At 46.6% G+C, this 241,231-nt stretch overlaps 2 protein-coding genes and 1 long non-coding RNA gene across 4 annotated transcripts; all 3 read right to left on the bottom strand.

Annotated features, from left to right (window-relative positions):
- Window positions 1–9,835: 9,835 nt before the first annotated feature.
- Window positions 9,836–187,010, bottom strand: LOC124009216 (Down syndrome cell adhesion molecule-like protein 1 homolog). Of its 2 annotated transcripts, none has more exons than XM_046320786.1 (33): window positions 186,855–187,010; window positions 168,922–169,242; window positions 141,364–141,510; window positions 85,784–85,930; window positions 85,322–85,600; window positions 76,320–76,595; window positions 75,356–75,652; window positions 72,851–73,123; window positions 71,344–71,628; window positions 43,152–43,271; window positions 42,735–42,911; window positions 40,650–40,849; window positions 40,361–40,457; window positions 40,128–40,256; window positions 39,847–40,014; window positions 39,659–39,729; window positions 39,287–39,527; window positions 28,826–29,011; window positions 28,236–28,391; window positions 20,259–20,398; window positions 18,947–19,100; window positions 17,736–17,853; window positions 17,416–17,579; window positions 16,447–16,545; window positions 15,799–15,987; window positions 15,287–15,574; window positions 13,601–13,756; window positions 13,375–13,405; window positions 13,038–13,156; window positions 12,639–12,791; window positions 12,254–12,454; window positions 11,759–12,076; window positions 9,836–11,649 (listed from the first exon to the last, which is right to left on the bottom strand). In XM_046320786.1, the coding sequence occupies exons 1-33, from the start codon at window positions 186,895–186,897 to the stop codon at window positions 11,213–11,215; spliced, it is 6,180 nt and encodes a 2,059-aa protein (XP_046176742.1). In that variant the 5' UTR covers window positions 186,898–187,010; the 3' UTR covers window positions 9,836–11,212. The 2 variants fall into 2 exon arrangements, with proteins under 2 accessions (XP_046176742.1, XP_046176752.1); XM_046320796.1 differs by having other exon boundaries at window positions 28,865–29,011.
- Window positions 187,011–200,003: 12,993 nt separating this feature from the next.
- On the bottom strand, window positions 200,004–203,365 carry LOC124009356. Its single transcript, XR_006834284.1, has 5 exons — window positions 203,127–203,365; window positions 202,842–202,880; window positions 200,546–200,579; window positions 200,323–200,353; window positions 200,004–200,187 (listed from the first exon to the last, which is right to left on the bottom strand). It is a non-coding gene; the product is annotated as an uncharacterized LOC124009356 (long non-coding RNA).
- Window positions 203,366–217,894: 14,529 nt separating this feature from the next.
- tmprss13b (transmembrane serine protease 13b) lies at window positions 217,895–240,224 on the bottom strand. Its single transcript, XM_046320869.1, has 13 exons — window positions 239,563–240,224; window positions 230,448–230,616; window positions 230,120–230,230; window positions 229,759–229,884; window positions 224,451–224,577; window positions 224,207–224,302; window positions 220,444–220,487; window positions 220,117–220,276; window positions 219,669–219,847; window positions 219,484–219,582; window positions 218,634–218,776; window positions 218,333–218,488; window positions 217,895–218,110 (listed from the first exon to the last, which is right to left on the bottom strand). The coding sequence occupies exons 1-13, from the start codon at window positions 239,575–239,577 to the stop codon at window positions 218,096–218,098; spliced, it is 1,440 nt and encodes a 479-aa protein (XP_046176825.1). The 5' UTR covers window positions 239,578–240,224; the 3' UTR covers window positions 217,895–218,095.
- Between the last annotated feature and the right edge of the window lie 1,007 nt (window positions 240,225–241,231).

Genomic DNA, 241,231 nt, shown 5'->3' with positions numbered 1-241,231 from the left:
TATAGGTGGTAGAACTATCCACACAACTGGCTATTTCTGAAAAGTATTATTATTATTAATTAATAGATTTTAATTAGATAGGTTCCCACTGTATTTTGTTTCCATCCGAGTGACTGGAATTCTGATCTATTCTGTTCTATGTATTATTATCTCTATCAGTAAATACAGAACCAAACAAAAACCAGGACTTTAAGATGTGTGAATGTATCAATGAAATTAGAAGGTTTTTCTGTAGATACATTAAGACGTTTAGAATATTTGCAGTGTAGGAAAGTGTACAATACCTGTGCAGAGGTTTGCAATCCCGTAGTGTTCTGTGTTCTTCTCTCTCAGCTCTCTCCCTAATGCCTCTGTCTGTCTGCCTGTTCGTCTGTCTGTCTGCCTATCCGTCAGTCTGTCTGTCCGTCCATCACTCTCCTACTTTGCTCTGATCTGCGCAGTGTTCTCGAACCTGGAGTAGCTGAGCTGCCTCCTTCCACTCTGGGTTGGTGTCTCTGTGTAAGTGGGTGTCTCTGTGTAAGTGGGTGTCTCTGTGTAAGTGGGTGTCTCTGTGTGAGTTGGTGTCTCTGTGTGAGTTGGTGTCTCTGTGTGAGTTGGTGTGTCTGTGTGAGTTGGTGTCTCTGTGTGAGTTGGTGTCTCTGTGTGAGTTGGTGTCTCTGTGTAGGTGGGTGTCTCTGTGTGAGTGGGTGACTGTGTGAGTTGGTGTCTCTGTGTGAATGGGTTTCTCTGTGTGAGTGGGTGTCTCTGTGTGAGTGGGTGTCTCTGTGTAAGTGGGTGTCTGTGAGTTGGTGTCTCTGTGTAAGTGGGTGTCTCTGTGTGAGTTGGTGTCTCTGTGTAAGTGGGTGTCTCTGTGTGAGTGGGTGTCTCTGTGTAAGTGGGATAACATGACAACATGTAAAAGCAACGTGAGAACGTGACAACATGTAAAAGCAACGTGATAACGTGACAACATGTAAAAGCAATGTGATAACGTGACAACATGTAAAAGAAATGTGATAACATGTGACAACATGTAAAAGCAACGTGATAACATGACAACATGTAAAAGCAACGTGATAACGTGACAACATGTAAAAGCAATGTGATAACGTGACAACATGTAAAAGAAACGTGATAACATGTGACAACATGTAAAAGCAACGTGATAACATGACAACATGTAAAAGCAACGTGATAACATGACAACATGTAAAAGCAACGTGATAACGTGACAACATGTAAAAGCAATGTGATAACGTGACAACATGTAAAAGAAACGTGATAACATGTGACAACATGTAAAAGCAACGTGAGAACGTGACAACATGTAAAAGCAACGTGATAACGTGACAACATGTAAAAGCAATGTGATAACGTGACAACATGTAAAAGAAATGTGATAACATGTGACAACATGTAAAAGCAACGTGATAACATGACAACATGTAAAAGCAACGTGATAACGTGACAACATGTAAAAGCAATGTGATAACGTGACAACATGTAAAAGAAACGTGATAACATGTGACAACATGTAAAAGCAACGAGATAACATGACAACATGTAAAAGCAACGTGATAACATGACAACATGTAAAAGCAACGTGATAACGTGACAACATGTAAAAGCAATGTGATAACGTGACAACATGTAAAAGAAACGTGATAACATGTGACAACATGTAAAAGCAACGTGATAACGTGACAACATGTAAAAGCAATGTGATAACATGTGACAACATGTAAAAGAAACGTGATAACATGTGACAACATGTAAAAGCAACGTGAGAACGTGACAACATGTAAAAGAAACGTGATAACATTTGACAACATGTAAAAGCAATGTGAGAACGTGACAACATGTAAAAGAAACGTGATAACATGTGACAACATGTAAAAGCAACGTGATAACATGTGACAACATGTAAAAGCAACGTGAGAACGTGACATGTAAAAGAAACGTGATAACATGTGACAACATGTAAAAGCAATGTGATAACGTGACAACATGTAAAAGAAACGTGATAACATGTGACAACATGTAAAAGCAACGTGATAACATGTGACAACATGTAAAAGCAACGTGATAACGTGACAACATGTAAAAGCAATGTGATAACGTGACAACATGTAAAAGCAATGTGATAACGTGACAACATGTAAAAGCAATGTGATAACGTGACAACATGTAAAAGCAACGTGATAACGTGACAACATGTAAAAGCAATGTGATAACGTGACAACATGTAAAAGCAACATGATAACGTGACAACATGTAAAAGCAATGTGATAACGTGACAACATGTAAAAGCAATGTGATAACGTAACAACATGTAAAAGCAACGTGATAACGTGACAACATGTAAAAGCAATGTGATAATGTGACAACATGTAAAAGCAATGTGATAACGTGACAACATGTAAAAGCAACGTGATAACGTGACAACATGTAAAAGAAACGTGATAACATGTGACAACATGTAAAAGCAACGTGATAACATGTGACAACATGTAAAAGCAACGTGAGAACGTGACAACATGTAAAAGAAACGTGATAACATGTGACAACATGTAAAAGCAATGTGATAACGTGACAACATGTAAAAGAAACGTGATAACATGTGACAACATGTAAAAGCAACGTGAGAACGTGACAACATGTAAAAGAAACGTGATAACATGTGACAACATGTAAAAGCAATGTGATAACGTGACAACATGTAAAAGAAACGTGATAACATGTGACAACATGTAAAAGCAATGTGATAACGTGACAACATGTAAAAGCAATGTGATAACGTGACAACATGTAAAAGAAACGTGATAACATGTGACAACATGTAACAACCTCGTGATAACATGTAAAAGCAACATGATAACATGTGACAACATGTAAAAGCAATGTGATAACATGTGACAACATGTAAAAGCAACGTGATAACATGTGACAACATGTAAAAACCACGTGATAACATGTGACAGCATGTAAAAGCAATGTGATAACATGTGACAACATGTAAAAGCAACGTGATAATGTGACAACATGTAAAAACCACGTGATAACATGTGGCAACATGTAAAAGCAATGTGATAACGTGACAACATGTAAAAGAAACGTGATAACATGTGACAACATGTAAAAGCAACGTGAGAACGTGACAACATGTAAAAGAAACGTGATAACATGTGACAACATGTAAAAGCAATGTGATAACGTGACAACATGTAAAAGCAACGTGATAACATGTGACAACATGTAAAAACCACGTGATAACATGTGACAGCATGTAAAAGCAATGTGATAACATGTGACAACATGTAAAAGCAACGTGATAACGTGACAACATGTAAAAACCACGTGATAACATGTGACAACATGTAAAAGCAACGTGATAACATGTGACAACATGTAAAAACCACGTGATAACATGTGACAACATGTAAAAGCAATGTGATAATGTGACAACATGTAAAAGCAACGTGATAACATGTGACAACATGTAAAAGCAATGTGATAACGTGACAACATGTAAAAGCAACGTGATAACGTGACAACATGTAAAAACCACGTGATAACATGTGACAACATGTAAAAGCAACGTGATAACATGTGACAACATGTAAAAACCACGTGATAACATGTAAAAACCACATGATAACATGTGACAACATGTAAAAGCAACGTGACAACATGTAAAAACCACATGATAACATGTGACAACATGTAAAAGCAACGTGACAACATGTAAAAACCACATGATAACATGTGACAACATGTAAAAGCAACGTGACAACATGTAAAAACCACATGATAACATGTGACAACATGTAAAAGCAACGTGACAACATGTAAAAACCACATGATAACATGTGACAACATGTAAAAGCAACGTGACAACATGTAAAAACCACATGATAACATGTGACAACATGTAAAAGCAACGTGACAACATGTAAAAACCACATGATAACATGTGACAACATGTAAAAGCAACGTGACAACATGTAAAAACCACATGATAACATGTGACAACATGTAAAAGCAACGTGACAACATGTGACAACATGTAAAAGCAACGTGAGAACGTGACAACATGTAAAAGAAACGTGATAACATGTGACAACATGTAAAAGCAATGTGATAACGTGACAACATGTAAAAGCAACGTGATAACATGTGACAACATGTAAAAACCACGTGATAACATGTGACAGCATGTAAAAGCAATGTGATAACATGTGACAACATGTAAAAGCAACGTGATAACGTGACAACATGTAAAAACCACGTGATAACATGTGACAACATGTAAAAGCAACGTGATAACATGTGACAACATGTAAAAACCACGTGATAACATGTGACAACATGTAAAAGCAATGTGATAATGTGACAACATGTAAAAGCAACGTGATAACATGTGACAACATGTAAAAGCAATGTGATAACGTGACAACATGTAAAAGCAACGTGATAACGTGACAACATGTAAAAACCACGTGATAACATGTGACAACATGTAAAAGCAACGTGATAACATGTGACAACATGTAAAAACCACGTGATAACATGTGACAACATGTAAAAGCAACGTGACAACATGTAAAAACCACATGATAACATGTGACAACATGTAAAAGCAACGTGACAACATGTAAAAACCACATGATAACATGTGACAACATGTAAAAGCAACGTGACAACATGTAAAAACCACATGATAACATGTGACAACATGTAAAAGCAACGTGACAACATGTAAAAACCACATGATAACATGTGACAACATGTAAAAGCAACGTGACAACATGTAAAAACCACATGATAACATGTGACAACATGTAAAAGCAACGTGACAACATGTAAAAACCACATGATAACATGTGACAACATGTAAAAGCAACGTGACAACATGTAAAAACCACATGATAACATGTGACAACATGTAAAAGCAACGTGACAACATGTAAAAACCACATGATAACATGTGACAACATGTAAAAGCAACGTGACAACATGTAAAAACCACATGATAACATGTGACAACATGTAAAAGCAACGTGATAACATCAAAGCATCCTTTTACCACAAACCAACTATCCCATTAACCATAAACCAACCATCCCATTAACCACAAACCAACCATCCCATTAACCATAAACCAACCATCCCATTAACCACAAACCAACCATCCAATTAACCATAAACCAACCATCCCATTAACCACAAACCAACCATCCCATTAACCATAAACCAACCATCCCATTAACCATAAACCAACCATCCCATTAACCATAAACCAACCATCCCATTAAACATAAACAAAGCATGGAACAAACAATGGGACCAACACTTTACATGTTGCATTTATATTTTTGTTCAGTATAATTCACACATTGAACATTATTGAGTGATGGTAGATTGGTGGACCCAGGCTGACACTGAATAGGTTTTCAGGCTGTACATGTGTGCCTAATAAAATATGAGAACCTGATTGTGGGTTGCAGCATGCTTCAGTCTATCACCAGAATTAACATGTATAGTCAGAAGCTTAATGAATGGATTCAACAATAAAAACAATCACATGCTACATGATTTTTCAATTAGAATGTATTATTGCTATTGATGCTTTTTCATTTTCGTTGTGGTTTAATTATTATCCATCTTGATTATTCTTTGGTTCTAGTTCTGATTCCTGTTCCCAACACTAGCAGAATGTGGTAGTTTGTTTTGCCTGGCTACCCAAACTCCTTGTTCCGGCCAGACGCTATGCCACGCTCAAGGAAGTTTGTTTCTTCTCTGCAATGAGTCTGCATCTGAGTACCTCCCTGACAATTTCTAAACACAAACACATTCTGACCGTTCTGGTTTGTCCCAGAAACTGATGGGGTTGGGCCAGAGCCCACGTGGGTAAAGCGGCAATTAGAAAATTAACCCTTTGGCTTTGTTACTCTGATTGGTTAGAGATGATCCAATCAATGATGACATTGTTTTGTACAACACCCTCATGTTGACACCACAAACGACTTCAACACTGGCAGTCACAGACTGAAGTATGTAGCTAACAGAGCAGTATAATAACATTTGTCTTCAGGCAAGTGTTTGTTGCTAGCGTAGCAGGCAAGTGTTTGTTGCTAGCGTAGCAGGCAAGTGTTTGTTGCTAGCGTAGCAGGCAAGTCTATTAAGAATGACAGAAGCCATGGCATATAGAAAGATAGCTTTATTGCACAAGGTGTTAGAATACTCTTTTTGTTAGTATTTTTCATTACTTTTCATAGAAAATGTTATTTTAAAGACAAGCAATTGCTATTAGAAGCAACTCAAAGGAATGTTTGGAATCCTCTCAACATTTTATTTTCTTCAAATTGAATTGTTTTGTACATTTCTTTCCCTCACCTTTTCCCTAGCATGCAATGTCATTTGAGGGTGAACAAAATACAAAAAATGATCATTAAAAAAGTGAACAGGACAAATGACAACATCAAAATACCTTTAAAAAAGCATAAAAATGCAACAAATTAGTATAAAAAAAACATGAAGGGAATAGAGAAAAAAATATGTTGCCCAAGGTCGAAATTAATGTTTATCAAATCAATATTTTCATTCATGTTGTTTTCATTTTGAACTGGGGCATGATTCAACCCTGATCTTGCCCTATTTTATTCTGACGAAAATAGCTCTTCATACAAAACTGTGTTTTATGTACAAGAGTTAATTTATAAACAATACTGCCAAAGGTAGTGTATGTAATGAATGTCCAAGGTGGCAGGGAGTTGACTAGAGAGAGCTGGTTGGGAGGGTCCGCTTTTCCTGACCCTGTCCAGTATATACACAGTTTCAGTGTGTGACCCAGAGACTTATACAGTGGGGAGAACAAGTATTTGATACACTGCCGATTTTGCAAGTTTTCCTACTTAGAAGCATGTAGAGGTCTGTAATTTTTATCATAGGGACACTTCAACTGTGAGAGACGGAATCTAAAACAAAAATTCAGTTACATAGCATTGCTAAAACATCCCATGTGATGTTAATGGGGAGCTAACATGGCTGCCATAGAATTTTGAAGTGTCATGTAAATGCATCATAATGCAGAAACCGCATTGGCCCTGCTTTCTAAATACATGGCTCTGGTGTGACCTAAAGAGCTAGTCCCTGATTTTACTAGGTTAAAGCTGGCCGAAATCATCGGTGTGTTATGCCTCAGTACTGTCTGGCCTCTGGAACCCCAAAAAATACATATGAATAAACAAGCAAAAACAAACATATTCAATTCAAAATCAACAGATGGACAAATAATCCAAAAACAAAAGAAACGACAAAACACTTGAATGGCAATACTTCAATAGGCATTCCAACAAGTTCCTGTGTTGATGTACATGTAGTAGCACAAAATGGTGCAGGGGATGAGGATGGACATGGATATTGGGGATGGAGAAAGAAGTGGGAAATATACAGTACTTCAGACAGGGCAGCAACAGAGACACCAATAGACCACTGACTGCACATCATCTTATCATATTCAAACTGAACACCCTGACTGACTGGTAACGTCTCTCTGCTAAACTAGACAATTAACTTACTTCACATGATTATCCTTCTTGGTGTCTTGGCGGCCATTTTGTATTGGAAGGAGGGAGACAGTAATACATGGGCTGAGAGGTTGGTAGACGTCACAGGGCTACTGGCGTACACTCTGTGTGGTAGCTAGCTGTGGGTACAGTAGCCGTGCTCTGATCCCTGACTTCTGCTCCACTCACAGTGACTCTGTAACCCCGCTGCTACCACAGGTCAAAGGTCAAATGCCCATACCTGAAGCCCTGAGAGGTCATGGCCTCTGTTTACACAAGTAACAGGTGAAGGAAAGCAGAGAGATGATAGACAACAGTGTCAACAGTGTAGGTCGCCCTGGATACACCCGTCTTCAGAGGAAAGGATTTGGCTTCTGAAAGTAAGTACACCAACCAATCACTGACGATCTTATAAGATACTAACTAATAGGGGGCTTTGAGATGGACACTTCCTGTCTGAAAAGGAAGTCACCTCATTCCTCTCAGCCTGTCTACAGTAACATAAAGAACACCCTCTATATACACGTGCTCCTCCCTCTTCATAATACTCTTCTATTCTTTCCTCCTCTTTCATTTTCCCTGCTCTTCACATGATTGAGCGATTGTCTCATTCTTATAGTTGTTAAAACATTTAAATGGTTGTATAGTTTTATTCTTTGCCATAATTTCACTTAAATGACATAATATACTTATATAGAAATATATACGTAAAATCTTTAAAATACCAAATATTCTATATTTGTTTGTATTGCGAGAGCCCTGATGTTTTCAAATCATTGCTGGGTTATTTGGGTTGTCATGTTTCGGTCAAAAGCTATCGGATAATGTTGAGTTGGGAAAGAGGAGGGTGGGACATATCAACAATAAATGTGCTAAAAATACGAACTTAAAATTCTGAGTGAGGTGAACCTGAAATCCTTCCTTATGGAATCCACAGAGAGAGAGAGAGAGAGAGAGAGAGAGAGAGAGAGAGAGAGAGAGAGAGAGAGAGAGAGAGAGAGAGAGAGAGAGAGAGAGAGAGAGAGAGAGAGAGAGAGAGAGAGAGAGAGAGAGAGAGAGAGAGAGAGAGAGAGAGAGAGAGAGAGAGAGAGAGAGAGAGAGAGAGAGAGAGAGAGAGAGAGAGAGAGTAACTGTCGATGGAGAGTGAGACTGGACGTGGAGACATAGAGAGTGAGAGAGTAACTACCGATGGAGAGTGAGACTGGACGTGGAGACATAGAGAGAGAGAGAGTAACTACCGATGGAGAGTGAGACTGGACGTGGAGACATAGAGAGAGAGAGTAACTACCGATGGAGAGTGAGACTGGACGTGGAGACATAGAGAGAGAGAGAGTAACTACCGATGGAGAGTGAGACTGGATGTGGAGACATAGAGAGTGAGAGAGTAACTACCGATGGAGAGTGAGACTGGACGTGGAGACATAGAGAGAGAGAGAGTAACTACCGATGGAGAGTGAGACTGGACGTGGAGACATAGAGAGTGAGAGAGTAACTACCGATGGAGAGTGAGACTGGACGTGGAGACATAGAGAGTGAGAGAGTAACTACCGATGGAGAGTGAGACTGGACGTGGAGACATAGAGAGTGAGAGAGTAACTGCCGATGGAGAGTGAGACTGGACGTGGAGACATAGAGAGTGAGAGAGTAACTACCGATGGAGAGTGAGACTGGACGTGGAGACATAGAGAGTGAGACTGGACGTGGAGACATAGAGAGTGAGACTGGACGTGGAGACATAGAGAGTGAGAGAGTAACTGCCGATGGAGAGTGAGACTGGACGTGGAGACATAGAGAGTGAGAGAGTAACTACCGATGGAGAGTGAGACTGGACGTGGAGACAGAGAGTGAGACTGGACGTGGAGACATAGAGAGTGAGAGAGTAACTGCCGATGGAGAGTGAGACTGGACGTGGAGACATAGAGAGTGAGAGAGTAACTGCCGATGGAGAGTGAGACTGGACGTGGAGACATAGAGAGAGAGAGAGTAACTGCCGATGGAGAGTGAGACTGGACGTGGAGACATAGAGAGAGAGAGAGTAACTGCCGATGGAGAGTGAGACTGGACGTGGAGACATAGAGAGAGAGAGAGTAACTGCCGATGGAGAGTGAGACTGGATGTGGAGACATAGAGAGAGAGACTGGACGTGGAGACATAGAGAGTGAGACTGGACGTGGAGACATAGAGAGTGAGACTGGACGTGGAGACATAGAGAGTGAGAGAGTAACTACCGATGGAGAGTGAGACTGGACGTGGAGACAGAGAGTGAGAGAGTAACTACCGATGGAGAGTGAGACTGGACGTGGAGACATAGAGAGTGAGAGAGTAACTACCGATGGAGAGTGAGACTGGACGTGGAGACATAGAGAGTGAGAGAGTAACTACCGATGGAGAGTGAGACTGGACGTGGAGACATAGAGAGTGAGAGAGTAACTGCCGATGGAGAGTGAGACTGGACGTGGAGACATAGAGAGTGAGAGAGTAACTGCCGATGGAGAGTGAGACTGGACGTGGAGACATAGAGAGTGAGAGAGTAACTGCCGATGGAGAGTGAGACTGGACGTGGAGACATAGAGAGTGAGAGAGTAACTGCCGATGGAGAGTGAGACTGGACGTGGAGACATAGAGAGTGAGAGAGTAACTGCCGATGGAGAGTGAGACTGGACGTGGAGACATAGAGAGTGAGAGAGTAACTGCCGATGGAGAGTGAGACTGGACGTGGAGACATAGAGAGTGAGAGAGTAACTGCCGATGGAGAGTGAGACTGGACGTGGAGACATAGAGAGTGAGAGAGTAACTGCCGATGGAGAGTGAGACTGGACGTGGAGACATAGAGAGTGAGAGAGTAACTGCCGATGGAGAGTGAGACTGGACGTGGAGACATAGAGAGTGAGAGAGTAACTGCCGATGGAGAGTGAGACTGGACGTGGAGACATAGAGAGAGAGACAAGACCAGAGTAGATAAAACTGGAAGTCCTGCAGGAACTTCTGCTCAAACCATGGAGGGCAGCATAATGTATGTGTGTGTAATCAACACTGCTTTTAGCCCAGACTCCTCTGCTATCATTGACTTCATCAGCACGAGCAGTGAGCTTTCACCGTTCAGCTCCTCAGTAATACTCAATTGGTTTGAAATGACCTTGGAGAACAGCTCCAGCTCCAGCTCTTCCTCTGTGTGTGTGTGTGTGTGTGTGTGTGTGTGTGTGTGTGTGTGTGTGTGTGTGTGTGTGTGTGTGTGTGTGTGTGTGTGTGTGTGTGTGTGTGTGTGTGTGTGTGTGTGTGTGTGTGTGTGTGTGTGTGTGTGTGTGTGTGTGTGTGTGTGTGAGTGTGTATGGATACGTCCCCGGATACTGAGCAGCATGCTAGCATGGCAGCAGGCTAACTGGTAGTCAGTAGATAGTAGTTTGTTTTATACAGGTCCAGGTGAGCATGAATCAGGCAGGTTACAATGGTCTCTGGTCATTCCTGGGAGGCAGAACCCAAGGTCAGAATTAAGACTACTCACGCTACTGGGTAATTAGCTGTTACAGTAGTTAGCTGTTAGCTGGGGACACCTGCTGCACTGCACTGCACTACATACCCACCCTGACCTGATGTGTAGAACACTGGTGTGGGGCCGGGCCAGACAGGAGTGTATAGTCTTTGAGAGAGAGAAGGGGGGCTAGTAGCTACACCAGTGTGTAAGACTTGGAGTAGGCCCCGACCCCTTGCTTCTGCAGTCTACCCAACGCTGAGGAGCTGTTCTCTAGCAGTGAGTCTCTGGAGCCCCCCATCTTGGTGCTGGAGCCAGTGGGATTACTGCTGGTGCTGGAGGTGGAGGCTGTGGCTGCAGGGTTGGAGCTGGGCATAGTGAGAGTCCTCTGGGGCAGGGTGGCAGTACCTGAGCTCACACCCAGGCTGGCCAGCCCAGAGTTTCCCAGCGTCAGGGCCTGCTGCTTGGACGGGTCCAGAGTCATGTGACGGCCCTGGGTGTGGTACGCCCGCTGTGCCAGGCTGCGGATGGAGGCCTCCCGGGGCGGTACAGCAGGACACGGGTCATGCAGTTCTGCCTGTTTCCTGAAGAAAGGGTCTGTCTTCATGTAGAGTGGGAGGTTGCAGAATTCACCTAGTAATGAGGACAGAACAGAGAGAGGGAGGGCATGTTGAGATGTACAGCCTGTGGCACAGTATAATATGGTGCCACTGTGCCAGTCAGGGTGGCTCTCTGTACTCACTCTTGTTGGCGCGGTGGGGGATGGGCACGGCCACATTGGTAGGTCTGCCGCGGTCATAATCTTGGGGTTTGGGTGGCGAGGCGGTGAAGCGACAGAGGCCTGTTTCGGACGGCGTGCTGAGTGATGTCATGCTGTCAGCCGGGTCGTTGGTGCCAGTGGTCATCTGATCAGAGGAGCTGTCGGAGATGAAACATTCTGTGATAGTGATCTTGGCATGCTGCAGGTGCTCCTCCAGTTTGGCGTGTTCGTAGGCCCGTGCCAGCTCCTCGTACGTAGACGACGCACTCTCTGTGGACACCATGCTGTTACGACCCTTATCTGGAGAAACAATACATGAGATACTATATTAAATAATACAATATGACGTTTGCATACAGTACAGATGTGTCAGTAGGTCTTTCAAGGTATCCTACAGGTCTGGTTTGGGGATGTAAAAGATAGATGTGTTAATGATGGGTCTTAATGGCGTTGTTGCCAGGGCTGGGCGGTACCCACCAGTGTCCTGCGACAGGCTGGCGCTGTAGCTGTCACTCTCGGTGGCGGTGATGCCGTGAGAGCCCATGGTGCGCCAGTCAGAGGTCAGAGTTCTTGCAGAGGCTGTTGATTGGCTCTGGCCCGGCCTGCTCAAGGTCCACTGGCTGGAGTAACGGTTCCTGGAGCTGTGGGCCGACTTCACACTCTTCCTCGACACTGGGTCTGAGGGGAGGATAGGAGGAGGACGGTGAGAGGATGCTATTCATATCAGTTCTAATCAGCATGTACAACATTAATGGTGCTTTATAACCACTTTGGGTGTCAGATCCAGTTAACTTCTACACATTACACTGTAATAAGACATCTGTCCATTCTATGCACATCCTACTGTATGTGAAGTACTCACTGGTTCCAGGGCGGATGTCTGACATGTCAATCAATGGCCCTGTGTTCTGGATGAGGGCGGGGTGGTGCAGAGACACGCCCGTGCAGAAGCTCTGTGGATTCACTGATTGGCTGAACTCGCTGTCCGTCACTGGGGCCGCTGCCTTGTCCTCACCTATTGGAGGCAGGGGATGAGGAAAATATATTATGACCGTTGTGCAAAAATATCTGTGATACACAATTCATCTCCCTTGTCAGATGTTCTCCTCATCGGCTGATTGTAAATCACACTCTATCAATATGTATTTGAGAATAATAGTTTATATATAATATGTTAGTTAGTGTACTGTAACTGCAGGCTATCTAATTGGACGATATTCTGTCTGATCAATCTGATTGGCTGCAGTGTGTCCATACTGACCTATCTGTTTGATCCCCTCCTTGTCCTCAATGAGCAGCTGGACACGGGGTATGTCGATGTGGAGCCGGGGGCCCTGGGGAGGACCCTTCACTGGGGTGTCCATGCTGCGGTTGTTCTTACTGCTCAACACACAAAACCAGAAACATTCTTAGACTGGATCCACTGTCACATCAGCAGTACTTACATACAGTACATATAGAACTGGGGTATATTGGTGATACTTTAACAGAGTTTACTGGGACTGATATGTGTATTCAAATATCCATCAAGGTCCACTGGAATATGATGCATCCACAACCACAGGCACCAATCAATCAATCAAGTGTATTATCCTTGCCTGATAAGCATCTCTGCAAGGCTCTTAGCATCTGTGAAAACAAACACAAATATCGTTACTAGATATGATGGATCATCATGTGGATTAGGTCAACTGTTTTGACCTGTTACCTTTAGTGCTTCTGAGATACTTACTCGCCCCCACCAAGCAATTATTTCTCTCCCTCTCTGTTTCTCCCCTCTCCCTTATTTCCTTCTCTTTCTCCTTCCTTGACTATGTCTCTCACCTCTGAGTCGTTTCAGTCTCTTCTCCTTGCGTTTCTTGCGGATGATGAAGAGCAGGGCGACGCCCAGGGTGACCAGGATGACAGGAGAGCCTATGGAGAACAGCTTCTTCACATCGTCTCTGTCCTCCTGGGCCGAGTTTATAGGAGGGATGGTACCTGGGAGGAGGAGAAGGGGTGAGAGGGACAGAGAGAGAGAGGGGAAGGGGGTCAGAGGAACAAAGAGAGGGAGGGGAAGGGGGTCAGAAGGACAGAGAGAGGGAGGGGAAGGGGGTCAGAGGGACAGAGAGAGGGAAGGGAAGGGGTGAGAGGGACAGAGAGAGGGAGGGGAAGGGGGTCCGAGGGACAGAGAGAGGGAGGGGAAGGGGGTCAGAGGGACAGAGAGAGGGAGGGGAAGGGGGTCAGGGGAACAGAGAGAGGGAGGGGAAGGGGTGAGAGGGACAGAGAGAGGGAGGGGAAGGGGGTCAGAGGGACAGAGAGAGGGAGGGGAAGGGGGTCAGAGGGACAGAGAGAGGGAGGGGAAGGGGTGAGAGGGACAGAGAGAGGCAGGGGAAGGGGGTCAGAGGGACAGAGAGAGGGAGGGGAAGGGGGTCAGAGGGCCAGAGAGAGGGAGGGTAAGGGGGTCAGAGGGACAGAGAGAGGGAGGGTAAGGGGTGAGAGGGACAGAGAGAGGGAGGGGAAGGGGGTCAGAGGGACAGAGAGAGGGAGGGGAAGGGGGTCAGAGGGACAGAGAGAGGGAGGGGAAGGGGTGAGAGGGACAGAGAGAGGGAGGGGAAGGGGGTCAGAAGGACAGAGAGAGGGAGAGAGGGAGGGGAAGGGGGTCAGAAGGACAGAGAGAGGGAGGGGAAGGGGTGAGAGGGACAGAGAGAGGGAGGGGAAGGGGGTCAGAGGGACAGAGAGAGGGAGGGAGGGGAAGGGGTGAGAGGGACAGAGAGGGGGGGGGAAGGGGGTCAGAGGGACAGAGAGAGGGAGGGGAAGGGGGTCAGAGGGACAGAGAGAGGGATGGGAAGGGGGTCAGAGGGACAGAGAGAGGGATGGGAAGGGGGTCAGAGGGACAGAGAGAGGGAGGGAGGGGAAGGGGTGAGAGGGACAGAGAGGGGGAGGGGAAGGGGGTCAGAGGGACAGAGAGAGGGAGGGGAAGGGGGTCAGAGGGACAGAGAGAGGGATGGGAAGGGGGTCAGAGGGACAGAGAGAGGGAGGGGAAGGGGGTCAGAGGGACAGAGAGAGGGATGGGAAGGGGGTCAGAGAAACAGAGAGAGGGAGGGAAGGGGTCAGAGGGACAGAGAGAGGGAGGGGAAGGGGGTCAGAGGGACAGAGAGAGGGATGGGAAGGGGGTCAGAGGGACAGAGAGAGGGATTGGAAGGGGGTCAGAGGGACAGAGAGAGGGATGGGAAGGGGGTCAGAGGGTAGATTAAAGGACTGTTTTCATTACTACTTTCATGCCCACTCAGATTCTACTTCACCCTCTCTACTTTTCTTCCTCCCTTCCTCTCTCGTCCGTGGGTTTTGGCTTCCTTCCTTCCTTCCTTCCTTCCTTCCTTTCTTCCTTCCTTTCGTCCTCCCTCCCTCCCTTTCCCTTCTCTTTGATGACTGTGAGTCGCTTTGAATAAGAGAGTCTGCTAGAATGTCATGTAAATGTAAAAACAGGAAGTGAGAGCAAGTATCTAGTAGAAGCAGGAAGTGACTCACTGCCATCGTAGTCTGTGGTGGCGAACTGGGAGCTCTGGTTCCCACAGCCGGCACTGTTGCAGGCCTTCATCTTCAGTTCGTACCAGGTGGCCTCCCGCAGCTCGCTGAGGAAGAGCTGGGCTGTGGCATTGGCCTTCAGGCTCTGCCAGGCCCACGTGCCCTTGGGCCGGAAGTCCAGCAGCAGAGTGGTGATGGGGCAGCCTCCGCTGGTCCAGCCCTGCAGGTTGAGCCCCGCGTGGGTGGAGTTGATGTGGGTGAGCAGGGGCTGCTCCTTGTTGAACGCAGGCTCTGCAGGGCAAGAGGAGAGACAGGGGGATAGACTGTCAGACTGGGAGTATTGAAGCCACTGTGTTGAGAGTGTTGATGTGGTTTATGTGCAACACATGATGTGAGGTAAAATATAAGTCATGCCGTTTTAAAATGTCCCTCTTTCCGATCTTTCCTCCTCTACCCCCTCTCCCTCTCCTCTTTCTCCTTCCCTCCTCCCCTCACGATCCTTCCTTTCCCCTCACCTCGTCCGTGCGTCTTGGCCTCGATGATCTCAGAGATGCGTCCTGAACCCACACTGTTCTTGGCTGCCAGTTTGACCTTGTACCAGGTGCCACAGCGCAGGTTGTCCAGCCTGAAGGAACGCTCAGTGGAGGTAATGAACACATCCCTCCACTCCTCTGTGTTGTCTACCGAGTACTGCAGGACAAAACCTGAGGACACACAGGGACAGACACCACAGATTTCATTAAACCTTCACTTCTGCTAAATACACAAAGACACAATTTTAATAACAATGAAATACTGTACATGTCTGTCAATTAGAGCATAATCCCAGGCAAAATCAGGTCAACTCTAACTGCTGTTACACCCCTTTAACACCAGGGGGGGATATAAAGGATTTAGAAACTCCTCTGTGATACATTCTGCTGCTGTGAGTATGACATTTACATTTACATTTAAGTCATTTAGCAGACGCTCTTATCCAGAGCGACTTACAAATTGGGCAGACATTAGGAGTGGACATTAGGACAAAATCACACAAATACACAAAAAGGTATATTGACGTTATTGATATTTTTTTGCAGACAGTGAGATACAGCAGCTAAAGAACTCTCCTCAGACTGATCCTGATTTACTAAGGCCCAGGTGGAGGGAGTGGAGGGGAGTACCTCTAATGGAGCTGCCTCCGTTGTCCCCAGGTATCCAGGCCAGGGTGATGGAAGAGGTAGAGGTGGTGGAGACGGTCAGACGGGGCTGGTCTGGAGGAACTGGACATACAGAGCGATCACACAGTAAGAGCCAATCAGCATCACATAGACCAGGCACAAACAGCACACACTTACAGTGAGCAGGTAGAGAGACCAGAGGAACCAGATAGAGAGACCAGAGAGACCAGATAGAGAGACCTGAGAGACCAGATAGAGAGACCAGAGATATCAGATAGAGAGACAAGAGAGATAGAGAAAGCAGAGATACCAGATAGACAGACCAGAGATACCAGATAGACAAACCAGAGATACCAGATAGAGACACCAGATATACCAGATAGACAGACCAGAGATACCAGATAGAGAGACCAGAGATACCAGATAGAGAAACCAGAGATACCAGATAGACAGACCAGAGAGACCAGATAGAGAAACCAGAGATACCAGATAGAGAGACCAGAGATACCAGATAGAAAAAACAGAGAGACCAGATAGAGAAACCAGAGATACCAGATAGACAGACCAGAGAGACCAGATAGAGAAACCAGAGATACCAGATAGAGAGACCAGAGATACCAGATAGAAAAAACAGAGAGACCAGATAGAGAGACCAGAGATACCAGAGAGACCAGATAGACAGACCAGAGAGACCAGAGAGACCAGATAGAGAGATCAGAGAGACCAGATAGAGAGACCAGAGAGACCAGATAGAGGAACCAGATAGAGAGACCAGAGAGACCAGATAGAGAGACCAGAGAGACCAGATAGAGATACCAGATAGACAGACCAGAGATACCAGATAGACAGACCAGAGGGACGATACAGACACACAGTCAGAGGAACACAGAGAAGACAATCTGAGACAATCCCAAAAGGTACTCAGATGTCCCCACAACCATACACACATTAGCCCAGCGTATCCCAGCTCACCTTGCACCAGCAGGTTGACAATGATGGTGTCAAAGCCCAGCGTGTTGGTGGCCGTGCACGTGTAGTACCCAGAATCCTCAGCTTTGACGGACCGTAGCACTAGAGTACCATTGGACAGGATCTGACGCTGTCCGTCCACAGTCACAGGAATAGCCGTGTACTCACTGATATACACACATTGAGGATCACAGTTAGACTTATCATAATACATCAAGCTAAACACCGGTCTGGTAGTCTTAACCCCGACCAAATTCAGCATTGGCATCAAGTCTAAAGTTCCCACTTTGCTCCTATTAAGGACGAGTTGGGAGAGTTCTGACCTGTCTTTGGTCCATTTGAAGGTGGGGGTGGGTTCTCCCACTGAGCTGCAAGGCAAACGGATCTCCTTCATCCAGGGAGTGGTCACTGTGCCCCCGAACGACAGGATCTTAGCTGGGGCTGCAGACACAGGGTACACAGCTTAAACTGGGTATCACACACACACAACACCGCACATGCACACACTTACACAGACACACACCCAGGCACACTCACAGCCAGACAAACACATCCCTCACAGTCTAACTTCCCTGCTCTATTTTCTGATGTGTAAGCGTTTGTCTCTAGTGTTTGCTGAGTGAGCTTGGTATTGAGTAGGTTAGCCTGGAGGGTAGCCTTTTACCCACTGTTATGAGAGCAGAGTGCTGGAGTTCCCCCCCCCTTTCCTCCTCCCAGCCCTCCATCTCTCTCTGTCTATCTATACTCCATAGATTCTCCCTTGTATTGATTCCTGTCTCTCCCCCCCTCCCCTGTTCATCACCACATAATTAACAACAGTGTTTCCTGCTACACCGCCAGCCCTCAATCAATACTACAGCTGTCAGTCAATAGGACAGAGAGAGAGAGAGAGAGAGAGAGAGAGAGAGAGAGAGAGAGAGAGAGAGAGAGAGAGATAGAGAGAGAAAAGAAAGAAAGAAAGAAAAAGAAAGAAAGAGAAGAGAGAGAGAGAGAGAGAGAGAGAGAGAGAGAGAGAGAGAGAGAGAGAGAGAGAGCGAGAGACAGAGAGAGAGAGAGAGAGAGAGAGAGAGAGAGAGAGAGAGAGAGAGAGAGAGAGAGAGAGAGAGAGAGAGAGAGAGAGAGAGAGAGAGAGAGAGAGACAGAGAGAGAGAGAGAAAGAGAGAGAGAGAGAGAGAGAGAGGAGAGAGAGAGAGAGAGAGAGAGAGAGAGAGAGAGAGAGAGAGAGAGAGAGAGTAAGAAAGTAAGAAAGAAAGAAAGAAAGAAAGAAAGAGAGAAAGAAAGAAAGAAAGAAAGAAAGAAAGAGAGAGAGAGAGAGAAAGAGAGAGAGACCGAGACAGAGACAGAGACAGAGAAGAAGAGAATGGGAGAGATAGTGAGATTGGGGAAGAGAAGAGAGAAGAAAGGTAGAGAGAGACAGATTAAATCCCTCTGTGTATTTCTGCAATACTTATTCCTCTTTTTTTAGTTCTCTTAATAACCTTTAGAAAAATCCCTCCACCCCCCCTCTATTACCCCTCATCCCCTTCTCCCTTACCTTTCCCAGCAGGCTCCACGGTGACCTTTTCGCTGATGTTGCCGCGGCCAGCGGTTGTCACAGCGGCGGCCCAGATGAGGTACTGTTTACCGCGGGTCAGATGGGTGATCCTGTAGAACAACATCTCTGGGTTGGTCTCATACTCACTGGGAGCCTGGGGGAGAGAGAGAGATAGCGGTTAGATTACTAACATTGTATGATACCATGGTACGGTAGCACTCTGGAGGGGCAGCTTGGCATCTATGGTCTAATGGCATGAGGGACAGCTCAGATGGCTTCAAAGAGGGTTAGAACTAAGGACTATAACTCATGCATGTATGTAGGCACGTACACACACACATGCCCCACCTCCCTCATCTGTTCACCACTCAATACCCATCTTCACCTCTTTTTCCATTTGCCTCATTTACCTTGTACTCTCTTTCTCTCTCCCTCCCTATCTCAGCCTCTACCCAGGCTTGCTGGAGAGCAGGGTGGGTATGACAGAGGGATAGAGAGAAGAAGGGAGAAGGGGTGAATGTGGGGCTCTGGGGGGGTGAGTAACAGGAACATTAGAACATTCCTCCAGTGTGGAGGCAGCAGTGTCGTGGTGATTCAGGGAGCGATACGGGGACATAATGAAAAGAGGAACAAAAGCACTATCATCTCAGTGTGACGGATACCCTCCCTCCCTCCTCCATACTCATTCACATGGTACTCATGCAGAGAGAGAGAGAGGGTGAGGATTTGTGAATGATAAGAAAGTGGGATTCTTCCATGATAGCAGGATTTTAATGTATATGTGTATGTGTGTGTGTGAGCATAGTGTGAAATCTGTGTGAAATCTGCATCACTTAGTGCAGGCCTGTGTGTGAGAGCTCCTGATGCTGCAGTGTGCATGTGGGAGCTTGTTCTCCACTTCATTTGCATATCTACGTCTCATCACGTTGCCAAGACAACCACATCTGTTCATCTGGGGGGGGCCAGGAAATAAAGTGACGGAGCAAACACAGTGAGAGAGAGAGTGAGACACACCCGAACACACACACACACACACACACACACACACACACACACACACACACACACACACACACACACACACACACACACACACACACACACACACACACACACACACACACACACACACACACACACACACACACACACACACACACACACTGAGTGATGGTTACTAATGAATTATCTATCAAGTGCTATATCATGCATTCACATCATGTTTTGTCGTTAGGACCTTAATTATCTGCCTCTCCAATACCTGTAACTGCGCCTCCCCCATCCTACACTCTCCCCTCTCAGTGGTACTTACCGGCTGTCCGGAGCCTGGGCTGGAGCAGTAGATGGTGTACTTGCGGATGACACCATTGGGTTTATGGGGGGGTAGCCAGGACACGACCACACTGCTGGGAGATGAGGGCACAGCTTTGATACCAGCTGGAGGACCTGGGACTGGAGAGTTCACAACAGATAGACAGGTCAGCAGGGTTGTGTAAGTGTGTGTGTGTGTGCGCGTGCGTGCGCGCGTGCGTGTGTGTGCGTGTGTGTGTGTGTGTACTAAAGCCATGTTCAAGGAAACACGGGTGTGGGTGTGTTTCCATGCATGTGTGTGTGTGTTAAAGGGATACTTGGGGATTTATCTGCCTCCCCAGAGTCAGATGAACTAGCTTCCAGTCATTGTGCTAATGTAAGTTAGGATTGGTTCGCAAAACGACCTCTAACTTCCTTCACATTGGACACAGAGACATAAAAATGGTATCCACAACTTCATCTGACTTCAAAATCTCAGAAGTGTTTCTATAACAGAGGGTTTAAGTGAGCAGGGTTGTTCGCAGATTGCCAATCTTATCTTGTGCTGTAAACTGCTCTGAGATAACTTGGAGGTCAGCTGGGGAGGGGCGGGGCCAGACCAGGGTCAGCGGTGACATATGCTACCTCAGACACTGGTCAGCGGAGCTGCTCTGCTCCGTCTGCTGTGCTCTGGCCTGCCATGACACCCTGCAGTCTAACTCTCTAACCCCTAAACAGATTAACACACATCAGGCTGATCCTCCACTCACTGCATGGCCACTTGACTGGCTCACTGAGACGCCTAAAGAGCCTTACTACTATCAGTCATCAACACACATAAAGCCTCCTACTGTCTACACATACTGTCTACACATACTGTCTAAACATACTGTCTACACATACTGTCTACACGTACTGTCTACACATACTGTCTACACATACTGTCTACACATACTGTCTACACATACTGTCTACAAGTACTGTCCACACATACTGTCTACACATACTGTCTACACGTACTGTCTACACATACTGTCTACACATACTGTCTACACATACTGTCTACAAGTACTGTCCACACATACTGTCTACACGTACTGTCTACACGTACTGTCTACACGTACTGTCTACACGTACTGTCTACACATACTGTCTACACATACTGTCTACACGTACTGTCTACACATACTGTCTACACATACTGTCTACAAGTACTGTCTACACATACTGTCTACACGTACTGTCTACACGTACTGTCTACACATACTGTCTACACGTACTGTCTACACGTACTGTCTACACATACTGTCTACACATACTGTCTACACGTACTGTCTACACATACTGTCTACACATACTGTCTACACGTACTGTCTACACGTACTGTCTACACATACTGTCTACACATACTGTCTACACATACTGTCTACAAGTACTGTCTACACATACTGTCTACACGTACTGTCTACACGTACTGTCTACACATACTGTCTACACGTACTGTCTACACATACTGTCTACACATACTGTCTACACGTACTGTCTACACGTACTGTCTACACATACTGTCTACACGTACTGTCTACACATACTGTCTACACATACTGTCTACACATACTGTCTACACGTACTGTCTACACATACTGTCTACACGTACTGTCTACACGTACTGTCTACACATACTGTCTACACATACTGTGTACACATACTGTCTACAAGTACTGTCCACACATACTGTCTACACGTACTGTCTACACGTACTGTCTACACATACTGTCTACACATACTGTCTACACATACTGTCTACAAGTACTGTCCACACATACTGTCTACACATACTGTCTACACGTACTGTCTACACATACTGTCTACACGTACTGTCTACACGTACTGTCTACACATACTGTCTACACATACTGTCTTCAGGACATTACTCTCAGAATACTGCTCACTTCATCAGATAGAAAGACGTGGGTCTCCCTGGGATACGAGGGACTGGGCTGAAATGAATATTGCGAGGCTCGACTACACTAGACCTTCTTCCATGTACTGTACCGTACTGTAGGACCTAGAGCACACAGATTAATAAGGACACATCCAACCCTAGATAGACATCAGTAGCATTCTGTGCCTGCTGCACTTGACTCTGCTGGATCCTTTATGGATTATAGTGAGACTGTTTGAGAGATACAGGACCCCCTCTCCCCTCTCTATCCCACCCAGGACAGCCTGCTCCCCTCAGTAATCCTGCTCTTCCTGGGCCCCCTCCATCCCTTGGGGCTCCATCTCAACCTGCAGATAATGTCAGGAACGACACCAGGGACATGAGAGAGGGAGGAGAGGGAGGTGGGAGGTGGGAGGTGGGTAAAGGGCAGCCCCAGGGGGAGATGGGACAGGGTTTTTACAGGAGAAAAGCATCATTATCAGAACTGGCCCTCCATGTCAGAATCTGTAGTTAAGGTCCAACTGCTTCTCAAAATCTGCCCGTGTCCAGTCTGTCTGATCCACTGTCAGAACAACCCAATGATAAGGAGTCATATACAGTATAGTAACCTACAGAACAACTCATTCTAACCATGACCATAACCATGGCTATGTAGCCCAACCACATCTAATATAACCCTTCAGAGAGAGGGACAACCACATCTAACATGACCCTTCAGAGAGAAGGACAACCACATCTAACATAACCCTTCAGAGAGAAGGACAACCACATCTAACATAACCCTTCAGAGAGAAGAACAACCACATCTAACATGACCCTTCAGAGAGAAGGACAACCACATCTAACATAACCCTTCAGAGACAGAGACAACCACATCTAACATAACCCTTCAGAGAGAAGGACAACCACATCTAACATAACCCTTCAGAGACAGGGACAACCACATCTAACATAACCCTTCAAGGACAACCACATCTAAGAGAAGGACAACCACATCTAACATGACCCTTCAGAGAGAAGGACAACCACATCTAACATAACCCTTCAGAGAGAAGGACAACCACATCTAACATAACCCTTCAGAGAGAAGGACAACCACATCTAACATAACCCTTCAGAGACAGGGACAACCACATCTAACATAACCCTTCAGAGAGAAGGACAACCACATCTAACATAACCCTTCAGAGAGAAGGACAACCACATCTAACATAACCCTTCAGAGAGAAGGACAACCACATCTAACATGACCCTTCAGAGAGAAGGACAACCACATCTAACATAACCCTTCAGAGAGAAGGACAACCACATCTAACATAACCCTTCAGAGAGAAGGACAACCACATCTAACATAACCCTTCAGAGAGAAGGACAACCACATCTAACATAACCCTTCAGAGAGAAGGACAACCACATCTAACATAACCCTTCAGAGAGAAGGACAACCACATCTAACATAACCCTTCAGAGACAGGGACAACTACATCTAACATGACCCTTCAGAGAGAGGGACAACCACATCTAACACAACCCTTCAGACACAGGGACAACCACATCTAAAATAACCCTTCAGAGACAGGGACAACTACATCTAACATGACCCTTCAGAGAGAAGGACAACCACATCTAACATGACCCTTCAGAGAGAAGGACAACCACATCTAACATGACCCTTCAGAGAGAAGGACAACCACATCTAACATAACCCTTCAGAGAGAAGGACAACCACATCTAACATGACCCTTCAGAGAGAAGGACAACCACATCTAACATAACCCTTCAGAGAGAAGGACAACCACATCTAACATAACCCTTCAGAGAGAGGGACAACCACATCTAACATAACCCTTCAGAGAGAGGGACAACCACATCTAACATAACCCTTCAGAGACAGGGACAACCACATCTAACATAACCCTTCAGAGAGAGGGACAACCACATCTAAAATAACCCTTCAGAGACAGGGACAACTACATCTAACATAACCCTTCAGAGACAGGGACAACCACATCTAACATAACCCTTCAGAGAGAGGGACAACCACATCTAACATAACCCTTCAGAGACAGGGACAACCACATCTAACATGACCCTTCAGAGAGAAGGACAACCACATCTAACATGACCCTTCAGAGAGAAGGACAACCACATCTAACATGACCCTTCAGAGAGAGGGACAACCACATCTAACATAACCCTTCAGAGACAGGGACAACCACATCTAACATGACCCTTCAGAGAGAAGGACAACCACATCTAACATGACCCTTCAGAGAGAAGGACAACCACATCTAACATGACCCTTCAGAGAGAGGGACAACCACATCTAACATAACCCTTCAGAGAGAGGGACAACCACATCTAACACAACCCTTCAGACACAGGGACAACCACATCTAAAATAACCCTTCAGAGACAGGGACAACTACATCTAACATGACCCTTCAGAGAGAAGGACAACCACATCTAACATGACCCTTCAGAGACAGGGACAACCACATCTAACATGACCCTTCAGAGAGAAGGACAACCACATCTAACATGACCCTTCAGAGAGAGGGACAACCACATCTAACATGACCCTTCAGAGAGAAGGACAACCACATCTAACATAACCCTTCAGAGAGAAGGACAACCACATCTAACATAACCCTTCAGAGAGAAGGACAACCACATCTAACATGACCCTTCAGAGACAGGGACAACCACATCTAACATAACCCTTCAGAGAGAAGGACAACCACATCTAACATAACCCTTCAGAGAGAAGGACAACCACATCTAACATAACCCTTCAGAGAGAAGGACAACCACATCTAACATGACCCTTCAGAGAGAAGGACAACCACATCTAACATGACCCTTCAGAGAGAGGGACAACCACATCTAACATGACCCTTCAGAGAGAAGGACAACCACATCTAACATGACCCTTCAGAGAGAAGGACAACCACATCTAACATGACCCTTCAGAGAGAAGGACAACCACATCTAACATAACCCTTCAGACCCTTCAGAGAAGGACAACCACATCTAACATGACCCTTCAGAGACAGGGACCCTTCAGAACAGGGACAACCATCTAACATAACCCTTCAGAGAGAAGGACAACCACATCTAACATAACCCTTCAGAGAGAAGGACAACCACATCTAACATAACCCTTCAGAGAGAGGGACAACCACATCTAACATAACCCTTCAGAGAGAAGGACAACCACATCTAACATAACCCTTCAGAGAGAGGGACTACCACATCGAACTAACATAACCCTTCAGAGACAGGGACAACTACATCTAACATAACCCTTCAGAGACAGGGACAACTACATCTAACATAACCCTTCAGAGACAGGGACAACTACATCTAACATAACCCTTCAGAGACAGGGACAACCACATCTAACACAACCCTTCAGACACAGGGACAACTACATCTAACATAACCCTTCAGACACAGGGACAACCACATCTAACATAACCCTTCAGAGAGAAGGACAACCACATCTAACATGACCCTTCAGAGAGAAGAACAACCACATCTAACATGACCCTTCAGAGAGAAGGACAACCACATCTAACATAACCCTTCAGAGACAGGGACAACCACATCTAACATGACCCTTCAGAGAGAAGGACAACCACATCTAACATGACCCTTCAGAGACAGGGACAACCACATCTAACATGACCCTTCAGAGAGAAGGACAACCACATCTAACATGACCCTTCAGAGAGAAGGACAACCACATCTAACATGACCCTTCAGAGATGACCCTTCAGAGACAGGGACAACCACATCTAACATAACCCTTCAGAGACAGGGACAACCACATCTAACATGACCCTTCAGAGAGAAGGACAACCACATCTAACATGACCCTTCAGAGACAGGGACAACCACATCTAACATGACCCTTCAGAGAGAAGGACAACCACATCTAACATGACCCTTCAGAGACAGGGACAACCACATCTAACATAACCCTTCAGAGACAGGGACAACCACATCTAACATGACCCTTCAGAGACAGGGACAACTACATCTAACATAACCCTTCAGAGACAGGGACAACTACATCTAACATAACCCTTCAGAGACAGGGACAACCACATCTAACATAACCCTTCAGAGAGAAGGACAACCACATCTAACATAACCCTTCAGAGACAGGGACAACTACATCTAACATAACCCTTCAGAGACAGGGACAACTACATCTAACATAACCCTTCAGACACAGGGACAACCACATCTAACATAACCCTTCAGAGACAGGGACAACCACATCTAACATAACCCTTCAGAGACAGGGACAACCACATCTAACATAACCCTTCAGACACAGGGACAACCACATCTAACATAACCCTTCAGAGACAGGGACAACCACATCTAACATAACCCTTCAGAGAGGACAACCACATCTAACATGACCCTTCAGAGAGAGGGACAACTACATCTAACATGACCCTTCAGAGAGAAGGACAACCACATCTAACATAACCCTTCAGAGACAGGGACAACTACATCTAACATAACCCTTCAGAGAGAAGGACAACCACATCTAACATGACCCTTCAGAGAGAGGGACAACCACATCTAACATAACCCTTCAGAGAGAGGGACTACCACATCTAACATAACCCTTCAGAGAGAAGGACAACCACATCTAACATAACCCTTCAGAGACAGGAACATTCATCTTCCCATTTCTTATTTATTTTCATATTTCATATCTTTCCCCCTCAGCCAGACAGGCCCAGCTGTGCCACCTCTCCCTCACTCCCTCCTTTCTCTCTCCTCTCCGCTTCTCCTTCTGTTTAGGGGAGTGAACGGGACAGGGATCGGCCTGTAATCCCGCCTCCAATGGTGTAAGCACTAAATGAATGATCTCTAATCCAGGAGGAGTTAATCCCTGGGCCTGGCTGGTTGGCTGGTTGGCTGGTTCGCTGGTTGGCTGGTTGGCTGCCTGGCTGGTTGGCTGGTTGGCTGCCTGGCTCGTTGGCTGGTTGACTGCCTGGCTGGTTGGCTGCCTGGCTGGTTGGCTGCCTGGGTGGTTGGCTGCCTGGCTGGTTAGCTGGTTGGCTGCCTGGCTGGTTGGCTGCCTGGCTGATTGGCTGGTTGGCTGCCTGCCTGGTTGGCTGGTTGGCTGCATGGCTGGTTGGCCGCCTGGCTGGTTGGCTGCCTGGCTGGTTGGCTGCCTGGCTGGTTGGCTGGTTGGCTGCCTGGGTGGTTGGCTGCCTGGCTGGTTAGCTGGTTGGCTGCCTGGCTGGTTGGCTGCCTGCCTGGTTGGCTGGTTGGCTGCATGGCTGGTTGGCCGCCTGGCTGGTTGGCTGCCTGGCTGGTTGGCTGCCTGGCTGGTTGGCTGCCTGGCTGGTTGGCTGCCTGGCTGCCTGGGTGGTTGGCTGCCTGGGTGGTTGGCTGGTTGGCCGCCTGGGTGGTTGGCTGGTTGGCTGCAGGGCTTGGTGATGGGGAGCAGTACCCCTCCTCTCCCCCATTTTGCTTCTCCCTTTACCCCTCCTCTTCTATCCCCCTATCTCTAGTTACGAGCCCTCAGCCATGGGCCCAAAGCTTCTTAATTCTCATTAGCACTGGTAATGGGGTCTCACTACACAAATTAACTTTAGTCATGGGTTTGAGATAAACCCTGACATCCTCCTCTACACCCCCCCCACACACACGTAACTCCCCGCTGAGCTTCTCCTCCCTTCCATGCAGTCAGCATCTCAGTGGGACTGTGGCTCTGACTATCTCTGGTGTATTTCAGGTTTAAAAAGGCTTCTGAAGTTTGTCATTTCTGCTTTGAAATTTCAGATTTGATTTTCCCTTATGAAAAATGGATCAACCCCTACAAAAATGTCTATTAATTTAATTATAATCCACCATAACAATTCACATTTCCTGTTGCTGCAGGATTATTTTCCTGCTGTAGAAAACTGGCTCAAATTAAGATCTTACATCTGTATGGGTTAAAGTCAGGGGAAGTATATGTACTGTATAAGTGTGTGTAGATGTGTGTGTCCACGCAAGTGCACGTGTGTGTGTACTCACGGTCCTCGCGGGTTTGGATGTACAGGACATTGCTCCTGACCCCGTCCCCAGCCTGTGTGTAGGCCAGCACCTGGACACTGTAGTTAGTGAACTTCTCCAGCCCTCTCAGCTCCACCTGCTCACGAGTTGTAGTGATGTTCTGCATCTCTCCCCATTCTGACAGAGAGATAGAGAGAGAGGGGGGGAGAGAGAGAGAGAGAGAGAGAGAGAGAGAGAGAGAGAGAGAGAGAGAGAGAGAGAGAGAGAGAGAGAGAGAGAGAGAGAAAGAAAGAAAGAAAGAATGAAAGAGAAAGTGATAGAAGAGAGAAAGTAAGCCTTGATTGCTCATGAATCTCAAGTGCACAAATTGGGAGGACAATACAGGTTAGGGAAGGTAAACAACTATATATTTTTAATTCCAGGTAAACCAAAGACAGATTGGGAATGGGGTGTGTGAAGGGTTAGGAGCCAGATGAGGAGAGGGGTGTGAGTTAAGGGTTACCACACACAGAGACAGACAGGTGGGGAGCACAGTTAGAGTGTTTGACATCAGACAGACAGGTGGAGGCATGGGTTTGGGGTTTAGTTAGAATGATAGTCGTGATAATTACTCTGCATCGGCCCCTGTGCCTGGCCCCCACAGCACCCACCTCCGTCAGGGAAGAGGGACCAGAACACCACGCGGTAGCCCTTCAGCACGCCATGCAGCGTCAGACGCGGGGGCTCCGCCCATGTGATCACCGCCTCGTCTGACGTCACTGAGATGGCCCGCACGTTCTGGGGTGGCTGGCTGGGCACTGGGGGTAGGAGAAAGGTCATAGGTTAACATCACAGAGGGCTATAGTGTATGTTATTGAACACAGCTATCTCTGACTAATAGGACAGAAATGATAGTAATTGCAAAAAAATACTATTTATTCCAATCTTCAACTTTCAATCACTGCAACGGGGAGAGGAACAGATGTAGAAAGTGAGGGATGACAGAGAGAGAGAGAGAGAGAGAGAGAGAGAGAGAGAGAGAGAGAGAGAGAGAGAGAGAGAGAGAGGGAGAGGCAGGTATAGCCGTCATTGTAAATAAGAATGTGTTCTTACCTGACTTGCCTTGTTAAATAAAGGTTAAATAATAATAGTAAGGATGAAGGGACAGAGGGATACACAGTAGCATATAACAGGGCAGACTGGACTGATAAGGGTTAACATGAAGGATGGTGATGAGATGCAGACAGAGGATAAGGGTTAACATGAAGGATGTTGATGAGATGCAGACAGAGGATAAGGGTCAACATGAAGGATGTTGATGAGATGCAGACTGGACTGATAAGGGTTAACATGAAGGATGTTGATGAGATGCAGACGGAGGATAAGGGTCAACATGAAGGATGTTGATGAAATGCAGACAGAGGATAAGGGTCAACATGAAGGATGTTGATGAGATGCAGACTGGACTGATAAGGGTCAACATGAAGGACGTTGATGAGATGCAGACAGAGGATAAGGGTCAACATGAAGGATGTTGATGAGATGCAGACAGAGGATAAGGGTCAACATGAAGGATGTTGATGAGATGCAGACTGGACGGATAAGGGTCAACATGAAGGACGTTGATGAGATGCAGACAGAGGATAAGGGTTAACATGATGGATGTTGATGAGATGCAGACAGAGGATAAGGGTCAACATGAAGGACGTTGATGAGATGCAGACTGGACTGATAAGGGTCAACATGAAGGATGTTGATGAGATGCAGACAGAGGATAAGGGTCAACATGAAGGATGTTGATGAGATGCAGACAGAGGATAAGGGTTAACATGAAGGATGTTGATGAGATGCAGACAGAGGATAAGGGTCAACATGAAGGATGTTGATGAGATGCAGAACGAGGATAAGGGTTAACATGAAGGATGTTGATGAGATGCAGACGGAGGATAAGGGTTAACATGAAGGATGTTGATGAGATGCAGACTGGACTGAGGTCAACATGAAGGATGTTGATGAGATGCAGACGGAGGATAAGGGTTAACATGAGGGATGTTGATGAGATGCAGACGGAGGATAAGGGTTAACATGAAGGATGTTGATGAGATGCAGACGGATGATAAGGGTTAACATGAAGGATGTTGATGAGATGCAGACAGAGGATAAGGGTTAACATGAAGGATGTTGATGAGATGCAGACAGAGGATAAGGGTCAACATGAAGGATGTTGATGAGATGCAGTCGGAGGATAAGGGTCAACATGAAGGATGTTGATGAGATGCAGACTGGAGGATAAGGGTTAACATGAAGGATGTTGATGAGATGCAGACAGAGGATAAGGGTTAACATGAAGGATGTTGATGAGATGCAGTCGGAGGATAAGGGTTAACATGAAGGATGTTGATGAGATGCAGACAGAGGATAAGGGTCAACATGAAGGATGTTGATGAGATGCAGACAGAGGATAAGGGTTAACATGAAGGATGTTGATGAGATGCAGACAGAGGATAAGGGTCAACATGAAGGATGTTGATGAGATGCAGACTGGACTGATAAGGGTTAACATGAAGGATGTTGATGAGATGCAGTCGGAGGATAAGGGTTAACATGAAGGATGTTGATGAGATGCAGACTGAGGATAAGGGTTAACATGAAGGATGTTGATGAGATGCAGATGGAGGATAAGGGTTAACATGAAGGATGTTGATGAGATGCAGATGGAGGATAAGGGTTAACATGAAGGATGTTGATGAGATGCAGATGGAGGATAATGGTTAACATGAAGGATGTTGATGAGATGCAGATGGAGTATAAGGGTTAACATGAAGGATGTTGATGAGATGCAGACTGATGATAATGGTTAACATGAAGGATGTTGATGAGATGCAGACTGAGGATAAGGGTTAACATGAAGGATGTTGATGAGATGCAGATGGAGGATAAGGGTTAACATGAACGATGTTGACGAGATGCAGACTGGACTGATAAGAGTTAACATGAAGGACGTTGATGAGATGCAGATAGAGGATAAGGGTTAACATGAAGGATGTTGATGAGATGCAGACAGAGGATAAGGGTTAACATGAAGGATGTTGATGAGATGCAGACGGAGGATAAGGGTTAACATGAAGGATGTTGATGAGATGCAGACGGAGGATAAGGGTTAACATGAAGGATGTTGATGAGATGCAGACAGAGGATAAGGGTCAACATGAAGGATGTTGATGAGATGCAGACAGAGGATAAGGGTTAACATGAAGGATGTTGATGAGATGCAGACGGAGGATAAGGGTTAACATGAAGGATGTTGATGAGATGCAGACAGAGGATAAGGGTCAACATGAAGGATGTTGATGAGATGCAGACAGAGGATAAGGGTTAACATGAAGGATGTTGATGAGATGCAGACAGAGGATAAGGGTCAACATGAAGGATGTTGATGAGATGCAGACAGAGGATAAGGGTTAACATGAAGGATGTTGATGAGATGCAGACAGAGGATAAGGGTCAACATGAAGGACGTTGATGAGATGCAGACTGGACTGATAAGGGTCAACATGAAGGATGTTGATGAGATGCAGACAGAGGATAAGGGTCAACATGAAGGATGTTGATGAGATGCAGACAGAGGATAAGGGTTAACATGAAGGATGTTGATGAGATGCAGACAGAGGATAAGGGTTAACATGAAGGATGTTGATGAGATGCAGACTGGACTGATAAGGGTCAACATGAAGGATGTTGATGAGATGCAGACGGAGGATAAGGGTTAACATGAAGGATGTTGATGAGATGCAGACGGAGGATAAGGGTTAACATGAAGGATGTTGATGAGATGCAGACGGAGGATAAGGGTTAACATGAAGGATGTTGATGAGATGCAGACAGAGGAAAAGGGTCAACATGAAGGATGTTGATGAGATGCAGACAGAGGATAAGGGTTAACATGAAGGATGTTGATGAGATGCAGATGGAGGATAAGGGTTAACATGAAGGATGTTGATGAGATGCAGACAGAGGATAAGGGTCAACATGAAGGATGTTGATGAGATGCAGACAGAGGATAAGGGTCAACATGAAGGATGTTGATGAGATGCAGACTGGACTGATAAGGGTCAACATGAAGGACGTTGATGAGATGCAGACTGAGGATAAGGGTCAACATGAAGGATGTTGATGAGATGCAGACAGAGGATAAGGGTTAACATGAAGGATGTTGATGAGATGCAGACGGAGGATAAGGGTTAACATGAAGGATGTTGATGAGATGCAGACTGAGGATAAGGGTTAACATGAAGGATGTTGATGAGAAAAAGACTGGACTGATAAGGGTTAACATGAAGGACGTTGATGAGATGCAGACAGAGGATAAGGGTTAACATGAAGGATGTTGATGAGATGCAGACAGAGGATAAGGGTCAACATGAAGGATGTTGATGAGATGCAGTCGGAGGATAAGGGTCAACATGAAGGATGTTGATGAGATGCAGTCGGAGGATAAGGGTTAACATGAAGGATGTTGATGAGATGCAGACAGAGGATAAGGGTTAACATGAAGGATGTTGATGAGATGCAGTCGGAGGATAAGGGTTAACATGAAGGATGTTAATGAGATGCAGACAGAGGATAAGGGTCAACATGAAGGATGTTGATGAGATGCAGACAGAGGATAAGGGTTAACATGAAGGATGTTGATGAGATGCAGACAGAGGATAAGGGTCAACATGAAGGATGTTGATGAGATGCAGACTGGACTGATAAGGGTTAACATGAAGGATGTTGATGAGATGCAGACGGAGGATAAGGGTTAACATGAAGGATGTTGATGAGATGCAGACGGAGGATAAGGGTTAACATGAAGGATGTTGATGAGATGCAGACGGAGGATAAGGGTCAACATGAAGGATGTTGATGAGATGCAGACGGAGGATAAGGGTTAACATGAAGGATGTTGATGAGATGCAGACAGACAGAGGATAAGGGTCAACATGAAGGATGTTGATGAGATGCAGACAGAGGATAAGGGTTAACATGAAGGATGTTGATGAGATGCAGACGGTCAGGGTTAACATGAAGGATGTTGATGAGATGCAGACAGAGGATAGGGTCAACATGAAGGATGTTGATGAGATGCAGACAGAGGATAAGGGTTAACATGAAGGATGTTGATGAGATGCAGACGGAGGATAAGGGTTAACATGAAGGATGTTGATGAGATGCAGACTGGACTGATAAGGGTCAACATGAAGGGCGTTGATGAGATGCAGACTGAGGATCAGGGTCAACATGAAGGATGTTGATGAGATGCAGACAGAGGATAAGGGTTAACATGAAGGATGTTGATGAGATGCAGACGGAGGATAAGGGTTAACATGAAGGATGTTGATGAGATGCAGACTGGACTGATAAGGGATAACATGAAGGATGTTGATGAGATGCAGACTGAGGATAAGGGTTAACATGAAGGATGTTGATGAGATGCAGACTGGACTGATAAGGGTTAACATGAAGGACGTTGATGAGATGCAGACAGAGGATCGGGTTAACATGAAGGATGTTGATGAGATGCAGACAGAGGATAAGGGTCAACATGAAGGATGTTGATGAGATGCAGTCGGAGGATAAGGGTCAACATGAAGGATGTTGATGAGATGCAGTCGGAGGATAAGGGTTAACATGACGGATGTTGATGAGATGCAGACAGAGGATAAGGGTTAACATGAAGGATGTTGATGAGATGCAGTCGGAGGATAAGGGTTAACATGAAGGATGTTGATGAGATGCAGACAGAGGATAAGGGTTAACATGAAGGATGTTGATGAGATGCAGACAGAGGATAAGGGTCAACATGAAGGATGTTGATGAGATGCAGATGGAGGATAAGGGTTAACATGAAGGATGTTGATGAGATGCAGATGGAGATTAATGGTTAACATGAAGGATGTTGATGAGATGCAGACAGAGGATAAGGGTTAACCTGAAGGATGTTGATGAGATGCAGACTGGACTGAAGGGTTAACATGAAGGATGTTGATGAGATGCAGACTGGACTGATAAGGGTTAACATGAAGGATGTTGATGAGATGCAGACTGAGGATAAGGGTTAACATGAAGGATGTTGATGAGATGCAGATGGAGGATAAGGGTTAACATGAAGGATGTTGATGAGATGCAGATGGAGGATAAGGGTTAACATGAAGGATGTTGATGAGATGCAGATGGAGATTAATGGTTAACATGAAGGATGTTGATGAGATGCAGACAGAGGATAAGGGTTAACATGAAGGATGTTGATGAGATGCAGACAGAGGATAAGGGTCAACAGGAAGGATGTTGATGAGATGCAGACTGGACTGATAAGGGTTAACATGAAGGATGTTGATGAGATGCAGTCGGAGGATAAGGGTTAACATGAAGGATGTTGATGAGATGCAGACTGAGGATAAGGGTTAACATGAAGGATGTTGATGAGATGCAGATGGAGATTAATGGTTAACATGAAGGATGTTGATGAGATGCAGACTGGACTGATAAGGGTCAACATGAAGGACGTTGATGAGATGCAGACTGAGGATAAGGGTCAACATGAAGGATGTTGATGAGATGCAGACAGAGGATAAGGGTTAACATGAAGGATGTTGATGAGATGCAGACGGAGGATAAGGGTTAACATGAAGGATGTTGATGAGATGCAGACTGAGGATAAGGGTTAACATGAAGGATGTTGATGAGATGCAGACTGGACTGATAAGGGTTAACATGAAGGACGTTGATGAGATGCAGACAGAGGATAAGGGTTAACATGAAGGATGTTGATGAGATGCAGACAGAGGATAAGGGTCAACATGAAGGATGTTGATGAGATGCAGTCGGAGGATAAGGGTCAACATGAAGGATGTTGATGAGATGCAGTCGGAGGATAAGGGTTAACATGAAGGATGTTGATGAGATGCAGACAGAGGATAAGGGTTAACATGAAGGATGTTGATGAGATGCAGTCGGAGGATAAGGGTTAACATGAAGGATGTTAATGAGATGCAGACTGGATAAGGGTCAACATGAAGGATGTTGATGAGATGCAGACAGAGGATAAGGGTTAACATGAAGGATGTTGATGAGATGCAGACAGAGGATAAGGGTCAACATGAAGGATGTTGATGAGATGCAGACTGGACTGATAAGGGTTAACATGAAGGATGTTGATGAGATGCAGTCGGAGGATAAGGGTTAACATGAAGGATGTTGATGAGATGCAGACTGAGGATAAGGGTTAACATGAAGGATGTTGATGAGATGCAGACGGAGGATAAGGGTTAACATGAAGGATGTTGATGAGATGCAGACGGAGGATAAGGGTTAACATGAAGGATGTTGATGAGATGCAGACGGAGGATAAGGGTCAACATGAAGGATGTTGATGAGATGCAGACGGAGGATAAGGGTTAACATGAAGGATGTTGATGAGATGCAGACAGAGGATAAGGGTCAACATGAAGGATGTTGATGAGATGCAGACAGAGGATAAGGGTTAACATGAAGGATGTTGATGAGATGCAGACGGAGGATAAGGGTTAACATGAAGGATGTTGATGAGATGCAGACAGAGGATAAGGGTCAACATGAAGGATGTTGATGAGATGCAGACAGAGGATAAGGGTTAACATGAAGGATGTTGATGAGATGCAGACGGAGGATAAGGGTTAACATGAAGGATGTTGATGAGATGCAGACTGGACTGATAAGGGTCAACATGAAGGACGTTGATGAGATGCAGACTGAGGATAAGGGTCAACATGAAGGATGTTGATGAGATGCAGACAGAGGATAAGGGTTAACATGAAGGATGTTGATGAGATGCAGACGGAGGATAAGGGTTAACATGAAGGATGTTGATGAGATGCAGACTGGACTGATAAGGGATAACATGAAGGATGTTGATGAGATGCAGACTGAGGATAAGGGTTAACATGAAGGATGTTGATGAGATGCAGACTGGACTGATAAGGGTTAACATGAAGGACGTTGATGAGATGCAGACAGAGGATAAGGGTTAACATGAAGGATGTTGATGAGATGCAGACAGAGGATAAGGGTCAACATGAAGGATGTTGATGAGATGCAGTCGGAGGATAAGGGTCAACATGAAGGATGTTGATGAGATGCAGTCGGAGGATAAGGGTTAACATGACGGATGTTGATGAGATGCAGACAGAGGATAAGGGTTAACATGAAGGATGTTGATGAGATGCAGTCGGAGGATAAGGGTTAACATGAAGGATGTTGATGAGATGCAGACAGAGGATAGGGTTAACATGAAGGATGTTGATGAGATGCAGACAGAGGATAAGGGTCAACATGAAGGATGTTGATGAGATGCAGATGGAGGATAAGGGTTAACATGAAGGATGTTGATGAGATGCAGATGGAGATTAATGGTTAACATGAAGGATGTTGATGAGATGCAGACAGAGGATAAGGGTTAACCTGAAGGATGTTGATGAGATGCAGACTGGACTGATAAGGGTTAACATGAAGGATGTTGATGAGATGCAGACTGGACTGATAAGGGTTAACATGAAGGATGTTGATGAGATGCAGACTGAGGATAAGGGTTAACATGAAGGATGTTGATGAGATGCAGATGGAGGATAAGGTTAACATGAAGGATGTTGATGAGATGCAGATGGAGGATAAGGGTTAACATGAAGGATGTTGATGAGATGCAGATGGAGATTAATGGTTAACATGAAGGATGTTGATGAGATGCAGACAGAGGATAAGGGTTAACATGAAGGATGTTGATGAGATGCAGACAGAGGATAAGGGTCAACATGAAGGATGTTGATGAGATGCAGACTGGACTGATAAGGGTTAACATGAAGGATGTTGATGAGATGCAGTCGGAGGATAAGGGTTAACATGAAGGATGTTGATGAGATGCAGACTGAGGATAAGGGTTAACATGAAGGATGTTGATGAGATGCAGATGGAGGATAAGGGTTAACATGAAGGATGTTGATGAGATGCAGATGGAGGATAAGGGTTAACATGAAGGATGTTGATGAGATGCAGATGGAGGATAATGGTTAACATGAAGGATGTTGATGAGATGCAGATGGAGGATAATGGTTAACATGAAGGATGTTGATGAGATGCAGATGGAGTATAAGGGTTAACATGAAGGATGTTGATGAGATGCAGACTGATGATAATGGTTAACATGAAGGATGTTGATGAGATGCAGACTGAGGATAAGGGTTAACATGAAGGATGTTGATGAGATGCAGATGGAGGATAAGGGTTAACATGAAGGATGTTGATGAGATGCAGACTGGACTGATAAGAGTTAACATGAAGGATGTTGATGAGATGCAGACGGAGGGTAAGAAGCAGACGCGTGTGGACAGAGGACAATGTGTCCAGCTGTGTGATAATTGCAGCTGTAGAAGCAGCAGCGGCAGACAGACAGACATTCTGCGTGTGTTTTAGTTATCACTACCATTATCATAATCAGGATCTACATCTAGCTCTGTCATTAAGGCTGCACACACAGGGGAGAGGGAGGGACGAAGATGTTGTCTGTCTGTCTGATGTAAAGATGAAAAAAGAGAGTATTGAGAGAATGAGACAGGGGGATTCCCCAATGAAAGCAAGGGGAGAGAGATTGAGGAGAAAAACACATTGAATGATAAAAAAAGAAAGGGTGTGAATTGAAAGGGAATACAGAGGAAACCAGTGAAGAAGAGAGAGGGGAAGGAAGAGAGAGAGGCAGAGTGGCCAAGCATATTCATAGAGTAATGGGCCTCTCTCTCTAAGTCTAATGAGGGAGCTAATTAGAACTGGAGAGTGATGGGGGATGTGCTGCATGTTCATCTCCTCCATTTTGTCTCAGAGGCTGTGTGTGTGAGAGTGTGTTTGCACAACTGAATCAATGCATGGTGCATCTCTATTCTTATTGGCGCATCTCTATTTTCTATTCCTGTCGGCAAGTTAAACAAATCCACCTGTTCTGTTATGCGGATGACACACAGCTCTATCAGACCCAGTGACCAAGCTAGTGTGGCTACACTTCACATGTCTCTTGCTGACATCAAATGTTGGATGTCGGACAATTTTCTCCAGCTCATGAGAATAAATCTTAGGTTGTTGTATTTGGCCCCCACCTTGCTAGAACCCAGATTGTAAATGACCTTGGTCATTTGTCTACCAAAGTCAAAACTACTGACAAAAGCCTTGGTGTCTTCTTTGACCCTTTACCTAAACCTTGAACTGCAAGTACTGCTTTTATCATCTAAAAAATATAGCTATGTCTTTTATTTCAGTCACTGATCTGGCAAAGTTATACTTGCTTTTATTTCCTCACAACTAGATTACTGTAGCTCGTTGTAGACATGTCTCAGAAATCACTCCATCATCTACAAAATGCTGCAGCTCGGCTTTTAACAGAATGTTACCATATTACCACACCTATTTTAGCTTGGCTACCAGTCACGTTTAAGCCTAGGCTTGGTTTAGCCCCGTCCTATATCTCAGATCCTTTATCTCCCTACGAGCCAGGACGCAGCCGGAGATCCTCTGAAGGGACCTGTTGATCATTCCAAGTCCAGGTTGAAAACGAAAGGAGACCAGACATTTGCCATTAGGGCCCCTAGACTTTGGAATGTTCTGCCAGAGCAGATCAGGCTCGCAGATTCAGTGCATCTTTTGAAATCCCTTCTGAAGACCCACTTTTATAAAGGTGCTTTTAATGTGTGATTTGAATGAGCCGTCTTGTTTCATTCTCCTTCCTCCTGTCTTTGTTTCTTTGATTGCACTTTCATTGTATTATTTTATGATGTGAAGCACTTCGCTACCTGTATCGAAAAGCACTATACAAATAAATAATAATGATTACAAGCAGAGTATGAATCTCCTCCCATCACCAACCCGCCCTCTCTCTCTCTCTCTATCTCTCTCTCACTTTCTCTCTCTCTCTCTCTCTCTCTCTCTCTCTCTCTCTTCTCTCTCTCTCTCTCTCTCTCTCTCTCTCTCTCTCTGCATTCACCATCCCTCCCTACCACACAACCTCAAGTCTAGCTCCCTCCCTCCAGTCTTACCATCCTCCAGTGTGGTAGCGTTGATCTCACTGCTAGAGGGGCCAGTACCAGCCCTGTTGAAGGCCTGGACCACCACTCCATACTGGGCAAACTTCTTCAAGTTGTCCAGAGTGTACACCTCGCTGTCCCCTGTGGCCTTCATCTCCACAATGCTGTACTGGCCGTTACTGCCCGGCCCGTTCTCACGGTAACCAATCTGGTAGCCCCGGATCACCCCGTTCTGAAGCTCCTTCCTGGGGGCCTGAGAGGGAGAGGCAGAGGACAGCTCTGTCAGGACGCTGACTGGAGATCAATGATGGTTATTTTGTATGTCTCAGTTGTTATGGTATTATAGCATGAAGGAAAAGAGGCATGATGGTTAATGACGTTTACCCTCCATGTGACCCGTATGCTCTGCGACGTCATTGGATGGAGGATCACGTCCATAGGGGGCCCATCAGGTTCTGTTGACGTGAGATGTTGAAATGAGGGTTTCAATGACACCAAACAAGACAGCATTTTAATTAGGGGTGTGTTTGTGCGTGTGTGTGTGTGTATATATTAGTGTGTGTTAGACTTACGTGCTTCCTCAGTGCTGATGGTGAGCTCCTTGCTAGGCTGGCTGCGTCCGATCTTGTTGAAGGAGTACATGCGGATGCTGTAGACACAGGCAGGGTGCAGCTCCACGATGTTAGCCTGGTTGTTAGTGGGGGAGATGTTCCTGGTGGTGTACTTGTGATCCCAAGTATCTGTAACAAATAGAAGCAGATAGAGAGGACATTAGAGGACCAGAGAAAAGGGAGTTAGATTGAGGACAATAGGGATGCGAGGGTTTACAGGGTTGGACTGGTTGGACTCGTACCAGACTTGTTCTTATACTCAATGTCGTAGCTGGTGATGATGCTGTTGCCGTCGAACCTCTGGATCCAGCGCAGGTTCATACTGCGGTCCTTCACCTCTCTCACCTCCAACTCAGGAGGGTCAGGAGGCTCTGTGTGTGTGAGTGGAGGATGTTAGGTATCAATTTGACCTCAATCGCTGGTCGGCCAACAGTGAGCCTATGTGCAGTAATAGCAGAGTGCGAGAGATAGGCACCTTGCACGGTAAGCTGGATGAGTCCTCGCCCCTCTCCATATGAGTTGATGGCGTGGCAGGAGAAGAAGACTGAGTCCCCGCGCTCTGCTGGCTTCAGCTGCATGGGGACAGCAACACACATAGAAGACAGAGAGACGGCATGGAATATTTAGTGGTCAAAACTACCCAGCATACACTACTGTACCCTTTAGTACTTTCATCTCAACTTAATTGAGCTCTGTTCTAAATTCTAATGCTCTTCAATTTCAATTCTCTCTCAATATTTTGCCCTCTTTCATCAGTGTCTAACCTTGAGCGTGGAGATGACCTCGTCCCCTTTCTTGTTGATGGTGATGGAGTAGCGGGGGTTCCTCTCGGCGTCGATGACGGTGTCGCCCCTCTCCCAGCGGATGATGATGGGCTGCTCTCCCCGCGCTGTGCAGTTCAGCTCCTTCACCTGGCCCTTGATGGCCATAGTGGTGTTGGGGTGTGACGTGATCATGGCTGGAACTGGAGACACACACAGAGAGATATTCATGAATATTATAAATAGATATGGCAAAATGAGAGAAGGAAAGAGGGATGGGTATTTGAAAAATCAAGGAACTGTACAGGTGTGTAGAAAATAGAAATTGACCCTCCATCACTATCTGTTTTCATTTCACGCTCCGAGCCCTCGTGGCCCTCCCGCCCCCCCTCCTCTCTTCCCCACCTCTCTCCCCTCCCTTCCCCCCCCTCCTCTCTTCCCCACCTCTCTCCTCCTCCTCTCTTCCCCACCTCTCTCCTCCTCCTCTCTTCCCCACCTCTCTCCTCCTCCTCTCTTCCCCACCTCTCTCCTCCTCCTCTCTTCCCCACCTCTCCTCCTCCTCTCTTCCCCACCTCTCTCCTCCTCCTCTCTTCCCCACTCTCTCCTCCTCCTCTCTTCCCCACCTCTCTCCTCCTCCTCTCTCCTCCTCCTCTCTTCCCCACTCTCTCTCTCCCCTCCTCTCTTCCCCACCTCTCTCCTCTCTCCTCCTCTCTTCCCCACCTCTCTCCTCCTCCTCCTCTCTTCCCCACCTCTCTCCTCCTCCCCTCTTCCTCTCCGCCGGCATGGGTTATTGATCTGAGGGGTTCCTGCTGTTTTGTTTTCATCACCAATTAATATAATAATAATAATATATGCCATTTAGCAGACGCTTTTATCCAAAGCGACTTACAGTCATGTGTGCATACATCAGAACCTTTCTTTTCTTCAAACCACACACAGGACAGACAGGACAGCCAAGACACACAGGACAGACAGGACAGCCAAGACACACAGGACAGACAGGACAGCCAAGACACACAGGACAGACAGGACAGCCAAGACACACAGGACAGACAGGACACACAGGACAGACAGGACACACAGGACAGACAGGACACACAGGACAGCCAGGACACACAGGACACACAGGACAGCCAGGACACACAGGACACACAGGGACAGCCAGGACACACAGGACACACAGGACACACAGGACACACAGGACAGCCAGGACACACAGGACACACAGGACAGCCAGGACACACAGGACACACAGGACAGCCAGGACACACAGGACACACAGGACACACAGGACAGCCAGGACACACAGGACACACAGGACAGCCAGGACACACAGGACACACAGGACAGCCAGGACACACAGGACACACAGGACAGCCAGGACACACAGGACAGCCAGGACACACAGGACACACAGGACAGCCAGGACACACAGGACACACAGGACAGCCAGGACACACAGGACAGCCAGGACACACAGGACACACAGGACAGCCAGGACACACAGGACAGCCAGGACACACAGGACACACAGGACGGCCAGGACACACAGGACACACAGGACAGCACAGGACACACAGGACAGCCAGGACAGGACACACAGGACACACAGGACAGCCAGGACACACAGGACACACAGGACAGCCAGGACACACAGGACAGCCAGGACACACAGGACACACAGGACAGCCAGGACACACAGGACACACAGGACAGCCAGGACACACAGGACACACAGGACAGCCAAGACACTGGGCCTGGGTCAAACAGGAGGGGAGAACCAAGCTCAGCCAGGGCCTGGGTCAAACAGGAGGGGAGAACCAAGCTCAGCCAGGGCCTGGGTCAAACAGGAGGGGAGAACCAAGCTCAGCCAGGGCCTGGGTCAAACAGGAGGGGAGAACCAAGCTCAGGGCCTGGAGTCAAACAGAGAGGAGAACCAAGCTCAGCCAGGAGAGAGGGAGAAACAGGAGGGAGAGGACCAAGCTCAGAGGCCTGAGAGAGAGAGAGAGAGAGAGAGAGAGAGAGAGAGAGAGAGAGAGAGAGAGAGAGAGAGAGAGAGAGAGAGAGAGAGAGAGAGAGGCTACTCACTCTTGACAGTAAGAACCATGCTCTTGCTGATGTCAGAGCCCACTCCGTTGGAGGCCTGACAGAGGTAGTATCCCCGGTCATCCTCCAGGACATGACGGATCAGCAGGGAGCCGTTCCCCATGATCTGGATCCGACCAGTCAGAGGCACAGGGTGGTACTGCTGGGGGTTCCCTATACCTACATGGAGGAACGGCACGGACAGGCCAACTCAAAGTCACCCATAGTGGTCATGGTTTCTCATCTACATTATGATGTTACAGTAGAGAATAAAAATACAAAAATGGTCTAATTGTCTCTTTCATCATCAATTTGAATTGATGATGAAAATGATTATGTATTTTTGGACAAGTTATTTTACTAAGATGAATGGAAAAGTAGACAGTTAGTTAGTTGATGTCAGTGCTGCAGGGTCTTTACCTTTGGCATGTTTCCACATGACTTTGGGAGGAGGGTATCCCTCCACAGAGCAGTTGAGTACTCCTGCCTTCCCATAGATCCCATCCTGGTTGTTAGGCTGTACCACAAAGCGAGGGGGAACTGAGGTGAAAAAGGTATATTGGTTACAATCAGTATAGAATAACAGTCATTATACATGATAACATCTCTAAAATGGTGGAGGTTCTTCATTATTCACCAATAATAACTATTCATTTCAAATAACACTTATACCCAATCAGCCCTTCCCTTGATTCTTCAACACCACATATTTTTCAACCCTCTTGCTGCATCTCACCCACCACCTTTTTTAAACCACCTCCTCACATCTCTTCCCATCTCTTCCCCTCCTCCCATCTCTTCCCCTCCTCCCATCTCCTCCCATCTCTTCCCCTCCTCCCATCTCTTCCCCTCCTCCCATCTCTTCCCCTCCTCCCATCTCTTCCCATCTCTTCCCTTCCTCCCATCTCTTCCCCTCCTCCCATCTCTTCCCATCTCTTCCCTTCCTCCCATCTCTTCCCCTCCTCCCATCTCTTCCCATCTCTTCCCCTCCTCCCATCTCTTCCCCTCCTCCCATCTCTTCCCCTCCTCCCATCTCTTCCCCTCCTCCCATCTCTTCCCATCTCTTCCCCTCCTCCCATCTCTTCCCTTCCTCCCATCTCTTCCCCTCCTCCCATCTCTTCCCATCTCTTCCCTTCCTCCCATCTCTTCCCCTCCTCCCATCTCTTCCCATCCCTTCCACTTGGTAGAGCATGGCGCTTCGCCAGGGTAGTGGGTTCGATCCCAGGACCACCCATCGTAGAATGTATGCACATATGACTGTAAGTCGCTTTGGATCTCGTCTGCTAAATGGCATATATTATTATTATTATTCCCCTTCCCATATTATTCCCTTCTCCCATCTCTTCCCTCCTCCCATCTCTTCCCATCTCTTCCCTTCCTCCCATCTCTTCCCCCTCTCCCATCTCTTCCCTCTTCCCTCCCATCCTCCTCCCATCTCTTCCCCTCTTCCCTCCCCATCTCTTCCCATCTCTTCCCCTCCTCCCATCTCTTCCCCCTCCTCCCATCTCTTCCCATCTCTTCCCCTCTTCCCATCCTTCCCACTCTTCCCATATCTTCCCTTCCTCCCATCTCTTCCTCCCATCCCATCTCTTCCCTCCTCCCATCTCTTCCCTCCTCCCATCTCTTCCCCTCCTCCCATCTCTTCCCTCCTCCCATCTCTTCCCATCTCTTCCCCTCCTCCCATCTCCCCTCCTCCCATCTCTTCCCATCTCTTCCCCTCCTCCCATCTCTTTTCCTCCCTCTTCCTCCTCCCATCTCTTCCTCCCTCCTCCCATCTCTTCCTCCCATCTCTTCTCCTCCCATCTCTTCCCCTCCTCCCATCTCTTCCCCTCCTCCCATCTCTTCCCCTCCTCCCATCTCTTCCCATCTCTTCCCTTCCTCCCATCTCTTCCCCTCCTCCCATCTCTTCCCCCTTCCCCTCCTCCCATCTCTTCCCCTCTCCCTCTCTTCCCATCTCTTCCCCTCCTCCCATCTCTTCCCCTCCTCCCATCTTCTTCCCATCTCTTCCCCTCCTCCCATCTCTTCCCCTCCTCCCATCTCTTCCCATCTCTTCCCCTCCTCCCATCTCTTTCCCTCCTCCCATCTCTTCCCTCTCTTCCCTCCTCCCATCTCTTCCCCTCCTCCCATCTCTTCCCCTCCTCCCATCTCTTCCCATCTCTTCCCCTCCTCCCATCTCTTCCCCTCCTCCCATCTCTTCCCTTCCCATCCTTCCCATCTCTTCCTCCTCCCATCTCTTCCTCCCCCTCCTCCCATCTCTTCCCATCTCTTCCCTCCTCCCATCTCTTCCCCTCCTCCCATCTCTTCCCATCTCTTCCCATCTCTCCCATCCTCCCATCTCCTCCCATCTCTTCCTCCTCCCATCTCTTCCCCTCCTTCCCATCTCTTCCCATCTCTTCCCCTCCTCCCATCCTCCCATCTCTTCCCCTCCTCCCATCTCTTCCCCATCCTCCCATCTCTTCCCATCTCTTCCCCTCCCATCCTCCCTCCTCTCTCTTCCCCTCCTCCCATCTCTTCCCTCCTCCCATCTCCTCCCATCTCTTCCCTCCCATCTCCCATCTCTTCCCCTCCTCCCATCTCTTCCCCTCCTCCCATCTCTTCCCATCTCTTCCCTCCTCCCATCTCTTCCCCTCCTCCCATCTCTTCCCCTCCTCCCATCTCTTCCCATCTCTTCCCCTTCCTCCCATCTCTTCCCCTCCTCCCATCTCTTCTTCCTCCCATCTCTTCCCCTTCTCCCATCTCTTCCCCTCCTCCCATCTCTTCCCATCTCTTCCCATCTCTTCCCCCTCCCATCTCTTCCCCTCCCTCCTCCCATCTCCTCCCATCTCTTCCCTTTCCTCCCATCTCTTCCCCTCCTCCCATCTCTTCCCATCCCCTCCTCCCATCTCCTCCCATCTCTTCCCATCTCTTCCCCTCCTCCCATCTCCTCCCATCTCTCCCATCTCTTCCCCTCCTTCCCATCTCTTCCCCCCTCCATCTCTTCCCTCCTCCCATCTCTTCCCCTCCTCCCATCTCTTCCCCTCCTCCCATCTTCCCCTTCCCATCTCTCCTCCCATCTCTTCCCATCTCTTCTTCCCATCTCTTCCCCTCCTCCCATCTCTTCCCATCTCTTCCCCCTCCATCTCTTCCCATCTCTTCCCCTCCTCCCATCTCTTCCCCTCCTCCCATCTCTTCTCCCATCTCTTCCCATCTCCTCCCATCTCTTCCTCCTCCCATCTCTTCCCATCTCTTCCCCCTCCTCCTCCCATCTCTTCTCCTCCCATCTCTTCCCCATCCTCCCATCTCTTCCCATCTCTTCCCTCCTCCCATCTCTTCCCCCTCCTCCCATCTCTCCCATCCTCCCATCTTCCCCTCCTCCCATCTCTTCCCCCTCCTCCCATCTCTCTTCTTCCCATCTCTTCCCATCCTCCCATCTCTTCCTCCCATCCCTCTCCTCCCATCTCTTCCCATCTCTTCCCCTCCTCCCATCTCTTCCCTCCTCCCTCCTTCCCCTCCCCTCTCTCTCTTCCTTCCCTCCTCCCATCTCTCCCATCTCTTCCCTCCTCCCATCTCTTCCCATCTCTTCCCCTCCTCCCATCTCTTCTCCTCCCATCTCTTCCCCTCCTCCCATTCCCATCTTCCCCTCCCATCTCTTCCCATCCCTCCTCCCATCTCTTCCCTCCTCCCATCTCTTCCCCCTCCTCCCATCTCTTCCCATCTCTTCCCTCCTCCCATCTCTTCCCCTCCTCCCATCTCTTCCCCTCTTCCCCTCCCATCTCTTCCCATCCTCCCATCTTCCCCTCCCATCTCCCATCTCTTCTTCCCCTCCTCCCATCTCTTCCCATCTCTTCCCCTCCTCCCATCTCTTTCCTCCCATCCTTCCCATCTCTCCCATCTCCCTCCTCCCATCTCTTCCCCTCCTCCCATCTCTTCCCATCTCCCTTCCCCTTCCCTCCTCCCATCTCTTCCCTCCCTCTCTTCCCATCTCTTCCCATCTCCTCCCTCTCTTCCCATCTCTCCCCTCTCCCATCTCTTCCCATCTCTTCCCTCCTCCCATCTCTTCCCCCCATCTCTTCCCCTCCTCCCATCTCTTCCCCTCCTCCCATCTCTTCCCATCTCTTCCCCTCCTCCCATCTTCTTCCCCATCTCTTCCCATCCTCCCTTCTCCTCCCATCTCTTCCCATCTCTTCCCCTCCTCCCATCTCTTCCCCTCCTCCCATCTCTTCCCCTCCTCCCATCTCTTCCCCTCCTCCCATCTCCCTCCTCCCATCTCTCCTCCCATCTCTTCCCATCTCCTCCCATCTCTTCCCCTCCTCCCATCTCTTCCCATCTCCTCCCATCTCTTCCCATCTCTTCCCCTCCTCCCATCTCTTCCCCTCCTCCCATCTCTTCCCCTCCTCCCATCTCTTCCCCTCCTCCCATCTCTTCCCATCTCTTCCCCTCCTCCCATCTCTTCCCCTCCTCCCATCTCTTCCCATCTCTTCCCCTCCTCCCATCTCTTCCCCTCCTCCCATCTCTTCCCCTCCTCCCCTCATCTCCCATCTCTTCCCTCCTCCCATCTCTTCCCATCTCTCCTCCCATCTCTTCCCTCCTCCCATCTCTTCCCCTCCTCCCATCTCTTCCCTCCTCCCATCTCTTCCCCATCCTTCCCATCTCTTCCCATCTCTTCCCCTCCTCCCATCTCTTCCCCTCCTCCCATCTCTTCCATCTCTCCTCCCATCTCTTCCCATCTCTCCCATCTTCCCATCTCTTCCCTCCTCCCATCTCTCCCCTCCCATCTCTTCCCCTCCTCCCATCTCTCTTCCCATCTCTTCCCCTCCTCCCATCTCTTCCCCTCCTCCCATCTTTCCCCCTTCCCATCTCTTCCCCTCTCTCCCATCTCTTCCCATCTCTCCTCCCATCTCTTCCCCTCCTCCCATCTCTTTCCTCCCATCTCTTCCCATCTCTTCCCTCCTCCCATCTCTTCCCTCCTCCCATCTTCTCCTCCCATCTCTTCCCCTCTCCCTTCTTCCCATCTCTTCCCCTCCTCCCATCTCTTCCCCTCCTCCCATCTCTTCCCATCTCTTCCCATCCTCCCATCTCTTCCCCTCCTCCCATCTCTTCCCTCCTCCCATCTCTTCCTTCCTCCCATCTCTTCCCCTCCTCCCATCTCTTCCCATCATCTTCCCCTCCTCCCATCTCTTCCCCTCCTCCCATCTCTTCCCATCTCTTCCCCTCCTCCCATCTCTTCCCCTCCTCCCATCTCTTCCCATCCTTCCCTCTCCCATCTCTTCCTCCCATCTCTTCCCCATCTCTTCCCCTCCTCCCATCTCTTCCCATCTCTTCCCCTCCTCCCATCTCTTCCCCTCCTCCCATCCCATCTCTTCCCCTCCTCCCATCTCTTCCCCTCCTCCCATCTCTTCCCTCCTCCCATCTCTTCCCATCTCTTCCTCCCATCTCTTCCCATCTCTTCCCCTCCTCCCATCTCTTCCCCTCCTCCCATCTCCCATCTCTTCCCTCCTCCCATCTCTTCCCCCTCCTCCCATCTCTTCCCATCTCTTCCCCTCCTCCCATCTCTTCCCCTCCTCCCATCTCTTCCCATCTCTTCCCCTCCTCCCATCTCTTCCCCTCCTCCCATCTCTCCCATCTCTTCCCCTCTCCTTCCCATCTCTTCCCTCCTCCCATCTCTTCCCCTCCTCCCATCTCTTCCCATCTCTTCCCCTCCTCCCATCTCTTTCCCTCCTCCCATCTCTTCCCATCTCTTCCCCTCCTCCCATCTCTTCTCCTCCCCTCTTCCCATCTCCCCTCTCTTCCCATCTCTTCCCTCCTCCCATCTCTTCCCCTCCCATCTCTTCCCCTCCTCCCATCTCTTCCCCTCCTCCCATCTCTTCCCATCTCTTCCCCTCCTCCCATCTCTTCCCCTCCCCTCCCATCTCTTCCCATCTCTTCCCCTCCTCCCATCTCTTCCCCTCCTCCCATCTCTTCTCTTCCCATCTCTTCCCCTCCTCCCATCTCTTCCCCTCCTCCCATCTCTTCCCATCTCTTCCCATCCTTCCCATCTCTTCCCCTCCTCCCATCTCTTCTCCTCCCATCTCTTCCCATCTCCTCCCATCTCTTCCCCTCTTCCTCCCATCTCTTCCCATCTCTTCCCCTCCTCCCATCTCTTCCCCTCCTCCCATCTCTTTCCCATCTCTTCTCCCTCCTCCCATCTCTTCCCCTCCTCCCATCTCTTCCCATCTCTTCCCATCTCCTCCCATCTCTTCCCCCTCCTCCCATCTCTTCCCATCTCTTCCCCTCCTCCCATCTCTTCCCCTCCTCCCATCTCTTCCCATCTCTTCCCTTCCTCCCATCTCTTCCCCTCCTCCCATCTCTTCCCCTCCTCCCATCTCTTCCCATCTCTTCCCCTCCTCCCATCTCTTCCCCTCCTCCCATCTCTTCCCATCTCTTCCCCTCCTCCCATCTCTTCCCATCTCTTCCCCTCCTCCCATCTCTTCCCCTCATCTCCCCCTCCTCCCATCTCTTCCCCTCCTCCCATCTCTTCCCCTCCTCCCATCTCTTCCCCTCCTCCCATCTCTTCCCATCTCTTCCCCTCCTCCCATCTCTTCCCCTCCTCCCATCTCTTCCCCTCCTCCCATCTCTTCCTCCCCCTCCCATCCCATCTCTTCCCATCTCTTCCCCCCTCCCATCTCTTCCCATCTCTCCCATCTCTTCCCCCATCCTCCCATCTCTTCCCATCTCTTCCCCTCCTCCCATCTCTTCCCCTCCTCCCATCTCTTCCCATCTCTTCCCCTCCTCCCATCTCTTCCCATCTCTTCCCATCTCTTCCCCTCCTCCCATCTCTTCCCATCTCTTCCCTTCCCTCCCATCTCTTCCCCTCCTCCCATCTCTTCCCTCCTCCCATCTCTTTCCCCCCATTCTTCCCATCTCTTCCCCTCATCTCCCATCTCTTCCCATCTCTTCCCTCCTCCCATCTCTTCCCCTCCTCCCATCTCTTCCCATCTCTTCCCATCCCATCTCTTCCCCTCCTCCCATCTCTTCCCATCTCTTCCCCTCCTCCCATCTCTTCCCATCTCTTCCATCCTCCCATCTCTTCCCCTCCTCCCATCTCTTCCCCTCCTCCCATCTCTTCCCATCTCTTCCCCTCCTCCCATCTCTTCCCCATCTCTTTTCCCATCCCTCCCATCTCTTCCCATCTCTTCCCATCTCTTCCCCTCCTCCCTCCTTCCCATCTCTCCCATCTCTTCCCCATCTCCCATCTCTTCTCTTCCCATCTCTTCCTCCTCCCATCTCTTCCCCTCCTCCCATCTCTTCCCATCTCTTCCCTCCTCCCATCTCTTCCCCTCCTCCCATCTCTCTCCTCCTCCCATCTCTTCCCTCCTCCCATCTCTTCCCCTCCTCCCATCTCTTCCCATCTCTTTCCTCCCATCTCTCCCATCTCTTCCCCTCCTCCCATCTCTTCCCCTCCTCCCATCTCATCTCTTCCCATCTCTTCCCCTCCTCCCATCTCTTCCCCTCCTCCCATCTTCTTCCCCTCCTCCCATCTCTTCCCATCCTCCCATCTCCCCTTCCCATCTCTTCTTCCCATCCTCCCTCCTCCCATCTCTTCCCATCTCTTCCCCTCCTCCCATCTCTTCCCCCTCCTCCCATCTCTTCCCATCCTTCCCATCTCTTCCCCTCCTCCCATCTCTTCCCCTCCTCCCATCTCTCCCCTCTCCCATCTCTTTCCTTCCCTCCTTCCCATCTCTTCCCTCCTCCCATCTCTTCCCCTCCTCCCATCTCTTCCCCTCCTCCCATCTCTTCCCCTCCTCCCATCTCTTCCCCTCTCTTCCCCTCTCCCATCTCTTCCCATCCTCCCATCTCTTACCTCCTCCCATCTCTCTTCCTCCCATCTCTTCCCATCTCTTCCCATCTCTTCCCCTCCTCCCATCTCTTCCCCTCCTCCCATCTCTTCCCCTCCTCCCATCTCTTCCCCTCCTCCCATCTCTTCCCATCTCTTCCCCTCCTCCCATCTCTTCCCCTCCTCCCATCTCTTCCCATCTCTTCCCCTCCTCCCATCTCTTCCCCTCCTCCCATCTCTTCCCATCTCTTCCCTCTCCCCTCTTCCCATCTCCCCTCCTCCCATCTCTTCCCCCCTCCTCCCATCTCTTCCCATCTCTTCCCATCTCTTCCCATCTCTTCCCATCTCTCCTCCCATCTCTTCCCCTCCTCCCATCTCTTCCCCTCCTCCCATCTCTTCCCCTCCTCCCATCTCTTCCCATCTCTTCCCCTCCTCCCATCTCTTCCCCTCCTCCCATCTCTTCCCATCTCTTCCCCTCCTCCCATCTCTTTCCTCCCATCTCTTCCCATCTCTTCCCTCCTCCCATCTCTTCCCATCTCTTCCCATCTCTTCCCATCTCTCCCTTCCCCCATCCTTCCCATCTCTTCCCATCTCTTCCCATCTCTTCCCCTCCTCCCATCTCTTCCCCTCCTCCCATCTCTTCCCCTCCTCCCATCTCTTCCCCTCCTCCCATCTCTTCCCCCATCTCCTCCCATCTCTTCCTCCTCCCATCTCTTCCCATCTCTTCCCCTCCTCCCATCTCTTCCCATCTCTTCCCCTCCTCCCATCTCTTCCCTCCTCCCATCTCTTCCCCTCCTCCCATCTCTTCCCCATCTCTTCCCATCTCTCCCATCTCTTCCCCTCCTCCCATCTCTTCCCCTCCTCCCATCTCTTCCCCCTCCTCCCATCTCTTCTCCTCCCATCTCTCCCATCTCTTCCCCTCCTCCCATCTCTTCCCCTCCTCCCATCTCTTCCCATCTCTTCCCTCTCCTCCCATCTCTTCCCCTCCTCCATCTCTTCCCATCTCTTCCCTTCCTCCCATCTCTTCCCTCCTCCCATCTTCTTCCCATCTCTTCCCTCCTCCCATCTCTTCCCATCTCCCCCTCCCATCTCTTCTTCCCATCTCTCTCCCATCTCTTCCCATCCCTCCTCCCATCCTCCCATCTCTTCCCTCCTCCCATCTCTTCCTCCTCCCATCTCTTCCCATCTCTTCCCCTCCTCCCATCTCTTCCCCCCTCCTCCCATCTCTTCCCATCTCCCATCTCCTCCCATCTCTTCCCCTCCTCCCATCTCTTCCCTCCTCCCATCTCTTCCCCTCCTCCCATCTCCTCCCATCTCTTCCCTCCTCCCATCTTCTTCCCCTCTTCCCATCTCTTCCTCCCATCTCTTCCCCTCCTCCCATCTCTTCCCCTCCTCCCTTCCCCTCTTCCCATCTCTTCCCCTCCTCCCATCTCTTCCCCTCCTCCCATCTCTTCTTCCCATCTCTTCCCCTCCTCCCATCTCTTCCCCTCCTCCCATCTCTTCCCTTCCCTCCTCCCATCTCTCCTCCCATCTCTTCCCTCCTCCCATCTCTTCCCATCTCTTCCCATCTCTTCCCCTCCTCCCATCTCTTCCCCTCCTCCCTTCTCTCCCTCCTCCCATCTCTTCCCCATCTCTTCCCATCTCTCCCCCATCTCTTCCCCTCTCTCCCATCTCTTCCCTCCTCCCATCTCTTCCCTCCTCCCATCTCTTCCCATCTCTTCCCTCCCTCCCATCTCTTCCCATCTCTTTCCCATCTCTTCCCCTCCTCCCATCTCTTCCCCTCCTCCCATCTCTTCCCCCTCCTCCCATCTTCCCCTCCTCCCATCTTCTTCCCATCCCTCCCATCTCCCTCCTCCCTCCCATCTCTTCCCCTCCTCCCATCTCTTCCCCTCCTCCCATCTCTTCCCATCATCTTCCTCCTCCCATCTCTTCCCATCCCTTCCCTCCTCCCATCTCTTCCCCTCCTCCCATCTCTTCCCCTCCCTCCCATCTCTTCCCATCTCCTCCCATCTCTTCCCCCTCCTCCCATCTCTTTCCCCCATCTCTTCCCTCCTCCCATCTCTTCCTCCTCCTCTTCCCATCTTCCCTCCTCCCATCTCTTCCTCCCATCTCTTCCTCCTCCCATCTCTTCCCCTCCTCCCATCCCTCTTCCCCTCCTCCCATCTCTTCCCCTCCTCCCATCTCTTCCCCTCCTCCCATCTCTTCCCTCCTCCCATCTCTTCCCCCCTTCCCATCTCTTTCCTCCCATCTCTTCCCATCTCTTCCCATCTCTTCCCCTCCTCCCATCTCTTCCCCTCCTCCCATCTCTTCCCCCTCCTCCCATCTCTTCCCATCTCTCTTCCCATCTCTTCCCCTCCTCCCATCTCTTCCCCTCCTCCCATCTCTTCCCATCTCTTCCCTCCTCCCATCTCTTCCCCTCCTCCCATCTCTTCCCTCCCCATCTCTTCCCTCCTCCCATCTCTTCCCCTCCTCCCATCTCTTCCCCTCTCCCATCTCTTCCCCTCCTCCCATCTCTTCCCCCTCCCATCCCATCTCTTCCCTCCTCCCATCTCTTCCCTCTTCCCATCTCTTCCCATCTCTCTTCCCATCTCTTCCCTCTCCCATCTCTTCCCATCTCTTCCCCCTCCTCCCATCTCTTCCCCTCCTCCCATCTCTTCCCATCTCTTCCCCTCCTCCCATCTCTTCCCCTCCTCCCATCTCTTCCCCTCTTCCTCCTCCCATCTCTTCCCCTCCTCCCATCTCTTCCCCTCCTCCCATTACTTCCCATCTCTTCCCCTCCTCCCATCTCTTCCCATCCCTTCCCCTCCTCCCATCTCTTCCCATCTCTTCCCCTCCTCCCATCTCTTCCCCTCCTCCCATCTCTTCCCCCATCCTTCCCATCTCTTCCCATCCTTCCCCTCCTCCCATCTCTTCCCTTCCTCCCATCTCTTCCCATCTCTTCCCCTCCTCCCATCTCTTCCCCTCCTCCCATCTCTTCCCCTCCTCCCATCTCTTCCCATCTCTTCCCATCTCTTCCCCCTTCCTCCCATCTCTTCCCCTCCTCCCATCTCTTCCCATCTCTTCCCCTCTTCCCATCTCTTACACTCCTCCCATCTCTTCCCATCTCTTCCCCTCCTCCCATCTCTTCCCCTCCTCCCATCTCCTCCCATCTCTTCCCTTCCTCCCATCTCTTCCCCTCCTCCCATCTCTTCCCATCTCTTCCCCTCCTCCCATCTCTTCCCCTCCTCCCATCTCTTCCCATCTCTTCCCTTCCTCCCATCTCTTACCCTCCTCCCATCTCTTCCCATCTCTTCCCCTCCTCCCATCTCTTCCCCTCCTCCCATCTCTTCACCCCCTCCCATCTCTTCCCCTCCTCCCATCTCTTCCCCTCCTCCCATCTCTTCCCATCTCTTCCCCTCCTCCCATCTCTTCCCCTCCTCCCATCTCTTCCCATCCTTCCCCTCCTCCCATCTCTTCCCCTTCCCATCTCTTCCCCTCCTCCCATCTCTTCCCATCTCTTCCCCTCCTCCCATCTCTTCCCCTCCTCCCGTCTCTTCCCCTCCTCCCATCTCTTCCCATCTTCCCTCCTCCCATCTCTTCCCATCTCTTCCCCTCCTCCCATCTCTTCCCCTCCTCCCATCTCTTCCCCTCCCATCTCCCATCTCTTCCCCTCCTCCCATCTCTTCCCATCTCTTCCCCTCCTCCCATCTCTTCCCCTCCTCCCATCTCTTCCTCCCTCCTCCCATCTCTTCCCCTCCTCCCATCTCTTCCCCTCCTCCCATCTCTTCCCATCTCCCTCCTCCCATCTCTTCCCTCCTCCCATCTCTTCCCCTCCTCCCATCTCTTCCCCTCCTCCCATCTCTTCCCATCTCTTCCCCTCCTCCCATCTCTTCCCCTCCTCCCATCTCTTCCCATCTCTTCCCCTCCCATCTCTTCCCCTCCTCCCATCTCTTCCCATCCTTCCCATCTCTTCTTCCCATCTCTTCCCCTCCTCCCATCTCTTCCCCTCCTCCCATCTCTTCCCATCTCTTCCCTCCTCCCATCTCTTCCCCTCCTCCCATCTTCTCCTCCCATCTCTTCCCTTCCTCCCATCTCTTCTCCCCCTCCTCCCATCTCTTCCCCTCCTCCCATCTCTTCCCCTCCTCCCATCTCTTCCCATCTTCCCTCCTCCCATCTCCTTCTTCCCTCCTCCCATCTCTTCCCCTCCTCCCATCTCTTCTTCTTCCCTCCTCCCATCTCTCTTCCCATCTCTTCTCCCATCTCTTCCCATCTCTTCCCTCCTCCCATCTCTTCCTTCCCTCCTCCCATCTCTTCTCTCCTCCCATCTCTTCCCTCCTCCCCTCCCATCTCTTCCCCTCCTCCCATCTCTTCCCCTCCTCCCATCTCTTCCCCTCTCTCCTCCCATCTCTTCCCTCCTCCCATCTCTTCCCTTCCCATCTCTTCCCCTCCCATCTCTTCTTCCCATCTCTTCCCCTTCCTCCCATCTCTTCCCCTCCTCCCATCTCTTCCATCTCTTCCCCTCCTCCCATCTCTTCCCATCTCTCCCTCCCATCTCTTCCCATCCCTTCTTCCCCTCCTCCCATCTCTTTCCCTCCTCCCATCTCTTCCCCTCCTCCCATCTCTTCCCCTCCTCCCATCTCTTCCCCTCCTCCCTCCTCCCATCTCTTCCCCTCCTCCCATCTCTTCCCATCCTCCCATCTCTTCCCATCTCTTCCCCCCTCCCATCTCTTCCCCTCCTCCCATCTCTTCCCCTCCTCCCATCTCTTCCCATCTCTTCCCTCCTCCCATCTCTTCCCATCTCTTCCCATCTCTTCCCCCTCTCCCATCTCTTCCCCTCCTCCCATCTCTTCTCCCCCTCCTCCCATCTCTTCCCATCTCTTCCCCTCCTCCCATCTCTTCCCCTCCTCCCATCTCTTCCATCTCTTCTCTTCCCATCTCTTCCCCTCCTCCCATCTCTTCTTCCCATCTCTTCCCATCTCTTCTCCTCCCATCTCTTCCCCTCCTCCCATCTCCTCCCATCTCTTCCCCTCCTCCCATCTCTTCCCCTCCTCCCATCTCTTCCCATCTCTTCCCCTCCTCCCATCTCTTTCCCTCCCATCTCTTCCCATCTCTTCCCTTCCTCCCATCTCTTCCCCTCCTCCCATCTCTTCCCATCTCTTCCCCTCCTCCCATCTATTCCCCTCCCATCTCTTTCCCATCTCTTCCCTCCTCCCATCTCTTCCCCTCCTCCCATCTCTTCCCTTCCCATCTCTTCCCCTCCTCCCATCTCTTCCCCTCCTCCCATCTCTTCCCATCTCTTCCCCTCCTCCCATCTCTTTCCCTCTCCCATCTCTCCCCTCCTCCCATCTCTTCCCCCTTCCCCTCCTCCCATCTCTTCCCCTCCTCCCATCTCTTCCCCTCCTCCCATCTCTTCCCATCTCTTCCCCTCCTCCCATCTCTTCCCATCTCTTCCCCTCCTCCCATCTCTTCCCCTCCTCCCATCTCTTCCCCTCCTCCCATCTCTTCCCCTCCTCCCATCTCTTCCCATCTCTTCCCATCCTTCCTCCCATCTCTTCCCCCATCTCTTCCCCTCCTCCCATCTCTTCCCCTCCTCCCATCTCTTCCCATCCCTTCCCCTCCTCCCATCTCCCATCTCTCCTCCCATCTCTTCTCCTCCTCCCATCTCTTCCCCTCCTCCCATCTCTTCCCATCTCTTCCCCTCCTCCCATCTCTTCCCCTCCTCCCATCTCTTCCCATCTCTTCCCTCCTCCCATCTCTTCCCCTCCTCCCATCTCTTCCCTCCCTCCCATCTCTTCCCTCTTCCCTCCTCCCATCTCTTCCCCTCCTCCCATCTCTTCCCCATCTCTTCCCCTCCTCCCATCTCTTCCCCTCCTCCCATCTCTTCCCATCTCTTCCCCTCCCATCTCTTCCCCTCCTCCCATCTCTTCCCATCTCTTCCCTCTCTTCCCATCTCTTCCCTCCTCTCTTCCCCTTCCCTCCCATCTCTTCTCCTCCCATCTCTTCCCATCTCTTCCCCTCCTCCCATCTCTTCCCATCCTCTTCCCATCTCTTCCCCTCCTCCCATCTCTTCCCCTCCTCCCATCTCTTCCCATCTCTTCCCTCCTCCCATCTCTTCCCCTCCTCCCATCTCTTCCCCTCCTCCCATCTCTTCCCCTCCTCCCATCTCTTCCCCTCTTCCCATCTCTTCCCATCTCTTCCCCTCCTCCCATCTCTTCCCCTCCTCCCATCTCTTCCCCTCCTCCCATCTCTTCCCATCTCTTCCCCTCCTCCCATCTCTTCCCCTCCTCCCATCTCTTCCCATCTCTTCCCCTCCTCCCATCTCTTCCCCTCCTCCCATCTCTTCCATCTCTTCCTCCCATCTCTTCCCCTCCTCCCATCTCTTCCCCTCCTCCCATCTCTTCTTCCTCCCATCTCTTCCCCTTCCTCCCATCTCTTCCCATCTCTCCTCCCATCTCTTCCCATCTCTTCCCCTCCCATCTCTTCCCCTCCTCCCATCTCTTCCCCTCCTCCCATCTCTTCCCTCCTCCCATCTCTTCCCATCTCTTCCCCTCCTCCCATCTCTTCCCCTCCTCCCATCTCTTCCCCTCCTCCCATCTCTTCCCATCTCTTCCCCTCCTCCCATCTCTTCCCATCCTTCCCCTCATCTCCCATCTCTTCCCATCTCTTCCCTCCCCATCTCTTCCCCTCCTCCCATCTCTTCCCCTCCTCCCATCTCTTCCCCCTTCCCATCTCTTCCCCTCCTCCCATCTCTTCCCCTCCTCCCATCTCTTCCCCTCTTCTTCCCTCCTCCCACCTCTTCCCCATCCTCCCATCTCTTCCCTCCCATCTCTTCCCTCCTCCCATCTCTTCCCCTCCTCCCATCTCTTCCCATCTCTTCCCCTCCTCCTCATCTCTTCCCATCTCTTCCCCTTCCCTCCTCCCATCTCTTCCCATCTCTTCCTCCCATCTCTTCCCCTTCCCATCTCTTCCCCATCTCTCCCATCTCTTCCCCTCCTCCCATCTCTTCCCCCCTCCCATCTCTTCTCCCTCCTCCCATCCTTCCCCTCCTCCCATCTCTTCTCCTCCCTTCTCTTCCCTCCTCCCATCTCTTCCCATCTCTTCCCCTCCCCTCCCATCTTCCCATCTCTTCCCCTCCTCCCATCTCTTCCCATCTCTTCCCTCCTCCCATCTCTTCCCATCTCTTCCCCATCCCTCCTCCTCCCATCTCTTCCCCTCCTCCCATCTCTTCCCTCCTCCCATCTCTTCCCCCCTCCCATCTCTTCCCTCTTCCTCCCATCTCTTCCTTCTTCCCATCTCTTCCCCTCCTCCCATCTCTTCCCCTCCTCCCATCTCTTCCCCTCCTCCCATCTCTTCCCCTCCTCCCATCATCTTCCCCTCCTCCCATCTCTTCCCCTCCTCCCATCCCTTCCCCTCCTCCCATCTCTTCCCCTCCTCCCATCTCTTCCCCCCATCTCCTCCCATCTCTTCTCCTCCCATCTCTTCCCATCTCCCTCCTCCATTTCCCATCTCTTCCCCTCCTCCCATCTCTTCCCATCTCTTCCCCTCCTCCCATCTCTTCCCCTCCTCCCATCTTTTCCCCTCCTCCCATCTCTTCCCATCTCTTCCCATCTCCTCCCATCTCTTCCCCTCCTCCCATCTCTTCCCCTCCCATCTCTTCCCCTCTCTCCCCTTCCCTCCTCCCATCTCTTCCCCTCCTCCCATCTCTTCCCCCTCCTCCCATCTCTTCCCCTCCTCCCATCTCTTCCCCTCCTCCCATCTCTTCCCCCTCCCATCTCTTCCCCTCCTCCCATCTCTTCCCCTCCTCCCATCTCTTCCCATCTCTTCCTCCCATCTCTTCCCATCTCTTCTCCTCCCATCTCTTCCCTCTCCCATCTCTTCACCCCCTCCCATCTCTTCCCCTCCTCCCATCTCTTCCCATCTCCTCCCATCTCCCCTCCTCCCATCCTTCCCTCCTCCCATCTCTTCCCCTCCTCCCATCTCTTCCCATCTCTTCCCCTCCTCCCATCTCTTCCCCTCCTCCCATCTCTTCCCCTCCTCCCATCTCTTCCCCTCCTCCCATCTCTTCCCCCTTCCTCCCATCTCTTCCCATCTCTTCCCCTCCCATCTCTTCCCCTCCTCCCATCTCTTCTCCTCCTCCCATCTCTTTCCCCATCTCTCCCATCTCTTCCCCTCCTCCCATCATCTCCCTCCCCATCTCTTCCCATCTCTTCCCTTCCTCCCATCTCTTCCCCTCCTCCCCATCTCTTCCCATCTCTTCCCATCCTCCCATCTCTTCCCCTCCTCCCATCTCTTCTTCCCCTCCTCCCATCTCTTTCCCCCTCCTCCCATCTCTTCTTCCCTCCTCCCATCTCTTCCATCCTCCTCCCATCTCTTCCCCTCCTCCCATCTCTTCCCATCTCTCTCCCCTCCTCCCATCTCTTCCCTCCTCCCATCTCTTCCCATCCCTTCCCTCCTCCCATCTCTTCCCCTCCTCCCATCTCTTCCCCTCCTCCCATCTCTTCCCCTCCTCCCATCTCTTTCCCCTCCTCCCATCTCTTCCATCCCTTCCCCTCCATCCCATCTCTTCCCCCTTCCTCCCATCTCTTCCCATCTCTTCCCTTCCTCCCATCTCTTCCCATCCTTCCCATCTCTTCCCATCTCTTCCCTCCTCCCATCTCTTCCCCTCCTCCCATCTCTTCCCATCTCTTCCCCTCCTCCCATCTCTTTCCTCCCATCTCTTCCCCTCCTCCTCCCATCTCTTCCCCTCCTCCCATCTCTTCCCATCTCTTCCCCTCCTCCCATCTCTTCCCTCTCCCATCTCTCCCCTCCCCATCCTTCCCTCCTCCCATCTCTTTCCTCCCATCTCTTCCCATCTCTTCCCCTCCTCCCATCTCTTCCCCTCCTCCCATCGCTTCCCCTCCTCCCATCTCTTCCCCTCCTCCCATCTCTTCCCCTCCTCCCATTACTTCCCATCTCTTCCCCTCCTCCCATCTCTTCCCATCCCTTCCCCTCCTCCCATCTCTTCCCATCTCTTCCCCTCCTCCCATCTCTTCCCCTCCTCCCATCTCTTCCCCTCCTCCCATCTCTTCCCATCTCTTCCCCTCCTCCCATCTCTTCTTCCTCCCATCTCTTCCCATCTCTTCCCCTCCTCCCATCTCTTCTCCTCCCATCTCTTCCCCTCCTCCCATCTCTTCCCTCTCTTCCCATCTCTTCCCCTCCTCCCATCTCTTCCCCTCCTCCCATCTCTTCCCATCTCTTCCCCTCTTCCCATCTCTCTTCCCATCTCCTCCCATCTCTTCCCCTCCTCCCATCTCTTCCCCTCCTCCCATCTCTTCCCATCTCTTCCCTCCCATCCTCCCATCTCTTCCCCTCCTCCCATCTCTTCCCATCTCTTCCCCTCCTCCTCTCTTCCCATCTCTTCCCCTCCTCCCATCTCTTCCCATCTCTTCCCTTCCTCCCATCTCTTACACTCCTCCCATCTCTTCCCATATCTTCCCCTCCTCCCATCTATTCCCCTCCTCCCATCTCTTCACCCCCTCCCATCTCTTCCCCTACTCCCATCTCTTCCCCTCCTCCCATCTCTTCCCATCTCTTCCCCTCCTCCCATCTCTTCCCCTCCTCCCATCTCTTCCCATCTCTTCCCCTCCTCCCATCTCTTCCCCTCTTCCCATCTCTTCCCCTCCTCCCATCTCTTCCCATCTCTTCCCCTCCTCCCATCTCTTCCCTTCCTCCCGTCTCTTCCCCTCCTCCCATCTCTTCCCATCTCTTCCCCTCCTCCCATCTCTTCCATCTCTTCCCCTCCTCCCATCTCTTCCCCTCCTCCCATCTCTTCCCTCCTCCCATCTCTTCTCCTCCCATCTCTTCCCATCTCTTCCCCTCCTCCCATCTCTTCCCCTCATCCCATCTCTTCCCCATCCTCCCATCTCTTCCCCTCCTCCCATCTTCCCATCTCTTCCCTCCTCCCATCTCTTCCCTCCTTCCCATCTCTTCCCTCCTCCCATCTCTTCCCCTCCTCCCATCTCCTCCCATCTCTTCCCCTCCTCCCATCTCATCCCCTCCTCCCATCTCTTCCCATCTCTTTCCCTCCTCCCATCTCTTCCCCTCCTCCCATCTCTTCCCATCTCTTCCCTTCATCTCTCCTCATCTCCTCCCATCTCTTCCCCTCCTCCCATCTCTTCCCATCTCTTCCCCTCCTCCCATCTCTTCCCCTCCTCCCATCTCTTCCCATCTCTTCCCATCCTCCCATCTCTTCCCCTCCTCCCATCTCTTCCCCTCCTCCCATCTCTTCCTTCCTCCCATCTCTTCCCCTCCTCCCATCTCTTCCCATCCTTCCCCCTCCCATCTTCCCCTCCTCCCATCTCTTCCCTCCTCCCATCTCTTTCCCTCCTCCCATCTCTTCCCCTCCTCCCATCTCTTCCCATCCCTTCTCTTCCCCTCCCCCATCTCTTCCCATCTCTTCCCCTCCTCCCATCTCTTCCCCTCCTCCCATCTCTTCCCCTCCTCCCATCTCTTCCCATCTCTTCCCCTCTTCCCATCTCTTCCCCTCCTCCCATCTCTTCCCATCTCTTCCCTTCCTCCCATCTCTTCCCCTCCTCCCATCTCTTCCCATCTCTTCCCTCCTCCCATCTCTTCCCCTCCCATCCTCCCATCTCTTCCCCTCCTCCCATCTCTTCCCCTCCTCCCATCTCCAATCTCTTTCCCTCCTCCCATCTCTTTCCCATCTCTTCCCCTCCTCCCATCTCTTCCTCCCATCTCTTCCCATCCTTCCCTCCTCCCATCTCTTCCCCTCCTCCCATCTCTTCCCCTCCTCCCATCTCTTCCCATCTCCTCCCATCTCTTCCCTCCTCCCATCATCTTCCCCTCCTCCCATCTCTTCCCATCCTTCCCATCTCTTCCCATCTCTTCCCCTCCTCCCATCTCTTCCCCTCCTCCCATCTCTTCCCCTCCTCCCATCTCTTCCCATCTCTTCCCCATCCTCCCTCCTCCCATCTCTTCCCCTCCTCCCATCTCTTCCCCTCTCCCATCTCTTCCCCCTCCTCCCATCTCTTCCCCTCCTCCCATCTCTTCCCCTCCTCCCATCTCTTCCCCTCTTCCCATCTCTTCCCCTCCTCCCATCTCTTCCACTCCTCCCATCTCTTCCCATATCTTCCCCTCCTCCCACCTCTTCCCCTCCTCCCATCTATATACTCCCTCCCATCTCTTCCCCTCCTCCCATCTCTTCCCCTCCTCCCATCTCTTCCCATCTATTCCCCTCCTCTCATTTCTTCCCATCTCTTCCCCTCCTTCCATCTCTTCCCATCTCTTCCCCTCCTCCCATCTCTTCCCATCTCTTCCCCTCCTCCCATCTCTTCCCCTCCTCCCATCTCTTCCCCCCCTCCCATCTCTTCCCCTCCTCCCATCTCTTCCCCTCCCATCTTTTCTCCTCCTCCCATCTCTTCCCCTCCTCCCATCTCTTCCCATCTCTTCCCCTCATCCCATCTCTTCCCATCTCTTCCCCTCCTCCCATCTCTTCCCATCTCTTCCCCTCCTCCCATCTCTTTCCCCTCCTCCCATCTCCACCCCCCTCCCATCTCTTCCCCTCCTCCCATCTCTTCCCCTCCTCCCATCTCTTCCCCCCTCCCATCTCTTCCCCTCCTCCCATCCCTTCCCCCCTCCAATCTCTTCCCCTCCTCCCATCTCTTCCCCTCCTCCCATCTCTTCCCCTCCTCCCATCTCTTCCTCCCCCTCCTCCCATCTCTTTCCTCCCATCTCTTCCCCCTCCTCCCATCTCTTCCCCTCCTCCCATCTCTTCCCCTCATCCCATCTCTTCCCTCCTCCCATCTCTTCCCATCTCTTCCCATCCTCCCATCTCCTCCCATCTCTTCCCATCTCTTCCCCTCCTCCCATCTCTTCCCCTCCTCCCATCTCTTCCCATCTCTTCCCCTCTTCCCATCTCTTCCCCTCCTCCCATCTCTTCCCCTCCTCCCATCTCTTCCCATCTCTTCCCCTCCTCCCATCTCCCCCCTCCTCCCATCTCTTCCCCCCCCATCTCTTCCCCTCCTCCCATCTCTTCCCCTCCTCCCATCTCTTCCCCTCCTCCCATCTCTTCCCCTCCTCCCATCTCTTCCCTTCCTCCCATCTCTTCCCCTCCTCCCATCTCTTCCCCCCTCCCATCTCTTCCCTCTCCCATCTCTTCCCCTCATCCCATCTCTTCCCATCTCTTCCCCTCCTCCCATCTCTTCCCTATCTTCCCTCCTCCCATCTCTTCCCCTCCTCCCATCTCTTCCCCCCTCCCATCTTTTCCCCTCCTCCCATCTCTTCCCCTCCTCCCATTTCTTCCTCCCTCCTCCCATCTCTTCCCCTCCTCCCATCTCTTCCCCTCCTCCCATCTCTTCCTCTCCCCCATCTCTTCCCTCCTCCCATCTCTTCCCATCTCTTCCCTCCTCCCATCTCTTCCCATCTCTTCCCCTCCCTCTCTCTTCCCATCTCTTCCCCTCTTCCTCCCATCTCTTCCCCTCCTCCCATCTCTTCCCCTCCTCCCCATCTCTTCCCCTCCTCCCATCTCTTCCCTCCTCCCATCTCTTCCCCTCCTCCCATCTCTTCCCCTCCTCCCATCTCTTCCATCTCTTCCCCCTCTTCCCATCTCTTCCCCCCTCCCTCCCATCTTTTCCCTCCTCCCATCTCTTCCCATCTCTTCCCCTCCTCCCATCTCTTCCCCTCCTCCCATCTCTTCCCATCTCTTCCCTCCTCCCATCTCTTCCCCCTCCCATCTCTTCCCCTCTCCCATCTCTTCCCCTCATCCCATCTCTTCCCCATCTCTTCCCCTCCTCCCATCTCTTCCCATATCTTCCGCTCCTCCCATCTATTCCCCTCCTCCCATCTCTTCACCCCCTCCCATCTTTCCCCTCCTCCCATCTCTTCCCCTCCTCCCATTTCTTCCCCTCCTCCCATCTCTTCCCCTCCTCCCATCTCTTCCTCTCCCCCATCTCTTCCCCTCCTCCCATCTCTTCCCATCTCTTCCCCTCCTCCCCCTCTCTTCCCATCTCTTCTTCCCCCCTCCCATCTCTTCCCTTCCTCCCATCTCTTCCCCTCCTCCCATCTCTTCCCTCTCCCATCTCTTCCCCTCCTCCCATCTCTTCCCCATCTCTTCCCCTCCTCCCATCTCTTTCCATATCTTCCGCTCCTCCCATCTATTCCCCTCCTCCCATCTCTTCACCCCCACCCATCTTTTCCCCTCCTCCCATCTCTTCCCCTCCTCCCATTTCTTCCCCTCCTCCCATCTCTTTCCCTCCTCCCATCTCTTTCCCTCCTCCCATCTCTTCCCCTCCTCCCATAACTTCCCCTCCTCCCATCTCTTCCCCTCCTCCCACCTCTTCCCCTCTCTTCCCCTCATCCCATCTCTTCCCCTCCTCCCATCTCTTCCCATCTCTTCACATCTCTTCCCCTCTTCCCATCTCTTCCCCTCTTCCCATCTCTTCCACTCCTCCCATCTCTTCCTCCCATCTCTTCCCCCTTCCCATCTCTTCCCATCCTCTTCCCCCTCCCATCTCTTCCCCTCCTCCCATCTCTTCCCCTCCTCCCATCTCTTCCCTTCCTCCCATCTCTTCCCCTCCTCCCATCTCTTCCCCCCTCCCATCTCTTCTCCTCCCATCTCTTCCCCTCCTCCCATCTCTTCCCATCTCTTCCCCTCCTCCCATCTCTTCCCATCTCTTCCCCTCCTCCCATCTCTTCCCATCTCTTCCCATCTCTTCACCTCCTCCCATCCCTTCCCCTCCTCCCATCTCTTTCCCTCCTCCCATCTCTTCCCCTCCTCCCATCTCTTCCCCTCCTCCCATCTCTTCCCATCTCTTCCCCTCTTCCCATCTCTTCCCCTCATCCCATCTCTTCCCCTCCTCCCATCTCTTCCCATCTCTTCACATCTCTTCCTCTCTTCCCATCTCTTCCCCTCTTCCCATCTCTTCCCCTCCTCCCATCTCTTCCCCTCATCCCATCTCTTCTCTCTTCCCATCTCTTCCCCTCCTCCCATCTCTTCCCATCTCTTCTTCCCATCTCTTCCTTCCTCCCATCTCTTCCCATCTCTTCCCATCCTCCTCCCATCTCTTCCCCTCCTCCCATCTCTTCCCCCATTCCCCTCCTCCCATCTCTTCCCCTCCTCCCATCTCTTCCCTCTCCCATTCCCCTCCTCTCATTTCTTCCCATCTCTTCCCCTCCTCCCATCTCTTCCCATCTCTTCCCCTCCTCCCATCTCTTCCCATCTCTTCCCCTCCTCCCATCTCTTCCCCTCCTCCCATCTCTTCCCCCCTCCCATCTCTTCCCCTCCTCCCATCTCTTCCCATCTTTTCTCCTCCTCCCATCTCTTCCCCTCCTCTTCCCATCTCTTCCCCCCATCCCATCTCTTCCCATCTCTTCCCCTCCTCCCATCTCTTCCCATCTCTTTCCCTCCTCCCATCTCTTTCCCTCTCCTCCCATCTCCACCCCCTCCCATCTCTTCCCCTCCTCCCATCTCTACCCCTCCTCCCATCTCTCCTCCCATCTCTTCCCCTCCTCCCATCCCTTCCCCTCCTCCCATCTCTTCCCCTCCTCCCATCTCTTCCCCTCCTCCCATCTCTTCCCCTCCTCCCATCTCTTCCCCTCCTCCCATCTCTTCCCCTCCTCCCATCCCTTCCCCTCCTCCCATCTCTTCCCCTCATCCCATCTCCCATTTCCCCTCCTCCCATCTCTTCCCATCTCTTCCCCTCCTCCCATCTCTTCCCATCTCTTCCCCTCCTCCCATCTCTTCCCCTCCTCCCATTTCTTCCCATCTCTTCCCCTCCTCCCATCTCTTCCCATCTCTTCCCCTCTTCCCATCTCTTCCCCTCCTCCCATCTTTTCCACTCCTCCCATCTCTTCCCATCTCTTCCCCTCCTCCCATCTCTTCCCCTCCTCCCATCTCTTCACCCCCCATCTCTTCCCCTCCTCCCATCTCTTTCCCTCCTCCCATCTCTTCCCCCCTGCCATCTCCCATCTTCCCTCCTCCCATCTCTTCCCTTCCTCCCATCTCTTCCCCTCCCTCCCATCTCTTCCCCCCTCCCATCTCTTCCCTCCTCCCATCTCTTCCCCTCATCCCATCTCTTCCCCATCTCTTCCCCTCCTCCCATCTCTTCCCATCTCTTCCATCTCCTCCCATCTATTCCCCTCCTCCCATCTCTTCACCCCTCCCATCTTTCCCCCTCCCTCCTCCCATCTCTTCCCTCCTCCCATCTCTTCCCCTCCTCCCATCTCTTCCCCTTCCCATCTCTTCCTCCTCCCATCTCTTCCCTCCTCCCATCTCTTCCCATCTCTTCCCTCCTCCCTCTCTTCCCATCTCTTCCCCTCCTCCCATCTCTTCCCATCTCTTCCCCTCCTCCCATCTCTTCCCCTCCTCCCATCTCTTCCCTCCTCCCATCTCTTCCCCTCCTCCCATCTCTTCCCTTCCTCCCATCTCTTCCCCCTCCTCCCATCTCTTCACCCCCTCCCATCTCTTTCCCCTCCTCCCATCTCTTCCCCTCCTCCCATTTCTTCCCCTCCTCCCATCTCTTCCCCTCCTCCCATCTCTTCCCCCATCTCTTCCCCTCCTCCCATCTCTTCCCATCTCTTCCCCTCCTCCCATCTCTTCCCATCTCTTCCTCCCATCTCTTCCCTTCCTCCCTCTTCCCCTCCTCCCATCTCTTTCCTCCCATCTCTTCCCTCCTTTCCCATCTCTTCCATCCTTCCCATCCTTCCCATCTCTTCCCCTCCCCATCTCTTCCCATATCTTCCCTCCCATCCCATCTTCCCCATCTCCCATCTCTTTCCCTCCTCCCATCTCTTCCCCTCCTCCCATCTCTTCCCTCCTCCCATCTCTTCCCCTCCTCCCATCTCTTCCCCATCCTCCCCTCCCATCTCTTCCCTCCTCCCATCTCTTCCCCTCCTCCCATCCTTCACCCCCTCCCATCTCTTCCCCTTCCCATCTCTTCCCCTCCTCCCATCTTCCCTCTCCTCCCATCTCTTCCCTCCTCCCATCTCTCCCTCCCCCTCTCCCATTCTTCCCTCCTCCCATCTCTTCCCATCTCTCCCTTCCATCTCTTCCCCTCCTCCCATCTTCCCATCTCTTCCCTCCTCCCATCTCTTCCCATCTCTTCCCATCTCTTCCCACCTCCTCCCCCATCTTCCCCTCCTCCCATCTCTTTCCCTCCTCCCATCTCTTCCCCTCCTCCCATCTCTTCTCCTCCCATCTCTTCCCATATCTTTCCCCTCCCATCTCTTCCCTCCTCCCATCTCTTCCCTCCTCCCATCTCTTCCCATCTCTTCCCTCCTCCCATCTCTTCCCCTCCTCCCATCTCTTCCCCTCCTCCCATCTCTTCCCTCTCCCATCTCTTCCCATCCTTCCCATCTCCTCCTCCCATCTCTTCCCATCTCTTCCCTCCTCCCATCTTTCTTCCCATCTCTTCCCATCTCTTCCCTCCTCCCATCTCTTCCCATCTCTTCCCATCTCTTCCCTCCTCCCATCTCTCCTCCCCTCTTCCCTCCTCCCATCTCTTCCCCTCTCCCATCTCTCCCCTCCTCCCATCTCTTCCCCTCCTCCCATCTCTTCCCCCCTCCCATCTCTTCCCATCTCTTCCCCTCTTCCCATCTCTTCCCCTCATCCCATCTCTTCCCCTCTTCCCATCTCTTCCCATCTCTTCCCATCTCTTCCCCTCTTCCCATCTCTTCCTCTTCCCATCTCTTCCACTCCTCCCATCTCTTCCCATATCTTCCCCTCTTCCCATCTCTTCCCCTCCTCCCATCTCTTCCCCCTCCCATCTCTTCCCCTCCTCCCATCTCTTCCCCCCCTCCCATCTCTTCCCCTCCTCCCATCTCTTCTCCCTCCTCCCATCTCTTCCCCTCCTCCCATCTCTTCCCATCTCTTCCCTTCCTCCCATCTCTTCCCATCTCTTCCATCTCTCCTCCCATCTCTTCCCATCTCTTCCCCTCCCATCTCTTCTCCCCTCCTCCCATCTCTTCCCCTCCTCCCATCTCTTCCCCCCTCCCATCTCTTCCCCCTCCCATCCTTCCCCCTCCCATCTCTTCCCCTCCTCCCATCTCTTCCCCTCCCATCTCTTCTCCTCCTCCCATCTCTTCCCCTCCTCCCATCTCTTCCCCTCTTCCCATCTCTTCCCCTCCTCCCATCTCTTCCCCTCCCCTCCCATCTCTTTCCATCTCTTCCCCTCCTCCCATTTCTTCCCATCTCTTCCCATCTCTTCCCTCTTCCCCTCTCCCCATCTCTTCCCTCCTCCCATCTCTTCCCATGTCTTCCCCTCTTCCCATCTCTTCCCTCCTCCCATCTCTTCACCCCCTCCCATCTCTTTCCCTCCTCCCATCTCTTCCCCTCCTCCCATCTCTTCCCCTCCTCCCATCTTCTTCCTCCCATCTCTTCCCTTCCTCCCATCTCTTCCCCTCCTCCCATCTCTTTCTCTCTTCCCATCTCTTCCCATCTCTTCCCCTCCTCCCATCTCTTCCCATCTCTTCCCATCTCTTCCCTCCTCCCATCTCTTCCCTCCTCCTCCCATCTCTTTCCCTCCTCCCATCTCTTCCCCTCCTCCCATCTCTTCCCCTCCTCTTCCCATCCTCATCTCCCCTCCTCCCATCTCTTCCCCTCCTCCCATCTCTTCCCATCTCTTCCTCTTCCCATCTCTTCCCCTCATCCCATCTCTTCCCCTCCTCCCATCTCTTCCCATCTCTTCACATCTCTTCCCCTCTTCCCATCTCTTCCCCTCTTCCCATCTCTTCCACTCATCCCATCTCTTCCCATATCTTCCCCTCTTCCATCTGTTCCCCTCCTCCCATCTCTTCCCCCTCCCATCTCTTCCCCTCCTCCCATCTCTTCCCCTCCTCCCATCTCTTCCCCTCCTCCCATCTCTTCCCCTCCTCCCATCTCTTCCCCATCTCTTCCCATCTCTTCCCATCCTTCCTCCCATCTCTTCCCATCTCTTCCCCTCCTCCCATCTCTTCCCATCTCTTCCCCTCCTCCCATCTCTTCCTTCCCTCCTCCCATCTCTTCCCCTCCTCCCATCTCTTCCCCTTCCTCCCATCTCTTCCCCTACTCCCATCTCTTCCCCCTCCCATCTCTTCCCTCCTCCCATCCCTTCCCCCTCCCATCTCCCATCTCTTCCCATCTCTTCCCTCCTCCCATCTCTTCCCCTCTTCCCATCTCTTCCCCTCCTCCCATCTCTTCCCTCCTCCCATCTCTTTCCATCTCTTCCCCCTCCCATCTCTTCCCCCTCCTCCCATTTCTTCCCATCTCTCCCATCTCTTCCCATCTCTTCCCCCTCCCATCTCTTCCATCTCCCATCTCTTCCCTCTTTCCCCTCTCCCATCTCTTCTCCTCCCATCTCTTCCCCTCCTCCCATCTCTTTCCCTCCTCCCATCTCTTCCCTCCTCCTCCCTCTTCCCCCTCCTCCCATCTCTTCCCCCTTCCTCCCATCTCTTCCTTCCTCCCATCTCTTCCCTCCTCCCATCTCTTCCATACTCCCATCTCTTCCCATCTCTTCCCCTCCTCCCATCTCTTCCCATCTCTTCCCATCTCTTCACCTCCTCCCATCCCTTCCCCTCCTCCCATCTCTTTCCCTCCTCCCATCTCTTCCCCTCCTCCCATCTCTTCCCCTCCTCCCATCTCTTCCCCTCCTCCCACCTCTTCCCATCTCTCCTCCCATCTCTTCCCATCTCTTCTCTTCCCATCTCTTCCCCTCATCCCATCTCTTCCCCTCCTCCCATCTCTTCCCATCTCTTCCCATCTCTTCCCCTCTTCCCCTCTTCCCCTCTTCCCATCTCTTCCATCTCTCATCCCATCTCTTCCCATATCTTCCCCTCTTCCAATCTGTTCCCCTCCTCCCATCTCTTCACCTCCCCCATCCTCCCATCTCTTCCCCTCCTCCCATCTCTTCTCCCCCCCTCCCATCTCTTCCCCTCCTCCCATCTCTTCCCCTCCTCCCATCTCTCCCCCATACTCCCATCTCTTCCCATCTCTTCCCTTCCTCCCATCTCTTCCCATCTCTTCCCCTCCTCCCATCTCTTCCCATCTCTTCCCCCCTCCCATCTCTTCCCCTCCTCCCATCTCTTCCCCTCCTCCCATCTCTTCCCCCCTCCCATCTCTTCCCCCATCCTCCTCCCATCTCTTCCCCTCCTCCTCCCATCCCATCTCTTCCCTCCTCCCATCTCTTCCCCTCCTCCCATCTCTTCCCCTCTTCCCATCTCTTCCCCTCCTCCCATCTCTTCCCCTCCTCCCATCTCTTTCCATCTCTTCCCTCCCCATCTCTTCCCCTCCTCCCATTTCTTCCCATCTCTTCCCATCTCTTCCCCTCTTCCCCCTCTCCTCCCATCTCTTCTCCTCCCATCTCTTCCCATGTCTTCCCCTTCCCATCTCTTCCCCTCCTCCCATCTCTTCCCCCCTCCCATCTCTTTCCCTCCTCCCATCTCTTCCCCTCCTCCCATCTCTTCCCTTCCTCCCATCTCTTCCCCTCCTCCCATCTCTTCCCCTCCTCCCATCTCTTCCCCTCCTCCCATCTCTTCCCCTCCTCCCATCTTCTTCCCATCTCTTCTCTTCCCATCTCTTCCCCTCCTCCCATCTCCTCCCATCTCTTCCCCTCCTCCCATCTCTTCCCATCTTCTTCCCTTCCCATCTCTTCCCCTCCCTCCCATCTCTTCCCTCCTCCCATCTCCTCTCCTCCCATCTCTTCTCCTCCCATCCCTTCCCCTCCTCCCATCTCTTCCCCCTCCCATCCTTCCCCTCCTCCCATCTCTTCCCCCCTCCCATCTCTTCCCTCCTCCCATCTCTTCCCATCTCTTCCCCTCCCTCCCATCTCTTCCCATCTCTTCCCCTCCTCCCATCTCTTCCCCTCCTCCCATCTCTTCCCCTCCTCCCATCTCTTCCCCTCCTCCCATCTCTTCCCCTCCTCCCATCTCTCCCCATACTCCCATCTCTTCCCATCTCTTCCCTTCCTCCCATCTCTTCCCATCTCTTCCCCTCCTCCCATCTCTTCCCATCTCTTCCCCATCCTCCCATCTCTTCCCCTCCTCCCATCTCTTCCCCTCCTCCCATCTCTTCCCCCTCCCATCTCTTCCCCTACTCCCATCCCTTCCCCCTCCCATCTCTTCCCTCCTCCCATCCCTTCCCCCTCCCATCTCTTCTCCTCCTCCCATCTCTTCCCCTCCTCCCATCTCTTCCCTCTTCCCATCTCTTCCCCTCCTCCCATCTCTTCCCTCCTCCCATCTCTTTCCATCTCTTCCCCTTCCCATCTCTTCCCCCTCCTCCCATTTCTTCCCATCTCTTCCCATCTCTTCCCCTCTTCCCCTCTCCCCATCTCTTCCACTCCTCCCATCTCTTCCCATGTCTTCCCCTCTTCCCATCTCTTCCCCTCCTCCCATCTCTTCACCCCCTCCCATCTCTTTCCCTCCTCCCATCTCTTCCCCTCCTCCCATCTCTTCCCCTCCTCCCATCTCTTCCCTTCCTCCCATCTCTTCCCCTCCTCCCATCTCTTCCCCCTCCCATCTCTTCCCCTCCTCCCATCTCTTCCCCTCCTCCCATCTCTTCCCCTCCTCCCATCTCTTCCCATCTCTTCCCCTCCTCCCATCTCCTCCCATCTCTTCCCCTCCTCCCATCTCTTCCCATCTCTTCCCTTCCTCCCATCTCTTCCCCTCCTCCCATCTCTTCCCCCTCCCATCTCTCTCTCCTCCCATCTCTTCCCCTCCTCCCACCCCTTCCCCTCCTCCCATCTCTTCCCCTCCTCCCATCCCTTCCCCTCCTCCCATCGCCTCCCCTCCTCCCACCCCCTCCCATCCCTTCCCTTCCTCCCCATCTCTTCACCTCCTCCCATCTCTTCCCATCTCTTCCCCTCCTCCCTCTCTCACCGGTGACGATCAGTTGTCTCTCCCAGCTGACGGTTGCCGCGGCGTTGCTAGCAATGCAGGTGTAGTTGCCGTTGTGCTTCAGGGTCACCTTGGAGATCTGCAGGGAGCTCATGAACTCCTTGGTCTCTATGCCAACGCCGGAGGCGGAGCCAGGCACGATAAGCTGCCCATCTTTGTGCCAGGTGATGCGGATAGGCATGTCACCTGACGACACCACGCAGGCGATGTACATCAGCTTTCCCACCGACGTGGAAGGGATGTCAAAGGGCTGGATCAGGGGCGGCACTGGGGGGCAGAGGTTACAGAGGTCAGGGGTTAGAGGTCAGAGAAAGGGAGAGCGTGAGAGAGTGTGTGGACTGGATTGGACACCTTGGGTGTAGAGAGAGGGGCACAGAGCAGGCTGTTGTTGGCCAGTGTAGTATGCCCCCTGACTTGCCCACCCCTGCCATCTCCACTAGCCCATAATAGGGGCTCTGATTAGAGGCCAACTGGCGGAAGAAGTCATGCCGTTGCCATGGTAGCGGAGGGGGTGGGGGTGGGGGCTGCTACAGCTGAGACATCTAGGGGATTTAATCTGGGCCTCATTATGATTAATCTAATTAAATCAGGGACACACACACGCACACACACACCTCTACAGCTCCCACAACACACACACACCTCTACAGCCCCCCAACACACCACACACACACCTATACAGCCCCCCCATCACACCCACACACACCTATACAGCCCCCCCCAACACACCACACACACACCTCTACAGCCCCCCAACACACCACATACACACCTCTACAGCCCCCCAACACATCACACACACATCTCTACAGCCCCCCAACACACCACACACACAGCTCTACAGCTCCCCCCCACACACACAGCTCTACAGCTCCCCCACACACACACCTCTACAGCCCCCCAACACACCACACACACACCTCTACAGCCCCCCACACCCTCTACAGCCTCCCCAACACACCACACACACACCTCTACAGCCCCCCCAACACACACATACACATTCCTCTACAGCCCCCCCCACACACACCTCTACAAACCACTCAACACACACATACACACACCTCTACCACCCACTCACACACACACACACACACACACACACACACACACACACACACACACACACACACACACACACACACACACACACACACACACACACACACACACACACACACACACACACACACACACACACCTCTACAACCCACTCAACACACACACACCTCTACAACCCACTCAACACACACATACACATCCATATAAAGCTAGATGCTTTTAACACCATGGTGTGAAGACCCTATTGAGCTGAGTGTCTGGTTACATCTAGGAAGAAACCTTGCCCAAACGTTGATGACTTTCAACAAATCCACTGCATTCTAGTGAACAGCCTGCCATTGGTAGTTTTCATACCTACTCCCTTTCCCATACCTGTATTTCACCTTTGCCCCTACCCCTTGTCCCCCACCCCTGTCCAGTCCCCTACCTTTCACAGTGACGTGGACAGTCTGGTCGATGGAGGTCTGTGGCTGTATGAGCACACTACACAGGTAGGTACCCTCGTCCATGCCCTTCTGCACATCACTCAGCCTCAGGGTTCCATTCTCATACACAACCTGCCGATGGTTGTCAGGCAGCAGCATGCCGTCCTTAAACCACTTGATAGAGTAGTATGGGTAACCAATCACACGACAGGTTATAAAGGTGTTCCTTCCAGCTACAGCCGTGATGTCACGCATCTCCCTGATCCTAGGAGAACCTGGAGACATAGAGAAGAGAGGGAGGACAGGGGAGAGGAGGAGAGGAGGGAGAGACATGGGGTGGAAGATAAGAGAGAGGACATGGGAGCAAAAGGGAGCAGAGGAGGAGGGGAGAGAGAAGATAAAGGTTGGGGAGAGAGTGATTGGGGCAGATTGAGGGGTAGAGAGGGAGGACAGGGGAGAGAGTGATTGGGGCAGGTTGAGGGTAAAGAGGGAGGACAGGGGAGAGAGTGATTGGGGCAGATTGAGGGGTAGAGAGGGAGGACAGGGGAGAGAGTGATTGGGGCAGATTGAGGGGTAGAGAGGGAGGACAGGGGAGAGAGTGATTGGGGCAGATTGAGGGGTAGAGAGGGGAGGACAGGGGAGGAGGACAGGGGAGGGGAGAGAGTGATTGGGGCAGATTGAGGGGACAGAGAGGGGAGGACAGGGGAGAGGGGAGAGAGTGATTGGGGCAGATTGAGGGGTAGAGAGGGAGGACAGGGAGAGAGTGATTGGGGCAGATTGAGGGGTAAAGAGGAGGACAGATTGAGGGGTAGAGAGGGAGGGGGAGAGAGTGATTGGGGCAGATTGAGGGGTAGAGAGGGAGGACAGGGGAGAGAGTGATTGGGGCAGATTGAGGGGTAGAGAGGGAGGACAGGGGAGAGAGTGATTGGGGCAGATTGAGGGGTAGAGAGGGAGGACAGGGGAGAGAGTGATTGGGGCAGGTTGAGGGGTAGAGAGGGAGGACAGGGGAGAGAGTGATTGGGGCAGGTTGAGGGGTAGAGAGGGAGGACAGGGGAGAGAGTGATTGGGGCAGGTTGAGGGGTAGAGAGGGAGGACAGGGGAGAGAGTGATTGGGGCAGATTGAGGGGTAGAGAGGGAGGTTAGTGATGCCTCCTAATCATACTGGTAATATTTGTAATATCTATGAATTATTTGTGTTTTCTAAGTGATTGTGTGTATGGGTGTATGCACGTGTTTGACTAAATTACCCTCAGTAACACTGTCCTAAGGTCTTGATGAGAACAGACATAGACAGAGACAGGCATTAGAGATAGATAGAGACAGACACATAGCAAAAGAGACAGAAACAGACACACTAGGCAAGACACAGACAGACAGACAGACAGACAGACAGACAGACAGACAGACAGACAGACAGACAGACAGACAGACAGACAGACAGACAGACAGACAGACAGACAGACAGACAGACAGACAGACAGACAGACAGACAGACAGACAGACAGACAGACAGACAGACAGACAGACAGAGAAATAGAAAGCGAGAGAGACACATTCAGAGGGATGACTGGAAGAGATGAACTCTAAGCCCAGCCGATCTGTTGCACCTGTCCTTGTGCTTGTCTCCACCCCCTTCCAGGTGTCACCCATCTTCCCGATTATCCCCTGTGTATTTACGTGTTCAACGTCTGTTTGTTGCCAGTTCGTCTTGTTCATTCAAGCTTACCAGCGTTTTCTCTGTCAGCTCCTATCGTTTCCCTGCTAGTCCTCCTGGTTTTGACCTTTGACTGTCCTGACCCTGTTCCCGCCCGCCTCACCTCTCTGCCTGACCCTGCCTGTTGTCCGGTACCTCTGCCTTACCCTGGATTACTGAACCCTGCCTGCCTTGACCTGTCTTTGTCTGCCCCTGTTTGCTACAATAAAAAGTGTTACTTCGGACAGTCTGCATCACCTCTTTGCTACAATAAACAGTGTTACTTCGGACAGTCTGCATCACCTTTTTGCTACAATAAACAGTGTTACTCTGGACAGTCTGCATCACCTGTTTGCTACAATAAACAGTGTTACTCTGGACAGTCTGCATCACCTGTTTGCTACAATAAACAGTGTTACTTCGGACAGTCTGCATCACCTGTTTGCTACAATAAACAGTGTGTCTTCACTACAATAAACAGTGGACAGTCTGCATCACCTGTTTGCTACAATAAACAGTGTTACTTCGGACAGTCTGCATCACCTGTTTGCTACAATAAACAGTGTTACTTCGGACAGTCTGCATCACCTGTTTGCTACAATAAACAGTGTTAGTTCGATAGTCTGCATCTGGGTCTTACCTTGATCCCTGATAGTGTGTGTTAGTGCATGTACGCATGTGGGTTGGATGTGTATGTGTTGCACGTGTATCTAACTCCCTACACATCTCCACCTGTCTCTGTACTACGTGCATGTTTTAGTGTGTGTATAGGTGCGGGTGTGGGGTGTGTGTATATTGAAAAGTAGACAGGCACCTCTTACGTTTATGCGCGCTTGGTACTCGGCGCTACCGGCCGAGTTGCGTGCGGCGCAGCGATACACTCCCCCGTCGCGGATGGCCGGGCTGCTGACGTTGACATGTGACACGGTCAGGCCGTCTGATAGGGTGTACTGGCTTGTCTTGTAGGCGGAGTCTCGCACCACAGGCTCATCGTCCAGCGTCCAGGTGATGGAAGGGGGTGGGGCTCCTTTGGCGCCACACATCAGGGAGAAAGGCTCCCCGGGGGCGACCACGCGCTCACTGAAGGACGACACGATACGAGGAGTACCATCTACAGGGAGAGAGAGAGAGAGAGAGAGAGAGAGAGAGAGAGAGAGAGAGAGAGAGAGAGAGAGAGAGAGAGAGAGAGAGAGAGAGAGAGAGAGGGAGAGAGAGAGAGAGAAAGAAAGAAAAAGAGAGAGAAAGCGAGAGAGAGAGAAGGCGAGAGAGAGAGAGAGAGAGAGAAAGAGAGAGAGAAAGCGAGAGAGAGAGAGAAAGGAGAGAGAGAAGGCGAGAGAGAGAGAGAAAGAGAGAGAGAGAAAGAGAGAGAGAAAGAGAAAGAGCGAGAGAGAAAGTGAGAGAGAAAGAGAAGAGAGAGAGAAAGAGAGAAAGAGAGAGAGAGAGAGAGTGTTAGAAAGAGAGAGAGAGAGAGTGAGAAAGAGAAAGAGAGAGAGAGAGAGAGATAGAAAGCGAGTGAGAAAGGGAAAGCGAGAGAGAGAGTGAGAGAGAGAGAGAGAGAGAGAGAGAGAGAGAGAGAGAGAAAGAGAAGAGAGAGAGAGAGAGAGAGATGAGAAAGAAAAGAGAGAGAGAGAGAGATGAGAAAGGGAAAGAGAGAGAGAGAGAGAATAAGAAAAGTGAGATTCACAGCTTTTCAGTTATAAATGTTAAGAATAAAGTTGCCTGCTTCCCCACCTCCCCTCCCACCTCCCATCCCTCCTTCCCTCTCTCCATCCTTTTACCCTCCAGCAGTATGATAGAGAAGTCCTGGGCAGTGTGGCCCTTGCGGGAGGCGAAGCACTGGTAAGCCCCAGAATGGCTCTTCTGAGCCGCTGTGATCTGCAGTGTGTCGTTGTGGGGGCCCTGGATAGAGATGTGCTGATCTGGGATTATGGGGTCTGTGTTCCTGTACCAGGCCACTGTGTACTCTGGAGAACCCTCCACAGCACAGGTAAAGAACAGGGTACTGCTGATGCCCGTCTTTAGACTCTTGGGAGAAAGGGTCACTCGCAGGGGGTCTGGGGAGGAGAAAGAACACACACATGAGTAATAAACACACAAACACAAAGAGAGAGAAACAAAACAGCTCAATCAGTTGAGGAGACTCATTAAAAAAGCAGCTGGAGACATCTCTTCACATCTCTGTCCATGTACGTACATTTGTGTGTGTGTGTGTGTGTGTGTTTAAATGTCAGTGAGCAATAAGGCAGCTGGTGGCGTGTTCTGGGGGGGCCTGGCTGTGCCACCCAACCCCCCCCCTCACCCTGTCAGAGTCACACTCTGTGCTGCCATGATGTGTCTACTGGCAAAGCCTACCTCTGCTCTCTCTTCATCTCTTTCTTGCCCTGTCTCGCTCTCTTTCTCTCTTTCTCCTCTCTGTGTTTATATAGATCTGTCTCTCTCTCTTCCATTGTCTCTCTGAATGACTGTACAGTATATACTTCTACTTCTTCAGTGTTCCTTGTCTCTCTGAATGACTGTACAGTATATACTTCTACTTCTTCAGTGTTCCTTGTCTCTCTGAATGACTGTACAGTATATACTTCTACTTCTTCAGTGTTCCTTGTCTCTCTGAATGACTGTACAGTATATACTTCTACTTCTTCAGTGTTCCTTGTCTCTCTGAATGACTGTACAGTATATACTTCTCCTTCTTCAGTGTTCCTTGTCTCTCTGAATGACTGTACAGTATATACTTCTACTTCTTCAGTGTTCCTTGTCTCTCTGAATGACTGTACAGTATATACTTCTACTTCTTCAGTGTTCCTTGTCTCTCTGAATGACTGTACAGTATATACTTCTCCTTCTTCAGTGTTCCTTGTCTCTCTGAATGACTGTACAGTATATACTTCTACTTCTTCAGTGTTCCTTGTCTCTCTGAATGACTGTACAGTATATACTTCTACTTCTTCAGTGTTCCTTGTCTCTCTGAATGACTGTACAGTATATACTTCTACTTCTTCAGTGTTCCTTGTCTCTCTGAATGACTGTACAGTATATACTTCTACTTCTTCAGTGTTCCTTGTCTCTCTGAATGACTGTACAGTATATACTTCTACTTCTTCAGTGTTCCTTGTCTCTCTGAATGACTGTACAGTATATACTTCTACTTCTTCAGTGTTCCTTGTCTCTCTGAATGACTGTACAGTATATACTTCTACTTCTTCAGTGTTCCTTGTCTCTCTGAATGACTGTACAGTATATACTTCTACTTCTTCAGTGTTCCTTGTCTCTCTGAATGACTGTACAGTATATACTTCTACTTCTTCAGTGTTCCTTGTCTCTCTGAATGACTGTACAGTATATACTTCTACTTCTTCAGTGTTCCTTGTCTCTCTGAATGACTGTACAGTATATACTTCTACTTCTTCAGTGTTCCTTGTCTCTCTGAATGACTGTACAGTATTTACTTCTACTTCTTCAGTGTTCCTTGTCTCTCTGAATGACTGTACAGTATATACTTCTACTTCTTCAGTGTTCCTTGTCTCTCTGAATGACTGTACAGTATATACTTCTACTTCTTCAGTGTTCCTTGTCTCTCTGAATGACTGTACAGCATATACTTCTACTTCTTCAGTGTTCATTGTCTCTCTGAATGACTTTACAGTATTTACTTCTACTTCTTCAGTGTTCCTTGTCTCTCTGAATGACTGTACAGTATATACTTCTACTTCTTCAGTGTTCCTTGTCTCTCTGAATGACTGTACAGTATATACTTCTATTTCTTCAGTGTTCCTTGTCTCTCTGAATGACTGTACAGTATATACTTCTACTTCTTCAGTGTTCCTTGTCTCTCTGAATGACTGTACAGTATATACTTCTACTTCTTCAGTGTTCCTTGTCGGTCTCCTTCTTTTATTCCACCCATTTTACTCGTCCTCTCTGTATCCGTCTCTCTCTGACAGTGAGTGGTGTTGGCAGTAGTGTGAAGTGCTCAGTCCCAGTGCATTACAGTCCAGTCCTCTGTCTAGAGACCTGATCTGACAGGGTATCAAACACCACACACCCATTCATACTCATCCATTTCTCACACACATGATATGTTATTATATATCATATGTTATTATATATTATATGTTATTATATATTATATGTTATTATATATTATATGTTATTATATATCATATATTATTATATATTATATGTTATTATATATTATATGTTATTATATATTATGTTATTATATATTATATGTTATTATATATTATATGTTATTATATATTATTTACATTACATTATATGTTATTATATATTATGACATCCAGTTATTATACTAAAATTATGTGTTATTATATAGGTGGGGTTTATATGATTATTATACCATTAGTTTTATGTTAGTTATATATTATATGTTATTATACATTATATGTTATTATATATTATGTGTTATTATACATTATATGTTATTATATATTATATGTTATTATACATTATATGTTATTATATATTATATGTTATTATACATTATTGTCACGCCTTAGTCTTAGTATTTTGTGTTTTCTTTATATATTTGGTCAGGCCAGGGTGTGACATGGGTTATTGTGGTGTGTTTTTTGTCTTGGGGTTTTGTGGGGTGACTAATTAGTCTATGGCTGCCTGAGGCGGTTCTCAATCAGAGTCAGGTGATTATCGTTGTCTCTGATTGGGAACCATATTTAGACAGCCATATTCTGTGAGTGTTTTCGTGGGTGATTGTTCCTGTCTTTGTGTTTGCACCAGATAGGGCTGTTTCGGTTTTTCACTTTTCATATTTTTGTAGTTTCCGCTTATATTGTTTTTTCCTTCATTAAAATATTATCATGAATCATCATCACGCTGCATTTTGGTCCGATCCTTATTCTACCTCTTCGTCAGAGGAGGAGATAGAAGAACGCCGTTACAATTATATGTTATTATATATTATATGTTATTATACATTATGTGTTATTATATATTATGTGTTATTATATATTATTATATATTATATGTTATTATACATTATATGTTGTTATATATTATATGTTATTATACATTATATGTTATTATATATTATGTGTTATTATATATGATATGTTATTATACATTATATGTTGTTATATATTATATGTTATTATATATTATATGTTATTATATTTATATATATATTATGTTATTATATATTATGTGTTATACATTATATGTTATTATATATGATAGTTATTATATATTATGTGTTATTATATATTATATGTTATTATACATTATGTGTTATTATACATTATATGTTGTTATATATTATATGTTATTATACATTATATGTTATTATACATTATATGTTATTATATATTATGTGTTATTATATATTATGTGTTATTATACATTATGTTGTTATATATTATATGTTATTATACATTATATGTTATTATATATTATGTGTTATTATATATTATGTGTTATACATTATATGTTATTATATATTATGTGTTATTATATATTATGTGTTATTATATATTATGTGTTATTATATATTATGTGTTATTATACATTATATGTTATTATATATTATGTGTTATTATATATTATATGTTATTATATATGATATGTTATTATATATTGTATGTTATACATTTATGTTGTTATATATTATATTATTATACATTATATGTTATTATATATTATGTTATTATATTATATATTATTATATGTTATTATATATTATGTGTTATTATATATTATGTGTTATTATATATTATGTGTTATTATATATTATGTGTTAATATACATTATATGTTATTATATATGATATGTTATTATATATTGTATGTTATTGTACATTATATGTTATTATATATTATATGGTATTATATATTATATGTTATTATATATTAAATGTTATTATACATTATATGTTATTACACAGTATATGTTATTATATATTATACGTTATTATATACAGTGCCTTGCGAAAGTATTCGGCCCCCTTGAACTTTGCGACCTTTTGCCACATTTCAGGCTTCAAACATAAATATATAAAACTGTATTTTTTTGTGAAGAATCAACAACAAATGGGACACAATCATGAAGTGGAACGACATTTATTGGATATTTCAAACTTTTTTAACAAATCAAAAACGGAAAAATTGGGCGTGCAAAATTATTCAGCCCCTTTACTTTCAGTGCAGCAAACTCTCTCCAGAAGTTCAGTGAGGATCTCTGAATGATCCAATGTTGACCTAAATGACTAATGATGATAAATACAATCCACCTGTGTGTAATCAAGTATCCGTATAAATGCACCTGCACTGTGATAGTCTCAGAGGTCCGTTAAAAGCGCAGAGAGCATCATGAAGAACAAGGAACACACCAGGCAGGTCCGAGATACTGTTGTGAAGAAGTTTAAAGCCGGATTTGGATACAAAAAGATTTCCCAAGCTTTAAACATCCCAAGGAGCACTCTGCAAGCGATAATATTGAAATGGAAGGAGTATCAGACCACTGCAAATCTACCAAGACCTGGCCGTCCCTCTAAACTTTCAGCTCATACAAGGAGAAGACTGATCAGAGATGCAGCCAAGAGGCCCATGATCACTCTGGATGAACTGCAGAGATCTACAGCTGAGGTGGGAGACTCTGTCCATAGGACAACAATCAGTCGTATATTGCACAAATCTGGCCTTTATGGAAAAGTGGCAAGAAGAAAGTCATTTCTTAAAGATATCCATAAAAAGTGTCATTTAAAGTTTGCCACAAGCCACCTGGGAGACACACCAAACATGTGGAAGAAGGTGCTCTGGTCAGATGAAACCAAAATTTAACTTTTTGGCAACAATGCAAAACGTTATGTTTGGCATAAAAGCAACACAGCTCATCACCCTGAACACACCATCCCCACTGTCAAACATGGTGGTGGCAGCATCATGGTTTGGGCCTGCTTTTCTTCAGCAGGGACAGGGAAGATGGTTAGAATTGATGGGAAGATGGATGGAGCCAAATACAGGACCATTCTGGAAGAAAACCTGATGGAGTCTGCAAAAGACCTGAGACTGGGATGGAGATTTGTCTTCCAACAAGACAATGATCCAAAACATAAAGCAACATCTACAATGGAATGGTTCAAAAATAAACATATCCAGGTGTTAGAATGGCCAAGTCAAAGTCCAGACCTGAATCCAATCGAGAATCTGTGGAAAGAACTGAAAACTGCTGTTCACAAATGCTCTCCATCCAACCTCACTGAGCTCGAGCTGTTTTGCAAGGAGGAATGGGAAAAAATGTCAGTCTCTCGATGTGTAAAACTGATAGAGACATACCCCAAGTGACTTACAGCTGTAATCGCAGCAAAAGGTGGCGCTACAAAATATTAACTTAAGGGGGCTGAATAATTTTGCACGGCCAATTATTCAGTTTTTGATTTGTTAAAAAAGTTTGAAATATCCAATAAATTCCACTTCATGATTGTGTCCCACTTGTTGTTGATTCTTCACAAAAAAATACAGTTTTATATCTTTATGTTTGAAGCCTGAAATGTGGAAAAAGGTCGCAAAGTTCAAGGGGGCCGAATACTTTCGCAAGGCACTGTATTATATGTACATACACTAAGTTGACTGTGCCTTTAATGCCTTTAAACAGCTTGTAAAATTCCATAAAATTATGTCATGGCTTTAGAAGCTTCTGATAGGCGAATTGACATAATTTGAGTCAATTGGAGGTGTACCTGTGAATGTATTTCAAGGCCTACCTTCAAACTCAGTGCCTCTTTGCTAAACATCATGGGAAAATCAAAAGAAATCAGCCAAGACCTCAGAAAATAAGTAGACCTCCACAAGTCTGGTTCATCCTTGGGAGCAATTTCCAAAGGCCTGAAGGTACCAGGTTCATTTGTACAAACAATAGTATGCAATTATAAACACCATGGGACCATGAGGCCGTCATACCGCTCATTAAGGAGACGCGTTCTGTCTCCTTGAGATGAACATACTGTGGTGCGAAAAGTGCAAATCAATCCCAGAACAACAGCAAAGGACCTTGTGAACATGCTGGAGGAAACAGGTACAAAGTATCTATATCCACAGTAAAACGAGTCCTATATCGACATAACCTGAAAGGCCGCTCAGCAAGGAAGAAGCCACTGCTCCAAAACGGGCCATAAAAAAGTCAGACTGCAGTTTATAACTGCACATGGGCACAAAGATCATACTTTTTGGAGAAATGTCCTCTGGTCTGATGAAACAAAAATAGAACTGTTTGGCCATAATGACCATCGTCATGTTTAAATGTATTTGGCTGAGGTGTATGTAAACTTCCGATTTCAACTGTATATTATGTGTTATTATATATTATGTGTTATTATACAGTAAATGTTATTATATATTTTGTGTTATTATGTATTATGTGTTATTATACAGTATGTGTTATTATATATTTTGTGTTATTATATATTATGTGTTATTATATATTATGTGTTATTATACAGTATGTGTTGTTATACAGTATGTGTTATTATATAGTATATGTTATTATATATTATGTGTTATTATACAGTATATGTTATTATATATTATGGGTTATTATACAGTATGTGTTGTTATACAGTATGTGTTATTATACAGTACATGTTATTATATATTATGTGTTATTATATATTATGTGTTATTATACAGTAAATGTTATTATACATTATGTGTTATTATACAGTATGTGTTATTATATATTATGTGTTATTATACAGTATATGTTATTATATATTATATGTTACTATACATTATCTGTTATTATACAGTATATGTTACTATACACTATATGTGTGAACGTGTGTGTGTGTGTGTACAGTATATGTGCCTGTCCCAGGACAGTGTGAGTGTATCTGTATATGGCTGTTTGTTTTGGGGGTCTGTGCTAACCTTACCCCCCTCTACTCCCACTCTCTAGACTCCCTCTACTCCCACTTTCTAGCCCCTCCTCTACTTCCACTCTCTAGACCCCTCTACTCCCACTCTCTAGCCCCTCCTCTACTCCCACTCTCTAGCCTCCCCCCTCTACTCCCACTCTCTAGCCCCTCCTCTACTCCCACTCTCTAGACCCCCTCTACTCCCACTCTCTAGCCCCCCTCTACTCCCACTCTCTAGCCCCCCATCTACTCCCACTCTCTAGCCCCTCCTCTACTCCCACTCTCTAGCCCCTCCTCTACTCCCACTTTCTAGCCCCTCCTCTACTTCCACTCTCTAGCCCCCCTCTACTCCCACTCTCTAGCCCCTCCTCTACTCCCACTCTCTAGCCCCTCCTCTACTCCCACTCTCTAGACCCCCTCTACTCCCACTTTCTAGCCCCTCCTCTACTCCCACTCTCTAGCCCCCCTCTACTCCCACTCTCTAGCCCCTCCTATACTCCCACTCTAGCCCCTCTACTCCCACTTTCTAGCCCCCTCCTCGACTCCCACTCTCTAGCCCCCCTCTACTCCCACTTTCTAGCCCCCTCTACTCCCACTTTCTAGCCCCTCCTCTACTCCCACTTTCTAGCCCCTCCTCTACTCCCACTCTCTAGCCCCCCTCTACTCCCACTTTCTAGCCCCCCTCTACTCCCACTTTCTAGCCCCCCTCTACTCCCACTTTCTAGCCACCCCTCTACTCCCACTCTCTAGCCCCCCTCTACTTTTCCTACACTCTAGCCCCTCCTCTACTCCCACTCTCTAGCCCCCCTCTACTCCCACTTTCTAGCCCCCCTCTACTCCCACTCTCTAGCCCCCCCTCTACTCCCACTTTCTAGCCCTCCCCTCTACTCCCACTTTCTAGCCCCTCCTCCCCTCCTCTACCTCTACTCCTCTAGCCCCTCCTCTACTCCCACTCTCTAGCCCCCCATCTACTCCCCCTCTAGCCCCTCCTCTACTCTAGCTCCCCCTTTCTAGCCCCTCCCTACTCCCACTCTCTAGCCCCCCTCTACTCCCACTCTCTAGCCCCCCTCTCTACTACTCCCACTTTCTAGCCCCTCCTCTACTCCCACCTACTAGCCCCTCTCTAGCCCCCCTCTACTCCCACTCTCTAGCCCCTCCTCTACTCCCACTCACTCTAGAGCCCCTCCCACCTCTAGCCCCCCTCTACTCCCACTTTCTAGCCCCCCTCTACTCCCACTTTCTAGCCCCTCCTCTACTCCCCCACCTCTAGCCCCCCCTCTACTCCCACTTTCTAGCCCCCCCTCTACTCCCACCACTCTCTAGCTCCCACTTTCCCCTCTACCTCTAGCCCCCCTCTCCCACTCTCTAGCCCCTCCTCTACTCCCACTCCCTCTAGCCCCCCTCTACTCCCACTCTCTAGCCCCCCTCTACTCCCACTCTCTAGCTAGCCCCTCCTCTACCCCCTCTAGCCCCCCTCACTTTCTAGCCCCCCTCTACTCTTTCTAGCACTTTCTAGCCCCCCTCTACTCCCACTTTCTAGCCCCTCCTCTACTCCCACTCTCTAGCCCCCCCTCTAGCCCCTCCTCTACTCCCACTCTACTACCCCCCTCCCCTCTACTTCCACACTCCTCTACTCCCACTCTCTAGCCCCCCTCTACTCCCACTCTCTAGCCCCCTCTCTACTCCCCCTAGCCCCCCCCTCTACTCCCACTCTCTAGCCCCCCTCTACTCCCACTCTCTAGCCCCCCTCTACTCCCACTTCTCTCTAGCCCCCTCTACTCCCACTTTCTAGCTCTACTCCCACCCCCTCTACTCCCACTTTCTAGCCCCTCCTCTACTCCCTACTCTCTAGCCCCCCTCTACTCCTACTTTCTAGCCCCCCTCTACTCATCTCCTTACCTATGACATAAAGTGCTCCGGACACCTCCTTGGAGCCGAAGCTGTTGGTGACCTCACAGACATAGCTGCCGCTGTCCTCCTGCCTGAGGTCACTGATGGTCAGACCCGTGAGGCGCCGCGTCCAGTGGGCATCGGAAGGCAGTGGGCGGCCGTCCTTCAGCCAGCGCACTGTGGGGCTGGGGTACCCTGCTGCAATGCAGGGAAGCTCCACACTCAGACCCGCCCGCACCTCCCCCGCTAGGAAACTGTCCAGGATAGAGGGAGACGACTCTGTGGGGTCTGGAGGAGAGGGGGGAGACAGCTTACACTTTGGACTGGGGAATGGTGTGGGATGTTGATTAATGACTCACATACTATCTATTCATATTCACAGACATACTGTATATTACACACACAGAACACTGTATACTGGTACTCAGAGAAATAAAGACACTGACATACTTTACACACAGTCCCACTCACCCATGACAGACAGCCTGGCTCCATTGCTCTGGCGTGTCTCTCCACTGTATTTGTGCTTGGTGATGCAGCGGTAGGTGGAGAGGGCATCCTCTTTCTGGACATCTGAGATGTACAGAGCACCAAAGGATGTCAGGAAGAACCTGTTAGCTGTTAGAAATAGAGAAAGAGAGAAAGACAGAGATACAACTATTTAACAAAGCCTCAAAATAACTAAACATCCTCAACGAGCAACTTAGTCAGCGCAGAGTGACTGAAATATACAGATCCTTGGCAACCTGTCAATGCCAAGAGGGAACACACTGAACTCCCTGTCAAACATGCAATATAATCACATTGTGAAACACTTTGGTCAGTCAAAAATGGTCAAACACTCATCACATACAGTACAGTCTTTATCACCATCTCTACTCCAGTAATGTTATCATTGTTGTGGTGGTTATAGAACACAACAAGATGAGCACAGGTCTGGTAAGTGGGTCAGTGTGTGATGCACCCTGCCAGACTGTGCCCTATTTTCAGCCTGTGCCAATCTGACAGGCCCTGTCCACTTATTGAAGTGGTAGAGGGGGAGAGAGGGAGAGAGGGAGAGAGAGATAGAAGGAGAGAGAGAGTAGGAGAGAGGGAGAGATAGGGAGAAAGGAGAGAGGGAGAGCAGGTGAGAGGGAGAGCAGGTTAGAGGGAGAGAGGGAGAGAGAGGGAAAGTGGGAAAGAGAGGGAGAGTGGGAGAGAGAGGAGAAAGGGAGAGAGAGGGAGAGAGGAGAGAGCAGAGGGAGAGAGAAGAGAGGGAGAGAGTGAGAGAGGGAGAGAGAGAGGGAGAGATAGAGAAGGAAAGAGGGGAGAGAGGGACACTGTGCAGGCTGACAGACTGTGTGTGTGTTGAGGGTAGGGGTACAGTCGCATCGCAGGCTGTAATTTCACAGTCAGCCCTTGTTTGCACCCCTGAATTAAGCCTTACAGGATAATGTGCACTTTAAGATTTCATCCCCCATAACACCAACCGCCACGCTGTCACAACACACTGACATGTAGACAGAGAGGGAGAGAGAGAGAGAGAGAGAGAGAGAGAGAGAGAGAGAGAGAGAGGAGGGGAGGGAGGGAGGGAGAGCGAAAGGGGGATAGAACTAGGGAAAGAGAGATCTGTCACAAACAGATGCTGTGGAGACACCTCCAAAACAAGAGCCATCTTAATCACATGATCTCATCCACTATCTACCCATCTTTTAATTGTTTCTCTTGTTTATTCAATTTCTCTATCTTTAACCATCTCGATCTATCCTTCTTAGCCCTCACAATCATTTTTTCCCCTTACACACCCTCTCTTTCCTTCCTCTCTCTCTTCCTCTCTCTCTCTCTCTCTCTCTCTCTCTCTCTCTCTCTCTCTCTCTCTCTCTCTCTCTCTCTCTCTCTCTCTCTCTCTCTCTCTCCGTCTCTCGTCTCCCTTTCTGTCTGTTGTTAAGCAGAGTGGCAGACAGAGTAAAATATTAATTACTAAATCACTGTACTCCCCAAAATTCTATTCATGCTGACTTGACTGTATAAAGTGAGATGCAAGCCAATGTGATGCACCAGATAAAGAGCCAGTTCACCACATTCCCTCTGCTACCCTGCTGCTCTGCTACCCTGTTACGCTGCTACTCTGTTACGCCCATACTCTGCTTCCCTGTTACACTGCTACCCTGTTACGCTGCTTCCTTGCTACCCTGTTACGCTGCTACCCTGTTATGCTTCTACCCTGTTACGCTGCTACCCTGTTACCCTGCTACCCTGTTACGCTGCAACCCTGTTACGCTTCTACCCTTCTACCCTGTTACGCTGCTACCCTGTTACGCTTCTACCCTTCTACCCTGTTACGCTGCTACCCTGTTACGCTTCTACCCTTCTACCCTGTTACACTGCTACCCTGTTACGCTTCTACCCTGCTGCTCTGCTACCCTGTTACGCTTCTACCCTTCTACCCTGTTACGCTGCTACCCTGTTACGCTTCTACCCTTCTACCCTGTTACGCTGCTACCCTGTTACGCTTCTACCCTTCTACCCTGTTACGCTGCTACCCTGTTACGCTTCTACCCTTCTACCCTGTTACGCTGCTACCCTGTTACGCTTCTACCCTGCTGCTCTGCTACCATGTTATGCTGCTACACTGTTACGCTGCTACACTGTTATGCTTCTACCCTGCTACCCTGTTACGCTGCTACCCTGTTACGCTTCTACCCTGCTGCTCTGCTACCCTGTTATGCTGCTACACTGTTACGCTGCTAACCTGTTATGCTTCTACCCTGTTACCCTGCTACCCTGTTACGCTGCTACCCTGCTGCGCTTCTACCCTGTTACTCTGCTACCCTGTTACGCTGCTACCCTGTTACGCTGCTACCCTGCTGCGCTGCTACCCTGTTACCCTGCTACCCTGTTACGCTGCTACCCTGCTACACTGTTACCCTTCTACCCTGTTACACTACTACCCTATTACGCCCCTACCCTGCTACTCTGCTACCCTGTTAGCTGCTACCCTATTACGCTGCTACCCTGCTACAGTGTTACCCTGCTACCCTGTTACGCTGCTACCCTGCAACACTGTTACCCTTCTACCCTGTTACCCTTCTACCCTGTTACACTGCTACCCTGCTACACTGTTACCCTGTTACGCCTCTACCCTGTTACCCTGCTACACTGTTACACTGCTACCCTGTTACCCTGCTACACTGTTATGCTGCTACCCTGTTACCTTGCTACACTGTTACCCTGTTACACTGCTACCCTGCTACACTGTTACCCTGTTACGCTGCTACCCTGTTACCCTGCTACACTGTTACTCTGTTACCCTGCTACACTGGTACCCTGTTACCCTGCTACACTGTTACCCTATTACCCCGCTACTCTGTTACCTTGCTAACCTGCTAAACTGTTACCCTACTACTCTGCTATCCTGTTACACGTCTACCCTGCCACCCATCTACCCTGCTACCTTGTTACCCTGCTACTCACCGGCCTGTTGCTCTCTGTTGGGCTTGTCAGTCAAGGACACACTAGGTCAGCAGAGAACAAGCAGGGTGTGAAAGATTAAAGGCAAGGTGGAGCAGAAGAAGGAAGAGCAGGAGGAGAAAAGTAGTGTGTGTGTTCATACAGTATGTGTGTCTGTGTGTGAGACGGAATAACAAAAAAGCGTGGGCACCTCTCTATGTTTCTATGTGTATGTGCGTGTCTGTATGTCAATGAATACTGTAATTATGTGGGTTAGACTGTTGAGCTTGGGGCTTGTTGTCAAACACAGGACAGGAAGGCCTACTGGTGGGCTTCCCTGTCAAAATCACACTGCTTTCAAGTCAGCCTGGAACACACTACAAAACCTATAGACATGCTGTTGGGTAGAAGGCAGAATCTGGGAGGGTTGTATGAGGGGAGAGAGGAGAGGGAGAACAACTAAAATAAGGATGGAGAGAGATGGGGAGAGATATGGGGGAAGCAACTGAAAACTTAGAGACCCAGAAAACCTGAGACTACGCCTTCACTACGGTGAATCACTAAAACAATACAGAAAACCTGAGACTACGCCTTCACTACGGTGAATCACTAAAACAATACAGAAATACACTACAGAAAAAGAAGCAACAGCACGTCAGAAATCAGCTCAATGTAGTTGAAGAATCCATAGAATCAAACCACTTCTGGGAAAATAGGAAAACTCTAAACAAACAACAACACGAAGAGTTATCTATCCAAAACGGAGGTGCGTGGATAAACCACTTCACCAATCTTTTTGGCTCAATAACAAAGAACAAACAGCAAAAATATTTACAAGATCAAATACAAATCGTAGAATCTGATCACCCCAATCAACAAAAGTGGAGACAAATTTGACCCCAATAACTACTGTGTGTCAGGCCTGCTCCAGCTCTTCCCCCTGGCACTTGGCGCCAGGCTGCCCTGCATTACGCACTCCCGCCACCATCATTACTCGCACCTGCCGTCCCTCGCCACGCGCGTCAGCGATATTGGACTCCATCACCTGTTCATTACCTCCCCTGTATGTGTCAGTTCCCTGCTCTGTTCCCCGTTGCTGCATTGATTGCCGTCTGTCTTTGTGTTTCCCAGTGCTGACGTTGTTCCTATCCTGTTGCATGTCCGTTCCAAATGAAACGTCAACTCCCCGTACCTGCTTCTCTTCTGCAGTGTCGTTCCTTACACCGTGGGATATGCGTCAACAGCAACCTTGGGATAATCTTGAGCATTATCATTAATAACAGATATGTACATTTCCTCAGTGAAAAAAATGTACTGAGCAAATGTCAAATTGGCTTTTACCAAATTACCGTACGACAGACCACGTATTCACCCTCATTGACAAACAAACAAACCAAAACAAAGTCTTCTCATGCTTTGCTGTTTTCAAAAAAGCTTATGACTCAATTCGGCATGAGAGTCTGCTATACAAATGTATGGAAAGTGGTGTTAGGGGAAAAACATACAACATTATAAAATACATGTACACAAACAACAAGTGTGAAGAAAATGGCAAACAACACACACATTTCTATCCACAGGACTGTGGGTTGAGACAGAGATCCAACTTATATTTCAACATATATACACAGTGCCTTGCGAAAGTATTCGGCCCCCTTGAACTTTGCGACCTTTTGCCACATTTCAGGCTTCAAACATAAAGATATAAAACTGTATTATTTTGTGAAGAATCAACAACAAGTGGGACACAATCATGAAGTGGAACGACATTTTTTGGATATTTCAAACTTTTTTAACAAATCAAAAACTGAAAAATTGGCCGTGCAAAATTATTCAGCCCCTTTACTTTCAGTGCAGCAAACTCTCTCCAGAAGTTCAGTGATGATCTCTGAATGATCCAATGTTGACCTAAATGACTAATGATGATAAATACAATCCACCTGTGTGTAATCAAGTCTCCGTATAAATGCACCTGCACTGTGATAGTCTCAGAGGTCCGTTAAAAGCGCAGAGAGCATCATGAAGAACAAGGAACACACCAGGCAGGTCCGAGATACTGTTGTGAAGAAGTTTAAAGCCGGATTTGAAGCCTGAAATGTGGCAAAAGGTCGCAAAGTTCAAGGGGGCCGAATACTTTCGCAAGGCACTGTATCAATGAATTGGCGAGGGCTCTAGAACTGTCTGCAGCACCCGGCCTCACCCTACTAGAATCTGAAGTCAAATGTCTACTGTTTGCTGATGATGTGGTGCTTCTGTCCCCAACCAAGGAGGGCCAACAGCAGCACCTAAATCTTCTGCACAGATTCTGTCAGACGTGGGCCCTGACAGTATATCTCAGTGAGACCAAAATAATGGTGTTCCAAAAAAGACCAGTTGCCAAGACCACAAATATTGTCCATCTAGACACTGCACCTCAACCTAAACGTCAGTGCCACAGGTAACTTCCACAAAGCTGTGAACGAGCTGAGAGACAAGGCAAGAAGGGCCTTCTATGCCATCAAAAGGAACATTAAATTTGACATACCAATTAGCATCTGGCTAAAAATACTTGAATCAGTTATAGAACCCATTGCCCTTTATGGTTGTGAGGTCTGGGGTCCGCTCACCAACCAAGAATTCACAAAATGGGAAAAACACCAAATTGAGGCTCTGCATGCAGAATTCTGCAAAAATATCATCAGTGTACAACGTAGAACACCAAATAATGCATGCAGAGCAGAATTAGGCCGATACCCACTAATTATCAAAATCCAGACAGAGACTTTAAATTCTACAACCACCTAAAAGGAAGCGATTCCCAAACCTTCCATAACAAAGCCATCACCAACAGAGATATGAACCTGGAGGAGAGTCCCCTAAACAAGCTGGTCCTGGGGCTCTGTTCACAAACACAAACACACCCAACAGAGCCCCAGGACAGCAGCACAATTAGACCCAACCAAATCATGAGAAATCAAAAAGATAATTACTTGACACATTGGAAAGAATTAACAAAAAACAGCGCAAACTAGAATGCTATTTATATTTTTTCTCTAAACAGAGAGTACACAGTGGCAGAATACCTGACCACTGTGACTGACCCAAACTTAAGGAAAGCTTTGACTGTTTACAGACTCAGTGAGCATAGCCTTGCTATTGAGAAAGGCCGCCGTAGATAGACATCATGGCTCTCAAGAGAAGACAGGCTATGTGCTCACTGCCCACAAAATGAGGTGGAAACTGAGCTGCACTTCCTAACCTCCTGCCCAATGTATGACCATATTAGAGAGACATATTTCCTTCAGATTACACAGATCCACAAAGAATCTGAAAACAAATCCAATTTTGATAAACTCCCATATCAACTGGGTGAAATTCCACAGTGTGCATCACAGCAGCAAGATTTGTGACCTGTTGCCACAAGAAAAGGGCAACCAGTGAAGAACAAACACCATTGTAAATACAACCCATACTTAGGCTTATTTATTTTCCCTTGTGTACTTTAACCATTTGTACATTGTTACAACACTATATATATATATATATATATATATAATATGACATTTGTAATGTCTTTATTGTTTTGAAACTTCTGTATTTGTAATGTTTACTGTTAATTTGTATTGTTTATTTCACTTTTGTATATTATCTACCTCATTTGCTTTGGCAATGTTAACACATGTTTCCCATGCCAATAAAGCCCTCTTGAATTGACTTGACAGAGAGAGAAGTTGAGAGAGAGACAGAGAGAGACAGAGAGATAGAGATATACACAGAGAACCAGAGAGAGAGAGAGACAGTGTGTGTGTGTAACGTCAGCAGTAGGGTAGGGTGTGGGTCTGAGCCAGTGTATGTGACTGTGTGAAAGTGTGTTTGAGTCAGTAGCAGCCTCGTTTCCTCACATGCAAATGAAGGCAGCGGCACACAGCTAACGAGGCCCATATTTCCACCTCCTCACTGGGGCCATTATTTATTGATGTTCTGCGTCTTTCCCCCTCCCTCCCGCTCTCGTGCTTTCTTCCCTCTCTCCCTGTTGCTAGGGGCTGCTTCCCATCCTGCGGGTACCTCTGTGACGATGTTTGGGGTGCAGTCACTCGCTAACTCGCCCGCCCCTCCCCTACTTCAGTGTAGGCAAACAGACAGAGAGGCACCCAAACACACACGAGTGCACTCACACACACACACACTACTGGGTCAAAGTTCAGGCATCTTTGTATTGGTAAATAATTAGAGCGAGTGTGGTACTCAAAATCTCAAAAAGGAAGCGATGATTTAAAGTTCCATAGATGTGGAAGTGTCTTAGAGAGGATATTCATAGTTTGACATTAGATATCTGTCTTCCCCTGTCTCCCCTCTTCAACAGAGAAAGAGTTGGAGGGAAGGGAAGAGGGTGGGAGAAGGCGGGAAGAGAGAGGGGGATAAACAACGGATGAAAGAGGAGGGACTGTCACTGAGAGAAGAAAGAAAGAAGAAACTGAGTGGATTCAGGAGACATTCTGTCTGTAGTGCTGGAACATGCTCTCATACAGAAATACACTCACACGTACACATTCTCACACACACACACACACACACGCACGCACGCACGCACGCACGCACGCACGCACGCACGCACGCACACACACACACACACACACACACACACACACACACACACACACACACACACACACACACACACAGGCATGAGCCTCAGCACACACACACACACACACACACACACACACACACACACACACACACACACACACACACACACACACACACACACACACACACACACACACACACACACACACACACACACACACACACACACACACACACACACACACACACACACACACACACACACACACACACACACACACACACACACACACACACACAGGCATGAGCCTCAGCACACACACACACACACACACACACAGGCATGAGCCTCAGCAGGTTTAAAATTGAATAAGAGAGTACTGGGCCTAGCTATAAAAAACGGAATAAAAAACAGAACTGCAATTATATGAGCACCATCTACAGGGTATCAGAACAATGAAAACAGAGAACAGAGTGATTACTATAGTAAAGAGTGAATCAACTGACTGAATCAGCACCACGGACAGAGAATCACTCCAATAGAAAGTGAATCAACCTACTGAATCAGCGCCATGGACAGAGAATCACTCCAATAGAAAGTGAATCAACCTACTGAATCAGCACCATGGACAGAGAATCACTACAATAGAGAGTGAATCAACAAAGAGTGAATCATAGAGAAAGATGACTGGGAAGAGAATAGGGGAAGAGCTGAGCCAAGGATGGAGTAGATAACAGCTCAGCCACATTGTAGTGTGCTCCAATCATATTGTTAACATATCCACAATGCTATACTAACCCATGAATGGAATAGAATAGGTGCTGTGTCTGAATTCAAAATTAGACCCCACGACACTCCCTCCCTCTTTCTCACTTTCTCCACTCCCCCCTTTCTCCTGGTGCATTAAAAGGCTGAAGTAGTAGCAGGTGTCAGCCAATTAAATATATACACCTCCCACCCCCCAACCCCTCCACTAACGCACAATTTATCAATGGTGCCCTCTTCACTCCTCTCAATTCACATTCAAAGCAGCTTTATTGGCAACAGCGATGTGTTATAACTAATCCTGCTGTGTTAGCCCCGCCCCTTTCCATCTAGCACACAAAAGGCTCTTTGTTAGCATGACCACACAGTTCAGTCATGTCAGGATTAACGCAGAAACCTTCACTATCAGTCATATCTACAGAATGAGTGAGGAATATCTGAATCTCTCTCTCTCTCTCTCCCTCTGCCGATCTATGGTGGGCAGTAAGGGCTGGGGGTTGGAAAGAGAGAAAAAGACATGAGCGTTTGTCATATTTTCATTAAAAAGCTATGCTTCACCGTCTCGTTCTAACTACAGCCCTCTCCCCTAACTAATCCTGACCGCTTACCTCATCCCTCAATCATCCTTCCTTCTCTTCCTCCTCCTCTCCTCTCCTCTCCTCTCCTCTCCTCTCCTCTCCTCTCCTCTCCTCTCCTCTCCTCTCCTCTCCTCTCCTCTCCTCTCCTCTCCTCTCCTCTCCTCTCCTCTCCTCTCCTCTCCTCTCCTCTCCTCTGGTCTGTTTGTTGATGAAACTATGACCTCCAGACAACCCCCCAGACTCTATTCTTTAACTCTACTAACATTTACAATGAGCAATGAGGAGGAGGAGGATGGGGAGAGAGAGGGGGTAACAGTCTATACGTGGAGGAGGAGACAGAGAGAGGGGGAGGAGGAGAGAATGAGGGAGATAGATAGATGGGTACAAGACAGAGGGAGAGGGTACAGTCCAGTTGTTTCCACTACATTGGGAACACGTCTATTCTGCTCCACTGGCTGCTCTGTCCCAATTTACCCAGTGTGACTTTAAATAGAGGGGAGGGGTCAGCGACCCCACACAGAGACTGATAGGCCATTGTACAGGAAAACATTAGAACTTGCCTAGTTAAATAAAAGCTAAATAAATAAAAAAGGACACAACATCCCCATAAACCACTATACAGTGGGGAGAACAAGTATTTGATACACTGCTGATTTTGCAGGTTTTCCTACTTATAAAGCATGGAGAGGGCTGTAATTGTTATCATAGGTACACTTCAACTGTGACAGGCGGAATCTAAAACAAAAATCCAGAAAATCACATTGTATGATTTTTAAGTAATTAATTTGCATTTTATTGCATGACATAAGTATTTGATCACCTACCAACCGGTAAGAATTCCGTCTCTCATAGACCTGTTAGTTTTTCTTTAAGAAGCCTTCCTGTTCTCCACTCATTACCTGTATTAACTGCACCTGTTTGAACTCGTTACCTGTATAAAAGACAACTGTCCACACACTCAATCAAACAGACTCCAACCTCTCCACAATGGCCAAGACCAGAGCGCTGTGTAAGGACATCGGGGATAAAATTGTAGACCTGCACAAGGCTGGGATGGGCTACAGGACAATAGGCAAGCAGCTTGGTGAGAAGGCAACAACTGTTGGCGCAATTATTAGAAAATGGAAGTTCAAGATGATGGTCAATCACCCTCGGTCTGGGGCTCCATGCAAGATCTCACCTCGTGGGGCATCAATGATCATGAAGAAGGTGAGGGATCAGCCCAGAACTACACTGCAGGACCTGGTCAATGACATGAAGAGAGCTTGGAACACAGTCTCAAAGAAAACCATTAGTAACACACTTCGCCGTCATGGATTAAAATCCTGCAGCGCACGCTATGTCCCCCTGCTCAAGCCAGCGCATGTCCAGGCCCGTCTGAAGTTTGCCAAAGACCATCTGGATGATCCAGAGGAGGAATGGGAGAAAGTCATGTGGTCCGATGAGACAAAAATAGACCTTTTTGGTCTAAACTCCACTAGCCGTGTTTGGAGGAAGAAGAAGGATGAGTACAACTCCAAGAACACCATCCCAACCGTGAAGCATGGAGGTGGAAACATCATTTTTTGAGGATGCATTTCTGCAAAGGGGACAGGACGACTGCACCGTATTGAGGGGAGGATGGATGGGGCCATGTATCGCGAGATCTTGGCCAACAACCTCCTTCCCTCAGTAAGAGCATTGAAGATGGGTCGTGGCTGGATCTTCCAGCATGACAACGACCCAAAACACACAGCCAGAGCAACTAAGGAGTAGCTCCGTAAGAAGCATCTCAAGGTCCTGAAGTGGCCTAGCTAGTCTCCAGACCTGAACCCAATAGAACATCTTTGGAGGGAGCTGAAAGTCCATATTGCCCAGCGACAGCCCCGAAACCTGAAGGATCTGGAGAAGGTCTGTATGGAGGAGTGGGCCAAAATCCCTGCTGCAGTGTGTGCAAACCTGGTCAAGAACTACAGGAAATGTTTGATCTCTGTAATTGCAAACAAAGGTTTCTGTACCAAATATTAAGTTCTGCTTTTCTGATGTATCAAATACTTATGTCATGCAATAAAATAAAAATTAATTACTTAAAAATCATACAATGTGATTTTCTGGATTTTTAAATTCCATCTGTCACAGTTGAAGTGTACATATGATAAAAATTACAGACCTCTACATGCTTTGTAAGTAGGAAAACCTGTAAAACCGGCAGTGTATCAAATACTTGTTCTCCCCACTGTATCTATACTGTAGAAACTACAGGCCAATGTAGTATGCACTGCCTTACAGATGATGGATCTTAATTTGGGTCAGTTTGCTAAAGCAGGAAAATAATCCTGCAGCAATAAGACATGTGAATTATTATGTTGATTATAATAAATTAGGGGTTGATAAATGTTTATGGAGGGAAAATTAAGTCTGAAAATTCAAAACGGAAATTACAAACTTCAGAAGCCTTTTTAAACCTCAAATATACTTCAAGTTTAAAATGTTCTCATGCAACAGGGTGATCAAATTAAGATCCTACATAAATACTGTATAAATACCTAATCAGGGGCACATGAAAAATGACTGTACAGAAAAATAATCAAGGGTCACAGTGTCATTGCAGACAACTATAGACACAGATAAAATGGCTATAGGACACCCCCTCAAAGACTACAGGGACCTTATAAACACCTAGTAACAGACAAAGAGGATAGATATATAAGCAGACCTATAAATATCAGAGGGAGAGACGTGGAAACAGGGCTACATAATTCATGATGTGTGTTTCAAGTGCCTGGTTACATCTGGGAGGGCAGTGCTAATGTGAGTCCCTGGAGATAGCACACACACACGAGCAACAACAGTTGACAACACTTTACATTTTAGTAATTTAACAGAAGCTCTTATCCAGAGCGACATATAGTAGGAATTAGGGTTAAGTGCCTTGCCCAAGGGCACATCGACAGAGCTTTAACCTAGTCGGCTCGGGGATTCAAACCATCCTTTTGGTTACTGGCCCAAAGCTCTTCCCGCTAGGCTACCTGCTGCTCCACAACACACACACACACACACACACACACACACACACACACACACACACACACACACACACACACACACACACACACACACACACACACACACACACACACACACACACACACACACACAGTAAACTGAAACTGTACATCCCACAGTCACTGACCATTGCCCCCTCCTCCTTGTTTTGATTTAGAGGGAGGGAGCGAAACGGCCACATGGTGTGTGTGTGTGTGTGTGTGTGTGTGTGTGTGTGTGTGTGTGTGTGTGTGTGTGTGTGTGTGTGTGTGTGTGTGTGTGTGTGTGTGTGTGTGTGTGTGTGTGTGTGTGTGTGTGTGTGTGTGTGTGTGTGTGTGTGTGTTGTGCTGTGCCCTGGCCTAGTCACTGGCCTGGGGCAGTGTGCTGCATTAGCTGCACTGAGTGAGCTGACTGGTCCATCCCTATTAGAGCTCTGGTGGCAGAGGAGTGTCACAACCCAGCCAAGAGGGACAGATCTCACTCAATCTCTCTTTCTACCTCTCCTTCTCTCTCTATACATTTACATTACATTTACATTACATTTACATTTAAGTCATTTAGCAGACGCTCTTATCCAGAGCGACTTACAAATTGGTGCATTCACCTTATGACATCCAGTGGAACAGTCACTTTACAATAGTGCATCTAAAAATTAAGGGGGGGGTGAGAGGGATTACTTATCCTATCCTAGGTATTCCTTAAAGAGGTGGGGTTTCAGGTGTCTCCGGAAGGTGGTGATTGACTCCGCTGTCCTGGCGTCGTGAGGGAGTGAGGGAGTTTGTTCCACCATTGGGGGCCAGGGCAGCGAACAGTTTTGACTGGGCTGAGCGGGAGCTGTACTTCCTCAGTGGTAGGGAGGCGAGCAGGCCAGAGGTGGATGAACGCAGTGCCCTTGTTTGGGTGTAGGGCCTGATCAGAGCCTGGAGGTACTGAGGTGCCGTTCCCCTCACAGCTCCGTAGGCAAGCACCATGGTCTTGTAGCGGATGCGAGCTTCAACTGGAAGCCAGTGGAGAGAACGGAGGAGCGGGGTGACGTGAGAGAACTTGGGAAGGTTGAACACCAGACGGGCTGCGGCGTTCTGGATGAGTTGAAGGGGTTTAATGGCACAGGCAGGAAGCCCAACCAACAGCGAGTTGCAGTAATCCAGACGGGAGATGACAAGTGCCTGGATTAGGACCTGCGCCGCTTCCTGTGTGAGGCAGGGTCGTACTCTGCGGATGTTGTAGAGCATGAACCTACAGGAACGGGCCACCGCCTTGATGTTGGTTGAGAACGACAGGGTGTTGTCCAGGATCACGCCAAGGTTCTTATACCTCACACAAACAAAGTAAGTCGACAGAGACTGCATGGATAGAGACTGTGAGGCACTCATTGGCCAGAGACAGGCCTCAAAAGCACCACAGAGCACACACCGACAGAGCACACACCGACAGAGCACACACCGACAGAGCACACACCGACAGAGCACACACCCACAGAGCACACACCGACAGAGCACACACCGACAGAGCACACACCGACAGAGCACACACCGACAGAGCACACACCGACAGAGCACACACCGACAGAGCACACACCGACAGAGCACACACCGACAGAGCACACACCGACAGAGCACACACACATAAAAAGGCCATAAACTGTAAAAAAACAACATGCAATAAGACATTCAGTGAATGAGCTACAGACTAGGTGTAAACAACAGGACACACACAGACTGTTTTATAAAGCATTTTATGGAAAGCATACATTTTACGGGCTCCTGACCAATTGCGCTTCATTGTATATTTCTTGGAGCCGATCTTAACTTTTTTTGGACATCATGTTTCTGCCTTCGTTTCCTATGATCGAAAAGAGCTTCTGGACATCAGAACAGCCATCACTAACCTCAATTTGGATGAGGTCTTCTACTTCGAAGAGTCGGAGGCGAAAGACATGTTGATTATCCCGAACAAGGTCCAAATCCCCGACACTCGAAGAAGGAGGAGACGGTGCGATAGAGGCCGGTGCGCCGGGCCCCTGATGCCAGTGAATAAACCGGCTCTACCGGCTGTTCTATTGGCGAATGTGCAAATCACTGGAGAACAAACTGGACGAGCTCCGTTCAAGACTATCTTATCAAAGGGACTGGAATATACTGGAATATACTGTGCTTCTTGGAGTCATGGCTGAACAAGGACATGTATAACAGTTTATACAGTGCTGTCAGAAAGTAGTCAGATCCCTTCCGTTTTCCACATTTTGTTACGTTACAGCCTTATTCTGAAATTGATTCAATGAAAACATCCTTATCAATCTACACACAATACCCCATAATGACAAAGCAAAAACTGTTTTTTAGAAAGTCTTGCAAATTTATTACAAATAAAAAACAGAAATACCTTACATAAGTATTCAGACCCTTTGCTATGAGACTCGAAATTGAGCTCAGGTGCATCCTGTTTCCATGGATCATCCTTGACATCTGAATACTTCCCCAAATGCACTGTACACGTAGTGTACAAAATATTATGAACACCTAATATTGAGGTGCACCCCCTTTTGCCCTCAGAACAGCCTCAATTCCTCGGGGCAAGGACTCTACAAGGTGCCCAAAGCGTTCCACAGGGATGCTGGCCCATGTTGACTCTAATGCTTCCCAAAGTTGTGTCAAGTTGGCTGGATGTCCTTTGGGTGGTGGATCATTCTTGATACACATGGGAAACTGTTGAGCGTGAAAAACCCAGAAGCGTTGCAGTTCATGACACACTCAAACAGTTGCGCCTGGCACCTACTACCATACCCCGTTCAAAGCATACATACATACACAATCCCTGTCTCAATTGTTTCAAGGCTTAAAATCCTCCCCTTCATCTACACTGATTGAAGTGGATTTAATAGTTGACATTAATAAGCAATCATAGCTTTTACCTGGATTCACCTGGTCAGTCTGTCATGGAAAGGTGTTCCTAATGTTCTGTACACTGTACATCCAGCTGTTTATTCTATGCATCAGCAGGACAGAACGGCAGAGTCCGATAACATAAGATGTGTGTATCTTTATCAATAACAGCTGGTGTACAATCTCTAATATTAAGGAAGTCTCGAGATTCTGCTCGCCTGAGTTGGAATACCTCATGATAAGCAGCAGACTATTCACCAAGCGTTTCCATCTGTATTTTTTGTAGCGGTCTTTTGACCAGCACAAACCGATGCTGGCACTAAGACAGCACTCAATGAGCTGTATAGGGCCATAAGCAAACAAGAAAATGCTCATCCAGAGGCAGCGCTCCTAGTGGCAGGGGATTTTAATGCAGAGAAACTGAAATCTGTTGTACCTCATTTTTTACCAGGATGTCACCGGTGCAACCATAGGGAAAAAACTCTAGATCACATTTACTCCACACACAGAGACACAAACACAGCTCTCACTTGTCCTCCATTTGTTAAATCTGACCATAACTCTGCTTACAAGCAAAAACTCAAACAGGACTACCGAACAGGACTACCGAACAGGACTACCAAACAGGACTACAAAACAGGACTACCAAACAGGACTACCAAACAGGACTACCAAACAGGACTACAAAACAGGACTACCAAACAGGACTACCAAACAGGATTACCAAACAGGCCTACAAAACAGGACTACCAAACAGGACTACCAAACAGGACTACCAAACAGGACTACCAAACAGGACTACCAAACAGGATTACCAAACAGGACTACAAAACAGGACTACCAAACAGGACTACCAAACAGGACTACCAAACAGGACTACCAAATAGGACTACCAAACAGGATTACCAAACAGGACTACCAAACAGGACTACCAAATAGGACTACCAAACAGGATTACCAAACAGGACTACCAAATAGGACTACCAAACAGGACTACCAAACAGGACTACCAAACAGGACTACCAAACAGGACTACCAAACAGGATTACCAAACAGGACTACCAAACAGGACTACCAAACAGGATTACCGAACAGGACTACCAAACAGGATTACCGAACAGGATTACCGAACAGGACTACCGAACAGGATTACCGAACAGGACTACCGAACAGGACTACCAAACAGGATTACCAAACAGGATTACCAAACAGGACTACCGAACAGGACTACTGAACAGGACTACCAAACAGGATTACCAAACAGGATTACCAAACAGGACTACCAAACAGGATTACCGAACAGGATTACCGAACAGGACTACCGAACAGGATTACCGAACAGGACTACCGAACAGGACTACCAAACAGGACTACCAAACAGGACTACCGAACAGGACTACCAAACAGGACTACCGAACAGGATTACCAAACAGGACTACCAAACAGGATTACCAAACAGGACTACCAAACAGGACTACCAAACAGGACTACCGAACAGGATTACCGAACAGGACTACCGAACAGGACTACCAAACAGGACTACCAAACAGGACTACCGAACAGGACTACCAAACAGGACTACCGAACAGGATTACCAAACAGGACTACCAAACAGGATTACCAAACAGGACTACCAAACAGGACTACCAAACAGGACTACCGAACAGGACTACCGAACAGGACTACCGAACAGGATTACCAAACAGGACTACCAAACAGGACTACCAAACAGGATTACCGAACAGGATTACCGAACAGGACTACCGAACAGGATTACCGAACAGGACTACCGAACAGGACTACCAAACAGGATTACCAAACAGGATTACCAAACAGGACTACCGAACAGGATTACCAAACAGGACTACCAAACAGGACTACCAAACAGGATTACCGAACAGGACTACCAAACAGGATTACCGAACAGGATTACCGAACAGGACTACCGAACAGGATTACCGAACAGGACTACCGAACAGGACTACCAAACAGGATTACCAAACAGGATTACCAAACAGGACTACCGAACAGGACTACTGAACAGGACTACCAAACAGGATTACCAAACAGGATTACCAAACAGGACTACCAAACATGATTATCGAACAGGATTACCGAACAGGACTACCGAACAGGATTACCGAACAGGACTACCGAACAGGACTACCAAACAGGACTACCGAACAGGACTACCAAACAGGACTACCGAACAGGATTACCAAACAGGACTACCAAACAGGATTACCAAACAGGACTACCAAACAGGACTACCAAACAGGACTACCGAACAGGACTACCGAACAGGACTACCGAACAGGATTACCAAACAGGACTACCAAACAGGACTACCAAACAGGATTACCGAACAGGATTACCAAACAGGACTACCGAACAGGATTACCGAACAGGACTACCGAACAGGACTACCAAACAGGATTACCAAACAGGATTACCAAACAGGACTACCGAACAGGATTACCAAACAGGACTACCAAACAGGACTACCAAACAGGACTACCGAACAGGACTATCAAACAGGACTACCGAACAGGATTACCAAACAGGACTACCAAACAGGGCTACCAAACAGGATTACCGAACAGGATTACCGAACAGGACTACCGAACAAGATTACCGAACAGGACTACCGAACAGGACTACCGAACAGGACTACCAAACAGGATTACCAAACAGGATTACCAAACAGGACTACCGAACAGGACTACCGAACAGGACTACCAAACAGGATTACCAAACAGGATTACCAAACAGGATTACCAAACAGGACTACCGAACAGGACTACCAAACAGGACTACCAAACAGGACTACCAAACAGGATTACCAAACAGGACTACCAAACAGGACTACCAAACAGGACTACCGAACAAGACTACCAAACAGGATTACCAAACAGGATTACCAAACAGGACTACCAAACAGGACTACCAAACAGGACTACCAAACAGGACTACCGAACAGGACTACCAAACAGGACTACCAATTCCAAGATGGAACAGCAGTAAGACCTGTTTGTTTTTGTCCCATTGTCACACCTTGGTTTTAGTATTTTGTGTTTTCTTTATCTATTTGGACAGGCCAGGGTGTGACATGGGTTATTGTGGTGTGTTTTTTGTCTTGGGGTTTTGTGGGGTGACTAATTAGTCTATGGCTGCCTGAGGCGGTTCTCAATCAGAGTCAGGTGATTCATCGTTGTCTCTGATTGGGAACCATATTTAGACAGCCATATTCTGTGAGTGTTTTCGTGGGTGATTGTTCCTGTCTCTGTGTTAGTGTTCACCAGATAGGCTGTAATAGGTTTCGCGTTTCATTTGTTGTTTTTGTTATTAAGTTATTTCACGTCTATTCATTATTAAAGAACATGAGTAACCACCACACTGCATTTTGGTCCGCTTTTCCTTCAACTGACGAACGCCGTTACAGAATCACCCACCACACCCGGACCGAGCGGCGTGGTAACAGGCAGCGACAGCAGGAGCAGCGAAAATAGGAACGGACATGGGAGGATGAATTGTTCGGAGAAGGACCCTGGGATCAGCCGGGAGAATATCGCCGCCCCAAAGAAGAACTAGAGGCGACGAGAGCTGAGAGACGCTGGTATGAGGAGAAACAACAGCGGCAGCAGGAGCTACAATATCGGGACTACACTACTTGGGAGGAAATAGACAGGTGGGCCGTCGACCCAGGGAGAGTACCGGAGCCCGCCTGGGATTCGCTGGAGCAGTGCGAAGAGGGTTATAGGAGAATGGAGTTGGAGAGACAAGCACGACGGCGCAAAAGGAAACTCAAGAGTCAGCCCCAAAAATGTATTGGGGGGGGTGGCTCAGGGAGAGTGTGGCAGAGTCAGGAGTCAGACCTGAGCCAACTCTCCCTGTTTATCGTGAGGAGCCAAAGAGGAGACCAGAACCAGAGCCGGTGTTAGAGGTGAGCGAAGCAGAGACTGTGAAGGAGTTAATGGGAAAAGTGGAGGAGAGAGTAATGAGGGAGTTGCTGGTATGGTGCTTTAGGTACGATATTCGTCCGACGGAGCGTGTCGGGGATTTAATGGCACCTGGGTCAGCGCTCCATACTCGTCCTGAGGTGCGTGTTAGTCGGCTGGTGAAAATTGTGCCAGCCTCACGCACTAGGCCTCCTGTGTACCTACCTAGCCTTGCATGTCCTGTGCCAGCCCTGCTCTCAGTACACCTTCACGGTCCGGTCCATCCTGTGCCACCTTGACACACCAGTCCTCCGGTGGCAGCTACCCGCACCAGGCTTCCTGTGCGTGTCCTCGGTCCAGTACCAACAGTTCCAGCACCACGCATCAGGCCTTCAGTGCGCCTCGCCTGTTCAGCGCAGCCAGAGCCTTTCTCCTCTCCAGTGATGTCGGAGTCTCCCACCTGTTTAGCGCTGCCGGAGTCTCCCGCCTGTTTAGTGCAGCCAGCGCTTTCCTCCTCTCCTGCGCTGCTGGAGTCTCCCGCCTGTTCAGCGCTTCCAGAGCCTTCCTCCTCTACAGCGCTGCCGGAGCCTCCTGCCTGTTCAGCGCAGCCTGAGCTGCCAGTCTGCATGGAGCAGCCAGAGCTGCCAGTTTGCATGGAGCAGCCAGAGCTGCCAGTCTGCATGGAGATCCAGAGCTGCCTGTCTGCATGGAGCAGCCAGAGCTGTCAGTCGGCATGGAGCAGCCAGAGCTGCCAGTCTGCATGGAGCAGCCAGAGCTGCCAGTCTGCATGGAGCAGCCAGAGCTGCCAGTCTGCATGGAGCAGCCAGAGCTGCCAGTCTGCATAGAGCTGCCAGTCTGCATGGAGCAGCCAGATTTGCCAGTCTGCATAGAGCAGCCAGATCTGCCAGTCTGCATAGAGCTGCCAGTTTGCATGGAGCAGCCAGAGTGGCCAGTCTGCATGGAGCAGCCAGAGCTGCCAGTCTGCATGAGCAGCCAGAGCTGCCAGTCTGCATGGAGCAGCCAGAGTTGTATATAACGGGGACAATTCGCTGGACAGCTGGACTATACAATCTGGACCTTCTCTTCCTAAAATTATCCTCCGCCATTGTTGCAACCCCTATTACTAGCCTGTTCAACCTCACTCTCGTATCGCCTGATATTCCTAAAGATTGGAAAGCGGCCACAGTCATCCCCCTCTTCAAAGGGGGAGACACTCTAGACCCAAACTATCCTGCCCTGTCTTTCTAAAGTATTCGAAAGCCAAGTGAACAAATAGATCACAGACCATTTCGAATCCCACCGTACATTCTCCGCTATGCAATCTGGTTTTCCGAGCTGGTCACAGTTGCACCTCAACTACGCTCAAGGTCCTAAGCAATATCATAACTGCCATCGATAAAAGTCAGTACTGTGCAGCCGTCTTCATCGACCTGGCCAAGGCTTTCGACTCTGTCAATCACCGTGTTCTTATTGGCAGACTCAACAGCCTTGGTTTTCCCTAATGACTGCCTCACCTGGTTCACCAACTACTTTTCAGATAGAGTTCAGTATGTCAATCGGAGGGCCTGTTGTCCGGAACACTGGCAGTCTCTATGGGGGTGCCACATGGTTCAATTCTCGGGCCGACTCTTTTCTGTGTATATATCAATGATGTCACTCTTGCTGCGGGGGATTCTTTGATCCACCTCTACGCAGCCGACACCATTCGGTATACATCTGGCTCTTCTTTGGACACTGTGTTAACAAACCATCAAACGAGCTTCAACGCCATACAACACTCCTTCCGTGGCCTTCAACTGCTCTTAAATGCTAGTAAAACGAAATGCATGCTCTTCAATTGATCGCTGCCTGCACCCTCCCGGCTGACTAGCATCACATCTCTGAACGGTTCTGACTTAGAATACGTGGACAACTATAAATACCTAGGTGTCTGGCTAGACTGTAAACTCTCCTTACAGACTCACATTAAGCATTTCCAATCCAAAGATAAATCCAGAATCGGCTTCCTATTTCGCAACAAAGCCTCCTTCACTCATGCTGCCAAACATACCCTCGTAAAACTGACTATAATACCGATCCTTGATTTCGGCAATGTCATTTACAAAATAGCCTCTAACACTCTACTCAGCAAATTGGATGCAGTCTATCACAGTGCCATCCATTCTGTCACCAAAGCCCCATATACTACCCACCACTGCGATCTGTATGCTCTCGTTGGCTGGTCCTCGCTACATATTCATCACCAAACCCACTGGCTCCAGGTCATCTATAAGTCTTTGCTAGGAAAAGCTCTGCCTTATCTCAGCTCACTGGTCACCATAGCAACACCCACCCGTAGCATGCGCTCCAGCAGGTATATTTCACTGGTCAAATCAAATCAAATCAAATCAAATTTTATTTGTCACATACACATGGTTAGCAGATGTTAATGCGAGTGTAGCGAAATGCTTGTGCTTCTAGTTCCGACAATGCAGTGATAACCAACAAGTAATCTAACTAACAATTCCAAAACTACTGTCTTATACACAGTGTAAGGGGATAAGGAACATGTACATAAGGATATATGAATGAGTGATGGTACAGAGCAGCATACAGTAGATGGTATCGAGTACAGTATATACATATGAGATGAGTGTGTAGACAAAGTAAACAAAGTGGCATAGTTAAAGTGGCTAGTGATACATGTGTTACATAAGGATGCAGTCGATGATGTAGAGTACAGTATATACATATGCATATGAGATGAATAATGTAGGGTAAGTAACATTATATAAGGTGGCATTGTTTAAAGTGGCTAGTGATATATTTACATCATTTCCCATCAATTCCCATTATTAAAATGGCTGGAGTTGGGTCAGTGTCAATGACAGTGTGTTGGCAGCAGCCACTCAGTGTTAGTGGTGGCTGTTTAACAGTCTGATGGCCTTGAGATAGAAGCTGTTTTTCAGTCTCTCAGTCCCAGCTTTGATGCACCTGTACTGACCTCGCCTTCTGGATGATAGCGGGGTGAACAGGCAGTGGTTCGGGTGGTTGATGTCCTTGATGATCTTTATGGCCTTCCTGTAACAACGGGTGGTGTAGGTGTCCTGGAGGGCAGGTAGTTTGCCCCCGGTGATGCGTTGTGCAGTCCTCACTACCCTCTGGAGAGCCTTACGGTTGAGGGCGGAGCAGTTGCCGTACCAGGCGGTGATACAGCCCGCCAGGATGCTCTCGATTGTGCATCTGTAGAAGTTTGTGAGTGCTTTTGGTGACAAGCCGAATTTCTTCAGCCTCCTGAGGTTGGTCACCCCCAAAGCCAACACCTCCTTTGACCGTCTTTCCTTCCAGTTTTCTGCTGCCAATGACTGGAACAAATTGCAAAAATCACTGAAGTTGGAGATTTATATATCCCTCACTAACTTTAAGCATCAGCTGTCAGAGCAGCTTACTGATTGCTGCAGTTGTACACAGCCAGTATGTAAATAGCACATCCAACTACCTACTGTACCTCATCCCACTATTGTTTTTATTTGCTTTTTTTGCTCTTTTGCACAGCAGTATTTCTACTTGCACATCATCATCTGCACATATTTCACTCCAGTGTAAATTCCCAAATTGTAATTACTTTGCCACTATTGGCCTATTTATTGCCTTACCTCCTTACTTCATTTGCACACACTGTATACACATTTTTCTATTGTGTTATTGACTGTATGTTTGTTTATCCAATGTGTAACTCTGTGTAGTTGTTTTTGTCGCACTGCTTTGCTTTATCTTGGCCAAGTCACAGTTGTAAATCAGAACTTGTTCTCAACTAGCCTACCTGGTTAAATAAAGGTGACATACAGAAAATCAAGGAAATCCCGCTACACCCTCTGACGAATCATCAAACAGGCAAAGCATCAACACAGGACTAAGATCGAATCCTACTACACTGGCTCTGATACTCGTCGGATGTGGCAGGGCTTGCAAACTATCACAGATTACAAAGAAAAACCCAGCCGAGAGCTGCCCAGTGACGCAAGTTAAGCAAGACTGAACCATTCGTTAGAGTACCAGCTTTCCCAGATGGCTGTCTAATCACACTCTCCGTGGCCGAGGTGAGTGAGACCTTTAAATAGGTTAACATTCATAGACGGATAACCAGGACGCATTCTCAGAGCATGCGCTGGCCGGTGGCCAATTGTCTTCACTGGCATTTTCAACCTCTCTCTGACCCAGTCTGTACTACCTACATGTTTCAAGCACACCACCATAGTCCCTGTGTCTAAGAACACGAAGGTAACCTGTCTAAATGAGTACCACCCCATAGCACACACATCTTAAGCCATGAAATGCTTTGAAAGGCTGGTCATGGCTCACATCAACACCATCCTCCCAGAAACCATAGACCCACTCCAATTTGCATACCTCCCCAACAAATCCACAGGTGACACAATCTCTATTGCACTCTACACTGCCCTTTTCTACCTGGACAAAAGGAATATCTTCGTGAGAATGCTGTTTATTGACTACAGTTCAGCGTTCAACACCATAGTACCCTACAAGCTCATCACTAAGCTAAGGACCCTGGGACTGAACACTTCCCTCTGCAACTGGAACCTGGACTTACTGACGTGCCATACAAGGTGGTGAGAGTAAGCAACAACACATCTGCTACACTGACCCTCAACACGGGGGCCCCTCTGGGGTGCGTGCTCAGTCTCCTCCTGTACTCCCTGTTCACTCACGACTGAGTGGCCGTGCACAACTCCATCATTCAATTTTCCGACGAATCGACGGTGGTAGGCCTGATAGGCCCGAACACACACCCTTTGACATTCACAGGGCTTTAGTGTAATAGGTCGAGAGCTTCAAGTTCCTCGTGACGACATCACTAAGGACCTATCATGGTCCAAACACACCAAGACAGTTGTGAAGAGGGCACGACAACGCCTCTTCCCTGTCAGGAGGCTGAAAAGATTTGGAACGGGTCTCAGATCCTCAAAATGTTATACAGCTGCATCACCTCTTTGTATGCAAATATTCGGCATCCGACCGCAATACGCTTGCAGAGGGTAGTGTGTATGGCCCAGTACCTCACTGGGGCCGAACTCCCTGCCATCCAGGACCTCTCTACCAGGCGGTGTCAGAGGAAGGACCTAAGAAATGGTCAAAGACTCCAGCCACCCAAGTCATAGACTATTCTTTCTGCTATCGCACATCAAGCAGTACCGGAGCACCAAGTCTGGGACCAAAAGGAACCTGAACAACTTCTACCCCCAAGCCATTAGACTGCTGAACAGTTCATCAAATGGCCACCCTACTATTTACATTGACCCCTTTATTATTTATACATGTTTTTTCACTATAGTATTTATGCTGCAATCGTTTGTGTCGGGGGAGCTAGGGTCAGACTGTTATGTCTGGAGTAATTCTCCTGTCTTATCCGGTGTCCTGTGTGAATTTAAGTATGCTCCCTCTAATTCTCTCCCTCTCCCTCTCCCTCTCCCTCTCCCTCTCCCTCTCCCTCTCCCTCTCCCTCTCCCTCCCGGAGGACCTGAGCCCCAGGACCATGCCTCAGGACTACCTGGCATGATGACTCCTTGCTGTCCCTAGTCCAGCTGGTGGTGCTGCTGCTCCAGTTTCAACTGTTCTGCCTGCGGCTATGGAACCCTGACCTGTTCACCGGAGGTGCTACCTTATTCCGGACCTGCTGTTTTCGACTCTCTCTCTCTACCGCACCTGCTGTCTCTAACTCTGAATGCTCGGCTATGAAAAGCCAACTGACATTTACTCCTGAGGTGCTTACCCGCTGAACCCTCAACAACCACTCTGATCATTATTATTATTTGACCATGCTAGTCATCTATGAACGTTTAAATATTTTGGCCATGTACTGTTAAAATCTCAACCCGGCACAGCCAGAAGAGGTTAGGTTCCTGCCTTTCTAGGGAGTTTTTCCTAGCCACCGTGCTTCTACATCTGCATTGCTTGCTGTTTTAGGCTGGGTTTCTGTAAAGCACTTTGTGACATCGGCTGATGTAAAAATGGCTTTATAAATACATTTGATTGATTGATGGATATATGCACACTCACTAGACTCTACTCACATACATGCATATTGAAACCACACACACACTCACACATAGACACACTTCCACACTCTTCACATAAGCTGTTGCTACTCTGTTAATGATATATTTTGACTGCCAAGTCACTTTTACCCTTACCTATATGATACTGTATCACCTCAACTACCTCGTACCCCTTCACAGTGACTCAGAACTGGTACTCTTTGTATATAGCCTCGTTATTGTTTTCATTGTGTAATATAATAAAATATATATATATATTTATATATATATTTTATATAATAAAATAATTATTCAGCAAATATATTTCCTACTTTTTAATTCTGCATTGTTGGGAATGGGCTCGTAAGTAAGCGTTTCAAGGCAAAGTCTACACCTGTTGTATTTGGTGCATATACCAATAACATTTCATTTTATTTGACTGCATGTGAGGTTAGAGAGTGGGAGTGTTCACTGATCAAGGATCACTGAGGGGCCTGGCTACCAGCTGCTTTGTAATCATATCTTCTTACCCTGAATTATTGAGAGCTGTCTTGTCTGTGGTTTGGGGTTAAAGAGAACACACACACACACCTCAGACACCTTAAATTATTCACCCGCTTACACACACACACACACACACACACACACACACACACACACACACACACACACACACACACACACACACACACACACACACACACACACACACACACACACACACACACACACACACACACACACACTGCTTTACGAACCCCACGCAAACTGAGTTAAGTGTCTTGCTCAAGGGCACATCAACCATCCTTTTGGTTACTGGCCCAAAGCTCTTCCCGCTAGGCTACCTGCTGCTCCACAACACACACACACACACACACACACACACACACACACACACACACACACACACACACACACACACACACACACACACACACACACACACACACACACACACACACACACACACACACACACACGCTAGGGGCCAGTAACCAAAAGGATGGTTGATGTGCCCTAGAGCAAGACACTTAACTCAGTTTGCGTGGGGTTCGTAAAGCAGTGTGTGTGTGTGTGTGTGTGTGTGTGTGTGTGTGTGTGTGTGTGTGTGTGTGTGTGTGTGTGTGTGTGTGTGTGTGTGTGTGTGTGTGTGTGTGTGTGTGTGTGTGTGTGTGTGTGTGTGTGTGTGTGTGTGTGTGTACTGACAGCTACTGGCCCAAAGCTCTTCCCGCTAGGCTACCTGCTGCTCCACAACACACACACACACACACACACATGCACGCACACACTGCTTTATGAACCACACACAAACCACAAAATTACACAATGTGCACACAAATCAAATCAAAGTTTATTGGTCGTGTACACAGTTTAGCAGGTGCAGCAAAATGCGTATGTTTTCTAACAATGCAGTAAACTATCAAACAAGTACACAAATCATCTGAAATGTATTCCCTCCTCCTGTGTGATCTCTCATGTACTTGTCCTCTGTCCTCCCTTCCCACCCACTCACATCAATCACCTAGCTGCCATGTTGACATGGCCTCTATGTAGGTTTGAACAACTAATAGACTGCCTGGACAGGGAAATCAATACTGCTGATTGAGTGGTCTTGTAGAAACATGGCACTCGGCTGACCACCAGTGATCTGGATTCATACCCAATGATGTCTTTGGTCATCCCTGGACATCTGCATTCCCTGCCTCAATTCAGATGGGTCGAGATGTCTTTGGTCATCCCTGGACATCTGCATTCCCTGCCTCAATTCAGATGGGTCGAGATGTCTTTGGTCATCCCTGGACATCTGCATTCCCTGCCTCAATTCAGATGGGTCGAGATGTCTTTGGTCATCCCTGGACATCTGCATTCCCTGCCTCAATTCAGATGGGTCGAGATGTCTTTGGTCATCCCTGGACATCTGCATTCCCTGCCTCAATTCAGATGGGTCTAGATGTCTTTGGTCATCCCTGGACATCTGCATTCCCTGCCTCAATTCAGATGGGTCTAGATGTCTTTGGTCATCCCTGGACATCTGCATTCCCTGCCTCAATTCAGATGGGTCGAGATGTCTTTGGTCATCCCTGGACATCTGCATTCCCTGCCTCAATTCAGATGGGTCGAGATGTCTTTGGTCATCCCTGGACATCTGCATTCCCTGCCTCAATTCAGATGGGTCGAGATGTCTTTGGTCATCCCTGGACATCTGCATTCCCTGCCTCAATTCAGATGGGTCTAGATGTCTTTGGTCATCCCTGGACATCTGCATTCCCTGCCTCAATTCAGATGGGTCTAGATGTCTTTGGTCATCCCTGGACATCTGCATTCCCTGCCTCAATTCAGATGGGTCTAGATGTCTTTGGTCATCCCTGGACATCTGCATTCCCTGCCTCAATTCAGATGGGTCTAGATGTCTTTGGTCATCCCTGGACATCTGCATTCCCTGCCTCAATTCAGATGGGTCTAGATGTCTTTGGTCATCCCTGGACATCTGCATTCCCTGCCTCAATTCAGATGGGTCGAGATGTCTTTGGTCATCCCTGGACATCTGCATTCCCTGCCTCAATTCAGATGGGTCGAGATGTCTTTGGTCATCCCTGGACATCTGCATTCCCTGCCTCAATTCAGATGGGTCTAGATGTCTTTGGTCATCCCTGGACATCTGCATTCCCTGCCTCAATTCAGATGGGTCTAGATGTCTTTGGTCATCCCTGGACATCTGCATTCCCTGCCTCAATTCAGATGGGTCTAGATGTCTTTGGTCATCCCTGGACATCTGCATTCCCTGCCTCAATTCAGATGGGTCTAGATGTCTTTGGTCATCCCTGGACATCTGCATTCCCTGCCTCAATTCAGATGGGTCGAGATGTCTTTGGTCATCCCTGGACATCTGGTTCCATGTCTTGCTTTACTGGATGGGTTCCCTGCCTTGCTTCACTGGGTTCCTTGCCTTGTTTGAACTCGGTTCATACCCTTGTCTCATTGTATAGTTAGATGTAATCGCTCAGAATGCATTGTACTGTACGGTACATCAACATTTTGAGTTTGAGTTTATTTCTATTTGTACAGGGACAGTGCACATAGATCAACTTTTCAGTAAAAGTGACGGTTTTAGTCAGCCAGCTAATTTTCAACTGCAATCCCTGGGCGGGTTTCTATTGTGTGTACTGTATACTCTAGTATATGTACGGTGGGATATATTATGTGGAATATCTGTCTAGCCCCTGATTAAGACAAAGAGAAGATGACAGGATTAGATAGAAAATCACTTTCTTTTACTATGAGAACAGGATGAGGCTGAGACGAGGAGGAGGAGGTCTAAGAAGGAGAGAAGGAGAGAGTGGGGAGGAGAATGGATGAAGACTATCTCCTGAGCCACGAGCTGGTTAGTAAATAAGCGTTTCCTCTAACACGATTTCTTAGCAGAGTCTGCTGTAATCTCCCTGGGCTAATCCCTCTTTAGCTAGCCTAAACAAAAGAAGAGAGGAGAGGAGGAGAGGGGGAGAAAGGAGAAAACCCTCTTAACTCAAATCCTATTTCTTAACCCAACCCTAACCCTTATAAACCCTAACACCCTATAGACCATAGCAGGGCATCATCTATCCTCACTGAGTCTTGATCTATAGACTAATGCCAAACCTCTCTCGCTATAGTGACTTGCCAGACCTCTCTCGCTATAGTGACTTGTCAGACCTCTTACTATAGTGACTTGACAGACCTCTTACTATAGAGACTTGCCAGACCTCTCTCACTATAGTGACTTGTCAGACCTCTTACTATAGTGACTTGTCAGACCTCTTACTATAGTGACCTGTCAAACCTCTCACGATAGTGACTTGTCAGACCTCTTACTATAGAGACTTGTCAGACCTCTTATTGTAGTGACTTTCCAGACCTCTTATTATAGTTACTTGTCAAACCTCTTACTACAGTGACTTGTCAGACCTCTCATCATAGTGACTTGTCAAACCTCTTACTATAGTGACTTGACAGACCTCTTACTATAGTGACTTGCCAGACCTCTTACTCTAGTGACTTGTCAGACCTCTTACTCTAGTGACTTGTCAGACCTCTTACTATAGTAACTTGTCAGACCTCTTACTATAGTTACTTGTCAGACCTATTACTATAGTGACTTGTCAGACCTCTCATCATAGTGACTTGTCAAACCTCTTACTATAGTGACTTGTCAGACCTATTACTATAGTCACTTGTCAGACCTCTCATCATAGTGACTTGTCAAACCTCTTACTATAGTGACTTGACAGACCTCTTACTATAGTGACTTGTCAGACCTCTTACTCTAGTGACTTGTCAAACCTCTTACTATAGTGACTTGTCAGACCTCTTACTATAGTGACTTGTCAAACCTCTCACGATAGTGACTTGACAGACCTCTTACTATAGTGACTTGTCAGACCTCTTACTATAGTGACTTGTCAGACCTCTCTCGCTATAGTGACTTGACAGAACTCTTAGTATAGTGACTTGTCAGACCTCTTACTATAGTGACTTGACAGACCTCTTACTATAGAGACTTGCCAGACTTCTCTCACTATAGTGACTTGTCAGACCTCTTACTATAGTGACTTGTCAGACCTCTTACTATAGTGACCTGTCAAACCTCTCACGATAGTGACTTGTCAGACCTCTTACTATAGAGACTTGTCAGACCTCTTATTATAGTTACTTGTCAAACCTCTTACTACAGTGACTTGTCAGACCTCTTACTCTAGTGACTTGTCAGACCTCTTACTATAGTAACTTGTCAGACCTCTTACTATAGTTACTTGTCAGACCTATTACTATAGTGACTTGTCAGACCTCTCATCATAGTGACTTGTCAAACCTCTTACTATAGTGACTTGTCAGACCTATTACTATAGTCACTTGTCAGACCTCTCATCATAGTGACTTGTCAAACCTCTTACTATAGTGACTTGACAGACCTCTTACTATAGTGACTTGTCAGACCTCTTACTCTAGTGACTTGTCAAACCTCTTACTATAGTGACTTGTCAGACCTCTTACTATAGTGACTTGTCAAACCTCTCACGATAGTGACTTGACAGACCTCTTACTATAGTGACTTGTCAGACCTCTTACTATAGTGACTTGTCAGACCTCTTACTCTAGTGACTTGTCAAACCTCTTACTATAGAGACTTGTCAGACCTCTTACTATAGTGACTTGTCAAACCTCTTACTATAGTGACTTGTCAGACCTCTTACTATAGTGACTTTCCAGACCTCTTACTATAGTGACTTGTCAGACCTCTTTCTCTAGTGACTTGTCAAACCTCTTACTATAGTGACTTGTCAGACCTTTCATCATAGTGACTTGTCAAACCTCTTACTATAGTGACTTGACAGACCTCTTACTATAGTGACTTGTCAGACCTCTTACTCTAGTGACTTGTCAAACCTCTTACTATAGTATCTTGTCAGACCTCTTACTATAGTGACTTGACAGACCTCTTACTATAGTAATTTGTCAGACCTCTTACTATAGTGACTTGTCAGACCTCTTACTCTAGTGACTTGTCAGACCTCTTACTCTAGTGACTTGCCAAACCTCTTACTATAGTAACTTGTCAGACCTCTCATCATAGTAACTTGTCAGACTCTTACTATAGTGACTTGTCAGACCTATTACTATAGTGACTTGTCAGACCTCTCATCATAGTGACTTGTCAAACCTCTTACTATAGTGACTTGACAGACCTCTTACTATAGTGACTTGTCAGACCTATTACTATAGTGACTTGTCAGACCTCTCATCATAGTAACTTGTCAGACTCTTACTATAGTGACTTGTCAGACCTATTACTATAGTGACTTGTCAGACCTCTCATCATAGTGACTTGTCAAACCTCTTACTATAGTGACTTGACAGACCTCTTACTATAGTGACTTGTCAGACCTATTACTATAGTGACTTGTCAGACCTCTCATCATAGTGACTTGTCAAACCTCTTACTATAGTGACTTGACAGACCTCTTACTCTAGTGACTTGTCAAACCTCTTACTATAGTGACTTGTCAGACCTCTTACTATAGTGACTTGTCAGACCTCTTACTCTAGTGACTTGTCAAACCTCTTACTATAGTGACTTGTCAGACCTCTTACTATAGTGACTTGACAAACCTCTCACGATAGTGACTTGTCAGACCTCTTACTATAGAGACTTGTCAGACCTCTTATTGTAGTGACTTGCCAGACCTCTTATTATAGTGACTTGTCAAACCTCTTACTACAGTGACTTGTCAGACCTCTCATCATAGTGACTTGTCAAACCTCTTACTATAGTGACTTGACAGACCTCTTACTATAGTGACTTGTCAGACCTCTTACTATAGTGACTTGTCAGACCTCTTACTCTAGTGACTTGTCAAACCTCTTACTATAGAGACTTGTCAGACCTCTTACTATAGTGAATTGTCAGAACTATTACTATAGTGACTTGTCAGACCTCTCATCATAGTGACTTGTCAAACCTCTTACTATAGTGACTTGTCAGACCTCTCATCATAGTGACTTGTCAAACCTCTTACTATAGTGACTTGCAAGACCTCTTACTATAGTGACTTGCCAGACCTCTTACTATAGTTACTTGTCAGACCTCTTACTCTAGTGACTTGTCAAACCTCTTACTCTAGTGACTTGTCAGACCTCTTACTCTAGTGACTTGTCAGACCTCTTACTCTAGTGACTTGTCAGACCTCTTACTATAGTGACTTGTCAGACCTCTTACTCTAGTGACTTGTCAAACCTCTTAATATAGAGACTTGTCAGACCTCTTACTCTAGTGACTTGTCAAACCTCTTACTATAGTGACTTGCCAGACCTCTTACTATAGTGACTTGCCAGACCTCTTACTATAGTTACTTGTCAGACCTCTTACTCTAGTGACTTGTCAAACCTCTTACAGTTACTTTTAGACCTCTTACTAGTGACTTGTCAGACCTAGTCTCTTAATATAGAGACTTGTCAGACCTCTTACAGACCTCTTACTATAGTGACTTGTCTATAGTGAAGACCTCTTAGAGACTTAGTGACTTGTCAGACCTCTTACTATAGTGACTTGCCAGATCTTGACTATAGTGACTTGCCAGACTCTTACTATAGTTACTATAGTGACTTGTCAGACCTCTTACTAGTAAAACAGTCTTTAGTGACTTATAGTGACTTGTCAGACCTCTTACTCTAGTGACTTGTCAAACCTCTTACTCTAGTGACTTGTCAGACCTCTTACTATAGTGACTTGTCAGACCTCTTACTCTAGTGACTTGTCAAACCTCTTAATATAGAGACTTGTCAGGCCTCTTACTCTAGTGACTTGTCAAACCTCTTACTATAGTAACTTGTCAGACCTCTTACTATAGTGACTTGTCAGACCGCTTACTATAGTGACTTGTCAGACCTCTTACTCTAGTGACTTGTCAAACCTCTTAATATAGAGACTTGTCAGACCTCTTACCCTAGTGACTTGTCAAACCTCTTACTATAGTGACTTGTCAGGCCTCTTACTATAGTGACTTGCCAGACCTCTTACTATAGTGACTTGCCAGACCTCTTACTATAGTGACTTGTCAGACCTCTTTCTCTAGTGACTTGTCAAACCTCTTAATATAGAGACTTGTCAGACGTCTTACTCTAGTGACTTGTCAAACCTCTTACTATAATAACTTGTTAGACCTCTTACTATAGTGACTTGTCAGACCTCTTACTATAATGACTTGCCAGACCTCTTACTATAGTGACTTGCCAGACCTCTTACTATAGTGACTTGTCAGACCTCTTACTCTAGTGACTTGTCAAACCTCTTACTCTAGTGACTTGTCAAACCTCTTAATATAGAGACTTGTCAGACCTCTTACTATAGTGACTTGTCAGACCTCTTACTATAGTGACTTGCCAGAGCTCTTACTATAGTGACTTGTGAATGAACTACTATAGATGGGAAGGGGGAGACTGGTGGTATACAGCCTCTGGGTGCAGTTTTAGGATGTCTGTTATGTAACACGCACAGAGAGAGAGAGAGAGAGAGAGAGAGAGAGAGAGAGAGAGAGAGAGAGAGAGAGAGAGAGAGAGAGAGAGAGAGATTATTTCCACTCTTGTTATAGGGAGCCGGGGGTCAGGGTTGGAGGGTAAGACAGTGGCCCAGCTATCTGTCAGAGTGATGTGCTCGCAGGACCTGTCCCATCTCTCCCTGTTACACTGATTGACACTGATACACCGCTGTAGCATACGCACTGCTAACACTTATACAGCACAGAAGGGAGACAAATACCGGCAAGTGTGTGTGTGTGTGTGATATAACATAATATATAAATATATATATATATACATATATATATATATATATACAGTGCCTTGCGAAAGTATTCGGCCCCCCTGAACTTTGCGACCTTTTGCCACATTTCAGGTTTCTAACATAAAGATATAAAACTGTATTTTTTTGTGAAGAATCAACAACAAGTGGGACACAATCATGAAGTGGAACGACATTTATTGGATATTTCAAACTTTTTGAACAAATCAAAAACTGAAAACTTGGGCGTGCAAAATTATTCAGCCCCTTCAGTTTGCTGCGATTACAGCTGCAAGTCGCTTGGGGTAAGTCTCTATCAGTTTTGCACATCGAGAGACTGAAAGTTTTTCCCATTCCTCCTTGCAAAACAGCTCGAGCTCAGTGAGGTTGGATGGAGAGCATTTGTGAACAGCAGTTTTCGGTTCTTTCCACAGATTCTCGATAGGATTCAGGTCTGGACTTTGACTTGGCCATTCTAACACCTGGATATGTTTATTTTTGAACCATTCCATTGTAGATTTTGCTTTATGTTTTGGATCATTGTCTTGTTGGAAGACAAATCTCCGTCCCAGTCTCAGGTCTTTTTCAGACTCCATCAGGTTTTCTTCCAGAATGGTCCTGTATTTGGCTCCATCCATCTTCCCATCAATTTTAACCATCTTCCCTGTCCCTGCTGAAGAAAAGCAGGTCCAAACCATGATGCTGCCACCACCATGTTTGACAGTGGGGATGATGTGTTCAGGGTGATGAGCTGTGTTGCTTTTACACCAAACATAACGTTTTGCATTGTTGCCAAAAGTTACATTTTGGTTTCATCTGACCAGAGCACCTTCTTCCACATGTTTGGTGTGTCTCCCAGGTGGCTTGTGGCAAACTTTAAACGACACTTTTTATGGATATCTTTAAGAAATGGCTTTCTTCTTGCCACTCTTCCATAAAGGCCAGATTTGTGCAATATACGACTGATTGTTGTCCTATGGACAGAGTCTCCCACCTCAGCTGTAGATCTCTGCAGTTCATCCAGAGTGATCATGGGCCTCTTGGCTGCATCTCTGATCAGTCTTCTCCTTGTATGAGCTGAAAGTTTAGACAGACGGCCAGGTCTTGGTAGATTTGCAGTGGTCTGATACTCCTTCCATTATTATTATAATTAATATTATCGCTTGCACAGTGCTCCTTTGGATGTTTAAAGCTTGGGAAATCTTTTTGCATCCAAATCCGGCTTTAAACTTCTTCAAAACAGTATCTCGGACCTGCCTGGTGTGTTCCTTGTTCTTCATGATGCTCTCTGCGCTTTTAACGGACCTCTGAGACTATCACAGTGCAGGTGCATTTATACGGAGACTTGATTACACACAGGTGGATTGTATTTATCATCATTAGCCATTTAGGTCAACATTGGATCATTCAGAGATCCTCACTGAACTTCTGGAGAGAGTTTGCTGCACTGAAAGTAAAGGGGCTGAATAATTCTGCACGCCCCAATTCTTCAGTTTTTGATTTGTTAAAAAAGTTTGAAATATCCAATAAATGTCGTTCCACTTCATGATTGTGTCCCACTTGTTGTTGATTCTTCACAAAAAAATACATATTTATATCTTTATGTTTGAAGCCTGAAATGTGGCAAAAGGTCGCAAAGTTCAAGGGGGCCGAATACTTTCGCAAGGCACTGTATATATATATGTATATATATATATCTAGAGAGAGAGAGAGAGAGAGAGAGAGAGAGAGAGAGAGAGAGAGAGAGAGAGAGAGAGAGAGAGACCGAAAGGATGTTTGAGTGTAGTGGGTAAATAGTCAATAATAGCTGACACTTGTCAGCCCTCTGCTCTATACACACAAAGGCCTGTGGTCGGGCATTGTCTGACTCTGCCTCTCTGCCCCCCCCCCCCGGCCTCTCAAGCAGAGATAATTACCCTCATTGTGCCCCTTGCACGAGGGCGCACACACGCACAGACGCACACACACACTCACGCTTATTCGTGCCAAACAACACACCCGCCCATGTGCATATACTCAGTCTGATTGAGTAAAACATGGCTGCCAGGGCCCCATCTGTTTCTTCCCCCTCCTCCTTCTCTACCCTCCCACCACGCAGGGGCAAACTGGGAGACAGACAGAAAGAGAGAGTGAGCGAGAGGAAAAAAAGAAAGTAAGAGATGTCGCTAGAATATCCTCCAGACTTATGGAGGCAGCAGACTGTATTACACTATTTATTGTACTGTAACAATCTGTACCAATGCACTACATGTACCTAACAATACTCTGCAGTCTCATAGGGAACTGGGGCTGTTTTCTACAGTATCCAGTAACTCTGATTGTTAATCCATACAGCTGTGGTAAAGGGTGGATGTTTTCATGATTCAGTAATGCAGAGTGTTACATTGCAAAGCCTGCATGTGATAGTAGTGTGTGTCTATGTGTGTTGTTGGTATGGTTGGCTGGCTGATTTGCCCATTGTCGTTGATGTTACCCCCCATGTTCCTGCCATGTGCCGCATGGGATGGACAGCAGTGGAGGGAAGGATGGCGAGGGAGAGGGAGGGGTGAGATTGGTGGGATGGAGAGATAGAAGCTGGGATGGCTAGAGAGAGCAGGGTGATGGTGGGGGGGGGGGGGGTGACCTGACGCCTGTACGTGACAGTCGATAGTGTTTGGTTCCACAGGTCCTCAGGGGTCTCACGTGTGCCCCCCTCACCCCCCCTCACCCACCCTCACCTCTGTCCCTGTCCCACCTTGCCTGAGCACCACACTACACAACACAGCTCAGCATTGAACACAGTGTTGATAAAGCCCTGTGTTAATGTTTAATGAGCTCTCCGTGTTCAGGTGCTCTCAGCAACTTGAGAGAAAATCTGAAAATGGCTTTATTGTGTTACGTGTGCGTGCGTTGGGTGCATGTGCGTGTGTCGGTGTGTGTGTGTGTCGGTGTGTGTGTAATAAAGAGAAAGGAGGGGGTTAAGTGGCTTGCTACATTGTGGAAGCGATTGTGTGTGTCAGACCATTGTTAACACGATCCACCGCAGTCACAGACAAATGTAGTCATTAATGTATTCCAACTTTGAGTGAACATACACAGATTTACAAACAGATAGCAGCCTGCCACACCACTGCTCTCCATTTGGTCTCCCTTTCTCCCTCTCTCATGTCACTACGTATCCTGCCTTTTCTGCCTCTCTCCTGCATTCGAAGCCAGTACTCCTCTGTCTCTGGGGTAGATAGTGAGAACAGTTGCCATAGAGGAGGACTGGCTACAGACTTTGCCAGTAGTTGTTGTATGTGTGGGACAGAGTGCTACAGGCAGGGCAGCAGTGGCTGTGTTGATGATATAGTGAGGAGATATGAACGGGAGAGGGCAGTGGGGAAGGTAGAGGGGGGCTGGCCCATGTGTTCTTAATTGTCTGCACAGCCACAACAGCCCCAGTGGGACACGGAGGTGTATGTGAGGGGGAGTGTCCAGGCTGCCTCCCAGCAGGGTCCCAGGGTTGGGGTGGGCTGGGGATCGATCTGTAATGTAGTCTGTAAAGTCACACCCATTAGGCCAGGCCAGGGGACGGGAAGAAATGCATATCAGCATAACAGAACAGCCAGGCTTAGGGCCCCCTAGAGTCAGCTGGAGACTACACTATCAGTAGTCTCAGTCTCTATAGAATGGGATGCAGGAAGCTGGTGTTGTACATGTCTCTGTGTGTCTGTTAGGTGGACTTGTGAGTTGGCTGTATGGTCTCCAGCTGGCTAGTGGCATTGCAGTGTGTCCTGGGCTCCATATTGATGCAAATATAATTCCTCAGTGTTTTTGAGTGTTCTAAGTCTTCCTGGTAATGAGCAGAAATTGCTAGCGAAAAATATCTATCTAACGGATACTACTTGGGAGCATACGGATACTACTTGGGAGCGTACAGATACTACTTGGGAGCGTACGGATACTACTTGGGAGCATAAGGATACTACTTGGGAGCATAAGGATACTACTTGGGAGCGTACGGATACTACTTGGGAGCGTACGGATACTACTTGGGAGCGTACAGATACTACTTGGGAGCGTACGGATACTACTTGGGAGCATAAGGATACTACTTGGGAGCGTACGGATACTACTTGGGAGCGTACGGATACTACTTGGGAGCGTACAGATACTACTTGGGAGCGTACGGATACTACTTGGGAGCATAAGGATACTACTTGGGAGCGTACGGATATTACTTGGGAGCATTAGGATACTACTTGGGAGCGTACGGATACTACTTGGGAGCGTACGGATACTACTTGGGAGCGTACGGATACTACTTGGGAGCGTACGGATACTACTTGGGAGCATAAGGATACTACTTGGGAGCATAAGGATACTACTTGGGAGCGTACGGATACTACTTGGGAGCGTACGGATACTACTTGGGAGCGTACGGATACTACTTGGGAGTGTACGGATACTACTTGGGAGCGTACGGATACTACTTTTGAAAACACATATTACCATTTCTAGGGATCATAATTAAAAGCTTGGTGTCATAATTCCAGGTGTTGACAACAACCTAGATGTTAGATATGCAGTGGACAACAAGTCCAGTCCAGGTGTATGGTTGCACTGCAGTGAGGTGTGGTGCAACAGGGCAGAAGAGAGGATGAGAGAGGAGGAGAGGATGAGAGAGGAGGAGAGGGTGAGAGAGGAGGACAGGATGAGAGAGGAGGAGAGGATGAGAGAGGAGGAGAGGATGAGAGAGGAGCAGAGGGTGAGAGAGGAGGAGAGGATGAGAGAGGAGGAGAGGATGAGAGAGGATGAGAGGGTGAGAGAGGAGGAGAGGGTGAGAGAGGAGGAGAGGATGAGAGAGGAGGAGAGGGTGAGAGAGGAGGAGAGGGTGAGAGAGGAGGAGAGGATGAGAAAGGAGGAGAGGGTGAGAGAGGAGGAGAGGATGAGAGAGGAGGAGAGGGAGAGGGGTTAATGTGTGAGCCAGGTGGGCTAGGTGGAGGCGCTGGGCATCTTCCCTGGGCCACCATGTGGCCGTAGCCATCTGTTGCCTCTATTCATCAGACACACTCATTAGCTTTCTGTGAGGAAAGAGAGAGCAGCTCAATCTGCACGGAAAGATCCCTCTGTGTCCCTCTTTATTCTCAACCCCACCCCCCCCCCCCTCTCTCGATTTCTCTCTCCCATCTCTCCTCTTTCCATGCTCCCTCTCCATCGTCCCAGTCATCTAACTATGGGACAGGGAGATGGGGGGGGGGGGTAGGTCAGTCTGCCCCCGCCCCTCCCTCCCCAATCCCCCGCTGTCCTGGCCAGGCAGGAAAGTGGGCCAAGCAACCCACACCCACACCCACACCCAAACACACACACACACACACACACACACACACACACACACACACACACACACACACACACACACACACACACACACACACACACACACACACACACACACACACACACACACACACACACACACACACAGAGAGTGCCTCTTTCATTTGGTCAGCATGATATGTAATGGAGCCAATCGGTGGCTGAGAATAATGACCTGTTAGAGGTCAGAGCTGTGTGTGTAATAACATCAGGCTGCAATAATCTGCTATAACATGGCTACGTGACTGATCTATTGGCTAACTGGATGATTGATTTAGCTGAAATTGATCATATTAGGTGTAAATAACAGTCTATTTTTGTATCATGTTTTTCTTCTTCTGTATCCCTCCTTCTCCTAAAGCATCTGCTCCTTCCTGGCTTTTCCTAACCTCTCTTGTCGGGTTCCTCACCTCTCTCTCACAGTTCCTCTGCCTCTCTCCTCACTATCCCCCCCCTCTTGCCTGGATCCTCCCCCTCTTGTTTGGTTCCTCCCCCTCTTGCCTGGTTTCTCACCTCTCTCACACTATTCCTCCCCCTCTTGCCTGGTTTCTCACCTCTCTCACACTATTCCTCCCCCTCTTGCCTGGTTGCTCACCTCTCTCACACTATTCCTCCCCCTCTTGCCTGGATCCTCCCCTCTTGTTTGGTTCCTCCCCCTCTTGCCTGGTTTCTCACCTCTCTCACACTATTCCTCCCCTCTTGCCTGGATCCTCCCCCTATTGTTTGGTTCCTCCCCTCTTGCCTGGTTTCTCACCTCTCTCACACTATTCCTCCCCCTCTTGCCTGGTTCTTCCCCCTCTTGTCTGGTTCCTCACCTCTCTCTCACAGTTCCTCCCCTCTTGCCTGGTTTCTCACCTCTCTCACACTATTCCTCCCCCTCTTGCCTGGATCCTCCCCCTCTTGCCTGGATCCTCCCCCTCTTGTTTGGTTCCTCCCCCTCTTGCCTGGTTTCTCACCTCTCTCACACTATTCCTCCCCTCTTGCCTGGATCCTCCCCCTCTTGTCTGGTTCCTCACCTCTCTCTCACAGTTCCTCCCCTCTTGTCTGGTTCCTCCCCCTCTTGCCTGGATCCTCCCCCTCTTGTCTGCTTCCTCACCTCTCTCTCACAGTTCCTCCCCCTCTTGTCTGGTTCCTCCCCTCTTGCCTGGTTCCTACCCCTCTTGTCTGGTTTCTCACCTCTCTCACACTATTCCCCCCTCTTGCCTGGTTTCTCACCTCTCTCACACTATTCCTCCCCCTCTTGCCTGGTTCCTACCCCTCTTGTCTGGTTCCTCCCCCTCTTGTCTGGTTCCTCCCTCTCTTGCCTGGTTCCTCCCCCTCTTGTCTGGTTCCTCCCCTCTTGTCTGGATCCTCCCCCTCTTGCCTGGTTTCTCACATTTACATTTACATTTAAGTCATTTAGCAGACGCTCTTATCCAGAGCGACTTACAAATTTCTCACCTCTCTCACACTATTCCTCCCCTCTTGCCTGGTTTCTCACCTCTCTCACACTATTCCTCCCCTCTTGTCTGGTTCCTCCCCCTCTTGTCTGGTTCCTCTCCCTCTTGCCTGGTTCCTCCCCCTCTTGCCTGGTTCCTCCCCTCTCTCTCACAATTCCTCCCCCTATTGCCTGGTTCCTCCCCCTCTCTCACACTATTCCTCCCCCTCTTGCCTGGATTCTCACCTCTCTCACACTATTCCTCCCCTCTTGTCTGGTTCCTCCCCCTCTTGTCTGGTTCCTGCCCCTCTTGCCTGGTTCCTCCCCCTCTTGTCTGTTTCCTCCCCCTCTTGTCTGTTTCCTCCACCTCTTGTCTGGTCCCTCCCCCTCTTGTCTGGTTCCTCCCCCTCTTGCCTTGTCCCTCCCCCTCTTGTCTGGTTCCTCCCCCTCTTGTCTGGTTCCTCCCCCTCTTGCCTGGTTTCTCACCTCTCTCACAGATCCTCCCCTCTTGCCTGGTTCCTCCCCCTCTTGCCTGGTTCTTCCTCCTCTTGTCTGGTTCCTCCCACGCTCTCTCACTATTCCTCCCCTTCTTGCCTGGTCCCTCCCCCTCTTGTCCGGTTCCTCACCTCTCTCTCACTATTCCTCCCCATCTTGCCTGGTTTCTCACCTCTCTCACACTATTCCTCCCCATCTTGCCTGGTTTCTCACCTCTCTCACACTATTCCTCCCCCTCTTGTCTGGTTCCTCCCCCTCTTGTCTGGTTCCTCCCTCTCTTGCCTGGTTCCTCCCCCTCTTGTCTGGTTCCTCCCCCTCTTGTCTGGATCCTCCCCCTCTTGCCTGGTTTCTCACATTTACATTTACATTTAAGTCATTTAGCAGACGCTCTTATCCAGAGCGACTTACAAATTTCTCACCTCTCTCACACTATTCCTCCCCCTCTTGCCTGGTTTCTCACCTCTCTCACACTATTCCTCCCCCTCTTGTCTGGTTCCTCCCCCTCTTGTCTGGTTCCTCTTTCTCTTGCCTGGTTCCTCCCCCTCTTGCCTGGTTCCTCCCCTCTCTCTCACAATTCCTCCCCCTATTGCCTGGTTCCTCCCCTCTCTCACACTATTCCTCCCCTCTTGCCTGGATTCTCACCTCTCTCACACTATTCCTCCCCCTCTTGCCTGGTTCCTCCCCCTCTTGTCTGGTTCCTCTCCCTCTTGCCTGGTTCCTCCCCCTCTTGCCTGGTTCCTCCCCTCTCTCTCACAATTCCTCCCCTATTGCCTGGTTCCTCCCCCTCTCTCACACTATTCCTCCCCCTCTTGCCTGGATTCTCACCTCTCTCACACTATTCCTCCCCCTCTTGTCTGGTTCCTCCCCCTCTTGTCTGGTTCCTCCCCTCTTGCCTGGTTCCTCCCCCTCTTGTCTGTTTCCTCCCCCTCTTGTCTGTTTCCTCCACCTCTTGTCTGGTCCCTCCCCTCTTGTCTGGTTCCTCCCCCTCTTGTCTGGTTTCTCACCTCTCTCACACTGTTCCTCCCCCTCTTGTCTGGTTTCTCACCTCTCTCACACAGTTCCTCTCCCTCTTGCCTGGTTCCTCCCCCTCTTGTCTGGTTCCTCACCTCTCTCACACTATTCCTCCCCCTCTTGCCTTGTCCCTCCCCCTCTTGTCTGGTTCCTCCCCCTCTTGTCTGGTTCCTCCCCCTCTTGCCTGGTTTCTCACCTCTCTCACAGATCCTCCCCTCTTGCCTGGTTCCTCCCCCTCTTGCCTGGTTCTTCCTCCTCTTGTCTGGTTCCTCCCACGCTCTCTCACTATTCCTCCCCTTCTTGCCTGGTCCCTCCCCCTCTTGTCCGGTTCCTCACCTCTCTCTCACTATTCCTCCCCATCTTGCCTGGTTTCTCACTTCTCTCACACTATTCCTCCCCATCTTGCCTGGTTTCTCACCTCTCTCACACTATTCCTCCCCCTCTTGTCTGGTTCCTCCCCCTCTTGTCTGGTTCCTCTTTCTCTTGCCTGGTTCCTCCCCCTCTTGCCTGGTTCCTCCCTCTCTCTCACAATTCCTCCCCCTATTGCCTGGTTCCTCCCCCTCTCTCACACTATTCCTCCCCCTCTTGCCTGGATTCTCACCTCTCTCACACTATTCCTCCCCCTCTTGTCTGGTTCCTCCCCCTCTTGTCTGGTTCCTCCCCCTCTTGCCTGGGTCCTCCCCTCTTGTCTGGTTCCTCCCTCTCTCACACTATTCCTCCTCTCTTGCCTGGTTTCTCACCTCTCTCACACTATTCCTCCCCCTCTTGTCTGGTTCCTCCCCCTCTTGTCCGGTTCCTCACCTCTCTCTCACTATTCCTCCCCATCTTGCCTGGTTTCTCACCTCTCTCACACTATTCCTCCCCCTCTTGTCTGGTTCCTCCCCCTCTTGCCTGGTTCCTACCCCTCTTGTCTGGTTCCTCCCCTCTTGTCTGGTTCCTCCCTCTCTTGCCTGGTTCCTCCCCCTCTTGCCTTGTCCCTCCCCCTCTTGTCTGGTTCCTCCCCCTCTTGTCTGGTTCCTCCCCCTCTTGCCTGGTTTCTCACCTCTCTCACAGATCCTCCCCCTCTTGCCTGGTTCCTCCCCCTCTTGCCTGGTTCTTCCTCCTCTTGTCTGGTTCCTCCCACGCTCTCTCACTATTCCTCCCCTTCTTGCCTGGTCCCTCCCCCTCTTGTCCGGTTCCTCACCTCTCTCTCACTATTCCTCCCCATCTTGCCTGGTTCCTCCCCCTCTTGTCTGGTTCCTCCCCCTCTTGTCTGGTTCCTCACCTCTCTCACTATTCCTCCCCCTCTTGTCTGGTTCCTCACCTCTCTCACTATTCCTCCCCTCTTGCCTGGTTCCTCCCCTCTTGTCTGGTTCCTCACCTCTCTCACTATTCCTCCCCCTCATGTCTGGTTCCTCACCTCTCTCACACAGTTCCTCTCCCTCTTGCCTGGTTCCTCCCCCTCTTGTCTGGTTCCTCACCTCTCTCTCACAGTTCCCCCCTCTTGCCTGGGTCCTCCCCATCTTGTCTGGTTCCTCACCTCTCTCACTATTCCTCCCCCTCATGTCTGGTTCCTCCCCCTCTTGTCTGGTTCCTCACCTCTCTCACTATTCCTCCCCCTCATGTCTGGTTCCTCCCCCTCTTGTCTGGTTCCTCACCTCTCTCACTATTCCTCCCCTCATGTCTGGTTCCTCCCCCTCTTGTCTGGTTTCTCACCTCTCTCACACTGTTCCTCCCCCTCTTGTCTGGTTTCTCACCTCTCTCACACAGTTCCTCTCCCTCTTGCCTGGTTCCTCCCCCTCTTGTCTGGTTCCTCACCTCTCTCTCACAGTTCCTCCCCCTTCCCTCCTTTCCATGATCTCCCTCATCTAATCCCTTTTAATGCCCAATGCTTCAAATCCCACTAAATTGCTCTAAGGAAGGGAAATAAAGAGAGAGTGAGAGAGGGAAAAAGAGAAAGCGGGAGAGAGCACAAACGTGACAGGTGAGAGAGAACGTGTGTGTGTGTGTGTGTGTGTGTGTGTGTGTGAGTGTGAGAGAGAGAGAGAGAGAGAGAGAGAGAGAGAGAGAGAGAGAGAGAGAGAGAGAGAGAGAGAGAGAGAGAGAGAGAGAGAGAGAGAGAGAGAGAGAAAGAAAGAGAGGAGGGGAGAGGTAGGCTTGTTGCTAGGTTGCATTAATTATTTATACACAAGCCTTATTAGAATATTAATGCTAAAAGCAATCAGGCAACCCTATGTTAAATTAACTGAGAGGAAGAGAGAGGGAAAGAGAGAGGGAAAGAGAGAGAGAGCAGGGTATTTTGGCATTTATGTGGAATTATTGAGGCCAAATAAATCGATTAAGGACTACCTCTTTGGAAATATCTCCTAGCACACACACACGACAGTAATTGACTCCATCCACACACCATGTCCATAAACATATTAAACCAAGTTAAACCATAATTATGAAGAAAGTCTGTTTGAAATTTATTCAGGGAAATCGATTTTGGAATTTGAAACACTGATATTAAATTGAAAAAACCAAATGAGTTATCATTTTTGTAATGTTATCTCAATTCCTAACACAGCATTCATCCTGGTTGTCCTTCAGTTACAATGAGTTCAAACACACAACCACAAATAGACCAATACACATCTTATCTATGTCCATCACACACACTAGCACAAACTAACACACACACACACACACACACACACACACACACACACACACACACACACACACACACACACACACACACACACACACACACACACACACACACACACACACACACACACACACACACACACACACACACACACACACACACACACACACACACACACACACACACACACACACACACACACACACACACACACACACACACACACACACACACACACACACACACACACACACACACACACACTATTACACACAATAACACACACTAAAACACACACGCTCTCCTGTGAGAGAGACACCTGTCATTGTTTACCATGACCATCCAATTATTGGGCTGTCCTCAGATAGCCAGAGAGCTTACGCACACAACATCAATTTCAATTTCCCTGTCTTCATTAGGCCTATCTGAGCAGTATTTAGATCTGTGTTCCTGTGCTCTGACCTGTCTATTGAAGAGAGGAGTGGGAGAGAAAGAGAGAGGATGGATAGACAGAGAGAAAGAGATGGAGAAAGAGAGGAGAGGATGTCATGGTATGGACAGAGCAGGTAGGTTAGAGGGTCTGAATTCGAGAGGTGAACAGAGAGCTGATTGGCTGAACGAGGGGACAGCTGATTGGCTGAACGAGGAGCAGGGCTGTCAATCAATGGGAAGTCCAGAGTTTACTGACCCATCTGAGCCTTTATGGAACCTAGCTAATCATACACGTTTCTCACTATTCCCCAATAATTTAAATTGTGTTTATGTGTGGCAGTTATATATGTCTGTGGTGGAAGTGTATTTGCGTGTGTGTGTGAGTGGGAGAGATTGCGTTGCTAAGATTGCATGCCACTCCAGCCAGATTCCGGATTTGTATGGCAGATGAGGTGTGTTTCAGAGCTATGTCATATTGCACACAGAGAGAATACTAGATTGCTGTGCTGTTATTATGATTAGGTCATTGTCTCCTTTGTTGATTGGGGTGGTTCTTAAACAATGTTGTCCTGGAGTGCAGTGATATCCAATCCTGGTCCCGCATGGGGATAAAAAAGGGTACACATTGTTGTCCCAGGCCATTGTTACACACCTGATTCAGCTAATAAGGGGCTAGATGATTAGTAGGTGTGTTAGTGCTGGGCTAGAAACACTAGTGGGTATTTTGTGTTGTGTAATGTCTTTAACTGCATTGCACTGAGCTCTGTATTGTGTATAATGTGTACTGTGCTGAGTACAATACTGTATATATTATACTGTGCTTCTGTGTACAATAATGTATATTGTATACTGTACTGCTGTGTACAATACTGTATATTATATATATATTTTTTTTAAATATATCTTTTTTTTAACCTTTATTTAACTAGGCAGGTCACTTAAGAACAAATTCTTATTTTCAATGACGGCCTAGGAACAGTGAGCCACTGGTTGAAAGCAGACTGAACCAGGTTTTCCTCTAGGATTTTGCCTGTGCTTAGCTGTATTCTGTTTCTTTTTATCCTGTTATTTAACGATGCTGTGTGGTGTTATTTAACTGTGATGTGTGGTGTTATTTAACTGTGATGTGTGGTGTTATTTAACTGTGCTGTGTGGTGTTATTTAACTGTGATGCGTGGTGTTATTTAACTGTGCTGTGTGGTGTTATTTAACTACGATGTGTGGTGTTATTTAACTGTGATGTGTGGTGTTATTTAACTGTGATGTGTGGTGTTATTTAACTGTGATGTGTGGTGTTATTTAACTGTGATGTGTGGTGTTATTTAACTGTGATGTGTGGTGTTATTTAACTGTGATGTGTAGTGTTATCTAACTGTGATGTGTAGTGTTATTTAACTGTGATGTGTGGTGTTATTTAACTGTGATGTGTGGTGTTATTTAACTACGATGTGTGGTGTTATTTAACTGTGATGTGTGGTGTTATTTAACTGTGCTGTGTGGTGTTATTTAACTGTGATGTGTGGTGTTATTTAACTGTGATGTGTGGTGTTATTTAACTGTGATGTGTGGTGTTATTTAACTGTGATGTGTGGTGTTATTTAACTGTGCTGTGTGGTGTTATTTAACTGTGCTGTGTGGTGTTATTTAACTGTGATGTGTGGTGTTATTTAACTGTGATGTGTGGTGTTATTTAACTGTGATGTGTGGTGTTATTTAACTGTGCTGTGTGGTGTTATTTAACTGTGATGTGTGGTGTTATTTAACTGTGATGTGTAGTGTTATTTAACTGTGCTGTGTGGTGTTATTTAACTGTGCTGTGTGGTGTTATTTAACTGTGATGTGTGGTGTTATTTAACTGTGATGTGTAGTGTTATTTAACTGTGCTGTGTGGTGTTATTTAACTGTGAACTCTAACACTATTTCCAATTGTTTGGATACAATACACATAAAGCTAATAAAAAACATTTGTTCATTGAACTAAAATCACCTGTTCAAAATGACACAACTTAACATCAAAGTATTACCATTTCAAAATGTAATTCACACATTACATCTGAGATGACTGTCTATTCATTTCATTACAATGATCTAAGTATCAATTGAGACAACTGATCAAAATGATAAGTAACTGTTGCATTACTTTTAATGCATAGTTTTATGGAAACTGACTAACAATATTCCATGTTGAGATCATGAAAGTTCCAGGATAACGAGATCCATTGACACCAATTACCGTGGAACATGAACCAATTGGACAACATTATCTATGGATGCAATATTTCATCATCATTCTTTATCAGACACTATTTCTATGGTCCCATGTACCACTTTTCCAGACCATGTTTTCAGATTTGACATTACTGTACACTCACCGGCCACTTTATTAGGTACACTTATCTAGTACTGGGTAGGACCCCCTTTTGCCTCCACAACAGCCTGAATTATTCACGGTGTTGTACGTTAAGAGATGCCCTTCTGCACACCACTGTTTTAAACAGCTGTTCTTTGAGTATTTGTGGCCTTTCTGTTAGCTTGAATGAGTCTGGACATTCTCCTCTGACCTCTGACCTCTCTCATTAACAAGGTGGTTTTGACCACAGCACTGCCGCTCACTGAATGTGTTTTGTTTATCTCACCATCCTCCGTAAACTCTAGAGACTGTAGTGGGTAAAAATCCCAGGAGGGCAGCTGTTTCTGAGATGCTGGAACCGCCATGTGTGGCACCGACAAATCATACCACGGTCAAAGGTTCTTAGATTACACATCTTGCCCATTCTAATGCTCTCTACTCTATCTACTCTATATATTGAGCTGTAGGCAGCCACGTGATCCGCTGTTAGAAGGAGCAGGCGACTGGTGTTAACACGCAGGTGTACCTAGTAAAGTGTATGTATGCAGGCCCTTGTAATGGCTTTTCCAATACTGCCAACTCGAACTCGTTACTGGTGATTGATTTCACATTGTGGTAGGAGTAAATAGTGAAATGAGTCGTATCCACCTACAACAACATAGTGATAACGTGGAGCCGGCAGGTGATCCAGGTCACGATAGAGGTCAAGCAGGGGGAGGAGGAAGACGTGGTGGTCAAAGGAAGGGCAGGGGACAAGCACCCCTTCTGAGAGGTGGTCGTGGGCCTCGTTTGAGAGGTGTGGGAGAACGTGGTAGAGGACAAGGCCACGGGCCAAGACAGCAGCAGCAACAGCAGAGAGTGTCCAATGAAATCTGAGCAATGGTTGTAGACCATGTTGTAAATCATGGCATGACAATGACTGAGGCAGCTACAAAGATTCAACCAAACCTCAGAAGATCATGGTGGCCTCAATCATCAGAACTTTCCTCAATGAGAACCGGTAAGTGTTCAGCATGCACTAAACATTAGGCTACTGCCAGTTGTCAAATGACTGTATACTGCATGCCAATGTGTACCACACAGTAGGTGATGTGACTAAATGTGTTCTTACTGTCATTTTCCCTGCAGAATTGAGACTAGGCCAAATAGAGGAGGCAGGGGAACAATTCTGACTGACCAACTAGGGCGGGCTGTGGTCAATTTGGTTCGGTCCAGAAATGATATTCGCCTTACAGAAATTCGGCAGCACATCTTGGACAATGACGACATGTTCAACAATGTGGAAGCCGTCAGTTTTCTGACTATTGCACGCATGTTGAAAAGGCACCAGGTGTCTCTCTAAAACATCTATACCATGTGCCTTTTGAAAGAAATGCAGACAGAGTGAAGCAACTGAGGACTGAGTATGTTCAGGTATGTTCAGTTTCAAGATGCCTGTTTTGAAAAATTCTCCCAAAATTCTACATCATTATAATCAGTAATTCTCTTTCCAAAATGTATTTTTAGAGGGTTTTCAGATTTTATTCAATAATTCCACTGTGTCTGTTTATTCTCTCTACTAGTTATTTTACAGTGATGTATTTACGTGTAGTACCATAATGAAACATATGTCACATATTTTGTACTACAATATTTAATGATTGTATGAACAACTACACAGTGAAACTATCGGTATCTTGTTTGTGGGTGACCTAAATGGATGTTCCTATGGTATTTCATGATAAATGAGTCCCCCATTTTGAAAAATGACCACAAGGCTCTGAAATTAGTGCCAAAGTCATTGTAAAAAATGGTATTTAACTGTGATGTGTGGTGTTATTGACTACGATGTTGATGTGTGGAGGAATGCTGCTGACTGAGTTCAGTGAGCAGTTCACCATTCTCACTCTCTGTGCTCATCAGCTGACCTTTATATCCCTAGTTACACACAGTAGCAGCCAGAGCACAGTGCAATGCACACAGCATTACACAACAATAACAACCACAAACTCACTGCACAATAGAAAACTGTACATGGAATCACACTTAAATGTTGTGTAATATGCAATGCATTACAGTTCATAGAAATAGATAGTGTAAAAACATGCTGATAATTAAGATTGTAAAATACCAGCTAGTCTGTCAAAGCTCCTCACCAATGACAGAGGATAATGTATCTCACACATACACCCCCCAATGACAGAGCATAATGTATCTCACACATACACCCCCCAATGACAGAGCATAATGTATCTCACACATACACCCCCCAATGACAGAGCATAATGTATCTCACACATACACCCCCTAATGACAGAGCATAATGTATCTCACACATACACCCCCCAATGACAGAGCATAATGTATCTCACACATACACCCCCTAATGACAGAGCATAATGTATCTCACACATACACCCCCTAATGACAGAGCATAATGTATCTCACACATACACCCCCAATGACAGAGCATAATGTATCTCACACATACACCCCCAATGACAGAGCATAATGTATCTCACACATACACCCCCAATGACAGAGCATAATGTATCTCACACATACACCCCCTAATGACAGAGCATAATGTATCTCACACATACACCCCCAATGACAGAGCATAATGTATCTCACACATACACCCCCAATGACAGAGCATAATGTATCTCACACATACACCCCCAATGACAGAGCATAATGTATCTCACACATACACCCCCCAATGACAGAGCATAATGTATCTCACACATACACCCCCTAATGACAGAGCATAATGTATCTCACACATACACCCCCTAATGACAGAGCATAATGTATCTCACACACATACACCCCCCAATGACAGAGCATAATGTATCTCACACATACACCCCCCATTAATTTTTTACACTGCCTATGTGTTTGTGTTTGTTTGTGTGTGTGTGGGTACGTGTGCGTGTGTGTGTGCATATAGAAGGCCATCTGCCAGGGCCTAAGGCTGTTCTTGCCCCACTACCCTCCTTTCTTCTCTTTCTCTCCTCTCTGTTCTCTCCTCACTGTTCTCTCCTTTCTGTTCTCTCCTCTCCTCTCCTCTCCTCTCTGTTCTATCCTTTCTGTTCTCTCCTCTCCTCTCCTCTCTGTTCCCTCCTCTCTGTTCCCTCCTCTCTGTTCTCTCCTCTCTGTTCCCTCCTCTCTGTTCCCTCCTCTCTGTTCTCCTCTCCTCTCTGTTCCCTCCTCTCTGTTTCTCTCTGTTCTCTCCTCTCTGTTCCCCCCCTCTCTGTTCCCTCCTCTCTGTTTCTCTCCTCCTCTCCTCTCTGTTCCCCCTCTCTGTTCTCTCCTCTCCTCTCTGTTCCCTCCTCTCTGTTCCCTCCTCTCTGTTCCCTCCTCTCTGTTCTCTCTCCTCTCTGTTCTCTCCTCTCTGTTCTCTCTCTGTTCCCTCCTCTGTTCTCTCCTCTCTGTTCCCTCCTCTCTGTTCCCTCTGTTCCCTCTCTCTGTTTCTCTCCTCTCTGTTCCCTCCTCTCTGTTCCCTCCTCTCTGTTCCCTCCTCTCTGTTCTCTCCTCTCTGTTCTCTCCTCTCTGTTCTCTCCTCTCTCTGTTCCTCCTCTCTGTTCTCTCCTCTCTGTTCCTCTCCTCTCTCTCTGTTCTTCCTCTCCTCTCTGTTCTCTCCTCTCTGTTCTCTCCTCTCTGTTCCCTCCTCTCTGTTCCCTCCTCTCTGTTCCCTCCTCTCTGTTCCCTCCTCTCTGTTCCCTCCTCTCTGTTCTCTCCTCTCTGTTCTCTCCTCTCTGTTCCCTCCTCTCTGTTCCCTCCTCTCTGTTCTCTCCTCTCTGTTCTCTCCTCTCTGTTCTCTCCTCTCTGTTCTCTCCTCTCTGTTCTCTCCTCTCTGTTCCCTCCTCTCTGTTCTCTCCTCTCCTCTCTGTTCCCTCCTCTCTGTTCTCTCCTCTCTGTTCTCTCCTCTCTGTTCTCTCCTCTCTGTTCCCTCCTCTCTGTTCCCTCCTCTCTGTTCCCTCCTCTCTGTTCCCTCCTCTCTGTTCCCTCCTCTCTGTTCTCTCCTCTCTGTTCTCTCCTCTCTGTTCTCTCCTCTCTGTTCCCTCCTCTCTGTTCTCTCCTCTCCTCTCTGTTCCCTCCTCTCTGTTCTCTCCTCTCTGTTCTCTCCTCTCTGTTCCCTCCTCTCTGTTCTCTCCTCTCCTCTCTGTTCCCTCCTCTCTGTTCCCTCATCTCTGTTCTCTCCTCTCTGTTCTCTCCTCTCTGTTCCCTCCTCTCTGTTCCCTCCTCTCTGTTCCCTCCTCTCTGTTCCCTCCTCTCTGTTCTCTCCTCTCTGTTCTCTCCTCTCTGTTCCCTCCTCTCTGTTCCCTCCTCTCTGTTCTCTCCTCTCTGTTCTCTCCTCTCTGTTCTCTCCTCTCTGTTCTCTCCTCTCTGTTCCCTCCTCTCTGTTCTCTCCTCTCTGTTCCCTCCTCTCTGTTCTCTCCTCTCCTCTCTGTTCCCTCCTCTCTGTTCCCTCCTCTCTGTTCTCTCCTCTCTGTTCTCTCCTCTCTGTTCTCTCCTCTCTGTTCTCTCCTCTCTGTTCCCTCCTCTCTGTTCCCTCCTCTCTGTTCCCTCCTCTCTGTTCTCTCCTCTCCTCTCTGTTCCCTCCTCTCTGTTCTCTCCTCTCCTCTCTGTTCCCTCCTCTCTGTTCCCTCCTCTCTGTTCTCTCCTCTCCTCTCTGTTCCCTCCTCTCTGTTCCCTCCTCTCTGTTCTCTCCTCTCCTCTCTGTTCCCTCCTCTCTGTTCTCTCCTCTCCTCTCTGTTCCCTCCTCTCTGTTCTCTCCTCTCCTCTCTGTTCCCTCCTCTCTGTTCCCTCCTCTCTGTTCCCTCCTCTCTGTTCCCTCCTCTCTGTTCCCTCCTCTCTGTTCTCTCCTCTCTGTTCTCTCCTCTCTGTTCCCTCCTCTCTGTTCCCTCCTCTCTGTTCCCTCCTCTCTGTTCTCTCCTCTCTGTTCTCTCCTCTCTGTTCCCTCCTCTCTGTTCTCTCCTCTCTGTTCTCTCCTCTCTGTTCCCTCCTCTCTGTTCCCTCCTCTCTGTTCTCTCCTCTCTGTTCTCTCCTCTCTGTTCCCTCCTCTCTGTTCCCTCCTCTCTGTTCCCTCCTCTCTGTTCCCTCCTCTCTGTTCCCTCCTCTCTGTTCTCTCCTCTCTGTTCCCTCCTCTCTGTTCCCTCCTCTCTGTTCCCTCCTCTCTGTTCCCTCCTCTCTGTTCTCTCCTCTCTGTTCCCTCCTCTCTGTTCCCTCCTCTCTGTTCCCTCCTCTCTGTTCCCTCCTCTCTGTTCTCTCCTCTCTGTTCCCTCCTCTCTGTTCCCTCCTCTCTGTTCCCTCCTCTCTGTTCCCTCCTCTCTGTTCCCTCCTCTCTGTTCTCTCCTCTCTGTTCCCTCCTCTCTGTTCCCTCCTCTCTGTTCTCTCCTCTCCTCTCTGTTCCCTCCTCTCTGTTCTCTCCTCTCCTCTCTGTTCCCTCCTCTCTGTTCTCTCCTCTCCTCTCTGTTCCCTCCTCTCTGTTCTCTCCTCTCCTCTCTGTTCTCTCCTCTCTGTTCTCTCCTCTCTGTTCTCTCCTCTCTGTTCTCTCCTCTCTGTTCTCTCCTCTCTGTTCTCTCCTCTTTGTTCCCTCCTCTCTGTTCTCTCCTCTCTGTTCTCTCCTCTCTGTTCCCTCCTCTCTGTTCTCTCCTCTTTGTTCCCTCCTCTCTGTTCTCTCCTCTCTGTTCTCTCCTCTTTGTTCTCTCCTCTTTGTTCTCTCCTCTCTGTTCTCTCCTCTCTGTTCTCTCCTCTTTGTTCTCTCCTCTTTGTTCTCTCCTCTCTGTTCTCTCCTCTCTGTTCTCTCCTCTCTGTTCTCTCCTCTCTGTTCCCTCCTCTCTGTTCTCTCCTCTTTGTTCTCTCCTCTCTGTTCTCTCCTCTCTGTTCTCTCCTCACTGTTCTCTCCTCTCTGTTCTCTCCTCTCTGTTCTCTCCTCTTTGTTCTCTCCTCTCTGTTCTCTCCTCTCTGTTCTCTCCTCACTGTTCTCTCCTCACTGTTCTCTCCTCTCTGTTCTCTCCTCTCTGTTCTCTCCTCACTGTTCTCTCCTCTCTGTTCTCTCCTCTCTGTTCTCTCCTCTCTTTTCTCTCCTCACTGTTCTCTCCTCTCTGATCTCTCCTCTCATCTCTCCTCTCTGTTCTCTCCTCACTGTTCTCTCCTCTCTGATCTCTCCTCTCTGTTCTCTCCTCTCTGATCTCTCCTCTCTGTTCTCTCCTCTCTGTTCTCTCCTCTCTGTTCTCTGTTCTCTCCTCTCTGTTCTCTCCTCACTGTTCTCTCCTCTCTGATCTCTCCTCTCTGTTCTCTCCTCTCTGATCTCTCCTCTCTGTTCTCTCCTCTCTGTTCTCTCCTCTCTGTTCTCTGTTCTCTCCTCTCTGTTCTCTCCTCTCTGTTCTCTGTTCTCTCCTCTCTGTTCTCTCCTCTCTGTTCTCTCCTCTCTGTTCTCTGTTCTCTCCTCTCTGTTCTCTCCTCTCTGTTCTCTGTTCTCTCCTCTCTGTTCTCTCCTCTCTGTTCTCTGTTCTCTCCTATCTCTCCCTCTCCACCTTCCACTTTGTTATTGTCAGAGTTTCACTTCACAACACAGCATTGGAGACATTTATTGTTATCTGTTGTAATATCCATGATAATGAATATAGACATATACATGCATACACACAATATATATATATAAAAGTTTGTGGATACGGCTATTTCAGCCACACCCTTTTCTGACGTATACACCCATTGCTGGCATATAAAATCGATCACACAGCCATGCAATCTCCAAAGACAAACATTGGCAGTAGAATGGCCTTACTGAAGAGCTCAGTGACTCTCAGCGTGACACCGTCAAAGGATGCCAACTTTCCAAGTCAGTTCGTCAAATGTCTGCCCTGCAAATTTCTGTCCTGCAACTGTGAGTGCTGTTATTGTCAAGTGGAAACATCTAGGACCAACAATGGTTCAGCCACAAAGTGGTCGGCCACACAAGCTTACAGAACTGGACAGTGCTGAAACGCATAGCGAGAAAAATGGTCTGTTCTCGGTAGCAACACTCACTACCGAGTTACAAACTGCCTCTGGAAGCAACATCAGCAAAATAACTGTTCGTTGGGAGCTTCATGAAATGGGTTTTCATGTCAGAGCAGCTGCACACAAGCCTAAGATCACCATGTGCAATGCCAAGCATCAGCTGGAGTGGTGTAAAGCTCGCCACCAATTGGACTCCGAAGCAGTTCTCTGGTGTGATGAATCACGCTACACCATCAGTCTGACGGTCAAATCTGGGTTTGGCGGATGCCAGGAAAATGCTACCTGCCCCAATTCATAGTGCCAACTGTAAAGGTGGAGGAGCAATAATGATTTGGGGGATGTTTTTCATGGTTCAGGCTAGAACCCTTAGTTCCACTGAAGGTAAATCTTAATGCTGCAGCATACAATGACATTTTAGACGATTCTGTGCTTCCAACTTTGTGGCAACAGTTTGGGGAAGGCCTTTTCCTGTTTCAGCATGACAATGCCCCCGTGCACAAAGCGAGGTCCATACAGAAATGGTTTATCGAGATCTGTGTGCAAGAACTTGACTGGCCTGCACAGAGCCCTGACATCAACCCCATTGAACACCTTTGGGATGAATTGGAACGCCGACTGTGAGCCAGGCCTAATCGCCCAACATCAGTGCCCGACCTCACTAATGCTCTTGTGGCTGAATGGAATCAAGTCCCCGCAACAATGTTCCAACATCTAGTGGAAATCCTTCCCAGAAGAGTGGAGGCTGTATAGCAACAAAGGGGGGACCAACTCCATATTAATGCCCATGATTTTGGAGTGAGATCTTTGACGAGCAGGTGTCCACATACTTTTGGTCATGTAGTGTATATAACAAAAACAACAAATGAACACACTAACATGTGTGCAGTGCACACACACACACACACACACACACACACACACACACACACACACACACACACACACACACACACACACACACACACACACACACACACACACACACACACACACACACACACACACACACACACACACACACACACACACACACACACACACACACACATTAGGTTAGTGAAGATGAATGTGAGGATATTGACATCCAGTGTATCTAATTGTAACACTGATCTTCAAGGACAGAGCAGAGGAACAGCGAGGGATATTAGGAGAATGTAGAAATATACCCAACAGAAAGGAAAGTACAGGAAACATACCGTAGAAGTTGGAAACTGTAAAAGGCTCTTTGGCAACGGATGTAAATTAGGAAACAAGAAAAGAAGAACAGAACAATCAATGGAGTCAATGAATTTAGATGCTGGGATAAATAAAGATGATGAGAGAAAAAGTGAACGAGAGGGAGGGATGGCTGAAGAGAGTTGGAGTAGGGGTGAGTCAGTGATCCAGAACAGTGAGCAGGCAGACAGCAGGCAGGAGCTAGAGTTAGGTCAGGTGCAAAGACACACACACACACGCACGCACGCACGCACGCACGCACGCACGCACGCACACACACACACACACACACACACACACACACACACACACACACACACACACAATGTATGCATTGTAAATTACAGACACATTTGGACACATTTATTCACAAACTCACACACAAACACCCTTACAGAGAGGACTTCATTACAGACAAATAATAACATAACACTTAACTTCTTTTACCACAGTCCTCCCGTACCCGCCCTCCCTGTCCCCTGGCCCTTCCCTGTCCCCTCCCTGTCCCCTCCCTGTCCCCTCCCTGTCCTCTGGCCCTTCCCTGTCCCCTCCCTGTCCCCTCCCTGTCCCCTCCCTGTCCCCTGTCCCTTCCCTGTCCCCTGGCCCATCCCATCTATTTCCCGTGTTGTCCTACCTGGGATGATGGAAACGGTGTCTCTCTCCCAGGACACCACGCTGACGTACTCCTGCACGGCGGTGGGAATGAGGCACTTGAACACGGCCACGTTGCCCCGCATGGAGCGCTGGTCTGCCACACGCACCGTGTACGGCTCCCTGAACACTATAGAGAGAGACGAAGTGTCAAGGAGGTATTTTATTCAGATGACAGTGTTTTCCATAAGTGCTGGCTGATAACATACTCATTGTCAGCCGGATACTTTTCCAATTCTTTAATTCCCTTTAAAAGTAGCTATTTGATTCTGAATTTTAGGACACCATTAGGTATAAAAACATTTTTTTCATAGGGAATAAGGTTTTGAAGTGTCTGTCCTATATCTAGGAGATATAAGAAAGCTCAGGAAATATTTAAGTTTTTTGGACACAAAACTACCTCTATCATTCTATTAGTTTGTATGGGTTACCTTCAGACTAGTCCTGGGACACTTATGGGGGTCATATTAGTTTGTATGGGTTACCTTCAGACTAGTCCCGGGACACTGGGGGTCATATTAGTTTGTATGGGTTACCTTCAGACTAGTCCCGGGACACTGGGGGTCATATTAGTTTGTATGGGTTACCTTCAGACTAGTCCCGGGACACTGGGGGTCATATTAGTCTGTATGAGTTACCTTCAGACTAGTCCCGGGACACTTATGGGGGTCATATTAGTTTGTATGGGTTACCTTCAGACTAGTCCCGGGACACTTATGGGGGTCATATTAGTTTGTATGGGTTACCTTCAGACTAGTCCCGGGACACTGGGGGTCATATTAGTTTGTATGGGTTACCTTCAGACTAGTCCCGGGACACTGGGGTCATATTAGTTTGTATGGGTTACCTTCAGACTAGTCCCGGGACACTGGGGGTCATATTAGTCTGTATGAGTTACCTTCAGACTAGTCCCGGGACACTTATGGGGGTCATATTAGTTTGTATGGGTTACCTTCAGACTAGTCCCGGGACACTTATGGGGGTCATATTAGTTTGTATGGGTTACCTTCAGACTAGTCCCGGGACACTGGGGGTCATATTAGTCTGTATGAGTTACCTTCAGACTAGTCCCGGGACACTTATGGGGGTCATATTAGTTTGTATGGGTTACCTTCAGACCAGTCCCGGGACACTTATGGGGGTCATATTAGTTTGTATGGGTTACCTTCAGACTAGTCCCGGGACACTTATGGGGGTCATATTAGTTTGTATGGGTTACCTTCCGACTAGTCCCGGGACACTGGGGGTCATATTAGTTTGTATGGGTTACCTTCAGACTAGTCCCGGGACACTGGGGTCATATTAGTTTGTATGGGTTACCTTCAGACTAGTCCCGGGACACTTATGGGGGTCATATTAGTTTGTATGAGTTACCTTCAGACTAGTACCGGGACACTTATGGGGGTCATATTAGTTTGTATGGGTTACCTTCAGACTAGTCCCGGGACACTGGGGGTCATATTAGTTTGTATGAGTTACCTTCAGACTAGTCCCGGGACACTTATGGGGATCATATTAGTTTGTATGGGTTACCTTCAGACTAGTCCCGGGACACTGGGGGTCATATTAGTTTGTATGGGTTACCTTCAGACTAGTCCCGGGACACTGGGGGTCATATTAGTTTGTATGGGTTACCTTCAGACTAGTCCCGGGACACTGGGGGTCATATTAGTCTGTATGAGTTACCTTCAGACTAGTCCCGGGACACTTATGGGGGTCATATTAGTTTGTATGGGTTACCTTCAGACTAGTCCCGGGACACTTATGGGGGTCATATTAGTTTGTATGGGTTACCTTCAGACTAGTCCCGGGACACTGGGGGTCATATTAGTCTGTATGAGTTACCTTCAGACTAGTCCCGGGACACTTATGGGGGTCATATTAGTTTGTATGGGTTACCTTCAGACCAGTCCCGGGACACTTATGGGGGTCATATTAGTTTGTATGGGTTACCTTCAGACTAGTCCCGGGACACTTATGGGGGTCATATTAGTTTGTATGGGTTACCTTCCGACTAGTCCCGGGACACTGGGGGTCATATTAGTTTGTATGGGTTACCTTCAGACTAGTCCCGGGACACTGGGGGTCATATTAGTTTGTATGGGTTACCTTCAGACTAGTCCCGGGACACTTATGGGGGTCATATTAGTTTGTATGAGTTACCTTCAGACTAGTACCGGGACACTTATGGGGGTCATATTAGTTTGTATGGGTTACCTTCAGACTAGTCCCGGGACACTGGGGGTCATATTAGTTTGTATGAGTTACCTTCAGACTAGTCCCGGGACACTTATGGGGATCATATTAGTTTGTATGGGTTACCTTCAGACTAGTCCCGGGACACTGGGGGTCATATTAGTTTGTATGGGTTACCTTCAGACTAGTCCCGGGACACTGGGGGTCATATTAGTTTGTATGGGTTACCTTCAGACTAGTCCCGGGACACTGGGGGTCATATTAGTTTGTATGGGTTACCTTCAGACTAGTCCCGGGACACTTATGGGGGTCATATTAGTTTGTATGAGTTACCTTCAGACTAGTCCCGGGACACTGGGGGTCATATTAGTTTGTATGAGTTACCTTCAGACTAGTCCCGGGACACTTATGGGGGTCATATTAGTTTGTATGGGTTACCTTCAGACCAGTCCCGGGACACTGGGGGTCATATTAGTTTGTATGGGTTACCTTCAGACTAGTCCCGGGACACTTATGGGGGTCATATTAGTTTGTATGAGTTACCTTCAGACTAGTCCCGGGACACTGGGGGTCATATTAGTTTGTATGAGTTACCTTCAGACTAGTCCCGGGACACTTATGGGGGTCATATTAGTTTGTATGGGTTACCTTCAGACTAGTCCCGGGACACTGGGGGTCATATTAGTTTGTATGGGTTACCTTCAGACTAGTCCCGGGACACTTATGGGGGTCATATTAGTTTGTATGAGTTACCTTCAGACTAGTCCCGGGACACTGGGGGTCATATTAGTTTGTATGGGTTACCTTCAGACTAGTCCCGGGACACTTATGGGGGTCATATTAGTTTGTATGGGTTACCTTCAGACTAGTCCCGGGACACTGGGGGTCATATTAGTTTGTATGGGTTACCTTCAGACTAGTCCCGGGACACTTATGGGGGTCATATTAGTTTGTATGAGTTACCTTCAGACTAGTCCCGGGACACTGGGGGTCATATTAGTTTGTATGGGTTACCTTCAGACTAGTCCCGGGACACTTATGGGGGTCATATTAGTTTGTATGGGTTACCTTCAGACTAGTCCCGGGACACTTATGGGGGTCATATTAGTCTGTATGAGTTACCTTCAGACTAGTCCCGGGACACTTATGGGGGTCATATTAGTTTGTATGGGTTACCTTCAGACTAGTCCCGGGACACTTATGGGGGTCATATTAGTCTGTATGAGTTACCTTCAGACTAGTCCCGGGACACTTATGGGGGTCATATTAGTCTGTATGAGTTACCTTCAGACTAGTCCCGGGACACTTATGGGGGTCATATTAGTTTGTATGGGTTACCTTCAGACTAGTCCCGGGACACTGGGGGTCATATTAGTTTGTATGGGTTACCCTTCAGACTAGTCCCGGGACACTGGGGGTCATATTAGTTTGTATGGGTTACCTTCAGACTAGTCCCGGGACACTGGGGTCATATTAGTTTGTATGGGTTACCTTCAGACTAGTCCCGGGACACTGGGGGTCATATTAGTTTGTATGGGTTACCTTCAGACTAGTCCCGGGACACTGGGGGTCATATTAGTTTGTATGGGTTACCTTCAGACTAGTCCCGGGACACTTATGGGGGTCATATTAGTTTGTATGAGTTACCTTCAGACTAGTCCCGGGACACTTATGGGGGTCATATTAGTTTGTATGGGTTACCTTCAGACTAGTCCCGGGACACTGGGGGTCATATTAGTTTGTATGGGTTACCTTCAGACTAGTCCCGGGACACTTATGGGGGTCATATTAGTTTGTATGGGTTACCTTCAGACTAGTCCCGGGACACTGGGGGTCATATTAGTTTGTATGGGTTACCTTCAGACTAGTCCCGGGACACTTATGGGGGTCATATTAGTTTGTATGAGTTACCTTCAGACTAGTCCCGGGACACTGGGGGTCATATTAGTTTGTATGGGTTACCTTCAGACTAGTCCCGGGACACTTATGGGGGTCATATTAGTTTGTATGGGTTACCTTCAGACTAGTCCCGGGACACTGGGGGTCATATTAGTTTGTATGGGTTACCCTTCAGACTAGTCCCGGGACACTGGGGGTCATATTAGTTTGTATGGGTTACCTTCAGACTAGTCCCGGGACACTGGGGGTCATATTAGTTTGTATGGGTTACCTTCAGACTAGTCCCGGGACACTTATGGGGGTCATATTAGTTTGTATGGGTTACCTTCAGACTAGTCCCGGGACACTTATGGGGGTCATATTAGTCTTTATGAGTTACCTTCAGACTAGTCCCGGGACACTTATGGGGGTCATATTAGTTTGTATGGGTTACCTTCAGACTAGTCCCGGGACACTTATGGGGGTCATATTAGTTTGTATGGGTTACCTTCAGACTAGTCCCGGGACACTTATGGGGGTCATATTAGTTTGTATGGGTTACCTTCAGACTAGTCCCGGGACACTGGGGGTCATATTAGTTTGTATGGGTTACCTTCAGACTAGTCCCGGGACACTGGGGGTCATATTAGTTTGTATGGGTTACCTTCAGACTAGTCCCGGGACACTGGGGGTCATATTAGTTTGTATGGGTTACCTTCAGACTAGTCCCGGGACACTGGGGGTCATATTAGTTTGTATGGGTTACCTTCAGACTAGTCCCGGGACACTGGGGGTCATATTAGTCTGTATGAGTTACCTTCAGACTAGTCCCGGGACACTTATGGGGGTCATATTAGTTTGTATGGGTTACCTTCAGACTAGTCCCGGGACACTGGGGGTCATATTAGTTTGTATGGGTTACCTTCAGACTAGTCCCGGGACACTGGGGGTCATATTAGTTTGAATGGGTTACCTTCAGACTAGTCCCGGGACACTGGGGGTCATATTAGTCTGTATGAGTTACCTTCAGACTAGTCCCGGGACACTTATGGGGGTCATATTAGTTTGTATGGGTTACCTTCAGACTAGTCCCGGGACACTTATGGGGGTCATATTAGTTTGTATGGGTTACCTTCAGACTAGTCCCGGGACACTTATGGGGGTCATATTAGTTTGTATGAGTTACCTTCAGACTAGTCCCGGGACACTTATGGGGGTCATATTAGTTTGTATGGGTTACCTTCAGACTAGTCCCGGGACACTGGGGGTCATATTAGTTTGTATGGGTTACCTTCAGACTAGTCCCGGGACACTTATGGGGGTCATATTAGTTTGTATGAGTTACCTTCAGACTAGTCCCGGGACACTGGGGGTCATATTAGTTTGTATGGGTTACCTTCAGACTAGTCCCGGGACACTTATGGGGGTCATATTAGTTTGTATGGGTTACCTTCAGACTAGTCCCGGGACACTGGGGGTCATATTAGTTTGTATGGGTTACCTTCAGACTAGTCCCGGGACACTTATGGGGGTCATATTAGTTTGTATGAGTTACCTTCAGACTAGTCCCGGGACACTGGGGGTCATATTAGTTTGTATGGGTTACCTTCAGACTAGTCCCGGGACACTTATGGGGGTCATATTAGTTTGTATGGGTTACCTTCAGACTAGTCCCGGGACACTTATGGGGGTCATATTAGTCTGTATGAGTTACCTTCAGACTAGTCCCGGGACACTTATGGGGGTCATATTAGTTTGTATGGGTTACCTTCAGACTAGTCCCGGGACACTTATGGGGGTCATATTAGTCTGTATGAGTTACCTTCAGACTAGTCCCGGGACACTTATGGGGGTCATATTAGTCTGTATGAGTTACCTTCAGACTAGTCCCGGGACACTTATGGGGGTCATATTAGTTTGTATGGGTTACCTTCAGACTAGTCCCGGGACACTGGGGGTCATATTAGTTTGTATGGGTTACCCTTCAGACTAGTCCCGGGACACTGGGGGTCATATTAGTTTGTATGGGTTACCTTCAGACTAGTCCCGGGACACTGGGGGTCATATTAGTTTGTATGGGTTACCTTCAGACTAGTCCCGGGACACTGGGGGTCATATTAGTTTGTATGGGTTACCTTCAGACTAGTCCCGGGACACTGGGGGTCATATTAGTTTGTATGGGTTACCTTCAGACTAGTCCCGGGACACTTATGGGGGTCATATTAGTTTGTATGAGTTACCTTCAGACTAGTCCCGGGACACTGGGGGTCATATTAGTTTGTATGAGTTACCTTCAGACTAGTCCCGGGACACTTATGGGGGTCATATTAGTTTGTATGGGTTACCTTCAGACTAGTCCCGGGACACTGGGGGTCATATTAGTTTGTATGGGTTACCTTCAGACTAGTCCCGGGACACTTATGGGGGTCATATTAGTTTGTATGAGTTACCTTCAGACTAGTCCCGGGACACTGGGGGTCATATTAGTTTGTATGGGTTACCTTCAGACTAGTCCCGGGACACTTATGGGGGTCATATTAGTTTGTATGGGTTACCTTCAGACTAGTCCCGGGACACTTATGGGGGTCATATTAGTCTGTATGAGTTACCTTCAGACTAGTCCCGGGACACTTATGGGGGTCATATTAGTCTGTATGAGTTACCTTCAGACTAGTCCCGGGACACTTATGGGGGTCATATTAGTTTGTATGGGTTACCTTCAGACTAGTCCCGGGACACTGGGGTCATATTAGTTTGTATGGGTTACCCTTCAGACTAGTCCCGGGACACTGGGGGTCATATTAGTTTGTATGGGTTACCTTCAGACTAGTCCCGGGACACTGGGGGTCATATTAGTTTGTATGGGTTACCTTCAGACTAGTCCCGGGACACTGGGGGTCATATTAGTTTGTATGGGTTACCTTCAGACTAGTCCCGGGACACTGGGGGTCATATTAGTTTGTATGGGTTACCTTCAGACTAGTCCCGGGACACTTATGGGGGTCATATTAGTTTGTATGAGTTACCTTCAGACTAGTCCCGGGACACTGGGGGTCATATTAGTTTGTATGAGTTACCTTCAGACTAGTCCCGGGACACTTATGGGGGTCATATTAGTTTGTATGGGTTACCTTCAGACTAGTCCCGGGACACTGGGGTCATATTAGTTTGTATGGGTTACCTTCAGACTAGTCCCGGGACACTTATGGGGGTCATATTAGTTTGTATGAGTTACCTTCAGACTAGTCCCGGGACACTGGGGGTCATATTAGTTTGTATGGGTTACCTTCAGACTAGTCCCGGGACACTTATGGGGGTCATATTAGTTTGTATGGGTTACCTTCAGACTAGTCCCGGGACACTGGGGGTCATATTAGTTTGTATGGGTTACCCTTCAGACTAGTCCCGGGACACTGGGGGTCATATTAGTTTGTATGGGTTACCTTCAGACTAGTCCCGGGACACTGGGGGTCATATTAGTTTGTATGGGTTACCTTCAGACTAGTCCCGGGACACTTATGGGGGTCATATTAGTTTGTATGGGTTACCTTCAGACTAGTCCCGGGACACTTATGGGGGTCATATTAGTCTTTATGGGTTACCTTCAGACTAGTCCCGGGACACTTATGGGGGTCATATTAGTTTGTATGGGTTACCTTCAGACTAGTCCCGGGACACTTATGGGGGTCATATTAGTTTGTATGGGTTACCTTCAGACTAGTCCCTGGACACTTATGGGGTCCCGGGACACTGGGGTCATATTAGTTTGTATGGGTTACCTTCAGACTAGTCCCGGGACACTGGGGGTCATATTAGTTTGTATGGGTTACCTTCAGACTAGTCCCGGGACACTGGGGGTCATATTAGTTTGTATGGGTTACCTTCAGACTAGTCCCGGGACACTGGGGGTCATATTAGTTTGTATGGGTTACCTTCAGACTAGTCCCGGGACACTGGGGGTCATATTAGTTTGTATGGGTTACCTTCAGACTAGTCCCGGGACACTGGGGGTCATATTAGTTTGAATGGGACACTAGTCCGGGACACTGGGGGTCATATTAGTTTGTATGGGTTACCTTCAGACTAGTCCCGGGACACTTATGGGGGTCATATTAGTTTGTATGGGTTACCTTCAGACTAGTCCCGGGACACTTATGGGGGTCATATTAGTTTGTATGGGTTACCTTCAGACTAGTCCCGGGACACTTATGGGGGTCATATTAGTTTGTATGGGTTACCTTCAGGTCATATTAGTTTGTATGGGTTACCTTCAGACTAGTCCCGGGACACTTATGGGGGTCATATTAGTTTGTATGGGTTACCTTCAGACTAGTCCCGGGACACTTATGGGGGTCATATTAGTTTGTATGGGTTACCTTCAGACTAGTCCCGGGACACTGGGGGTCATATTAGTTTGTATGGGTTACCTTCCGACTAGTCCCGGGACACTGGGGGTCATATTAGTTTGTATGGGTTACCTTCAGACTAGTCCCGGGACACTTATGGGGGTCATATTAGTTTGTATGGGTTACCTTCAGACTAGTCCCGGGACACTTATGGGGGTCATATTAGTTTGTATGGGTTACCTTCAGACTAGTCCCGGGACACTTATGGGGGTCATATTAGTTTGTATGAGTTACCTTCAGACTAGTCCCGGGACACTGGGGGTCATATTAGTTTGAATGGGTTACCTTCAGACTAGTCCCGGGACACTGGGGGTCATATTAGTTTGTATGGGTTACCTTCAGACTAGTCCCGGGACACTTATGGGGGTCATATTAGTTTGTATGGGTTACCTTCAGACTAGTCCCGGGACACTTATGGGGGTCATATTAGTTTGTATGGGTTACCTTCAGACTAGTCCCGGGACACTGGGGGTCATATTAGTTTGTATGGGTTACCTTCAGACTAGTCCCGGGACACTGGGGGTCATATTAGTTTGTATGGGTTACCTTCAGACTAGTCCCGGGACACTGGGGGTCATATTAGTTTGTATGGGTTACCTTCAGACTAGTCCCGGGACACTGGGGGTCATATTAGTTTGTATGGGTTACCTTCAGACTAGTCCCGGGACACTGGGGGTCATATTAGTTTGTATGGGTTACCTTCAGACTAGTCCCGGGACACTTATGGGGGTCATATTAGTTTGTATGGGTTACCTTCAGACTAGTCCCGGGACACTTATGGGGGTCATATTAGTTTGTATGAGTTACCTTCAGACTAGTCCCGGGACACTGGGGGTCATATTAGTTTGAATGGGTTACCTTCAGACTAGTCCCGGGACACTGGGGGTCATATTAGTTTGTATGGGTTACCTTCAGACTAGTCCCGGGACACTTATGGGGGTCATATTAGTTTGTATGGGTTACCTTCAGACTAGTCCCGGGACACTTATGGGGGTCATATTAGTTTGTATGGGTTACCTTCAGACTAGTCCCGGGACACTGGGGGTCATATTAGTTTGTATGGGTTACCTTCAGACTAGTCCCGGGACACTGGGGGTCATATTAGTTTGTATGGGTTACCTTCAGACTAGTCCCAGGACACTGGGGGTCATATTAGTTTGAATGGGTTACCTTCAGACTAGTCCCGGGACTACTTATGGGGGTCATATTAGTTTGTATGGGTTACCTTCAGACTAGTCCCGGGACACTGGGGGTCATATTAGTTTGTATGGGTTACCTTCAGACTAGTCCCGGGACACTTATGGGGGTCATATTAGTTTGTATGGGTTACCTTCAGACTAGTCCCGGGACACTTATGGGGGTCATATTAGTTTGTATGAGTTACCTTCAGACTAGTCCCGGGACACTGGGGGTCATATTAGTTTGAATGGGTTACCTTCAGACTAGTCCCGGGACACTTATGGGGGTCATATTAGTTTGTATGGGTTACCTTCAGACTAGTCCTGGGACACTTATGGGAGTCATATTAGTTTGTATGGGTTACCTTCAGACTAGTCCCGGGACACTGGGGGTCATATTAGTTTGAATGGGTTACCTTCAGACTAGTCCCGGGACACTGGGGGTCATATTAGTTTGAATGGGTTACCTTCAGACTAGTCCCGGGACACTTATGGGGGTCATATTAGTTTGTATGGGTTACCTTCAGACTAGTCCCGGGACACTTATGGGGGTCATATTAGTTTGTATGGGTTACCTTCAGACTAGTCCCGGGACACTTATGGGGGTCATATTAGTTTGTATGAGTTACCTTCAGACTAGTCCCGGGACACTGGGGGTCATATTAGTTTGAATGGGTTACCTTCAGACTAGTCCCGGGACACTTATGGGGGTCATATTAGTTTGTATGGGTTACCTTCAGACTAGTCCCGGGACACTTATGGGAGTCATATTAGTTTGTATGGGTTACCTTCAGACTAGTCCCGGGACACTGGGGGTCATATTAGTTTGAATGGGTTACCTTCAGACTAGTCCCGGGACACTGGGGGTCATATTAGTTTGAATGGGTTACCTTCAGACTAGTCCCGGGACACTTATGGGGGTCATATTAGTTTGTATGGGTTACCTTCAGACTAGTCCCGGGACACTTATGGGAGTCATATTAGTTTGTATGGGTTACCTTCAGACTAGTCCCGGGACACTGGGGGTCATATTAGTTTGAATGGGTTACCTTCAGACTAGTCCCGGGACACTTATGGGAGTCATATTAGTTTGTATGGGTTACCTTCAGACTAGTCCCGGGACACTTATGGGGGTCATATTAGTTTGTATGGGTTACCCTTCAGACTAGTCCCGGGACACTTATGGGGTTCATATTAATTTGTACGGGTTACCTTCAGACTAGTCCCGGGACACTTATGGGGGTCATATTAATTTGTACGGGTTACCTTCAGACTAGTCCCGGGACACTGGGGGTCATATTAGTGTTTAGGCCAACCCGTTCGCACGCTACCAACGTTTCTTGTGAGAAGACTGATTTTGCGGGATGTCTCATGGTCTGCTAAACACCGCTATAGCTCGGCCACCTTCCCCCGCAGAACGCTGACATAGGAGGACGCAATGGTTTGAGACGCAGCCCATGCAACAACTGATCTCTATAGCTTAAATTGACAGATTTTGATGGGGATCTTTTTATTATGTTTCTTAGATTGGTGCACACGGGTGCGCCAATAGACTCTTAATTATTAACTAGGCTTCTTTACATCAAAATGTTTGAATTCACTTGTCAGAAAAGTCTGTATAGTCTTCTCCCACTAGAATGAACTATATGCATCTTCTAGTGATCTATTGACAGGACAGGCACCTGTCAGTCACAAAGCCAGCACTCTCCACCATGTCAGCAGGAAGCGGATGCTTTCCGGTTTTCGGGGATAACGGAAGTTAGGTTGAAAATGACTTATCAGTGTAGCCTAGTGATGAGCTGTTCACGGACTAACAGCTATGTTTTGTAGTAAAGAAGAAATCGTTTTTCCAATGACATCATCGGTGTGCATCGTGTGATTTTAACCAATTATTAGTAGGCCTTGTGTCATGTTTTGTCATATATTGTCTTGTCATTATGCTTTCCCTTCTGTTCGTTTCCCCCTGCTGGTCTTATTAGGTTCGTTCCCTCTTTCTATCCCTCTCTCTCCCCCTCCCTCTCTCACTCTCTCGCTCTCTCTTCTCTCTATCGTTCCGTTCCTGCTCCCAGCTGTTCCTATTCCCCTAATCAATCATTTAGTCTTCCCACACCTGTTCCCGATCCTTTCCCCTGATTAGAGTCCCTATTTCTTCCTTTGTGTTCCGTTCCTGTCCTGTCGGATCCTTGTATGTATTGGTCACCGTGCTGTGTTTGTGTATCGCCCAGTCGTGTCGTGTTTCCCTCAGATGCTGCGTGGTGAGCAGGTGTCTGAGTCTGCTAGGTTCAAGTGCCTTCCCGAGGCTACCTGCTGTTCAAGATCGAGTCTCCAGTCGGTTCTCGTCATTACGAGTGGAAGTTGTGTTTTTTGATTGTATTTTACTTTACTGGATTAAAGACTCTGTTTTCGCCAAGTCGCTTTTGGGTCCTCATTCACCCGCATAACAGAAGGATCCGACCAAGAATGGACCCAGCGACTATGGATTCTCTCTACTCTACTCTCGAGTTCCAGGGAGCGATGCTCGGCAGACACGAGCAGGAATTGTCTGCTGCTCGGCATGCCGTTGAGACCCTGGCCGCTCAGGTCTCCGACCTCTCAAGACAGTATCAGAGTCTTCGTCTCGTGTCACCAGCTACTTCCGGTTCTTCCGAGCCTCCGGAACCTAGGGTTAATAACCCACCTTGTTATTCTGGGCAGCCCACTGAGTGCCGCTCCTTTCTCACCCAGTGTGATATCGTGTTCTCTCTCCAACCCAACACATACTCAAGAGAGAGAGCTCGGATTGCCTACGTCATATCACTCCTTACTGGTCGGGCTCGGCAGTGGGGCACAGCTATCTGGGAGGCAAGCGCTGAGTGTACTAACAATTATCTGAACTTTAAAGAGGAGATGATAAGGGTTTTTGATCGCTCAGTTTTTGGGAAAGAAGCTTCCTGGTCCCTGTCTTCCCTATGTCAAGGTAATCGATCCATAACGGATTACTCAATAGAGTTTCGCACTCTTGCTGCCTCCAGTAACTGGAACGAGCAGGCGTTGCTCGCTCGTTTTCTGGAGGGACTCCACGCTAAGGTTAAGGATGAGATTCTCTCTCGGGAGGTTCCATCCAGCGTGGATTCTTTGATTGAACTCGCTATTCGCATTGAACGACGGGTAGATCTTCGTCACCGAGCTCATAGAAGAGAGCTCGCGTTAACTGTGTCTCCCCTCTCTCCGACACTACCGTCTTTCCCCACTGACTCAGGTGTTGAGCCCATGCAGCTGGGGGTATTCGCATCTCGGCTAAGGAGAGGGAACGGAGAATCACCAACCGCCTCTGTCTCTATTGCGGTTCCGCTGGTCATTTTGTCATGTCATGTCCAGTTAAAGGCCAGAGCTCATCAGTAAGCGGAGGGCGACTGATAAGCGCTACTAGACGGTCCTCTCCGTCAAGTACATGTACTACTTTACCGGTCCATCTACGCTGGACCGGATCGGCAGCATCCTGCAGTGCATTAATAGACTCTGGGGCAGAGGGCTGTTTTATGGACGAAGCCTGGGCGCGGGAACATGACATTCCTCTCAGACAGTTAGGGAGCCCACGGTCATGTTTGCCTTGGATGGTAGTCCTCTCCCCAGTATATTATATGAAACACTACCTTTAACCCTCACTGTATCTGGTAACCATAGTGAGACCATTTCTTTTTTGATTTTTTGTTCACCTTTTACACCTGTTGTTTTGGGTCATCCCTGGCTAGTGTGTCATAATCCTTCTTTTGATTGGTCTAGTGGTTCTGTCCTTTCCTGGAGCGTTTCTTGTCATGTGAAGTGTTTAATGTCTGCTATTTCTCCTGTTTGTTCTGTCCCCTCTTCTCAGGAGGAACCTGGTGATTTGACAGGAGTGCCGGAGGAATATCATGGTCTGCGCACGGTCTTCAGTCGGTCCAGAACCAACTCCCTTCCTCCTCACCGGTCGTATGATTGTTGTTCTGATCTCTTTAAGAAGCGTTTTGCATCCGCTCCTATTCTTGTTGCACCTGACGTCACTAAACAGTTTTTGTTGAGGTTGACGCGTCGGGGGTGGGCGTGGGAGCCATTCTGTCCCAGCGCTCCGATACTGACGATGGGGTCCACCCTTGTGCGTATTTTTCTGCTTCTGCTCCTGGTCTTGCTGGGTCTCAGTCTGTTCCCTGCCATCGCATCTCTCCTGTTCTTGTTCCTGCCCTTGCTGTGTCTCAGTCTGTCCCTAGTTGTTACTCTCCTGGCCTGTTTGGTCCTGTTTGCTCTAAAGTTTTCAGTTCTCTACCCGTGTCTCATTTTTTTTTTTTTAGAGTAGTACCCTAGTTTCCCTTTTTATCGTTTTTTTCGTTACGGTCCTGAGGAGAGGAGTTGGGTTCTTTCTCGGGACGTGCTGGACCGTTTGATCTATGATTTCCTCCGTTGCCGCCAGTGTTCCTCCTCGAGAGCGCCAGGAGGCGCTCGGTGAGTGGGGGGGTACTGTCATGTTTTGTCATATATTGTCTTGTCATTATGCTTTCCCTTCTGTTCGTTTCCCCCTGCTGGTCTTATTAGGTTCGTTCCCTCTTTCTATCCCTCTCTCTCCCCCTCCCTCTCTCACTCTCTCGCTCTCTCTTCTCTCTATCGTTCCGTTCCTGCTCCCAGCTGTTCCTATTCCCCTAATCAATCATTTAGTCTTCCCACACCTGTTCCCGATCCTTTCCCCTGATTAGAGTCCCTATTTCTTCCTTTGTGTTCCGTTCCTGTCCTGTCGGATCCTTGTATGTATTGGTCACCGTGCTGTGTTTGTGTATCGCCCAGTCGTGTCGTGTTTCCCTCAGATGCTGCGTGGTGAGCAGGTGTCTGAGTCTGCTAGGTTCAAGTGCCTTCCCGAGGCTACCTGCTGTTCAAGATCGAGTCTCCAGTCGGTTCTCGTCATTACGAGTGGAAGTTGTGTTTTTTGATTGTATTTTACTTTACTGGATTAAAGACTCTGTTTTCGCCAAGTCGCTTTTGGGTCCTCATTCACCCGCATAACAGCCTTGCCTTCTAATTGTCTACTAATTGGTTGATGATGTCATTGGAAACACTTATCTTCCTCTATATTTTTTACTACAAAACAGAAACGCGCCATTTTCACATATGTTGATGTTGGGGTGATGAATATAAAGTAGATTTACTTTAAATTTACATCATTTTTTTATTTAACTAGGCAAGCCAGTTATGAACAAATTCTTACTTACAATGACGGCCTACCCCGGACGACGCTGGGCCAATTGTGCGCCGCCCTGTGGGACTCCCAACCACGGCCGCATGTGATGCAGCCTGGATTTGACCCAGGGACTGCAGTGATGCCTCTTGCGCTGAGAGGCAGTGTCTTAGACCGCTGCACCACTCAGGTGCATCGGGAACACTTTTAAATGAACGGAACCAGATCGCATCGGTGAGAGAGCTGTTCATTCTGCTCCCTAATTTGCTTACTGGTAGGCTACTCATGCTTTTTGATTATCTGCAGATAAATGATGAAAACATTAGACTGTTTACTCCTCACTGCAGGAACAATAGTAGTGGAGAGAGAGCCTCATTCTGGTCCAAATGATACAAGAAAACAGATTGAAAGCTATAACAGCATATTTTATGACACATGGTATGGTATTATGAAATATATTAATAAAGGCCTATTGATTTGATTAGTGTCGACAATGGAGTAGCCTAATCAACTGCTGCTTTCTGTGTAGCAAAGCACATATTTAACACCTGCTTCATTCTACAAACACCTGTAGGTCTATTCATGCATGTCTGACATTGTATATAATTTTTTGAACATTTGAAACCAATTACCTGCAATTCTATATTATTTCTCTACAACTAGACTAAACTATCTTTTCTGACTAGATTACTAATCTACCGCCTTCCCTCAATGTCCCACCCACAGTGATTGATTGACAGGTCTGAAACCCTACCAACTCTGTGACTCACAAACATCCTTTCACCTCCCCTGACAATCCTACCCAGAATTATTGATTGACAGGCCAAACTGTTAAAGGGATAGCTCACCCAAATTACAAACAACTGTAAATATGACTGTCATCAAGAGAAGACAGGTTTAATGTTAAAAAAGGTTATCTTACTTAGAAAACAGTCCTGATCATAAAGGCCTAAACAATCTTTGAAACAACTAACAATACACTGAATTCATACATTTTCAGTCATTTTATTTGGAAAGTCATGTCTTTCTACTCCATACCACAACTAATTTGACCAATCTTGGAGGTAAAGTCGTTAAAGTATTAAATGATTTAGCTGCGTATTTCGGATGGAATCAAGGCATTAGAATGTACTAGAGGACACCAACTCAGGGGTCATTCCCCTCCAGACTAAACCAGCCCGGATCTCCCTGAAACATTGTAAATATAGTAACACATATTTTAATATTTTAGAGTATTTGATGTTAAAATCTTTCTTTGGTATAAGAACAAGTGAATACTAGAGATGTAGTGGAATATACAGTATGAGATGTTTTGGACAATAGTTTATGTTGTAAGAATCATTAACAGAAACAAGTTAGACGACGATATTATATTTTGGATTTCAAAAGAATCTACTAATAATACAGATGTACTACAACAATACATTTGCAAACATATTGGGAACAATTCAGAATCTGGTTTGGTCTATTGTTAGAACAAGTCAATAACACTAATTCTACAGTACATCTGTTTTCATCATTGACCACGCAACCCAATTTCTGAGCAGGATAAACCCCCCCCCAAAAATGATTGGCTAGCTTTCACCATGACATCATCATCAGACACTATTCCATTGTTTTGTACACAACTGTGTCTCCAGAATGCATGGTAGTATTAAAGCACTGTGCTAGAGATAACAACCCAGCTTTAGTAAAACCGTCTGTATTGGCACTGATTCACTGTTCATACATGTTCATGCAGTGTTTGACACTCTCCTGAATGAGCATGAACTCATTAGTGAAATCAGGAGAAGCTGGGACATATTTGAAGGTTGCTAAGAAACAGCTTTGGAAGCCCCCTCCCTGGTAACAGCAGTGCAGTGTAGAGAACAGGCACTGTTACACTAACGTTAGAATCCTACTGCAGTATAACAACACATCAACATACATTACTACTTCCACTTTACATATCGAAACATATGAATACATTAGACATAGAATTCGATGTGGAAATGATTGTATAAAACATGGGAACAGTGAATGGATTCATTAAATCACGCTATGATGGAAATTGTATCATTGACATTTGAATAATGGCCCACTGTAGCTATGCAGTAAAGAGAGAGTTCACCAACAAATGTACATAACATTATGGATATCTACAAAGTAGTTTATTGTTTATTTACTAGCCCTAACCCCATTTAATGCTCTAAATACTCTAACTTTAAACCAAGTTGTAGGAACCCCATTACACAAACTCCTTGACCACAACACCCTAACCAGACCACAACACCCTAACCAGACCACAACACCCTAACCAGACCACAACACCCTAACCAGACCACAACACCCTAACCAGACCACAACACCCTAACCAGACCACAACACCCTAACCAGACCACAACACCCTAACCAGACCACAACACCCTAACCAGACCACAACACCCTAACCAGACCACAACACCCTAACCAGACCAAAACACCCTAACCAGACCACAACACCCTAACCAGACCACAACACCCTAACCAGACCACAACACCCTAACCAGACCACAAGAACACCAAGGCATCCTGACCCTAAACCCCAGACCAGAACCTCTGAACACTCCCTGACCATAAATACCTCCCTGACCATACATACCTCCCTGACCATAAATACCTCCCTGACCATAAATACCTCCATGAGCATACATACCTCCCCGACCATACATACCTCCCTGACCATAAATACCTCCCTGACCATAAATACCTCCCTGACCATACATACCTCCCTGACCATACATACCTCCCTGACCATACATACCTCCCTGACCATAAATACCTCCCTGACCATACATACCTCCCTGACCATAAATACCTCCCTGACCATAAATACCTCCCCGACCATACATACCTCCCTGACCATACATGCCTCCCTGACCATACATACCTCCCTGACCATACATACCTCCCTGACCATACATACCTCCCTGACCATACATACCTCCCTGACCATAAATACCTCCCTGACCATACATACCTCCCTGACCATAAATACCTCCCTGACCATAAATACCTCCCTGACCATACATACCTCCCTGACCATACATGCCTCCCTGACCATACATACCTCCCTGAACCATACATACCTCCCTGACCATACATACCTCCCTGACCATACATACCTCCCTGACCATACATACCTCCCTGACCATACATACCTCCCTGACCATGCATGCCTCCCTGACCATACATACCTCCCTGACCATAAATACCTCCCTGACCATACATACCTCCCTGACCATACATGCCTCCCTGACCATACATACCTCCCTGACCATACATACCTCCCTGACCATACATACCTCCTTGACCATAAATACCTCCCTGAGCATACATACCTCCCTGAGCATACATACCTCCCTGAGCATACATACCTCCATGAGCATACATACCTCCCTGACCATACATACCTCCCTGACCATACATGCCTCCCTGACCATACATAACTCCCTGACCATACATACCTCCCTGACCATACTACATACCTCCCTGAACATACATACCTCCCTGACCATACATAACTCCCTGGATATGGGAGGGGCTACTATGGTTTTGTAAATGCTAATCCCTAGTCCCCTTGGGGTGAGATTTTGGGTCATGAGGGAATGAAGGCAGCAGCAGCAAGGAGCAAGTGGAGAGTCGCGACCGACCTGCTGGCGTGCAGTTCAGATCACAGGCTCTCTCTCTTTCTGTCTGTCTCTCTCTCTCCCTCTCCATCTCTCTCTCCATTTCTCTCCCTCTCTCTCCATAATCCTCCACTGGTTTGGCTCTAGCTAGTATTAGTATTAGTAGGAATATGTATTAGTGCAGGTCGGTGTTGGGAGGCAGAATATGAAAACAGATGTTGACAGCAGGAGGAGCGGGGGAGGGACTGTCTGCCCTGATGTGAATGATGGACAGAGAGGGAGAGAGGAAGTGAGAGAGGGAGGCAGGAAGGGTGGCGGAACAACGACAAGAGAGGTTGTGGAGAACCTACAGTCCAGGAGAATTGTAAAAGTGTCTACAAGGGGTTGGTCCAGGTGACCACTTGACCAACTGGTTCAACGGAACATCTCACCTCCACTGGGTAGATCCAGTATATGATATGAAATGGATAGAATGGATGGATAGACCCAGAGAAATCTATATGTACACCCACATCAGCTATATTCTGTGCTGGTTTATAAGAGGTACACCTTGTTAAAGCACTGGCATGATGTCTAATCAATGGAGTGCACCAATTAGGTTTCATAATGAGAGATAATGAAAGAAGCGTGCCACTGCGGCTATATTTAGCATGGTACCAGAGGACGGTGTGAGAGGAGGAAGGAGAGAGGAGGAAGAGAGGACATGAAGAGAAAGAGAGGACACAGAAATAGAGAGAATAAGATGGAGGGAGAGAGCATCGGGCTAGTCAGCTGATGCTTTAGGAATAGCATAGCAACTAGCAGCAGCCGCAACATCTGCATAGATACTGTCGTTAGTGGGAGTGTTTTGTGCTTCTATGATGTCACTTGCAACACATGTACAGTACATACTGTGTTTGTGGGCAATACAGATATCAAACCAGATGAAGGATAAGGGATAATTGAAGGTTGTTAAGTAAAGCTAGGGAGGGACACAGGTCAGTGGCCTTAATTCACCATGATGATGAGGCTGAAGGGTCTGTGGTGTGTAACAGAGTTCAGTGACCCTGTGTTTGGGCAAGGCTTGCCTGTGTTCGCTGTGTGTCTGCCTGTGTGTTACAGATGTTGTCACAGCAGAGTAGACGGTGTTCTAGGTCAGGCTGGGTTTCAACAGGTTCTTCTCTGAGTGGCTTGTGCAGCCAGCAGGCTGTCAATCAATCCTCTCCCTTTTGGTTTTGTCTTCTGTCCCTCTAACCGCTATCGCTCCCCTCTTAGTATCAGTTCCTTCTGTCCCTCTAACCTCTATCGCTCCCCTCTTAGTATCAGTTCCTTCTGTCCCTCTAACCTCTATCGCTCCCCTCTTAGTATCAGTTCCTTCTGTCCCTCTAACCTCTAACCTCTATCGCTCCCCTCTTTAGTATCAGTTCCTTCTGTCCCTCTAACCTCTAACCTCTATCACTCCCCTCTTAGTATCAGTTCCTTCTGTCCCTCTAACCTCTAACCGCTATTGCTCCCCTCTTAGTATCAGTTCCTTCTGTCCCTCTAACCTCTATCACTCCCCTCTTAGTATCAGTTCCTTCTGTCCCTCTAACCTCTAACCTCTATTGCTCCCCTCTTAGTATCAGTTCCTTCTGTCCCTCTAACCTCTATCGCTCCCCTCTTAGTATCAGTTCCTTCTGTCCATCTAACCTCTAACCTCTATCACTCCCCTCTTAGTATCAGTTCCTTCTGTCCCTCTAACCTCTATCGCTCCCCTCTTAGTATCAGTTCCTTCTGTCCATCTAAACTCTATCACTCCCCTCTTAGTATCAGTTCCTTCTGTCCCTCTAACCTCTATCGCTCCCCTCTTAGTATCAGTTCCTTCTGTCCCTCTAACCTCTATCGCTCCCCTCTTAGTATCAGTTCCTTCTGTCCCTCTAACCTCTATCACTCCCCTCTTAGTATCAGTTCCTTCTGTCCCTCTAACCTCTATCGCTCCCCTCTTAGTATCAGTTCCTTCTGTCCATCTAACCTCTATCACTCCCCTCTTAGTATCAGTTCCTTCTGTCCCTCTAACCTCTATCGCTCCCCTCTTAGTATCAGTTCCTTCTGTCCATCTAACCTCTATCGCTCCCCTCTTAGTATCAGTTCCTTCTGTCCCTCTAACCTCTAACCTCTATCGCTCCCCTCTTAGTATCAGTTCCTTCTGTCCCTCTAACCTCTAACCTCTATTGCTCCCCTCTTAGTATCAATTCCTTCTGTCCCTCTAACCTCTAACCTCTATCACTCCCCTCTTAGTATCAGTTCCTTCTGTCCCTCTAACCTCTATTGCTCCCCTCTTAGTATCAGTTCCTTCTGTCCCTCTAACCTCTATTGCTCCCCTCTTAGTATCAGTTCCTTCTGTCCCTCTAACCTCTAACCTCTATTGCTCCCCTCTTAGTATCAGTTCCTTCTGTCCCTCTAACCTCTATTGCTCCCCTCTTAGTATCAGTTCCTTCTGTCCCTCTAACCTCTAACCTCTATTGCTCCCCTCTTAGTATCAGTTCCTTCTGTCCCTCTAACCTCTATTGCTCCCCTCTTAGTATCAGTTCCTTCTATCCCTCTAACCTCTAACCTCTATTGTTCCCCTCTTAGTATCAGTTCCTTCTGTCCCTCTAACCTCTATCGCTCCCCTATTAGTATCAGTTCCTTCTGTCCCTCTAACCTCTAACCTCTATCACTCCCCTCTTAGTATCAGTTCCTTCTGTCCATCTAACCTCTAACCTCTATCACTCCCCTCTTAGTATCAGTTCCTTCTGTCCCTCTAACCTCTATTGCTCCCCTCTTAGTATCAGTTCCTTCTGTCCCTCTAACCTCTATTGCTCCCCTCTTAGTATCAGTTCCTTCTGTCCCTCTAACCTCTAACCTCTATTGCTCCCCTCTTAGTATCAGTTCCTTCTGTCCCTCTAACCTCTATCGCTCCCCTCTTAGTATCAGTTCCTTCTGTCCCTCTAACCTCTATCGCTCCCCTATTAGTATCAGTTCCTTCTGTCCCTCTGTCCCTCTAACCTCTATCGCTCCCCTCTTAGTATCAGTTCCTTCTGTCCCTCTAACCTCTATTGCTCCCCCCTTAGTATCAGTTCCTTCTGTCCCTCTAACCTCTATTGCTCCCCCCTTAGTATCAGTTCCTTCTGTCCCTCTGTCCCTCTAACCTCTATCGCTCCCCTCTTAGTATCAGTTCCTTCTGTCCCTCTAACCTCTATTGCTCCCCCCTTAGTATCAGTTCCTTCTGTCCCTCTGTCCCTCTAACCTCTATCGCTCCCCTCTTAGTATCAGTTCCGTCTGTCCCTCTAACCTCTATTGCTCCCCCCTTAGTATCAGTTCCTTCTGTCCCTCTGTCCCTCTAACCTCTATCGCTCCCCTCTTAGTATCAGTTCCTTCTGTCCCTCTAACCTCTATTGCTCCCCCCTTACTATCAGTTCCTTCTGTCCCTCTAACCTCTATTGCTCCCCCCTTAGTATCAGTTCCTTCTGTCCCTCTGTCCCTCTAACCTCTATCGCTCCCCTCTTAGTATCAGTTCCCTCTGTCCCTCTAACCTCTATCGCTCCCCTCTTAGTATCAGTTCCGTCTGTCCCTCTAACCTCTATTGCTCCCCCCTTAGTATCAGTTCCTTCTGTCCCTCTAACCTCTATTGCTCCCCCCTTAGTATCAGTTCCTTCTGTCCCTCTGTCCCTCTAACCTCTATCGCTCCCCTCTTAGTATCAGTTCCCTCTGTCCCTCTAACCTCTATTGCTCCCCCCTTAGTATCAGTTCCTTCTGTCCCTCTGTCCCTCTAACCTCTATCGCTCCCCTCTTAGTATCAGTTCCGTCTGTCCCTCTAACCTCTAACCTCTATCGCTCCCCTCTTAGTATCAGTTCCTTCCGTCCCTCTAACCTCTATCGCTCCCCTCTTAGTATCAGTTCCTTCTGTCCCTCTAACCTCTATCGCTCCCCTCTTAGTATCAGTTCCTTCTGTCCCTCTAACCTCTATTGCTCCCCTCTTAGTATCAGTTCCTTCTGTCCCTCTAACCTCTATCGCTCCCCTCTTAGTATCAGTTCCTTCTGTCCCTCTATCCTCTATCGCTCCCCTCTTAGTATCAGTTCCTTCTGTCCCTCTAACCTCGAACCTCTATTGCTCCCCTCTTAGTATCAGTTCCTTCTGTCCCTCTAACCTCTATCGCTCCCCTATTAGTATCAGTTCCTTCTGTCCATCTAACCTCTATCGCTCCCCTCTTAGTATCAGTTCCTTCTGTCCCTCTAACCTCTATCGCTCCCCTCTTAGTATCAGTTCCTTCTGTCCCTCTAACCTCTATCGCTCCCCTCTTAGTATCAGTTCCTTCTGTCCCTCTATCCTCTATCGCTCCCCTCTTAGTATCAGTTCCTTCTGTCCCTCTAACCTCGAACCTCTATTGCTCCCCTCTTAGTATCAGTTCCTTCTGTCCCTCTAACCTCTATCGCTCCCCTATTAGTATCAGTTCCTTCTGTCCATCTAACCTCTATCGCTCCCCTCTTAGTATCAGTTCCTTCTGTCCCTCTAACCTCTATCGCTCCCCTCTTAGTATCAGTTCCTTCTGTCCCTCTATCCTCTATTGCTCCCCCCTTAGTATCAGTTCCTTCTGTCCCTCTGTCCCTCTAACCTCTATCGCTCCCCTCTTAGTATCAGTTCCTTCTGTCCCTCTAACCTCTATTGCTCCCCCCTTAGTATCAGTTCCTTCTGTCCCTCTAAACTCTATTGCTCCCCCTTTAGTATCAGTTCCTTCTGTCCCTCTGTCCCTCTAACCTCTATCGCTCCCCTCTTAGTATCAGTTCCCTCTGTCCCTCTAACCTCTATCGCTCCCCTCTTAGTATCAGTTCCGTCTGTCCCTCTAACCTCAATTGCTCCCCCCCCTTAGTATCAGTTCCTTCTGTCCCTCTAACCTCTATTGCTCCCCCCTTAGTATCAGTTCCTTCTGTCCCTCTAACCTCTATTGCTCCCCTCTTAGTATCAGTTCCTTCTGTCCCTCTAACCTCTATCGCTCCCCTCTTAGTATCAGTTCCTTCTGTCCCTCTAACCTCTATTGCTCCCCTCTTAGTATCAGTTCCTTCTGTCCCTCTAACCTCTATCGCTCCCCTCTTAGTATCAGTTCCTTCTGTCCCTCTATCCTCTATCGCTCCCCTCTTAGTATCAGTTCCTTCTGTCCCTCTAACCTCGAACCTCTATTGCTCCCCTCTTAGTATCAGTTCCTTCTGTCCCTCTAACCTCTATCGCTCCCCTATTAGTATCAGTTCCTTCTGTCCATCTAACCTCTATCGCTCCCCTCTTAGTATCAGTTCCTTCTGTCCCTCTAACCTCTATCGCTCCCCTCTTAGTATCAGTTCCTTCTGTCCCTCTAACCTCTATCGCTCCCCTCTTAGTATCAGTTCCTTCTGTCCCTCTATCCTCTATCGCTCCCCTCTTAGTATCAGTTCCTTCTGTCCCTCTAACCTCGAACCTCTATTGCTCCCCTCTTAGTATCAGTTCCTTCTGTCCCTCTAACCTCTATCGCTCCCCTATTAGTATCAGTTCCTTCTGTCCATCTAACCTCTATCGCTCCCCTCTTAGTATCAGTTCCTTCTGTCCCTCTAACCTCTATCGCTCCCCTCTTAGTATCAGTTCCTTCTGTCCCTCTATCCTCTATTGCTCCCCCCTTAGTATCAGTTCCTTCTGTCCCTCTGTCCCTCTAACCTCTATCGCTCCCCTCTTAGTATCAGTTCCTTCTGTCCCTCTAACCTCTATTGCTCCCCCCTTAGTATCAGTTCCTTCTGTCCCTCTAAACTCTATTGCTCCCCCTTTAGTATCAGTTCCTTCTGTCCCTCTGTCCCTCTAACCTCTATCGCTCCCCTCTTAGTATCAGTTCCCTCTGTCCCTCTAACCTCTATCGCTCCCCTCTTAGTATCAGTTCCGTCTGTCCCTCTAACCTCTATTGCTCCCCCCCCTTAGTATCAGTTCCTTCTGTCCCTCTAACCTCTATTGCTCCCCCCTTAGTATCAGTTCCTTCTGTCCCTCTGTCCCTATAACCTCTATCGCTCCCCTCTTAGTATCAGTTCCCTCTGTCCCTCTAACCTCTATTGCTCCCCCCTTAGTATCAGTTCCTTCTGTCCCTCTGTCCCTCTAACCTCTATCACTCCCCTCTTAGTATCAGTTCCGTCTGTCCCTCTAACCTCTAACCTCTATCGCTCCCCTCTTAGTATCAGTTCCTTCTGTCCCTCTAACCTCTATCGCTCCCCTCTTAGTATCAGTTCCTTCTGTCCCTCTAACCTCTATCGCTCCCCTCTTAGTATCAGTTCCTTCTGTCCCTCTAACCTCTATCGCTCCCCTCTTAGTATCAGTTCCTTCTGTCCCTCTAACCTCTATCGCTCCCCTCTTAGTATCCGTTCCTTCTGTCCCTCTAACCTCTATCGCTCCCCTCTTAGTATCAGTTCCTTCTGTCCCTCTAACCTCTATTGCTCCCCTCTTAGTATCAGTTCCTTCTGTCCCTCTAACCTCTATCGCTCCCCTCTTAGTATCAGTTCCTTCTGTCCCTCTAACCTCTATCGCTCCCCTCTTAGTATCAGTTCCTTCTGTCCCTCTAACCTCTATCACTCCCCTCTTAGTATCAGTTCCTTCTGTCCCTCTAACCTCTATCGCTCCCCTCTTAGTATCAGTTCCTTCTGTCCCTCTAACCTCTAACCTCTATCGCTCCCCTCTTAGTATCAGTTCCTTCTGTCCCTCTAACCTCTAACCTCTATCGCTCCCCTCTTAGTATCAGTTCCTTCTGTCCCTCTAACCTCTATCGCTCCCCTCTTAGTATCAGTTCCTTCTGTCCCTCTAACCTCTATCGCTCCCCTCTTAGTATCAGTACCTTCTGTCCCTCTAACCTCTATCCTCTAACCTCTGACCTCTAACCCAGGGATCATCAACTAGCGGATGGTTGAGGGGCCGGAACATAATTACATATAATCTGTAGACTGCAAATTGAATGCAAGAAGCCCAAACAACTATAAAAGTTGATAAAACGATCAGATGTGTTTCTATTGGGGAACATTTTTTATTTTAAAATCACTTGGAGCTTGGAGTCTTTTATGTCCCCCAAAAATAATATACATATGTTTTGCTCAGAAAACTCAGGGGGACAAATTAAACCACCAAACCGCCAGTATATGCTAACCTCTATACCCTCTTAGTATCAGTTCCTTCTGTCCCTCTGTCCTTCTAACTTCTATGAACCAATCTCTCTACCTCCTCTCCCCTCCCCCTCCCCCCTCTTCACCTGTCCCTTCCCTCTGCCATCTCTTCTCCTACACCCCCCTCTCCTCCTCTTCACCTGTCCCTTCCCTCTGCCATCTCTTCTCCTACACCCCCCCCCCTCCTCTTCACCTGTCCCTTCCCTCTGCCATCTCTTCTCCTACACCCCCTCCCCCTCCCCCTCTCCACCTGTCCCTTCCCTCTGCCATCTCTTCTCCTACACCCCCTCCCCCTCCCCCTCCACACCTGTCCCTTCCCTCTGCCATCTCTTCTCCTACACCCCCCCTCTCCTCCTCTTCACCTGTCCCTTCCCTCTGCCATCTCTTCTCCTACACCCCCCTCCTCTTCACCTGTCCCTTCCCTCTGCCATCTCTTCTCCTACACCCCCCTCCCCCTCCCCCTCTCCACCTGTCCCTTCCCTCTGCCATCTCTTCTCCTACACCCCCCTCCCCCTCCCCCTCCACACCTGTCCCTTCCCTCTGCCATTTCTTCTCCTACACCCCCCTCCCCCTCCCCCCTCCACACCTGTCCCTTCCCTCTGCCATCTCTTCTCCTACACCCCCTCCCCTCCCCCTCCACACCTGTCCCTTCCCTCTGCCATCTCTTCTCCTACACCCCCTCCCCCTCCCCCTCCACACCTGTCCCTTCCCTCTGCCATCTCTTCTCCTACACCCCCCTCCCCCTCCCCCTCCACACCTGTCCCTTCCCTCTGCCATCTCTTCTCCTACACCCCCCCCCTCCCCCCCTCTTCACCTGTCCCTTCCCTCTGCCATCTCTTCTCCTACACCCCCTCCCCCTCCCCCCTCCACACCTGTCCCTTCCCTCTGCCATCTCTTCTCCTACACCCCCCTCCCCCTCCCCCTCTTCACCTGTCCCTTCCCTCTGCCATCTCTTCTCCTACACCCCCCCCCCCCCCCCCCTCCACACCTGTCCCTTCCCTCTGCCATCTCTTCTCCTACACCCCCTCCCCCTCCCCCTCCACACCTGTCCCTTCCCTCTGCCATCTCTTCTCCTACACCCCCCTCTCCTCCTCTTCACCTGTCCCTTCCCTCTGCCATCTCTTCTCCTACACCCCCCTCCTCTTCACCTGTCCCTTCCCTCTGCCATCTCTTCTCCTACACCCCCCCTCCCCCTCCCCCTCTCCACCTGTCCCTTCCCTCTGCCATCTCTTCTCCTACACCCCCCTCCCCCTCCCCCTCCACACCTGTCCCTTCCCTCTGCCATTTCTTCTCCTACACCCCCCTCCCCCTCCCCCTCCACACCTGTCCCTTCCCTCTGCCATCTCTTCTCCTACACCCCCTCCCCCTCCCCCTCCACACCTGTCCCTTCCCTCTGCCATCTCTTCTCCTACACCCCACCTCCCCCTCCCCCTCCACACCTGTCCCTTCCCTCTGCCATCTCTTCTCCTACACCCCCCTCCCCCTCCCCCCTCCACACCTGTCCCTTCCCTCTGCCATCTCTTCTCCTACACCCCCCCTCCCCCTCCCCCTCTTCACCTGTCCCTTCCCTCTGCCATCTCTTCTCCTACACCCCCCTCCCCCTCCCCCTCCACACCTGTCCCTTCCCTCTGCCATCTCTTCTCCTACACCCCCCCCCCTCCCCCTCTTCACCTGTCCCTTCCCTCTGCCATCTCTTCTCCTACACCCCCCTCCCCCTCCCCCTCCACACCTGTCCCTTCCCTCTGCCATCTCTTCTCCTACACCCCCCTCCCCCTCCCCCTTCTTCACCTGTCCCTTCCCTCTGCCCATCTCTTCTCCTACACCACCCCCCCCCCTCTTCACCTGTCCCTTCCCTCTGCCATCTCTTCTCCTACACCCCCCCCCCCTCCTCCTCCTCACCAGCTTTGACTCTGATGTTCGGGCTGCGGATCTTGCCAGCCTGGTTCTCTGCGGTGCAGAAGTAGTCGTTGTCGTGGATGTAGGAGTTGAAGGCGGAGGGAGAGAAGGGGTAGAGTTGGAGGGTGCCATTGGCATGGACATGACGGATGTGGGGCACGTCGTAGATGTCATCGCCGGTGGCCAGGTACCAGCGCAGGATGGCGGTGGGGGTGCCGCCCGCCGGACAGGGCAGAGACACCCCCACTGAGCTGGAGTAGGTCAGCCTCTGGAGGGACGCGTTCACAAAGTACAGCCTGGTAGAGCCCACATCCTCACTGTGTACTGCATGGGGAGAGAGATATCACAGTCAGTAATAAGTAGTGTAGAGAGAAGAACAGTAGAACTGTAGAACAATAGAACAGTAGAACAGTAAAACTGTAGAACAGTAGAACAGTAAAACTGTAGAACAGTAGAACAGTAAAACTGTAGAACAGTAGAACAGTAAACTGTAGAACAGTAAAACTGTAGAACAGTAGAACAGTAAAACTGTAGAACAGTAGAACAGTAAAACTGTAAAACAGTAAAACTGTAAAACAGTAGAACAGTAAAACTGTAGAACAGTAGAACTGTAGAACAATAGAACAGTAGAACAGTAGAACAGTAAAACTGTAGAACAGTAGAACAGTAAAACTGTAGAACAGTAGAACAGTAAAACTGTAGAACAGTAGAACAGTAAACTGTAGAACAGTAAAACTGTAGAACAGTAGAACAGTAAAACTGTAGAACAGTAGAACAGTAAAACTGTAAAACAGTAAAACTGTAAAACAGTAGAACAGTAAAACTGTAGAACAGTAGAACTGTAGAACAATAGAACAGTAGAACAGTAAAACTGTAGAACAGTAGAACAGTAAAACTGTAGAACTATAGAACAGTAGAATAGTAGAACTGTAGTAGAACAGTAGAACAGTAGAACCGTAGAACTTTAGAACTGTAGAACTAGAATAGTGGAACTGTAGAACTGTAGAACAGTAGAATAGTATAATACTAGAACTGTAGAACAGTAGAATAGTAGAACAGTAAAATTGTAGAACTGTAGTAGAACAGTAGAACTGTAGTAGAACAGTAGAACAGTAGAACTGTAGTAGAACAGTAGAACAGTAGAACTGTAGTAGAACAGTAGAACAGTGGAACTGTAGAACAGTAGAACAGTAGAACTGTAGTAGAACTAATAGAACTGTAGAACAGTAGAACTGTAGAACAGTAGAACAGTGGAACTGTAGAACAGTAGAACAGTAGAATTGTAGTAGAACTAATAGAACTGTAGAACAGTAGAACAGTGGAACTGTAGAACAGTAGAACAGTAGTAGAACTAATAGAACTGTAGAATAGTAGAACTGTAGAACAGTAGAACTGTATAAGTAAAGTGTCACTGTTGTAAAATAACAGGTGAGGAACTGCTTGAAAAACACACTGTTGAGCACCATATTCAAAACACACATCTGGAAATCTACCCAGGTGTTATTCAATGGGTGGCAGGGTAGCCTAGTGTTGGACTAGTAACCGAAAGGTTGTTCAAATCCCCGAGCTGACAAGGTTCTGCCCCTGAACAGGCAGTTAACCCACTGTTTGTGGGCTGTCGTTGAAAATAAGAATTTGTTCTTAACTGACTTGCCTAGTTTAAAAAAAAATAGTTCAATTAAAGTCCTAATAAATTAAACTGAACAGTAATAAACAGATGTAACAGACAGGAAGGATAAGAATGCCCTTCAAATGTGGAGCAAAATAATCAGAACAAATGTATGTCAAATGTCCAGCTGCAAACATCAGTCATGTGATGCAGAAAGCCAGGGATTTGGGCTAAAGCCTCTGGTGGGTTAGGTGGATGTGGGAGGAGGCCTCTACCTACACACAGACACACACACACACACTCAGAGGAAACACACAGTTAAGTTATGTGATTGGAATTTGTATGCCAGACGCAGAGTTAAATCAGTTTTAATCTCCTTTCATATTTAACACACCAGGAGTGTTCCTCCTGGGTACTCAGATTAGGGACACAGCCCCAGCAGAGAGAGAAAGGGAGGTCCCCACATTTAGGGTCAAGGAGGGGAAGATTAGAAGAGAGAAATGACCCTGTCATAGATGGACAGATGTGTCCAAATCTTTGCCCTGCCCCCCTTCCCCCAAATATGTAATACACACATTTTCTCTAACTCCCATTCTGTATCAGCTTTCAGGTTCAGCTCAGCACACAGAGTTCAACTCATTCATCTAACCATCTAGCATACGTATGAATGAAGCAAAATTATCTGTAGCCAGATCATTGGAGCTTCAGAGATCTGAGAAATCACCCCACCCCAGAAATTCATATCTAGCTGTAGACTCTTTATTGTCCAGCACCTCCGACACCACTGTCCAGCCCCTCCAACACCACTGTCCAGCCCCTCCGACAACACTGTCCAGCCCCTCCGACACCACTGTCCAGCCCCTCCGACACCGCTGTCCAGCCCCTCCGACACCACTGTCCAAACATCTCCACCAGGCTCTCTAGTACCCTTCTGGTAAACACATATATCCCTTTCATACACAGACAAAATCCCACTAATTTACCATGCCTGCTTCTTTATAGCATTGTACATTAAACCCCACCTAAAGACCTACTCATGACTCCTGCATTTTCACAGAACCTGTAACCACAATACAGCCATCGGTACTGTGTGAATGGTTCTCTGCTTTTTCTGCAGGTAAATTTATCAACATTTCCATTTTTTAACACCTCCCTAATTTGAAATTCAAACATCCCCCTATGGGTTAACAACACCCCCACCCCTCCCAATGTGCCAGTTAACCACTGATATGTATGAAAGGGGTATACCTGCAAGAAAGTGGTAAAGTGGTAAACTGGCTGTTTGAAAGGGGCTCATTGCCTTTAATGTTTTACAGGTAATATGCCACATCTTCTGCCTGAAATTGATATTAGTTCATGGGCTCATTAAATGTCCATTTGTGTACGCAAGTATGTACCTTGTGTTGTTGACAGACAGATTATTTACATGTGTAGATTCAGATGGTGGTGATAATAACACATCAAACCATGAAGCATTTTCTCACGGAATCAGCACCATGGACAGAGGCTATATATTAACCCTACAGTAAGATCAGCACAATGGACAGAGGCTATACATTAACCCTACAGTAAGATCAACACCATAGACAGTCTATATATTAACCCTACAGTAAGATCAGCACAATGGACAGAGGCTATACATTAACCCTACAGTAAGATCAGCATCATGGGAAGAGGCTATACATTAACCCTACAGTAAGATCAGCACCATGGACAGAGGCTATACATTAACCCTACAGTAAGATCAGCACCATGACAGAGGGTATCCATTAACCCTACAGTAAGATCAGCATCATGGGAAGAGGCTATACATTAACCCTACAGTAAGATCAGCACCATGGACAGAGGCTATACATTAACCCTACAGTAAGATCAACACCATAGACAGTCTATACATTAACCCTACAGTAAGATCAGCACCATGACAGAGGGTATCCATTAACCCTACAGTAAGATGAACACCATAGACAGTCTATATATTAACCCTACAGTAAGATCAGCACCATAGACAGTCTATACATTAACCCCACAGTAAGATCAGCACCATGACAGAGGGTATCCATTAACCCTACAGTAAGATCAGCATCATGGGCAGAGGCTATACATTAACCCTACAGTAAGATCAGCACCATGGACAGAGGCGTATCCATTAACCCTACAGTAAGATCAGCACCATGGACAGAGGCTATACATTAACCCTACAGTAAGATCAACACCATAGAAAGTCTATACATTAACCCTACAGTAAGATCAGCACCATGACAGAGGGTATCCATTAACCCTACAGTAAGATCAGCACCATGGACAGAGGCTATACATTAACCCTACAGTAAGATCAGCACCATGGACAGAGGCTATACATTAACCCTACAGTAAGATCAACACCATAGACAGTCTATACATTAACCCTACAGTAAGATCAGCACCATGACAGAGGGTATCCATTAACCCTACAGTAAGATCAGCACCATAGACAGTCTATACATTAACCCTACAGTAAGATCAGCACCATGACAGAGGCTATACATTAACCCTACAGTAAGATCAGCACCATAGACAGTCTATACATTAACCCTACAGTAAGATCAGCACCATGACAGAGGCTATACATTAACCCTACAGTAAGATCAGCACCATGACAGAGGCTATACATTAACCCTACAGTAAGATCAGCACCATAGACAGTCTATAGATTAACCCTACAGTAAGATCAGCACCATGACAGAGGGTATCCATTAACCCTACAGTAAGATGAACACCATAGACAGTCTATATATTAACCCTACAGTAAGATCAGCACAATGGACAGAGGCTATACATTAACCCTACAGTAAGATCAGCACCATGGACAGAGGCTATACATTAACCCTACAGTAAGATCAACACCATAGACAGTCTATACATTAACCCTACAGTAAGATCAGCACCATGACAGAGGGTATCCATTAACCCTACAGTAAGATCAACACCATAGACAGTCTATATATTAACCCTACAGTAAGATCAGCACAATGGACAGAGGCTATACATTAACCCTACAGTAAGATCAACACCATAGACAGTCTATACATTAACCCTACAGTAAGATCAGCACCATGGACAGAGGGTATCCATTAACCCTACAGTAAGATCAGCACCATGGCAGAGGCTATATATTAACCCTACAGTAAGATCAGCACCATGACAGAGGCTATACATTAACCCTACAGTAAGATCAACACCATAGACAGTCTATACATTAACCCTACAGTAAGATCAACACCATAGACAGTCTATACATTAACCCTACAGTAAGATCAGCACCATGACAGAGGGTATCCATGAACCCTACAGTAAGATCAGCACCATGGACAGAGGCTATACATTAAACCTACAGTAAGATCAACACCATAGACAGTCTATACATTAACCCTACAGTAAGATCAGCACCATGGACAGAGGCTATACATTAAACCTACAGTAAGATCAACACCATAGACAGTCTATACATTAACCCTACAGTAAGATCAGCACCATGGACAGAGGCTATACATTAACCCTACAGTAAGATCAACACCATAGACAGTCTATACATTAACCCTACAGTAAGATCAGCATCATGCCAGAGGCTATACATTAACCCTACAGTAAGATCAGCACCATGGACAGAGGCTATACATTAACCCTACAGTAAGATCAGCACCATGGCAGAGGCTATACATTAACCCTACAGTAAGATCAACACCATAGACAGTCTATACATTAACCCTACAGTAAGATCAGCACCATGGACAGAGGCTATACATTAACCCTACAGTAAGATCAACACCATAGACAGTCTATACATTAACCCTACAGTAAGATCAGCATCATGCCAGAGGCTATACATTAACCCTACAGTAAGATCAGCACCATGACAGAGGCTATACATTAACCCTACAGTAAGATCAGCACCATGGCAGAGGCTATACATTAACCCTACAGTAAGATCAGCACCATGACAGAGGGTATCCATTAACCCTACAGTAAGATGAACACCATAGACAGTCTATACATTAACCCTACAGTAAGATCAGCACCATGACAGAGGGTATCCATTAACCCTACAGTAAGATCAGCATCATGGGCAGAGGCTATACATTAACCCTATAGTAAGATCAACACCATAGACAGTCTATACATTAACCCTACAGTAAGATCAGCATCATGGACAGAGGCTATACATTAACCCTATAGTAAGATCAACACCATAGACAGTCTATACATTAACCCTACAGTAAGATCAGCACCATGGACAGAGGCTATACATTAACCCTACAGTAAGATCAACACCATAGACAGTCTATACATGAACCCTACAGTAAGATCAGCACCATGACAGAGGCTATACATTAACCCTACAGTAAGATCAGCACCATGACAGAGGCTATACATTAACCCTACAGTAAGATCAGCACCATGACAGAGGCTATACATTAACCCTATAGTAAGATCAACACCATAGACAGTCTATAGATTAACCCTACAGTAAGATCAGCACAATGGACAGAGGCTATACATTAACCCTACAGTAAGATCAGCACCATGGACAGAGGCTATACATTAACCCTACAGTAAGATCAAAACCATAGACAGTCTATACATTAACCCTACAGTAAGATCAGCACCATGACAGAGGGTATACATTAACCCTACAGTAAGATCAACACCATAGACTGTCTATATATTAACCCTACAGTAAGATCAGCACAATGGACAGAGGCTATACATTAACCCTACAGTAAGATCAGCACAATGGACAGAGGCTATACATTAACCCTACAGTAAGATCAGCACCATGACAGAGGCTATACATTAACCCTACAGTAAGATCAACACCATAGACAGTCTATACATTAACCCTACAGTAAGATCAGCACCATGACAGAGGGTATCCATTAACCCTACAGTAAGATGAACACCATAGACAGTATATACATTAACCCCACAGTAAGATCAGCACCATGACAGAGGGTATCCATTAACCCTACAGTAAGATGAACACCATAGACAGTCTATACATTAACCCTACAGTAAGATCAGCACCATGACAGAGGGTATCCATTAACCCTACAGTAAGATCAGCATCATGGGCAGAGGCTATACATTAACCCTACAGTAAGATCAGCACCATGGACAGAGGCTATACATTAACCCTACAGTAAGATCAGCACCATGACAGAGGGTATACATTAACCCTACAGTAAGATCAGCACCATGGACAGAGGCTATACATTAACCCTACAGTAAGATCAACACCATAGACAGTCTATACATTAACCCTACAGTAAGATCAGCACCATGACAGAGGGTATCCATTAACCCTACAGTAAGATGAACACCATAGACAGTCTATACATTAACCCTACAGTAAGATCAGCACCATGACAGAGGGTATCCATTAACCCTACAGTAAGATCAGCACCATGGACAGAGGCTATACATTAACCCTACAGTAAGATCAACACCATAGACAGTCTATACATTAACCCTACAGTAAGATCAGCACCATGACAGAGGGTATACATTAACCCTACAGTAAGATCAACACCATAGACAGTCTATACATTAACCCTACAGTAAGATCAGCATCATGGGCAGAGGCTATACATTAACCCTACAGTAAGATCAGCACCATGACAGAGGCTATACATTAACCCTATAGTAAGATCAACACCATAGACATTCTATAGATTAACCCTACAGTAAGATCAGCACAATGGACAGAGGCTATACATTAACCCTACAGTAAGATCAACACCATAGACAGTCTATAGATTAACCCTACAGTAAGATCAGCACAATGGACAGAGGCTATACATTAACCCTACAGTAAGATCAGCACCATGGACAGAGGCTATACATTAACCCTACAGTAAGATCAACACCATAGACAGTCTATACATTAACCCTACAGTAAGATCAGCACCATGACAGAGGGTATCCATTAACCCTACAGTAAGATCAGCACCATGACAGAGGCTATACATTAACCCTATAGTAAGATCAACACCATAGACAGTCTATAGATTAACCCTACAGTAAGATCAACACCATAGACAGTCTATACATTAACCCTACAGTAAGATCAGCACCATGGACAGAGGGTATCCATTAACCCTACAGTAAGATCAGCACCATGGCAGAGGCTATATATTAACCCTACAGTAAGATCAGCACCATGACAGAGGCTATACATTAACCCTACAGTAAGATCAACACCATAGACAGTCTATACATTAACCCTACAGTAAGATCAACACCATAGACAGTCTATACATGAAACCTACAGTAAGATCAGCACCATGACAGAGGCTATACATTAACCCTACAGTAAGATCAGCACCATGGACAGAGGCTATACATTAACCCTACAGTAAGATCAACACCATAGCCAGTCTATACATTAACCCTACAGTAAGATCAGCACCATGACAGAGGGTATCAATTAACCCTACAGTAAGATCAGCACCATGCCAGAGGCTATACATTAACCCTACAGTAAGATCAGCACCATGACAGAGGCTATACATTAACCCTACAGTAAGATCAGCATCATGCCAGAGGCTATGCGTTAACTCTACAGTAAGATCAGCACCATGGACAGAGGCTATACATTAAACCTACAGTAAGATCAACACCATAGACAGTCTATACATTAACCCTACAGTAAGATCAGCACCATGGACAGAGGCTATACATTAAACCTACAGTAAGATCAACACCATAGACAGTCTATACATTAACCCTACAGTAAGATCAGCACCATGGACAGAGGCTATACATTAACCCTACAGTAAGATCAACACCATAGACAGTCTATACATTAACCCTACAGTAAGATCAGCATCATGCCAGAGGCTATACATTAACCCTACAGTAAGATCAGCACCATGGACAGAGGCTATACATTAACCCTACAGTAAGATCAGCACCATGGCAGAGGCTATACATTAACCCTACAGTAAGATCAACACCATAGACAGTCTATACATTAACCCTACAGTAAGATCAGCACCATGGACAGAGGCTATACATTAACCCTACAGTAAGATCAACACCATAGACAGTCTATACATTAACCCTACAGTAAGATCAGCATCATGCCAGAGGCTATACATTAACCCTACAGTAAGATCAGCACCATGACAGAGGCTATACATTAACCCTACAGTAAGATCAGCACCATGGCAGAGGCTATACATTAACCCTACAGTAAGATCAGCACCATGACAGAGGCTATACATTAACCCTACAGTAAGATCAGCACCATGGCAGAGGCTATACATTAACCCTACAGTAAGATCAGCACCATGCCAGAGGCTATACATTAACCCTACAGTAAGATCAGCACCATGGCAGAGGCTATACATTAACCCTACAGTAAGATCAGCACCATGACAGAGGCTATACATTAACCCTACAGTAAGATCAGCACCATGGCAGAGGCTATACATTAACCCTACAGTAAGATCAGCACCATGACAGAGGCTATACATTAACCCTACAGTAAGATCAGCACCATGACAGAGGCTATATATTAACCCTACAGTAAGATCAGCACCATGACAGAGGCTATACATTAACCCTACAGTAAGATCAGCATCATGCCAGAGGCTATACGTTAACTCTACAGTAAGATCAACACCATAGACAGTCTATACATTAAACCTACAGTAAGATCAACACCATAGACAGTCTATACATTAAACCTAGAGTAAGTTCAGCTCCTCTGGATAATGATGTTACATCAACTGAGGGCAGTATGCTAGAGATGGTAAATATGAACTCTAGCCGTCCATCCGATGGTGGGCTACTGAATCCAGGTCAGACATTCTCCCCCACCCCTTGCAGATTACTGATAATGGCCCTCTAGCATAAAGCCCATATTAAAGATTGCAATATCTATAATCTCCCAATGTTGGGACAGGACTAAAGTGGAGGGGTGTAAGGGGGCTAAAGGCTGGGGGTCACCCTGAGAGCTTAGGGGAGCTGGGGGGACTGGGAAGCAGGACCACATCTCTTTAGATTAGGGGCCTGGGGGGTGAGGAGGCTTGGGGGGGGCAGAGGGTACTGTACTGGGCAGGGTGGAGTGGCACTCAAAAGCTGTCAGAAACAGACACACACACAACACACACAACAAACACACACTCAAAGGCTGTCAGAAACAGACACACAAATGACAAACACACAGACACACATGCTCTGAGCAGCACTTAGGATACATTCAAAGTGGGAGGTAAAAGAGGGGTTGCCATGGTGGTACTGACATGTGACTAAAAAAAGACATACAACATACTACATGTGGATGTAGTGTGAATATATTTTATGTGTTTTTGGAATGGGTGAACTTGGTGCGGGTGACTTCCATGTTCCATCCAAGTCAATGGGAGGAGAAGCCAAAGAGGCAACAAGTAGCTAAAATGGCCAACTCCATTTTGTGGAATCAGTGACTGCTTTTAAGACAAACTAGTCTGGATGGAACCAATCATACAGCCAAAACATTCTAGTATCCCATTTGAATGTGCATTGACTGTCAGCTTATTACTGTACTATGTCATGCTAACACATCAACCAATGCCCTTTCAGTCAAATTCAGTCCAAAGCATAAGCGTTGACCTGTTGAGCTGGAAGTTCAGTCCAAAACCGCTAAGAAAACACGATGAGGAAAAACAATCGAAAAGATAGAGAGCGAAACATCCACCTCCCCTTATTTATTGTGGGGTGTTTTCGTTGCAGTGCATTGGAGCCTGCTAATAGTGCTGGTAGAGCGGAGCCCTGGTTGGCTGGTTAGCTGGCTGCAGGAGTGAGTGTGCGCAGAACACACTGAGACACTATTTTATGCAGCCTGCTAGAGAACGAGACATGAATATGTATGTCGAGATGCAGAAGCCATTGCCTATGCAATACTTCATTATGCATAATGCAGCTGGCCTACACCACTCACTCCACACACACACAGAGACGAGTGCACTCGACACACACAAATCACACACACACACAATCGTATTGCATGTTAAACATGATACACACACTGATGAGCTGGTAAACAAATGCCAACATTCCCACCACCCTCACCCCCTTAATACACAAACTCTCACACCCTCACTCCCTGAACCCAACCAAATACATAACGCCTTTTTCTCTTCTACATCTTCCCCCCTTTTCTTCATCTCTCCCTCATTCTGTCTTTTACCCTCTGCTCATGTGCATACACATCAATGCTCCCTTGCAACCCCCATCCTCCTCTCTTTCTCTCTGTCACACATCATGGAGCACCTCTTCCCATGGAGACAGGCGTAGGATCATTTTCAGCCAGACTGAAACTCCACTTCCTCCTTTCCTTCCCTCCATCTCCCTGTGCTCTTCATTCCCCTCCATCTATCCATCTCTAACCTTCCGAAAGCTAGCTATCTCAGATCTTGGTGAGTCTCACAGAGACTTTTGAAGTTGTGTGCCAACGTGTTTGCTTGCGTGTGTGTGTCTGCTTGCGCGCGCGTGTGTGTGTGTGTCTGTGTTTGTGTGCGTGTGTGCGTGTGTGTGTGTGCGTGTGCGTGTGCGTGTGTGTGTGCGTGTGCGTGTGCGTGTGCGTGTGCGTGTGCGTGTGCGTGTGTGTGTGTGTGTGTGTGTGTGTGTGTGTGTGTGTGTGTGTGTGTGTGTGTGTGAGAGGAGCAGGGGGAGGGTAAGTACATAAAAATGAAAAGGAGAGAAAGGGAGATGGAGGTAGGTGTAAGCAGGGCTGGCTCCAGGCATAAGCGGCCGCTGGGGGTAATTCCTATAGTGGAAATTCTCGTTTAGGTTTCACATCCGAAGAATGAAGCAGGCTGCTAATCGGAGGTTGGAACCAGTTCAGGGAACAGAACCGAAAACTAGAAAATAAACGGAACCGGAAACTAAACTGATCTATACTGTTCCAGAACAGAACCGTCATTATAAAAGCACGAGAACCGATTAATATTGTTACTTTAGGCTACCTTCCCCCCCCACCTCTGAATGCTACGATAGGCTACTGTACTGACATTACACACCAGGCCTTCACAAGCATGATTCATCTTTTTTATTAGCCAGAGAAGAATGGATTCACTTTTTCAATGCTAGTTCAAATCAAATCAAATCTTATTTGTCACATACACATGGTTAGTAGATGTTAATGTGAGTGTAGAGAAATGCTTGTGCTTCTAGTTCTGACAATGCAGTAATAACCAATGAGTAATCTAACCTACCAATTCCACAACAACTACCTTATACACACAAGTGTAAAAGGATGAAGAATATGTACATAAAAATATATGAATGAGTGATGGTACAGAACGGCATAGGCAAGATGCAGTAGATGGTACATTAAAGATACTATAGGCGTAGTTATCACATTTCACACTGGATTTATTAACTACAAAAAGATAAGACGTGTTTTTGATTCTGGTGCCACTCTGCACACACACGCTTGTTAGCTTTCTAGCTAAAGTGTGTTAGCTAGCTAGCACAAGCTTGCTAGCTAGCTAGCTCAAAGAACCTTAAAAGTTCCTTCAAAGAAGCCGCTCCTCCTAGGTATAGTTCTGTATACCTAATTCAGATAATGCATGTCATAACAATGCCCAGTACTTCAATCCTCCTCCTCACCCCTCTCTCGCTTTCTCCACACCTACATCTTGCGCCATAGGCTACACGTGTCTGTTCATCATGTGCATAAACAACTAGCTTGCCAGGTGTATCCAATTGGTGAAATCATTTAATGAGCTTAATGTAAAAGAAATGTTGATTTCAAAGGTGAAAAAAGGAACAGAAAGGAACGATATAAACTCTTTATTTTTTTTCTTTGTTCAAACCGGTTGAGAACTTTATTTTACTAGTCAGAACAGTGTAACGAAAAGAAGAAAAAAAGTGGTTCTGTTCAGAATGAAACCATTGGAAAATATTTTTGATTCCAACCCCTGCTGCTAATACATATTCACGAATTGGAGGTGAGAACATTGTGGTGATTTCCACGTGGAGAGGAGAAATAACAACAAGTAGGGCACTGACAGCTGTCAGTGTAGCTAGCTATTATGCTAACCTTATATAGCTAGCTAATGTTGAATGTTGTTGCTACATAGTACTCAGAAGATTAGCCAGCTGGCTAGGCTATGGCTGGTTCTGGAGCTGGATTTGTCATAAGCATTTAGGGACAACTTCGCCACAGATGGATTGGGGAACTCAGTATCTTTGACTTTGCCAATTATTGTTATCTCCAAAGTTTTGGCATCTTCAATAAATTGTGGCCGTGAATCTGCCATAGAAATACAAAGGAGATTAAGCTCTGGTAATATTGATAGCCTAACTATTGAACAGTTTGGACTACAGAATGTGGTTCTTTCTACATGGTGGGCTGTGCAACAGCAATGCCAAGTCAGCCCGTGCTCATGCCATGGTTCTGACAGCTAGGTGAAGTGAAATGATAGGCTACAATGACTTTGCTCATGATGAAAAACTATGACTTTTTCATGATGAAAAACTATGACTTATTGACTTAAATTGTTGTGCAACATTATAGGTAAGCTATGGGCATCGTCTATCAGCTGAAAAAAAAGTGAATGTCCACTCTTGTGGGCGTTTAAAACTGCAAAAAAGAATCTCTCCACCCCATGGCAAAATGGGTAGAATTACAAGAAATAAGGTGTAAAACTGCAAAAATGTTCTCTCTGCCCCATCGCAAAAAAAGGCCAGGCACCACACCTTAATATGGATTTGTGTTTCTCTTAATCCTATCACAATCAACTTTTACATGTTGAATGTAGACTTAAATAAAACACTTTTGGTATATACATATACACTTTAGAAATACATACATTTTAAAGTGGTTAAAATTCATTAAAATGTTGATGACGTAGTGTGATAAACTAAAGAAAATATTCATTTAAACCAAGTTTTTAAAAATGTTTATGCTTACTTTTTGAAAGAACTAATATTAACGGACCAAAATACCAACAAATCTCTTAATGGATAGGTAGATGCAAAAATGTAATTTCAGCCTGTGGTGCCTGGCCTTAAATTTGTTATAATTGTTTTTTTAATGATCTCCAACTCATGGCAAAATGTGTAGATTTTCAGGAAATTTACTTTAAAAACATAAATGTTTCTCTCTGCCATCAAGAGAGGGGCCACTAAAATGTTTTGCAGTGAGGTGGTGGGCCCCCCAACCAAATCTCGCTTAGGGCCCCCAAAAGGCTAGAGTCAGCCCTGGGTGTAAGCTTATGAACAATCCTTAGGGGTCTGGGATAAGGTGGTTGGTGTGGGGTGGGGAGGAGTGAGTGAGTGCTGGGCTGGGGGGTTGTTGGGGGTTACATCTCATCAAGGCATGGGTTTTGCCCCCCCTGCTTTCTGTACACCCAATACGCCCCCCAGGCCCATGCTGCGTCAGTGAAAAGTGTGCTTCTTCAGCAGTCCCCATGGACCCGTTCCCCCTCACATCAAAGCAGCCAGTTTCTCTCATAATGTGAATATCAAATCTGTGGATCACAAGTCCCAGCACAGTCTGCATAAAACCGCCCCTCCCCCATCCTTTAATTCTGCCTAGTGATGAGGAGAGAGCGGGAGGGGGAGTGTGTGTGAGTGAGCGACTAATGGAGAGTGAGTGAAAGAGCGAGAGAGAGAACATACCTTAGACAAAAACAACCACCTGCTAGCCGAGTTCTACCATTAAAATTCCCTCAAATACATGAAGAACAGAGGTGATAAAAGATTGTCAACTTAGACACCTCACCTGTTGTTCATAACGCATGTTTCATATCCCTGTTTTTCCAACATATTCGTTATCCATTTTTAAAAATCTAATGCATTTTTGCCGAGATACTTTATCCCATTCCATACGTTGTAAGGATGGGTTGAGAGAAGAGCGAGAGGATGTGGAGAGACTGGAAAAGCAAATGGGAAACGCAAAGGGGATACTTGGGACGTCCAACTTTGACGTCACCCCATTGAAGCTGAAATTTAAGACGGTTAATGTAAGGGTTAGGTACGATGTGCCATGACGATATGACATGATCCTATCGCTGAAAGTTCCATTGCTCCTCTCCGCGCGTTCTGAACTCCCCTGCGCTCCCCTGCCAGCCTCACCACTGCAACGCACCACTTTTACACCAGCAGCAGTAACGTTCAGCCTACTGTACATCTGACAACATTATTAAATAGGTAGACCTAATCAACACTACACCGAGGTAAAACGCACGTTTCGAGTTCCTTTACTAGAGGCAAAGGCAACTCCGGCCAAGGACATAGAAATAGTTTTGTACCCACATGAAGTCCATTGAAAAAGTTTGCGGGATGATTTTTTACGGGAGGGAGGTTTGAAGGTTTATTTGGGCTCAAAACGAAAACAATAATAAATAGACATTCTAACAGTAGGCCTTTTTACCTTTTTGCGAGTAGGTTAAGACTATTTGACTTCTTATTGAACCCAGGGCAACCAGCACCGACTCAATGAGTCAGAATTAATCTAAATTACACTAACAAATAATCGAGATATGACAATGTTTGTTTGTGTTTATAAGAATACAATCTGACCCTTCACGTTACAATTAAGTGGGAGTAGGCCTATACTAAGTTTACGAAAAGGGCTGTGCATTTTATTATTTCAGTATTATTGCATAGAAAACGTGATTTATGAACATATTCGATTCAAAAAATAAGAGCAGGGACTATGGGCAATTATCTTGGCACGCTTCTGTCCTGTGACCTGCTTTGCTGCTCTGTCATTGGGTAATACGGCAGAACCCAGCGCTAATTGCGCAGCTGTGGGGAGAAGGCAGCTGGGGATTTGGGCTAAAATAGAGAGAGACCAATTTTGCATATTTCTATTTTATATGAGGGAGGGGCAGGAGTGGGAGGGAGGGAGGGAGGGAGGGGTAGAGGGTGACAGTTGGATTTTATGACGATGGAGGGAATGCCTTATGACAACATATATTTTGATTTATTCAACTCAGTTTCCAAATGCAATTGAGGGGACAATTTGATTATATTCATTTAATTTTAATTTCATAATTAATATTTTTTCAATAGACCTATACATCCTAAAAATGACACTGACATTACAAAATGTTCTACATCAAATATAGCATTTCTGAAATGCCTACATCATTAATTGATCATCATTCTAGGTAATCATTAATACAAATCTGTGTTAGATTATCAAAAAAATGTATTTAGAAAATAATGTAGTCTGATTATAAAAATCCATTCAAAACAATTCCATTTTGACAAAATTGCCTAATGCCCATCTTCCGTGAGGAAATTTAGCGCTAATGGTCGTAAAAGTATGCTATTTCATTTAGCGACATTGGTTGTAGGCCTAAAAAAGATTGAGCCATTTTCAACACTTAAAGATCTAGCAAATTAATACTAATGATTGTTACTGCCGTTTTGAATAAAATAGGTTTGAGTGTCTCTTCTTTAATTTGTTTTCTTTGATTTACGTAATTGAACAATTTGTCGCTGTGAATAATTAGCTTGCTCATTGAATTTTGTGTATTTGCGTTGTAAATGGAAGTAGGTATGGAATAGAATATTCAACTAAAATGTGATGTTACAAAATATTAAAGTGAACCATTTAACAACAAAAAATGCACACAATATATTGTTACAATTAAATTATAACCACATTGAAATCGCAACTTCACAGCAAACAGGCCCAACGCAAGGGAGAGAGGGAGGGGTGTCCCCCCTTTCACAAACACACATACACACAAATACACACGCACGCGCGCGCACACACAGCAGCCAGGGTTCAGGTGGGCTATTAGAGGGAAACACGCCTGGGCTTGTCTACATCCACCCAAGCATCTGGGGCCTTCTTTGGTCTAATAAATGAGATCGAATTAAATAGTTTTAAAAGACTATTGGATGCTGGTCTGAGATCATTTGTGCCTATACCTTTTTGTCTTCATTTGAATTGCTATGCATTCAGAGAGACATCCAAATGCTTCAATGTAAATACACTCATTTATGAAAATACGACATTTCAACGTTCATGTGCACAGGACTTATTTCTCCAAAATTATAGGCTTATATGGCAGTGAACAATTATTAACACGAAACAGCCTAAATAGAAGTAATCGCCAATCTAAGTACGTATTTAGGCTACATGAGTTTGTCCTTCCAGTATTGACAAATGTCTGTCAGACCTACACATGGCGTCCTAAGAGAATCATCCTCCAGGCTAATTTATGAGATCATAACTAATAAACATACATACATAACTTAAAACAGGCAGGCTAAACAACGGACAGAGATGCTGTTTAGATGCTGTTCAGAATGATTATAATACACTGTAATAGCAAGGGAGATCAGGTAATAGGGTCGGGGATTTTCAGCCATATTGAACAAGGATTTTCCCCTTCAAAACAGAAAGCACTTTATAAGAGAAATCATATAGGCCTAACCAACATTTGACTCATAATGTTCACAAAATAAAAGAGGACATTTTGACAAGGGTAATTGTATTTTCATTATGTGGTAATTAATTTGGGTGCATCATTTATGTGGAAGAAGCTCTTCACTTGTTACTTCATTTTTCAACATGGCAACTAGCCTACTCATCGCCAGACAGGGACTCTTGCCAAAAATCTCATCAAAATCACCTCCCGAAAATCCCCACAGCACCCCTCCAGAACATTACGGCTGTGTCCATAGCCAAGCGCTAAAAACACATTCACAGACAGACCCACAAAACGACACCAATAAGTCAAATAATCACAGCAAATGATATTTAAAAAAGATTAACAATTAAATAAATGATAAGCATAGATTTTAACAAATACTTCGCACTGCATGTGCCAGTGCCCATTCAAGTTTTGACCGCTCAAAAAGTCGACAAAATCAGGCATTTCAATCCCTTTCTTAATTTCTCTCTCTCTCCCACCTTGTTCGTTCTTCCTATCCAGCCATTTTACATATTCATAACTCTCGCTGGTATAAGGCGAAAACAAACCGTGCTATCAGCACCGTTTGCGGCATCATGGACCCGCGCACACCGCCACACAGCAATCAACAAAACATGTAGGCTACTTCACACCTAAAACACCTATACCTGCACCGTTACAATAATATGGATTTTGTAGACAAAGTAATTTACACCCTTTTCAAATCCGATCTCTCCTAATTTCATGGATTCCATTGATAGGCTATCAATTCAGTTATTTTCTTCCTGCTACATCTGTTGTTTCTTTACAATTATTAGTGCACATTGCAGTACGGCATTTAATCAGGATAGAATAAGTAAGACACTCACTGGATTTAGTTTTTAAAAAATATAATAAATAAAAACAGTGTTTCTTACCTTCCTGGAGAGAGTACAGCAGGAGTAAAGTTACAAGCCACATGCCATAAATAGCAGGTATATTTTTCAGGAATGTTTGGCAATCCTGGCGAGTGTGCGGCGCAGTCTTTGGCCAGGCGAGTCTCCGTGCTGGACTGGCGACTATGCTCCCCGGCGGTCTCTCCAGCCCTGCTGCCCAGATAACCATCGCGGGGAAATGAGAAGCGCCTGTGAGACCCGCCCACGTCCCCTCCCCTCGATGTGACTACCATACACGCGAAGCCTCCCTCCGTATGCTCATGAGACACCGCGGAACGATGGTTACGCGTCAAATAGAACCGCTGAGCCGGTCGAGGGTTGAGTTGAGTTGAGGAGTGGACATTCGGTCATTTATCATTGGAAAGGAGGGAGGGTGCACGGGTTTGACGACGACAGGTGGATGTCTGCTGTCAGACTCTGACACGCAGGTGAGCGAGCCCACCTGTGTGCCACACGGACTAAACTACCTGTTTCTCTGGCTATGGATGGATCTACTCCAGATACCATTGGAGACTAAATCCCTATAATCAACAATATTACTTGTGTGTTTATTTGTGGATTCACTCAGTCGCTGAGGGATTGCTAGATATATTGCAGGATATATGACTAATGAGTCGCATTAGTGACTTAAATTGGAAGCACTTCTATCTTCTCTTTCCTCTTCCCGACAACGGAGTAGGAGCACAAATGCATGCATATGTAAGACTCTTTCTCCAGCATGCTCTCACACACACACACACACACACACACACACACACACACACACACACACACACACACACACACACACACACACACACACACACACACACACACACACACACACACACACACACACACACACACACACACACACACACACACACACACACACACACACACACACACACACACACACACACACAAACAGAGAGAGAGAGAGAGAGAGAGAGAGAGTGCGTGTGTGAGAGAGGAAGAGAGAGATAGAGAGCGAGAGAGAGATGGAGAGACTTGAAAGATCCCTTTTGAGATCAGGATTTGCTGTCCTCTGTTTGGGTGAGCCAACGGAACGATTACACACAGACCAATAGCCTACATTTTTTATGATTTAGTTTTTTACAATAACACCCCAACCCCATATATGGACTTGCTGGCTCCCGAGTGGCACCAGTCTAAGGCACTGCATCTCAATGCTAGAGGTGTCACTACAGACACTCTGGTTAGATTCCAGGCTGTATCACAACCAGCTGTGATTGGGAGCCCCATAGGGTGGCACACAATTGGCCCAGCATCGTCCGTGTTAGACAGTTCTTAACTAACTTGCCTAGTTAAATAAAGGTTTTAAAAAATGTATCCAAATGATTGATTACACTGAACTCTTGCCATTGTAGGACCAATATGCTCATAATGACAGATGACCAATGAAGGACACTCCAGTCTAAGTAGGCTCAGTGGCCGTTGACCCCCACTCAGGGTTGGACTGGAATGTGTGAAAATGAGAGTGTGTGTGTGATCTCACATGTAATAAAAGTGTTACAAAATGTGTGTGTGTGTGACTGACTGTGCCTCACAGAGTATATTTCTCACAGGGGGAGAGAGAGAGAGAGTGTGTGTTTTATCAGCTCCATGATGACGTATTTACTCAAGAATAATTAGCCGAGCACAGAGCAGTCTCACTGATGAACATGCTTTGTCAGCCTGTCCCATAAGCCTGTCTGCACTGGGTGTCACGCCCTGGCCTTAGTTATCTTTGTTTTCTTTATTATTTTGGTTAGGTCAGGGTGTGACATGGGGGATTTATGTGTTTTCCCTGGTCTAGGGGTTTTGTATGTTTATGGTGCTGTTTCCTTTCTAGGTAGTATTGTATGTCTATGGTTGCCTAGATTGGTTCTCAATTAGAGGCAGCTGTCTTTCGTTGTCTCTGATTGGGAACCATATTTAGGCAGCCATGTTCTTTGGGTATATTTTGTGGGTGATTGTCTTCTGTCTTTGTGTCATTGCACCAGATAGGACTGTTTCGGTTTTCACTTTTTTTGTTTTTTATTTTGTAGTGTTCTCATTTATCATCGTTATTAAATATGTTGAACACTAACCACGCTGCCTTTTGGTCCTCCACTCCTTCCCAGGAAAAAAAAACATTACACTGGGAGTGGCCATCGTTGCTGTGGCCTGCTTTTTCCACACCTACAGTTGAAGTCGGAAGTTTACATACACTTAGGTTGGAGTCATTTAAACTTGTTTTTCAACCACTCCACAAATTTGTTGTTAACAAACTATAGTTTTGGCAAGTCGGTTAGGACATCTACTTTGTGCATGACACAAGTCATTTTTCCAACAATTGTTTACAGACAGATTATTTCACTTATAATTCACTGTATCACAATTCCAGTTGGTCAGAAGTTGACTGTGCCTTTAAACAGCTTGGAAAACTCCAGAAAATGATGTAATAGCTTTAGAAGAATCTGATAGGCTAATTGACATAGTTTGAGTTAATTGGAGGTGTACCTGTGGATGTATTTCAAGGCCTACCTTCAAGGTCAGTGCCTCTTTGCTTAAAATCATGGGAAAATCAAAAGAAATCAGCCAAGACCTCCAAAATAAGATTGTAGACCTCCACAAGTCTGGTTCATCCTTGGGAGCAATTTCCAAACGCCTGAAGGTATCACGTCCATCTGTACAAACAATATTACGCAAGTATAAACACCATGGGACCACGCAGCCGTCATACTGCTCAGGAAGGAGAAGTGTTCTGTCTCCTAGAGATGAACATACTTTGGTGCTAAACGTGAAAATCAATCACAGAACAACAGCAAAGGACCTTGTGAAGATGCTGGAGGAAACAGGTACAAAGGTATCTATATCCATAGTAAAATGAGTCCTATATTGACATAACCTGAAGGGCCGCTCAGCAAGGAACAAGCCACTGATTCAAAACCGGCATAAAAAAGTCCTACTACGGTTTGTAACTGCACATGTGGACAAAGATCGTACTTTTTGGAGAAATGTCCTCTGGTCTGATGAAACAAAAATAGAACTGTTTGTGTCAGGATTTGGCCAGGGTTGTTCCGGTTTTTGGTCACTAGATGCCCCCATTGTGCCTTTTGACCTTTTGTTTTCCCTTGATCCCCATTATTATTTGCACCTGTGCCTCGTTTCCCCTGATTGTATTTAAACCCTTTGTTTTCCTCAGTTCTTTGCTCTGTGTTTGTATGTTAGCACCCAGCCCTAGTACTCTGTGAACTCTTGTTGATCCCGGTGGACTCTCTTGTGGAATTCTGTTTTTTGTTTTTGTTTGTTTGTTTTTGAGTATCTTTTGAGGCTTTTTGTGCTATACCTTCCACCTTGTGGATTTACCTTTTTTGTCTTGGAGGATTACCTTTGTTCTTGTGGAATTCCTTTTGAGGTTGTGGAGTTACATGTTTTCCTGAAGAACTTCACTTTGTACTTCATTAAATACACCATCTCAAGTACTGCTGTGTCTGCCTCATCTTCTGGGTTCTGCCGATTATTCGTGGCTTAGTTGGTTAAGTGACTGTTTCTCACTCCGGAGACCCGGGTTCGTAACCGGGTCCTGACAGTTTGGCCATAATGACCATTGTTATGTTTGGAGGAAAACGCAGGAGGCTTGCAAGCCGAAGAACACCATCCCAACTGTGAAGCACGGGGGTGGCAGCATCATGTTGTGGGGGTGCTTTGCTGCAGGAGGGACTGCTGCACTTCACAAAATAGATGTCATCATGAGGGAGGAAAATTGTGTGGATATATAGAAGCAACATCTCAAGAAATCAGTCAGGAAGTTAAAGCTTGGTCGCAGATGGGTCTTCCAAATGGATAATGACCCCAAGCACACTTCCAAAGTTGTGGAAAAATGGTTTAAGGAAAACAAAGTCAGGGTATTGGAGTGGCCATCACAAAGCCCTGACCTCAATCCTATAGAACATTTGTGGGCAGACCTGAAAAAGTGTGTGCGAGCAAGGAGGCCTTACAAACCTGACTCAGTTACACCAGCTCTGTCAGGAGGAATGAGACAAAATTCACCAAATTTATTGTGGGAAGCTTGTGGAAGGCTACCTGAAACGTTTGACCCAAGTTAAACAATTTAAAGGCAATTCTACCAAATACTAATTGAGTGTATGTAAACTTCTGACCCACCGGGAATGTGATGAAATAAAAGCTGAAATAAATAATTCTCTCTACTATTATTCTGTCATTTCACATTCTTAAAATGAAGTGGTGATCCTAACTGACCTAAGACATGGAATTCTTACTGGGATTAAATGTCAGGAATTGTGAAAAACTGAGTTTAAATATTTGGCTAAGGTGTATGTAAACTTCCGACTTCAACTTTACATCTGTCTCTATATGATCTTCACCTCATCCTATACCTGACAATAACAACAGACTTGAAGCTACACTCTACTAACATCTGGCAGGGAGATTAATCATTCAACTTTATCCCACCTCATCAAACCAGTTCCTCCTATCTATGTCTCGTGTCCTCTACCTCTGCTCCACAAACTGCCACACCCTCACATACAGTAGGCCTAATCTCATGTGGGCAGAAGTGTCTGGTGAACAAGATTTAGCAAGGCCTACACTATACAGCAACATCATCAATGAATCAGTATGGGCATAGCCTCTGCCGAGTTCCCAACAACAGGATATTCCGGTTTTCAGGTGAAATGGGAAGAGAGCCTGTGACAGGTATTCTGGTTTTGGATGTTAATGTATACCTCAGTGTTAACAAGGCAACATCTTAACTCCTCCTCCACATTTACTGGATTCTCCCCGATAGTTTTTTTTCTGTTCTCCTCATGACCAGCATGTAAGGTATCGAATTTCAGGCTTTTCTTTTGTCTGCTACTTCCGGTTAGTATGGATATAATACATTCTGTAGGCCTAAAGTTAAAACAAAAAAGCTATTTCTCCCAATAACTCACTTAACCAGACTTCAGTTACATTTTTTCCTAAACAAAATCTGCTATATGCTTAAGGTTTGCAAATTTGCTATGAATGAAATGGTGACCTTATTTATAAATCCCTGTAGATTTAACCTGAAATTAGACAAGCTGTTACTAGGCCAAATGTTGCTTAACAGAATAGCTGTTATTAGGCCAAATGTTGCTTAACAGTATAGCTGTTACTAGGCCAAATATTGCTGAACAGAATAGCTGTTACTAGGCCAAATATTGCTGAACAGAATAGCTGTTACTAGGCCAAATATTGCTGAACAGAATAGCTGTTACAAAGTTGCAACAAAGCTGTTGCTGAACAGAATAGCTGTTACTAGGCCAAATATTGCTTAACAGTATAGCTGTTACTAGGCCAAATGTTGCTCAACAGTATAGCTGTTACTAGGCCAAATGTTACTTAACAGTATAGCTGTTACTAGGCCAAATGTTACTTAACAGTATAGCTGTTACTAGGCCAAATGTTGCTCAACAGTATAGCTGTTACTAGGCCAAATGTTGCTGAACAGAATAGCTGTTACTAGGCCAAATATTGCTTAACAGTATAGCTGTCACTAGGCCAAATGTTGCTTAACAGTATAGCTGTTACTGGGCCAAATGTTGCTTAACAGTATAGCTGTTACTAGGCCAAATGTTGCTCAACAGTATAGCTGTTACTATGCCAAATGTTGCTTAACAGTATAACTGTTACTAGGCCAAATGTTGCTTAACGGTATAACTGTTACTAGGCCAAATGTTGCTCAACAGTATAGCTGTTACTAGGCCAAATGTTGCTCAACAGTATAGCTGTTACTAGGCCAAATGTTGCTTAACGGTATAACTGTTACTAGGCCAAATGTTGCTTAACTTAACAAATGTTGCTTATAGCTGTTACTAGGCCAAATGTTGCTTAACAGTATAACTGTTACTAGGCCAAATGTTGCTTAACGGTATAACTGTTACTAGGTCAAATGTTGCTTAACAGAATATCTGTTAGTTACTAGGTCAAATGTTGCTTAACGGTAAAGCTGTTACTAGGCCAAATGTTGCTTAACAGTATAGCTGTTACTAGGCCAAATGTTGCTCAACAGTATAGCTGTTACTAGGCCAAATGTTGCTTAACGGTATAACTGTTACTAGGCCAAATGTTGCTCAACAGTATAGCTGTTACTAGGCCAAATGTTGCTTAACGGTATAACTGTTACTAGGCCAAATGTTGCTTAACGGTATAACTGTTACTAGGCCAAATGTTGCTCAACAGTATAGCTGTTACTAGGCCAAATGTTACTTAACAGTATAGCTGTTACTAGGCCAAATGTTGCTCAACAGAATAGCTGTTACTAGGCCAAATGTTGCTTAACAGTATAACTGTTACTAGGTCAAATGTTGCTTATCAGAATATCTGTTAGTTACTAGGTCAAATGTTGCTTAACGGTATAGCTGTTACTAGGCCAAATGTTGCTTAACGGTATAACTGTTACTAGGCCAAATGTTGCTTAACGGTATAACTGTTACTAGGCCAAATGTTGCTCAACAGTATAGCTGTTACTAGGCCAAATGTTGCTAAACAGTATAGCTATTACTAGGCCAAATGTTGCTCAACGGTATAACTGTCACTAGGCCAAATGTTGCTCAACAGTATAGCTGTTACTAGGCCAAATGTTGCTTAACGGTATAACTGTTACTAGGCCTGTCATGTTTTGTCATTAATTATCATGTCTTGTCCCTGTGCTTCTCCTTCTATTCGTTTCCCTCTGCTGGTCTTATTAGGTTCTTTCCCTCTTTCTATCCCTCTCTCTCCCCCTCCCTCTCTTACTCTCTCGCTCTCTCTTCTCTCTATCGTTCCGTTCCTGCTCCCAGCTGTTCCTATTCCCCTAATCATCATTTAGTCTTCCCACACCTGTTCCCGATCCTTTTCCCTGATTAGAGTCCCTATTTCTCTCCTTGTTTTCCGTACCTGCCCTGTCGGATCCTCATCTATAATTCACCGTGCTGTGTCTATGTTTTGCCCTGTCGTGTCGTGTTTCCCTCAGATGCTGCGTGGTGAGCAGGTGTCTGAGTCTGCTAGGTTCAAGTGCCTTCCCGAGGCAACCTGCAGTTCTCGATCAAGTCTCCAGTCTGTTCTCGTCTTTACGAGTAGTATTATGCTTTTTGTTTTGTAAAGTTTCTTATTGGATTAAAAACTCTGTTTTCGCCAAGTCGCTTTTGGGTCCTCATTCACCTGCATAACAGAAGGATCCGACCAAGGTATGGACCCAGCGACTACAGAGGCTCGTAACACTGCCGTCAAGATCCAAGGAGCCATGCTCGGCAGACACGAGCAGGAATTGTCTGCTGCTCGCCATGCCGTGGAGAACCTGGCCGCTCAGGTTTCCGACCTCTCTGGACAGTTCCAGAGTCTTCGTCTCGTGCCACCTGTTACTTCCTGGCCTGCCGAGCCTCCGGAACCTAGGGTTAATAACCCACCTTGCTACTCCGGGCAGCCCACGGAGTGCCGCTCCTTTCTCACCCAGTGTGATATTGTGTTTTCTCTCCAACCCAACACATACTCTAGTGAGAGAGCTCGGGTTGCTTACGTCATTTCACTCCTTACTGGCCGGGCCCGAGAGTGGGGCACAGCTATCTGGGAGGCAAGGGCTGATTGTTCTAACAATTACCAGAACTTTAAAGAGGAGATGATTCGGGTTTTTGACCGTTCAGTTTTGGTGGGGAGGCTTCTAGGGCCCTGGCTTCCCTATGCCAAGGTGATCGATCCATAACGGATTACTCTATAGAGTTTCGTACTCTTGCTGCCTCTAGTGACTGGAACGAGCCGGCGCTGCTCGCTCGTTTTCTGGAGGGACTCCACACAGTGGTCAAAGATGAGATTCTCTCTCGGGAGGTTCCTTCCAGTGTGGACTCTTTGATTGCTCTCGCCATCCGCATAGAACGACGGGTAGATCTTCGTCACCAGGCTCGTGGAAGAGAGCTCGCATCAACGGTGTTTCCCTGCTCCGCATCGCAACCATCTCCCTCCTCTGGCTCTGAGACTGAGCCCATGCAGCTGGGAGGGATTCGCATCTCGACTAAGGAGAGGGAACGGAGGATCACCAACCGCCTGTGCCTCTATTGCGGATTTGATGGACATTTTGTTAATTCATGTCCAGTAAGAGGCCAGAGCCCATCAGTAAGCGGAGGGCTACTGGTGAGCGCTACTACTCAGGTCTCTTCATCTAGATCCTGTACTACTATGTCGGTCCATCTACGCTGGACCGGTTCGGGTGCTACATGCAGTGCCTTGATTGACTCTGGGGCTGAGGGTTGTTTCATGGACGAAGCATGGGTTCGGAAACATAACATTCCTTTCAGACAGTTAGACAAGCCTACGCCCATGTTTGCCTTAGATGGTAGTCATCTTCCCAGTATCAGATTTGAGACACTACCTTTAACTCTCACAGTATCTGGTAACCACAGTGAGACTATTTCTTTTTTGATTTTTCGTTCACCTTTCACACCTGTTGTTTTGGGTCATCCCTGGCTAGTATGTCATAATCCTTCTATTAATTGGTCTTGTAATTCTATCCTATCCTGGAACGTATCTTGTCATGTGAAGTGCTTAATGTCTGCCATCCCTCCCATTTCTTCTGTCCCCACTTCTCAGGAGGAACCTGGCGATTTGACAGGAGTGCCGGAGGAATATCATGATCTGCGCACGGTCTTCAGTCGGTCCCGAGCCAACTCCCTTCCTCCTCACCGGTCGTATGATTGTAGTATTGATCTCCTTCCGGGGACCACTCCTCCTCGGGGTAGACTATACTCTCTGTCGGCTCCCGAACGTAAGGCTCTCGAGGATTATTTATCTGTGTCTCTTGACGCCGGTACCATAGTGCCTTCTTCCTCTCCGGCCGGGGCGGGGTTCTTTTTGTTAAGAAGAAGGACGGTACTCTGCGCCCCTGCGTGGATATCGAGGGCTGAATGACATAACGGTTAAGAATCGTTATCCGCTTCCCCTTATGTCATCAGCCTTCGAGATTCTGCAGGGAGCCAGGTGCTTTACTAAGTTGGACCTTCGTAACGCTTACCATCTCGTGCGCATCAGAGAGGGGACGAGTGGAAAACGGCGTTTAACACTCCGTTAGGGCATTTTGAGTACCGGGTTCTGCCGTTTGGTCTCGCCAATGCGCCAGCTGTTTTTCAGGCATTAGTTAATGATGTTCTGAGAGACATGCTGAACATCTTTGTTTTTGTCTATCTTGACGATATCCTGATTTTTCACCGTCACTCGAGATTCATGTTCAGCACGTTCGACGTGTTCTACAGCGCCTTTTAGAGAATTGTCTCTACGTAAAGGCTGAGAAGTGCTCTTTTCATGTCTCCTCCGTTACTTTTCTCGGTTCCGTTATTTCCGCTGAAGGCATTCAGATGGATTCCGCTAAGGTCCAAGCTGTCAGTGATTGGCCCGTTCCAAGGTCACGTGTCGAGTTGCAGCGCTTTTTAGGTTTCGCTAATTTCTATCGGCGTTTCATTCGTAATTTCGGTCAAGTTGCTGCCCCTCTCACAGCTCTTACTTCTGTCAAGACGTGTTTTAAGTGGTCGGTTCCGCCCAGGAGCTTTTGATCTTCTAAAAGAACATTTTACGTCCGCTCCTATCCTCGTTACTCCTGACGTCACTAGACAATTCATTGTCGAGGTTGACGCTTCAGAGGTAGGCGTGGGAGCCATTCTATCCCAGCGCTTCCAGTCTGACGATAAGGTTCATCCTTGCGCTTATTTTTCTCATCGCCTGTCTCCATCTGAGCGCAACTATGATGTGGGTAACCGTGAACTGCTCGCCATCCGCTTAGCCCTAGGCGAATGGCGACAGTGGTTGGAGGGCGACCGTTCCTTTTGTCGTTTGGACAGACCATAAGAACCTTGAGTACATCCGTTCTGCCAAACGACTTAATGCCCGTCAAGCTCGTTGGGCGTTGTTTTCGCTCGTTTCGAGTTTGTGATTTCTTACCGTCCGGGTAGCAAGAACACCAAGCCTGATGCCTTATCCCGTCTGTTTAGTTCTTCTGTGGCTTCTACTGATCCCGAGGGGATTCTTCCTTATGGGCGTGTTGTCGGGTTGACAGTCTGGGGAATTGAAAGACAGGTTAAGCAAGCACTCACGCACACTGCGTCGCCGCGCGCTTGTCCTAGTAACCTCCTTTTTCGTTCCTGTTTCCACTCGTCTGGCTGTTCTTCAGTGGGCTCACTCTGCCAAGTTAGCTGGTCATCCCGGTGTTCGAGGCACTCTTGCGTCTATTCGCCAGCGCTTTTGGTGGCCGACTCAGGAGCGTGACACGCGCGCCCGTTTCGTGGCTGCTTGTTCGGACTGCGCGCAGACTAAGTCGGGTAACTCTCCTCCTGCCGGTCGTCTCAGACCGCTCCCCATTCCTTCTCGACCATGGTCTCACATCGCCCTAGACTTCATTACCGGTCTGCCTTTGTCTGCGGGAAGACTGTGATTCTTACGGTTGTCGATAGGTTCTCTAAGGCGGCACATTTCATTCCCCTCGCTAAACTTCCTTCCGCTAAGGAGACGGCACAAATCATTATCGAGAATGTGTTCAGAATTCATGGCCTCCCGTTAGACGCCGTTTCAGACAGAGGCCTGCAATTCACGTCACAGTTTTGGAGGGAGTTCTGTCGTTTGATTGGTGCGTCCGTCAGTCTCTCTTCCGGGTTTCATCCCCAGTCTAACGGTCAAGCAGAGAGGGCCAATCAGACGATTGGTCGCATACTACGCAGCCTTTCTTTCAGAAACCCTGCGTCTTGGGCAGAACAGCTCCCCTGGGCAGAATACGCTCACAACTCGCTTCCTTCGTCTGCTACCGGGTTATCTCCTTTTCAGAGTAGTCTGGGTTACCAGCCTCCTCTGTTCTCATCCCAGCTTGCCGAGTCCAGCGTTCCCTCCGCTCAAGCGTTTGTCCAACGTTGTGAGTGCACCTGGAGGAGGGTGAGGTCTGCACTTTGCCGCTACAGGGCACAGACTGTGAGAGCCGCCAATAAACGCAGGATTAAGAGTCCAAGGTATTGTTGCGGCCAGAGAGTGTGGCTTTCCACTCGCAACCTTCCTCTTACGACAGCTTCTCGTAAGTTGACTCCGCGGTTCATTGGTCCGTTCCGTGTCTCCCAGGTCGTCAATCCTGTCGCTGTGCGACTGCTTCTTCCGCGACATCTTCGTCGCGTCCATCCTGTCTTCCATGTCTCCTGTGTCAAGCCCTTTCTTCGCACCCCCCGTTCGTCTTCCCTCCCCCTCCCGTCCTTGTCGAGAGCGCACCTATTTACAAGGTACATAAGATCATGGACATGCGTTCTCGGGGACGGGGTCACCAATACTTAGTGGATTGGGAGGGTTACGGTCCTGAGGAGAGGAGTTGGGTTCCGTCTCGGGACGTGCTGGACCGTTCACTCATTGATGAATTCCTCCGTTGCCGCCAGGATTCCTCCTCGAGTGCGCCAGGAGGCGCTCGGTGTGAGTGGGGGTACTGTCATGTTTTGTCATTAATTATCATGTCTTGTCCCTGTGCTTCTCCTTCTATTCGTTTCCCTCTGCTGGTCTTATTAGGTTCTTTCCCTCTTTCTATCCCTCTCTCTCCCCTCTCTCTTACTCTCTCGCTCTCTCTTCTCTCTATCGTTCCGTTCCTGCTCCCAGCTGTTCCTATTCCCCTAATCATCATTTAGTCTTCCCACACCTGTTCCCGATCCTTTTCCCTGATTAGAGTCCCTATTTCTCTCCTTGTTTTCCGTACCTGCCCTGTCGGATCCTCATCTATAATTCACCGTGCTGTGTCTATGTTTTGCCCTGTCGTGTCGTGTTTCCCTCAGATGCTGCGTGGTGAGCAGGTGTCTGAGTCTGCTAGGTTCAAGTGCCTTCCCGAGGCAACCTGCAGTTCTCGATCAAGTCTCCAGTCTGTTCTCGTCTTTACGAGTAGTATTATGCTTTTTGTTTTGTAAAGTTTCTTATTGGATTAAAAACTCTGTTTTCGCCAAGTCGCTTTTGGGTCCTCATTCACCTGCATAACAAGGCCAAATGTTGCTCAACAGTATAGCTGTTACTAGGCCAAATGTTGCTTAACGGTATAGCTGTTACTAGGCCAAATTTTGCTCAACAGAATAGCTGTTACTAGGCCAAATGTTGCTTAACAGTATAACTGTTACTGGGCCAAATATTGCTTAACCTGCTTAACAGAATAGCTGTTAGTTACTAGGTCAAATGTTGCTTAACCTGCTTAACAGAATAGCTGTTACTGGGCCAAATGTTGCTTAACAGAATAGCTGTTACTGGGCCAAATGTTGCATAACAGAATAGCTGTTACTGGGCCAAATGTTGCTTAACCTGCTTAACAGAATAGCTGTTAGTTACTAGGTCAAATGTTGCTTGACCTGCTTAACAGAATAGCTGTTACTGGGCCAAATGTTGCTTAACCTGCTTAACAGAATAGCTGTTAGTTACTAGGTCAAATGTTGCTTAACCTGCTTAACAGAATAGCTGTTACTGGGCCAAATGTTACTAAACAGAATAGGCGAATAGTCTTCTTTTCAATGCAATTCAAATGGAACCCCTCTAGGGGTTGAAGTGGGATAGCCAATATCAATACGCCTAGGCTAGTCAGTGGTTGAGATGTCGACAAAATTGGTTGCTTTTTAAAGAAAATGTCAAAATGATTTAAATGCCACTGTGTCTACCTGTCTCAGGTCGAGTCTCTAGCCTTCCTGTGAAGGAGCGGAGGAGGGGAGAGTTATTTGAATGTTTTCAATTCAGGTTTGTTCGTTGTGATTTGCAATTTTAACCAACTCATTGCAACAGATCCTGACACAGACCATCCGTGTGACTACTTTAACTTTAGAATGTTTTATAACAATTTGGAATATGCATAACCTGCTTCTTGGAACTGGCATCGACCAGCTTGGAGTTTCTATTTGGCGTCAGTGCCTAGCCTTGGTATCTGAGAGACCGTTTGAATGAATGCCTTATTGCTGCCACCCTGTGTTTGAAATCTCTATTGCACCTGGACCATCATTTGTTGTTGTTTGTCCACCAATATGCATTGCTCTGGTTCAAATGTCTAAATAAACCATATGCTGAATGGAGGACCAGTATTATGTGTCCAGAGGGCTAAATACCATTCTGGAGTAGGCCTAGATCACTTGGATTGACCTTGCCTCAATCCTCAGTGTCACCAAAGAAACAAACAATGGCAAAAAATGTTTTATTAATGCTAATTTGATATTATTGTAATGTGACAGTCACCACCCATCACTCTTCATATTGTTCCTCCATTAGTAAAATACAAATATATAGTGATCCCTCATCTTTCCAAGGTTTTGATGTCATAGGGATGTCCCTGGGTCCAATCATGGCTGTCTCTGGTCAATGTCTGGAACAAAAAATACAAGAACACATTTAGATATTGATAATAGCTCACATGACACGTATAATGTGTCTAAAGTGTAAAGCCTATTATGTAGGCTGTGTTGGTCTGATTGTCTCAGTCAATACACCATTACATTACCTTGTTTCAAGGTTCAGCGGTGTTCACAGGCCTGTAGACAAGACAACAACAAGACAAACCATCGAACCCAGGGGCCGAGTGAGTGTAAGACAATGTGTGTATGTTTATACTGTATGTGTGAAACACTTTGTACGGGAGGTGGTTTTTTCTTTCCCTGTTCAACGTTTAATCGAATGCTTCCTGTTTTAGCACTGATGAGTTCAACGATTGTGTATTTTCTTACTTTGCATGACCCTTCCAACAGCTGAGCTTTTTACCTGTGTCAACACAGAGGAACACAGTCAGACACTCACAGTGAAAACAGACGGAGCTTTTACACATCATAACCGGCCCACTGAACAGCTTTACTATTTCTCCATCTCCCCTTCAGAAATGTCATTTTAAATGCAGAACGACAGCACTTTTCACTTAGATTGTTTACTAAACCAACAGTCTCCCAGATGCTTGTCCCTTAATACATAATTCAACAGCTACGTCACAAAGGCTTCTTTGCAGTACCATTGTATCCTTATTCGAGGAAATGACACATTTGAACATTTTCCTTACAAGCTAATTCATGTTAGGCATGTATCTGAGGCAGAATGGGTACCCATTGGGTATATATTGGGCATGTTCTAGGCTTGTTCCTGACATTTCTTTAGCCTGGAGGACACTACTCACTGAAGATGATAGCAATGCCCAGGCAGAAGAACACAGCAGCAAAGATGAGCCCTCCTCTTCTAAGTAAGGGATAGTCTGAGAGGAAATCAGACACAAACAACTCACTGTGGTGAAATGGAAGAGGAAAGACTACGTAACTATTGTGACCTCGAAGAAATAGAGAACGAAACTCATTTTTTCCTCTATTGCCCTTTCTATCACGATTTACACTTGCTCTGATTCCAGAAAGCACACCAGATATACCATGGCATTATGTGGCTGAGTGATGAGGAGAAACGTTTAAAAAAAAATTTGTCCATTGTGTATTTCTGTTTGTGTAATATTTAGATAAAGCCTGGAATAAAAGAAAAAGGGCTACCTATAATTAAATTGTACAAATATTTAGCTTCTATGTGGTAAATAGTTTGTGTGTACAGTTGAAGTCAGAAGTTTACATACACCTTAGCCAAATAAATGTAAACTTTTCACAATTCCTGACATTTAATCCTAGTAAAAATTTCCTGTCTTAGGTCAGTTAGGCTCACCACTTTATTTTAAGAATGTGAAATGTCAGAATAATAGTAGAGGGAATTATGTATTTCAGCTTTTATTTCTTTCATCACATTCCCAGTGGGTCAGAAGTTTACATACACTCAATTAGTATTTGGTAGAATTGCCTTTAAATTGTTTATCTTGGGCCAAATGTTTCAGGTAGCCTTCCACAAGCTTCCACAATATGTTAGGTGAATTTTGGCCCATTCCTCCTGACAGAGCTGGTGTAACTGAATCAGGTTTGTAGGCCTCCTTGCTCACACACGCTTTTTCAGGTCTGCCCACAAATGTTCTATAGGGTTGAGGTCAGGGCTTTGTGATGGCCACTCCAATACCTTGACTTTTTTGTCCTTAAGCCATTTTGCCACAAGTTTGGAAGTGTGTTTGGGGTCATTGTCCATTTGGAAGACCCATTTGCGACCAAGCTTTAACTTCCTGACTGATGTCTTGAGATGTTGCTTCAATATATCCACACATTTTTTCTCCCTCATGATGCCATCTATTTTGTGAAGTGCACCAGTCCCTCTTGCAGCAAAGCACCCCCACAACATGATGTTGCCAACATGATGTTTGTTTCTGGCCATTTTGAGCCTGTAATTGAACTCACAAATGCTGATGTTCCAGATACTCAACTAGTCTAAAGGCCAGTTTTATTGCTTCTTTAGTCAGAACAACAGTTTTCAGCTGTGCTAACATTTTTGCAAAAGGGTTTTCTAATGATCAATTAGCCTTTTAAAATTATAAACTTGGATTAGATAACACAACGTGCCATTGGAACACAGGAGTGATTGTTGCTGATAATGGGCCTCTGTACGCCTATGTACTGTATATATTCAAATCTGCCGTTTACAGCTACAATATTCATTTACAACATTAACAATGTCTACACTCTATTTCTGATAAATGTTATGTTATTTTGATGGACCAAAAAATTGCTTTTCTTTCAAACACAAGGACACTTCTAAGTGACCCCAAACTTTTGAACGGTATTCTTTTACTGATCTAGGGATATAATTATTTTTGGACGACCTTATTTACTATTATTATAGATTTTTACCTTAACGTTTTTCACTCTCTATGCGACGCGCAATGCAGAGAACACCAGAAGAAGAAAGATCATTTAATTAAAACAGTGAATTATTGTAATGTTTGTTCATGTGTCAATTAATCCCATAAGGGATGGGTTGCCAACTGGCGATTTGACATGAAAATACCATTTATTTCATTAATTTGTTCGTTCATAGCACATTATATTATTCAAGCTAACTTAGCTTTCCACATGCACATTACTAACCAAACACATATTCCACCAAACACTCTACACTTACCATAGTTAAAGTCGTAGTCTGAGATGTCATGTGATGTTTCTGAGGGAAAGGCAGAAGGAACGACCATCCATTAAAATGAATACTCAAAGAACATTTCAAAAGAAGAATGAGTATCAATTGTTGAATGACAGTTTCTGCAACTAAATGCAACAATATCATAATGAAAAGGAAATCATAATGAATGAAAAATCAGACAATAAATTAGATATCCTTGATGTTCATTTAGTGTATAACAGGATCAATTGAAGTAATGATAGAAATGGAAGACAATGGATTCAGTCTTACCTCCGCCCATAGTGTCTGTGTGTCAGGATCTTCAGTTGGACTGAGTTGAGACTCTACTGAGATCGGCAGTGTGAAGTAGAGCAATTACAACAGCAGCAAAAGAAAATGTAGAATTGACTCTGTTCTCTCCCGTGCATTCATGGACACGCAGACACATACACAACCGTGCACAAACAAACATGAGCGCACACGCACACATGCACACACAAACACACACACCAGACACATTAACAGGTCAACAGTGCATAGCCATATATTCAGAGTGATCTTCTGTCTTGTTATCTGACAAGGTCATCAACACTCCTGTAAATAGAGTAAATAGATCATTGATAAACTCTCTGAAAGCCAGTCCCAGATAGACAGAGACATCCAGGCTAGACTAAACACTAATACATGTCTACTGGGGCTGACTGTACTCTCTGAAAGCCTGTCCCAGATAGACAGAGACATCCAGGCTAGACTAAACACTAATACATGTCTACTGGGGCTGACTGTACTCTCTGAAAGCCTGTCCCAGATAGACAGAGACATCCAGGCTAGACTAAACACTAATACATATCTACTGTGGCTGACTGTACTCTCTGACACACTTTATTCACTGTATTATTTTGAACAGTATCTCAGAAATCATGCAGGTGTGGATCATGTGAAGGAGAGTATTGCTCCTTTACCTAGCTCAGGGAGTGAGCTCTGGGTGAGTGAGTAGTTACATTTTAATCTGATGTGAGGTAGAGGTCATTTAAGGGTATCTTGATATCTTCTCATGTGATCAGACTGGAAGTCAGGGGCTGAGAAGCCCGATGGCAAAGGCACGCTGTTCACCGGGTTTAATAGCTTGGGTCAAACACCCGTGTTAAAGTTGACTTTGAAAATGCATAAAACACAGTCAAACTCTCAGTTAAACTTTTAAGACCACAATGATTACAATGAAGAAATCTGTGTTTGGGTCATCAATGATAAGATGACACACATTATCTGTCTAATGTCTCCGGGCCAATGGACTTGAACTAGTTTAGTAATTGCCACCAATGGAAAGTTAAAGGTTGGAGAGTGAGGATAAGATACAATGGGAATGTACTCTTCAATTGGTTAAGCATGATGCAGTTGTACAGACAATAGAGCCAGATACCAGAGGTTGAGCCTTGAAGGACACAGTAACAGCAGTGAAAACCCATCAATACATTCTGAGATAAGAGAGGACTAGGGCACCGAGCTGACAAACAACTCTCTAGGAATAAGAAAACCATCTGGATGTTTGGTCATTTAGAAAATAATAATTAATTTGCTGTGTTTCTTTTGTATAATGTGAAATTTTACACACACACACACACACACACACACACACACACACACACACACACACACACACACACACACACACACACACACACACACACACACACACACACACACACACACACACACACACACACACACACACACACACACACACACACACACACACACACACACACACACACACACACACACACACACACACACACACACACACACAGTGTTGTATAACTAACCTTAAGGGAACACAATTCAGTCCCATTCAAAATCCTATTTTCCCTAGCCCCTAACTCTAAACCTTACCTTAACACTACCCTAACCTTAATCCTAAACCTCCCCTGAAAAACTTAACCCTAATCCTAATCCTAACTCCTAACCCTAAAACTAACCCTAGCTCTTAACTTTAACCCTAAACCTAATTATATCCTTAACACTAAGTAAGTATCCTTTGACCTTGTGGGGACCAGTGGTGGAAAAAGTTCCCATGATACTTGAGTAAAGTATAGATAACTTTTGTTATTTATTTAACTAGGAAAGTCAGTTAAGAAGAAATTCTTATTTACAAAAACAGTGGGTTAACTGCCTTGTTCAGGGACAGAATGACAGACTTTTACCTTGTCAGCTCAGGGATTCAATCCAGAAACCTTTCAGTTACTGGCCCAACACTCTAACCACTAGGCTACCTGCTGCTAGGGTACCTACATTAGTAAGAAGTTACTCAAGTAAAAGTGAAAGTCACCCAGTAAAATACTGCTTGAGTAATAATCTACAAGTATTTGGTTCTAAATATACTTAACTAGCAAAAGTAAAAGTATAAATCATTTCAAATGACTTATATATATGAATTTAATTTGAGACTGCCAGATAGAGCCCGTAGGGATGACCATGTGTTCTCTTGATAAGTGTGTAAATTGGACCCTTTTCCTGTTCTGCTAAGCATTCATAATGTACTTTTGGATGTCAGGGAAAATGTATGGAGTAAAAAGTACAATATTTGTTTTAGTAAAGTAAAAGTTGTCAAAAATATAAATAGTAAAGTACAGATATCCCGAAAAACAACTTAAGTCGTACTTTAAAGTATTTTTACTTAAGTACTTTACACCACTTGTGGGTCCAAAAAATATGTCCCCAGTTGGTCAACATTTTTTGGGTTTACTTCTGGTCCCCACAAGAATTCAGTACCAGTCAAAAGTTTGGACACACCAACTCATTCAAGGGTTTTTCTTTATTTGATAATTGTCTACATTGTAGAACAATAGTGAAGACATAAACACTATGAAATAACACATATGGAATCAAGTAGCAACCAAAAAAGTGTTAAACAAATAAAAATATATTTGAGATTTGAGATTCTTCAAAGTAGCCACCTTTTGCCCTGATGACAACTTTGCCCACTCTTGGCATTCTCTCAACCATCTTCACATGGAATGCTTTTCCAACAGTGTTGCAGGAATCCCACTTATGCTGAGCAATTGTTGGCTGCTTTTCCTTCACTCCAATTCATCCTAAACCATCTCAATTGGTTTGAGGTCTGGTGATTGTGGAAGCCAGGTCATCTGATGCAGCACTCCATCAATCACCTTCTTGGTAAAATAGCCCTTACACAGCCTGGAGGTGTGTTGAGTCATTGTCCTGTTGAAAAACAAATGATAGTCCCACTAAGCGCAAACCAGATGGGATGGTGTATCGCTGCAGAATGCTGTGGTATGCATGCTGGTTAAGTGTGCCTTGAATTCTGAATAAGTCACTGACAGTGTCACCAACAAAGCACCCCCACACCATCACACCTCCTCCATGCTTCATGGTGGGAACCACACATGTGGAGATCATCTGTTCACCTACTCTGTGTCTCACAAAGACACAGTGATTGGAAACCAAATATTTCTAATTTGGATTAATCAGATCAAAGGATAGATTTCCACCTGTCTAAGAACAATTGCTCTTGTTTCTTGGCCCAAGCAAGTATCATCTTATTGGTTTTTGTAGTAATTTGACCATGTAGGTCTGATTCACACAGTTTCCTCTGAACAGTTGATGTTGAGATGTGTCTGTTACTTGAACTCTGTGAAGCATTTATTTGTGCATTCTGAGGTGCAGTTAACTCTAATGAACTTATCCTCTGCAGCAGGGTCTTCCTTTCTAGTAACAATGGGTCTTCCTTTTAGTTGAGGTCCTCGTGAGAGCCAGTTTCATCATAGCGCTTGATGGTTTTTGCGACTGCAAAAAAAAGAAATTCCACAAATGAACTTTTAACAAGTCACACCTGTTAATTGAAATGCATTTGAGGTGACTACCTCATGAAGCTGGTTGAGAGAATGAGTGTGCAAAACAGTCATCAAGGCAAAGGGTGGCTACTTTGAAGAATCTCAATTAGAAAATATATTTTGATTTGTATTAACTTTTTGGTTACTACTTGATTCCATATGTGTTATTTCACACGCACACATGCATGCACGCGCGCGCGCACACACACACACACACACACACACACACACACACACACACACACACACACACACACACACACACACACACACACACACACACACACACACACACACACACACACACACACACACGCACACACGCACACACGCACACACGCACACACGCACACACGCACACACGCACACACGCACACACACGCACATGGCACATGCACACACACACGCACGCACGCACTTGAGGACATGAACACACACACACACACACACACACAATTACAACTGAAGCTGTGTTAGTTCCTGTGCTAATTGATGTTGAGGAAACAGCTGACAGACATTCCGTGTGTCAGAGCAGGAACTTCCCTCTTTTAGTTTGTCATTGAAGCCTGTTGGAGGGTTAACAGATTACTTATTCACAGGACTACATCCATCAACCATCAGCTTCCATACATCTGATCTACACTCATGTACTGAGGTCACTGGAAAATCCATACACTACACTATAGTCAATAGACAATTACACTCTCATTCTCATTAACTATTGATTATGAACAGAAGAATGTTACCCATAATCATTCATGGTGTTGAATCATGTGTTGAGAGTATGATTTAACAAAGTAATACATTCAAACTCAAATAATTACAAAATACATCTTCATTTCAATTGACACAGTCATAGAGATGGAAAAGCAGAATTGATCATTCAGTTGTATTACACCAGAAAGTGTACATGAGTTGAAAAGCATCAAGGAATCATCTGTGCCATTTATTGTGTCAAATTAAAAAATAAAATATTTCACATCCTTCAACTCTCAGCAATTCCGAACAACAACATTTGGGGAAATGACAATGACAAGTGGAATCAGCAGGAGTGTCTTCGTGGTAATGATCAATTAGTGGATATTGCAACTATTGCAACTATCAACCAAAGATTCTCCTGTTTCTATAAAGAATTGTACACCTCTGATTGTAAATTCACACCAAACCAGATTGAGTCATTTTTAAAAATGTTAGAACTCATCTTTACTCAATTTAGGAAGCAGGCTTGCTGGGAGCCCACATCACTCTCCATGAACTCAAAAGGGCATTGGATAACATAAATAAAGGCCCTTCACCTGGTTGGGACGGTAATTCCTCCTGAGGTCTGTTTAAGATTTTGGAACAAATTAGGTTCACGGTTACTTTAAATGATTAACACAGCCGTTCACAAAGGTTCATTTGGAAGGGATGTAAATACGTCATTCATTTTGTTTTGATTAAACAAAGGTAAGGACGCCACCCAGTGCTCTCACTAACACCCTCTTATCATTGATAAATGGAGATATGAAACTATTCTCAAAACTTCTGTCATCCTGTCTTGTCAGCGATTGGGTGCAGAGTTATAGCGGAGTCAGGCGCAGGACACAGGTATTGAGTAACATAACGGAGTTTACTCAAAATATCAAGCAAAATTCCAAAATGGAACATACAAAAACACTAGCACATAACACAACCGCTGACGACATAAACAATCACGGACAGAACAGGAATGTATGCCAGAGGATTAAATAAGGAATGTGATATGTGATTGAAACCAGGTGTGTGTGTAATACAGACAAAACTAAACTAAACTGAAACATGGATCGATGGTGACTAGAAAGCCAGTGACGTCGACCGCCGAACATCGCCCGAACAAGGAGAAGGGCCGACTTCGGCGGAAGTCGTTAGATGTCTCGAAACCTACTTACCGAAATTTGTACATCTGAATCAAAGCGTGTTTTTTAAAATACTATTATCTTCAGATAACCTCTGTCTATCATATCTTATGTTCTTCATCACAAACTAAAGTTCCTTGGGCAGTTCTATCTCTCGACGAAGAAGAAGCTTTTTGATACCCTAGAATGGTTATATCTTTGGAACATATGGGACTTGGTGCCAATTTCATCAATATGATTAAAATACTATATGTCAATCCCTCAGCCATAGTAATAACAGGCAATACAGTGCCTTGCGAAAGTATTCATCCTCCTTGGCGTTTTCCCTTTTTTGTTGCATTACAACCTGTAATTTAAATTCATTTTTATTTGTATTTTATGTCATGGAAATACACAAAATAGCCCAAATTGGTGAAGTGAAATAAAAAAATAACTTGTTTAAAAAATAAAAAAAATCTAAAAACCTGAAAAGTGGTGCGTGCATACTGTATGTATTCACCCCCTTTGCTATGAAGTCCCTAAATAAGATTTGGTGCAACCAATTACCTTCAGAAGTGACTGAAGTCCACCTGTCTGCAATCTAAGTGTCACATGATCTGTCACATGATCTCAGTATATATACACCTGTTCTGAAAGGCCCCAGAGTCTGCAACACCACTAAGCAAGGGGCACCACCAAGCAAGCGGCACCATGAAGACCAAGGAGCTCTCCAAACAGGTCAGGGACAAAGTTGTGGAAAAGTACAGATCAGGGTTGGGTTATAAAAAAATATCTGAAACTTTGAACATCCCACGGAGCACCATTAAATCCATTATTAAAACATTTAAAAACCTAAACCTGCCAAGAGAGGGCCACACACTGAAACTCACAGACCAGGCAATGAGGGAATTAATCAGAGAGGCAACAAAGAGACCAAAGATAACCCTGAAGGAGCTGCAAAGCTCCACAGCAGAGATTGGAGTATCTGTCCATAGGACCATTTTAAGCTGTACACTCCACAGAGCTGGGATTTACGGAAGAGTGGCCAGAAAAACGCCTTGCTTAAAGTAAAAATAAGCAAACACGTTTGGTGTTCACCAAAAGGCATGTGGGAGACTCCCCAAACATATGGAAGAAGGTACTCTGTTCAGATGAGACTAAAAATGAACTTTTTGGCCATCAAGGAAAACGCTATGTCTGGTACAACCCCAACACCTCTCATCACCCCGAGAACTCCATCCCCACGGTGAAGCATGGTGGTGGCAGCATCATGCAGTGGAGATGTTTTTCATCGGCAGGGACTGGCAAACTGGTCAGAATTGTAGGAATGATGGATGGCGCTAAATACAGGGAAGTTTTTGAGGGAAACCTGTTTCAGTCTTCCAGAGATTTGAGACTGGGACAGAGGTTCACCTTCCAGCAGGATAATGACCCAAGGCATACTGCTAAAGCAACACTTGAGTGGTTTAAGGGGAAACATTTAAATGGCTTGGAATGGCCCAGACCTCAATCCAATTGAGAATCTGTGATATGACTTAAAGATTGCTGAACACCAGTGGAACCAAACCAACTTGAAGGAGCTGGAGCAGTTTTGCCTTGAAGAATGGGCAAACATCCCAGTGGCTAGATGTGCCAAGCTTATAGAGACATACCCCAAGAGATTGACTTTGGGAGGGTGAATAGTTATGCACGCTCAAGTTTTCTGTTTTTTTGTCGTATTTCTTGTTTGTTTCACAATCAAATATATTTTGCATCTTCAAAGTGGTAGGCATGTTGTGTAAATCAAATGATACAACCCCCCCCCTCCCAAAAATTTTTTAAATCCAGGTTGTAAGGCAACAAAATAGGAAAAATGGCAAGGGGACACACTTATCAAGAGAACATCCCTGGTCATCTCTACTGCCTCTGATCCGACAGACATAATTTCTAAATTATGTCTGAGTGTTGGAGTGTGCCCCTGGCTATCTGTAGATTCAAAAAGAAAAGAAAATGCTGCCGTCTGGTTTGATTAATATAAGGAATTTGAAAGAATTTATACTTTTGCTTTTGATACTGAAGTATATTTTAGCAATTACATTTACTTGTGATACTTAAGTATATTCAAAACCAAATACTTTTAGACTTTAATCAAGTAGTATTCTACTAGGTTACTTTCACTTTTACTTGAGTAAGGTTATCAGACCTCAAGATAAGACCCAGATGCAAATAGTTCGCTGTAACAAAAGTTAATTACAAAAACAGGGGACAGGCAAACGACAGGTCAAGGGCAGGCAGAGGTCAGTAATCCAGAGCAGAGTCCAAAAGGTACAGAATGGCAAGCAGAATCAGGGTCAGGGCAGGCTGAGGGCAGTAATCCAGGGCAGTATCACAAGGTACAGAGTGGCAGGCAGGCTCAGGGTCAGGGCAGGCAGAATGTTCAAAACTGGGAAAACTAGAAAACAGGGACTGTAGTGAAAACAGGAGTATGGGAAAATGCTGGTAGGCTTGACGAGACAAGACGAACTGGCAACAGCCAAACAGAGAACACAGGACAAAATACACATGGGATAACGGGGCAGATGGGTGACACCTGGAGGGGGGTTGAGACAAGTACAAAAACAGGTGAAACAGATCAGAGTGTGACAAAGGTATCTTTACATTTACTCAAGTATTTCTTGTCTTCCCCTTCTGGAAATTGGGATCAAATCCGTAGTGCGGTTATAAAATTTATATGGAAACTATCAAATTAACAAACTATGGTGTCTCCTATTGTCCTGGAAGGTGTGGTCTTCACTGACATATCCCATAAAAAATGTGTATTTCGCTTTGGTCCTATTATTACACGCACAATTTCTAGTTGGTGCAGAATTGAAAAACAAAGTAACTGGGAATCAAAATGTCTTGCCCATACTCCAATATTTCACAATTACGCCTTGCAATCTGGACATCGCTGAGCGAGGAAGGGGTGCTGAGGGTGCTGCAGCCCCACCTGATGAATTGAATTACCTTCCGTGGAATGTGGAATCCGTACCCTTGCCAATATCATGGACAGTAACGGTTCCAAGACTTAACAGGTACATACACATTACCATGTTCATCTTTTTTTCAATACATACAATTTAGGTCATCTATGCTGGCCTATTAAGTTCCTGGGGAAACCCAACTACTGAACCATTCAATGATGTGATTTATAAATCAATTATCTGGCTCCCGAAAGGACTGATCTCTTTAATACACTGCTCCAAAAAATAAAGGGAACACTTAAACAACACAATGTAACTCCAAGTCAACAACACTTTTCTGTGAAATCAAACTGTCCACTTAGGAAGCAACACTGATTGACAATAAATTTCACATGTTGTTGTGCTAATGGAATAGACAATAGGTGGAAATTATATGCAATTAGCAAGACACCCCCAATAAAGGAGTGGTTCTGCAGGTGGTGACCACAGACCACGTCTCAGTTCCTATGCTTCCTGGCTGATGTTTTGGTCACTTTTGAATGCTGGCAGTGCTTTCACTCTAGTGGTAGCATGAGACGGAGTCTACAACTCAGGTAGTGCAGCTCATCCAGGATGGCACATCAATGTGAGCTGTGGCAAGAAGGTTTGCTGTGTCTGTCAGCGTAGTGTCCAGAGCATGGAGGCGCTACCAGGAGACAGGCCAGTACATCAGGAGACGTGGAGGAGGCCGCAGGAGGGCAACAACCCAGCAGCAGGACCGCTACCTCCGCAGGAGGAGTAGGAGGAGCACTGCCAGAGCCCTGCAAAATGACCTCCAGCAGGCCACAAATGTGCATGTGTCTGCTCAAACGGTCAGAAACAGACTCCATGAGGGTGGTATGGGGGCTCGACGTCCACAGGTGGGGGTTGTGCTTACAGCCCAACACCGTGCAGGACGTTTGGCATTTGCCAGAGAACACCAAGATTGGCAAATTCGCCACTAGCGCCCTGTGCTCTTCACAGATGAAAGCAGGTTCACACTGAGCACATGTGACAGACGTGGCAGTCTGGAGACGCCGAGGAGAACATTCTGCTGCCTGCAACATCCTCCAGCATGACCGGTTTGGCGGTGGGTCAGTCATGGTGTGTGTGGGGTGGCATTTCTTTGGGGGGCCGCACAGCCCTCCATGTTCTCGCTAGAGGTAGCCTGACTGCCATTAGGTACCGAGATGAGATCCTCAGACTCCTTGTGAGACCATATGCTGGTGAGGTTGGCCCTGGGTTCCTCCTAATGCAAGACAATGCTAGACCTCATGTGGCTGGAGTGTGTCAGCAGTTCCTGCAAGAGCAAGGCATTGATGCTATGGACTGGCCCGCCTGTTCCCCAGACCTGAATCCAATTGAGCACATCTGGGACATCATGTCTCGCTCCATCCACAGATTGTCCAGGAGTTGGCGGATGCTTTAGTCCAGGTCTGGGAGGAGATCCCTCAGGAGACCATCCGCCACCTCATCAGGAGCATGCCCAGGCGTTGTAGGGAGGTCATACAGGCACGTGGAGGCCACACACACTACTGAGCCTCATTTTGACTTGTTTTAAGGACATTACATCAAAGTTGGATCAGGCTGTAGTGTGGTTTCACTCCAAATCCAGACCTCCATGGGTTGATAAATTTTATTTTCATTGATCATTTTTGTGTGATTTTGTTGTCAGCACATTCAACTATGTAAAGAAAAAAGTATTTAAGAAGAATATGTCATTCATTCAGATCTAGGATGTGTTATTTTAGTGTTCCCTTTATTTTTTGGAGCAGTGTATATAAAAAACTTTTTGAAAGCTCATATTCTGAGTTAGCCATTAAAAAAGTATGGTCAACAGATCTAAGTATGGACAAATATGACCTCGGCATCCCGTAATCCAAACCATCAACTTATACATTTGAAGTCTGTTCACTGACTGTATTTAACACCAAGGAAACGTTCTGCAATGAGATTGGCCCCAACTCCCAACTGTTCGCTGTCTCCCCTGAATCAGGTAGGCACATTCCCTCACATGATGCGAGAGTGCCCTGCAGTAAAATGCTTCTGGGACAAAGTTATACAATTAATTTATAAGTGCATGAATATAAATATTCAATGCTTTGCATCTATTATGTTACTTAACAATGATACAGTGCCTTCAGAAAGTATTCACACCCCTTGATTTTACTCCACATTTTGTTGTGTTACAACCTGAATTCAGAATTGATGAACTTGTTTCATTTTTCTCACCCATCTAAACACAATAACCCATAATGACAAAATAAAAACATGTTTTTAGACATTTTTGCAACATTAATGAAAATTTAAAACAGAAATATCTAATTTACATAAGTTCTCACACCCCTGTGTCAATACTTTGTAAGAAACACTTTTGGCAGCGATTGCCACTGTGAGTCTTTCTGTATAAGTCTCTAAGAGCTTTCCACACCTGAATTGTGCAAAGTTTGCCCATTACTGTTTTCAAAATTATTCAAACTCTGTCAAATTGTTTGTTGATCATTGCTAGACAACCATTTTCAGGTCTTGACATAGATTTTCAAGTAGATTTAATTCAAAGCTGTAGTTCGACCACTCAGGAACATTCACTGTCTTTGTAAGCAACTCCAGTGTAAATTTGGTCTTGTGTTATAGGTTATTGTCCTTCTGAAAGGTGAATTCATCTCCCAGTGTCTGGTGGAAAGCAGACTGAACAAGGTTTTCCTCTAGGATTGTTCCTGTGCTTAGCTCCATTCCATGTCTTTTTCACACCTGAAAAACTTCCCAGTCCTTAACAATTACACGCATACCCATAACATGATGCAGCCACCACTATGCTTGAAAATATGGAGAGTGGTACTCAGTAATGTGTTGTATTGGATTTGTCCCAAATGTAAAACTTTGTATTCAGGACAAAAACTCAATTGCTTTACCACATTTTTTGCAGTATTAATAAAAATTAATCCTGCACTGTTGCAAACATGATGAATGTTTTGTAATATTTTTATTCTGTACAGCAGGGATCATCAACTAGATTCAGCCATGGGACGATTTTGTTCTTGGGTGGATGGTCGGGGGCTGGAACATAATTACAAATAATTTTTAGACTGAAAATGTAATTGTTTGAATAATTGATAATCATTTTAAATCCTGCTTACACTTTTATACGATCACATGTGAGAATAATTGGGAACAGATTCTTTAAATGAAAATAACTTTAAGCTGTTTTCCTGGTGTTTTTACAGTATTTTATTTCCCCAAAATAAAATAAAAAATAACATACATTTGAATAAAAAACAACCATGGAATGAGACCATATATCACCCCTGTTAAGCTCCACATATTTGACCCTAATATCCCTGACCTGTGTGTTAAATGTAACACGCATTTAGGTACCTTTTATCATTGCCTGTGGGAATGTGCTGAGATGCAAACGTTTTGGAGCTCAGTACTGCGCTATATTTCTGAGATTACCTTTACCCCAATACAACAATCCCTAAACTATGCCTCCTAAATCTTTACCCAGAGAATATCTCTTTACAAGCTCGATGTTAATTTGTTCTCCACTGGAAGTATGTCAATTTCCCCTCACTTAGTTATTGGTTAAAATAATTAATGTCAAGCCTGGCTCTTGAAAAAGAAAGCCCCAGAGTTTCATGATATTTGGGATCAGTTTTGTGAGTTTTTGCAAACTGGTGATATTGTAGAAGGATTGGAATTGTAGATCTGTATATTCTCTATATTTTAGGTGAATATTGGCTATAGTCAATGTGTAATGTGTAATCTGCATTATTATACTTTTTATGTATTTTTATTATTGGAAATGTGAGATCTTTCTTATTGTATTTTTTGTGAATGTTTGGTCTCTGTGGGTGGGGAGAGGGTATGTGTGAAGCAAATTAGTTCTGTAATTGTTGATTGTCCTATTTGCAACTAATAAAGCTGGTTGAGAGAATGCCAAGAGTGTGCAAAGCTGTCATCAAGGCAAAGGGTGGCTACTTTGAAGAATCACAAATCTTTTATTTGTGACTTTGAAGAATCACAAATAAAATATATTTTGACTGTCGTTCTCTTTGCTTATTTGAGCTGTTCTTGCCACAATATGGACTTGGTCTTTTACCAAATAGGGCTATATTCTGTATGCCACCCCTACCTTGTCACAACTTAACTGACTGGCTCAAACTCATTAAGAAGGAAAGAAATTCCACAAATTATCTTTTAACAAGTCACACCTGTTAATTGAAATGCAATTCAGGTGACTACCTTATGAAGCTGGTTGAGAGAATGCCAAGAGTGTGCAAAGCTGTCATCAAGGCAAAGGGTGGCTACTTTGAAGAATCTCAAATATAAAATATATTTTGATTTGTTGAACACTTTTTTTGGTTACTACATGATTCCATATGTGTTATATTGTTGTTTTCCCTATTAGTCTACAATGTAGAAAATAGTACAAATAAAGGAAAACCCCTGAAATGAGTAGACTGGAACCGTATGTTCTCAGAACGTTAGTCGACCTGCATGCCGCCAGTTGGGAAACCCTGCAGTACTGGCTTCCTTCTTTTCAGTTTGTCAATTAGGTTAGTATTGTGGAGTAACTACAATGTTGTTGATCCATCCTCAGTGTTCTACTAGCACAGCCATTAAACTCTGTAACTGTTTTATTGATGATGTGACTGCTGCCAAAAGCAGCAGGATGAATTCTGAAGTGTTTAGGGCTATAATGTTGTCTCAGATTCAGCCAAATGCTTCAAAACATTGTGAAGCGCATTGGACTGCGCTTCATAGTGCAAATGGACAATGACCCGGAGCATACTGCGAAAGCAACCCAATACTTTTTTTAAGGCAAAGAAGTGGAATGTTCTGCAATGGCCGAGTCAATCACCTGACCTGAATCCAATTGAGTATGCATTTCACTTGCTGAAGGCAAAACTGAAAGCAAAACGCCCCAAGAACAAGCAGGAATTGAAGACAGCTGTAAAGGCCTGGCAGAGCATCACCAGGGAAGAAACCCAGCATCTGGTGATGTCTATGGGTTCCACACTTCAGGCAGTCATTGACTGCAAAGGATTTGCAACCAAGTAATAAAACTCACAAAATAATTTATGATTATGTTACTTTTGAGCCCCTAAAATTGAGGGGGCTATGTATAAAAAATGTTGTAATTTCTACACGGTTCATACAATAACTTTGACAAAACCCTTAAATTAAAGGTGAAAGTATACACATCTTGATTGTTTCCTTTCCAATCCATTGTGGCGGCGTACAGAGCAAAAACTATGCAAATTGTGTCATTGTCCAAATTCTTATGGACCTGACTTTATATAGACAGTGTACAAAACATTATGAACACCTGGTCTTTCCATGACATAGATTGACCAGGTGAAAGCTATGACCCCTTATTGATGTCACTTGCTAAATCCACTTCAATCCGTGTAGATGAAGGGGAGGAGACAGGTTAAAGGATTTTTAAGCCTTGAGAAATTGAGACATGGATTGTGTGTGTGTCTGACCGAAGATTTAAGTGCCTTTGAAGGGGGCGTGGTAGTAGGTGCCAGGTGCACCGCTTTGTGACTGAGTAGCAACCCTAGTTGCTAGGGGGGGTGAGAAGGGGGGGAATTGAATGGAGACATGTTGACTGGGTGGAATTGCGGGAATGCAATGGGAGGTTGGGGGTGGAGGTCCTCGTCTTTGTCTTTTCCTGTTTATGCTGAATTTATTATAAAATCTGTATGTATTTCTTACAGTTTTAAATTCTTTTGAAGAAACTACAAGTCCAAAAAAACTGCCAGTCTACAGGTACAGGTTTTATAATGGATAATGTACCTGTAACCCTCCCAACAATAAGAAACAGGCACAGCAGTAAGGTTTATGTGATATAACCGGAGACAGGTTATTAGGTTTCAGAAGAGGTTGCAGTGTTGAAGAGGTTGCAGTGTGGTATAACCGGAAACAGGTTATTAGGTTTAGAAGAGGTTGCAGTGTGGTATAACCGGAGACAGGTTATTAGGTTTAGAAGAGGTTGCAGTGTGGTATAACCGGAGACAGGTTATTAGGTTTAGAAGAGGTTGCAGTGTGGTATAACCGGAGACAAGTTATTAGGTTTAGAAGAGGTTGCAGTGTGGTATAACCGGAGACAGGTTATTAGGTTTCAGAAGAGGTTGCAGTGTGGTATAACCGGAAACAGGTTATTAGGTTTAGAAGAGGTTGCAGTGTGGTATAACCGGAGACAGGTTATTAGGTTTAGAAGAGGTTGCAGTGTGGTATAACCGGAGACAGGTTATTAGGTTTAGAAGAGGTTGCAGTGTGAGTGAAATATATTCCTCAGAATATTGCACAAATAATCTCAACACTGTTTCAGAAAACCAATGATCAAACACATCCTAGTCTACATGATCAACATTGTAAAACAGCAGATATCACATCGAAAAATATTTATTGCAAACTTCTGATGACAATGAATGAATACAAAGACACAAAACATATATAAGCTTAAAGGCACGTAAAGTGAAGAGCCTTCCGTTCCCTGCCAGTGTTGTAAGTTTCACACCAGTATCAATCTCATTGTCAGGTCCAAAATACATGCTGAGCGTCCTTGGAAGACAGCAGCTGTGGTCCCATCACGGTCTTGCTTGCTGGGAGGCGAAGAGTGAATGAACATGTTCAGGATTGCCATACTAATAACGCCATCCTATCTCAACCTTGATTCTAACATTTGAAGATGAAGATGGATATGAGTGCCCTCTGAAGCAGTACAGGTGAAAGTTAACTTAATTATTGATTGAATCCCACCCCGGTGCTGAGGTTTTCTGCCTGAGCATTCTCCTCCCATTGGTCCTGAGAGCTCCTTTCCTTACCTGCATCTTACTGTAGACCCAGGGCAGCAGGCGGCTGACACGACTATAGACCCCCGGTCTGTCTCTCTTGCCACAGCTATCCCCCCAGCTGGTCACCCCCGCCAGGTACCAGAGCTGGTCTGAGTCTTTACACACCAGGGGACCACCACTGTCCCCCTAGAGGAGGGAGGGAGTGGTAGGGGGAGGGGGAGAAGAAACAGCAGAGAAGGGAAGAGAGGGATACAGGGTAAGATTTGTGGACTTCATGTAAGAAACTATGTGGAAGTAGCTACTGCCTGATTGGTCTTAGTGTCCCACTCACCTGGCAGGAGTCCTTGCCTCCTTCCATGTCTCCAGCACAGAACATGTTCTGAGAGACCTTACCATTGTACACTGTGTTACTGTTACACATGCTGGAGTCAATGATGTCTACAGACACCCCCATAAGATTCGTGGAGCCACGAGCTGAACAGCAAACAAATGACATGCAACAATTTAGAATATCACACCAGATTGCATCATGTTTTCTATCATATGTCTCTTTCCCCCTGCTTGTTCATCCCAATACCAATCACCAGAGGTGTGGACTCCAGTCACAAATATGATGACTTGCAACTCAACTTTGACTTTAACACCAATGACTCGTGACTTGACTTGGACTTGAGCCTTATGACTCGACCTGACTTGATACCCTCCCGAAGCCCAAATATTAAAAATGATGCTATTAAAAAAAGTGTGCAGCGCATCAACTCTTCATTTAACGGATTACAGTTTGGGGTCTTTCTCATGGCTACCCATGTATTTCCATGGAAATTATAAAGTTTATTTGGAAAGTAATGAATATATAGATATTTTTAAAAGCATTCATGATTCGTGTAAATGTAAAATACTAACTACTACTCTTGTTAAAAATATGAAATGGTATTACATTTTGTGAAGAGCACATTATGACTTGTTTAGGACTCGAAACTCAAAGTTTAGGACTTGAGACTTGACTTGAGACTTGACTTGTTCCTTGACTTGAGACTTGACTCAGACTTGCCTGTCTTGACTTGGGTCTTGACTTGGGACTTGAGTGCTAAGACTTTAGACTTACTTGTGACTTGTAAAACAATGACTTGGACTCACATCTGCCACACAGTCCCCGAACTGTCATACCATGTGTCACTCACCTGCCCCCGCTTCTGTTGTCCCAAATCCAGAGGTCCAACATTTTGTTCCAGGAGAGAAGATCTTGTCATAGGCAGGCAGACACACAGGCTGGATGTTGTCTGAAATAACAAACGTAGATATGTTATGATGGTAATACTGGTATAAACAATCATATAATATATTGTTAGTTTAAAGGTGAACTCACTGGAGTAGTCTACACGCTGTGTGAGTTTGAGAAGGGTGATGTCATAGTTGTTGGTTTTGTCGTCATAGCTCTCATGGACAATGATCTTCTCCACCATATAAGGGCGAGGCAGCACCATCTGAGAAACCATGCCCACATACACATGCCAGTTATTGGGCACCAGGTACGATGAGACCTTCCTAAAGAGAGTAGAGTTGTTAGGTCACTGTCTTCACTGATTACTGTTCAGCCTAAGCACTGTGCAGTCTTAGTTAGCTCCCTTCAGTTAGCTGTATTCAGTTCCAGCTCTGTAAAGTCCTTGTTATATCCCAGTTCATTTTTGTCTTAGCATTGTTAGGTTTCAAGAGTTTTCTATATGTTCTATTTCGTATTGTCATTACTGTTCTGCTGTACATTGTTTCATTACAGTTCCTTGTCCATTGTCTGCGGTGTTGTCTGTTGTACTGACCTGGGGAAGCAGTGGGCTGCTGTCACCACAAAGTCAGGAGCGATCAGCGTCCCCCCGCAGGTGTGAGAGCGCTGAAAGTGGAGGCTGACCTGCCAAGGCCAATCGCCCAGATTCGCTGCTGATCCCCCTATGATTCTGGACAACTTCTGCCTGCCACAGTCTACCATGGGGACAGAGAGAGGGAGTAAGTCGGTCCATAGTGCTAATACAGTATGGGGATTTGGTGTTCTGTTCATCAGGAGAGCTAGATGAATATCTTTATCGAGCTTGAAAGACCAATGGTTGCCTTTGTGCATTAACTGCGAGAATGTAAAGATCGTTACTCACTGATACACTGCAGGGAGACAGTTTCATTGTTAGGGCAGGATGAGCTACAGAACACAGAAAGAAAGTCACAGTAAATCAGGTCACTATTGAGGTCACATGTTTTCTTTGTCTTCCCCACTTACTCCATCTAATGGTCAAATACTTGGCTCTGTTTGATACTTTTGGTATCTAATCATAACATACAGTATATGAAAAGTGACATGGTGAATGATGACCAGGTGGTGTCTGAGAAAGTCCCGGAAGAATGCCAAGGACTCCAGCGACCCCAGCCACGGACTGCTCTCTCCACGTTACCACCTGCATCTTAAGAGGCTATTGCACTGACTCTTCACACCTGCACCTTAATAAACTATTTACATAGACTCCCAGCTAGCACATTTTAGTTTACTTGGAAGTTGTGGGAACGTACGTTTTTGGTTTCCCATTAATTCTGGGAATTATGCCATTGGTTCCCTAACCGAAATGATAGGTTATTTGAAGGTAATTAAATAACGTTCTGAGAACATACAAATCCAGTCAAAAGTTTGATACACCTACTCATTCAAGGGTTTTTCTTTATTTTTACTATGTTCTACTATGGTTCTTCCTGAGTGGTGCAGTGGTCTAAGGCACTGCATCGCAGTGCTAGCTGTACCACTAGAAATCCTGGTTTGAGTCCAGGCTCTGTCGTAGCCGGCCACAACCGGGAGACCCATGGGGTGGTGCACAATTGGCCCATAGTCGTCCCATTGCTCTCTAGCGACTCCTGTAGCAGGCCGGGTGCAATGCATGCTGACACGGTCGCCAGGTATACGGTGTTTCCCGGCTGGCTTCCGGGTTAAGCAGGCATTGTGTCAAGAAGTAGTGCAGCTTGGCTGGTTTGTGTTTTGGATAAATCACTCACAGTGGCTCTCGACCTTCGCCTTTCCTGAGTCCGTAGATGAGACTAGACTGTAACTACCAATTGGATACCATGAAAAAGGGGTAAAAGTAAAAAAATATATAAAAAAACTATGAAATAACACATATGGAATCATGTATAACCAAAAAAGTGTTAAACAAATCAAAATATATTTTATATTTCAGATACTTCAAATTAGCCACCCTTTGCCTTGATGACTTCTTTGCACACTCTTGGCATCCTCTCAACCAGCTTCATGAGGTAGTCACCTGGAATGCATTTCAATTAACAGGTGTGCCTTGTTAAAAGTTAATTTGTGGAATTTCTTTCCTCCCTAATGCGTTTGAGCCAATCAGTTGTGTTGTGACAAGGTAGGGGTGGTGTGCAGAAGATAGCTCTATTTGGTGAAAGACCAAGTCCATATTATGCAAGAACAGCTCAAGTAAGCAACAAAAAACGTCAGTGCATCATTACTTTAAGACATGAAGGTCAGTCAAGACATGAAGGTCAGAACTTTGAAAGTTTCTTCAAGTGTAGTCGCAAAAACCATCATCCTGCAGAGGATAAGTTCATTAGAGCTACCAGCCTCAGAAATTGCAGTCCAAAAAAATGCTTCACAGAGTTCAAGTAACAGACACATCTCAACATCAACTGTTCAGAAGAGACTGTGTGAATCAGACCTTCATGGTCAAATTGCTGCAAAGGATCCACTACTAAATGACACCAATAAGAAGAAGAGACTTGCTTGGGCCAAGAAACACGAGCAATGGACATTAGACTGGTGGAAATCTGTGTCTTTGTGAGACGCAGAGTAGGTTAACAGATGATCTCCGCATGTGTGGTTCCCACTGTGAAGCATGGAGGAGGAGGTGTGATGGTGCTTTGCTGGTGACACTGTCAGTGATTTATTTAGAAATCAACGGCACAGTTAACAAGCATGGCTACCACACTATTCTGCAGTGAAACGCCATCCCATCTGGTTTGCACTTAGTTGGACTATCATTTGTTTTTCAACAGGACAATGATCCAACACATCTCTAGGCTGTGTCGACCAAGAAGGAGAGTGATGGAGTGCTGCATCAAATGACCTGACCTCCACAATCACCTGACCTCAACCCAAATGAGATGGTTTGGGATGAGTTGGACCGCAGAGTGAAGGAAAAGCAGCCAACAAGTGCTCAGCACTCCCTCAAGACTGTTGGAAAAGCATTCCAGGTGAAGCTGGTTGAGAGAATGCCAAGAGTGTGCAAAGCTGTCATCAAGGCAAATGGTGGCTACTTTGGAGAATCAAAAATCTATTTTGATTTGTTTAACACCTTTTTGGTTACTACATGATTCCATGTGCTATATGTCATAGTTTTGATGTTGTCACTATTATTCTACAACATAGAATGGTGTTAAAATGCCATGTCTTTTAACACATACATTGCTATTAATTGTAGTTTATTCAAACAGACCCAATTTTTAAGGAAACTAGCTCATTAAGATTAGGTGTGGACAGCACACCTGAACACACTTAACAAGATAGAGAATAAAATTTGTTTGTTGACGCTAAGAAAGGAATGCATTTTTAAAATAACTTTCTTAGAATTTTTTTTGAACAATACTAATGTTTTCTTGTGTTATTTATGGAAATTTGGCTTAATGTTCTGAGACATGACTTCAAATAGAACCATGAGGAATCCAGCAGAAAATGTTATGCTGAAGTACTGAAACTCCCACAGAAGAACGTTGTTTCTTAATGTTCCCGGAACAATTTGAGAACATTACTTTAAATAGAACCATGAGGAAACCTGTAGGAAACATTATGCTGAAGTTCTGAAATTCCGTATGGTTCTCAGACGTGGGAATTTCAGTGCTAGCTAGGTATCCTGCACCATTCCCAGAAGGTTGTATGCAAAAGAACCACAGGACAACCACGCTCTCACCAAGCTCTAAGAAACATATCGTTCTCAGAATGTTATGTGCTAGCTGGGTCTCCACCCACCCACACACATGCACAGTCATAATTGCTGTTACAATTTAATGCTATTCATTTTAAGATGCTCAACCATGTGACAATTCACTTAAGCACGTCATAGTTTATATTGTATATATTTACAACATCTCAACTTTTTGTACTACTTTTTTATTACTTATTTGTGAATATTGTTTTGTGTGCTGCACTGTTGAGCAGAGCTGGCAAGTAAATATTTCACTGTACCCTTTACACTCTGTATCCTGAGCACGTGACCAATAAACATTGATTTGATGGCCCAAGAAGAGGCTTACTTTTAGTGTGCGATATAATATACACTGAGTATACCAAAAATTAGGAACACCTTCCTGATATCGAGTTGCACCCCCTTTTGCTCTCAGAACAGCTACAATTCGTCAGGGCATGGACTCTACAAGGTGTCGAAAGCGTTCCAGAGGGATGCTGGGCCATGTTGACTCCAATGCTTCACACAGTTGTGTCAAGTTGGCTGGATGTCCTTTGGGTGGTGGACCATTGTTGATACACACAGGAAACTGTTGAGCGTGAAAAACAGTTGCAGTTCTTGACACAAACCAGACCGCCTGGCACCTACTACCCTGTTCAATGGCACTTCAATATTTTGCCTTGCCCATTCACCCTCTAAATGGTATACACACACAATCCTGTCTCAATTGTCTTATGGCATAAAAATCCTTCTTTTACCTGTCGCCTCCCCTTCATCTACACTGATTGAAGTAGATTTAGAAGGTGACATCAATAAGCTTTCACCTGGATTTACCTGGTAAGTCTATGTCACGGAAAGAGCAGGTGTTCTTAATGTTTAAGCCTGTTCTTGGGCAATAATTTATACACCACTTTGCATAATATGCAAAGAGCTGTTGACGAGTTTGTCCAGAAGTACTTACTTTACTGACACCTTATCCTGGATGGTGTTGGAGGTCTTCCCTGTCACAGTGAGAGTGGTAGAGGACTCATCTTTCACACTGCTAGTGCTATGACTCCTAAATAAATAGATGTAGAGAGAAGTATATGTACACGTCCAGACATCACAACCTAACACACTAAACCCATTGATAGGTATGGTTGAACAGGTTTGCACAGTTCAGCCTTTCGACCACAAGAGGGCAGCAAAAGAGGGGAAGATCTTACACTCTGAAGCCTAGTTGAGCACAGGTCTGATCAGCCAGGCCCTTGTTCCAGCCACTGTAACACACAGGGAGGAAATTACCAGCGCTGCTTGTCTTCACCTGGAGACCCCCATTCGACCTGAACCTTACTGGATGATACACAGATACATCACTCAATTATAACATCACTCAATTAGAACATCACTCAACTAGAACATCACTCAATTAGAACATCACTCAATTAGAACATCACTCAATTAGAACATCACTCAATTAGAACATCACTCAATTAGAACACCACTCAATTAGAACATCATTCAATTAGAACATCACTCAACTAGAACATCACTCAATTAAAACATCACTCAATTAGAACATCACTCAATTAGAACATCACTCAATTAGAACATCACTCAATTAGAACATCACTGAATCACACAAATACATGACTCAGCAGTTAGAACCTCACGGGATCACACAAATACATCACACAGATACATCACACAGAACACTACAAATCCATTACACATCTAGAAAGGTTCCCACTGGACACAAACTGGTTGAATCAATGTTGTTTAAACGTAATTTGTCAATGCATTGTGACGTGGAATCTACGTGGAAAATACATTTGATTTTTTATGTTTTTAAATCATCAACGTAAACTGTTGTTTTAAGGGGGAAATGTCAACTTCAGGATTATGTCATCATTGTAACCATTTTCCAAAATAGATAAACCTTGAATTTGTACATTTGAAACAACATCAGTTCTTCGATATACTTTGCCTTCAGAAAGTATTCACACCCCTTGACTTTTTCCACATTTTGTTGTGTTACAGCCTGAATTTAAAGTTGATTAAATTGGGATGTTGTGTCACTGGCCTAGACACAATATCCCATAATGTCAGCGGAATAATATTTTCAGAATTTTTCTGAAATTAATGAAACATTCAAAGCTGAAATGTTTTGAGTCAATAAGTATTCAACCCCTTTGTTATGGTAAGCCTAAATATGTTTATGAGTAAAAATGTGATTAACAAGGCACATAATAGTTGCATGTACTCACTCATTGTGCAATAATTGTGTAACGTGATTTTTGAAATACTACCTCATCTCTGTTTCCCACACATACAATTATCTATAATGCACCTCAGTCAAGCAGTGAATTCCAAACACAGATTCAAGCACAAAGACCAGGGAGGTTTTCTAATACCTCACAAAGAAGGGCACCTATTAGTATTTGTGTAAAACAAAAATATATTGAATATGGTGAAGGTATCAATACACAGAGTCACAACAAAGATATAGGCATCCTTCCTAACTCAGCTGCCAAAGGGGAAGGAAACCACTCAGGGATTTCGCCATGATGCCAATGGTGACTTTAAAACAGTTACAGAGTTTAATGGCTGTGATAGGAGAAAACTGAGGATGAATCAACAACATTATAGTTTGGGGCAAATCCGACACAACCCATCACTGAATACCGCTCTTCATATTTTCAAGCAATGTGGTGGCTGCATCATGTTATGGGTATGCTTGTCATCGGCAAGGACCAAAAATAAATGAATGGAGCTAAGCACAGGCAAAATCCTAGAGGTAAACCCGTTTCAGTCTACTTTCCAACAGACACTGGGAGACAAATTCACCTATCAGCAGGACAATGACCTAAAACACAAGGCCAAATATACACTGGAGTTGCTTACCAAGATCACATTGAATGTTCCTGAGGTGCCTAGTTACAAATTTGACTTAAATTGCCTTGAAAAGCTATGGCAAGACTTGAAAATGGCTGTCTAGCAATAATCAGCAACCAACTTGACAGAGCTCGAAGAATTTGATAAAGAATTCTAACGTATCAAGCGTGGGTGTAAAATACTTATGTATGTTAGATATTTCTGTATTTGAGCATACAAATACATTTCCAAAACTTATTAAAAACATGTTTTTACTTTGTCAATATGGGGTATTGTGTGTAGATGGGTGAGAACAAAATCTGTTTAATCCATTTTTTATCGCCATCGATAAGAAACAATACTGTGCAGCCGTATTCATTGACCTGGCCAAGGCCTTCGACTCTGTCAATCACCACATCCTCATCGGCAGACTCGATAGCCTTGGTTTCTCAAATGACTGCCTCGCCTGGTTCACCAACTACTTCTCTGATAGAGTTCAGTGTGTCAAATCGGAGGGCCTGTTGTCCGGACCTCTGGCAGTCTATGGGGGTGCCACAGGGTTCAATTCTCGGGCCGACTCTCTTCTCTGTATACATCAATGATGTCGCTCTTGCTGCTGGTGATTCTCTGATCAACCTCTACGCAGACGACACCATTCTATATACTTCTGGCCCTTCTTTGGACACTGTGTTAACAACCCTCCAGATGAGCTTCAATGCCATACAACTCTCCTTCCGTGGCCTCCAACTGCTCTTAAATACAAGTAAAACTAAATGCATGCTCTTCAACCGATCGTTGCCTGCACCTGTCTGCCCGTCCAACATCACTACTCTGGACGGTTCTGACTTAGAATATGTGGACAACTACAAATACCTAGGTGTCTAGTTAGACTGTAAACGCTCCTTCCAGACTCACATCAAACATCTCCAATCCAAAGATAAATCTAGAATTGTCTTCCTATTTCGCAAACAAAGCATCCTTCACTCATGCTGCCAAACATACCCTCGTAAATCTTACCATCCTACCGATCCTCGACTTCGGCGATGTAATTGACAAAATCGCCTCCAATACCCTACTCAATAAATTGGATGCAGTCTATTACAGTGCTATCCGTTTTGTCACCAAAGCCCGATATACTACCCACCACTGTGACCTGTACGCTCTCGTTGGCTGGCCCTCGCTTCACACTCGTCGCCAAACCCACTGGCTCCAGGTCATCTACAAGACCCTGCTAGGTAAAATCCCCCCCTTATCTCAGCTCGCTAGTCACCATAGCAGCACCCACCTGTAGCACGCGCTCCAGCAGGTATATCTCTCTGGTCACCCCCAAAACCAATTCTTCCTTTGGCCGCCTCTCCTTCAAGTTCTCTGCTGCCAATGACTGGAACGAACTACAAAAATCTCTGAAACTGGAAACACTTATCTCCCTCACTAGCTTTAAGCACCAGCTGTCAGAGCAGCTCACAGATGACTGCACCTGTACATAACCCATCTATAATTTGCTCCTTTGCACCCCATTATTTTTATTTCTACTTCGCACATTCTTCCACTACCATTCCAGTGTTTTACTTGCTATATTGCATTTACTTTGCCACCACAGCCTTTTTTGCCTTTACCTCCCCTTATCACACCCCATTTGCTCACATCGTATATAGACTTATTTTTCTACTGTATTATTGACTGTATGTTTGTTTTACTCCATGTCTAACTCTGTTGTTGTATGTGTCGAACTGCTTTGCTTTATCTTGGCCAGGTCGCAGTTGTAAATGAGAACTTGTTCTCAACTTGCCTACCTGGTTAAATAAAGGTGAATAAAAAATATATATATAAAAAATGAGAACAACAAAATGTGGAATAAGTCAAGGGATAGGAATACTATCTGAAGGCTGGGCAGCACCTCCTGGACAGTTCACATACAGCTATTCAGTTGGTCTCCCCTCCAGGGTTTTAACCAAGCCCTGATATGCTTGGATATTTGGCACTGACTATTACATGTACCAATGTGCGATTATGAGAAGGGTTTTTGAGAGACCTCTTACTAACTAAATATATTACAGTCATTCCAAAGAGTAGATTTAACAGAGCAAATGAAATGTAATCATACTTTATAAGTCAAATATGATCAATGATACTATTCAGGCCTATATAGCATTTGCAAAGTCATCAACAGCTATTGTCTCAATTCAACCCAGGGTTCAACTATAAATAGACAACACATACTGTGTAGGCCTAGGGCGTACAAGCTTTGGTTGATTTCAACTTTAATCTCCAAGTTAATTATTAATATATTGCAGTCACATCTCCAGCTCGACCAAAAATCCAAGTTAAAGATTAGGTAAAAATCAAATCAACATTTTTCTAAGTGCATTTAAAGCTTGATTAGACTATATTTAGTCCTATTCTTTAACTTGGATTTTTGGTTGAGATGGCGACGTGAATCCAACATATCAATTATTAATTTGTAGACAAACTGAATATTGAATTGTATTTAGTTGTCAATGCAACCAAATATCAACATTTGAAGGAGACATACTGTATCTTCTGCTTGGATAGTTTCATCTGAGTCATTGACTTAGTCTGGCTTTAATTCCAGGTTGTCTACAGATTCATAATTGATATGCTGGATTCAAGTCTCCATCTCAAACAAAAATCTAAGTTAAAGAATAGTACTAAATCAAACTTTAAATGCACTTTAAAGGAAGCTTGATTTGATTTTGATTCTTAGTTGAGATGGAGACATAATTCGAACATATAAATTATTCATTTCTAGACATATGGAATTTGTGGACAACCTAACACAATTCAATATCACTTTTGCAATATAGTAAATAGCCTATTAACTTGTTAACAAATTATTTGTTTTAAAGTAAAGAATAGGATTATGCCATTGGTTCAGATGAAACTATCAAAGCATTAGATATCCATTACATGTTGATATCTGGTTGCGTTGTCAACCAAACACAATTTAATTTAAGACTATAAAGTTAAGACTATAAAGTTAAGTTTAAAGTTAAGACTATCTTACAAATCAATGGAACAGCATTTATTCAGCCTTAAAATGAGCAACACATCTATGGCCACATTTTGAGGTTAGCCTACTGTAACTATAAATGTATTTTTATGTGATAATAGAAAGTGTGGATGTTCAAGCTAACATGCAAAGGTTGCAGCTCTGTGGAGATCTTCACAATTGCTGTAATAATATATGCAGAATCTTGAACGGCATTGATCAACTACTATCCCAGGTCATTTGGTTGTGCTATTAGATGAAGTACAATGATACACGTTCATCTGTTGTAATAAATACAACACATCTGACATGCATTCCCATTTTAACGTTGTTGTGCTTTTAAATTATTGAAAGTGCAGTGATAAAATATTTAGTTGACAACTTAACCAGACATCTGACTAAACCAAACTTTTCCATTGGAATTTGGTTGTGCTTTTAGATGGTTGAAAGCATAGTCATATAGCATTGGGAATTCAACAAACTTCTGCCGGTCTTTTTGAGTGAGTGAATAACGGTTGAAATCTCACCGATCAACGCCTCAACCAAAGATGACCCACATTTCCACGTAGAAGTGACGTGGTGTGACCAGTGTTTTGCTTCTATTTTTGTTACTGACAACAAAAACTAGGTTTGGCGACAAGGGTACTGACCACAATTGGTCTCATCACTGCCCAGTTTGCAGTCCCGTCGGCCGTCACACTCCACGGTGTTGGAGGGGCAATTGTCTTTCTCCATCTCGCTCAGGGAGCCAGACACCAGGGATGGGCCATAACGCACTGGACAGAGGTCATAGGTCAAAGAGAACAAGTCAAATGATATACAGAGCTGTGTAAGCCCCTATGTTAATGCTTAATACATACCAACACATTATCATATATATTGCATTCACACGATACCCTAAATATGGAATTTATGATTGTCATACATTTACACATATTTAATTGTTACATTATGTCCATATAGTTTAATGTTGTACTGTATGAGTTCTCTGTAAGTTACTGGTTGGGTTACCTCCCAGCCAGATAGCGATAGCGAGGAGGACCAGCAGTAGGGTGGTCCCTCCTGATCCTCCGTAACAGCAGGAACTGTTCCCACATGATAAGCACTTTTTTCGACGTTGGGCTGCAAGAGGAGACCAGGGACATTTTTCAGTTTATAGTTTGATAAAGTTGGGAGGCAAAAAAGCTCAGGATTAAGAAAGAGAAACGTTTCGGATATAGAAAGAGAGATTTGCATTACAGAGATAGAGTGTTGGCACCCTCTCATATAAATAGTTAGGGGCAGGAATGTACTGTATTATCAAGGATTGATGAAGTAGAAGGGAACACCAGGAACTTACGGGCGCCCTGGGAAACATGGACGACATTTACATGTGCCATAGGCTGGGGGATGTAGTAAGGCTGAGAAGGGGGGTCAGACATCCCTCTGGCCCCCACCACCTCTCCATATTCAGGAGGGGGCTGGGTGGGCACTGCTACTGAGTAGTATGGGGGTGGGCAGTCACTGTTCTGAGGGGAGAAGGAAGAGGAGAGTCAGGTGGGTTCTCATTGGCATTAGTAGGCTATGTACCTGGTCAACTTCTAAAGACAGGCAGGTATATAATATGTATATCTGAAGCTTAGCTCTAGCCTGAATCCTACACCACCCTAACACACACCGACAACAGATCGAACCTATAAAAACAGGGCATATTGTACAGTGGACAAAAAAAGGAGCATCCATTACAGAACCATACTAGACTGGATGGTCCTGTGGACCTCCAGTGTCTCCTCAGTGAGGTTCCCTTGTGTTGTTTTTGTTGCTATTCACGTGCCTGATGGACACTTAGGCAATCACAAACAGACAGTTATGCACCATGACCCAACATGTGATTATAGATCTGGACACATCAACAGCTAAACACCATGAAGGATAACAGGTTCCCCAAGGATGCACTTGTTCTTATCTCTAAAACATAGCTGAATGTTTCTTAGAATTGTTACTATGACACCAGTTTCATTGTATCATTAATAGTTCCAATTTCTCAAATTACTTGATGTCTTATAAATCAATCTGCTATTAATAGAAAGTGTAATTTTGTAGTTTCAGTTCTAATTAACCATTGTCTGAAGCCAGTAACCAGAAATGTTTACCTAAAACCTACTATTTTGTTCCCCAGCAGGAGACTGAAAAGATTTGGCATGGGCCCTCAGATCCTCAAAAGGTTCAACAGCTGCACCATCAAAAGCATCCTGACTGGTTGCATCACTTACTGGTATGGCAACTGCTCGGCTTCATACCTCAAGGCATGACAGAGGGAAGTGCGTACGGCCCGGTACATCACTGGGGCCAAGCTTCCTGCCATCCAGGATCTCTATACCAAGCCGTGTCAGAGAAAGGCCCTAAAAATTGTCAAGGACTCCAGCCACTCTAGTTATAGACTGTTCTCTCTGCTACCGCACAGCAAGTGGTACCGGAGCGCCAAGTCTAGGCCCAAGAGGCTTTTAAACAGCTTCTACCCCCAAACCGTAAGACTCCTGAACATCTAGTCAAATGGCTACCCAGACTATTTGCTACTCTCTGTTATTATCTATGCATAGTCACTTTAATAACTCTACCTACATGTACATATTACCTCAATTACCTCGATTAACCGGTGCCACTACACACATTGACTCTGTACCGGTTCCCCCTGTTTATAGTCTCGCTATTGTTATTTTACTGCTGCTCTTTAACTACTTCTAACTTTGATTTCTTATTCTTATTTGTATTTTTTAAACTGCATTGCTGGTTAGGGGCTTGTTAGTAAGCATTTCACTGTAAGGTATTGTATTCATTGCAAATAAAATCTTATTTGATTTTGATCAAATGTTTATCTGATGTTGCTGATTAAGTTCTGCTTGTTCAAACAGCACAACCGATGAACAAAGACTGTAGGCTACAGGTGTGGTATATGACAAACATTGATATGGGAGGTGTGTTTTTAAGTGCATGAGATGATCTTAACAATATTCTAACACACACACCCATCAGTGTCACATGTTCACGAAAACATGGCTCACTCGTGATACGTTATCAGAGTCGGTACAGCCACCTGGTGTAACGGCGTTCTTCGTTTGTCGAAAGAGAGTCGGACCGAAATGCAGCGTGGTGGTTACTCATGTCTTTAATGGAACAAATGACGATACATGAAATAACTTAATAAATACAAAAACAACAAACGGAACGTGAAAACCTATTACAGCCTGGTGAACACTACACAGAGACAGGAACAATCACCCACGAAATACACAGTGAAATCCAGGCTACCTAAATACGGTTCCCTATCAGAGACAACAAGAATCACCTGACTCTGATTGAGAACTGCCTCAGGCAGCCAAGCCTAAACTAAACACACCCTTAATCAACCACAATCCCAATGCCTACAAAAACCCCAATACGACAACACAATAAACCCATGTCACACCCTGGCCTGAACAAATATATAACGAAAACACAAAATACAATGACCAAGGCGTGACAGAACCCCCCCCCCCCTCCTAAGGTGCGGACTCCCGGACGCACCTCACAACCATAGGGAGGGTCCGGGTGGGCGTCTGTCCATGGTGGCGGTTCCGGCTCGGGACGTGGACCCCAATCCATTAATGTCATAGTTCCTCCCCTTCGCGTCCTGGGATAATCCACCCCCGCCGCCGACCATGGCCTAATAGTCCTCACCCAGAACCCCACTGAACTGAGGGGCAGCTCGTGACTGAGGGGCAGCTCGGGACTGAGGGGAAGCTCGGGACTGAGGGGCAGCTCGGGACTGAGGAGCAGCCCGGGACTGAGGGGAAGCCCGGGACTGAGAGGAAGCCCAGTACTGAGAGGAAGCCCAGTACTGAGAGGAAGCCCAGTACTGAGATGAAGCTCAGACAGGTAGTAGGCTCCGGTAGATCCTGGCTGGCTGGCGGATCTGGAAGATTCTGGTTGACTAGCAGATCTGGAAGAGACTGGTTGACTGGCAGATCTGGAAGAATCTGGTTGACTGGCAGATCTGGAAGAATCTGGTTGATTGGCAGATCTAGAAGATCATGGCTGACTGGCGGATCTTGCTGCTCTATGCAGACTGACAGCTCTGGCTGCTCCATGCAGACTGCCAGCTCTGGCTGCATCATGCAGACTGACAGCTCTGGCTGCTCCATGCAGGCTGACAGCTCCTTGCAGACTGACAGCTCCTTGCAGACTGGCAGCTCCTTGCAGACTGGCAGCTCCTTGCAGACTGGCAGCTCTTTGCAGACTGGCAGCTCTGGCTGCTTCATGCAGACTGACATCTCTGGCTGCTCCATGCAGGCTGGCAGCACCTTGCAGACAGGCAGCTCCTTGTAGACTGGCAGCTCCTTGCAGACTGACAGCTCCTTGCAGACTGACAGCTCTGGCTGCTCCATGCAGGCTGACAGCTCCTTGCAGACTGACAGCTCCTTGCAGACTGACAGCTCTGGCTGCTTCATGCAGACTGACAGCTCTGGCTGCTTCATGCAGACTGACAGCTCTGGCTGCTCCATGCGGACTGGCAGCTCAGGCTGCTCCGAACAGGCAGGAGGCGCCAGCAGCGCTGTAGAGGAGGAAGGCTCTAGAAGCGCTGAACAGGCGGGAGACTCCGACAGCGCAGGAGGGAAGAAAGGCTCTGGCTGTGCTGAACAGGCGAGGCGCACTGAAGGCCTGGTGCGCGGTGCTGGAACTGGTGATACTGGATCGAGGACACGCACAGGAAGCCTGGTGCAGGGAGCTGCTACCGGAGGACTGGTGTGTGGAGGTGGCTCTGGATAGACCGGACCGTGCAGGCGCACTGGAGCTCTTGAGCACCGAGCCTGCCCAACCTTACCTGGCTCGATGCCCACTCTAGCCCGGCCAATACGAAGAGCTGGTATGAACCGCACCGGGCTATGCACCCGCACTGGAAACACCGTGCGCTCCATAGCGTAACACGGTGCCTGCCCGGTCTCTCTAGCCCCCCGGTAAGCACAGGGAGTTTGCGCAGGTCTCCTACCTGGCATAGCCATACTCCCTGTAACACCCCCCCCCCCCAATAAATTGATTGGGCTGACTCTCAGGCTTCCATCTGCGTCGCCGTGCTGCCTCCTCATACGAGCGCCTCTCCGCTTTACCGCCTCCAGTTCTTCCTTGGGACGGCGATATTCTCCAGGCTGAGCCCAGTGTCCTTTTCCGTCTCATATCTCCTCCCAAGTCCAGAAGTCCTTTGATCGCTGCTCCTCACAATTAACAGGGAGAGTTGGCTCAGGTCTGACTCCTGACTTTGCCACTCTCCCTCTGAGCCCCCCCCCCAATACATTTTTGGGGCTGACTCACGGGCTTTCCTCTGCGCCGTCGTGATTTCCTCTCCAACTCCATTCTCCTATAATTCATCCTCCTTTCGCTGCCCATGCTGTCGCTGCCTGTTACCACGCCACTCGGTCCGTGTGTGGTGGGTGATTCTGTAACGGCGTTCTTCGTTTGTCGAAAGAGAGTCGGACCGAAATGCAGCGTGGTGGTTACTCATGTCTTTAATGGAACAAATGACGATACATGAAATAACTTAATAAATACAAAAACAACAAACGGAACGTGAAAACCTATTACAGCCTATCTGGTGAACACTACACAGAGACAGGAACAATCACCCACGAAATACACGGTGAAACCCAGGCTACCTAAATATGGTTCCCTATCAGAGACAACAAGAATCACCTGACTCTGATTGAGAACCGCCTCAGGCAGCCAAGCCTAAACTAAACACACCCCTAATCAACCACAAGCCCAATGCCTACAAAAACCCCAATACGACAACACAATAAACCCATGTCACACCCTGGCCTGAACAAATATATAACGAAAACACAAAATACAATGACCAAGGCGTGACACCTGGTTTCTTCACGCATTGCGTCGACAGAAACAAACATCTCTCTGGTAAGAAGAAGAAGGGGGTGTATGCCTTATGATTAACTAGTCGTGGTGTGATCATAACAACAAACAGGAACTCAAGTCCTTTTGTTCACCTGACCTAGAATTCCTTACAATCAAATGCCGACCGCATTATCAACCAAGAGAATTCTCTTCGATTATAATCACAGTCGTGTACATCCCCACCCAAGCAGACACCTCGACGGCCCTGAAAGAACTTCATTGGACTCTATGTAAAATGAAAACCACATATCCTGAGGCTGCATTTATTGTAGCTGGGGATTTTATCAAGGCTAATCTGAAAACAAGGCTCCCTAAATTTTATCAGCATATTGAATGCGCAACAAGGGCTGGGAAAATTCTGGATCATTGTTACTCTAACTTCTGCGATGCATACAAAGCCCTCCCTCGCCCTCCTTTCGGCAAATTTGACCACGACTCCATTTTGTTTATCCCAGCCTATAGACAGAAACATAAACAGGAAACGCCTGTGCTCAGGTCTGTTCAACGCTGGTCCAACCAATCTGATTCCACACTTCAAGATTGCTTCGATCACGTGGACTGGGATATGTTCCGGATAGCGTAGATCAACAGCATTGATGTATATGCTGATTCAGTGAGCGAGTTTATTAGCAAGTACATCGGAGATGTTGTACCAACAGCGACTATTAAAACCTTCCCCAGAAAGGAACTGTGGAAACTGTGGATTGAAGGCAGCATTCGCGCAAAGCTGAAAGCGCGAACCACTGCTTTTAATCAGGGCAAGGTGACCGGAAACATCAAATACAAATAGTGTAGCTATTCCCTCCGCAAGGCAATCAAACAAGCTGGGTGTCAGTATAGAGACAAAGTAGCGTTGCAATTCAACGGCTCAGACACGAGAGGAATGTGGCATGGTCTACAGTCAATCACAGACTACAAAAAGAAAACCAGCCCCATCGCGGACCCTGATATCTTGCTCCCAGACAAACTAAACAACTTCTTAGCTCGCTTTGAGGACAATACAGTGCCACCGACACGGCCCGCTACCAAAACCTGCGGACTCTCCTTCACTGCAACCAATGTGAGTAAAACATTTAAACGTGTTATCCCTCGCAAGGCTGCCGGCCCAGACGGCATCCCTAGCCACATCCTGAGAGCACGTGCAGACCAGCTGGCTGGTGTGTTTATGGACATATTAAATCAATCCCTATCCCAGTCTGCTGTTCACACATGCTTCAAGAGGGCCACCAATGTTCCTGTTCCCAAGAAAGCTAAGGTAACTGAGGAAAACGACTATCGCCCCGTAGCACTCACTTCCGTCATCATGACGTGCTTTGAGAGACTAGTCTAGGATCATATCACCTCCACCCTACCTGACACCCTAGACTCAATCCAATTTGCTTACCGCCCCAACCAGTCCACAGACGACGCAATCGCAATCACACTGCCCACTGCCCTAACCCATCTAGACAAGAGGAATACCTATTGTAAGAATTCTGTTCATGTAAGAATAATTGTAAGAATACTGTTCATCGACTACAGCCCAGCATTTAACACCATAGTACCCTGGGTCTCGACCCCGCCCTGTGCAACTGGGTCCTGGACTTTGACGGGCCGCCCCCAGGTGGTGAGGGTAGGTAACAACATCTCCACACCGCTGATCCTCAACACTGGGTCCTCACAAGGGTGCGTTCTCAGCCCTCTCCTGTACTCCCTGTACACCCACGACTGCGTGGCCTTGCACGCCTCCAACTCAATCATTGGTAGGCTTGATTACCAACAACGACGAGACGGCCTACAGGGAGGAGGTGAGGGCCCTCGGAGCACCTCTTCAACCTCAGGAGGCTGAAGAAATTTGGCTTGTCACCAAAAACACTCACAAACGTTTACAGATGCACATTCGAAAGCATCCTGTCGGTCTGTATCAATGCCTGGTATGGCAACTGCTCCACCCACAACTGCAAGGCTCTCCAGAGTGAATAGTTTGGTCTGCACAACGCATCACTGGGGGCAAACAACCTGCCCTCCAAGACACCTACACCACCCGATGTCACAGGAAGGTCAAAAAGATCATCAAGGACAACAACCACCCGAGCCACTGCCTGTTCACCCCACTATCATCCAGAAGGCGAGGTCAGTACAGGTGCATCAAAGCTTGGACCGAGAGACTGAAAAACAGCTTCTATCTCAAGGCCATCAGACTGTTAAACAGCCATCACTAACAATGAGTGGCTGCTGTGAACATACAGACTCAAATCTCTAGCCACTTTAATAATAAAAAATTGGATGTAATAAATCAATCAATAGTCACTTTAAACAATGCCACTTTATATAATGTTAACTTACCCTACATTACTCATCTGGTCACGTTCTGACCTTAGTTCCTTTGTTATGATTCTTGTTTAGGTTGGTCAGGGCGTGAGTTGGGGTGGGCATTCTATGTGTTGTTCTAGTTTTGGTTTTCTATGTGTTTGGCCTGGCATGTTTCTCAATCAGAGGCAGTTGTCAATCGTTGTCTCTGATTGAGAACCATACTTAGGTAGCCTGTTTTTCCCACTTGATTTGTGGGTAGTTGTTTTCTGTTAAGTGCGTCTGCACCAGACAGAACTGTTTCGGTTTCATTTGTTGGTTCTCTTGTTGTTTTTTTGTCATGAAGTATTGCGTTCTATTAAATATCATGAACACTTACCACCCTGCGTATTGGTCCGATCTCTCATACTCCTCGTCAGAGGAAGACGAAGAGGACAGCCATTACACACCTCATATGTATGTACTGTACTCTATACCATCTACTGCATCCTGCCTATGCCTTTTGGCCATCGCTCATCCATATATTTATATGTACATATTCTTATTCATCCCTTTACACTTGTGTGTGTTAAGGTAAAGGTAGTTGTTGTGAAATGGTTAGATTACTTGTTAGATATTACTGCATGGTCGGAGCTAGAAGCACAAGCATTTCGATACACTCGCGTTAACATCTGCTAACCATGTGTATGTGACCAATAAAATTTGAATTGATTTGCTCTGCGTAATTTGGGAAATGCTGAGAAGTGATTGCACCAATACATTGACCCTAGTGAGAGAAAATCTACTCAGTGGACACTAACCAGAACGGAAAATTACTGATCAATGAAACACAATTGAATTAACTAGCAACAATTGAAATACAGGATCCAATTCCATGAAATACAAATGGAAATGCCTCAATCTTCCACTAACCTTACATTTAAATAATGTCCACTACATCTACCAAAAGTATGTGGACACCTGCTCGTCGAACATCTTATTCCAAAAACATGGGCATTAATACAGTGTTGGTCCTCGCTTTGCTGCTTTAACAGCCTCCACTCACAGGCTTTCCACTAGATGTTGGAACATTGCTGCGTGGATTTGCTTCTATTCAGCCACAAGAGCATTAGTGAGGTCAGGTACTGATCTCGATCGATTAGACCTGACTCACAGTCGGCGTTCCATTTCGGCCCAAAGGTGTTCGATGGAGTTGAGGTCAGGGCTCTGTGCAGGCTAGTCAAGTTCTTCCACACCGATCTCAACAAACCATTTCTATATGGACCTCGCTTTAAGCACAGGGCAATGTCATGCTGAAATAGGAAAGGGCCTTCCCCAAACTGTTGCCACAGTGTTGGAAACACAGAATCGTCTAGAATGACATTTTATGCTGTAGAGTTAAGATTTTCCTTCACTGGAACTAAGGGCCTAGCCTGAACCATGAAAAAAAGCCCCAGACCATTATTCCTCCTCCACCAAACTTTACAGTTGGCACTATGCATTGGGGCAGGTGGCGTTCTCCTGGCATCCGCCAAACCCAGATTCGTCCGTCGGACTGCCAGATGTTTAAGCGTGATTCATCACTCCAGAGAACGCGTTTCCACTTCTCCAGAGTCCAATGGCGGCGAGCTTAACAACACACCAGCCGACGCTTGGCATTGCTTGTGAGCGGCTGCTCAGCCATGGAAACCCATTTCATGAAGCTCCCGATGAACAGTTCATGTGCTGACGTTGCTTCCAGAGGCAGTTTGGAACTCGGTAGTGAGTGTTGCAACCGAGGACAGATGATTTTTACACGCTACACGCTTCAGCACTTGCGTTCTGTGAGCCTACCACTTCGCGGCTGAGCCGTTGTTGCTGCTAGATGTTTCCACTTTACAGTAACAGCACTTGCAGTTGACTGGATTTGATGAACTGACTTGTTGGAAAGGTGGCATCCTATGACGGTGCCACGTTGAAAGTCACTGAGCTCTTCAGTACGGGCCATTCCACTGCCAATGTTTGTCTATGGAGATTGCATGGCTGTGCACTCGATTTTATACACCTGTCACCAACGGTGTGGTTGAAATAGCCGAATCCACTCATTTGAAGGGGTGTCCACATACACTACATGGCCAAAAGTATCTCAAACATGCAGGGACATCAGGTAAAAACTAAACCGGACAATGTTTTGTATCAAACCTAAGAGTTTTTCCTACGAAGTTAGGTCACTGTTGCCAATTGGACATGTCTGAAGAGTTATAAAATAGAGTAAATCCACCTACCTGGTCATGTTCCATCTGTGTGTTTGGAAGCCTACAGTCACTGTGGCCCTCTGGGGACAGGTGGCCTCACTGGTATCTGGGTCAATTCTACAGGAGAGATTCTATAGCTTGGTAAGTCTCTGTCCGTTTGCTGTGCTTTAGTGTCTCCACCTGAATCTGAACTCCATTCACACTACAGGCACTGGTATCCAATACTTTGTCCCTCCCTCCACCTTTTCTCTTCAATGCTGGCCAAACTGGTTCCATCATGGAAAGTAGGTGACATGATTTGTGATACATGCACAGCCAGCAGAAACACGCTAATTAAGCTTTTTTTCTGTTGTTTTCTAAAGAGATCATTTCAGACTGGAGTATAAGGTTGTAATTACATCATTATCACTACAGAGATCAGGCTGACTGAATAGAACAATATGTATAGGTTTGGAAATGTTCCAACCTCCATACAGGACACACAAACCATTTGTACCTTTACCAATGATGCCACAACTAAAAATCTGTTTTGAGTATCCTCCCCAAATGAAATAAGCACCTGTCAACAATACCCCAGCACAGACAATTCACCGTCCATTCCACGTTGGTTCGATGTAATTTCACTGAAATGAAGTGGAAACAACGCTGACCAGTATGTGCCTGGTGGGAAAGGTGCTATAGGAGGGTGACTTGTACACACAATGACTGAGCTACATTCCTTTTGGTTACATAAATACAACCAGAAATGTCCCGGCTGTGGATGTTTTTGAGAGTAGAACGATTACTATCACTTAAGTACTTTACTATCAATTCTTAATCGAAAACATTAATGCAAATTACACCTCTCCTGGCGAGAATAACAAACAAACTATGTTTAGCTTTCAGTGGATATATATATTTTTAATCAAACAAATAACTCCACTGCTGTTTTCCTTATCCTTATGACAACAAAGGAGTGGCATTCTTGCTCAATGGAATTACATGGCAGGAGCAGGTTTAGCTGGTGCCTTGCCAGAGACTATTTCTGTGGACAGAAAGAAAGAAGGAGGGTATGACTGTATGACTATGAGTGGGGTGTGTGTGTACCAGATTGTCCACTGTGTTTGGTATGTACAGACAAAAGATTGTACACACCTACTCATTCAAGCATTTTTCTTTATTTTTACTATTTTCTACATTGTAGAAATAAGTGAAGACATCGTGTAGTAACTAAAAAAGTGTTAAACAAATCAAAATATATTTTATATTCTTCAAAATAGCCACCCTTTGCCTTGATGACAGCGTCGCACACTCATGGCATTCTCTCAACCAGTTTCATGAGGTGGAACACGTGTGCCTTGTTCATTTGTGGAATTTCTTTGATGAGTTTGAGCCAATCAGTTGTGTTGTGACGAGTTAGGGTTGGTATACAGAAGACAGCCCTATTTGGAAAAAGGCCAAGTCCTTATTATGGCCAGAACAGCTCAATTAAGCAAAGAGAAATGACAGTCCATCATTACTTTAAGACATGAAGGCCAGCCAAGACATGAAGGTCAGAACTTTGAAAGTTTCTTAAAGTGCAGCTGCAAAAACCATCCAGCGCTATGATGAAACTGACTCTCATGAGGACCACCACAGGAAAGGAAGACCCAGAGTTACCTCTGGTGCAGAGGATAAGATCATTAGAATTACACAGAGTTGCTTCACATATTTCAAGTAA

Source organism: Oncorhynchus gorbuscha, linkage group LG02 (assembly GCF_021184085.1).
Source record: "Oncorhynchus gorbuscha isolate QuinsamMale2020 ecotype Even-year linkage group LG02, OgorEven_v1.0, whole genome shotgun sequence".
NCBI classification, from domain to species: domain Eukaryota; kingdom Metazoa; phylum Chordata; class Actinopteri; order Salmoniformes; family Salmonidae; genus Oncorhynchus; species Oncorhynchus gorbuscha.
The sequence above is the reverse complement of the archived record's forward strand: the minus strand, read 5'-3'. Positions and strand labels throughout refer to the sequence as shown.

What these genes read in the sequence shown, in the direction of transcription:
- tmprss13b (XM_046320869.1), bottom strand. An exon ending in GCTCAACTAGGCTTCAGAGT is followed by an intron (nt 224,303 to 224,450) that starts GTAAGATCTTCC and finishes CTATTTATTTAG; the next exon opens with GAGTCATAGCACTAGCAGTG. An exon ending in ACAGCGTGTAGACTACTCCA is followed by an intron (nt 219,583 to 219,668) that starts GTGAGTTCACCT and finishes TTGTTATTTCAG; the next exon opens with ACAACATCCAGCCTGTGTGT.
- LOC124009216 (XM_046320786.1), bottom strand. Translation starts at nt 186,897, where the DNA reads ATGTGGCTTGTAACTTTACTCCTGCTGTACTCTCTCCAGGAAG. An exon ending in CATGGTTCTTACTGTCAAGA is followed by an intron (nt 40,850 to 42,734) that starts GTGAGTAGCCTC and finishes GTGTGTCTCCAG; the next exon opens with TTCCAGCCATGATCACGTCA. An exon ending in CATCAGCACTGAGGAAGCAC is followed by an intron (nt 39,730 to 39,846) that starts GTAAGTCTAACA and finishes TCACGTCAACAG; the next exon opens with AACCTGATGGGCCCCCTATG.